The 229,810-nt window shown below is 51.0% G+C and overlaps 14 protein-coding genes across 29 annotated transcripts; 5 read left to right on the top strand and 9 right to left on the bottom strand.

The window, feature by feature from the left end:
* The first annotated feature begins 3,149 nt into the window (after positions 1-3,149).
* On the top strand, positions 3,150-34,014 carry ITGB4 (integrin subunit beta 4). Of its 8 annotated transcripts, XM_053994964.1 has the most exons (40): positions 3,150-5,675; positions 9,895-9,986; positions 10,263-10,345; positions 10,825-10,926; positions 11,332-11,536; positions 12,044-12,140; positions 12,574-12,745; positions 13,365-13,628; positions 14,011-14,100; positions 14,271-14,393; positions 14,511-14,678; positions 14,947-15,023; positions 15,161-15,372; positions 15,671-15,774; positions 15,917-16,015; positions 16,768-16,894; positions 17,034-17,153; positions 17,625-17,731; positions 18,056-18,089; positions 18,972-19,160; positions 19,248-19,351; positions 19,755-19,813; positions 20,418-20,441; positions 20,602-20,750; positions 20,832-21,011; positions 21,541-21,689; positions 22,162-22,366; positions 22,827-22,987; positions 23,344-23,524; positions 23,740-23,877; positions 24,400-24,582; positions 24,769-24,900; positions 26,945-27,118; positions 27,599-27,772; positions 28,640-28,789; positions 29,506-29,694; positions 29,955-30,110; positions 30,534-30,698; positions 31,122-31,235; positions 31,803-34,014. In XM_053994964.1, exons 1-40 carry the CDS (start codon positions 5,671-5,673, stop codon positions 31,931-31,933), a joined length of 5,388 nt encoding a protein of 1,795 aa, XP_053850939.1. In that variant the 5' UTR covers positions 3,150-5,670; the 3' UTR covers positions 31,934-34,014. The 8 variants fall into 8 exon arrangements, with proteins under 8 accessions (XP_053850939.1, XP_053850938.1, XP_053850935.1 ...); XM_053994963.1 differs by having other exon boundaries at positions 24,400-24,900; XM_053994960.1 differs by having other exon boundaries at positions 18,945-19,160; positions 20,602-21,011; positions 24,400-24,900.
* Positions 34,015-34,311: 297 nt separating this feature from the next.
* On the bottom strand, positions 34,312-38,758 carry GALK1 (galactokinase 1). The gene is made up of 8 exons (XM_053994965.1): positions 38,577-38,758; positions 37,596-37,785; positions 37,158-37,277; positions 36,522-36,657; positions 35,946-36,127; positions 35,569-35,719; positions 35,230-35,392; positions 34,312-34,506 (listed from the first exon to the last, which is right to left on the bottom strand). The coding sequence occupies exons 1-8, from the start codon at positions 38,739-38,741 to the stop codon at positions 34,435-34,437; spliced, it is 1,179 nt and encodes a 392-aa protein (XP_053850940.1). The 5' UTR covers positions 38,742-38,758; the 3' UTR covers positions 34,312-34,434.
* A 1,529-nt stretch (positions 38,759-40,287) lies between these two features.
* Positions 40,288-46,419, top strand: LOC128816922 (uncharacterized). Its single transcript, XM_053994902.1, has 11 exons — positions 40,288-40,512; positions 41,373-41,431; positions 41,538-41,573; positions 42,569-42,621; positions 42,891-43,023; positions 43,097-43,293; positions 43,503-43,710; positions 44,207-44,266; positions 44,412-44,494; positions 44,652-44,746; positions 45,041-46,419. Exons 4-11 carry the CDS (start codon positions 42,611-42,613, stop codon positions 45,148-45,150), a joined length of 897 nt encoding a protein of 298 aa, XP_053850877.1. The 5' UTR covers positions 40,288-40,512; positions 41,373-41,431; positions 41,538-41,573; positions 42,569-42,610; the 3' UTR covers positions 45,151-46,419.
* An 81-nt stretch (positions 46,420-46,500) lies between these two features.
* LOC128816923 (histone H3.3A) lies at positions 46,501-48,198 on the bottom strand. Its single transcript, XM_053994903.1, has 4 exons — positions 48,086-48,198; positions 47,517-47,658; positions 47,287-47,440; positions 46,501-47,202 (listed from the first exon to the last, which is right to left on the bottom strand). Exons 2-4 carry the CDS (start codon positions 47,642-47,644, stop codon positions 47,074-47,076), a joined length of 411 nt encoding a protein of 136 aa, XP_053850878.1. The 5' UTR covers positions 47,645-47,658; positions 48,086-48,198; the 3' UTR covers positions 46,501-47,073.
* Positions 48,199-51,686: 3,488 nt separating this feature from the next.
* On the top strand, positions 51,687-97,343 carry UNK (unk zinc finger). 4 transcript variants are annotated; one of them, XM_053994900.1, is made up of 17 exons: positions 51,688-51,830; positions 69,994-70,203; positions 71,683-71,859; positions 72,301-72,431; positions 72,564-72,699; positions 74,795-74,912; positions 75,848-75,932; positions 77,731-77,873; positions 79,247-79,294; positions 80,168-80,368; positions 84,542-84,610; positions 85,285-85,459; positions 86,597-86,698; positions 88,198-88,386; positions 91,243-91,340; positions 91,842-92,099; positions 92,456-97,343. In XM_053994900.1, exons 1-17 carry the CDS (start codon positions 51,733-51,735, stop codon positions 92,609-92,611), a joined length of 2,394 nt encoding a protein of 797 aa, XP_053850875.1. In that variant the 5' UTR covers positions 51,688-51,732; the 3' UTR covers positions 92,612-97,343. The 4 variants fall into 4 exon arrangements, with proteins under 4 accessions (XP_053850876.1, XP_053850875.1, XP_053850873.1 ...); XM_053994898.1 differs by having other exon boundaries at positions 91,159-91,340; XM_053994901.1 differs by lacking the exon at positions 86,597-86,698 and having other exon boundaries at positions 51,687-51,830; positions 91,159-91,340.
* Positions 97,344-98,607: 1,264 nt separating this feature from the next.
* On the bottom strand, positions 98,608-112,706 carry UNC13D (unc-13 homolog D). The gene is made up of 32 exons (XM_053994841.1): positions 112,561-112,706; positions 110,451-110,483; positions 110,061-110,168; positions 109,307-109,366; positions 109,026-109,092; positions 108,767-108,944; positions 108,597-108,641; positions 108,132-108,200; positions 107,878-107,947; positions 107,447-107,551; positions 107,064-107,156; positions 106,719-106,822; positions 106,400-106,517; positions 105,754-105,878; positions 105,380-105,470; positions 105,054-105,110; positions 104,870-104,967; positions 104,584-104,635; positions 104,148-104,278; positions 103,784-103,904; positions 103,075-103,215; positions 102,816-102,914; positions 102,248-102,454; positions 102,008-102,076; positions 101,624-101,703; positions 101,314-101,419; positions 101,168-101,239; positions 100,962-101,045; positions 100,561-100,681; positions 99,873-99,996; positions 99,388-99,593; positions 98,608-99,295 (listed from the first exon to the last, which is right to left on the bottom strand). Exons 1-32 carry the CDS (start codon positions 112,615-112,617, stop codon positions 99,192-99,194), a joined length of 3,195 nt encoding a protein of 1,064 aa, XP_053850816.1. The 5' UTR covers positions 112,618-112,706; the 3' UTR covers positions 98,608-99,191.
* An 8,795-nt stretch (positions 112,707-121,501) lies between these two features.
* Positions 121,502-129,215, bottom strand: WBP2 (WW domain binding protein 2). 2 transcript variants are annotated; one of them, XM_053994811.1, is made up of 8 exons: positions 129,094-129,215; positions 127,312-127,420; positions 126,662-126,797; positions 125,011-125,103; positions 124,673-124,789; positions 124,338-124,460; positions 123,163-123,239; positions 121,502-122,987 (listed from the first exon to the last, which is right to left on the bottom strand). In XM_053994811.1, exons 1-8 carry the CDS (start codon positions 129,150-129,152, stop codon positions 122,934-122,936), a joined length of 768 nt encoding a protein of 255 aa, XP_053850786.1. In that variant the 5' UTR covers positions 129,153-129,215; the 3' UTR covers positions 121,502-122,933. The 2 variants fall into 2 exon arrangements, with proteins under 2 accessions (XP_053850786.1, XP_053850787.1); XM_053994812.1 differs by having other exon boundaries at positions 129,089-129,176.
* A 1,607-nt stretch (positions 129,216-130,822) lies between these two features.
* On the bottom strand, positions 130,823-141,194 carry TRIM47 (tripartite motif containing 47). The gene is made up of 6 exons (XM_053994934.1): positions 140,463-141,194; positions 138,682-138,777; positions 137,912-138,142; positions 136,621-136,816; positions 135,900-135,974; positions 130,823-134,492 (listed from the first exon to the last, which is right to left on the bottom strand). The coding sequence occupies exons 1-6, from the start codon at positions 141,192-141,194 to the stop codon at positions 133,867-133,869; spliced, it is 1,956 nt and encodes a 651-aa protein (XP_053850909.1). The 3' UTR covers positions 130,823-133,866.
* A 1,393-nt stretch (positions 141,195-142,587) lies between these two features.
* Positions 142,588-147,274, bottom strand: TRIM65 (tripartite motif containing 65). Its single transcript, XM_053994673.1, has 6 exons — positions 146,711-147,274; positions 145,989-146,084; positions 145,687-145,917; positions 145,222-145,393; positions 144,807-144,887; positions 142,588-143,696 (listed from the first exon to the last, which is right to left on the bottom strand). The coding sequence occupies exons 1-6, from the start codon at positions 147,155-147,157 to the stop codon at positions 143,167-143,169; spliced, it is 1,557 nt and encodes a 518-aa protein (XP_053850648.1). The 5' UTR covers positions 147,158-147,274; the 3' UTR covers positions 142,588-143,166.
* Positions 147,275-148,946: 1,672 nt separating this feature from the next.
* Positions 148,947-154,259, bottom strand: MRPL38 (mitochondrial ribosomal protein L38). Its single transcript, XM_053995084.1, has 9 exons — positions 154,169-154,259; positions 152,870-153,049; positions 152,238-152,366; positions 151,945-152,153; positions 151,531-151,603; positions 150,794-150,839; positions 150,309-150,467; positions 149,821-149,957; positions 148,947-149,536 (listed from the first exon to the last, which is right to left on the bottom strand). Exons 1-9 carry the CDS (start codon positions 154,233-154,235, stop codon positions 149,400-149,402), a joined length of 1,137 nt encoding a protein of 378 aa, XP_053851059.1. The 5' UTR covers positions 154,236-154,259; the 3' UTR covers positions 148,947-149,399.
* A 1,314-nt stretch (positions 154,260-155,573) lies between these two features.
* ACOX1 (acyl-CoA oxidase 1) lies at positions 155,574-176,087 on the bottom strand. Of its 2 annotated transcripts, none has more exons than XM_053995078.1 (14): positions 175,916-176,087; positions 174,727-174,886; positions 169,157-169,317; positions 164,331-164,438; positions 163,721-163,840; positions 162,444-162,559; positions 162,077-162,246; positions 161,612-161,774; positions 160,736-160,926; positions 159,961-160,140; positions 159,245-159,350; positions 159,016-159,159; positions 158,021-158,227; positions 155,574-157,099 (listed from the first exon to the last, which is right to left on the bottom strand). In XM_053995078.1, the coding sequence occupies exons 1-14, from the start codon at positions 176,028-176,030 to the stop codon at positions 157,049-157,051; spliced, it is 1,992 nt and encodes a 663-aa protein (XP_053851053.1). In that variant the 5' UTR covers positions 176,031-176,087; the 3' UTR covers positions 155,574-157,048. The 2 variants fall into 2 exon arrangements, with proteins under 2 accessions (XP_053851053.1, XP_053851052.1); XM_053995077.1 differs by lacking the exon at positions 169,157-169,317 and adding an exon at positions 166,157-166,317.
* Positions 176,088-176,209: 122 nt separating this feature from the next.
* TEN1 (TEN1 subunit of CST complex) lies at positions 176,210-180,423 on the top strand. 2 transcript variants are annotated; one of them, XM_053995082.1, is made up of 4 exons: positions 176,210-176,235; positions 177,962-178,064; positions 178,183-178,340; positions 179,581-180,423. In XM_053995082.1, exons 2-4 carry the CDS (start codon positions 177,979-177,981, stop codon positions 179,718-179,720), a joined length of 384 nt encoding a protein of 127 aa, XP_053851057.1. In that variant the 5' UTR covers positions 176,210-176,235; positions 177,962-177,978; the 3' UTR covers positions 179,721-180,423. The 2 variants fall into 2 exon arrangements, with proteins under 2 accessions (XP_053851057.1, XP_053851058.1); XM_053995083.1 differs by lacking the exon at positions 176,210-176,235 and adding an exon at positions 176,257-176,501.
* Positions 180,424-181,264: 841 nt separating this feature from the next.
* Positions 181,265-186,722, top strand: CDK3 (cyclin dependent kinase 3). 3 transcript variants are annotated; one of them, XM_053995079.1, is made up of 8 exons: positions 181,266-181,660; positions 181,762-181,938; positions 182,834-182,911; positions 183,252-183,372; positions 183,858-184,028; positions 184,445-184,546; positions 185,206-185,409; positions 185,807-186,722. In XM_053995079.1, exons 2-8 carry the CDS (start codon positions 181,811-181,813, stop codon positions 185,930-185,932), a joined length of 930 nt encoding a protein of 309 aa, XP_053851054.1. In that variant the 5' UTR covers positions 181,266-181,660; positions 181,762-181,810; the 3' UTR covers positions 185,933-186,722. The 3 variants fall into 3 exon arrangements, with proteins under 3 accessions (XP_053851056.1, XP_053851054.1, XP_053851055.1); XM_053995081.1 differs by lacking the exon at positions 183,858-184,028 and having other exon boundaries at positions 181,265-181,660; XM_053995080.1 differs by lacking the exon at positions 181,266-181,660 and having other exon boundaries at positions 181,921-181,992.
* A 10,638-nt stretch (positions 186,723-197,360) lies between these two features.
* EVPL (envoplakin) lies at positions 197,361-221,218 on the bottom strand. Its single transcript, XM_053994966.1, has 22 exons — positions 221,142-221,218; positions 215,292-215,391; positions 214,409-214,563; positions 213,606-213,729; positions 212,568-212,693; positions 212,221-212,259; positions 211,313-211,474; positions 210,628-210,735; positions 209,922-210,017; positions 209,558-209,683; positions 208,577-208,723; positions 208,287-208,441; positions 206,910-207,007; positions 206,190-206,371; positions 205,294-205,472; positions 204,756-204,894; positions 204,039-204,232; positions 203,542-203,692; positions 202,873-202,956; positions 202,684-202,794; positions 201,974-202,066; positions 197,361-201,170 (listed from the first exon to the last, which is right to left on the bottom strand). The coding sequence occupies exons 1-22, from the start codon at positions 221,213-221,215 to the stop codon at positions 197,721-197,723; spliced, it is 6,093 nt and encodes a 2,030-aa protein (XP_053850941.1). The 5' UTR covers positions 221,216-221,218; the 3' UTR covers positions 197,361-197,720.
* Positions 221,219-229,810: the final 8,592 nt, after the last annotated feature.

The raw sequence follows: 229,810 nt of genomic DNA, 5'->3' as shown, positions 1-229,810 counted from the left end.
TTTAGGTTTGGGTTTTTTCCCCCCAAAAAAGGTGGAGTGAGGATGCCAACCCCTGTATAACAAACTTGCAGCCAATAACTCACTGCTCTTGTCTTGCATGCTTTATCAGAGGTAATAGATGGATACTCAGGTTGGAAACTGCAGTTCTCAGGGAATGCCTTTTTCCCAGCTCTGGGATTGGACAGGTTGATGATTTGCACTGGGCTGTGGTCAGTCAGTGCCCCAGAGGAGCTGGAGGGAACATCAGGCACACAAGGGTGATGTCCTGAGAGAAAAGGATCCTTCCTGGCCTGGGAACATGGCCTGAAGCCCCCAGACAGGAGTTTGGACTGGTTTCCTTTGGAGCTCTGGCTGTGTGAGCCCTGCTGAGGGCTGGGGGGACCTGCTGAGTGTGTCAGTGCCTGGGTGCTAAACAGCCCTCAAGGACTGCAGCTGGGCCCCAGCTGCCCCAGTGTGCCCTAAGGCAAACTCAGAGCTGACACAGAGAAAAGTTCCTTATGCTGCTGCAACAGTGACTGCTCAGGCTGCACTTGTGACTCCAAAAGCTGCAGATACTCATTCTTACCTCTCCATCAAAAGTGATGCTAACCATAGCCAGGAGAGTAAAACCAGTCCCATTTTCATCATTCCATAGTCCAAGAATTGCAGTCTCTGCTCCTTGAACACCGCAGGGCTTCTCCCTGCCTATCTCCTTCCTAAGCAGCGGTGTCTCGTAGCTCGAGGAGCTTTGTCAGCTGAAACTCCACGTCCAAGTCTGTGTCTCTGCCCCAGCAGAGGCAGGAGAGCTGCAGTGATGAAGTCATCCTTGGCAGAGTTGGTTCTGCTCTCCCTCTCTTCTGAAGTCTTTTCTTCCAGCTCCATGCCTGGAGGTGTTGATTTTTCTCTCCTATTTGCTTGTTGTGCTTTAGAGATCTGCCCTGCTTTGATGCTGGTGTGGGAAGGGATTTTGTGTGTTCAGGACTGCCTTTTATTTTCTGTCTCACTGGGCGCTGCCAGGCTGAGGGAGCAGGTGGGGAAGGCAGCCCTTGCCAGCCCCACCTCAAACCGTGGAATGGGAGCACCTGAAGCTATGTTTTAGTTGGATTGCCACTGCACTGTCTTGTTTAGGGGAGTTATGCACTGAGATGAACAAAAAATGAAAGAAAGAGTCTTCCTTGCCAAGGCTTTGGGCCATGCCAAGGCTTTGCTGATGACAGCTCCAGCAGTGAGGGAGGTGATGGCTGCAGCCAACAGCTGCACAAGCTCCTTTCCAGCTCTTCTCCATTGCAGGGGAGAAGTTAGCTCCTGTGAAGCCCCTCAAACGGGTGGGCTTTGTAACGTGCCCAGAGAGTCATCAAAGGGTACGAGCTGCTCATTCTGGGGGAATGGTGTGAGTCCGGGAAAGCCCAGAGCTGGTACCTGCAGGGAATCACAGGATGGGTCAGGCTGGAAGGGACTGCAGTGGCCCAATCTCCCTGCTCAAGCAGTTTTTCCTGGAGCACTTGGCACAGGGTTGTGTCCAGACAGTTCTGGAATATCTCCAGAGAGGGAGTGAGAAACACAGATCTTCTCAGCAGGGCTCCCCAAGACTCTCTGATGTTAAATGTTCGGATAAATAAATTGCTGAGGTGACTCAAGACCCCCTGAAAGGGCAATAAAGTTCCACCAGTCTCCTCTTCCCTTTGGGGGGAACATTTACCTCAGCACATTCCTGCAGGAGAAGTTTTCCACCTCTGAGCCTTCCCTGCGCTGCTGTTCCTCTGACTGTTTATATTCCACTTCCTTCCTTTTGTTCTAATCGAGAACCATGGACACCAATGACTTCCAATAGTTGGTCTTTGTTTATTTGAAGCTTGTCTTTGGCTGGGGCCGGGCTCGTGCTCTGTGTTGCTGGTAAACAGCAGAGCTCTGGGATTTCACAGGGAAAGGTTTTGCATAGAAGACATCAGAGTGTGCTCAGCCTCTGGCGGTTGGGTGAGGTGCTGAGGGATCCCTGGAATGCCCTGCTGTCCCCAAAGGGTGACAGGATTGTCCCCCAGGCTGAGGTTGTATCCTGGATCCTTTACTGATATTTCCCTCTGGTGTTGCTTCTGTGTCCCACTTCCCTCTTGCTGCCAGTCTGTCCCAGAGGCAAATGTTCATCAGAGAGATTTTCCTTTAGGAACATGTTCATGACAAGGAACATCTACTGGAAAACAGGGGGCACATGTAGTTAATGCTGCCTTGGGAGAAAGACTGAGGGAGAAAATATGGCAGGATTTCATCTGGCACTTTTAACTGAACAGGGAATTATATTAAGCATCATTTTGTGCGATAAATTATGTGCATGTTAATATACATAAATAATACATTATTATACATTTATTTAAGCCACATAGCAGGATATTGTCACTACAGTGTACAGTGCAGTGATGGGATTAAGTGTTTATTTTTCTTTTAGTAATGTGTGTTGTTACAGAATTTAAAAAGGAGATGAATGTGCTCCAACCAGCAGGATTTTGGCTGTAACTGTGCAATAAAGACCTAGAAAAAGCCCCAAAGCTGTCTCCAGGCATGCTGTGGTGGCAGGACAGAAAGAAGAAAGGCTCTGTTGCAAGCTGGCGTGGCATTAAAAAAAGAAAATAATTAACCCTGCAATCACTTGTAATTATCAGTAATTGGCACTCGGACTGGTAGTCAGCAGAGAGAGCAATCATTTCATGTGAACTATAAAACTACATATTTTCCCTCCTAGGGCAAAAATTTCTAGGCCACGTTGCCACCGCAGAAAATCACTGATTTATAAATGCGAGATTCACCACAGATGTGGCTGTGAGCTGTGGTGGAGCCATCTGCGCTGAAATCTGCTCACCCTGCTTCTGAAATCCCTGTCCTCTGTTCTTAAAAACAGCACATTTGTTTGACAAAAGCCTGATCCAGCAGGCAGGGAGAGCAGGGTATGGAACCAAGGCAGGAACTTGAGTTCACCTGGTGGTCTTCCCTGCTGGAAGTAATTTGGAGAAGTTGCCTGAAAGACAACTCATTAAACAACCTTTTTATTTTTTTTTAATTCAAGATGAAGTTAAAACCTTTTATATTTTCATAAGTATTTACAGAAAATTTCTAATGCCTCTCTGATTTTTTGACCTAAAAATTTGGTGGTGAAGTTGCCTTTATACTGGACAAGTGCCTTTATCAGCCCTGCAAATGTAAAAGCAGCCCAATTACAGCTCTGGGAAAACTCGTGTTCCATGGGCTTGGGATCTTTTAGGTGCTGGGGGGATCTGTTTCAAAAAAAGGTGCAAAATTGGTATCTTGAGCTCTTCTGGCAGCACCCAGAGGGAGCAACTGGGCTTCTCCTCACAGCTGGAAAGGCTGAAGGGAGCTGGTCCCTCCTTGCTGCTCCAGGCTGCGGGGATGAAGGGGAGGGTGAGGGTGTCAGGAAGCCCTGGGGTTGTCAGGGTCTGTAGGTGACAACAGAGATACTTTACAGGAGGCAACATAAACATTCTCCATCTCAGGTGGAGAAAGGAGGACACCCAGAAAGTCAGGACACTGAGTATTGTGGTGGAAGGTAGAGTGCTCATGAGCTTTTCCGGTTGGCTTCAGGATTCCTGTTAGGGATCCATCACTAAAATAACTGGGTTTTTTACTACAATGCTTCTTGAAGCCTAAATTGGCTTTTTTAACTGCAGTGGCAGCATTGCTTAGCTCGAAGAGGAAAAATTGCAGCAGTGGGACGTGGGGTGGGGCTGGTGGGAGCTGGGTGCTGCTAGTGGACAGGGCCAGCTGAAGTGACCAGACACATCTGTGACCACCAGCACAAGCTCCCGTCCCCTCTTGGGAACTGAAGCCCAGTTTTAATTCATCTGCAATGTTCAACATCTGCTGCAGCTGTGGCTCCTGAGGCAGAGCAGGACCCTCTGCTTTCAGCCCCTCCATGGTAACAATCTGCTCTTCACCAGCAGCTCAAGCATCAGCACTCACAGCCTGGTCCTGCTCTGCCTTTATTTTGTCTCATGTCCCAGCTCTCATGTTGCAGTCGCTGTCTTGATATGTTAAAAAAAAAAAAAAAACAACAGCAAACCTCCTTCATTTTCAGAACCTTTTTTGAGCTCTAGGAAATCACATCTCCAAAAGGACTGGGGTTGCCAAGTTATGTGTTGGGAAACTCGGAAATGCCAGATTTAAACTGCCCGGGCCATCTTCCCCTGCACCCCTGCCTGTTTCCCATTTGCTGTAGTTTTTAATGGCACAGGCACTTTATTCTTTATCCTGGGCCTAAGGCAGTTTGCATATATTAACTTGAGCTTCCTAATTTCTTGTAGTGAAAGGAATCCTGCTCTTCACCTTTCAATCAGTTCTGAAAAGCAGCAGCCTCTGAAATGCCATATTGAGAGCAAGGAGGGCAAAATTGCTCTGCTCATAGTCAGGCAGGAAATGTGCCATTTTTCCTTCTGGCGGTTACTATTGTTTGTGTTGAAGCTCAGGGGATGCAGTTTTCCTTGTGAGGATCTATCAGGAGCCAATATCCAGCCTGTGCCATTGCATCTGCTCCAGGACGTCTGTGCTCTGCTCTGTGGAAAGTGTGAGTGGTTCTGAGCCATGGCCAACCCAACTCTAAACCAAAAGGGTGTTGTGGACAGAAAAACAGCCTCACCTGAACTCTAAACCCTCCTCTGCTGTTCTTTGGACTGGGGAAGGGATTTTGGATCCAGCTCAGCAGAAGGGCTGGAATCAGTTGTGGGATTGCTGCTCATTGCAGCCTTGGGCCATGGTGGGATGCAGGTATGGATGAGAATCATTCATAGTGCTGCAAGGCTTGCATTGACTCTTGAGGCAGATTTACTGCAGGTGAGGAGTGCTCTGCTGTGCCCACGCCCTGGATAAAGCAGGATGCCGATCCATCCTCTCTGCATGCAAAGCACCGAGGCTGGGCTCGGCATCTGCGCGTTGTCGAGGCAGGAATTTCCCTGACATTTCAGCAAGGAGTCACCTGAGCTCTGAGGGTGACACATCCCAGCCGTGCCAGGGGGAAACTGGGAGGAGAAACCCCTGCCTCGGGAGGTCGGGGAGCTCCCTCAGCTCTGCCCTGAGCAGGCAGATGAAGCCGAGCAGCCCCTCCGGGCTCCCTGCCCACGGCAGCACCTTTTCCTGTGGGATGGTGCTTGCGCGGAGGGAGGGTCCAGAGGGCTGTGCCTGCCCGGCCAGGTGTGCGAGGGAGCCGTGAATGCCAACCCTGCGTCACGGGCACCCCCTCCTCCCTCCCAGCCGGGATAAAACTTCTCCTCACCTGGGCTCCAATCTCATTTATCGCAGCTCCCACCTTTCCTCCCTGCCAGCCCCTCGGGAGGGCGAGGCGGCAGCGCGGAGAGTGAGAACAAAGTGGATTTTTGACTGAGGGGACGGGGAGCCGCAGGGAGTTATGTGGGATCGCGGGCTGGCTGCACTCCCCGCCGGACCGGGACTTGACATTTAACCGGAAAGAGAAAAGGGACACAAAATAGAGAGGAGGGAGAAAGGAGGAAAAAAAAAAAAAAAAAAAAAAAAAAAGAAAGAAAAGAAAGAAAAGCTCAAAGCTGGAAATCAAGTCGCAGCGGCGAAGCAGCTCGTTCCCCCTCTGCCTTCGGAAGAATTTCTTGGCTTGGTGTGTGGGTGCCTGTTATTCGGGCTGCGACAGAGGATTTGGAATCTGAGTCAGACCCAGCGCTAATGAGGTTTGTGGAATTAATTCATCTGTGCTCTGCAGCGTCCAGCTCGCTTGAACTTTGCTGCGTTGATGAACCGGGCAGTGAATTAATGCGCGGGCAGGTGGGCAGGACACGGAGCGCGGGGCTCAGCTCCTGCCCGCCTGTTCCCTCTGCTTTTCCCTGTTTTTTTGGCTGTCAGACGCCGTCCGGTGCCTCTGGGCTGGCTGGGAAAGGCAACGCTCGTGAGCGGGCAGGGCTTTGGGGGCTGCACGGGTCCGGGTTTGTGTCCGCAGGTATTTGGGTGGGGGTCCGGGAGTGGTGCGGGGGTGCCACGACAGAGCAGAGCCCTTTGGGGACACTTGTTGGAGTTTCAGGGGTTGCCCTGTCCCTCAGCCCAGTTGCAGGGGGAAAGGCTGTTGTGCCTCGGGGCTGGCACGCAGGGAAAGCTTTCACGGGTGAAAGTGTGCAAGGTCAGGCGGGCTGTGGGTGTCTCCGACCCGCGGAGCCCACCGGGGTTGTTTTCCAGACCTGGTGGCTGCTCCTGCCAGGGGGGAGCAAGGGAAGGGAGGTTCCCGGAGGGAAAGGCCAGGAGAGAGTGGGAGGTTCATAGCTGAACTGCAGGTGTTGGGGTATTTGCAAATTGGTGAATCTGCAATGAACAGGGAACAGGACAGGAGGGTTGGTATGGGGGGGCTGACAGGCGTGGGTTAGCTGGGGGAAAGAGGGATGAGGAGCACCCACGGAAGGGAAGGAGGGAAAAAGTGTCTTGTGGGGGCCAAAGGAGCAGACAAATTGGCAGGAAGAGCACGTGGAGGGAACGGGAGGGTTCCGGGGCTGTGCTGGCATTTGGGCAGACTCCAGGCAGGGTCCTGCCGTTCCTGCCTCTGCTCCTTGAGGCTCCCCCCTGCCCGAGCTCGGGGGGGGGGCAGCAGGAGGAGATGGTACCACAGCCACTAGCCCTTCACAGCACGGGGGGTGTTGGCCACAAAGCAGCTCCATGTGGGTGCCCAGGCTGGGTCCTGCTGTGTTTTGTCCCTGGCTGGAGGGTGCTGGGGGCCATGTGTGGGGTCTGGGAGTCAACCTGGGAGGTGAAAACAGCAAATGGAGACACTCACATGGAGTCCCCCAGCTGTAGGAGCACACCTAGGGAAGGAGGAGGAATGGATGGGGAAGGCAAACAAAACAAGACCAGTAGGATTTTGTGTGTAAGAGATTATTTGATTTGTGGGTCGAGTTTTTGGTAGTTTTGGGGAGTCTGCCTTGATAATTTCCAAGTTTTGGAGCGGGGTCCCAGCAGCTCTGTGCCACCACATGTGCAGGGGAGAGAACATGAGTGTCCCTGATCTCCTGGGCTGTGGCTACACTGCCCATCCCCAGCACACACAGACACGTGGGTGGTCCTTGATGCCATGGACCAGGGTCAGTCCCCTGCACAGCCCCACACAGCCCCCCATGGCTGCAGCCATGAAAATAGCAATTCCCACCCAAGAGAGGAAAGGCTGTGCTTGGGAACTCCTTGCTTGAGCCTCTCCCTCACTTTCCTGCTCCCAAGTCCCAACCTGCGGATGTTCCCCACGTGGCAGCTGGGACCAGGCTCCTGCTGTTGCTCATCACAACCTGCTCCTTGCTCTCTCTCCCCCATCTGCCATTCCAACCCTGCTCTCTGTCCCATTGCACCAGTTTGGAGCATTGCCTGGGGTTTTGGGGATGAGGTAGCTAGACCCAGCTTCTCCAGACTCAGGGGCTCTTGACATATTCCTGGAGCAGGTTTGTTGGCTGTGCTGAGAGGCAGGGCAAAGGCTGGGGGAGCAAGAGGAGACCAGGAGCAAATGCTGGAGCAAATCTGGGAAACAGTAGGAAGTTCATGTGCAGCCTGCTCTGCCTTTCTCCTTGTCTTTGCACAACTGAACAGATTTTGTTGTTGTTGTTGTTGTCATGAAAACCCAACCGAATCCTGCAGCTTTCCTGAGGTGGAAATGGCATTTTCCTTTCCAGAGGACACTTCTGAAAGTAAGGGGTGGCCACTCCCATATTTTTGCACGAATATTGCAGGCTGCATTCCTCAGTGGCCATGCTCTCTGCCACCAGTGCCCAGCAGGCTGGCATCTGCCCAGCAAAATCCTTGAAGTTTGGTGGCTCACAGAGCAACAGAACGTTAATATTGAGCAGGATTTTATGGCCTTTTATCTCAGCACTTGAAAAGACATGATGGCAATTTATGTGCCTGAGGCCCAGGGTGTGTCCATCCGTTCCATGGTGACTTTTTCCTAATTGGTGATTAAGGGAAGAGTCATTAGGTCCTTGTGAGCTGAGCAGTCTGGTCTCATACTCAGTTCTTTCCTTGTGGCCCATGCCATGGTGGGAGATGGGATTTGCTGAGTGCTCAGCTGATGTTTTCAACTGTGTTGTCCTTCCACGGGCTCTGAGGATTTCTTCTCTACCCTTTCATCCCACCTCTAACTGGCACCTCCTCACATCTCCGTAGCACTGTCCTGGACTGGGCAGAGCAAGGGAAAAAGGGATTTTCCTGGCTTCAAAATCTGCCTGTGTTGGTAGCAAGGGACACAATATTAGCCAGCGAATGCTGGCATGAGGACTGTCCCTGAAGGAGGTCACAGGCATGTCCCGGCTGAGGAATGCTGGCCTCAGAGCCAGCACTGCAACTGGACTTGGGGGGACAGGGACCACCCAAAGCCAAACCTGCAAAGGGCCTGACTGGAGACATGGCCTGACCGTCAGTGTGGCAGGGAGGGAAGCAGAGGAGCTCCCTTGCTCAACTGGTACCTTTAACATAGGAAAAGCAGCTCATTGGCAAAACAGCACATTGGCTACAGGTGCTGAGGAACAGCAAAGCTTCCTGGGGTTTCCCTGCAGAGACGCTGCCCTGAGGCTCCCTTGTTTCACTTTTAGCCACTGGGCATTAATGACCGTGGTAAACCCCTCTGGGCACAGCTGAGAGGATGAACGAGATACCAATGTCATGTCAGTTGCTGCCTGTGTACCCAGTGACTCTCGCATGGAGCCAAGAGCGATGTCCTGTGGTGTCCATGCTGGCTTGGTTGAGCCCTGTGTCACAGCAATTGCTGCGTTCAATGTATTCTCCTGGCTGCAGAGGCCAAGTGTGATCTAGTGCTGTTGAGACCAGCCTGGGTTTTTCCAGGGGTTTCCTTGCAGCCCAGGCCAGGCTGTGAGTGGCTGAGTCTCCATGTGACTGCTCTGTGTGCTGGATGTCCCTCAGGGAACTTGGACATCATTATTGCACGCAACAACTTTTCCTGTTTCCTTTCCCTTTTTGTTTTAAGTGGTTTTCACATTCTTTTCATTTTAGAGTCAGGGCTGACACAGCAAGAAGCTGTAAGACAATTCATTCACATTTTATATTTCACAATTGCATCTACCAGGAAGGAGATGGTTTAATGATGTCTTTACACTGTTGTTTTTTCCTTGACTGCTCTCACTTGCCCTGCTGGGTGCAAGGATGAGCCTCTAGCACAGCAGCTGCAGAACTCGAATTCCAGCTTTGTGCCTTCTGTTTACCACATCCAAATGCTGACTTCTGGATGGCACTGAGTTTTCTCCGTCACGTGTGGTGCAGGGAGAATGGTTCACTCTGTTTAGGATTTGACCTCTGTGTCCATCAAGGGATCCTGCTGCCCTGGACAGGACAAAGGGGATCTGCCAGGCTCTCAAAACCACAGATTCATTCAACAACTCCAAAACTCCAAGCCTCCCCCTCTCTTTATTGTTGGCTTGACCATCCTGGAAACTCTTAGTGTGATAGGAAATAGCTGAAGGGAGGGGTCAGTGTTGTTTTTGGGGAGAGATGTGGACAGTCACTTTGTTTTCCTTTTTTTTTTTTTTTTCCTAACATGTCAGGAGAAGCAATGTCCTGGCCTGGTCAGTGCTCACACCTGTGGATGGTGCTGGACTCTATCCAGGAGCCTCTTGTACTCCAGCTGCCTGCAGCAACCCCTGATGTCAAGCTGTGCACCCCAACTCCAGGCACAGGGGGTGGCACTGCTGGGAATTTTGAGCCTTTTGCAGATGCCTGAGCAGAACACAAACCACCCTTGGCTTTGCTTTTGTGCCCTGCCCTGCAGAGCTCAGCAATTGTTTCCAGCCCAGGATGTGAGGGCTGTCCCACTCCAGTGGGGCTGGGAAGGGGCTCTGTGGGAGCTGCCCTGGTCATATCCAGGTCCATTTCCATCTCTTGGCTCTCTGCAATGTAGCAATCCCTTTATTTCAGGAGGAAGACAATGAATGTGCTGCCACGGGCGTGTGCCAGGCTGCTCCTCCTGTCCCTGCTCTGCGCCACCGGTGTCTGCCAATGGAGCAAAAGTGAGTGGAGCTGTGGTAGCCCTTGGGGACTATGTGTACCTGTCCTGGGCTCCAGAAACACCAGTCTTCATGTGGAGAACACCTGCTGTCTGCTTTTCCTGCTGTTTTTCATCTCCCCAGTTTTGAAGACCCTCCCATGCTATCCTGCTGCTGTTTTGCAGCCAGTTTCCACTAACCAAGCAAAACCTCCATTTTCCCATGGGATCAGCCTTTCTCACGGCCTCCCACAGCTCCCTTTGTTTTCCCCATCCCTGACGCCCTGATCTTTCCTGGCAGACAACCGCTGTGTGCTGTCTCGGGCAAAGAGCTGCACCGAGTGCATCCGGGTGGATAAGGACTGCTCCTTCTGCACCGACGAGGTGAGACCTTGCAGGGCAGCCTGGGGCTCCTCTTCCCACCCTGCTGATGGAGGGATCCCACCACTCTCAGTGGGAGAGGGACACAAGAGCCAGGGGCAGCTTCTGGATCCAGCTTCTTTTCTGGGTGGGAAAGGCTGCAATGTGGATTTCCTTTTGGTGTGGAACATGGGTACGGAGGGGAGTCCAGGGCAGAATTGCAGCACTACAGGGGTTTATCAGAAAATGTCAGTGCACCAGAAACAGTGTGTGCAAGGGATGGAGGGAGAGTTTTATCTCACACAACCCAGTAACTCACTGGTGGTCACATTTCAGCTGGTGGTTCTGTGTGAGACTCGTTCCCATCTCTCTGCTCCTCTCCTGCTCTCAAAGGTTCATAATGCTCTAGGCACAGGACCCTGTTTCCTGCCCTGTGTATTTCCCCCTTTCCCAGTGGATCTGGTGCTTTCTGTGGCTCTGATGCTGCTCTTGCTCCCTGGCAGAGCTTTGAGGAGCCGCGCTGTGACCTGCGGGAGAACCTGCTGCGCTCCGGCTGCGGCGAGGCCAGCATCGTGTACACCCAGGGAGAGATGAGGACACTGAAGGTGCATGCTGGGGACACAGCCCACGCTCAGCCTCTCCTGAGGGGTCCTTCATTCTTCTCTAGGCTCCTCAGCAGGAAGAATACAAACCCCAGATCGCTATTTAAGTAGGGTCTACTCAAAAGCAATGCCTTTGCTAGCTGGTGGACCTGTGGGCCACTGGCCCTGATCCAGGCTAGGGTGCCTTTGCAGACAAAGCAGATGTAAGCAAAATGCTCACATCCCTCTGGACGAGGTGCCTGGCTGGACACGAGTGGGTGTGGGGAGGCTGTTGGACAGTACGTGAGGGAGGAGGACGTGCTCATCCTTGCCTTTGTACTTCCACACATCTCCCTGCTCCTTGCCTCCTCCTTGTTGCACCCATGCTGGAGATGGAGTCCATCCCCTTCATGTCACTGTCCTTCACAGAATTCCAGTATCAACGTGTCCCTGCAGAGGACCCAGGTGTCCCCCCAGGCCATGTACATGAGGCTGCGGGCTGGCGAGGAGATGAGCTTCAACATGGATGTCTTCCAGCCCAAAGAGAGCCCTGTGGATCTCTACATCCTCATGGACTTCTCCTACTCCATGTCCGATGATCTGGACAACCTCAAAAGCATGGGGCATAACCTAGGTGAGGGCAGAGCTGGGAGAAGAGGGGAACCTGCTCCTGTGCTGATGAAGGCAGGCAGCTCCTTCCTGCCTGTGGCTGCGAGTCCTCTGCCAGCACCAGAGAGGGGGGTGCAGCTGGCAATGGGCTGAGAGGTGTCTGTTTTAATTAGAGCTTCTCATTATCTCTGTGCAGCCCTGTGTGGGGGTGTCTCTCTGGTCTGGCAGTGATCCTCACATGCTCTCCCCTTCCAGCCCAGCTGATGCCCCTCAGAGCTGGTCTGTGCAGGGCCTTTGGTATCCTGGACCTGCTGGGCGCTGTTGTAGGAACTCCAGTTTTGGGGCTGCCAAAGGGGGTGTCGGTTTCTGCCCTATCAAAGCCCAAAGATCTTACAAGATGACAGTTTGGGAATCTTATCTAAGAACCCACCAGCAGAGAAGATGCCCACAAAAGGACTTCTTTCCCTGGAGCAGGGAGCTCACAGGCATCTCTTTATTTATGTGTGTCCCCCTTCCTTTGCTCTCCTCTCAGCGGACTTCCTGCAAGCCCTGACTTCCAATTACACCATCGGATTTGGCAAGTTTGTGGACAAAGTCTCATCCCCTCAGACAGACATGAGACCCGAAAAGTGAGTGAACCCTTTGGGTCCCTGAGGTGGAAGTAGAGTGAGTGGAAAGTGCCTTCTGTTTCTCCTTGGCTTTCAGTGTCAGCAGTGCAAGAGCCTCCATACATCTCTTAGCAGTGCAAGAGCATCCATCCATCTACCTTCACTGCCAGTGTCCTCCCTGGTCTGCTCATCCCTCAGGGCTTGCTGAAGCACTGTGACAATGCCAGCAGTGTCTTCCTCTGCTTTCAGGCCTTCTCTGCTCTGCCACGTCAGACTGCACATCTTGTCTTCTCCTCTATCTCTGCCCTCATCACTTCTCCCTCTCAGTGCTGGTGGCTGAGCTGCTCAGCTCCGTGACTTCCCCTTGAGGGACTCTCCCCACATTTCCTCTCCTTGCACCCCAGCATCCCTTGGCTCCTGCCCCACACAAGACCCCTGGTTCCATCTCTCCTAGGCTGCGTGAGCCCTGGCACAACGCCGACTCCCCGTTCTCCTTCAAGAACGTCATCCGCCTGACCAGCAACATCAACCACTTCAGCCAGGAGCTCCGCAAGGAGCGCATCTCCGGCAACCTGGATGCCCCCGAGGGCGGCTTTGATGCCATCCTGCAGACAGCTGTTTGCAAGGTGAGGGTGGCCAGCGCTGTGTTTTTAATGAGTGGCTCTTCCTGATGCCCACTGATGAGCAGAAAAGCCACACACCAGGCAGGGCAGCCAGGGAGCCCTGGTTCAGCTACAATTGGTTCTTGCCCTCCCAGCCACACACTCCCAGTGCCAAGCTGTTTTGCATTCCCAATTTTCCCTAAGCCTCTTAGAATATGTGTCCTGGTGTTTGATGCCCAGCAAGGAGCTGTTTTCTGGGCACCCTGTGTGTGCTCTTTGCTCTGTCCCCCTCCACGCCTGCAGTGATGAAACTCTGCTCCCTGGAAAAGAGCCCACTTGGGCTTGGCTGCTTGGCTGAGGGATGAGCACAGCTCCAGACATGTCCAGGGAAGCGTGGGCTTGCCCCCTGTACACACATGTGCCTGGCACTGAGCTGCCGGGTGGGAGACATCCCATGCTTTGGGGGTGTGGATGGGTGCTGGGATTCCTGGGGATACATGGCTGGTTGTGTTTGCTGCCAGGTGTAGGTGGTGCCTTGTCCCTTGAGTATTCCAGCTCCTGTCAGTGCTGGCTTGCCAAGGGCTGCAACAGGGGTTTGGGAGACACAGAGATAAAGGTTTCTTCTCCCCCTCCCCGGCTGCAGGATAAGATTGGCTGGAGAAAGGACAGCACTCACCTGCTCGTGTTCTCCACCGAGTCTGCCTTTCACTATGAAGCTGATGGTACCAACGTCCTGGCAGGGATCCTGGCGAGGAATGACGAGCAGTGTCACCTGGACAGCCACGGCACCTACGTGTATGACACCAAGCAGGACTATCCTTCAGTGCCCACCCTCGTGCGCCTCTTGGGCCAGCACAACATCATCCCCATCTTTGCTGTCACCAACCACTCCTACAGCTACTACGAGGTGAGGAGAGCATGGTAGTGGTGACACGTGGGATTGCCTTTCCTTCAGGACCTCTGCCTCAGCTCAGCTCTGAGGAGAAAGTGTTCCACATCACTTGTCCCCAAGTGCTAAACCAACACCCTGCTATTTGGGAGGGTGCCACACTCTACTGGGGGGCTGCTCTAGGTTGTGGGAGGTCTCAGGATGTATTACTGGGTGCAGGAATTCAGGCTTCTAGAGGTCTCCCTGTGTTGGTTTCTCCTTATTGTAAAGCAGCGGAGGTACAGAGCTGGAGAGTAATTTCAGTTGGAAGGGACATTTGGAGGTCTCAAAGCAGAGCCCACTCCTGTGATAGAGGAGGGTTCTCAAGGCCTTGGCTCAGGGAACTCCTGTCTCTCTGCAGAAGCTGCACAAGTATTTCCCCATCTCCGAGATCGGGGAGCTCCAGGAAGACTCTTCCAACATCGTGGAGTTGCTCCGCACAGCCTTTGAGGTAACGGTGCTCTCTGGAGCTTCACCCTGGCTCACAGGGAGGGCAGAGGGTGGGCACTTCCTGGGCAGGAGAGCAGGCAGAGGGCAGGATGTAGCCCCTCTGGAGCAGGCCACGGGGTGGTCACAGGGTACTGCTGAAAATCAACGTTGTGTTTATCCTCTGGCACCCAGCGCATCCGCTCCAAGATGGACATCCGGGCTGACTTCACCCCCAAAGCCCTGAAGACAGAGTTCACCTCCCTGGAATTTGAAAAGACAGAATCTGGCTCCTTCAACATCACCCGTGGAAAAGTGGTAAGAACTCGGATGGCAGCAGAGGGAAGGCACGTGTGAGGGGATGAGCTCTCCGTGTCCAGCTGGGATGTGGTCCCACAGAGCTGGCTCATCCCTGCAGTGTGTTCCTTCCTTCAGAGCAAGTTCCACATGCACGTGAAGGCTCTGGAGTACGTTGGTGGGCAGCATGTCTGCAGCCTCCCCGAGAAGGACCGGCAAGGAGTCATCCATGTGAAACCCACGTCCCTGAGCGACAGCCTCACGGTGTCAACTGCTGTCATCTGCGACGTGTGTCCCTGTGAACAGGTGGGGTCATGCAGAGAGGTGTCATCCTCCTGCCAGCCTGGGGTGGGAATGTGTTGGCCAATGCATGCTGGTCCTGCTGGACCCCTCAGTGATGCTCAGCCTGGCCAAGGTCTCCATCACTGCCTGTTCCCAGCTCGGTGTGATGTCCTATGGTAGAGCTTGGTGTTCAGGGCAAAACTTTACCCTTGCATCTGCCCTTCTGATTCCTGAAATGGTCTTGGTGGCAGCTGGGCCCATTCAGCAATGCCTCTTCTCTCTTCACTTCCAGCAACAAGAGCTGGACTCGCCCAAGTGTAGTTTCCATGGGAACTTTGTGTGTGGACAGTGCATCTGCCACCCGGGCTGGTAAGGACTGTGTCCAGAGCCACCCCTGCCAGGGACCCTGCGGTGTCCGGGGACCCACAGTGACACACATTTGTGCCCCGGGCATCCTGCCCAGGACCCTGCTGTGCTGCCTCTCTCAGCACCATCTCTGTCCCCAGGCGAGGGGACACGTGCGACTGCTCCCCGGCCTCATCCCCCAACAACGAAGCCTGCATCCGCCCCGGGGACGTGGAGCCGTGCTCGGGACGGGGCGAGTGCCTGTGCGGGAAGTGCCAGTGCTACTCCGAGGATCAGACCCTGCGCTTCGACGGCGCCTTCTGCGAGTTCGACGTCCTGCAGTGCCCGCGCACCTCCGGCTTCCTCTGCAACGGTGAGAGCCCCCCCAGAGCCCCCCAGCTGGGGGATGGATGTGCTGGGCTGGTGGCACAGACAGGGTGTCCTGGACTGGTGGCACTGGCACGGAGGGTTCAGTGACCAGTGATGGGCTGCAGGGACTCTGCGCTTGCAGAGGTGCAGGGAGGTTGCTGTGGGATCTGTTTGCAGCCCCTTTGCACTTCAAAAAGGCCCTTTGCAGCCCCTGTGCACCCCAAAGAAAGCGGGGGAGCCCCAGACAGGGCTGGGGGAATGGCCCAGCACTGGAGCCAAGGCAATCCCTGCTCTCACCGCAGATCGTGGCCGCTGCTCCAGGGGTGCCTGCGTGTGCGAGAGCGGCTGGGAGGGCCCGGGCTGTGAATGTCCCACCAGCAACGACACCTGCATCGATAGCCGAGGGGTAGGTCCTGCCCCGCCCTCCCCAGGGACCGCTGCTTCAGGCAGGGCTATAGCGAGTTGCCCCAGTGCTGGAATCTCCGGGTTGCTGAGGTGCCTTGCTGACTCCCAGCGCCGCTCTCAGGCTGTCACCTCTTCTCTCCCAGGGCATTTGCAATAACCACGGGAGGTGTGAATGTGGCAGATGCATCTGTGACATGGCCTCGCTGTACACCAGCTCCACCTGTGAAATCAGCTACTCTCTGGTGAGTCCCTCTGGGTTTATCACTCATTCCCACGCAGAGCCTCCAGGGAAGAAACGCAAAGCAGAGATGAAGGCACATCTCAGTCAGGAACAAAATCTTGAGCAAGGGTTTGTCTCACCTGTCCTGTGGCCAGAAAGGCTCTGGCATGGGAGCTGCTTTGTAGCCACAGGCTTTCTTTGCCATCCTGTTTGCCAGCAGCAACCATTGAGAGTCTGTCTGTATTTATCTGCACCCTGGTTTGAGGCTCAGCTTGTGGCTTGTTCTGATTTGCCCCAAGACTGGGAAAAAACTCATTTCATAGAATCACAGACTGGTTTGGATTGGAAGGGACCTTAAACCTTATCTCATTCCAACTCTCCTGCCATGGGCAGGGATGCCTTCCACTAGATCGAGTTGCTCAGGGCCCCACCCAACCTGGCCTTGAACACATTCGATTTCCCCACTGACAAACATGGGCTAATCCCACAGTAGAGATGGAGAAAGCTGGCTTGATCATGTTTTGGAAAGGCCACTGAAACCCTTGGAGAAGATCTAATTGCTGCCCAAATGCAGGCTGTTGGTATAAGAGATTTTGGAGCCAACTGGGCTTATAAATCTTTCATTAGCTGCTCGTTCTCAGTGAGTCCTCTTTTTGACCTGGACCTCACCCTGACTCTGGGATGAGGAGCTGCCTCTCCAGCTCTGCCTTTCAGAGGCTGTGTCCTCCCTCACTCCCGGGGGTGTCCCTGACCATCCCACCCGCCTCTGCCCAGGGCTTCCAGGCTGTGTGTGAGAGCATCCGGGACTGTGTCCGCTGCCAGACCTGGGGGACAGGCAACCTGAAAGGGAACTGCAGCTCCTGCCACCTCCAGATCCAGATGGTGGAGGAGCTGAAGAAAGGTAACGTGAGAAGCAGAGCTGGGCACAGCCGCATGTGGTGTCTCCTGTGTGCCCTGCTCCGTGTGGGTGTGCACGTAGGGCTGCTCCCCAAGTCTTTCCTGGCCCGGTGACTTCACAACCATGTCCCCTCTCCCCACAGAGGAGGCTGGCGAGTACTGCTCCTTCCAGGATGAGGATGATGACTGCACCTACCATTACACCCTGGAGGGAGACCCCAGTGTCCTCCCCAACACCACTGTCCGTGTGCAGAAGAATAAAGGTGAGCAGGGCGCTGGGAGGAGCGGGGCATGTCCAGCCTGGGATCTGGATCAGAGTGACCAACTCCACAGTGCCCCCAGTCCCTGCTTTGTCCCTTTTCTGTGCCCCTGGGCAGGGTCAGCTGCAGGCAGCACCTCCCTGCCCACCTTGCTGTGTGACACGGGTGGGTGACACTGTCTGTCCCATGAACTGCAACGGGTGGAACGTGGCACCCTCAGAGAGACATTTAGAGATCAGAGCTTTTCCCCTGCTGCCACGGGCAGGGATTGATGCAAGGTGCTGCAGCCCTTTGGTGTGAGCAGAGGTGTGATAGCCCTCCCTGAACAGCATTTCTCATTGTGAGGCATTGCCAAGGTGAACTGGGCTGCTCCATTCCTCAGAGAGATGTAGTCCAGCCTTTCCCCTCCCTGCTCCCTCCCTGCACACCCAACACAGGGCTGATGCCTGGCAGTGACGTTGCTGTCACTTGCAGAGTGCCCGCCTGGGAGCTTCCTCTGGCTCATCCCACTGCTCATCTTCCTCATCCTGCTCCTGGGGCTGCTGCTCCTGCTCTGCTGGAAGTTCTGTGCCTGTTGCAAGGTGAGTGTCTCAGCTGACTTCCCTAGCCTAGAGAGAGAACCAGATATGGCCAAAAACATGACAAATTTCCAGAATTCACCCAGCCTCCAGCATGGGCAGATTCACAGGGGATGTCCCTGTGGTATCCAACTCTCTGCTATTTCCAACATGAGCTGCTTGGTGAAATTTTAGCCAGATTTTTCCCATCTAGCTAAAATCAGCTTGAGACCCCTCTCCACCTGCTGCCCACACATCCCTGCTGATGCGGATCATCCCTGATGGAGACTTGGAGGGGTTTTGTCCTTGGCCACAAAGTGATTGTGTCTCTGGCCATTTGTTTTCTAGGCTTGCCTGGCCCTGCTTCCCTGCTGCGCACGAGGTACCAGCCCTTGGTCCTGGGGGGAAGGGCTCTGTGGGGTGCACTGCTTTCCTGGGTTTGGGGGTGTGCTGGGGCGAGCATCCCTCCTCTCTGAGCTGGAGAGGTGGATCAGGGAGAAGGCTTCTAGCAGAGAGCCTGAGCCAAGGAGTCCTGGAGCTCCTGGTCTACTCTTCTTCCCTGCTCCACACCCTGGTGTGAGAAATGAATTTGTAAAGGATTTTCAAAATATATCTGCATGCAAATACTGAGATAAGGTGTGTTGAGTTAGGAAGGCTATGGAATAGAGATGACATTGTTGAGAGAGAGATTGAACTAGAAATAAGTTTCAAAATATGTCTTCATAAAAAGACAAAATATTTTAGAAAATTAGAACTGTGAAAGATACATTGTAGCAAGATTATGTGGGGTAAAAATATAAGTGTTTGGTGTTAGAAGTAATGGCAACATTTTATAGTAAAAGTTAATAGGCTGCAAAACATTTATAAAGTATTATAACTAAGAAATTAGCTTTTGATAGAATGGCATTGAGTTCTACATCTCTTATGTCTCACCCTTCATCGAGACTGATAGAATAAAATAATTTCAAATGCCTCTCAATTACCTCATCTCTGTAAAAGCTAAAAAAACCAACTCCTGGGATGCCCTGCTGGGAATGCCACTGCTGGCTCTCCCTGACCTTGTGAATCTTAGCTGGTGAGATGTGTTCTCCCCGCTCATGAACACCCCTTGCTCCCTCCATCCCACTCCCCTGCTGACATCCCCACACCCTTAGCGTGGTGGAAACCCTCAACATCCCCCGGAACAGAATCTCTGGCGTTGGGAAGCTGATGGCCGGCGTTGTCCCACTGTGCCCAGGCTCTGACCCCGCCCCTGGCTCTGCAGGTCGCACCGTTGGCTTCAAGGAGGACCACTACATGCTCCGCCAGAGCCTCATGTCCTCCGACCACCTGGACACGCCCCTGGTGCGCAGCGGCTCCCTCAAGGGTCGGGACACGGTCCGCTGGAAGATCCACAACAATGTCCACAAGCAGGGCGTCACCTCCCCCGCTGCCACCAACGCCAAGGACCTCAGTGAGTGTCCCCGTGCTTCCAGCTTCTGGGTGGGTTATTTCTCTGACCAACAAGGACGGAGTTTGATTTGGGGGGTTCTCTTTGCAGTTCCTTACGGGCTGTCCCTGAGGCTGGCCCGGCTTTTCACGCAGAACTTGATGAAACCGGACGCCCGGGAGTTCGAGCAGCTGCGCAAGGAAGTGGAGGAGAACGTAGGAGCCTGGGCACAAGGGGGGCTCGGGTGGCCTTGGGGACAGCCACACAGGGGGCTGGGCAGTGGCCTTTCCCTGGGAACCCACAGCTATGGAAAGGAAGGAGCAGTTTTTCTTCTTTTGTGAGAAAGCACAATTTTTAAGGTCACAATTGTAAGAATTGGCAAAGCATCTCGTGGAGATTCTGGGTTTACTTTGGGGCATGTGGTCTGAAGCTCCTGTTTGGCTTCAATTTGCAGCCTCTTGCCGTATCCTGGGACGAAACCTGGTGTGGGAGGGTGAGGGAGGAGGGCCTGGGGTGCTCAGAGGGCTCCTGGGTTTTGTGGCAGCAGCATCTGCTTGCTGAGCACATCCTGCTCAGTGAGGGATACACTGTGACTCTTGTCCCTCTTGCTCCTTGCAGCTGAACGAGGTTTTCAAGCACATTCCTGGCTGCCACAAGGTCCAGCAGACCAAGTTCAGGTGAGTCAGTGGGGGAGAGACTCCTGCAGGACAGGGTTCCCCCAGGGCATTGCTGATGATGGGGTGGACCAGAGAGCTGGAGTGTGAAATCTGCGATGCTGGGAGGAAGTGTGGTCTGTGAGACAAGCTGGTGTGGTGCTTCACCCACTCAGGGCTGCAGAGCAGAGCCCGCCCAGCTGTGGAGGAGATCTCAGCTGAGTTTGGCTCTGGAGCAGCAGGAACAAGTCCTGGTCGCATGGTGCTCAATGGGAGAATTCCCACTGGCTTCAAAAGTTTCAGCCTGGTGCAAGCTTAGGAGTGCCTGGTGTGGGCTGGGAGGAATTTGGGGATGCCAGTGCTGAGCAGGGAGTGGTATCTCCTCCCCACAGCCTGATCCAGATGTGGTCTCCCCTGTGGGCATGTTCCTTGCTGCATTGGGAAACCCAGGGCAGGAGAGAGCAGCTGGGCAGGAGGGAACATGTGCTGGGGCTCCGTGGGATGGGTTGGCACCCGCAGGGCAGTGCTGCAGCTCAGACCTGCACAAGGCTGTGATTCACACAGCACTTTGTCTCTCCAAGGGTGTTAGTCACTCTGATTTGGGGTTGGTTTTTTTTTATTCCCCCAGGTTACAGCCTAATTCTGGGAAAAGGTAAGAGGAATTTGCAGCTCTCTGGTGCAGCTTCTCCCTCTTTGTACAGACACGTGTGGGGTGACTGAGTGCCCCACACACTCACTGGCCCCCCAGCTGCTGAGTGAGATGAGTTAGCCTGGTCTCAGCTCTCACCTGCCCTTCCCTCCCCTCCTCCCAGGCAGGATCACACCATTGTGGACACAGTGCTCACTGCCCCTTACTCAGCCAAGCCAGACATCATCAAAGTGGTGGAAAAACATGTTTCCCACGAAGCCTTCAATGACCTGAAAGTTGCACCGGGTTATTACACTGTGACCTCAGACCAAGGTAGGGAGCAGAGCCTGGCACTGGCTCCTGGCTGGGTACAGGGGGTTATTTCTCACCTCTCACCCTTGTCTTTTCCCCCAGATGCTCAGGGAATGGTGGAGTTCCAAGAGGCCGTGGAGCTGGTGGACGTCCGTGTCCCACTCTTCATCAGGGACGATGATGATGATGAGAAGCAGCTGCAGGTGGAGGCCATCGAGGTCCCCAATGGCATTGCAAAGATTGGGCGCAGGGTTGTCAACATCACCATCATCAAAGAACAAGGTGAGGGGCTGTGACTGTGTGAGGTGTTTGAGTGTCCTGTGTCCAGACTGATGTGGTCTGTAAGGCACAGTCTGCATATCTGAGCACCCCTGGGCCACAGAGCAGACACTTGCTTGGTGACTCCTTTCTGAAGTCACCTGGGTCTAAACTGGAGCATCCTTTAATGCATCCAAAGGAGGTAAAACGATCCATTTTACCATCACAAAGATGTTTAGATGCTGCCAGTTCCATGACAGATTTAGGGCTGACCACATTCCTCTGCTGCTCCAGTTCATTGAGTGCTGGTGTGAAGCAGAACCTCTTTGATGTTATTGTGCTAATATCCCCAGCACTTTGCCTCAGCTTCCCACCTGGTGTTATGAGCAGGGAGCACAAATGGGAAGCGGGGAAGTCTCCAGCCCATGGAATGATACCTCATGCACAGTTCACACCCAGGGGTGACTGGAACTCTGTTCAGGGAGGACACCTTTTTGGGATGTGATTCTTCATGTATTTGCTTTACACATTCCTTCTCTCCTGCCCTTTCCAGCCAGCAGCCTCATCACCTTCCTGCAGCCAGCCTATTCCCACAGCCGCTTTGATAAGCTGGCCAAGATCCCTGTCCTCAGGGAGATCATAGACAACGGGAAATCCCAAGTCACCTACAGGACCCGGGATCTCACGGCCAAGAATGGCAGGGTAAGGGTGGCGCTCCTGGCCTTGGCAGGCAGGAAGGAGGGGGAATGTAGGGCTGGGAAAAGGCCAGCCCTGGAGCTGCAGAAGAGGAATGATCAGCACATGGCTGGGACAGAGAGGATCCAAGGCTTGAGGTCAGCACACGGGTGAACTTTCTTCTCCATCCCTTGCTCCCTCGGGGAGGGAGGACCTGAGAGGATATCTGTGCCTGAGGCAGGAGATACCACCTGCCCCTGGAGCTGTGGGCACTGGGAGGTGAATGAGGATTGACTGAGGGATGAGGGGAAGCTCTTTGGGACTCTCCTCATGGATACTGCAGGCTGTAATCATAGAATCATAGAAGTTTGGGTTAGAAGGGACCTTACAGACCATCTCGTTCCAACCCCCTGCCATGGGCAGGGCCACCTGCCACAAGACCAGGTTGCTCAGAGCCCCATCCAGCCTCACCCTAAACACATCTCTTCTTCTCCTCCAGGACTACATCTTCACGGAAGGTGAGCTGGTCTTCCAGCCTGGGGAGACCCGAAAGGAGGTGCAGGTGCCCTTGCTGGAGCTGACAGAGATAGACACTCTCCTCAACAACTGCCAGCTCAAGCAATTTGCTATCGACCTCCTTCACCCCAAGTACGGCGCCAAGATTGGTCGCTACCCCCAGACCACGGTGACCATTGCTGACCCAGGTAGGGGCTGGCAACTGGGCAGTGGCAGTGGGGGCTGTGGGACCTCCTCCCCAGAGCAGCCCACCCCGATGCAGTGCACGGAGTTCCATCCTCGCCCAAAAAAGCCGCAGCGAGGTTCCTCCAGCTCCAACTGGTAGATTTGGGTCCCCCTCTAGAGGCACGAGTGGGAATAGTCAGTGGGTGGGGAGAAGATGGATCGTCTCCCTCGGTAAAGGAAATAGAATGGATTCTTCATTCATTTTCCTTGGGAAATTGAATGAAAAGCCATAAAAATAAGGGAGAGGTAGGATTTGCCATGAATGGTGCGTGGTGGTTCCTGTGACTGGACAAGCAAAACTGTCATCAAGTGGGTCACTAACATAAATAATGTATTTATCACAGCAGTGCTGAGAGAGGCACACTTCCTTCTTTTCCATCCAAGGGGGAGGACTGGCACTGATGTAAACTTTCTTGTCTGCAGAGCTGGTGGATGGTGTCCCCTCGATGACTGGCCTGGCCCAGGTCCCCCAGTCCCCCAAAGGCCGCCTGAGTGCACCGCTTAATCCCGATGCCCATGCTCTCAGCTCCAGGGAAATCAGCTTCAACTGGTTTCCTCCACCAGGAAAACCCCTGGGGTACAAGGTAAGGGGTGAGTGGATCCCAGGGAAGAGTGTGGGTCCCCTCCTGCAGGTGTTTCACACAGACATTTGTACCAAAGAGGTCCAAGTACACACCCAAAAGAGGGAGCAAGTTCACCCCTTCTGGTCCCCTCCATCCTTGAGGGACCATTGCTGGTGGATGAGGCATATGCAAGAAAGATTCCTGGTGGGTTCATCTCCAGTTCCATCACTTATCATTAAATACCCAGACTATCCTGGCCTCCCATTTCAGAGGAATGGCATGCCACCATTCCCAGAGCTGATTTAGTAAGAGACAAGCAATTTCTCACCCATCATGTGAGGTTCTGAAGGAATCATGGCTTGCACTTGCTTTGCCAGGTGAAATACTGGATCCAGGGGGACCCTGAGTCAGAAGCCCATCTCCTTGATGTCAAAACCCCATCAGCAGAGCTGACAAACCTTTACCCGTTCTGTGACTATGAGATGCAAGTCTGTGCCTACAACGGCGTGGGAGAAGGGACTTACTCGGACATCATCCACTGCCGCACGCTGGAGGAGGGTGAGTGACCCCACACCTTCCTGCCCTCCACGTGGGAGCAAATTTGTACCTCTGCACCCAGCACCGGGGTCAGGGCTCCAGCCCTGGGCTTCTGGTGGTCTCGGGATCAAGCACTGAGTGTCTCCTGCTGCAACCCAGCTGTGATCTGGGGAACTCTGGGCATCCACTGGTTCGTGACTTGCAGTGATGGGGACCCTTTGCTTTTGTCTTCCCAGTGCCCAGCGAGCCCGGGCGCTTGGCTTTCAACGTCGTGTCTTCCACCGTGACCCAGCTGAGCTGGGCCGAGCCTGCAGAAACCAACGGGGTGATCACAGCCTACGAAGTCAGCTATGGGCTTGTCAATGAGGACAACGGTAAGAACTCATTTTTGGATGGGACAGTCCAGCTAGGCTGAGGGGCTGGAGGGGACTTCCTGCAGGCTGGGCCGGTCCCAAACAGCAGCAGCAGAGCCAGAATAGCTCCAGGCATGTTTCTTTTGAGAACTGGGGTTTGGATGGGTCACTTCTTGATGGAAAGAGCACAGAAAAATCACCAGTTAGGATTTAACCCTGCAAATGCCAAAAATCTCTGTTCCCATTCACTTCCATAGTATTTTATGTTGTTTTTCATCTCAAAAACTTAGTTCATAGGTCTAGATAAAGGGGTGAGGTTCCAGGAAGGAGTTATTTGTGATACACCAGCAACAGAAGACTTCTCATGTAGGTTGACTTCAGCATTGGGTTTGGGAATTACCCTGAGGTGATGCTGCTTGTTGTGAGCAGCCCAAAGAGCTGCTGCACTTTTTCCCAGAGCCAGGCTGTATCCTGACACCAAAGTGCGGGGTGTTGTGGGGTCCTCTGCGCCTGGTGGGTGACAGGCGTGCCCGTGCCTTGCAGTACCCATTGGGCCCGTGAAGAAGGTGCTGGTTGAAGACCCCAGGAAGCGCATGGTGCTGATCGAGAACCTGCGCGAGTCGCAGCCCTACCGCTACATGGTGAAGGCCAGGAACGGCGCGGGCTGGGGGCCCGAGAGAGAAGCCACCATCAACCTCGCCACACAGCCCAAACGCCCCATGTCCAGTGAGTGCCAGCCTGGGCAGGGGGCAGAGGGACAGGAGCAGGGGAGACCTCCCCATCACCCCAACTGCTTCCACACCTCCTGTTTGCTCTGCTGCTCCAGCCATCCTGGGAATGCTGAGGGCCAGCCTGAGCATTGTGTAGTTTTTTGCTGCTTGTCTATAATGGCACTTTCCACCTCTCCTGCAGTCCCCATCATCCCTGATGTCCCCATCATTGATGCAGAGGGAGGTGAGGACTATGACAGCTACCTGATGTACAGCACAGACGTGCTCCGCTCTCCGGCCGGCAGCAAGAGGCCCAGTGTCTCTGATGATTCAGGTTTGTGTCTCTGAGCTTGAAAAGGTCATTTCTAACATTCATTTTCCTTAACAGCAGCTTTCAGCAATGAGCTTCACTGCTTTCCATCTCTCAGGAGATCCAAGTTGTGGAGATGGTGGAAATCAGCCTTTCCAAAGCTCAGTAGCTGCATCCATGGGGACACCTGGCTGGTCACAGTGTAAATAAGGCCAGTGCCTCCTTGGAGCCATGAGGCAAAGAGAAATCTCAGTGTGGGGTGGGAGAGGCCCTCCCTGCTCATTTTCCCTTTGTGTTGCCATTTGGCTGGACCGTGAGACATCGGCAAATAAGCACCAGCAAAGGCACAAACCTCTGAGTCCCCTGGATGCTCAGGGTCTAGGCCAAGCCAACAGGAGGGAACACAGCAGTGCTGGGAAGGCACTGGCCTCGCTTCCTCCATCCCTTCACTTTCTGAATGAGGCTGACTCCCTGGTCTTGTGGTGGGACATGAGCCATAAGTGAAATGATGAGGTGTGTCTGTAGGATCTTCTCTGGAGGGTTCTCCAGGGCCTGGGACCCAAGAGTGAGTCCCTGGTCTTTTCAGAGAGCAAGGTGATGGGAACATCAGGAGTCCAACCACCCTGAGTGCACATCAAGGAATGACGAAACCTCTCCTGAGCAGAGGACAATTGTTGCAGACTCTTCATGCAGGGACAGGCATGTGGTGGGACTTTGACTCTCGCCTTTTGTCATGAGGGACATAGGACTGGAAAAAAGTCCGGGGGTTGAGGAACCCCCTGCATGTCACGCTCCCACCACTCTCCACCTACCAGATGGTTGCACCACCTGAACTCCTCAGCTCACACTTGGAACAGGGGCTATGAACAGGCATCATCCCCACGGGTGCTTGTCCCTTCCTCTCCCCAGCAAGCAGCACGGAGGTGGTGGGTGGCCCACCCTGACCCCTGCAGACCATGCCAACACCAGTGCTTGCCTTGTCCCAAAAGGCTCCAGGTGGAAATTTGTGCCGTTGCTGGGAGAAGACCTGGACCTTCGCCGCATCACCTGGAGGCTCCCACCCGAAACCATTCCCCGCCTCTCTGGCAGCAGCCGCCTCTCCTCAGACACCGAGGGGCTCCTCCACGAGGAGGACAGTGCTGTGGCTCCTGGCAGTGTGAGGAGGAGCGGGACACCCCGGCCCCAAGCAGGTGAAGGACACCTCCACTACGGCACTGAGTGTCCTGTCTTATCCTGCTTTGAGCCGAGGGGCCGGCGGACGGGCTCTGTGCCCCCCGCCTCCCTTTGTGTGCCCACCCTCATGTTGCTGTGATCTGCTTCAAAACCTTGTCCTGGTGTGTCTGCTCACACGGGTGTCAAGGTAACCCCCATCTCGGCACGGACTTGGGAGCCTGCTAGCAAGTTGCTTCTACCAAAGGCTGGACCTTCAAGGCAGGAGCAAACTCAGATGATACCTGCCAAGTGCCACCTCCAAGGCAGCTCTTCACCTTAACTAAGTGCCCTGAGCTTCTGGGGCAGATCTGCTGGACTGTTAAACAGAAATCACTTTCTCTTAGGTGGTTGATCTCTCCTGGCCTGCTGGGAGGGGATGGGGATTTGTTTCTCAAGGACCAGAACAACAGAGCGGAGTTTGCTTTTCAGATCCAGCTGAGATGGGATCCAGAATGAGATCTAGAGAAACCTCCTCCATAAAGGGCCACTTTCCTTCTTCCACCTTCTTTTGAAATTGAAAATGATAAACCAGTGCTTGTGTCTAAGGGAGATGTGAGAGAATGTGGTGAGAACCACAAGGCAGTGCCCCAGCAAGGCCGAGGTCTGGAGTTACCTTGGGCACCATGGGTGTTTCTGGTGCAGGAAGTCTTTGTTTATCTCTTTGTTTCTGCGTCTCATGTTGGGTGCTGTGGCTTGTTCTAGATGTAGCATTCCAGAATCGCATTCCAGAGTGGCTGAACCTGGGATTTGGCCAAGGCAGGGGGGGCACCGTGGTGCCTCCTACTTCCTCCCCATGGAAAGTGGAGCAGCAGCTTTGTCCACAGCCACATTCCTCACGGTGTGCCCTCTTCCACAGAGCACTTGATGAATGGCCGAGTGGACTTCTCCTTCCCCGGCAGTGGCAGTGGCACCTTGACCAGGACAGCCAACACCAGTTACCACCAGCTGAGCTCCCACATGCACCAGGAGCACAGGGTGATGGGCAGCTCCTCACTGACAAGAGATTACTCCACAATGCTGATGGGGCACGGTGAGTACCGCAGGGATGGGACCTGCCCTTCCCTTCCATCCCCATGACTGTCTTTGGACCTGTGCCCTGAAGTCCTCGTGGGGTGAGGACTGTGCTCACAGCTAAGGTGGCCTATGAACCGCAGGTCTAGAAGGTCATGTCCCCACCACTGGTGTCTTGGTGCTTTGCTAAGGCCTCTCTGCTTCCAGACCAGTTTGGAAAAGGGGCCCACCCTCACAGGCAGGGTGCTCAGGGAAGGGAGCGCCATCCTTATCCTCACACCACGAAGCACTCCAGGGAGAGCACATGTCTCTTCTCCTCTATCCAGCAGTGTGGTTGCCTTTCAGCTCCATGTGTGTCAATCAGCTGGTGCTGATAGAAGGTGGTTTAAAGATTCTTCAAACCTGAGCCTTAAAAAGTCACCGGTGAAGGAGCCTAGGCTGAACCTGCTCTGAAATCTCCAATGGTGTTTTTCTCTTTCTTCTTGAACTATTTCTGTAGATTACCCGGGGACACTCCTCCCTCCCATCCATGAAGATGCTGGGAGGACACTCCTCCGGCCCCGGGACGTGGGTTTCAGGAGCAGGGCAAAGGTGAAGGGTTACTACCCCAGCATTGGCTGCCGGGACTCTATAATCATGACTGATGGGTCCGCAGGGATGTGCAAGTACATAGGTACAGCTTGTCCAGTGTTTCCTCCCAGCCACACATCCCATAACAGCCCAGCCACCGACCATCCATGAGCTGCTGCATCCACTGCTCACACCAAACCTCCTCTCCGTGGCTTGCTGTGTGCTGTGCTGATCTTCCTTCTGACCCAGCCTGCACCTCCATCACATCACCTTTCCAATTGCAGGTTTCAGCCCACCTGGACTGATTAACATTCACCACCACTGCTGCCGTGCTCTGATCAACCCATTGTCCCCATTCTCTTCATTCCTAATGAGCTTCTTGTTCTCAGTCTGACTCCACAGGCCTTTGGAGAGCTCTTGGGGAGAACACGTGCTCCTTATGAGATGTCCCTCTGCAAGCTCCTTGTCAGTGAGGGGCTTCAGTCCCTGAGTGTCACCTGGGAGGCTGCTGTGCTCTCCATGAGCCTTGTGTCCCAGTGGGATGAGCTGAGGAGCACCCAGATGTGGTCCTAGGCCATGTGAACGGGGCCTGGAGGGCTGATTTAGCTGTAGATTAGGGCCAGTTTAATTGACCTACACCTAATGAAGTCTGTGAAGCTTCTAGGAGACTGGACAGGGTGCTTAGGGGTGAGGAAGATCACAGGCAGCACCAGGCCCCTTCTCTGGGCTCTCTGCCACAGGGGCATGAAGCTTTCATTAACTCGTCCCACCCTGAGGCCGTGGGAACATCCCTGTGGCTGTGCAGAGCCAGCCAGTCCCCCTTATGGCAGGTCAGCTTGCAGAGGTGACATCTCACCACATCCTCCCTGAACCATCAGGACCATCCCATGTTTGCCTGTGCCTTCTCTCTCCCAGCCCCCTTAGACCCCATCCCCAAAATCTCCAGCCTGATGTTCCCTTTCTGCCTCAGACTCAAGGAAGCCACTGGGCATCCCCGACACCCCCACCCGGCTGGTGTTCTCTGCCCTGGGCCCCACATCCCTGAAGGTGAGCTGGCAGGAGCCGCGCTGCGAGAAGGAGGTGCAGGGCTACAGCGTGCAGTACCAGCTCCTCAACGGAGGTCAGTGAACAGGCACTGGGGGCTTGGTGGGAGTTTCGAGTGGTGGAGGGTCTGCTCTGGGTCTTCTGGCTCTGGATGACCCTGCTCTGAGCCAGGGGGATTGGACCAGATGATCTCCAGAGGTGCCTTCCAGCCTCAACCATTCTGGGATTCAGGGTCCTAAATCTGCTTCTTGTGTAACCTTTTTCTTTTTTTCTTTTTTTCTTTTTTTCTTTTTTTCTTTTTTTTCTTTTTTTCTGTGAGGAAATGTTGCAGCTACTTCACAGCTTTCATTCCCTGTTTCTCCTAGAGGAAGAGCAATTCCTGGAGTTCCTTGTAGAATCATCTCTCCTCCAAAAAAGAACTCCTTTTTTACTGATTCTCTCCATCAGCCCAAACATCTTACATTATTTTTTTTTTTCAAAACATGAGACTTGGAAGAAGGATTGAAATGAAAATATCTTATTTTTACATGAATCTCAGGGCAGTATTAGTGAAAATATAATTATTTTGTCTGAAACTCCTTGAGTTTTCAAGAAGCTGTTGTTTGTCCCAAGCCTTTTTTGGAAAGACATCCTGCACTAACTGTTGGTGGCAAGGTGTGATGCAGATGGTTGGGGAGGAACCCTGGATGACTTTTGCAGCCAGTTTGTTTGAAACACAGTTTAGGTGAAAGCTGTGGCTCTGTCTTTGTGCCTGCAACGTGGTGTTGGCATCCTCTTCCCTCTGTGTCCCAGGAGAGGTGCACAGGATCACCATCCCCAACCCCAGCCAGAACTCAGTGGTGGTGGAGGACCTGCTGCCCAACCACTCCTACATCTTCAAGGTGAAGGCGCAGAGCGAGGAGGGCTGGGGCCCCGAGAGGGAGGGAGTCATCACCATCGAGTCCCAGGTGGACCCGCAGAGCCCGCTCAGTCCCGTGCCAGGTGAGGTGCTGGGGACAGAAGGGTGGCAATGATGTCTCTGCTGCTGTCTACAGTGCTGGCCTGGCTATTTTCTCTCCCCTTGCCACATCCTCACCTCTCTTTCCTTCCTCTCATTTTGGAACAGGACCTTCTTCCCCACACATTCACATCATGCTCATTGTCCAAGAAGCTGAGCCCTTCCAGCTCATTCCATAAATGCTCTGTGCAGATCCCTCCAGGCTCCCTTTGCTGATTCTGACGAGTCCCCTCTGCCCTTGCAGGCACCCCCTTCACCCTGAGCACCCCCTGTGCCCCTGGACCACTGGTTTTCACTGCCCTCAGCCCGGATTCTCTGCACCTCAGCTGGGAGAGACCCCGCGAGCCCAATGGGCCCATCCTGGGCTACAGGATCACCTGTGAGAGGCTGCATGGAGGAGGTACACTAGCTGAGCAGCACAGGAGCACCAGATACCTCCAGCTAAGGCAGCAATCTGCTTTATTTTGGCTGGGACCTGTAAAAAGAGTTTTTTGCTTACATCAGTGCAGACAAAGTGGGGACATGAGGCTGATTCCAGGCCTGGGAGCTGGTGGCTCCTGACACTTTGTGCCATTGCATGGTCTGGTCTAACAAATGTGGTGGGAAGACGAAGGACCTCAGCCAAAACCCCATGGAGGTTGGTTGTTGAGGTTCCCCACTGTAGTGAAATGGGGTTGTTTTAACCCTTAGTAGAAGTGGGTGCAGTCCTACAGCCTGTGGGTTGTAAAGCTCAGGGACAGCCGAGGCAGCAGAGTTGAGAGGGAGGGTGTTTACAGGGACCATCACTCTGGTCTGTCTTCACCACTCTGTGTCTCTGGATTAGGGGAGCCCAGAACAATCTATGTTGAAGGAGACAACCTGGAAACCACCCTGACTGTGCCCCACCTGAGTGAGAATGTCCCGTACAAGTTCAAAGTGCAAGCCAACACCACCCAAGGCTTCGGGCCAGAGAGAGAAGGCCTCATCACCATTGAATCTCAGGACAGAGGTACAGTACCCTTGTCTTTGTGGAAGTGCAAAGAGAAACCTCTCAGAGCAGGGAACACGACTCCTGCAGTCACTTTCCAGCTCTGGTGGTGACTCCATGCTCCATGAAAGACATGGAGACAGTTTTCCATGAGGGCAGTGCTGTGCCTGGTGAGCACTGTCCCAGTCCTGGTGCATTAAATGAAGGAGCACCTGCCAGTGTTTAACTTGTGGTGAAACTTCTGCCTGTTTGTACAAATACCTGGAGACATCTTCTTAACTGCTCAGGCGTGAGACCTTCCCAGTCCTCCCAGTTCCTCCTGAACCTGGCTCTGATATCAGCAAGGGAAGATTCCTGAGCTTGCTCGTGCTCACTGTGCAGGGTTGAGGAGTTGGAAGCTCTTTGTTATTTCTTGACTGACTCATCCCATTTCCTTCTCCCCAGGTGCTTTCTCCCAGTTTGGAGGACAGCAGTACATGCGAGAAGTTTACAAATTCCCCACTGAATACACCACCAAAACCAGCATCAGCCATTCCTCTCTGGATCCCCACTTCACAGGTAGGGGCTCATTGTTGCTTTGCAACCCTCAGAAAACAAAGGGTAATTCTGCTTGGCCAAAGGCCTGAGGCTGCTTTTACCTCAAGTGCCAAAGGCAGGGGAGGAGGGTCCATCAGGTGGGATTGAAGAGGGTCAGCTGTTTTCCTACACTGTGTCCCTGCTTTGCCCCAGGGAGAATTGCAGTCATTTCCACATGTGTTGCCCAGTCCTGGAGGGAATGCTGTATTTGAGAGTCCTCCAGCACTATCACTAGGGACCAAATCATAGCTCTTCCTGCTAGGTTCAAACTCTTCAGAGCAGATAAAAACAGAGCAGTGGGACAAACAGCTTTATTCACATCCATGTAGTTGTCCCATGTTATCCACTTGTGCTCATGGGTTCATGCTGCAACACGGAGAGTTTGGGAGTTGTTAGGAGATCCGTCCTGATGTAGCAAAGCACTGGATCACTTGGTATGGAGAGGTTCCTAAATACCACTTCCTATGATGGAAAACAAACTGCCTGGAGTGGCAGGGCAGAGCAGAGCCTGTTCCCTGTGACCCCACACTTGGTGCCTTCCCCTTGCAGACGGGATGCTGGTGACCACCCAGCGCGTGGAGAACTCCAGCAGCACCCTCACCCAGGAGTTTGTGAGCCACACGGTGATGGCCAGCGGGACCCTCACCCAGCAGGTGGAGAGGCAGTTCTACGAGGCCTGAGCCAGGGCAGGCCGAGCACCAGCAGGACTTTTGGGATCAGGTGCCAGGATCTTATGGAACGACCCAAGGGTGCTTCATCCAGGTGGTGCCTGGGCAGCTCCTCCTGCAGGCACAGACCCTCTGTGGCACTCCAGCCTCTGGATTTGTCCTTTGGAGCCCAGCACACTCAGAGCTCTGGCAAAGCTGGGTGTGTAAGCTCATCCTTGAGGGCAGAAATTGGGGTGTCTCCAAGGCTTCAGCCTCCCCAGGTAAATGGAATGGAATGATTTTATTGTCAGGTCACGGTTTTGAGAGGATCTCAGATGTCAAAACCATGATTAATAGAGGGTCACCATCTCCATTTTTGCACCAGGCTCCCTGGCAAATCCCCTGTTCACTGGAGTTGTTTTGTTCAGTTATGGGGGTTTTATGAGACCTGCAAGGTAGGGTTTTGGGGTAACCTGTGCTTTCTTATTGCACCTATTTGTCTGTCCTTTGCTGCTGACATTTGGTACCACGATAGCAAAGAATAACCTTTCATTTGTGTTGCGTTACTTGATGGCCTCTGATGCTTTTTTTTTTTTTTTTTTGCATACAACATTGTACAGTTTTCGTAGTATATATATAAATATATATAAATGTATTTTATTATTTTATAAAAAAATTGAGGTGGATGAGATCTATGCTGAATGTGGAGGCAACACTGGGATTGTGGCTGCTAGGAAACATGAATAACTGGAAGAAATGAGTTAAGGGCTTGATCCAAAGGCCACTTGAACCCTGTGATGAGGCTGGTGGGCTCTGCCTTGGACCTTGTATCCTTCAACACCAGAGGCTCCAGTAGAAGGCTGCAAGGGCCCAGATCCACTCCCTGCAGAACATCTCCCAGCTGGAGCACTTGGACACGGAAGGGCTGTGAGCTTCCTGAAGGTGAGGGATGGGAACTGTGCTGGGATTCCTCACACAGCTGATGTGGAGAGAGTGAGATTTCGGGGCAGAGGATGTGGGGTATCTTTTTTAAAAGACTTTTTGCCCAGCAGCAACATCCATAAAGGGACTTGTGCTCCATCAGTAAACACAAAAGAAGAGCAGGCCTGGGAACAACAGGCACTCCCACCATCCTGAACGAGTCTGAGACTCCTTCAGCCCCAGCTTCAGCTCCCCTCACACAGGGCTGGGCTGAGCTGAGACCCTGCTGGGTTTCATGTCCCAGTGCTGGGCAGGATCCCTGGAAGCTCCCTGCCCTCTGCCAGGGAAAACAAGCAGATTCCCTGCAAGGTTTCCCTGGTGTGTTCCAGCTGCATGGGAGCAAGCAAGGAGCCTGCCTGGAGCAGCAGCTGCCATGGTCTGGGTTAGAGCTTCCAACCAAAGCAGCAGCTGCAGGGGCCCCTGGCAGCATCACCAGCCTGCTTCAATCTCACAATGAACTTTGGCTTTCTTTTTGTGTGTGTTTTTTTTTTTTTTTTTTTATTTCTTTTTTTTATTTCCTTTTTTCTTTTGGACTCTGAAACAAAGAGGTCACCACCAACAGTTCCCTCTCCTCTTCAGGCTTTTTATTTCACTGGGGGAAGGGCTGTACACCTTTCAGCCAAAGATGGATGTGGGTGGATCAAGTCCACAGGACTGCATGATGCAGATGGAGCTGGGTCAATTTTGAACTTGGCTCAAGGGATCCTTCACGAACCCTGAGGTTTTACTGTGCCTTCAAGAAGCACTTATTTCTCCTGAGCAAGTGCCAGTGGCATGAGGCTGCCTCCCTCCCTGCTCCCGTCTTGCCTGGGGTTGGGATTTTCTCTCCTCCTGCTCAAGGACTCCTTCCCTGGGCTTTGTGGTCCAGGGTCAAACACTGAGAACTGCCTAAACAGGGACTTTCCCAAGCATTTTAACCAAAGATGATCCTGTTCTCTAAGAGCAGACCATGGCCCATCAGCTGCTCTCCAGGGAATCAGGCCTTCCCCACTCACATGCACTAACCCAGGCCTGTCTTTTTAAATTTCACCTGGTTGTTGGAGCTGGTGCTGTTTCAGCCTTTCCAAGATGGATCCAGAGCAGGTCTTTGATCAGATGGCTTCCTCTTGCACTCAATAAATATTTTCTCTATATTCTGCCTCTTTATTGCTGTTGGGTTTTTTTTAAGTAAAATAAAAAATCCCTCCCCCACCCCTGCTATCCTCCACCTGCAGCAGATGCAGGGCAGGGGCCAGAGGCAGATTTCCAAGCAGGAACTTCTGCCACATGTCAGTGCCTGCTGCTCCTCCACTGCCATCCCCTCCTGTGACTGCAGCTCTGCTGGACTCCACAGTGCTGATAATGGCTCCTTACACCAGTGCAAACTGGAGTTAAACCAGTATCCTCTGAGGAACAGTCCCAAGTGATTTTGGCCCACACGGGCACAGAACAACTGTGCAAATGTTTTGCTTTTATTAGGCAAATGATTCAGCTGGACAAACTGATCCCCTTGGGAAAGCCTTGGGGAGGGAGGCAATGCCAGCCCAAGGTTCCCAGGGGCGATGGCCAATCCTCTACAGGGGCACAGCCTTTGCCCCTCCTGAAGGCTTGGTGAGGTAGAAGGTGGCTGTGCCACTGTATTTCTCCTGAAAAACAAGAGGAGCAGTCGAGGCTGGGCTTCTGGGGCTGGGGCATGCCAGAGCTGGGGGGAAAGGCCCTGCTGGTCAGTTCCACACTCACTCTACCTCCACTCTTCACTGTACTGTAACTCCTGGTCATGTTTCCTCTCTCCCACCTCTGGCAGAGGCCAAAGATCTCTCTTCATTTCAGACCCTCCTCTGCCCCTTCTTCCCCCCCTCCCCCAGCCATTTATAGGGTGCACTGTGATCTCATAGAGCAGCAAAATGATGCTCTGCCTTGTTCACAGGCCCAATGTCCTGACACCTCCATTCTGCTGGCATTTCCAGCTACCTGTGCATGCCAAGGTGCTGAGTTAGGGAACACTGGTGATGGCACTGAGATCTCTCCCAGGCTATAACTGCCAATGTTCAGCTCAGGAGTACCCAGCCTCAGCTCAGATCACTTTTCTGTGGATGGATTTGGCTTTCCTGAAGCTCCCCCAGCACCTTTTCACTCCCTTTCTCAATGCAATGAGGTCCTGTAGCAGGGCTCTGTGACTGGCTCAGTACTGAACTGCCTGCAAGAGCTCATTGGCATCAACAGACTCAGGGCTACCCCTGCACAGCCATGCATGGGCTCCACCAACCCCAAATGGCTCAGGAGCAACAGTTTAACAGTGTCCCTGTGCTGTGCCCCGAGTGTTCCCTTGGGATCTTTCAGTCAGTCTCCAGGGGCTTTTCTGCCAGTACCTGGATGTGCTGCTGGGCTCTGGCTGCAGCCCCAGCTTCCAGCAGTGTCACCGTGCAGCCTCCGAAGCCTCCCCCGGTCATCCTGCTGCCATAAACCCCATCGACTTCCAGGGCTGCTGCCACCAGCTCATCCAGCTCCGGGCAGCTCACTTCATAGTCATCCCTGGAGAGAGGAGAGCCGTGCTCTGCCCTGTCCTGCACCCTGGGCACAACCACTGCACCACTGACAGCTCCAGCTTGAGTCCTGGTGCAGCCACCGCCGTGGCAGCGATGCTGGGTGCTGCACACCCTGGCCCAGCTCTGCTTAGAAGGGCTGTCAGCATCCTTGGTCATCCTCACCTGAGGGAGTTGTGGCTCTCCACCATCAGCCTCCCGAATGTTCTGTAGTCCCTGTGCTGCAGTGCCTGTGCTGCCCGTGCTGTCCGTGCTATCTCGCCGATGACATGCCTGGCCCGCCGGAACACTTCATCCCCCAGCTGGCTCCTGGCCTCTGCAGAGACAACTGTGTCCCTGCAGCAAAGCCTCACAGCCTGCAGGATGCTGTAGGGCTGCATCCTGCAACCATCCTGTGCCAAAGCTTCTCTGCCTGCAGCACACTCCCATCACAGGGTGTGCGCCCACCCCCGCCTGCCCAGGTCTCAGCCCACGGGGCACCAAGTTCTTGATGCCCCAAGGAGTGACCAGAGATGGGGGGCGGGGGAGGGGGCTGTACCCACCTTCCAGCTCGGTCAGGGTGGCATCCCTAAGGCTGGCCTTGCCGAGAGCCGCTGCTGCCTCCTCGCACTGCCGCCGGCGCGTGGGGTACTCGCTGCCCGTCAGCGTGTGCCGCACGTTGGAGTTGGTGATGAGCACGGCCACGCTGGCATCGCTCAGCGGGACAAGCACGGTCTCCAGGGACCTGCAGGGAGAGCTCAGCCAAGTGCCCGCCCCGGCTCTCAGACACCTGAGCGAGGCCACGTGGCAGGCAGATCCTGAACTACAGAGGCAAAGTCCAGGTGGTTTGGGATTTCACTCAAGCATTTCATTCCCTCCAAATATTAGTTCCATAATAAACCCTAACGACCGCGGGAAAGACAGCCCAGGCAAGTAGCAGAAAGGTTGCAGGAGGAGGAATCAAGACCAGGAAGAATTAAAGTGCAGGCTGCCCCGCCCCCATGACGAGGTTTTGGGCTGGGTTCAAGGGCTAACCTCTCCCTACACTCCTGCCCTTAGTTCATGGCCACAGGGCCAGCTCATCCCCAGCTGCTCAAGGAGCTGGGCCCAGCACAGCGAGCTCAGCGCTCGGCCCTGACCTGCAGTCGATGAGCAGCGCGTGGCCCTCCTGGCCCATCACGGATATGAACTGGTCCATGATCCCGCAGGGCATCCCAGCAAACGTGTGCTCCGCTTTCTGGCACGCCAGTGCCTTGGCTACCAAATCCCCATCGTCTGTGCCACAGCAGAGACACACAGGTTAGCAGCTCCTGCAACTTAGTCCCTTGTCTGGGAGCAGGGGAAGCAAACATGGAGGTAAAGGGTTGTTTTCCCACAGAATGGGGTTTTGCAGCTGCAGGTGCTTGCTCCTGCACCACTGCATGGCATCTATGCCAGCCTGGGCCCCCAGATCCAGCTGGATGTGATAATTGACACTGGTGTTTCAGGTATCTTGATTTTTGGGGCCATTAAGGCAGGGAGAAGATGCTCCCAAGAGAGCTTCCTTTCATCCCCCTGGACAGCCCCAGGAGTGGTCCATGGATTTTAGAGGTCTGGGCAGGTCAGGCTGGATGAGCCAGAAGAGCCACACAGGCAGGGCAGTGCCAGCTGGGGAGTTGTTACCCGCTCACAGCAGTATTTTGCCAAGGGCTGTGGGATCTAGTTAAGGGCATCCCTGCCATCCCAGCTCCCACCTGGAAACAGATGCCAGGGCCCAGGATGGGCTGCTGCCTTACCAGGGCAGAGCTGCTGCAGGAAGGTGTATGTAGCGACCTCCAGAGCAGCCGAGCTGGAGAGGCCCCCACCCAGGGGGATGTCACTGGCCATGACAGCGCTGAAGCCTGGCACGGGACCACCTGCAGGAAGAGAAGAAGGGAGGAGGGGGGCCATGAGCCCCTGCAGGATGGTATGTGCCCCACAGCTCACAGGGAATGGCACAAGGAGCCCCTGCACAACATTCCAGAACACAGGGTGACCCACAGCAGAGTGTGACCCTGGAGACCCCCAAGCACAGGAACCTTTGGAGCTGAGATTGAGTTTGCTGGAGCCTGATCCTGGCAGAGCTGCAGGATTACACAGACATTAGAAGAGCCCCCGGAGCACTCCCACAGCTGGATCTGAACACCAGTTCCCTGCAAGGGGGGCTCTGACCCACCCCTCAGCCCAGGCCTTACCCCGGTAGTGCTGGATGACGCCCTTGACATAGTTGGCCCAGCGAGGCAGCCCCGGGCTCAGGGAGCTGCTGGCACAGGGAGCCAGGAACTGCACCCTGTGGGGCTCGTCCGCCTCTGCCGAGGTGGTGACGATGGAGATGGTCCCGTCCTGCGTGGGGGATCCCACCAGCACCGTCCCCAGCTGCAGGGCCTGGGGGTGGGGAAGGTGGGCTCAGACCCTGCAGCATCCCTTGGAGCATCCCCACGGGTGGCAGGTGACAGCTGTGGCTGCTTCAGCCCACAGCTGGAGCATCCAAGCGTTCTCTTTACTACCCCAGAGCCCCCAATGCACACTCTGGCTTGGCACAGAATTAAATTTCCTACCTACTTACTGACCCACAGTCTTCCCACCGAATGTCGTGCCTGACCCCCCAGCTGGGTGCCGGGTGCTGCTTGTTGGGCTCCGGGGGAGTGGTAACCACGTCAAGAATGGGAGAGGCCTCGAGAAGTTTCCTTGCCTGCCAGGGAAATTCAGCTGACCTGCTCCCACGCTCCGTGGCCTCACAGTCATTAGCTGTAGGTTTGATTTAGGACTGAGTGGGGACTTCACCACTGAGCCAAGGCGGCTCGGAAGGAGCAGGAAGCTCCTTCCTGCTGTTCTGAACCATTTCTGCCACCAAAACATCGCTCTCTGGGAACGGGAGCGTTGTTTGACGGGGCTGCAGAAAAAAGGCTTCAGCCTCTCGGGGAGGCGGTTGGGAAGAGAATCACATCCCCGTGAAACGAGTGAGGAGTTGGTCTGCAGGGGGGGCTGCAGCAGCTCCGGCTCCTGGGCAGGGGATCCTGCAGGATCCCTCAGGGTCCTGGGTGGGGTATCCTGGAGGGGACATCCCGGGACGGGGATGGGAAGGCAGTGGCCGATGGCCCCCGGCGGCTGTCAGGAGGACCCGGAAGGGTGACACGGCGAGAGCCCGGGGCCGGGCGGCAGAGCACGGCCCTTACCATGGGCAGCACGAAGCCGCCGTTGTAGTCGGTGTGCTCTCCGATGAGGTTGACCCGGCCGGGGGCCCACGCCGCCAGCACCGCCGCATTCCCGAAAGCTGCTTCGTGCGCCCGGAGAGCGGCGGCCAGCAGCGGGGACGAAGCGGGATCCAGCGGCTCCGCCATGGCCGAGCTGCACCGCCCCTGATGGGTCCCGCACCGCCCCTGAGCACCCCGAACCGCCCCGAGCGCCCCGCACCGCCCCCGAGCGCTCCGCACCACCCCCAGGAGTCCCGCACCACCCCCAGGAGCCCCGCACCGCCCCCGAGCGCCCCGCACCGCCCCCAGGAGTCCCGCACCGCCCCCAGGAGCCCCGCACCGCCCCCGAGCGCCCCGCACTGCCCCCAGGAGTCCCGCACCACCCCCAGGAGTCCCGCACCGCCCCGAGCGCTCCGCACTGCCTCTTCTCACGGTCCTCGGAATCGCTGTTCTTGGGCATCCCTAAGGACAGGCCGAGCGCTCGCCCACACACCCCCCGTGTGTACCTGCGGCGAGGCCGGCACCGAAGATTTATAACACATATATCCATATGCCAAAGGCTGTCCTAATACACGTAGAGATAAATACGTGTTTGTTCTGCACATGTGTCTCATATATGCGGGTTCTGCCTCTGCAATGTATGGAATTTATATATCTGTACAGATCAATAGGTATATGTGTCATTGTGTTACACCTATGTACAGCAGCGTCTGTGCTTTCCGTTTAAGTACGCGTGCACCTGTGTGTGTGTGTGAGGTTCCCCCCGCCCGTGGGGCCGAGCTGCTCCGCTCCGCTCCTGGGGCGGGGCCGGTTCCCGGTTCCCCGTTCCCTGTTCCTGGTTCCCATCCAGCTGCCGCCGCGGGATCACCTGGCCCTGGGGGACGACGAGCCCATGGCCAGGAAGGAGCCGCTGCTCAGCGCCCTTAAAGGTGAGGGTGGGCCCCCCGGCACCTGTGCGAGCTTCCCCTGGCAGCGCTTGGCCGCGCACCGGTACCGGTCGGACCGGACCGACGGCGCTGGGGCTCCCCGGGCCAGCCCTGCCGCCCGACCTTGGCTTTGAGGAAGTTTACCCGAGTTCCTGCCCAGCGCAGCGGCGGCAGCCGGGGTGGGTCGGGCCGTGCCGGGGTGTCGGATCTCCCCGCAGGGCCGTGCAGAGCTGTCCCCCCGGTACCCCTCCCCTTTCCCCGGCTGGGCACCCACGGGTGCCGCCGCTCTCTCTCCTCCCCGCAGGAGGGGTGCTGCGGCTGCGGGAGGGCGGGGGCCCCTGCACGGACAGCTCGCCGCACCTCGTGTCCCTCTGCCAGCTGCTGGAGAGCATCCTGCGCAAGGGGCTCCGACGTGAGTGACCCTTCGTGCCCGGGCAGGCGGTGACAGCGTCCCCGGGCCCGCGGCGAGGGGTCTCGCACTCCCTTTCTCCCGCAGAACCGGCTTGGGGCTTCCGCAGACGGGATTACTGGCACTGGCTGGAGCAGCTTCCCGCGGAGACCAGCGGCCGGTGAGCGTCCCCGAGCTAAATTGGGGTGAAAATCTGAGCTGTAGTGGCGTCTGTGGCGACATGCTCATCCCAAAGACCCCAGGTGCAGGGAGGACGGTCCGGTGTGCTGCCAAAGCTGCTCTCCTCTCCCCAAACAGGCCGACCCCTCTGTCCATCAGCATCCGGAGAGCCGGGGGGTGTGAGAGGACGCGGACGGCGCAGGGCCGCGGGCGGCACTTTCTGCGCTTGGCCCTGCAAGGGAAGGTGCTGGCGCTGGCCGTGAGGCAGCTGGCACAGACCCCCCGACTCCTGGAGGTGCGCTCGTGGGGGGAGCTGCCACCCACAGGCGGCGGGCTGAGAAACAGAGGCGTAACCTGGGCTCTTTCACTGGGTTTCAGTTTTATGATCCAGGGAGCTCCATCCTCGGCAGTGAAGATCTCCGGGGTAAGATGGTGGCTCTCTCGAGGCAGGATGCAGCCTGTGTTATGGCACTGCACGGCTGCAGGGGAGGGGGAAGAGTCCACTGTGCTTTTTCTAATCCAAACTTAGCACTGGAATCTAAATACATTGCTGCAGTGATGGGAAAAAAAAAACAAATGTGTAAATATTTAAACATTATTTGAATCCATCTAAGGTTGGCTTTAGTGGCATGGGATAGGGAAATTTCTTCTGAAGTATCTTCCATGTTATTCATTTGTACCAAGGATTCTGGCTTAAGCAGACCACGTCTGGCTTTGAGGGGAGGTCATGTCGGATCGGCCTGAGCTGAGGGGTGGCACAGGGTTTAAATGGCTACATTGCCTTGACAGGCTGCAGCACTCCATCCATCCGCAGCCAGGCTCCTGGGGGGGGGGGGGGGGCAGGCCAGGGTGGAAGCCCTTAATCTTTTGATAATGATAAATAACCCCATGTTAAACCTGTACATCAATGGTTTATAAATCACCTGTGCTGCTGGTGCATGAGCAGATTGCAGACCTGGCAGTGCAATTGCAAGGCTTGTGTAGGAGAGCCTGGGCAGCTTTGCTGTGCTTCTAAGGGGAGAAACAGTCAGTAGTATTTGCTGCATTTGTCTGAATTTTGGGAAAAAAAGGGACCAAGCTGCACTTCTGCCGGTGGCAGGAGCCTGGGATGAGCCTCCAACAGCAGCTTGGGTGCATGGTGCTGGGATGCTCTCAAGGCCTTGCTCCCAGGCCTCATAAGTTACACTGCAAATGGCTTTATTCTGTCCTCTGCTGTGCCCCTGTGAGGCTGTGGCTGCCAGGAACCCAGCGGTGACACTGCCTCTCCATCCCATCCCTCTGCAGAGCCCTTCCTCTCGCTGCTGCTGGTGCTGACAGAGATAGATTTCTCCCTGGACCCGCAGGTGCAGTGGTGAATCAGTGGGGTGGTGAGCAGCACAGGGCTGCCAACGTGGGGCCCTGGCCCCTTCCTTGCCAGGACCAATGGCACTGACACTCCTTTGTTTGCAGAATTGCAGCTTCTTGGACGAGAGCTGGCTGCTGCCGGTAAGAGCCTGTCGCTCCCAGGAGCCATCCTTCTGCCACCTGGCCCTCCTTGAAAAGTCCAATGAGGAAGATAAGGAAGGGTTTGGTGGAGAGGGATTGCCACGCACCCCAGGGTGAATTGGCTCAGGTTCACCGGGCCGAGCAGAGCTGCCTCTGCTATCGAGGTTGGGTCCTGCTGGGTACCTGCACCGTCACCAGGAGCAGATCCCAGCATTCCTGGGAGTAAAACCAAGCTAGAGAAGTACCCAGGCCTAAATTGCTGATATAAGTGAAGTTTTCCCATGCTCCCTTCTCTGATTTCTTGCCAAAAAAATCCCCATTTCCCTGGGCTGACACAGATTACGCATCAGTTGGTTTCACTCTTGGTTTGCTCAGTGAAACATCAGTGTGTTATTGAGAACAGCAGGGACGCCTTCATGTCTTTTAACGATGAAGAGCATCCCTCCACCACCTTTTAAACCCAAAAGAATTCCCCAAAAGCTCGAGGCAGCTTTGGGACTGGTCAAGGCACGCACTGAGCTGTGGTGCTGCTGCTGAACCTGGGATCCCGCTGGCTTTGGGGCATTTCTGACAGCCAGTGTCCCCGGCCGAGCTGGCCGCGTCTCAGGGCCCCAGCTAATGCGATGTGACAGTAAGTGCTGCTGCAAACAGCAGCGCCTTTGGGGAGGGGCAGCTGCGTCCCCCGGCTGCGTGGGGACATGTGGGGCGAGGCAGGAGGGCTCTTCAATGAGTCAAGGGTTTGCTGTTGCTTTGCCATCCCCTCCCTAGAGCAGCTTTTTCCCTTCAGGGTCTGGGCACAGCCAAACCCTGAGAGAGGACAGAGAAAGGAGCAGCTACTGATGGTCCCAGCTCAGCCTGGGACACTGGGACTTGCCTCACCCTGGGCTTCCAAAGCCCTGGGTTGGCATCAGTGCCAGAAATTATCCAGGGCATGGAGTCCCTTGGATGTCCCATGGTCATTGCCAAGGCCACTGTCACCATCCACTCTCTTTCAGGTGTGCAGTACTTACGAGACAGTCCCGTGCCAAGCACTGGGGATGGTGCTCAGGTAGGAATTCTTGATCCTCCTCTCCACTCTCCAGAGGGATCTGGTCATCACAGCACCAAAAGTGCCCCAAAAAGGGAAACAAATATCCTGCTGAGAGCATTAGGGCTGTCTTGGGTGCTTTTCTCCCCATCAGCTCAGCCTTGCCAGTATCTGCTGTCCATGAGGTGGCTTTTCCCTGCATTCAGTGTGTGGGTGAAGTGTCATGGATGGTACAAAAGAGGAGACAGGCGGGGTCTCTGGGCTGAGTTGAGGCTTGGCTGCACCCCCAGGTATGTGGATGGCCGAGTCTTTGTCACCAAGGTACTCCCTGAGAGCCAGGCAGAGGTGGACGAGGTGGTGCTGGCCGGTGACATCCTCGATGAGATCAACGGCTGCTCACTGAGATCTGCCTCCCCCGGGCAGGTGGGTGGGGACAGAGGGCTGGGCTATCCCCCTCTTCTGCCCCCTGCTCCCCTCTGCTTATTCCTCCTTCTAGGCTGGGGCTGTGCTGCAAAAGCTGAAGGGACAACCGCTCACCTTCCGCCTGCTCCGGTGGCGGTGGCACGATGGGACGGTCTTTGAGCCGCTCCTGCCCTACCTGAAGGCCCTGAAGGAGAAGGAGCCCCACTTCCAGCTCCAGCACAGCCCCCAGCACAGGGGCAAGGGGGGGCCCTGGCAGCTGCAGGGGGGCAGGTGGGTCTGTGCCATGGGCTGCCCCCAGGCTGGGCTGAGCATCCTAGCACTGGGACGCCCTGTGCCCACACTATCCCTGATCTCTGCTCAAGGCTGTGGGGCCAAGGCTGCCTCCCTGGCCTGGAAGTGGGGAGGGGGCTGGGAGCATCTTCCTTTGCAAAGAGGTGTGGGGTCTTTCCTCTCATGCTCCCGAGCCCTTTGCTCCCCAGGCTGCTCTACAACCTGCGGTTCCTGGGCCAGACCAGCGTTGGGACGGTGAGGCTGTGGGGCAAGAGACCAGCCATGAATCATCTCTTCTGGAGTTCTTTTCATCTGTCCAAGGGTTATTCCCTCCTTCTCATTCCATTTCAGTATGGTGGCAAAGAGGTGCTGGAGGGGGCCATCCCTGCCATGCTGGAGAGGAGCTTGGCAGCGCGGGTGAGCAACAGGGCTGGGGACATCCTGGGAAGGGCTCTGTCAGAGAATGCAGGGAAACATCTCTGCCATAGAGATTTTTTCCTGCCAGCTCCAGGTTCACTTGGCTTGGCTGAATATTTGCCACCCCATCATCCCTGTGGGTTTTTTTCAGGTCAGAAGCATCTCGGCAGCCAGGATAGGAAAGGGCATTAAGGAAAAAATGCAACCACATGCAGGAAAGCACTTGGAAAACTTCGGGAAGGCTAAGCCTGATTCCGGGGGTGCTTTAGGGTTCAGGTCACTGTTGTTTGAGCCTCTGGGGGTTGCTTGTGAAAAGATTGAAGTGTGGAAGCACTGGGTGGTGGGAAAAAAGGGCAGCAGAGAGAAAACTTGAAAAAGCTGAGGCTGACTGTGCTTCATCACTTCTGCATTTGGATAATCTCTGGTGAGTGTCTGATTAAAAACAGAGCTCAGGGCTGTGCTGATCGGGGCTTCTTCCTCCTCATCACCCCTGCAGGAGGTTTTATTTGATGTGAAGGAGACAGAAGTCCTTGTGCAGGAGAAGGCTTCTTCCAAGGTGAGTGAGTGACATCCAAGGTCTGGGAATCTGGTGGCATGGAGAGCCCAGCTGGAGGGGTCCTGGGGACAATATAAACCAGGATCGGGGCAGACAGGACCTGACCACAGCCCCAGACACCGGCCCCTTCCTGTCCCCTGCACAGCTCCTGTGCCGCCATCCCTACCCCTCCATCTCCTGCGTGGGACGCTGCACGTGGAGCCCCAGGATCTTTGCCTTCTGTGTGGTGTGAGCGCTGCCTGTGGGCCCTGGCAGGGGGACAGAGGGAAGTGGGTCTGGGAAAATGAGCAAGTGAGGTCCAGAGCAGCCGCAAGGGCCCTGGTGTGGTGGGAGGCAGGGCTGGGCTCAGAGCTGTGCTGGATAATGGACGTGTTTCCATTTTTAGCTCTTCCCCCGAGAGCCCTGATGGGAGCACATTCGACTGCCTGGTGTTTGCATCCAGTTCTGAGCAAGAATGCGAGGAAATCGTCGGGAGAATCGGTAAGGGAAGGGTTTACAGCTTCAGCTACCATCAGTCACACCGTGGAATACCAGGAATTCTGTTCCGGTCCACCACAGGCAGGATCTGACTTAATTCCTTTTGTTGAGGTTACTAAGATGAAGAGATATTTTGATATTTTTCTGGTGTGGGGTTTTTTTTTAAGGACCACTAGACAATTATTTTATTTTAAGAAACGGCTTCTAGGCATAGCCAGATGCTTCATTGTTTCCAGTAAGGACTTGGAGGAAATACCGTTTTCAAGGGATGTTATTTTAAACATACTTTTCTTGCAGGAGCTGAGGCTGCTACTGCAGCACCAAATCAAGCATTCACAAACAAATCCTATTACTCGGAATCTTTCATTTTCAGTTGGCCTAAATGCAGGCTTTGTGGTTCTTCCTGAATTACATGGGCTACTGAGGATCCTCAGATTTGCCACGGGAACATTCCTGGCAGGCAGGGTCCCTGGAGAGAACTGCCCTGGTGATTGACCTGAGATCACCGAGCCTCACCTAGTTTGAGCTGGTGCTTAACTTTGTGTCTAAGTTGTGAACCTAATTACTTTGTATCAAAGGAATATCTTCCCCTACAGCTTTAGCAAGGAGATTAAGAAAATACTTGTTTCAAAACCTACCATTTCAAAACAGGATTCTGGCAGGATACTGCTGTGAGCCAGGGGCTGGGTTTGCTCCGAGTGCGCTTGGGGCAGTGTAGGACAGGGAGGTGAGGAAGAGGAGGCTGTGTAAGAAGGTGGGTGAGGAGTGCCTGTTCCTCCAGCTGAAGGATTTAAGCACACGGAGTGGTTTGTCTAAGGGAGAAGCGCACAATGAGGCACCACCGTCCCAGCAGTAGCTGAGGGATGCAGGCCCTGCCTCCCAGAGCGAGTTGGGATGGATTTCATGCTCTTCCTCACCATCACGGTGGGATCTCATGGACAGCCAGCACCAATTTATTCAAGTCTGGTCAGAACTGCTGCTACTCTTCCCCCAGAACACCTCACACTTCCATTGGAATAAACCAAGCCAGGCTGGCTCAACCACTTCCCTGTGCTGCTTTCTGCGACAACTCCAGCCTTACTCGTAGAGCCTGTTCTGGCAGGGCTCAGCAGCCTTACCCTCCAAGCTCAGTGTTAATTACCGTGGTTCAGGTGCAGTCTGAGCACTTTCCTCCATCACAGCCCAGCAGCTGAGGAACACAGGCCTGCCTTAGCTCAGCCCAAAGGTTTGAATCCAGATTCCATCCACAAGTGTGGATGGGAAACGAGAATCCCATGGAGCACCCACCCATGTGCTCAGCAGCCCATCTGCTCCCAGGGTGTACCATCAGCTGCTCCCCTTGCACACCATCCCCCCGTGCAGATCCAGGACTGGCACAGCCCAAGCCCATGGGAACGCTCTCCCCCCTGCTTGGGAACAGCCAGACCAGTCACAATTCCAAAATAAACTTCCCCTGCATGCACTGGAAAGGAAGAAAGAACTTAGAGCTAAGCTTGTGCCCTGCTTAGAGAAAAATCCCCCAAAAACCCACTGCAGCCTCAGCCAGTCATCCTGGACCCTACACAGCTGTAGGGCTCTGCTCTCACAGGCCACAGCTAGGACTCAAGCTGCACAAGATCTCCAAAATACTCCAGAAGTTCTCAGTTCTTCTGCCAGCAGAGGTTAAGATGACACAGCAGCAGCCCAGGCTTACAGGAATCTGTAGAGGCAGAAGCTTCTTCAAGCCCATTGAAACCAAATGACAAAGACTCCTCACATGTGAATGTAAAACATTTAATTTAAAAATGTTGACACTACAATATATAAAATAGCTATTATAAATGCACATAGTGTATTCTATAGCTGCCAGGTTTACGTTTTTAGGAAACTGTAAGTTACACTGTGGTTAAGACTTGTAGTTTCACCCTCTGAAGGAAGTCCACATTTGATCACAGTGATGCATGGTCAGACTAACAGCCCCAATTGTTAAACACTTGGATCAAGTCATAACCAGTTTTATTGCAAAAGGACCCTGTACACATTTATATCAATTCTAGTACCTTACAAGTTTATCTACCCAACAAGTCATTAACATACAGAAACATGCATGAGAAGCAAGAAAGAACACCCATCCCTTCTGCATATTAGCAACTTGTCACTCCTGAGCCTGAGGCTCAACATCACTGAGGTTTATGTGAACAGTCACTTTTAGCATTCATCCTGAGTGAAAGATGGAATGACTTAAGTACAAATGCAACATATTATAAACAATTTCTTACAAAAAAAGTCACAAATTAAAACCAAAGTATTTTACAGAATTAACTACAAAACACCATAAAAACAGCCTTCACTTAAGCCCTCTCTCCCCGTATCCTGCGAGCCAACTGGATATCTTTGGGCATGATGGTGACTCTCTTGGCATGGATGGCACACAGGTTTGTGTCTTCAAACAGACCCACCAGATATGCCTCGCTGGCCTCCTGTTTCAAGAGCACAAGAAATGTTGTTAAAAACCCTCAGCGCAGCTTCCCCCGCACCGCAGCCCAGCCGGCCCTCAGCAGTACCTGCAGAGCACCGATGGCCGCACTCTGGAACCTCAAGTCTGTTTTGAAATCTTGGGCGATTTCCCTGACCAGCCGCTGAAAGGGCAGCTTGCGGATCAGCAGCTCCGTGGATTTCTGATAACGACGGATCTCACGGAGCGCGACGGTTCCCGGCCTGGATAGAAGAGGGAGGAGGGGGCGGTGAGGCGGGGCAGCGGCTGCGGCAGCCGGGGCCGAGCCGAGGGCCTTACCTGTAGCGGTGAGGCTTCTTGACGCCGCCGGTAGAGGGGGCGCTTTTCCGGGCCGCCTTCGTGGCCAGCTGCTTGCGCGGCGCCTTCCCCCCAGTGGACTTGCGGGCGGTCTGCTTTGTACGGGCCATTTTTCCTCACTTACCTACAGAGACACACACGCGTGACATCGGGGCCCGGCTCTCCCCGTGAACCCCAGGCCAGACGACACAGCGAGCAATCCCCTCACGTTCCAAATGCCCCCCTTCTCCGCCGCGGGCAGGCGGCCAGTGGCCTCCCCCGGGACGGGGAGGAGGAGTAACGGTTACCCCGCCGCCCCCGCCTCGGGGCCCAGCCGCTCCCCTCCCCGGGGAAAGCGGACTGAGTCACGCCGCCTCCTCCTTCCTCCCGGGCCGCTTCGGGGTGGGGGGGGGCGGGGGGAGGTGCAATGGTGGGGGGATGGGAACCGGCCGTGACTCAGGGCACGTAGGCAAGGCCCGGCCTGTCCGCCGCGCTCCCGGAGGACTCAAGGCCGCGAACGGCCGCGCAGCACCACCGCCCGCTTCGAGACGCGTCCGCTGTCCAGTACTTACCGGTAGGAAGAGAAGGAAGCGCCGGTGCCGGTAGCGCTGCGCGCCGAAGCCTCTACGCTGTGCTGCTGCTCGAGCCGCTCCTCAGCCGCCGCGCCGCTCACTGCGCCCTCCCCGCCGCGGGGACACGCACTTTATAGTGGGGGCGCGCGCGCGGCGCGGTGACGTCACAATGCCTGTAAGCAACGCGCCGCGCTATTGGCCGGGACGACCGCCGGCGCCGTCGCGTCACCACACACAAAGGCCGTGCTCCGGTTCCCCGGCGCTGATTGGGCGCACGGGCGGGCGCTGATTGGTTGTTAAAGTAGGCGTCCGATTGGGTGTTGAGGGAGGAGAAGGATCCAATCGCTGGCGGGCGGGCGCTCTGCGCGCTGATTGGACGAAACGGGGCAGGGTTTGGATCCTACCCTTTGTTGCGAAGCTCCACAATGGGAAGTCAATAGGAGCGGGGCGAACGGCGGCGGCGCCGCCGCGGGATCCCCCGGGCACCCCGGCCCGGCCCCGGCCGCCCCTGCCGCAGAGTGCCGGCCCCGGCCGGCGGAGCAGAGGCGCCCGGCGGGGGCTGCGAGCGGCGAGGGCCGGGCCGCGGGGTCCCCCCGCCTCCGCCCCCTCTCCCCCGGGAGCCGCCGGTGTGCGGCCGCTCGACACCCGCGCTCGGGGGTGGCCGTGGGGGCCAGCGGAGGCCCCCGCAAGGGGAGGGGGTCTGGCAGGGCCTCCGGCCCTTCTTGCCTGGGTTTATCATTCCAGATGCCAAGGAAGGGTTGTCACGGGACTTGGACTCACAGTGGGCAGTAGGGCTGGGATGTGTCTGCCCCAGGTCAGAGCCTGACCTTTGGCCCTGGGAAGGGAGCATTCAGCAGCTGGGGCTCAGCCCCTGTACGCTGCCATTCCCCAAATCACACTGATCTGTGGGTCACCTTCACTCCCAAAACGAATCACAAAGTTTCATTGCAAGTATAAATCCAGAATCCATGCTCCCTGTTGGTGCCATTTTAACATTTATCTTCCTAAGATAAATAACAAGTCAATGAAAGAACTTCTCTTTTGGGGAAAACTGCTGCCTTAAGTTATACCTTGATTTATATCACTATTTTACTGTATTTGCACTGACTGTGGAGGCAGGTCCCTGCCCCCACGGGAAGGCTCCCAGGATCAAGAAGAACAGGTCCCAAATGCCCTGGAGTTGTAGCACGTAGGATATGCAGGGAACACAAACAGACACTCCTAAAGGCGTCCCTGTGGTTCCCAAAGCGGAGCGTGGCTGGGGTCACCCACTCTCTGCATGAGGCTCTGCATCCTCGTCCTCTGGGCTCAGCGCTGGCCTGGTTGGAAGAAGCAGGATGGAGCTTGGCACGTTGGGAATGTGTTGGGACCTTGTCCTGCTCCTCCGTCCGGCCTGCCACTCAAGCAAACGTGGCACCGTGGTGTGACAGGGCCGTCACGTGTGCCCAGGCTCTTGCTGCCCGAGGGACGTCATCTCCCCTGCCTCTGGTCCTCATTTTCATGTTCATTTTCTCTCTTCTAAAGGAAAATGTTAATTATTTATCAGAGGCAAAAAGCTGTGTATCCACGTAATGGCTTGGGAGGTGTAGGTAAACACTCACTGCGTTATTTTGGAAGGTGGAAAGGGAAGAATGCTCCTTTTATCTGAGTTATTCAGGCTTAGGGAAAACAAAATTTCTGGTGGTAACAGAGTTTAATACATTTAATTTGTTACTTTTGAGAGCTCACTGCACTGTCACTAGTGCCAGGAGGCCGAGTGAAACTTTGTTACCAGGAGTTCAGAGTCTCCTTAATTATAACCCTCTCCACTTTTCATAGCAATGGCTACTTGGACTTCCCATTTTGGAGATACTTAAGAATTTTTTGCTCTACAAAACCCTGGAGAAAAGCCAGGTGTCCCCTGGGCTGGAACAGGGTGAGGGACAGGTGTACACGCAGAAGCTGAGGAGGGCAAACCAGCACACGTCAGCAAAGGTGGGAATAATGCACCCTGGGCACCTCAGCTGGAGTGTCCCCAGTGTTTCCCCATCGCTTGGCAGGGCGTGTGCCGAGGTGTGAAACGACTGGAAAACAGCGTCAGCACCAGGGTGTGAACACCAGCCACGAGGGACTGCAGCCCGTGGCACCCAAATCCCTTTGGACAAATTGCAGGTCGGTGGTGTTTTCAGTGCGATTCCTGAGTGGCTTTTCCAGCAGGTTCATGGCTGACAGTGGCTCCGGTTGGGTGTACAGGTGTGTGTGGAGATACCCACTGAAACACCTGCTCATGCATTGACTGAGGAAAAGCCCTGCTTGACCAGGAACTGCATCATTTCAGCGCTCCAGCTTTCCATGGAGGGTGGTTAGATGAATAAGAAGGTATTGATATCCTGTGACTTATTCCTGCAAATGCCTGGGAATAAGCTACTAAATCACCTCAGGACAAGCCTGCCTGCAGTAGATACTAAATCAGTATAAATAGGAATTTAAAAAGTGATTTGCCTCCCCAAGACAGCTGCAGAGACCAGGCCTAAAGTTTATTATTAACGTTGCTCATCCCGTGTGGGCTGGCAGAGGTAAAAAAGGTGTTTGCCCGATAAATGCTGTGTGCCCTTTCCCACACCACTGGAGCTCCCAGCGACAGGAGCAGTTCTGTGCAGAGCCCAAGAGATCAAAGTCCTATTAAAAGAAACTCCTATCATTTCCTCCCCTGGGAGAGAAGTTCATTGGCAGAGGAAGCACTCCACATGGGAATTCGGCCGATTCCTTGGACACGGCTGCTTTTGGCGGGGGGGGGGGGGGGCGGTTCTCCCAGGGGAGGACGGGGAGCCCGTGCTCCGATGTCCCAGCAGCCAGGTGCCATTGGTGTCACCTGCTCCGAGGTAGGTTCTTCATGCGCTCGCTGGGCCTTCCTCCCCCTCCTCCTCCCCCTCGGGCCGCAGTGCTGTTCCCGGGCACTTCCTGCACGGCGTTGTCCCGTGGGTGGGGAGGGCCGTGGAGCGACGAGCGATGCCAGCACTAAAATAACCCTCTGGCCGCGCTCCCGCGTCCACGCGCAGCCCCTGAGGCAGAGGAAGAGGGGGAGGAAGGAAGTGAGGCCGCCTGACACAAATAACTCCCGGCCCCTCACCAGCTCCCCCGGACCGGCCTCCCCCGCTCGCGTCCCGGCCGGCCTGATGGGGCTGGGCCGAGCGGGCTGTGCCGCCCTCGGGGCCGGTGTCCCGTCAGGGCTCGGTGTTCCCCCAGGGGCTCGCTGCCGCCCTCAGGGGCTCGGTGTCCCCCACGGCCCCCGTGTCCCCCCAGGGGTCGGTGCCGTCCCCGCGCTCGGGGCGCCCCCGGCCCCGCCCCACCACCGGGGGGCGCCCCGGCGCGCCGCCCCCACCACTCCACGCACTACACCTCCCGCCGCACCCCGCGCGACAGGAAGCGAGGACGCCGCGTCGCCGCGGGGCGCCTCTGGGAGTTGTAGTCCCGCCGGCCGGAAGCCACCGCCCGCCGCGTCCCGGGCCGGCGGGCGGCGCGCGCGCGGCGGGACTACAAGTCCCACCCCGCCCCGCGCGCTACCGGGGCGGCAATGGCGGCGGCGGCGCCTGCGCGCGGCGCCCTCCGTGCGGACCGCGCAGAGTGAATAATAAAGGTCTCCTCGGCGGCGGCGGAAGGCGGGAGGCATGTCCAAGGGCCCGGTGGCGGGCGGCCCTGCCGCGGCCGGGCCGGCGAGCGCCGCCAGCGCGCTGCAGGCGCAGCCCGAGAAGCCGCAGCACTACACGTACGTAGAGCCGGGAGCTTCCCCGCCGCCGCCCGCGCGCCAACACGCGCCTGACGTCAGCGTGCGGCGCGCGCGGGGGCGCGCGGGGGGACGCGCGGGCACCGGCTGGAACCGGCCTCGGCCGGCGCGGGCCGGGGGCGGCGGGGGGAGAGGGAGGGGCGGGGGATGAGCGACCCCCCCCGCCAAAGCCCCGTGATGCACCGGGGCCGCCGCGCCTCCCCCGGGGGCGAGGGGACCCCCGGACCCCCGGGTGACACCCCGGCCCCTCACCCGCCTCTCCCTCCCTCTCGGCTGACACCCCCGCCTGGGGTGGGGGTCGATCCCCCGGGATGTGAGGGCAGCCCCGGGCGACACCCCCGATTCGTTCCGCGGCGGGTGAGGGGACCCGCGAGTGACAGCCCTGGTCCCTCCCCGTGGTGTTGGTGGAGCGCCGGGCCCTCTGCTGACACCCCGGCCCGAGGCTGGGCATCTGTCCCACGGGCTGTGAGGGGACCCCTGCGTCCCCAGCTCTGACCCCTGCCCAGGGTGGGGATCCGTTCCTCCGCGTGTCACCTCGTGGTGCTTTGAGGGGTTGAGGTTTTGGTGAGCTGTCACCCAGGGCTGTCACTCCTGTCCTCCATCCCGTGAGCAGTCCCGGGCGTTCCTTGGCAGCTGTGGAGAGAGGTGTGAGGTGACAGGAGGTCCCCAGGGTCACAGCCTAGGTGGTTGGTGATGGAGCCAGTCTGTCTCCAGGGAAGACTTTGGGAATGACACAGGTGTGTGGAATATCCCCCTTGGAAGGCTTACATTGAAATCTGGACGAGCGTTTGCCCCGTTCCTGCTTTTCCTGACCCTGCGTGGGTGCGATCTGGCTGTGCGGGGCACACCGTTGGTGTGTGTCACCTCCATCCCTGGAGGCACTCCCTTGGGGGACACTTGTTGCTGGAATGTGTCTTTCCTAACCAAAAAATACTGCTTCACTCATTGTCCCAAGGAAACACAACCTGTTAGAGCTGTGTGAAGTTGGCCTGTGATCAGTTGTTGGAGTTGGAGGTTGTGGGGATGATATTCCCATCCTCATTCCCATCCCCTTGTGGAATAGGGGTAACGGATCGGGAGCGAGCATTATCTTCGTGAGGTGGGCTGGCGATGGTTGGGTATGGCTGGAAATAGGCCATGTGTTCCCTGTCCTTAAAGGAGAAAAGTTTGGAACTGTTCTTTGTGAACAAAATACATATGCTAAGCCGTTTGCCCTTATCATTTTAGGGTGTTGTCCTACAAATACCCTACAAATACTCATATCTCTGGCTTGTGTCGATGCCCCCACCCAAAGTGAGACGTGTGCTCTGTGTGCTTTTAATTTACCATTTTCATAAGGTTGGTGGTGGACTTCCCTGTGTCCACACTGGGATACCTGGAATAAAAAGAGCTTTGAGGAATCCATAGGCATGGGTCCATACAACCTGTGTGTCTGCTGCTGGGATCACAGGCTACCTGCCACCCCTTTCCTTCAGGCTGTTTAGAATACTATGGCAGAGTGAGGGCTTCCAGGTTTTATTGTCATCATGAAGATCCTGTCATGGTCTTTAGGGAACTTGTGTAGTTTCTGGTGTGGTCTACACGTTTGACAGTTTTATGGGGGAAATGGGCGTGGAAGAGTCTGGGAATGTTGCTGTAGAGAAAAAGAGGGAACAGGAGCTGGAGGTGGAGTGACACTAGTGATGGAGAAAGAATCGGTCAAAAGTGAGAAGGAAAACAAGGAGATGAGGTTGAGAAAGTGAGGACAATGGATAGAGGAAGGTGAAGGTGATAACTTGACTAAGCATGACTGTGAAAATAAGGATGTCAAGTATTAGGAAAAGTAGAGGAAGAAATACTTCAAGAAACGGGGGAGATTGGGAAAGAGGGCGGAAATGGGACAGTGTGGAACAAAGCTGGTGGTGCAATTAGCTTCCTTCCAGAGGGCAAAACTTGTGTTTTGAAGATGGATGCTATAAATACTTCAGTGAAAACAGTTGCAGAGGAGCTGAATAACCATAAGTGAAAGACAGGTTTGGGGGCTGCTGAGTGCTGACAGTGGGATGTGAGCCATCCTTTGGAAGTCTAGGATGTGTACGCTGGGTCACATCAGACTGTAAACCTCCTCCTGATAACATATGGGAACTTATTTGGTGGTGGCTCATGTGAACAAATTGTATGTTGTCAAAATGTAAATATTTTCTGCCTTTTTTTTTTTTCCCTTAAATACAGTTTGTTTCCATAAAATGACGTGAAGGTTACAAGTTGTAAACTCAAGTAAGCTTAATTATCTGCATACTTTGCTGTTCCCTGGGGACAGGCAATCTGGTGCTGGGGATCTCTCAGAAAGTTTTGGTTGTATTTGTAAGGAAATGTTCCAATTTCTGTATTAGCATGAATTTCTAAATTCTTGGTGTTACTTGCATGAGATTTTTTAGGTACTTTGGACCTCTATTTTTCTGTCAGGAAGCCTTTATGTTTACTTTAGATGTGTAGCAAAAGAAAACGTGGGAAAGACAGAGCTGGTGATGTTCTCTCACACCTTTGTCACTGTTAGTTAGCAGAAGAGGCTGAACTTCCATGATTTGTGTCCTTTGGTAGCAGTTGTGGTGTGCAGCTGGATATTCCTGGAGACAAGTCGCTGGTAGATGCCAAAGTTTGCTGTTTAATTATGGATGGCGTGCTCCTTGTCTGGGGATCTGGTATTCCACTTGTACAACCCGAGTGAGTAACAAAATACTCGGTGGCTGCTGTTGTGTTCTCCACGGGTTGCTGGATTAGATGTTCCTGCATGTGGCTGCTTTCTGTGATCCTGCAGCTCCCGTAGCAGGATGAGACCAGCGTATTCCTGGGGACAAAGCGGGGAGACAGCCTCGTTCCTGGGGTTCCTGGAGGCTGGGATCAGCTTGGGGTGATGTGCTCTGCAGGGCTGGATGGGAAGCAGATTTCATTTGGATAGGCTCTGTCAAACCTCAGCTGAGGATTGGTTTTGCAGTGTTTCTCGGCTCTGTCTAGCATGTTATTTCTGCAGGTACCTCTGTCTTTAATGTGTATCTACTCATGTGGGTAGAGCTTGATTTGGAAGAAACTGAAAGCAAGTTCTCAGTCACTGGAGCTGTAGGTACAGAGTGCTCTGGGGTAGTTTTGTTTTGGTATGGTTCCTCTGTTTGGCTGCTGGCAGTGTGGTTGGTTTCAGTCAGGCTTGATGCCTTAATTGTGAATTGCAAAGATTGTTTCCACTGCTTGGGTGTTTATTGATCTGGCAGAATTTAGATAAGTGAAAGTGGAGCAGCCCTTTGTTCACTGTGCATTCACCTGAAAGTCAGACAATTTAATAACACTGAAGGAAGGCAAACATTCAGGTGGAGATAAATTAACCCATTTAATAAAACAGAGTCCCTTCAGTCCGGAGCATTCAGAGCACACACTCGCACAAGCAGCGTTGAAAATACTCTGATTTAGGTGATAAACTCTTTGGGACACAGATTTCTTGTGCATAACCCAAGTCATTGCTACTCAAGACATTTCTCTTGAGTGTGCCCATCTTAAATATGAGCAGCACCCTTGGAAGTGACCTTCAGGATTCCGTGTCCTGACCGGCTGTACCCTGACTTGAGATCTGGGTGAGATGCCTGGGAGCACATCCTGTCCTCTTTTGCAGTGCATCAAGATAAGTTTTGTGATTATGCCTTTGCAGCATAAAAGGCAAAAAAACTTGTCTTTCCTTTTGCACAAGGAGAGGAACTCTGGGAAATTCCTGAAGGATTAATACCCTCTAAGTCATGCTGGAGCTGCATCCACATGGCTGGCTGGGCTGTGGTGTAGTGACTGCTGGCTTGTGCTCATCCAGGCTTTGTCTTGCAACCATTCTGGTGCCATTTAGGAATTGAAAGACGAGAAGACTCAAATGAAGGACATTGTAAATGGGGATGAAAATGGAGCTGGTGAAATACTTCAGCTATAATTGAAATCAGAGACATTCTTATGTCTGCATCGTGCCTCCTCTGGTGGTTTCTCGGCCTTAAATAGGAATTCAGATTAGGACAGCAATGGAAATGTGGGTGAAGAAGAAGTAAAAATATCAAGACCATAGGTGTGCTTATTTAAAGCTTTATCTCAAAATTGTACCGGTGAATTCTTACTCAAAACCGACAGCACTCAAAAACGCACCTCGGAGCATCCGTAGTAGCTGAGAGTAATCCTTATCTCCTTATCAGTGGACAGTGTCTTACCACTGGCAGAGCAAACAGGACATATCTGATCTCAAAGGTGCAGACTGAGTGTCTGTGGGAAGAAAACCAAAAACCAGATATGTAGCTAACAATTTTTCAGAGTTGCTGTTTGCTCTTCCAGGTCCCATAACACTTGCCTGCACAGTGTGTTAAATTATACATTTGATCTGCTTGAGTTGGGTGGTCTTCACACCCTACTGCATGAGTTGAGGCTTTGGAAATTGTTTTTAGAAACCTTTTGTGTTCTTTTTAAACCATCAGGACTCTTAAAATAACAAACTGCTGCCCTAATTCTGCTTTGGTTTTACTGGTGGTAACTCTTAGATCAATAAGCTGACATGGACTTATACAAGTTATAGAAACTAGCCCTGTTGTTTAAACAAAAACAACAACAAAAAAAAAAGCCACCTCAACAAAACTAAACAAAGAAAAAAAAAAAAAGCCCAAATAACCCAGAAGACAAAAACAACAAAAAGAAACCCAGGTGTTTTTAGGTTTCAGATTTGGTAATACCTTTGGAGAAAGCACAGAAGATGTATAATAGATTATGTTATTATTGTATTATATACAGTGTAAGGTAATACCCTTAGGAAAGCACAGAGTGAGTCTATACTTTTAAACCTGAGACTTACCAGTGGTCTACTACATCATTGTCTGTAAATGTCATCTTATAGGGAAGGATCAGCTGGTTATTATTATTGGTATTTTTTGAGTCTGTGTGAACTTCACTGAATGCACGTCCACTGCCAGCTGTTATTAGGAAGTGTGAATAGTTACAGGAAGTTGGAAATATAAAGTACTGGAGTGTGAACAGGAAGAGCTGCCTTCATAGTATGCTCTCACCACTGAACACATGTGCTGAAAATAACATTTTAGATTTTATGGTTCTTCAAAGGTCGAGTGTTGAAAGGCTCCAGCTTGAGAGAGGGGCTGGCGAGGGCATTTGGGCCCAATCTGTGCCCCAAATGTGTTGGGGCAAAAAGGAGTTTTTACCTCCTGTTGAAGTAGGGCTGGACCTGTGGTTTGCTTGCTGCATTCCCACTTCTTGAGTACTTCTAGATATCAGCCTGACAGGGAATTCACATATGGATAACTGCTCTAGAGGTGTCATATCAATATTTTGCAGAGCAAAAAGCTTCGTGTACTGCTGTGACATTCTCAGAATTAGTTTTGGTCTGGCAAGGTTTGGTGTTTCAGAAATCCGAAACTCTGTGAGAGAGGAGAGGGGTTCAATGGTGCAGAATTGTTTCAATGTGGAAGATGGTTCTTTAATTTTTCATGTAATAAAAAGTATTATGTTGATGATTATATGTTGCTTACATTAGCGTATAGGATAGTTTCTTTGTGGCATGGGAGACAATATTAAGGTTAATAATTGTTCTAGAAAGTATAGGACTTGCTATTCTGTGGGTCCCTCCCAATTCCATTTATTCTATGATCCTAAAATCCTCAGACCTTAGAGTTTCCCATTATATCAGTTTTTCTCATTTTGTTAGTTTATGTATTGTCTGGTATGTTTTACATCATATGGCTTTATTTTAAGGAACATTCTGTTGGAATTCCAACATTTTATTGTCTTTAGAGCTATTCTTCTTCCAGAAGAAGGTTTTACTATCTTCTAGGAGCAGCTGAAACACTGATCCTTCTTGTTCCAAGGGATCTGATCAGCGTCCTCGGGAAAATCTTCCCGCAGTGCGTTCCAGCATCCCTGCCTGCCTTGCTGCGTGTCCCTGCCCCTGTGACAGCATGGCAGGAGGGAATGTGTCAGGACACCAGTTAATCACACTTATTGTGTGGCATATTAGCATGAGCTGTCACTGGGGACCGTGTTAATGCACCCGGCTGAGCCTGGGCAGGGACACAGCCCTTCTGTGGTCCCTGTTAAAGGAGCTGAAATTTCCGAGAGAGGAGCAAAATAAAGAGGCAATAATATCTTTAATTGCTGTGTTGAGGCTCATGGAAACCTGCTTGTCAGGACATGAAGAGCCATGTTCACTTTCAGAAGATGCTGAGGAGAGATTTGGTTCCTTGCATTAACCTTCTGCTTTTAAAAACTTCAATCTTTTTGAAAGCAGCAGAAATAGGCTGAAAGAGATGGTGAGAAGTTACCTGGTCCCTTTGCCCAGGAATCACCGACATCACTTTAGCTAAGATTTTTTTTTTGGGTCTAATTGTCAGTGATTTTTAATATTATATCAGTTTTCACTTTAAACTGGATTTTGGTGAAATTGTGAATTATAAAAGGGAGTCAATCACCGCAGTTTCTATCTTATAAAGAATTTATATACTCTAAACTTTCTGTAATGTTCAGCAAATCAGTTACAGAGCTGTTCCTGAAAGCTGTGTGTGCACAGAGCCAGGCAGCAATTCCGCCCCAGTGTCCTAAATTAATGGGTGGTCACGTGCCAGCAGGCTGTGAAGCAAGTGCTATTTCTTAGCTACCTTTTGTCCCCTCTAATTTATTGAGAGAGAGTTTGTCTTTTATATCAGGGCATCAAATATACAGAGCCTCAGCAGAAGGGTGCAGAGGGAGATGCTAAAGGCTTCTACCTTCCCAAACTCCTAGTGATGACAGCCAATTTAGATGCTTGTGATAATTTTCTCAGCAATCTCTTGTCTTGTGTATTTTGATCAGCGCTTGATGCAGTTAATACCAGCTTGACATTTGAAATATCAGTTGGAATGAATGTTCCCTTGAAATGAATACCAACAATTCCTTCTCTCCTTTAGTTCTGGTGCAGCTTCTGACTCACAGACCCTCACCCTGCTGTAGTATTCATTCAGGTTTAGGAGGTGATTGTTACAACAAGGAAAGTTCTAGGTTTTATTGGAAATAAAAATTTTAGGCACTAAAGTGCAGTGATGGCAATAAAATCAGATCACTGAAATGCTCAATACTGGCATGATTCTTATCTCTTGTTAAAAGTCAGAGACATTTAATTGAATGAAGTTGTCAGAACAATGGTAGACAAGAAACTTGCACTGAATTTGTGGTCAAACAAGAAAAATCTCATACCATCTCTAACTATCTGTTGGTCAAAATGGCAAATTCCTTTCAGCAGATCATATACTGCCTTCCTAATACTGATGACACTGTTAAGTACAGCTAAGAAATTAAGGTGGGATGGCTTTTTATCACTGTATACCTAAAATTTGTTTTGATTAATATGCAGCCTTGACCGTATGAAAACGGAATTAGTTTTTTGAAACTATTCTGGATGAACTTGGAACCAGAACTTGGGGGTTGGAATTGGATGATCTCTAAGGTCTTTTCCAACTCAAGCCATTCTATGAATGGCTACAAATACGAATATCTGCCAAAAAAAAAAAAAAATAAAGTCAGTATTAAAGAATTAAAGTCAGTATTCTACGAATATCTGCAAAAAAAAAATTACAATCAGTATTATGTGTTATCCTTTGTCTTCAGCATGTCACCACAGCTCAAAAAGAAGCTGTCAGTCCACACCCAGTGTGCTCTGAGGTGATTTTTTTTTCTCCTCTAAAGTTTTCAATAGACCATGAGTTTTCATTGATGGCACTTGACTGTTACTGTCATAGCAGAAATACAAATAGCAGATGCCTGAGGACAACTGTGCAGCTTTACAGCAACAAAAAAAATATTGTTTGCACATTTAAAATATCATGAGAGTGCCACCAGATTTATCAGTGCATTGATTAGAAGTGAGAAGCTGTGGCATAGCCTGGGGTTTGCCTGCTTTCCCCTTGGAGGAGAGCTGGTGTCAACATGCAGTGGAGCTTCTTTGGACACCAGACTGTGCAGGACATTTATTCAGAGGTGTGCCTTCTGTGTGGAGTGTTGAAATCGAGTCCACTGGGCCACAGCAGGCACAGATGAAGTCTGATTTGAGTGCTGAGCGGAAAAGAAAATCGATTGAATGGTTGACATTGATTCTTCAAAATCAACCAGTAAGGGTTGGCTTTTATCTTTGTGCTGGCACATGGGTTATGGATGCAGGTTCATGCTTGTTAGATAATCACCGTGTTTCGTTTCAAACTCACAGCAGAAGATGTCTGTTCACAAATGAAAGCCTTTCCAAAGAGGCTGGTGCAAATCTGGTTGGTGTTTAACCTGAGAAGAAGCAGATGCTATTTAATTTCCAATGGAGATTGGGCTGGGTGAGAGCACTATAGAGCTGTCATGTCATGTGGAGCTTTGGTTGTCTGGTTTTGATCCTGTGTAAACATAGCCCTTCCAACAGCTCATGTTCTGTTTTAAAACTGTTGTGAGTGTGGGGCTGCCGCTGACCTACGAGCTGTGTGTTAAATCATGAGGGTCTTGGCATGGCCAAGAGAGGGAAGGCTACTGTGCTCTGTTTCCAAAGCACCCCTTGTGAGACAAGATTGAGGCTTAGCTGGCTAAAAATGCTCATAACAATCTGCAGCTGAAAGCCTGAGCTGTGAAACGGCTTGTATGGAAATAATATTTTTCTGAATTGGCCATTATGAATTCTTGCATGTGGGATGTTTTGTTTTAGGGAACTAGCAGAGTGAGTAACACAAGTTTTCAAACAGCCCAGCCCTGTTCCCAGCCTTCCCTGGTGTTTCTATAGTTGTAAGCCCTGGGTAGGCTTTGTTAGTGCTTGAATCGGTGGTGAGAGAAGTGCAGTGTGGAAAAAACCTTTGCTGGAAACTGGAACTTTAATTTTTACAGCCCAGGACATCAGTGTGTTTTTCAGATTTTAATTTGTTGTACCAAGTCTGGTGTGTGTTAACCACACTTGGGCTCTACCTTCTACAAACACTAACACTGGGATAAAGAGGCATCATCCATCCCATCCATAAGAGATGGGATAATAAAAGTTAATATATGAGTTAATGTAAGAGAGAAAATTTACTTGGCTATAAGCTGAATAAATGACCATAATAGATAAGTCTGGAGATGGATGTTTTTTTGAAGTAATTAGTAGTAAAATATTTAACTGCTCATATTTAAGCATATGTTGGTGTATTGTGCTGACAACTGAAGCAGGTACAGACCTTCAGCAGTGTGCAGCTGTCTGGATGCAGTGAGCTCCAGTGTTTGCCCTGCAACAGGCTCAGCCCACGTTACTGAAAAATAATTATTTCCATATGATCCTGTTTTCATAGACTTAGCACTTAAACAGGTGCTGCAGGGAAGGATTAATGACAACTAAATACTTGTGGAGCAAAAACCAGCCCAGAGAGGGATGAGGGTTGTCTCAATCGGAGTGATCCATGTTTGAAAACAGGAAAACGTGCTTTAGGCACAGTTTACATAAACTAACGGTGTCAAATTGCAAATATGTCATTTAAACTTGGAAAAATGGGCTGTGTATTTAAAACATTTCATGAACTGCCTAAATATCGAATTAATTTCGAGGTCACGTCTAATGCATATTCATTGCCAAGTAATTTGGGAAAAAAGGGATAACTAACTCAAGGAAATGTAAATGTAAGTTCAAGGCTTTATGCAGAATTCTGGATCTTGGTGAATGGCTTTTAAGGAAATGCATCTGAAATGTAGTGCCATTAAGTGTTTGCCTTTGCCAATGCTTGGGTTGTTTTAATTAAAAAGGTGAAAGCTCTGTGTAAACAAATACTTGTGTTTGAAATGGATTTTATTGGTATGACTTGGTTATATACATTTCATGGTCTGCTGATGCAACAAGTGCCTGCTTTTTAAAGACAGCATGCCACCAAAATATGACTCAAATTGCTTTATTTGTCGGGTTTCGAGTGACACAGCTCGAGGGGTGCCAAGCAAAGGGATGCACAGCTCCTGGGAAGTTTGAGCAAGCACCTCTTCCCCATCACCCACGGACAGGAGCACAGTTGTGACTCTTGGATCTCATGTCTTGGCTGCTCACAAATGTGATAAATGTGTGTTTTATCAAGTGAGCTCTGGCTTGAAAGCCTTGATTTTTGTTCCTCATCAGGACAGAGTGTTGATGAGCTTCTCGACTGCAGCGTGGCATTTCTCTCCAAACAAAGCCATTTTTGCTATAACTGTGGAAACTGAACAACGTTTTGCCTGAAGCTGGTGCAAATCTGTCTTCCCATGATGGGCCAGCACCACACCTCTCTGTTTTCCCTTCGTTTTTCAGTGTAGACAAGGCACAACTGTTTGTCTGACTTTTTCCTTCTAATTGAAAAATATCCTGATGGTATCTGATAGTTGCCAACATGTGTTATTTTTAGCCTGAACTTTTGCAGTCGCTCAGTTATCTATGAAGTATTGGTAATACAGAATTCATCCATCATGGCTGAAATAAATTCACTGTGTTCTTGTCCAGCCTGTGGTCTCCTTTGAAATCAAGAAATGGAGCTCCAGTAGGGATCAGGTTACTGTTGAATGTGACTGTGTGCATTTTGGTGTGTTATCCTCAGTTTCCTGTAGTCTGGCAGTTTGTATTTTACCTTCTGCAGTACGCTCTGCATTTCCATTTTTTTGGAAGCATCCAGCTCAACTTTGCTTGCTAAGTCATTCAGGTGCTGAGAAAATGGAAGAGTTGAGTGCTGCCTACCTACTTCTACAACAAAAACTGGGGGAGCAATGGGTTATGGATGTGACCAGCTGTCATTTTGACCACTGAGGTACTCAATGAATTATATGAAATCTTAAAACAAAAAAACCTCCACAACCAAACAAACCCAACTCCATGCATCTGTAATAAGTCTCTCCAACTCTCACTTTCTTTATTTGCCCTTAGACTGACATTGTTGTCAAGCTCTAATGGAGGAGGGGAAATCTAACAGCTTTAAAATCACACACTGCTGTCTGCTGTGTGACCTTTTTCCAGTTGATGGTTCAATTTATTTAGGTGATAAAGAAAACACTGAGGCATGTGAAGTCTATCTTCTTGACAGATCTGAGCTTACTGAAACTTTTTCCTCATCCTTTTCTCCTTCCCCACATTCACAGTCAGCCTTTTGTTTTCATAAAGTGATCCATATATTTTTCTTTGAGATTTAAATGCTTTCTAATCTTTTCAAGGTTTACAGAATTGCACCTGACTGCTGAGGGTGTGGAGAGGCAAGATGGACTGATGGTTGTGGAGATGTCCTGAGAGAGATGTTTGCCTTTTGTGCCAAGTGGTGCATGGTGTATGCAAAAAGCTTGGTGTGTCAAGTGTGAGGGCTTGGTCAGGTCTATGATGTTATTTTTCTAAATACTATTAAATGTGGTAAAAAGGGAACCACTGTAGCTGATTGACCTCATCTAGTGGGTGAGCATCCCTACCCATGGCAAGAGGTTGGGAATAGATGATCTTTAAGGTTTCCTTCAACCCAAACCGTGCCTTGACACAAATTTCTCGTAGAACTTAATGAGAAATTTTCCCAAAATTATGATTAAAACTTTGAAGATTGCTGCTAAACATGTTTGTTATTGTTTCATATGCAGCAGTGATTCATGTGAGGCTCTGTTTCAATATTAAATTACATCTGCCAGTCAATAAAAAATATTTATTGAAACAGACTTCTCTCAACTTCTGCTCTTAATAGGAGGACACTAAACTTTGCAGAGTTGTAAACCAGGCTGCTGGTGGTCTGCAGCTACTGGTTCCAGGTTTGCTTGACTTGTGCCACCCCTAGGAACAAGGAATTACAACTCCTATGAGATCAGGTTATTTCATATCTTTCCTCGTAAATTCCAAGAAATCTTGAGAATTTAAGGAAGCTTTGCATTTAAATGCCTGCATTTCCTAAGACATTGTGTGAGTGCTGGTATAAAACTCTCCAAATTATTTTGGAATAATCCTGTTCTTTAACTCCCTGTTTTTATCTCACTTTTCTGAAACATCTCCCTTGCCCCAAGAGCAAAACTTCTGAGCAATGTCAGAGCTGCATATCATGGGTTTTCTCTATCAGTAATATGTTAAACGAAAGGTGTATTAGTAGGATTTTTATTGAGTATCCTGTTGGAATAAGTAGATTCTGTCATGCACCACTGACTCATTTCAATTGGAATACCACAGTTCAGTAAAAGAAAATAATTGAGTCATGGGTTTCTTACTTAAAGTGTGTCTGATATCATCTTTTGCAATAAAATTTTATGAGGGTGAAATGAATTTAGAGAGCTGATTTAATATGGACAGCTCTTTTCCTCTTGTGTTGGGGTGGCTCTCTGAGCTTAAGAAGAAAATAGCAGTTTTGAAAATATTCCTGAAAGATAAGCATTATTAAATTAAAAATATCAATATCTATAGTTGGATATTTTCTCCTGGGTTTTGCAATGCTGTCTACTGAGCAGACAGTCTGTTGGATAAGCACACCCTGGTTTGCTTCAGATAATTTTATCTGTGTTAGCTCAAACCACTAATTTAAATTTTTAAGTGAAGCTGGTGGGATATATATATATATATATATATATATATATATGTATATTGGGGATGTTTTGTTTTGTTTTGTTTTGTTTTTTAAACCTTTCCTAACCTGAATTAGGAAAACTTTCTCCATCCTGCTGTCTGGACAGATCAGTGCCACTCAGAGCTTCCAGAGGAGGAAAGCTGATGAGCAGCTGAGAGCAGTGACTTCTCAGACTGCATTTTTCAGGAAGGATATGAACTGAGACCACCTGAGACTTTACAGAGAGGTCCATGGCCTCATGCTGTCCTGTCTGAAACAGCAGGGCACAACTGATAGAAAAATGCCAACAAATGTCCCCAGCATTGCCGTGTACTTTTGTGCCAGTGAAATGGCATTTTTGCCAGTGTAATACTTTGAGAGAAGGCACACATTACTAAGAAAAGTGGTAATGGCAGAAGAGCATTTTCTCCCTGGTATCTGAAATCTTATCAGGAGTGTGAGACTTGGTTTGAAGAAAAAAACAGAACAAAACAGAAAAAAAACCCTAAACCAAAACCCAAGACACAACATACAACCTAAAAAATAATTTGTAGATTTCTTGTTAGATTTGCCTCTGGAGGCTCTTCTGGACAAATGGCTGAGAACCTCTATACAGCCCTGAACTGTATTAATTTCTAATACTGATGCTAATAACAAAGTGAAGTGCCCACACCAGATTTCACAGGAACATCCCAGGCCTGGGCTGCCTTCTCTGGGCTGGTTTGCTGTGACCCAGGAGCAGCTGTGGGATCGGAGCGAGCCCCAGGAACGGTGGCCATGCCCTGAGTGAGGACCTGGTGTAAAAGCTGCTCCATGTTTACACTGGTGTGACACCAGACCAGCAGTGCTGCCACAGCCTCTCGGCAGAGGCCTTTCTCCAGGTGCCACAGCACAGTTTCAGGGGTGTAAACACACCCCCACCCGTGTGTGGAATGTAGGTGATGGTGGTGTTAGATCTCACTGTTGCCCTACATTTGCAGACCGTGTCCTAGCCTGGATTAGCCAGACTGTAATGGTTATATTATCTCATGGTTTTCTCTCTGGTGTCATTCTGCTGCAGAAGGTTCAGGTCCTGTTTGTGAGCCTCTCTTTGGGCCCAGGAGGAATTTTGGCAGAAAGAGGGTTGATCTGGAAGAGCAAGAAGGGCTGCAAAGGAGAGGAGCTCGTCTTGGGACCTACATAAAGATGTCAAACAGTGCGAGGGGTGTTGGAAGTAAAGCAGAGCCTGGCTTTGCATCACAGAAGCCACAAGAGTTTTGTGGAGTTGGTTTTAATCTTTTCATTTCCTTGCTCCTTGGTATTGTTTCTCTCCCCAGTCTTTCTAATCCCTCTGTTACAAAGCAGAGGCTGTCTTGGCATCAGTGTGCATCTTCCAGTGATTTCTGGGAGCTTTGGGTTAAGGCTTTTATGAGGAATTTGGAGCTTAGCTGTGCATTACCAGCACATTTTCCTGAATTGAGCTCACTCCACTGCATGTGTGACTTGGGTCAAGTTTGACAAGAAGCTGCAGCCCTGGAAGCAGGATGGATGCAGGAATCCTCTCATCCCGAGCCGCTTGAGCACACCAGTGTGAACCAGAAAAGCTGCAGAAAAGCAGATCTCTGCACTAGGTGGCAAGGAGGGGACCAGCACACAGTTGCAATTGTGGAGGATAAAAATGAAACTTCTACGTAAAAAATTCTTCTTGGGTTCTCGCTTTGGTTCTTTTCCTCCTTTTTTCTAGGTTTGAATTTTTTTCTTCTTCCCCCACTCCACCCATCTTTTTCCCTGCAGCTCCCAGAGCAGGTTCCTGCTCCAGGTTCCCTCCAGGGCAGAGGGGGAACTCCTGCAATTCCAAGCTGCAGAGGTAAACACTTGCTACCCTGCCCTGGAGACTCGAGCTGCTACTGGCAATTAAAGACAGTGAGCACCTCCCCACTATGTAAATAATTGCAGAATAATCACTGCCCCTTCCCTCATCCCAGAGGAAGTAGAATTTCAGAAAAGTTGCATTGAGGTTTTTCTAATGCTTTGCTGCTCCTGTTGGTCTCTGGGAGTTCCTAAAACTACTCCAAGAACCTCTCCTCTTGTCTTCCTAGGGAAAAAAACTTAACATTTCCAGCAGTGTCCATCCTGTTTGACAGAAAGTTCAGCTCAGCCTGGGGACTTTGAGCTGCATTGTTCTTGTCCTATTTGTTTAGAATTGCATTCATCTTGTTTACTAGGGCTCATAAATGGTAACATTTCCTCCAGGAATATGGGTGTTGCTGTTGATGTTAATGTTGTATCAGAAGACAGTGCTGTGTAGTTTCCACTTTTTAAAAATTACATGGTTATGAAAATACACCATATACTTACTTTTTTTTTTTTTTTTAAAAAGAAATATGGAAGTAGCTCCAGTATAAAATAGGGGTAATAATTCTTCTGCCCCTCAAGTGAGGGCTGTACAGTTTCCTGAGAGGAGTTGAGAAATGCAAGTTAACGTTGCTGGATTTCCTGTTCCTGTACAGACACAGTGTTTGGCTGACATGCTGTGAAATGTGTACCAGTCATCAATGTGTTTTCAGCTTTGAGGGTCATTCTGAAATTCATTTTTTCATCTGTTCTGGGAAAAAAAAAACAAACTACGGAGACCATTGACACCAGAAGGATCTGTCATGACAGTGTTCTCTGTGTTTTGTTTAGAGCCTTTGCAAAGAGGCTCCTGAAATATTAATGGCTTTCTGATTTGTGAGACATCACACTGTGGTGGTGCAGGCTCTGTATCCTCTCTGTGTTTCCAAAAAACACGTGGTTTTAGAGGCCTTTTATATATTTCAATACTAAGTGGCTGGTTGAGTGGTCTGTGTTCTCCCAGAGGAGCCAAAACTCACTTCATGGATCAAGAAAATAAAGGGCTGCAAGGCAATTCACCATTCAAGCTATTGTGGAGGAGGGTGATTTAAAACGTTGTAGTGGCTTGGAAAAAAGGAAAACCCAAAGCAGTTATTGAAAGGCTTGAAATGACTGAGTTAATGTGACAACTCTCCTTCCCTCAGTCGGATCTGTTGCAGAGGTGACTGTGCACAGTTAATGCTCAGTGGTACCTGTTTGCAGGTCTTGCTTTGAAATTAAGAGTGAGACATCACTTATTTAATAGAGACCATTAAAGAACGACTTTCTGATGAAGCAAGTTAGGTGTTAAACACTTTCCAGGTGAACCATTTACTTATGTAATTATCTCTCATTAACATTACAATAAATGTTTCTCCAGGGAGTTTAGCCAATCATGAAATGCAATTAATTTTCAAATACTCTTCAGCAACAATTGAGACACTAGAGACTGAAATCCCTAGTCAGTGTGTAGATTTTTAAACTTCTCTGCTGAAGGGAAGCAGCTTCAGATCAGCTGATTGTGGAGTTGTTAAACTCTCAGATTTTTAAGTGTTTCATTTGGGCCTATCACAAGTGTGGAGTGCTGGGCTCAATACCCAGGTTGTGTAAACCTGGTATCTCCCCTTATTTTCCAGGGCACTGAGGAGGTTCAGGATGCTGTTCTTGAACTTAAGCCCAGCAGCGGGTGAGGATGGAGGAGTTAAAATGCTCTCAGTTTGTCTCTGGGATTCCGGTTGCTGTGTGATACGTGGGGCTCGGAGCCAGCAGTGTTGCCGTTTGTCCATGTGTAAAATGGGAGTAACACAAATCTCGTGTCCCTAAGGTGTACGTGGAGGTGTGTAAGTGGAAACGACTGGTTGGTGATTGTATCATCTGTGGACAGCATCGTCCTGCTTAAGGTTACTTAATTCACTTTCTAACCAAAATGTTGTTACAGTCACTTTTGTTCCAAGTCTTCCTAGTGCGCTGATAAAATAATCCCTGGAATTCTACCTTCTACAACTACTTGGTCCGACAACTTAGAAAGCTTTTTGAGAATGGATTAATTGACTACAGCTTTCAGTTTCCAGATTAATTACTGTTGTGGCTGAAATAGGAATCTCCGCTTGAATAGAGATGGATTTTCAAACGGGAAAAGGAGCAAAGTGATGTTGTTAGCCCTCACCTACACCAAGCAGACCTGGTTCTGCAGCTGACTCTCATTTTTCTGCTGTTAAACCTTGACCCCCAGTGCAGATACTGTTCCAGCCACTCTGGATTGCAGGGGACAGGTGGGCTTGGGTAGAGAAGGGCTGCAGAGGCTTCCAGCCCCGGGTGTTCGCAGATCCCAGGCAGTGGAACCTGCAAATCTCACGTATTTAGAGGTTGAAGAAGAGGAAGAGCTTTTATCCTTTCATGCTTGCAAAATCCAATGTAGGAAAGCTCTTGCCACTGATACTGTCTCTTCATAGCAAACAAATGAAACCACTTTGGTTAAATCTGTACATTTTCCTGAGGCTTTCTCCTCGGCTGGGGTAAAGAGGAAAGCAGGCTTTATTTACAGATGTTGCTTTCAGAATGAGCCTAGCACTGTGATACTATCTGTAAATACCTCTTTGGGCATCAGACATCTTTCCATTTATTTAGAAACAGGAGATAAAGACTGTCTGACATGGGAATGAATTCCTGCACTCCTTTTTGTTGCCTCGAAGTACATACGCAGTTTAAAATTAGTCCGAATCTGCTGTTATATCACCCTGTTGCTTCCAGCAGAATAGTTGTATTTTTTTTTTTTTTGACCTACAAATCTTGGTCCTCGCTATTTACACTGGCCTCTAAACATAAGAGACCAGGATGCTCCAGGTTTTCTGCCTTGTTCCTGAATGTGCCTCTGAGACTGAACTTGGTGGGATTCGGGTCTGAGCTCCTGGAGCTGTTTGGATGTTCCCTGTAAATACAGGGCAGCCCATGGGTTTCAGCAGTGTGGATTTTGTAAGCACCTACACACAGATCACAGTCAGATCATTATGTTGATCTAAACCATTTTGTAATCCTCTACAATCTGGGTTTAGAGACTGTTATTAGTGTCACAAATAAAAGCTTGTGACTTCTTTAGTTCTCGGGATAAAAGAAGCCGTGTACTTTCAGGGAATTACATATTAAAATTAAAGCAGCATAGACATGTGGGAGTTTGAGGATAGTTACCCCACTTTGCAAGACTGAGATCTGAATTCATGTGACTGCAAGAGAGAAATTGGTTAATTTTTATTTCATAATGAGCATGTACTGACACAGAAGAGCTAAACCAGGAGGATAAGGCATGAAAGAGTCTTTTAAAAGTCTTTCTTTCTCAGTAACTTGAAGCTTTAAATGTGGCTCAAATAAGTGTATTCTATTTGGTTTTTTTTCTGTTTTTTTTTTTTTTAATTGAACATGTAGGAAGGAAACACGTTTTGCCCAGATAGGTCACAGATTTAGAAAGGGATAGAAAGGTACTTAAGAGTTCTGTTTTCTCACAAATGTTTTCTAAGCTCATGAAAAGCCTCTTCAAAACGATCCTGACAGAAAGTGATTTCAGCTCTTGTTACATTCCTGTGTGTAATGGATATCTTGCCATTACAAACACCGGAGCTCCCAGCCTCCATCCTGGGATAGGGAGCAGGGAGGGTGTGGGAAGCACAGCAGACACCTCTGTGATGGGCACTCGGGGCTCTGCGGGTGGCTGGATCTCTCCCCTGCCCAGCATCCCGGTGCTGACGTCCCGGTTCCCGCAGGTACCTGAAGGAGTTCCGCACGGAGCAGTGCCCGCTCTTCGTGCAGCACAAGTGCACTCAGCACCGGCCCTACACCTGCTTCCACTGGCACTTTGTCAACCAGCGCCGGCGCAGGTCCATCCGCCGCCGCGACGGGACCTTCAACTACAGCCCCGATATTTACTGCACCAAGTATGACGAGACCACGGGAATCTGCCCCGAAGGAGATGAGTGAGTAAACGCTGCACCCTGCTTTTCAGGCATTAGGCTTTTGGGATCAGGCCAGGTGATGGTTCCAGCCGGCTCTTGCAGAGATGAGGCAAGTCAGCAGTAAAGCAGCTTTGTCACATACGTAACATGAGACCAGATGTAAAATCTGGAATAGCAGCCCGTGTGCTCCAGGCCTGCTGCAGAGACAGTACTGAGAGTGACTTAGATGGGAATTCAGCTCTTGGGAACTCACTGTGCTCACGAGCTTCAGCATCTTCAGCAAAGCTGAGATGGGAAAAACAGCTCAATGAGACAAATGAGTTTGGAAACACTCTGTTCTCTAAGCCCCTGACTCTCAGCTCTTGCTCACTAGCAGGGTAACTTAGTTTTTCACAGACTGAAGAAAGAGGAGGAACTTTGTCCTCCAGTCTGCCCCCTGAGTTATCTGTCTCAGCTTTCTAACTCGTATCAGTTTATTTTGTCTTTCTGAACTCTTAAGAAGCCAGTAGAAAACCAAGAGGTACCCAGAAAAAGGCAGCATGAGGAAGAGTTTGGGTTTTCTGGGTGTTCTGTCCCCATGACTGCAGATTTAACTGGGGAAAAACCTCAAATCTTTCTGCTGTGTGTGTGGCAGACCCCAGCAATTAAGGGGTTAACCTGGTAATATAACTTTAGCCATGTGACAGATGTGGGATAAATAATGTAGCCAAGCTGTGGTCAAATATGGAGAGTGTTTTATAGAGAGGTGCTGTAAAAAGATGGAATTTCAGTTCCCTTTTGTGGTGCCAATATAAACATACAAAAATGCTATTCATTGGCAAAACTTTTTATTTTTCAACTTAATTTAAGTAAAGTTTTTGTGACTACAATAGAATGGAATAGTCCCTCAGGCCTGAGGCTTCAGTTTCAACACTTTCTTCCTTGCTAGAAGAGATCTGGAAGGAACTGGAAATGGTATTTTTGTGGCCTTTGGCTTCTAGATCACTGCTTGATACATGGTTCAAACTCAATGAATGAAAGCCATTGTCATCTAGGAACCTTTGCTCATTTATATTTTTACCTTGATACTGCAATATCTGAACTTTACTCATTTCATTTTGTTATATTTCTGTTTTATTTCTCATGTAGATTGTTGTAGATTGTTTTTCTGCCTAAAAGGGGAAACAAAACAAGTTAAAATGGTAGTTTTGTAATTGTCCTTCCTTGTCCCACATCCTTGCACTTTTCCAGATCCCTGGCAACCACTCGTCCTGAATAATAAGGTGCTGCTGGATTAATAATCCAGTTTTCTTTTAGGGAGGGAAACTCTTGCATCTGTTGTAGTGACAGTTTTGGGGGGGAGTCTCTGAAGTGTTGGAAGGCACAGCATAAGAGAAGGGGCAGAGTTAGCAAAGGTGGTGTCAACTGCAGCATCTTCTCTTGGCAAAGTGTCTTCTGGTAGTTGAATCCCTCACCTGTGTGACTGAACCTTGTCTGTTCCTCCCCTCCTTCCTTCCTCAGGTGTCCCTTCTTGCACAGAACTACTGGAGACACAGAGAGGAGGTATCACTTGCGCTACTACAAAACTGGAATCTGCATCCATGAGACAGACTCCAAGGGAAACTGCACCAAGAACGGAGTCCACTGCGCCTTTGCTCATGGGCCCCATGACCTGCGGTCACCCGTGTATGACATCAGGTCAGTAGAGCCTGGGGCTCCTGGGAAAAGGGTCATTTCTGTGCCCAAATGGAAAAAGAGATGGTGGAAAAGGTAATTTCTGTACTCAGGTGAAAAGTGAGATGACTGAAGGACAGTACTGCTTCAGCCTGAAATGAAGTGATGGCAAGATATCCCTTCCTAATAAGGCAAATATAAGAAACCTCCAGGGAGGATTCTCAAAATGGAGGAAGAGATCATACTTTGGGAACTGATGGAGGGGGTCAAAACCGTGCATCTGGAGTTCCCAGGGAATGAAGACTTATTTTTGTTGGAGTTGCTGTTCAGCTAAATATGTTCTGACAAAACATGCATGACTGAATGCACCCACTTAGCAAATGCTCCAGTATATTAATTTTTACACACATTTATCTGACTCTTCCTCTGCTCAGTCTGTTTGTTCATTTACCTCTGTCCCTGAAGAGAGCTTCAGGCGATGGAGGCTTTACAGAATGGTCAGACAACATCTGAAGGAGGCATTGAGGGTCAGTCTGCAGTCGCTGCCAGCCATGCCATGATAGAGAAGATACTCAGCGAGGAGCCAAGGTGGCAAGGTGAGTGTCACAGAGGGTCTGTGGGGCTGGGAAAGTTTGGCCTTTGTGGAGTGCCTGCTCCTGTCCTAAACTTTTCTGTAGTAAATAGAGATTGTGGTCGTCTCTCTTGACTCAGTAGGGCTTTTTTTGCAGATACAACATATGTGTTGGGAAACTACAAGACAGAGCAGTGTAAGAAACCCCCCCGGCTCTGTCGCCAGGGTTATGCCTGTCCCTACTACCACAATAGCAAAGACAGAAGACGAAGTCCAAGAAAACACAAATACAGGTACTGTCATCCTGGGTATTGTACTTCCCAGCTGAATGGTGCAGTATATTGGAAATCTGTGGTGCAGGAGGCAGGATTTTAACCACTAGATAGTTGTTTTTAGGTGTCTCCAAGCCATGCACTGAGAGGTATGATGGACTGTTATTTCTTCCTAGCAGAAAGATAACAAACTAAACAAGGAGTTTTCCTGTATATAGTAACCAGTACTGTAATAAATGAATTGTTAAATCATGTTACAACTCTGATTTTATAGCAAAGAGAACCTGTGCCTGGTTTTCCCTTACCACACAAACCTCTGTTTTAGAAAGTAGTGCAGGGAAGAGAAAACAAAAGAAAGTTTTAATCCCCATCTAGAAACAAACTCATACAACAGTGTGTTCATGGTAAAGGATTCAGAATCATCAGGCTGCTTGTTGTGTATGCCTGGTGATGGGGATCATGAGGAGAGACTGTAGCTGGACATGCATTCTTAACCAGCTGCTAAAGGCTCTGCTTTTGAGGCACCAGGGTGTTCTGTCACTCAGCTGTCACTGGATTTTTCAGTGTGCTGTGTCTCCCTGAGCGCATTTCATCCAAATTATAGGCCCTCATTTCCTCCAACACAACAGAGCTTTTGTTGTGGTCTCAGTGGGGCTTTTCCCTAGTTCCTTTTTGAAAAACATAGGAGCAGACCAGAAAGCCAGGAGAGAAAATACCAGGGATGCTCTTGCTTCTCTTCCCCACCCCCAACATTAACAGAATTTTTTGAATTGGCACTGAAATTCCATATTTAAACAGGCAGCAATCAAAAGATTGTTAATCTCAATGCTTTAAGGAGAAGTAGAACCACTAGGGCAGTCTTCAGGCAGCAGCCATGTGCTTTTTGCCCCTCTCTGGGCCCTTCAGGAAGGGAAGAGGGGAAAGCTTTGCTGCTGCTGCTGCTCACCACTCACTTCTGTGTTTTCCCCACCCCAGCTGATGTGGCTGTGCTGGTGCTGCTATCTGCTTCCCTCTGCTGTTGTTTGAGGGAATGGTTAAGAGCATAAAGAGCAGGGGAAGTAGGTCACGGCAAAAATTCGGATCTGGGAAAAGGAACTGTTCCTGGCTGGGAGAAAGAAAACGGCCTTGCCTTTTCCCCAGTGACCTGACTCAGCCTCTTTTCCACATGGCCACACTATAAACCTGGAAACATACTGCTGTAAGGGTATTATGTGTTTTAGGATTAGCCAATTAACTTCTTAGCTTTCTATGAAGGTGCAGTTCCAAAACAGAAACCAGACCCAGCGTCTCTGACACTAATCACATCAGCTGCTAATATTGTTATGCTGGTTCAAGTTGTATTTCGTTTCAAACAGAGAATTAAGCCATGTTTTTTTCATTGGGAAATTGGAAGAAGGGGGAGGAGATGCAATAGCAGCTGGGTGGGGGCTGGGGAAGCAGCAGCCAAGCAGATTATACAGCTGAGGGTGGGGAGCCAAACCTGCCCCCGACCGAGGAATTGTAACATCACAGAATGGTTTGGGTTGGAAGGGACCTTAAAGCTCTTCTTGTTTCACCCCCTGCCATGGGCAGGAACACCTTCCAGTATCCAAGGTTGCTTCAAGCCCCATCCAGCCTGGCTTTGAACAGTTCCAGGGATCCAGGGGCAGCCACAGCTTCTCTGGGCACCCTGTGCCAGGGCCTCACCACCCTCACAGAGAAGAATTACTCCCTTTTATTTAACCTACACCTATTCTTTTTCCATTTAAACCCATTCCCCCTTGTCCTGGCAATCCAGGCCCTTGTCCAAAGTCCCTCTCCAGCTCTCCTGGAGCCCCTTTAGGTGCTGGGACAGGCTCTGAAGTCTCCCTGGAGCCTTCTCTTCTCCAGGCTGAGCACCCCCAGTGCTCCCAGCCTGGCTTCAGAGCAGAGAGACCCTCAGAGCACCTTTTTGGCTCTCTCTGGACTTGCTCCAGCAGGTCCACGTCCTTCTGATGTTGGGGGATCCAGAGCTGGATACAGTCCTCCAGGAGTGGATAAGAGAGGGAGAATCACCTCCCTCCACCTACCCAAAGTAATCAAAACCCAGAGCACACCTGTGAGTCTGATGCCTTCTCCTGCTTCCTTATTTCCACAGATCTTCGCCGTGTCCCAGTGTGAAGCACGGGGACGAGTGGGGAGATCCTAGTAAGTGTGAAAATGGAGACTCCTGCCAGTACTGCCACACTCGCACAGAGCAGCAGTTCCATCCAGAGGTACAGGAACCTCCTCACTCCACTTAGAAAAGCAAAAGCATTCCAGTCTTACAAAGTATATCACTGTGCCAGGTGGGAGAGGATGTGGGCTGCTTGTAGTGTGGTCCTGGGATACAGAGAAGCTGCATGTTGGGAGTAAGTTGCAATTCAGCTTGACAGAATAGACTGTATGGGAGGAGGTAAGAAAAGTGGGAGAAAACTCAAGTATAGGGAGCAGTGTCAGGTATGGGGGTCCTTTGGAAAGCACAATGTGGGTCTGCATGTGAGCAAACAGCATCTCTTTCCTTCACTAAGAGTTCGTGGTTTGTGTTGATAGCACTAAACACCACCAAGCTCTTAGCTGTGAGCATGCCCAGAGCATTCCAATATCCTTACAGAAAGTGTAATTAAGACCTTTTCGTAGTCTGCTTCATGTTACAGTGTTGAAAAGCTTTGTGGGGCCCGTATCTGCACAGTAACCATTGTCACCGCCTGTCAAACTGGGGGGAAAGGGAATAATCCATTTGCTACAGTCCTTGTCAATGGTTTGTTATTTTCCTTGCAAACACGTGGCTGCAACTTTCTGTGCTGTCATCTGTTTCCTACCTTTTGCCATTTGTAATGTCCATGGAGCTTCCAGTGAGTCTGAGGGACTTCATGGCAGATGGTGACCTTTGGGTGAGCTGGTGTGTGGTGGGTTGGTCTCTGGGTGAGCTCTAGCTGTCATGGGCATATTTTGGTGTTTCCAGAGCTATAGTGGGTTTTCCTTTCTTTGAAGCAAAGCACGAAATGGTCACCCTGAGCTCTGCTGGCCTTTGCACCTCTTATCTGTGTCCCTACCTTGCTGTCAAATTTCTTCATAGTACTTCTGTACCTGGTGGTCACTGTTATTTTCTGTTCATTTCTGTTTGGTGTTTTTTTGTTTTGTTTTGTTTGTTTTTTTTTCCCATCCTTAGATCTACAAATCCACCAAATGCAATGATATGCAGCAGTCTGGCAGCTGTCCCCGAGGACCCTTCTGTGCCTTTGCACACGTAGAACGTACGTGCACTACTTCTCTCATCTTTCCTGGATGTTTGAGCTATGGAAAGCTTCTGACCAAGAGAGTTTAAATGTAGAGCTGCAAAACCAGAGCTTCTGTGAAGGGTTAACTTTGATTTCTGTAAAACTGTGCTGATGTGGGAGGTGTTGGCAGAGCTGGAGGCAGTAGGTGGCCTGTAGGACTCAGCCTTTAGCTCTCACTGCTCTGTCTCTTGAAGGATCTCTCTCTGTTCCCTCTCTCCTGCTCAGTTCTCTGGGTGTCAGTTCAGGAGGATGGAAGTGGAGAAAGCTGCTTCTCTTCTGTATATGGATGAACTGTACCTAGCTAAATTGCCAAGTGTCATATCTTAAAAAGCTGAAGATAAAATTGCCATTGTAGATAATTTATTGATCCATTTTTTAAAAGAAAGCTATTTTAGTCTTTATGAAGTTTTACTTAGAGTTTAAGTCTTTAAATCAGGTTGGAGAAGAAAAATATATGGCTTTTTTTTTTTTTACTGCTTTATCTCAAATCCTCTTTTCTCAATAGTTCCCTGACTTATAGGGCATTATTTCATTCCTCACTTTAATCAACTATAAACTAGTGATGTAGTTTTGGTTGTGGAAGTTCTACCTGCAGGTGGTCCTAATATTCATAAATAATGGTTAGTTCCTGTCTTAGGGCTCCTCCTCAGTTGCTGCTCTGCAATCTCACTGCTGAATTTGCAATGATTAGAGCAGGTTATTCACTAGATTCATTCTGATACTGACTCATTACATGGCCTTGAGAAAATCTCTGTTATTTGATTATCCTTTGTAAATGAGGGAATTAGTAATTGCTGCCTTTGACAAGGAATGAGGAGAGTAAATTCCCTACAGGTTGTGCTGTTCCTCTTATAGGAAGCCTTGTTGACAAGCAGTAATTATAGCTGGAGCTGTGGGCTGTAATGGCTCAAAACACAGCAGTGCAGCTACACAGTGGGATCCAGCAAGCTTTAGAAAATGAAATCTTGATAAACGAACAGTGTTTAGCAAACTTCCTTGGGTATAATATAGTATTTTTGTTTAGGGATGCCCTACCCCAAATAAGATTGCTACACTTGATATTATATTACTTAGAACAACCTGTGGCACTTAGGTCATTCCAACTTGGTAATTTCTTGGGCTGTCTTACGGATTTGTATCTTTTAGTCCTTCCTACAAGGTCAACAAGGACAGGCTTAATGCAATTAAAATAACAGGAGTCCATTTATTATATCTACTCTTAGCCTGAGTTTTACTGATTAATAGCAAGAAACCAGCATTTTGAGGATATTGAAATATAGATGTAGTGTCAGTTCTATAGTTTTTTGTGAAGATGCTGAGTGTTAGATGTAAATCCTACAAACCTACAGCATCTCTACCTTCCAAACCAGGGTTACTTTTTGTAATGATTTGTACTGAGCACAGATGGAAACTTTAACTCCCTCAGCTAATTATAATGCACCCATCAACTCTGTGCCAAGCAAAGAAGGAAACTCTGCTTAGTTCAAGAGAGCTGAATGAATAACACACAATTCATCCAGGGAAGATAATTTTGGAGCAGCATTAATGAGCTAAAGAGCAGCACAGTGTGTATGTGATGACAGTAAAAATGTGAGGAATATTAGATAAGCAAACAGGCCAAATAAGCTTTCTCCGTACTTCTACATTTATAAGTAGGTGCTTGTGGAGTATTTTTTTCTCTCAGGAATATCTGTGTGTTCTTGTTGCTGAATGTTTTGTGCTCCATGGCAATGGCTGAGCTTTGAGTGGTGTTCCTGTGCTTTGTCTCCTGCAGAGCCAGCACTCAGTGAAGATTTGCAGCAATCCTCAGCCGTGTCCAGCCCCACCCAGACAGCACCTGTGATGTACATGCCCTCAGCAGCTGGGGACTCTGTTCCAGTCAGCCCTTCCAGTCCACATGCCCCAGACCTTAGCAATGTATGTAGCCCTGTGGAGTAGCCTTGTCCATACTGTGCAAACCTGTGTTTCTCTGAGTCTGTTCTTTCTCCCAAGAAAAGTATCCAAAAGCCCAGAGGATATGAGATTTTTCTCCTAGTTCTCAGCTCCATGCTTTTTGGAGGGATATGGTTTTGGGTTTTTTTTTTTTGTTTTTTTTTTTTTGTTTTTTTTTTTTTGTTTTTTTGTTTTTTTGTTTTTTTTTTTTTGTTTTGTTTTGTTTTGTTTTGTTTTGTTTTGTTTTGTTTTTTTTTTGCACATACATTCAGTGGCTTTAGTATTGTCCTCTCACCTATAAAAATTCCAGGCCTTCCTTTCTGTGCAGGGTTTGTTGATGTACTTTCAGGAAAGTGGAATACATCCGCACATGCAGTCCAGCTCCTTCCTGTTTGGAGGTACATATTGGGCTTAGCTTCCAAGACCTATAATTAAAGGCTGTGAGCCAACAGCCTCTAAAGTACATAACTACAATTGAGTTTGTTTACATATGTAATCTCAGAGCCTTAGCCTGTGCATATTGTGTGTTGCATTATAGGATATCCTTAGTTCCCTCCCTCTTGTACTTCTGGAGATAGCTAAACTCTGGGATATGTTTCAGTAATGCCCCCAGATTGTTGGTAGGTAGTTGTCCATACAAGAAAGATGATGTCTAAGTGCTGAACAGATAGTCAGAGTCAGATTAGAAACCCATGGAATGCTAGACCACATTTTACTTAGCTTTTTCTTTTTTTTTTCTTCTTTCCTGTTTGTACTGCACTTGATAAAGTGTGTAACCTTTTCAAATGGTTGGCTGAGATTTTGAGAAGGTACAAGACATGAATTTAACTCATTTGAAACAGAACAGACTGAGGTGAACTCATCTAGGACCTCTGCTTTATTTTATTCCCTCTCTTTGAAAAGAGAGGCTGTGTTTGAGCCAACCTAGCAGTTCATAGCTGTCCTGAATTGGATTGCAGGTAGAATTCCAAACAGATCTTGAAAAAGGGCATAACATTGTCTCTTACTAAATAACACTGGAAAGCAATAAAAACCAAAAGCCTCCATCTTATGAAGGTATCATTTAAATTCTCTGAAAACTGCAGGGCAGTTGAAGATATCTCCTACTTGTAGGCTGTTTAGGTCTTGTCTATCTCAAGCTCTTAGTCTTTTAAGCAGTCTTTCCTAATCCTTGGATATGTGCCAAATGGCAGCACATGTCTGTCTATGACTTCATCACTCCACAGGGCATCTGCATGTAGCTTGCAAACAAATATGGCTTTGCTGGTGATCATTTTACATGATGAATTAATCAGAGAAAAAGGTCCCTGTAGCAGCCAGCCTCACATGGCCTGTTCTGTTTTGTATTTGTACTGTAGGTGTGGAATAAATCAGGAACTCTGCCAACTAGCCCCACCTCCACCACAGTGAGTAGTTATCTTTGTGACTGTAGGGAAGCGTGGACAGCAGAATGTCTGTATAAAAATAAAATAAAAACACTGTAGGCTGCTCCTTTTTTTTTACCTAATGCCAGCCCAGACTGTGCCACATTGGAATCTGTGATGTCTGAAGCACAGTCGTGCTTGCCAGTGGAGGCAAATAATTCCTTGTCCCAGAGAAATGGGATATCTGTGTTCATCCAGATGGACACATTCTCTAAAACTCAACTTCCTTTGCTGCTGTCTCTGGCTTCATCTACAGTGCAAAACTAGCCTTGTTGCATGTGATTGTGATCCCTGGTATTAGTCCAAAAAATGGAAGTGTTGGAAATCATTGGGTTTTTATTTAATGCAGCTGTTGATACCTGCCTGACTTGTGTCTGCATTAAATCCTGGAGATTTCCAACTGGAAAGCAAAAAACAGCATATTACATATAGCTCAGATATGCCTGATTGTTGTGACTGCCACAGCACCTTTCCAGGTTCCACAACACTACCCAGAGTCAGACAGGAGCCACTGTAGCCTAAGGAAAGGGAAGAGTGTTGTGGTCATGTTGGGAACCTGATCAGTCACCTCTGAGGCCTCAGAAAGAATAAATGTCACTAGAGTTGTAGGTTAGATTTTCCAAGACTGCACTCCAAAGTAACAACAATGAAACCATGATTGTGGGACTGTGTAAATTCAGTGGAGCTTTTTCCTGTTTTTTTAATGAGTGTTTAGTGGAAGCTTGTATGGTTGTGTTGGCTGTCAGTGTAATCGATCTACAAACAGTGACGTGATTGAGCACTTCCATGGATGCCTCTCTTTGAGCAGTTCCTGCTGTCTGGCTCTACTTTCCTGACACTTGTTCCCTCTGTTAGATTCTTTGTAGGAACAGCAGTCTTGGAAGCCCATCTAATATATGTGGGTCTCCTCCTGGTGCCATTGGGAAGCCCCACAGCTTGGAGACCATTGGTTTTCCTCCAGACTCAGTCACAGCAGCTGGCAGCTACAAGAAAGCACCGGGGTTTGAGCGAGAAGATCAGGTTGGGGCCGAGTATTTGAAGAGTTTCAAATGCCAGGTTAGTGGGGAATATTGGCTGGAAGAATTGGGGGGGATGAAAAACAATAAGAAATTGCCCAGTCTAGCTTGAATGGGGTTTTGTTTCTGATGGAACAAAAGTGGAAAGCACTGTTCTCATATGAGCAGTTTCTGGATCTCTGCTCTTGCTTTCAGTCTCCCTTCTAGCCTCTTTCATCTCACATCTGGTCTTGTCTCCCTTGCTGCCATCACACACCCAGTTTCTAGAAGTCAAGCTGCTGCTTGTTTTCCTAACCCCTCTCAACTTCTGTCTTGTGTTGACCCACATCACTTCTTGCTCTTTCTTTTTCCATGTTTAGGTCCTTGCCAGGAGTTGCTGTCTTTTGCTGTATTGTCTCATGGAAACTCATCCTTCCTTCTGTCTTTCCACTCCAAACTCTTACCTTGGTCTCCATGACTTGGTTTGTCCTCTGTTCACCATTCCTCTGATGTATTAAAGATGTCATGTTAGTTGTCTCTTGTTTCTGTGGCTGTATCATTCTGATCCTTGACTCTCTCCTGTGGCTTCTGTATTAAATTAGAATTCCTCATTCTTATTTGAAGAACCCTCTGAATATTACCCAGCCCACATCTCTTAATGACTTTCCCTCTTATCCCTTTTGGATATCCCAGTCTTGCCTTGCTGCTCCCTCCTTCTTGTTCCTGGTAATATGACTTATTCATGCTGCTACCTAGGCCTGGAACAATCTCTTCCATCTCTTTTGCCACACGTGAGCTTTTTCACAGTCAGTTTCTTGCTGTGAATTTCCTTTCTTGGTGTTAAAATTAATAGATTCTCTGTACCACCCCTTCCAACCTGAGCCTAACCCAGAGCTTGGGTTTTTAGTTCAGTTTTTATTTCTCACTGGGTTGGTAATTTTATCTTGATTTAGGGGGAGGGGAATAGCTACTTCTATGAGGAGGTGCCCGCAAATATCTCCTACAAGTTCTTTTGGACAAGAGTATAAAAAGGAGTAAGAATACCAGGTCTGTGTTGCCTGAGAACAGAGAGGACGAGAAGTGCTGCTTTCAGCCTGACTGTTTTCACTTTGGTCTGTGACATTAAAGAAGTCAGTCTTAATGAGCCTGTACTGCTGTGAGAAAACTGTGGAAATATCCTGTCCAGACAAGGTCTTGCATAAAATAGTTGAATTTAGAAGCAGACTCCATGGGTTTTATTTATTTTTATGGCTTTGGGAAAATATGGCCAAGCTTTGCAGTAGGGCCAGTCTTGAGCACTGTTTAGTCTAATTAAAATGATGCAGTGACAAATCCAGATTAAGCTATATGCATGTGTGCTCTCTTATCAATGCTCCCTTTGTCTGGCCTAAGGGGGATGTGCCTTTGGAAACTGCAAATTGATGCAACACATCTTTGGGGGTAAAGAGCAGAGCATGCTGTGATCTTGGCACTTCTTGCAGGCACAGCAGCTTGTAACAGTTGTTTAGAAACAAAAGGAAAAACATGTCCTCGTTCTCTGTGGCCTCTGCTGCAAAGGAGGAGTGAACCCAGAGCTGAAGGACTGAGAGAACCCCTGTCTGCTGCCAGCAGAGGCAGGGTGCCAAGGAGGCCCTGCTTTGGAGAAAACGGGCAGCAAGCCTAAGCCAAGGAGAAAGGGGATAGAGCATGAATAGGACTTCTAAAAGGAGGACCAGATGATGAGCATTTGTATCTGAAGTCAGATCTGTGCTACAAAGTTACTATATTCATGTAACTGCTCAATTATGTGGCTTTAATTAAGCAAAACCTGTGTTAAATAGGAATAAATAGCTATTAAGGTATAGACAGAAGTAATCACAGTTGCCTTATGCTAGGCTTCTACAGACAAGATTAGGTGTCTCATAAGTGTCCTGATTTAATTTTACTTTAATCTATAATTACTTACTTTTAAATTTCTACTGTAATTCCCTTTGGCTGCAGTGGGCACCAGAGATTCTCAAATACCCTGCAAATTAGATCAATAATGAGGCATTTAACTTTGTCAGCTCCTGTGTGAAAACGTCAGAGACACTCTGGCTCAGTTCTGCAATGGCCTTGTCATTTTTCCCCTGTAGAATTGGTACAAATATTTTCTCACTTATTAGAATGAAAAACACACCTTCAGTCTTAATAGATTCCACATAGTTTATGGTAAGCCTGAGCCAGCAGTTAAAGCTAAAAATACTTTACCCAAGTCCCAAAAGATTTAGCAAGCTGGAAAAATGCTGGCTGCACTGGAAAGACTTGAATGCCACGACCAGGAGGTGTTCCCAAGTCTTGACACACAGCACAGTAGGTTTGTTCCATGCTGGTCAGAAAACATTTAGTTTCACTCAAAATTTATGTCCCTTGTTCTCTTCCCTGACTGCAACAGAGTGAGCTGGAGAATTTCAGCCTGTCCTTTGAATGTTTGTCTCGATGTGTGCCCTTTCTAATGTTATTCAGAGCTAAAGGAGACTGGCTTAATGGTGACATTTTGCTTGCTCTGTTTTTCCCTTGTGTTGTGTGACTTCCAGGCATTGGGAATTGGGGCTAACTTGGAAATATGTTCACTTTTCTCATCAAAGAAAAAAAAAAGCCCTCTGAGCAAGGCTTAACTGCAGCAGAGCCAGCTCCCCATGCTGGCAGGAAGCCTCTCAGTGGGGGCATGGCTGCGTGTGTGCCCTCCCCTCAGCTGCTGACGTCTGAGATAGCACATTTTGTGTTCAGCTGAGTGTCAGACAGGGCAGGGCTGGGTAATGCAGCAGCAGCCTTATCAGACACTGACAGAGCACAGCTCTCACACACAGAGGACAGCCAGCCCATCATGGGCTCCTGTGTCATGAACATGTTCAGGAAAATGTGAGAGAACTCTGCAGAAGGATCTTTGTGTCCATCTCCCAGCTGCCTGTCTGCCAGGCTTTGACCTCTCTGTCTGCCCACGGGCATAGAGCTGAGCAGAGAAAATGATTTAATGAAGTAAAACCAAGGGAGGGATTCTTGCACTGCTCTTTTGCCTGTCTGGTTACATCACCCCTCTCCAGCACTCATTTATCTTTGTCATGAGACTGTTCAGCCAAGAAGTCAAGGGGTATCACTTCAGCTCAGGGTGGTGCCTCATGTGCTGTTGCACATCATGCCTCAGTTTCCTGCAGAGATGCTGCCTGCCTGGATTTGGGATAAAAATCACGCTTGCTTTATGGCTGGAATGTGTCTGTGTTTCACACTGGGGCGGTTGGGGAGTGAGTAAACAAGCAGGGTTGATTCCCATCACCTTTTTGCTGCCTCTCTGTGCCCAGAGGGTGGGATTGATCTCCCTGTGCCATGTCACAGCATGGGAGGAAGGGAGCAAGGCCTGCAGACAGACTGACAGGCTCCTGAGGCCACTTCCCAGCTGAATCCCAGCAGAACTGACTGATGTTGCAAGGCAAGAGAGTTGATACTCATTAAAGATATAATACAGGAAGGACCTTAAGCTGATTTTTTAGCCTGGATAGTGGGATTCCAAATGTGTATTGGCATTCATGCAGTTTTGCAGTTCCAGACAGCCTTGGCCTCACTTAGGTTTTCTACCTTTGAGCTCTTATGTTAATGGATGAGGGGAGGATTTTTTGTAAAGTTAATTTGGTGATGTTGCTTTGAAAATTGGTTAGTTATCACTGTGTTTTACTTCGCAATCCTAGCTGGGAGCTGGAAAAGTTTGAGGAAAAACATAATCTACATACTTTTATTATCCCCAAACTGAAAAATATTTGCATAATTTAATGCAGTGTGCCTCCCACCATTTCTGGCCCTTTCTGGGTGTTAGATGCAGTAGGGCTGATGAGTTAGTTATAGCAAGGCAAAATAATTTGGTTTTGATCTTGGTTCTTAGGATGTGCTTTGTGCTAGCAGGGGTCTTACAGCAGCATTAAAGGCAAGTGTCACTGTGACAAGTCTCTGCATAACTCTAGGAGTGATGTCTTGCTATACAGAAAGCAAATTTCTTGAAATGTTTTCAGTTTGCTGTGCTTTTCCTCTCCTCAAATTCTCCAGTGTCTTGAGCAGCCCAAGAGAGGAGTGGACTGTGTTTCCCATGGCCTCTCCAAAGCCAGCAGCCAGCCATTTTTGATTTTGCTAAATAACCCCTCTGCTTATCTTTTTTTTTTTTTTTTTTTTTTTTTTTTTTTTTTTTTTTTTTTTTTTTTTTTTTTTTTTTTTTTTTTCTTTACTGCAGCAAGCAAAAATGAAGTCCCACTCCCTGGAACACAGGAGCCAGGAGCAACCTTTGTTACAGCCCAAACAGGTACGGAACTGCTGGCAGGGCTCTGAACCCAGCTCAGGGCTTCCAGTACCACAGAGAAATCTGTGGATCCAGACAGCTCTGCAGGGAGTAACTAACAGTCCAGACACCATTAGGGGTGCACAGCTGGAGGGATTACTTTATGAAGATGGGGTGATTTGCTGGAGGTGTTATTTGTGAGTAGTTAGACCTGAGTGAATTCAGGGTAGATTCATAGGGCTGGACTGTGCAGGAGAGAGTCTTCAAATTACAGAAAATTGAGCTGGAATGGATCTCAGGAGTCATCTAAGTTCAAGGATTTGGCAAAGGGAATTTAATATCAGGTTCTAAGTCGTGTGCTGAACTAAGTCTGAGTGAGTGATTGTGTGGCCCATGGCTGTGATTGCATGCAACCTGTGGGTCACAGGAGTTAATTCTGGGGCAGCCTGAAAGATGTTTAGAATACTGGGGAGGGGGGAGGGACATAGAATGGAGAACAGTCGACAGAAATTAAAGAAAAGCTGTTAATCTCTCCCCACCCCCAGCCCAGTGGTAGCAGTAGCCATCTGTCAGGTTGGAAGCAGGCAGGAAACAGGTTTGCTGCTGGCATTTGGCTCCTTCCTGCACGTTTCTGAAGGGGTTGTTCTATAAAGTTGTTTTATTTCCTACTTCTTTCGCTTTCCACTCTCTTGTTTCAGGACATCCTGGGCATTCTCCCAGTGGGGAGCCCACTGACATCCAGCATCTCCTCTAGTATCACCTCCAGTCTGGCTGCAACCCCCCCGAGCCCCGCCGGCACCAGCAGCATTCCAGGCATGAATGCCAATGCCCTTCCCTTCTATCCAACCAGTGACACCGTTGAGTCTGTCATAGGTAACTTTGCCTTTTTCACTTATGAAAATAGGGCTTCCTCAGCCATGGATCTCCAGGTATGAGACTTGGAATAACATGGGTGTTCCAGTGACCTCCAGTTTTCCGTGTCTGTCAGTGCTGGCAGATTCCTGAAGCTTGTTCTGTGACTGTGACACATCTGATGTTTCCTGCAGGTCATTTTGGATGAAATTCACCCACGGGACCAACTGAAGGCCTCTGAGCCACTCACTCAGAATGTCCATGGTGTAAAAGGGCCTTAGTTTTAGCTTTGTCAAAGTGACAAAGAGGTCTTGGACTAGGCAGGAAATCACAGGGGCATTTTCCACAGTTACAACCCCTCAGTTCTAAATGACAATTTTATAGCCAGAGCTACCACCAGGTAGATTGTAAGGACTTTGCCCTTTGTAGAGTGTAGGACAGAGGCTGTAAGAGAAAGGGCAACAGGAGAGTCCAGAGAGTGGAGTCACTCTTAGATAGGCACAGGCTTTTTGGTCACCTGTTTTTCTTCTTCCTTTTTTTTCTTTTTTTTCCCCTTTTTTTAATTAAATGTAACATTTCTGAGGTGATCTCACTAATTTGTTAAAAATAATAATAGAAATGAGTGGGCATGTGTGGGATGGAATTATATTGATCATCATTAGTGATGAGGCATGTTCAAATAGATGTAACAGTTTCAGGCATTAATAAGCTTTATTTTACCCAATATGAGAACCTCAGAGGTGTTTTTCAAGTGTTCCCTTCTCCTGGTATTTCTTTTCCAAGTGGCTTTTCGGGAAAGTAGGGACAAAGCACAAACCAGACCCAGACATGCCATAAGCCAGTGTTCCTGTACGTAAGGGACAGACTTAAAAGAGCAGTTTGGGGAAGACTTATGGGATCTGCTGTTAATTAATCAGATTTTTGTTTTCATATACCATTCGGGAATACTTTTAAGACAAAAAGAAACACATCAGGTTAAAGAACCTGAACTGAAAAGCTGCCCATGACACTTCTGCCAAACCATCTGAGAGCAGGATGGAGAGTAGGGCCCTGAGAGGTAGCAAGCACAGGCTCCTCTGCATGTAGGCTCTTTGGGCCACCCTATCTCTTGAAGTTGTTGGTCCTTTATAACATAATTGGTACCTCTGTGTCTGGCAGAGTCTGCCTTGGATGACCTGGACCTGAATGAATTCGGAGTGGCTGCCCTGGAGAAGACATTTGACAGCAGCACAGTGCCCCACACGAGTGGCATCATGATAGGTACATGAAAGCAACAGAGCTTTCTTTATCTTCTGCCAAGCAGTGTTGCCCAGTCACCTCAGTGGAGCCAGCCCAACCAAGCTTTAAAACCAGTCCCAAAATTACATTGGTTAAAACAGCAATTACAGCAAACTCTGGCAACCCCTGAGCATCTTTGAAGTGAGAGCTTGCCCTTACTGACTAGCAGAGCTGAGCTGTTGCCATTGGGCCCAGCTGTCTTGGGGATGTTTCTTGAGACTGAATGGGACTTGCCTGATTTTTTTTCCCCTTTTTTCTTTATTTCTCCTTTTTTTCTTTCTTTTTCTTTTTTCTTTTTTCTTTTTTTTTTTCTTGAATGTGTAAGTGGACTCCAGAAGGCATCTGATGCATTTCAAATCAGGCCAAATTATAACAATTTGCATCTTAAGCAGCAAACTCTCCCTAGCTGTAACAGGAAACTCACTGACCTGGTAATGCCATCCATCTGTCAGAGTGTCATCATGGTCTGCTGATTTGGTTCCTGTAATGTCTGTCTCATTTTGATACATGGAGGTAGGCTAAGGCCTCTTCTACCTGTCTCTGATGGGTGTCCAGGGAAAAAAGAAATGTCTCGTAACTTTTTTGGAAGTGGTTGTAGTTTCTGGCTACCCTTGCTGTGTAAAGCAGCTGTTTGAGCAGGAGCTAACTGGTTGTCTGAAGGTTTCCAAGGGAACTGCACTGCCTGGAGCTGTATTGAGGTAGGAAAGGACCCGTGGAAAGAATATCACTTCCACTTCCCTGCCAAAGATTAGAGCCTGTTGGAGGTTTACTGTCCCTGACTGCTGCCAGCCCTGCTGCTGCTGCTCCCCACCTGCAGTGCCTTAGGGATCCTCCCCTTCTCCCTCTCTTCACATCAGGCCTGGGTGTTACCTGGTGACCTTCTAAGGAGGGACGTAGATGAGGACAGAGCAGGGCTGAGATCTCCCTAAATCTATGAGTGGCAGGCAGAACAGCCTCTGGTGTAAGGGAAGTTAATGTCTTTTGTGATTAGGCTTTTGTTTATTTGGGGTTTTTTATTACTGATAGATTCAGGCACTCAGGTATGTGTAATTACAGCTAGTCACTGGTTTTTAGTGGTTGAGATCATGGTGGTCTTCTCACTACAGGTTGTTTGGAAGTATAAAGGCAGAGGCACATGTTTCAGAAGTGAATTTTTCGTGACAAAGTATTTCACCAGATACCAAATTCATCTTCTCTAGACTGACAGGGACTGAGCTCTGCTCAGAAAACCTTTTGTTCCTTGGCCACTGAAAGAGTAATCCATTGAATTGTGGAGGGTTTTAACCTATGTGGGTCATGGGATGGCAGCTTCAGTGCTCCTCTTAAAGGCTGAGAGGGGATGAAACCTCAGGAGAAGTGGAGGGAATCCCAAGGGGCTCAGGGAGGAGAAAGGGAACCTGACACCTCCTGCTCTGAACTCCTGCCTGTGCCCACACCTCATGGTCATACATAGCCATCCTCTCTGTGTGTTCTTTGTCCAGGTGGGAGTTTGCTGCAAAGTTCTGCTCCTGTAAATATCCCCGGGTCCCTTGGAAGCTCTGCCTCCTTTCACTCCGCCTCTCCTTCTCCACCGGTCAGCCTCTCATCGCATTTCCTCCATCAGCCCCAGGGACACTTAAGCCAGTCAGAAAACACGTTCCTGGGGACATCAGCTTCTCATGGATCATTAGGTAAATGCACAGTGTGTGTGTCCCATGTACATGCCTGTCTGTGCCATGTAAGTATTTTCTTTTCAGTTGGCTTTAATTTCAATGTGTTACTTCACTGCTGCCATGTATCTCTTCTTCCCATGAGAACAGCAACGGGACTGAAAGCTGTTTCACCAAAAGTCAGCTAATACCTCATGAACAAGGCAGCAATTCCTTCTTCTTCCCTTGTTTCTGGCTGGGAAAAAGGGGCACATAGGTTAATTGCCTTGCTCTGATGATGCCTTTCAGGGAAAAGAGCTCTGTCTTTTCCAGCACCAGCAAAACAGTGCTTTGCTGAGATTTCATGTAAAACTCAGAGCTGGGTCTTCAGTTCAGTTTAGATTGCAGTTTGCCCTTGGGACTGCTTGTGGGCCAGATTTGCTTCTGGGAGCTCTAGAGCAGGCCTGGGCCGCTGGAATTTTTTCTTCTGTTTGACACTCTGCACCAGTTCTGCAGTGTGGACTTTCCAAAAAGTCAGTGTTTCAGTTTTTTCCCCTTTGCTCCTTCCCCTCCTCGAGGGTCTTTCTCCTGCATGAGGGACTGAAGAAAGAGAAATTACTTTGGAGCTTCAGCTGTATCAGGAAGAAGAGGGAATTTAGCAGACACATCTGTTTTATTATCAAGACACGGGATTACCTTGAGAAATAAAACTGTTTGGCCTCCAGGCTACAGGGACACCAGTTCTGCTCATTTCTGTTTGTAACAGTAAATATTAATTCTCTCTATTGATGCTAGACATAAATGCCTCTTAAAATCTGAGATACGCTTTAATCTTTACTATTCAGCTTAACCTAATAAAACGATTATATGCTTGTGTAAGCTCTTTCTGCATGCACTTATCTGTGTAACTGCATCCCTTGTTTGCACAGCCCAGGCCCATGCTTCCATGCTTGCCATTGCTGCTTGTTTGGCTTTAACAGCTTTTATAATTACTGTAATAAAAGACATCAGAGGCCATCTCTGCTCTTAATTAGGTTGAGGCTGGCTGTTTGTCCCAGTTTTTGTAAGGAAAGAAAAAATTGCTGTTTCAGAAGAATGAATTATGCTTATCTTGACTGTGTATTTATACAAATAAAAAGCCAAAAATTGTGGGAAATTCACAAATGCATTTAAATAATTTATTTATAAAATATATTTTCCCATAAACATAACAAATCCTTTGCTGGGATTTTGAGAAGACATTTAAATAGTATCTTAGCAGTTGGCAATCATCTGTTCCATTTAACTTAGTGAATGCACATAACATGTCAAGTGTGTAATTATCACTTATTTGTATTGAAATTGAGTTAAAAATACCTAGTTCTGGGCTGGTTTCCACTGTGCTAGGTGCAAAATGTGCAGAGAAGGCTTTCCTGCCCAAAGGGGCTTGATACTTCCAATGCAAAATGAGAACAGGAGATGGAAAGAGGGAGTTAAAACAAATTACAAGATCAACCTGGTCAGCACTGTGGCAGAATTTGTGGCTTGCCAGCATTCTGCCTAATGCTGGATTCCCATTCAAGAAAACTCGGGTTTAAAAAATAAAATGTGAGTTGGGATTCCATTAAAACTTCTTGCTTTCAACTGAGCACCCTTCAGAGCAGCTGAAATGGATCTGTGGTAAGTGGCCTGAGCCAGCAAAGATCCCTTGCTGCTTTGCTGAATGAGTTCATGTGCCTAAGCCCTTGGTGAAGACAATTTTGTCACTATTTGTGTCTTGGCTGGGAAGTCAGTGGTGCTGGGATAGACCTCAGTGAGAGGCTCTTGATTCCAGGGTTCACTTGCAGGCACAGTTTAGCTGCTATGAGATCAGAATTATCAATTGCATCTCGATTTAGGAATATTCCCTGCCACTGGTGAGCACCACTGCATGAAAATTACTCCCACATCAAATTGGAGCAAACTGTGTGGGTCAGAGTCCACACTCTGTCTCAATATTACCTTTTCCTACTAGTTTTTCCCTGAATGCAAAGTGTGGGTACCTATTTTAAGTGAAAGTTATTGAAAGAGTATGAACATTGGACTCTAGAAAAATAGCCAGTTTTGTCTGCAACTGATATTCTGCTCCTTTGTCTCCTAAGCCTTGAATTTCTTCCTGAAAAGACAGTTTATTTGAACAAGCTAAAATAGGGAAATGGCTAATTAGTTTTCTTTGATGCTGGTCACTAGCTCAGTGCTAGAACTCTGCAGAGGACAGAGCAGATACAGATACTATTGTCTCTACTTGTTTATAAACAGGATTTTCCAGTTCTGTTCCTTGTGTATAGAAGCAGTAATGACTTGGAGCATTTTTGTGTCACTGTTTGGAAGTGAGATTCCTTTTCTAAGCCCCACACTGAGGAGACAAAAGCAGAGATTTCTTAGGGTGTAGGGTGGGAGGAAGCACCACCTGGGCTTTGTGAACCAACTCAGGTGGCTGTGATGCACTGAAAATTGAGAGGTAGAAGCAGGTCAGGGGTTCCCCTGAAAGAAGGGGCATTCAAGCTGACAGTCAGCTTTGCTGTAAAAGTGATGCTTCTAAAAACAGCCTGATTCAAGAGTTGCTTCCACTCAGTGTCATGGTTCCTCCCTGCATCACTAAAGATGAGTGTGTGAAATTTCCCTATAAAGTCCCTCTGTGATGAACTCTGGGCACAGGGGGATGAAACTGATTCTTAAGATGAACCTTTTATCCTATTTGCACATTTTTGAATCCTGGATTTCACAGGGTTAGGGAGGAAATGGGGAAATTGCCAGCACCTGTGACATAACCCTCTCTATTTCCCTGTGAAACAGGTTTAAATGGGATGAACAGCAGCATATGGGAACACTTTGCTTCGGGGAGTTTTTCGCCCAGTACCTCACCTGCATTTCTGTCAGGTCCAGGTGCTGCGGAGATGGCACGGCTACGACAAGAACTGGATGAGGCCAACGGCACAATAAAGCAGTGGGAAGAGTCTTGGAAACAAGCCAAGCAGGTACTTGGGCAAATCCTGGGATTAGGGAGTGTAAAGGAATAGAGGGTGTCAGCCTTTCAACAGGCTCTTTCTGGCCATGGAGGTGATGGACAGAGCTGTAGGTTTTACAGGTGCTCAGCATTCTTTCCTCTCCCTTGGAAATCACCAAATCACTTTGGCCTGGTGCGTTCAGGTGCTGGAATTGCAAGGCCAAACAGATGCCCTGAAGTGTTTGACAGTCTCTCAGACCTTTGATCCACGATAATTTATCAGTATGCAGAGTTCATCCCCTGAACACTGTGAGCCAGATGAGTAGAACCACAGCCCAAGCAGATGGGGTATATGGAACAAGCAGTGCCTTGAAGTAAGGCTCCAAACGTGTTTCAGAATTTGGGAACAGGCCAGATTGGTCAGAACTGGTGTGAGGAGGGTATGGAAATTGATAGTTTTGCCTGGGTTTCTCTTTGGAGACAGACCAAGTTTTCAGACTGCTTCTTTTACCCTCTTTGTTGGGACTTGCAGGCTTGTGATGCTTGGAAAAAGGAGGCAGAGGAAGCAAATGATCGCGCCAACACAGCTAACATGGAATGTGAACTGGCCCGGGAGCAGAGGGAAGCCTTGGAGCTGCAAGTGAAGAAACTGCAGGAGGAGCTGGAGAGGATCCACACCGGGCAGGACCCGCAGTTCCTGCGCTCCTTCTCTGACCTGGAGACGCTCTCGCTCTCGTCGCTCTACACCCTGCAGAAACAGCTGCGGGCAAACCTGGAGAAAGTGGACAAGGTGAGTGCCAGGGCCTGGCAGGGCAGGGCTCTGCCCTCTCTGCTCCTACAGGTCACAGCTTTTTCCCTTTTCTGAAATCAGAAGCCTGTCAGAGCACTTCCAGGTAGATGTAATCAAAGTGAGCTCTAGCTGGCTCACAGGAAGATAACTCCATCTTCTTTGTGCCTGAAGTACAGAGCGTAAATCAATCAAAGCTGCTCTGTTGATCCTAACGGTCCTGAAAGGCATCACACTGTGCTGCTTTCCTTTTGCTTCAGGAGATAACAGGGTAGACAGCTGCAAGCCCTCCCTGCCCTTCCCCAGGCCCTTGGCCGTGTGCGTGATGCTGACGCTGTGCCCTGTCCCCTCTCTTGCAGGCGGTATTTCAGATGCAGTCAGTGAAATGCCTTAAGTGTCAGGAGGAGAACCGGGTGGTGTTACCGTGCCAACACGCGGTGCTGTGCGAGACGTGCGCTGAGGAGGGCGAGTGCCCCATCTGCCACCCCAACAGGCCCCACTCTCTGCAGTCGTGACCTCCCAAGGACACTCGTTCTGATCATATCCTATAGAACTTTTTAACTTTATACATACGTACATATATATGTATGTGTATATATATATATGTATATATGTGTGTGGATGGGCGTGGCTGTGCACGTGTAGGGACGTGCACACACACACACATGCACACATGAAAACAGAAAATTAGTTGCAGAGCACTTTTTAATATTTTACATCCCGTATCTAAACTGCCCCTCACCCGTGCCCCACTAATTCTAACTCTTGATGAACTTTGAGAGCTGTTTTTAATACAGATCAAAGGGCCATTTGCAAAGAGTCTGTGTTTCTCCTCTTTTCTATTTAGGTGATAACAAATTTTTGACTATTTCCAGAAGGACTTAGAGTGGGCAAGAGGGGCTTCCATGTGCTTTCCAGAGGAAGAGTTGAGATCATGGGGAGGATCGAGGTGGTTTGAAATGACTTGCTCATGCCTTCGGTCCCCCTGCTCTTTCACTGACCCAGCTTGGTTAAAGCCGTCCTCCCTGATGGGAGCTCTGCCAGGCTCCTGCCTGGAGGGCCTCACACTGCCCATCTCTGAATGTGCAGGAACTTTGTCTGTCATTTAATCAGCAAAGTTCACTTTTTAAATTTTTTTACACTCTTTGTATATTTGTATGAAAAGATGAAAAGAGGGAAAAAAAAATTTCTATTGGACCTAGAGCAAGCCAAGCCCCAAAATTCAGTGGCCAGTGTTCACTGCTGATGCAGCCAACACGTTCCAGGTCTGAGCAGCCTTAGAAGTATTGCCCTTGGGTGAGCCAAAGCCCTTTATGAAGGAAATCTGGATGCAGAGGTTAGTTCTCTCCAGGCACCCCTTTGTCTGGTGGCTGTTTAGAGACTTTTTACTGATTCAGACCAAGATTAGTTTTGTTTTAGCCACAGGGACCTGATTTGTAGTCACTGCTGAAGTGCATGAACCAATTCCAGGTAGGCTGAGGACATTTTTGTTGCCTGTGTCAGCAGCTCAAGGGTGGTTTGTGGATTGCTGGCTCCAGAAACCCTGGTGCTGGAGATGTGTGGTGACAGAAATAGTCCAGCAGGACAGAGAATGCCACCAGCTCAGACCTGCCCATCAGCTGAGCTTTCCTGTGACTTTCCTTACCAGCATGTCCTTTGGATTTTTACATCAGGTGGATTGCAGTAACCTGCTGGGATCTCAACCAAAAGGCCACTCAGTTGACTAAACGTTTTTATTTTGCACAGGGATGGTCCCGTGCTACCCCTCCATGACCTGGAAAAGCACTGGAACCTCCAGCAGCCCACTATTGTAGGAAAACTGAATTTTTACCAGAGCCTCTCAGAAAGCTTCATATTTAATACAAACACATAATTAGGTTTGTTTCCATAATTCCACCTTTCCTCTCCATGGAAGGGGTTAATATGCATTCCCAGATGATCTCTTAAGTGCAGCTCTGTGTAGTTCTTTTTTATGTTTTCCCATTAACTTGTTTTTGGGTTTTTTGGTAAAAATGCTTTTTTTCCATGTGTATTTTATTGTAACTAGCATCAGGTTTTTTAATTTTTTTAATGGAGAGACACTGTTGAGTGACTATTGTGGCTATGTTGTTTGGTTATAGCCTTTGAATGTCTGTGCCATGGGGCAGCACATCTGCCTTGGTCTGATCTTAAGGAAAGACCTTTTATTAAAATACATGAACATTTCTCTTTTTTTTAGGAAAAATAAAAAATAAAAAAAAAATAAAAGTGGGGGGGGAGGAGGAGGAAAAAGCCCATTTAAGAAAAAAAATTACTAAAAAGTTTTTTTTTTTTTGTAACTAACTTAAATCATAGGAAATAAACTCTTGAATCAGATCTTTAATATTTATAAGCAGCAGAGCTGATCAGCCCGTTTTTGGCTATGGTTTGTAACACTTTTTATGAGCATGGGGGTTTCTCTGCTCCTCTGCCTCCCTGGGGGCTGCTCAGGGGTGATGCTGCCTTTTGCCAATCCTCTTTTTCCAGATCTGTCCAGCAGCAGCTCTGTGATTCCTCCAGGGAATCCCTCCACATGGAGCTTGTCCCCTGAGGGCAGCCTGGGCTGTCTCCTGGGACTTGCAGTCATAGGGTGATGCTGGACTTGGGGGGGTTAAGGGCAAAGAGCTGTTTGCCCCCAGTTTCCCTGGGGTACAAGGAAAAATTCCAGGCCAGAGAAAATGTGTTTTTCCCTTTTGAGTAAAACAGTTTCTCTGTTTTAAAACTTACACTGAAGGACCAAAGAATTCAGAATTTCACCTGTTTGTGGCCCTTAAATTTTAACTTTCCATTGCCACACTGCACTCATGGCAGAGCAGCCTGAAGGAATTAGCACTAGACCCTTCCCTTGCCCCCACCCCCACCTCTCTCAGCACTCTCTTTGCACAAGCACATAGACTTTCTCACTTTTCTCTGGTTCTTGAAGAAACACTTCCTAAATTTAGGTTTCTATCAATTTGTTTGCTGCTTAAAAAAAAAAGGAGAGGAATATTGAAATGTGAATTTATTTTCTTAAGCATCAGATGGAAAAGAGAACTTCATCTTTGCATATTTTGTGAGTGTTCTGGTGGGCCATTTAAAGACAATTTCCGAACCAAATGAGGTGGGAGCAGGGGGAAGGAGCAGCATTCCTGGCCCATTCCAGCAGTTGTTGCTGCCTGCTCTGTGCAGGAAGGACAAACCATAATCACAGCACTGCAGTTGAGGCTTAAGAGTCAGTGATCAGCTTTTGTATGGTGTAAAAACAGCTGAAATAAACCTGGTGCTAATAAGTGCAGCCCCTGTCACGTACTGTCAGGCTTCTTTCTGAAGCAGGAACTCCCTTTACAGGACACACAGTAACACAGCAGAGCTGAGGGGGCTTCAAAACAAAAGTGGGGTCCACAGGGTTCCTTGGGGAGCAGCCCAGCTGAAGAGCCCCGACCATGTCTGGGTCCTGCCTCCTCACACAGACTCCTGAGTGGATAATGACATTTTCCTCCCCAAATTTTTGGGAGCTTCAGAAGAGCTGACCTTGGTGACGAATTGGGCGGGTCAGACACTTCTGAGTAGAGAGTTGGGGGAAGGAGTTGTGGTTGTGATGTGAAACCACAGCATCCTAAAGGTCAATAAACTTTTACTTTATTGCGGAAAACCAACCTAGAAGCAGCTGGCTTGGGACAACACTAGCCTGGGTAGATCCAGAGCACCAAGCAGGGTCAGAGCTGTAGGTGAGAGCCAGGAGCTGAAGGATTTTAGCATTTTGGGCTAACAGGACCACTTTGAGCTCCTCTCTGGCCTTAGGTGCCGTAGCCATGTGCCTGCAGTGGCACGGGAGGGACCAGGAAAGGTCTCGGAGCTGGAGCACGTTTCCTAAAGCAGATCCCACCCCTGGGGGGTCCCTGCAGCTGATCCCCTGCCAAAGGGTTTTACACTTCTGTACATCTCTGAAGCTGAACTGAGCCACTGGCAAGGCTTGTGCAGCTGAGACAATGAAGAGAATTCCTTACCCTGGGAGGAAGCCCGTAACACTGCATGGACTTAGTCATCCCTTGCTGTTCCACCAGCCTCCGAACCTCCTCTCTTCCTCCTTTTCCCCTATCTGAGAAGGAAGAATATTACCAGTGTTTTCCTCCAGAGTTATTATAATCCTTGGAGTGATGGCCAACAGCAAAATAGATGTTACTGATGTAAAACCTAGTATTTTAAAGGTGAAGTATTCCTGCAAAGTAGTGACTGCATTGGAGAGATTTCTGGGGCTTCCCCACTCTGTAGCTTCCAATGTTAAAACAAAATAAATACAGTATACATTTAAAAAAAATAATAATAATACACACTGCAGTATTTCTGGTGGCAATTCTTGCCCAGTCCCTTCCCTGCTTTCGCCAGGAGGAAGGGCACTGGGCAGAGGCGCCCCTAGTCCGTGTAGAAGTTGGCAGAATGGTGATAAGTGGTGTAAAACGTGTTGTTGATTCCATGTATAGAACTGTGATTTCAGCTGTCGTTCTCTCGTACTCTGTAAATATGTGTTTTGGCTGTCGGAAACCTGGTTTAGACTCTTTTCTTGGCAGAGTGAATTTGCATGTGGGGCTGGAAAGAACTCAATCTGTGTCACAGTTTCCAAGGGCAGGATGGATTTTTTTTTTTTTTTAGACGACAATAAATTTTTATTTTTTTGCTAAGAAAAAAAAATACCAACTGAAGCGGTGTGTGCGTGTGTGTGTGCATGCGTGCCCGGGTGGATGTGCAGCCCCAGGCTCTGCTCTGGGCTTTGGGAGGGTGGAGAAATCTGGGCTTTGGAGCCCTCAAAACAACAGCTCTGTGGCCAAATTTCACACAACTAAGAATAATTTCTCTCTGAGCTCCCTCCCTTTTGGGGGTGTTGCAATTCACTTTCCTGATGGAGGTGTGGTGAAGGAGGGGGAACATCAATGCAATGTGGTTAAGGTGGGGCAGAGACCTCTTTGTAAGTTGCAAATCCAAAAATTTTTCACCCAAATTCTTGGTCTGGACATGGATTTGTGTCCTGGAAGAGCCTGGCTGGGCAGAGGTGAGCTGTGCCTGCACAGTGGATACAGTGTTTTGTGTGCTGGCACCCAAAAGAACACACCTGGCCTGTGGATCCAAGAATTACCTTAGTTTTGGTCTAATTAATGCTTCAAAGATGCATCAACCACTTCCCATTAGTCCAATCAGAAGAATAATCTGAACTGGCCCATTTGTATTGCAGATTATTGGTAACTCAATAAAATCAGTAGATCTAAGTGCCAGCCCCTTCCCTCTTGTGTTCTGGCCATCCGCCTGAGTCGGGTTCCTCACCAGGATTAGGAGGATGATGATGGAGATTTCTTCCTCTTCATCATTCTTGCATTTGCTAGGAGCTGTTTTTGTGTGCTTCAGGCCTTATTTTTTAATGTTTGGGCTGTTCTGCTCCATGGGGTAAGTTGTGCTTTGACTGATTAAGGTTTATTAGTCTTTCTCTGTAAAAGGTGGGATTTCTTTTAGGGTGGGAGAAGACCCACACCACTGCCTGTAGCTGAGCAAAAATTAAGCTAAAACACCTTGAATAAGACAGTGCAAACAACCTCAGAAGAGAGGTCAGCCCATGCCACCTGCTGCATGGTACATGCCTGACTGGTGGCAGCCCAGTGCAAGGTGGGACACAGTGATTTTTAAAAAAACAGCCAAAAATGAGCTGAGACCATATTCAAACCTCCAGCCTCGTGTAGTAAACCTTGTAATAAAGCATGAGGTGGCTGCCAGCAGGTGCCAGCTCCAGATGAGCTGTGGGGTGCAGGCACAGGGTGCTGGACCCAGCTGACACCCCGAGACAGCATCCCCACAATCCCAGACCCAGCTCTGGAATATTATTTCTCTTCACTAAAACCTAAGCCAGCAAATGGCTTCTTTGAGAGCCCGCAGCGCCTTAATCCCCCCTGCTGCGGGCTCTGTCACACAGATACCAAAGGAGCTTTTTTCTTTTCCCACCCCCGCATCCAGGATGTGACCTGAGCTGACCCAGTGGCTGCTCTGCCCACCGAGGGAGCAGCTGGTGCTCAGGCACCCGGGAGGGGGATGCTTTTAATTCCCTGGTCCTTGGCAGCTCCCAGGGACCTGCTGCAGCTCAAACACGTCACCCCCGTGCAGGGTGGGGGTAGAGGGAGCTCCAGATGTATCATTAGTACTAATTGCAGAGAAAACAAGCTCCAAAAGACCCAACAAATTGTTAAAACCACCTGCCTTGTCGTGCATTTTTACTGTCGTACTGGGTCACCGCACATGGATGCAACCTGCAGAGCTTCCCACCACTTCCAGAGGAACCCAGGTCCCTGGCACAGGCTGGGAGTGATGCCAGGGACCTGCACCACATGCCTGGGCTGTCAGCTGCCCAAAATACCTCCTGGTTTGGCTACCAGGGCTGTGATGCTCTTTATTGCTGCCCAGGCTCCAGCAAGATCCCAGGCTTCCAGGAGGTCAGTAAAATTGGTGGTAAAATAAAAAAACACCCAAACAGACACAAGAGCTATACACATTTTAAAAAAGGAGAAATTCAGCAGCTCCCACCAGACCTCAAATGCCTTGTCCCACCCCACTGTGATGCTGCTCCTATCACAGGGCCACTGCCCCCAAGCACACAGCCCACGCATCAGCTTTGCTGCTTTTCATTTAAAATAAGAGGCTTATCCACAAGAAAATGAGGGGGAAAAGAAACTTTAAAATCTAAAGAAAAACCAAAAATGAAGGCAGGTTTGGCCATGGCTGTCCCCAGCCTGAATCAGTTGTGTTGCAGACAGGAGGGCTGGGGACACGGCCAGGAGATGCAGCACTGGCAGTGACAAACTCCAGAGGGACATGCAGGGACAGCCACACTTTCACATCCCTCTTGTAGTGTTACTGGCAGGCAAAGAAATCCCCTCCAATCCAGCTGCCCACCCTCCCAGGCTCATGGAAGCGTTGCTGCCCAAGGGTAGGGGTGAGTTGGGTGCTGGGACTTGCGGTGGGGCAGGCACAGGGACCCCTCTGTCCCCACACTCCCTGCAGATGGTTCTGGCTCCAACACCACAAAAGTTCCCCTTCTGGGGCCATCTTCCTGCCCCTCTCTCACTCTGTCTCCTTGGACTGCTTGGCTCGTTGCTTGCGGAGCTTAACGAAGGCCTGAGCGTCTTTGTCCTTTTTCCTGGACTCCAGCAGCTGCAGGATCTCATCTGCCAGAGAAGAGGGGAGTGATGGTGGGAGATGCTCCCCACAGCTCCCTCTCCACTCTGCAGGGGCTCAGCCTGGCTGTGGCACCACGTACCCGTGGGCTTGGGGTGGGTGAGGGGGAGCCGGGTCTGGGGCACCCGTCCCATGTCAGCCTCATCCTCTGCGGTGTCGAGGCCGGGCAGGTGGCACAGGGGGAAGAAGGCTTCTCCCTCCAGGTCGTTGGCCCCCAGCATGTCGTAGTCAAACACAGTCAGCAGCAGACAGGCCCCCTCCTGCCGGCACTTCTCGGAGGGGATCAAGCTGCAGGGGCACGGGAGGCAGGGGATCATCACATCCCACCCCCTCGGTCACAACCTTCTGTGCTCCACGGGCAGCCACAGCCCCACGCTGACCCAAACCCCTCAAAGCTCAGGGCCCCAGCACAGCCCCGCACCCTCCCAGGTGTTTGGGGGACCCCACTGGGGCTGAAATCCCTGGACACGGCAGCTCCTGGAGCAGCAGCCCCATGGCAGAGGCTCCGTTGAAGCCTGAGGGGCTGTGGGGACTGGGGGATCCCGGTGGGTGTCAGCCCCTACGTACAAGTCGAAGGCTTCGTCGAAGAGGGGGTGCAGCTCGTTCTTCTTGCACTGGGTGGTCCGAGGCACCACCTCGGGGAACTCGTGCCGGGGCTCCAGGGTGAGCTGCACGAAGGGGTCGCTGGAGCCTGGTGGGGTGCAGACATCAGCCCCGTACCCTGGCCCCTCTGCCCCGGGACGAACCCAACCGGGGGGGTTTGGAGTCCCTGGGGTGGCTGCAGGGGGTGCTCAGGGCAGCCTCACCACAACCCCCAGCCCAGGCCGGGCTCCTGGAGGGTGCGGGAACATCCCTAAGCCTGCCCGCACAGCGATCGGCAGGGGTGGCTGCAGGAGGAGTGACCTCTCCTGGAGAGCGCCCCAAATGACAGCCGGACCCGGAGAAGGTCGCTGCTCACCCCGCCGTGTTTTTTATCTGCGACTGGAAGAAAAGCCGCCTGCCCTGGCTGCTGGCTTGTGCCAGAAGCAGTGGGATATGGGCACTGTGTCCTGCTTGGTCCTGCCTGCCACATCCCACTGAGACACCCAGAACCAGTGCAATAACCCCCCTTTTCCCCCAAATCCACCTCCTTGGATAAAAAAGCAAATCAAGAGAGAGTCCAAGCATTGCCAGCATCTCTCCTGACTGGGGCACACCAGGGACCAAGGACAGGGGACCCTGGGGCAGGGTGGCTCCCCTGCCCACCCACACCCACCGTTGGAGTCCAGCGGGATGAGGTTGGTGGCGTTGAGCACTTCCACACGGAGTTTCTGCTCCGAAGGCCGGTACAGAGCTTTGATGGTCACGGCCCCGTACTTCTCTGAGCTCGTGTCCAGCTGGGCAGTGGGATACAAGGATAAGGATGTTGTGCTTGATCCCCATCATGGAGGGGATGCACAGGGTTGGGCAGAGGCTCAGCAGGAAATTTGGGGTACCAGGGTGTGCTAGAATCTTCTGGGATGCATTGAGCCCCCTCCTGCTCAACGCTGTGGCCAAACCTGCCCCAGCAGCCCCAGGACTGGGAGGGTAGTGGGGAAACTCCTCATTTCCACACGCAGGGCCTGTGAGCAAAGGTGGGATGTGTGAAGGGGCTGGGAGCACCATCTGGACTCCTACCTGCTGCTGGATCCTGTTGATGAAGTATTTCTGGATGAGTTTGCGGCTGGTGGTGGAGCAGAGAGCCAGGTGAGTCTCCAGCGTCTGTGGGGAGGGGGAGAGGTGATAGTCAAGCACACGGACAGATCCATAGCCCAGGAATGTCGTCCCTGGCATCCCTGCCTCCCACAGGAAGCCACAGGAACTCCCTATCCCCATCTCCATACCCGGAAGGTTGCACTGTGGAGGGTCTCCAGCGGCAGCCCGCAGCCCTCGGCGTGGAAGCACAGCTCCAGGCTCTGGGGACAAGGATGCTGTCAGCCACCAACCAAACCCCTGTCTTTGCCAGGCACCCCCTGCTTCCCCTTGGTACCTTCAGGGCACAGAACAGCCTCTGGCAGTGCTGGACCGAGGGCACCTGAGGCCCCTGTGCTGCTGAGAGCACGGACAGGGTGTGCTGCCACAGGAGAGTGAGGAGACTGCAGGGGAGAGGGAGGCTGTGAGCAGGATCCAGGGATGGTCTTCAGCTGAAGGGCTCTGCAAAGCCCCAGAAGGAAGCGCCTCATCCTGCCAGCCCTGAGGTGGGATGGCCCCAAGCCCCTTGGAGCTGAGGGGATGCTCCTGCCCAGGGAACGGTGATGCTGGTGGCCTCTTCCACAGTGCATCCCAAGTGCCCTGGTCACCTTTTGAAGTTCTCCTGGACCAGATGCTCATTGAGGTACTGCAGCTCCGACTCCAGGAACTTCATGAGCGGGATGATGGACTGCAGTGAGAGGAGAGGGCATTGTGGGGGGCAGTGGGGCGTATCCAGCAGGGCACAGCAGGCCAGGAAGGATCCCAGAGGGGCTCCTTCCCACACAGGCAGGCTGTGCCTGGTGTGGTCCTGCTGCTGACATGGGCATCAAGCGAAGCCTGTGGAGCTCTGGGCCCCGTCACTGGTGTGTCCTGTGCCCCAGACGTAGGCAGGGAGCAGTGATGGAGGGTGACAGAGGCACCCACCAAGCAAGCAAAGGCTATTCATGGCTGCCCAAAAAGATGGTCCGGGAGGGGCTGGACTAGATACTTACATCCTCAGGCTTCTGGGTGTCACTGGAAGATGAGAGCTCCTGGATGTGTCTGGCAATGCCCTTGTCCAGCTGCCAGGGAGAAATGCAGGAAGAGACTTGGACTTTGGCCTCCACACCAGCCTCCCCGTGCCCAGCTCCACCTTGTCTCCATGCCAGGAGCATTACGGGCTTCAGGACACCTTGGGTGAAACTGCTCTGGGCTAGGTGAGGGCCAAGGGGGCATCAGTGACAGGTGGTCACCTTGGTAGCCAGGGCTTGCACCACGTCCCGGACCTCGTGGTCCAGGCAGGCCACGGTGCTGTCGAGCTGGTTGTGCAGAGCGTTCTGGATCTGCTGCGGGTCGATGATGCCCCTCATGCGCTGCTCCAGCTGGGCCCAGTCCAGCTGCGATGGCAGCTTCAGCATCAGCAGCCGGAGCTGCTCGATGTTGTTCACCACGATGCAGAGCTGGGGGAGGTGGGTCTGCTTCAGGGTCCACACCCCCTGGAGCATCCCACATCCCCATCCCCAAGGCAATCCATCATTATTCCCATTCCCATCTCCATCCTCATCCTCATCCCTAGTCCCATCACCATCTCCAGTCTCATTTTTATCCTCACCTGTGTCCCCATCCCCATCCTGCTCTCCCTGCTCACATCTTTTCCCTCCTGATTTTCCAGGATTATGGCTTTTGATGGCCAACTGGTCCCTGTGGAACCCAAACTGGGGATGTCAGCTGGGTTCTCAGCAGCTCAGCTCCCTCTTTGTCCAGAAACCAGGGCCAGATCCTGCCTTTCCTGGAGCAACCTGGACAGGTTCCAATACCAACCCTGTTGGCCGCCTCGCCCTCGTTCTGCTCGCTCAGCGACAGAGTCTCAGCCCTCTCCTTGATGAGCTTGCAGTACATCAGGGAGATCTTGCACATGTCCTGCAGGACAGAGAGGAAACCAATGGGACTGAACCAGGCAACACGGGGACCACCGTGGGCTCAGGGAACCACATCACTGGGGTTACTGGCTCCTTCATGGAGACACAACCCCAGGAGCAGGAGGAGGAAACTCCAGGTGCTGGTGCCCAGCTGTACAAACCTCCAGGAGATTGACCATGATCATGAAGGCTTTCTCAGTGTCTGGCCAGTTGAGCTGCTGCCAGGTTGTCACGATCTGGGCGTAGCAGGTGGACAGGTCAACAGTGGATGTGCTGTGCTTGTGATACCCGTAAGGCTTCAGCTGAGGGGCAGAGAAGGCAAACGCAGCTTGAACAGGGAGATGCCATCCCAGAGAGAAGAGCTGCTCCTTCACTTTGGGGCTCTCTGGCCCATCACCAGCACCTTATCTCCCAATGTCATCACACAACCACTTTGGAGAGAGGAGATGAGGATGGATGGAGCAACGCGAGCTCCCTGCTTCCCTCCATACAGCCACCCAGTGCTGCTGGACCCCATGAAGACCAGCCTGTGGCCCCATGTATGCCTTCCCCCACCTTGTCAGAGAGGTTGGAAGCAAAGGGGATTCTCACAGCATGGCCCGAATGCAGGGTCCTCAGATCACATGGGCTGCCAGGGATCAGTGAGGGAAGGGACACAGGGACACTGCGTGGGGCCAGGGTGGGTGGGATCAGCTGGCCCAGGGGACCACATACTTTGTTATGCCTTTGGGAGAGGAACCAGGCTGCTCCTGGGCTGCCAGAGGCACCTATGTGGTGGTCTCAGTGCTGTGAGCCAGGCACAGCAGCAAGGCATGGAGGACAGCTGCAGTGTCCCAAAGGGAGGAGGGAAATTTCTCCTCCCCACGTTACCTGGTCCATCTGGACGGCTCTCTGGGCCCTCTCCAGCGTGGTGGTGTAGGCCTTCTGGAGCCACAGGGGCAACGCTTCCTCAAACCACTGGTGGAAATTGCTCAGAGCCAGAGGTCCATCCCTATGGAGGAAGGCACCGGTTCTCCAGCCACACAGCAGCAGCACAGGACTGTCACCCCTCCTGCTCTCACACCAACCCCACCCAGAGATGAGCCCAAAACCCTCCTGGTGATGCTCCCATTGACACCAGACACCAACAGCCTGCTCTGCCTGGTGTGCAATTAGTGGTGAAGGATCCAGAGATCCTCTCAGTGAACTGCTCGATCCCTCCCTCTGGCACCTCTCCCCTCTCAGGGTTAGATACCTGCTTGGGAGGGAATCCTTCATCTGACAGAGCTCCTGCAGTTTCCTGTAGAGATCAAAGAGGCTCTCGGCCGTGGGTCTGGACATGCTGCTGTCAACCTTGTGCAGCTGCTCCTGGACATGCTCTGCCACCTGGATGGGAGCAAGGCCAGGGGGGACTTGGTGAGGTCTGGCCAGTGAGGTCTGGCCAGGAAGGCTCCTGCTGGAGTGAGGCTCAGCTCGGGGGACTCCTCTTCCTTTTGGGTGGCATTTCAGGAGATGTGTTGGGTCAAATAGTCCCCATAGTCACCCTATGGGCACACAGGGATAGAGGGGGAGTTTCTCTTGCTCCCCTTCCAAGCTTGCAACAAGCAGTTGCCACCTGAAAGGTGGCCAAAAACCTCAGCCTGGCTTTAGACCTTAGTCCCCTGAGGGCAGAACAGCCCAGGCTTGCTCACCAAGCTCTCCAGCTCCAGGTAGGCAATGGAGAAGATATTCAACTTAAGGTTGCTGCAAGAGAGAAACGTGGAGTCAGGAGCCTGCCAGCCCCAGCCCAGCAAAGCCAGACCAGCAAACCCGGCCAGGCCATGTCCTGGGTGAGGACAGCACAGCTCTAAGGGGCAGAGATGGGACCAAAGATCCCACCTGTGGAGTCCAAGGGCCAAGGAATGAGGCATCAAAGTGCCCTGTCACTCTTGATCCCAAGGAAGGTGGATGAGGGTGATATCAAGCACTGAAACCTACGTGCTGAACAATTTATTCCAGATCTTTTGGCACTGCTTGAGATCTTCTATCACCTCCAGGAGGAGCTTGGACAAGGCTTTGCTATTCTCCTCAATGCTCTGCAAAGGAAAGAACAGCTTGTTTTCAATGCTCAGACATTCTGAGGTGACTTTATCATGTCGGAGGGACAGAGATGGGAACTGACCTTCACCATGGGCTTGAGGTGCTGCTTCTGCATGTGGAACCATTCCGTTGTGCCTGACTGCAAGAGAGGAGTCCTGGTGGGATGGCAGGGAAGCAGGAGGAGCCAGCTCTGTCACCCCTTTCACTCTCCCCGTCCCCTGGGTGAGGGGAGAACCTCTGGTGGGAACCACAGGCTAGGGCCACCAGGTTGAAGGGGTGGGTATTTCCCATGCCATGGTGATCCATGTGGATTTGCTGAAGTGTGGGCATTGGGCAAGGGGTGGAAGGAAAGGGAGACCCGCAGGGTCCCACCCTGCAGGGGTTTGGGCTGGGTGAGACCCCCAGTACCTTCAGAGCTGTGGAGATCATCTGGGGGAGGTCAGGGCTGGGTGTGCACAGCTCACGGAAAGCTTTGGTTTTGCACATTTGGACGAGGACCCTGCAAATGAGAACCTGGAGTGAAACCCAGCACCTGCCATCAGAAACAAGCACCTCTCCCCTCAGAGACCCTGCCCAAACAGCCTCCCCCTCCCAGCAGCATTCCCCACAGGGAGCCCAGGATGAGGTTTGGGACGGGACAAGAGTCACAGCAGCCTAGAGAACAGCCAAGAGTCATAGGGAGAAAGGGCTCCCCCTGAGTTTTGCTCAAGCTCAGGGGCTTGTCCATCACCGTGGCCAAGCCACAGGACTCCACATGCAGCTGGCACCAGTGGCCAACTCACCGGAGCAGGGACTGGAGCCTCTCCGTGGACCTCGGGACAGAGAGGGGGAAAATGATGCGGAACCTACGGATGAGGGAGACCCCGTAGGTCAGCAAGGACTGGAAGGACTCGGCCAGCTCTGCTTTCTGGGGAGAAGAAAGGAGACATGCATCGTCCTCCTCAGTGACAGGCAGATGCTGGCAGGACCATGGCACCACAGTGGAGGGAGGTGCTGCTCCCATTCCTTTCCAGCCTCCTCCAGGGATGGGGAAAAAACCCTGATGTCTCTGGTAGCTTCTCCCTGGAGGGATTGAACTGAGCTTTGTGCTTAAACCTCATTGCTATGCATGGAAAATTCAGTGTCTCAGCAGGGTGCAGGGATGCTCTGGGAAAAGCAGAAATTGGGTCATATTTAAGTTTTGCAGGGGGTTGTGATTGACCTGATGGCAGGGATGGGGGAGGGGGATGTCAGTGCAAAGGGAAAGGGGCTCTGCACAGAGAGGGGTAACAAACCAACAAACCACTGGGAAATGCCCTCCAGACACCCTGGCACCCCTGTACCCCACAGTCTCCTGCCCTTCCTGGAACTGAAACAGCCCCAGGGGCTCTGGGAGGAGAGGCTCAGGCTTGGGTGCCTCGGGCACCTTTCCCTGATCTCTGCCCTCACCTGCTCTGGCCTCAGGCGCTCCTGCACCCACCGGTACTCGATGCTGGTGATCTGGTGGAGGAGGCAGCTGCTGCTGAACTCCAGGCTCTGGTAGAGTTTGCTGTAGGCCAGCCACTGCCTGGGGAAGAGGGAAGGCTGGGCTGAGCCCCCGGGGGCTGGGGGACACCAGAAGCCAGCCACAGTCACAGCTGGGGTCACAGGGGGCACCCAGGTGTCCTGGGGGCAGCACCTGAGCTCATGGGACAGACCAGCTGTGGTCAGAGGGTGCCAGGAAGGCCCCAAGTGCTGCACTGGGGCGCCCTGGCTGTGGGGTACTCACGCCATGTCCTGGTGGAAGTCAGAGAGGTCCTTCTGTGTGGCGTGCAGGTACAGCACGGTGCTGGCATGGCTGCTCAGCTCTCCGTCCCAGGAGGTGCTGCCAGCCTGCCAGGAGGGAAAGGGGGAGGAATGTGTCCTGGAGCAAGACAGGATGAGGAGGAGGAGGACAGGCACCATGGAGGGGGAGGGGATATTTGCAGGAGTGGGAGCCCCAGAAAGATGCCAGGCATCATCCTGACCCTCATTCCCATCACACAGTGTGTTGGGGTGTGGGCTGCAAAGGAAGGCCTGCCCAACCCAGCTGCTGGAGGGCTGTTTCTGGTGCCGGTAGCAGCCCTGGTGGTACCTGGTGCTGCAGGATCTCGTGGGACACCAGCTGCTGCAGCAGGTGGCGGTGGACGGTGTAGCTCGGCTGTGTCCGGCTGCTCGTGGTGGCCCTCTGCAAAGACACAAGGCAGAGAGAACCATCACCTGCCTGGATGCACAGGGACGCTGTCACAGTGGGGACAAAAAGCAGGGCTGGAGAGCCAAGGGCTACAGGTGAACCAGGAGCAGGGTCCTGGTGCTGGCACAGAGCCCAGGGGAGGGTCCAGCACCTGCAGACCCTAGTGCTGGCACCTCTGCTCCTGGGACAGGCACCTGTGACCCCAGACAAGCCCCAAGGGACAGGCAGCTGTCCTTCCCATCCTGCCAAGGCAATGGAAAGGAGCTTTCCACATCCCATCCCACCTTCTTGTGAGTCAGTAGGAACTGCAGGTGACAGTGTCCCCGCTCGGGATAGGTCTCTGTCCGTGGCTCCAGCTGGTACCACTGGTCATTCCAGCAGTGCAGGTCCTGCAGGCACAGAGGGACAAGGGGGAAGCCCTGGGCAGCCTTCCCAGGAGAAGGAGTTCATTCAGAGACCAGGGGATCTTCATCCCACTGCGTTCATGGGGCAGGAAGATTCTGTATTGGATTAAAAACACAGGCTGTGCAGTGACTGAGTGTGTTGCCACGACTGTGGCACAGTGAAGGACCTGACATCGGTCTGTGGCTCTGAGAAGGGATCCTGGGTGTGCCAGTGCTGCCACGGGGCTGGGATCCTGCCCGGACCCTGGGAGGTTTCACTGGGGAAAGTCCTGGGGAGTCCCTCGGAGGAGGGGAGGCACGACCGGGCTCACCTTCAGGCGAACCACCACGTTCCCCAGGAAATCGTCCTGCCCTTTGTCTTTGCGAGCGTCTTTAAAGATCCTGAAAGGCACAAACAACGGAGGGGGTGGGAAGGTGTCCTGCACGACCTGGCCGTGTTCGGGGTGGAGAAGGGTGACACAGACCTCCGCCCGCCCTCCCTCCCTCCAAGGGCGATTTTTAAAATCCAGCAGGCAAATAACCATTTTCCAACCCTCGGCAGCCTTGGGGCCGCACCAGCACCAACCTTTTGAGGCCGTGGAGGTCCGTCAGCTCCCCCAGCTTGTGCCGCATCGACTCCACCACGTCCGAGTCCCTGCGAGGGCAGGAGGCAAAACCCACGGCGGGGAGAGGGGGAAATGCAGGGGATGGAAAAGCAGAGCAGGGAATTGCAATGACGGTGGAGAAGGGAAAGCACAGGAGCAGGGAAGTGTCAGTGTTGAGGCCACCCCCAAGCCCAGCCCAAAGCTGTGAGCACGTGGGTCTCCATAAATTAAACCAGGGCTTAGGACCAGCCCTGCCTGGGCACAGCCAGCCTGGGCTTTCCCTGCTGGCACAGGTCACATCCTGCACTGAGCACTGCTCCACGGAAAGTGAGCGGGAAAGGGGTTCCCAGCTGGCTTCGGGGCCTTTAAAAAAGTTGCAGATTGAATCCCAGGAGGCAGCACCCCCTCGGGCAGGGTCCTGGGCTCACTGGGATGCTGTCACTCACCACATGTCCAGGTGGAAGCTGGCTGTCTCCACATCTTTAAACTCCCTGCAAGGCACCAGGGGATGTTACTGGAGTAACACACGAGTGGTGAACCCCCATCCCCAGCCAAGAGCCCTGGCCACGCCCTGCATCCCCCCAGAGAGCAGAGCCAAGGGGTGGGGATGGCTTACAGGATGAAGGTCTCGTTCCACACTGGGCTGAGGGTCTGGCTTATGACTTGGGTGCGATGGATTTGGTCTTCGGGGATGAGGTCTTTGACCACAGCCTTCATCCTCTTCTTGTGGTCGGGGTGGGCTGGCTCGTGGCTCCTGGCCTCGATGCCCAGCAGGCAGTATGGGTCACTGAGCCCTGCGAAGGCAGAGGTGTGGGAATACCACTCAGGAGCAGCAGCTGCCCCTCTTCCCACAGGAAACCCACCCCTCCACTTACCACTGACATCTTTACCCAAAATTCCCTTGGCTTCCTTCACAGTGGCTTTCAGGCAGTAAATGGGGCTCTGGAAAAATGAATAAACAGCTATTAATGTGCGGGTCACCAACCCTGTGACGAAGGATCACCCCTGCATGGAAGGATGGGGCTGGAGCAGGACCTTGCCATCAGCTCCCACCCAAGCAGTGACAACCCCAGGGCACACCAAATCCCAACCACAGGGGCTCAGGGGCACTGCAGCCCCCCAGCACCACCCCAGCTGCACCCTGGGGACACTGTACCTCCAGCTCCATGACTTGCTGCATGATGACGCTGTGCTCCTCTGCGTTCATGCCAAAAGCCTGTGTGGATATTGGGGCTGATGATGGATGCTACCCTGTTAACAGGGGCTGGAGAGCAGCCAGGGGCTTCCCTCTGCTCCCTGGGAGCCAGAAGCAACCCAAGGGGAGAGGAGAGTGGCAGAGTCCAGCAGAAAAGCTGGGGACCAGCTGAAAGCTCTTGAGGGAGAGCCTTCCTCCCACCATCCCCAGCCTAAGATAAACAGTTCTCCCCAGGGCTAATACTTCCCAGCCACAGGATACTCCCAGCCTTCCAGCTGGATGCTGCTGCTACATCTTTCATGGTGCTTGTTAAAAGCTCCCTCTGAGTGACCTTGTAGGGAGCCAGAGGAATGATTATTGGCTCCAAACAACCAGAGAGAAATTGTGTGTGGTGGGGTCAGGGCAAGTTCTGCGTAGCTGGGATGGGGCACTTCCACATCCTGGCCCCTGGAGGCTCTGGTCCAGCCCAAGCCCCTGGCACACGGAAAGCCCAACCTTATTCAACATTAATATTCTCAAGTTTGCAAGTAAAAGTTTGTTATTCAGCCTCCTGAGAATGTTGTGGTCTTCTGTGAACCACCAGAGTAAATCAAAGCCCCTTTAAAAACTCACTGAGCGAGCTTGGGGCATAACAGCCCCCTACCATCCCCTGTAGGTGGGAGGATGGACGTGTCAGGGGACAGGTTTTGGGGACCCTGTCAGGAAGGGGATGCACCTTCTGCACATAGGAGTAGAGCTCCTGGGAGTCCCTGACGTGCTGCTGCTCGGGCTTGCCCAGGCGGTGCCGGATGGTGTAGAGAACCTCCTCGTAGAGCAGGGCCAGCTGTGGGGGACAGTGCTGACACCTCATGTGGGGACAGCCAGCAGGGATGTGCTCCAGTCATCCCCCAGGATCAGCAGGATTTCCTTGCATCCCCCGGGATCAGCAGGATTTCCTCCTCACAGCTCCCCAGGCTCTGTGCCAGGCCCTGCCACCCCCTGCATCCAGCCCTGCCCGCCCACCACCAGCTGTCCCTGGGGAGCTGAGCCACGTCCCTGAGCCCCTGCAGCACTGCCACCCCCTCCAGTGCCACCAAGGGAGACCACAGTGGGGCCACACTCGTACCTCTTCCTTGGAGAACCGGTGGGACAGATCCATCTGGGGAGAGAAGAGAAGCGGAGAGGTTTCCCATCAAGAGCACAGCTTGAGGAGGAAGTCGTGGCCGGACAGGGCAGGGCAGCCAGGGTGGGGTGGCATCACCCACAGCACATGAGAGTGGGATGTCCCAAAGGATGCTGTGTCACCCCACGGCCAAGGGACAATGTCCCCCATCACACACCAGCAGGGCAGCACGGGGGACTTCACCCCCCAGTCCCATTAATTGAGGAAGGGCCTGCGAGGGTGGCAACAGCAGCTTGGGGTGACCCCCAGGAGGCTTTAAAAGCCAACCACCCACCTCTCACCCCCCAGAGCCACTCACTCCAGCAGCACCAGGCTGGAGAGCAAAGCAGCTGAGGGACAGGGCAGGGGGCCAGAGCACCAAGAGGAGCTCCAGGCTGGGCAAGGAGACGCCAAAAGCCACCAGGACTTGGTGCACTGCTACAAGTCTCTGAAAGCTGCAAGGGAGCACTGCTCATCCCCCACTTGAAGGATGCCCAGTGACAGCACTGACTTTCCAAACAGGAATTAAATCCAAGCGGTGACACTGCCAGAGGAAGGGGACCGGTGTCCCTGTGCCATCTGTCACGGGTCTTAGCACTGGAACCTCTGGGAGTACAAGGGGGTGACACCAAAAAATGCAACAGAAGTCTTAAAAATGAGTTTGGGCTTTTCTGGGCTGAGGGGCATTTGCAGAGAATGGTCCCAGCACCTGCTCATGCAGGGCCGGTGGGGATGGATGGATGGATGGATGAATGGATGGATGGATGGATGGATGGATGGATGGATGGATGGATGGATGGACAAATCCTACCTGTGGGTCAGCCCAGGCCCCAAAGTGACCTTAGGAACCCCTAACAGAAAAAAATAAACCAACCCTGAGCTTGAACATTAACATTTGCTTATGGCAAATCTAGGGCTGGTATAATCCCCTGGCCATCTGGACTGAATTCAACCCTTCCAGCCCTGGCAAGTTTAACCCTTGAGTTGCTTCTCTCCCACCTGCCTCCACATCCCTTCTTGTACCCACTGGTGGCTGCTGGGGGCTCTGGTGGCTCAGTACCCCCCTGTGAAAGGGGAGCCTGTTGCACTCAGGAGGTCCCAGCCTGCCCCTGCCCAGATTCCATGCACCTTCTCCTGCTGCTGGCACTGTCCTGCCCGTGCCAAGGCACGGGGGGCATGGCCCCATCCCAAATCTTCCAGCGTCCCCACAGTCAGCGCTGCCCCATTGCAAGGTCAGAAGCGCAGAGAGAACAGAAAAGGATTTTATTTCTCTGCTGCTGTTATTTATTACCAGCAAGACACGGGCATCTGTTCCTCACTCAGCAGTGGGGTAGCCCAGGAGGTCAGGGGAGGAATCCCTGCTGGTTTTGGGGGCAGCTCCCTGCTGCTCCATTCTGCTGCCCGGGCAGCAGGATCTGCTCCGTGCTCCCGTGTGCACACGGGACTGGTTAAGCTAAAGCTGAGCTGAGCCACCAGGACGTGTTTACTGCTGCTAATCCTCATGCCAAGAGCCCAGCTCAAATCCAGTAGTGTTGCTTAAATCCAGGTCTGGATCCAGCCCCCAGCATCAGCCCACCCCAGCAGCTGCAGCAGTGGGGAGGCAGCAGGGACAGGGGCGCTCAGGAGAGGGGACAGGTCCCCGAGAGGGGACACCCCCAGGACAGAGCAGCCCAGGAGCCCAGCACGGGGCACTGCCCTCGTGCTCCCAGCAGCAGCGGGCAGAGCTGTGGCTCCCATCTCACCGGGACAGACACGGGCACCCAGAAGGAGATGTCATTTTGGGAGGGCCTGGAGCAGGGCTTTGGGGCAGCTGCGGCAGCACAGAGCCCGGAGGGGCTCAGAGGGGACCCTCAGTGGGGGCACAGAGCTGCAGCTGACCCCGTACTCACCCTGGGTGCCCAGGAGTTTGGTACCTCAGTCACACCCGGGCCTCGGTCCCTTTTCCCCCATCCCCCTTGTCCAGCCTCGGCACCCAGCGCTGCCCCCAGGGTCCCCTGGCACAGCCACCCTGCCCTGCCTGCTGCCACCACACCTGCAGCACCGTCCCCAGCCCCCTGAGCTCAGATCCACCTACCTCGGGGCTCTCCGCCCCGGGGAGGCTCCCCGGGGGGCTCTGGCCAGCAGGATCCATCTCGGGGCAGGCTGAGTGTGGGGCAGGGCTGCAGCTCTGCCTGCAGCTGCGGCCTCCCCCGCGGCTCGCTCCTCAGGGAGGAAACCACAGCCCTTATCGGAGCGTGGCCATTTTAACACAGCGGAAACTCAGTGCTGGGGCTCCTTGCAGAGCGCCCCGGGACGCAGGCGCCCCGGCCCCGCTCCCAGGCACCCCCGCCACGGGCCCTGCGCGGCACACAGGCCATGGGGGCCAAGGGAAGCTGCCTGCTGCCACTTACGGGCAAGGAATTGGGAGCCAGTGGAGAGAAATAGCCCTGAGAAGGCAAAGGCCAGCAGGGGAAGGGGGCGATGGAGGGGATTAGTGAAGGCAATACTGAGGATCTGGGCTCTGACGTGTTTTCGGGATCCATCGTGCCCTGGGAGCAGAGGCAGGGACCTTGCAGAAAGCAGGGGGTGTCTTCAGCCCCGGGGGATGGGGGGATTTGAAACCCCATGCAAAAGCTGCAGGATGAGAAGTCTTTGCAACACCCAGGAGAATTGCACAAGGTTGGGCTGAGAACAGACACAGTAAAGAGCCAAGAACAGCACTGAGAAAGGGCCTTTTTCCCAAACGGGCTGTCCAGAAAGAGCTGGTTACTGAGAAAAAAGAGAAAGAAATGACGTGGAAAGCTTATTCTTTACCGTCAGCTTTCATTCTTGTAAACACTTTTATCTGACTGCAGCTTGCCAGGCAGTTGCCCTCCCCTCGCAGATCCCTATCAGGATGCTCTCACTGATAACAAACCGGGTGGGGGAAGGCTGGGCTGGGCATCAGGAGATGGCCAGGGGTAGAGCCAGTTTGCTCCTGGGTGTGTGTTGTGCCTACAGGCACAACTCCTGGGCTTTGGAGGAGCTGTTGAGTGCACAAGCATTTGCTGCTCAGCGGCCGGACCCACAGCCGGGGAAGGACAAGGACATCAGCCCCTGCTCAGTGTCACTGCTGGGGTTTGGTGTCACTGCCGGGGTTTGGTGTCACTGCCGGGGCTGCTGACGAGCCACAGGCCCTGTGCAGCAGGGCAGTGACTCCCCAAGGGGAGTTTTTTGTCTTCCCCGCACCTTTCTGGCCCCTGGATGGCCCAAAAGCCATGAAAAAAAGATGTTCCAGGTGTAACACAGACGGCAGTGGCTCCACACTGGGACCAGTGGTACTGTGCGGGCACTCAGGGATTTGTGCTGAATCCAAACAGGAAACCATGACCATGGAAACTGCACTGGAAAGTTTGTCTCCTGAAGACCAGAGAAGGAATCAGAGTCCACAGCACAGAGCCTCACAGTATGCTGGCTTCAAGCAGGGCTGCAGGAGGATGCTGGCTGCAGCATCCCTGCGAGAGGATGAGGGCAGGCAGCCAGTCCCTTCCAGCCTTGCACTAATCCAGTCCGTTAATCGAGGCAGGTTGCACTCTTCTAATTGCTTTAAGAGAGACACAACCTCCCTTTGCCTTGGAACCCTGTAAGAGCAGGTTATAATGGCAAAAGGGGTTTCCTGAAGTTGTGGGACCAGGAGATGGAAAATGGGCTGAAAGCAGAGGCAGGGGTTTGATGTGGGGGGTACATTTTCTTTATCCAGGTCAGCCAGCACAGGACTGGGGCCAAGAGGGACTGCACAGCATAAAAACACTGAATTTTCAGGAGTAGGGGGATGCCAAGATAATCTACAGAATAAAAATCCAGAGATACAGTGAGACACCCAAAAGCTGAAAGGCACTCCTGAGATTTTTCAGCCTTGTCCCCTGAGGTCTGAAAAAAGCTGTTTGTTACACTTCTGCTCTCTCCCCTGCCAGGAGGGCTCTGGAAACTGTCCCCAGAAATTGGGTGCCCCAAGGAACTGGGCTTCAGAACCCCTTCTTGTACACTTCCCAGTTTGGCACTGAGCCACCTCCTCACCCCACACCTGCTGAGGATGCTCATTCCCTTTGCTGTCAGAGATGCTTAGAGGTGCTTCCCCAGCCCTGCTAGCCTCAGCCTTGGCTTTATCCAGCCTTCTTCCATTGGCTCACCTTGGGCAAACAGCTTCAAAGCATCTCCTCCCTCAGTGATGGGGGGAATCTGGTGGAGAAGCCGATTCCTGTCCCGTGACATACACAAATGCAGTTTATTGATCTGGGGCATCAGCTCTGTGCTCCCTTGCAAAATGCTGTTAGTGGGAACTAGAGAAAAGTGCATGATGGCCTTTGGAAACCATTGCTGTCATCTTTGCTTTTAGCTTTGATAGCAAAAGCAAAATCTGGCCCAGAAAACAGCAACCCCAGAGGTAAAAGCAGGACATGGACTCAGCCTCCTTGAGCTGCTCACACGTTTCACTGCTCCTTGCCAACAAAAAATAACAGCAGTCAGAATGTCTCTTGCCTCAACCAGCACAGAGAGAACAGCTGAAAGAGTTTAGTCAATCCTCAAATCCACTTCTCTCCTCCTTTCACATTGGAGAAGTAAAATCTAGTCATAACTATTGCTAAACATCAGACAGTGACCCTCCAGCCAGAAGCTGGTGGCTGGGCTGGGGTTGTGCAAGCTTTAGAAAGCAAAAGTTCAACTGCAGTGTGGAGGTGTCTGTTTAAAAGCTCTTTCCCCAGCTGGGCACTGCACTGGCTTGCAATGCCCTCAAAAATGCTCAGGCACAGCCCAGCAGGATGGGAGCACACAGCTCCCATCAGAGCCAGCAGGGTCCTCAGGAAGGACTCTGTGCAGGGATCACATGGATTCAAGCCTCTGTCTGTGCCATGGGAGAGCTGTCTGGTGATCAAGTCTCAAAAGCAGCAGTTATCCTTTTTTCCCTGGGTTTTACCAGCAGCCACCTGTTCCACAAAATACCAGTGACAAAAATCACTGAGCTCCAGTATTTGCACATCGAATTACTCCTTGTCCAGGAAACAATAAGAGAAGCCCTAAAAGCAGCTCCAGAATGAGTGAGGATTTCTGGTTAGTAGAGACAATCCTGATAAACTCCTGATATATTTCTCCACACTGGCAGACAATTAGCAAAATATGCCAGATAGCCAATGCAGGACTTCCCAAAGGGATGGGGTTGGCATTCCCCAAAACAGCCCCTGCTTCCATGCTGTCAGCCTGCCTCCCAAAATAACCAACATATATATGCACAATGTGGAGTGAAGCCTTTTAAACATTACTTTTAAAAACAAGTCATCCTAAAGGAAAACCCTTTATACCTGTCCCCAGTATAAATAAAGTCCACAGCTCAATTGTGAATGGGGTTACAGGTGCTGCTGAGAAAACAGATCTCCAAAGAACAAGCATCATCACCTTCTTTATAGGGAATCATCTTCCCCTTAAAGGAGAACCTGCTAGGAAAGAACCCTCTACCAGCATTAATAGGAATTTATCTCCTACCTCTTGTCTTGATCCTGAAGCCGCAGCCTGGCCTCACTCTCATCTCTCAGATGGAAATGGGCAAATAGTCAAAAAACTGATTTCAACATGTCCCTCCCTCACTTCTCCTTTAAGCACGGGGTCTGATGACTCTGCAGAACCTAATGGTGTCTGCCAGGCTTTGGCAAAGGGGAGAGTGCAGGCACCAGGCAGGGGAGAGGAAGGGAAGGTGGTTCCAAAATGAAAGACATCCCTGTTTGCCCTCTTTGGGGCTGCCCAGGTGAGGTATCCCTCTGGGACCCACTGAGTGCTGTGGGGCCAACGATTCCATACCCAGGAGGGATGTCAGTCATCCCCCCTCCCTTTTCCTCTGGGGCCCTCCAGTTACTCCTGCCCTAACCCCACAGCTCTCCTGCCACAGGCTCTCCTGAGCACTTCGGGGGCACCTCACAAAATATGGTGGCACCTGGGAAGGAAGTGGGGGACACACAGTACCTCCCACCTCATTTGGGACATCTTAAAAGGATGTCAAGGCAAACTCCATCCCTCTGGGAAGAGCAAAGGGGACTTCCAGCCACCCACACAGGACAGGGCAGTTGTGAAAGCTCTGTTCCCCTTGGGAGCCCTGTGCAGGAGCAGAGGTTTGGCACAAGAGCTGCCAGCTTCATGGCAGGGACATGCAAGGATGACTCTGAGGAAGTCACAGACTTCATGTGTAGACCTGGGTGTCCCCCATTTGCCTCATAGCACCTTGTGACCACTTTAAAATGTTTTCACCATCACTGTCATGTGCTGTCTTCCACTTCCCTCTCCCAGTGAGATAATTTTGTTTCAGACACTGGATTTATCATCCCCTCACCGCAGGGACAGAGAATGGGGGACACATTTCAAAGCCAATTTATTTGCTGGTTTGGGGGCTGAGTTGAGAGCAGCAGGACCTACAGCATGTGCCTGAGCTGAGGAGGGATCAGGGGGATGCTTGTGAAGGTGGAAGAACCCAGGGCTGACATCCAGTGTCTTAGGTTGAAATATGTTAGTGGGGTGTGTATTCTACTGCCATCTGCCAGAGGTGGGGCAGTTCTCTGCTGTTCATGGGGCAGTTTGCTTTATCTCTCCCACACCCAACCCTCCCTCCAGGAGATCTCTTCTGTTCATGGCCACTGAGTGTCCCTGCATGGCTGAGAAAATTCCATCATCCCATGGGGAGATGCTGCGCCCAGGGGAGGAGCCAAGCATTCCTACCTGGATACAATCTGACTTTGGAACAGCACAGCAGCCTTTGCCCACTGCATTCCCAGAGGAGCAGCTTTCTTCCCCACTGCATTCCCAGAGGAGCAGCTTTCTTCCCCACTGCATTCCCAGAGGAGCAGCTTTCTTCCCCACTGCATTCCCAGAGGAAGCCCAGGCCCATCCACACCAGCCCTGGCAGGAGGGCTGAGCCCCCATGGAATGGGACTGTTGCCACCACCCTGACCCACAGGGTGCCAGGGCCTGTTCTGACTCTGGCAGTGGTTTGTTTTCTTTTTTTTTTTTTGTACTATTGCATTTGTATTTTTAATTTTCCTGGTAAAGAGCTGTTATTCCTTCTCCCATATCTTTGCCTGAGACCCCCTTAATTTCAAAATTATAATAATTCAGAGGGAGGGGGTTTACATTTTCCATTTCAAGGGAGGCTTCTGCTGTCCTTAGCAGACACCTGTTTGTTCAAACCAAGACACTCAGGTACCTCCATGGTGCCCATTAACCAGGTTATTCTGGAGCACAGATACCAAATTACTGATCAGCTCCAGCACAGAGCATTCTCCCCATGGCTTTTCCACCAACAATTCTCCCCACACACTTGCCAAAGCCCCAGAGGAGCCCAGCAAGCTGCACAGAACCACATGCTTGTGATGGGAGGAGGCTGCAGGGCAACCCCTCCCACCACCCCCACATTCCAGACGGACATGCCAAGACATGGAATACTCTTGCAGTCAGTCTGTGCCAGTGTGTCCCAGCCAGAGCCCAGCCTTCAAAGAGCAAAGTACATGGAAAAGGAGGAGGAGGAGACACGACTTGAGCAGGGGCAAGGAAAAGTTTAGAAAGACAGGATTTGCTGAGCTGAGCTCGTAAATGAAGCCAAGCTGATACCTTTTGCTTCCAGCGTCCAGAAACCATAGGAATTGTGTAGGGAATGGCAGGTGGGCTGGGAGGACCCAGCAGGGAGGGATCCTGGTCTGTCTGCACCCTGAGGTGTGAGATCCAGCAGCTACCACCAGCAGGTACAAGTCCCTGCTCCTGCTCCCTGTGACGTGGGGCACTTCGTGTCCCACTGGGGCCTGTCCCAGTGGCACAGGGCCAGCCCTTGAGCAAGGAGGGGGCTGAAATACTGGTTCCAGTCTCTTGGAGCTGACTCACTCCAGAGAGCAGACAGGTGAGTAACATCTGTTCTGGCTGCAGAGAGAGCCTTGACTGAAATAAAGATCCCAACCCTGCACATCTCAGCGTTTTGTCCCCACACACAAACCTCACTTTTCTGTGCAGCTTTAACCTGAAACTCCTCCTGATCACAGCCTGCCTTGGCAAAATTCACTTCCAACACAGCCCTGGCAGTTCTTCACAGGTGGTGGTGCCTGTGATGCAACAGGAGCTGCTCACTCCTTGAAGGAGCTGCTCCGCTCCTTGATGCTCTGAGAGCAGCTGGAGCCAAATTTCACCCCACACCTCCTGCCCCTCCAGCAGTGTTTGCAAAGGGAGACAGTGCTGTGAGCAGAGCTGATAAATCAGTGTCCATCATGTGTCAGAGGCAGTTTGACCATCTACAGCTCTGAGAGTGGTGGGAAGTCCTCATGATCTCCAAAGGAAGGCACACACAGGACAGGGAGGTCCTGGCCAGGTGGGCTTAATCCCTCTCTCTACAACTGCTTAGTGCACCCCCCCACCCCCAGCCAGAAAGAAATTAATGCATGAAGCTGGAGCATTTGAGGTAAAACCTGGGCAGAATGGTGTGGAGGGAGAGGAGGACTCTGTTTCTTCCTTTGTCTGGAGGCAACCCTAGGCAAGCACACACAGGACGGAGCAATCCTTCCAGGGTAAGGATCCTTAATCCCTAAGGATCGGGTAATCATTCCAAGGTCAAGAACTTCCCCAGCCCTAGGGATAGCACCAGGATTTCAGGGCTGACAGCAGGAAATCTGTCAGCAGCACCTGCGGTTCCTGCAGCAACACTTCTTTGCACAAGATCTCAAAGCACTTTGGAAATACCCAGTTACCCCACACTCGCCAGAGGGGGGAAGCAGCTGCATTTCCCAGCATCAGGGGCAGGGAGAGACTTCTCAGCTGAAGAGCCCAAGTCACATCAAGACAACTGTAGGTGGTGGTGGAAAAATCTGCCTCTGTCAAGCATCCAACACTAATTGTTCCCTATGCCTCCTCTCTCCCTTCAGTAGTATAACACCAGCCAACTGCTGGAGTTTAATGGTACCAACCTGGCTGTCACATGGCAGTCTCCTGCTGCACAGCCAGTTAATCACTGAGGCAGGAACCAGACCTGGAGACGTGTCAGTGAACAACATTTCTTCCTGCCCTAATCCCACAGGCTTCCAGAGCAGCAGCAGACTTCAACTTGCATGGCCCTGCTTTAATATTTAAAATGTTCTGTGTGGGCAGCAGGACTGGTGACCCTTCTACCCTCCCTGAGCCCTTTCCCAAGCAGAGAACAGCTCCCAGTTTCCATTGGGGGATGGCAGGGAGTGCTGAGTACCAAAGCCAGATTTGGGCATTTTGGCAGGGATTCTCACCAGCACCCATAAATCTGGATTCCCAAATCGTGCTGCTCCACTCAGCCCAACACCTGCCAGAGCCTTGCTGGCTGTGACACTTGCCAAGCATTCCCAAAACCTGCTTCTCCTCCCACAGCACACTCCAAACACATAGAGACCACGCCCAATCTCTTTTTTTGGCTTGCTCCTCCCCTCCCCTCCCCACAGACCGTGCACAGCTCCAGCCTGGAGGAATAGGAACATTGAACCTCAAACCAGTGTGGAAAGCCCATAGCTTCAACTCCAGATTTAGCCCACTGACACCCGTGCTAAGGAATATTTCATTTATTCCAGCCTGACTCATCCTTTGAGTACATTTCCCTTTTGCCAGACAGAAACCTCATGGTGTCTCTGGAGGTCTTGCCACTTCTCCACTCTAAGGGAAGTGACTCAGCTCAAACCATGGAGCTGAGTTCCCATGGGAGCAGATATTTAAATATTTCTCTCTCAAGCACACTTAGCTGAGGAAAGGTTTTAAAAGAACCTCATGGATTTGTTCTGATTGTTGGTCTAAGAGCTGCACAGGGAGTGGGGCTGGGCAAGAGCTCTGGAAAGTTTGTGCAATCTGTGTTTTCTAGGATTCTGTCTGAGTAGAGGGTAACTGGGAACGAGCCAGAACAGAAAGGTTTCAGCACCATTTTAGAGTTGGACAGATGTGACTGAGGAAACCTTGATTTGAAGTTTGAAGAAAATTTAATTCACAAATCGGGATTTATTAATCTCCTACTGGAATATAATATTTTATCTCAATGCTTTCCTCCTTCAGCCACCTCTTCTACCCAAGAAAACAAACCCGAGTGGCTCAGCCAGGCTTAAAGTGCAGTCAAACAGCCATGTGGGAGGATGTGAGAGTCAAAAGGGATGTAAAAATGAGCAGAATCTGGAAGATGTCCCTGCTGGCTGGTCAGGGAATTCAAGAGAATGAAGGCAACCACAGGAGCTGCTGGAAAGAGGAATGAAACCAAGAGAGGTTTGGATGATACGTGGAGAGCAGGTTCTGGGTACCTCCTGTTTGACACGTGTCAGTGTGAGCTGGGGGACTGACCAGGACCTGATCCCACATGGAACACTCCTGTCCTGCCAAGTGAGACTGACACACCTGGTTCAGTTCAGCTCCAGCACTGCTGCTGGAGCACAACTCCCAGCTTTTCCAGGGACAGGAGCACAGGGGGAGCACACCTGAGACAGCTCCGACCTCACTGGGCACAACCACCCAGGCACCTCGGCACACTTACAGGGAAAAAAAAAGGATAAAATTGTGGCTTGCTTCTAGAGAGATATTTCAGAGGCATTAATTATGCTGCAGTGCTGAGCTAATTCTTGCAAAGTAAAACAGTAAACAGGTTGTAACTTTTATGAGGACAACTCTGGAAAAACAACTTGGGTGACACATCTGGGTAGAGTAAAGCAGCTGCTGCATCAGCTTCTAACAGGAACTGTGAAATGGGAGTTTCCTGAAACATTTTAACATCTTATTTTCATTCACTAAGCCACCCAAGAGAAATCAAGCAACTAATGTCACCAGTGAAAAGCCAAGTGGTTTTGCTTCTAATAATAAAATATAAAATCAAAATGATTTTGCTTCTCATTCCTCCTCTCTGCATCCAAAGCTACCAGCTCACCAGAAGTCTGCCCACTCACACACACACAAACACCCCAAGTTTTGAGCTGATTTCTCTTTACTTCACAGTCTTGGCAAACAAATCTGCATTCAGAAGTCATTTCACATTAATATATTAATCAAACGCTTTCAAAATAAATATATTTTTTAAATAACGATTTCTTTACATCACCGCAGTAGCAATTCTAGAAAAGTCAGTGCACAAACAGTAGCAATTTCATTAATCAGGTAAAGAAAAAGAAAACAAGAAGTGGACCTTGTTTCTCTCCGAGCAGGATGCATGCAGCAAGTCTCAGCAGTTCCCTAGCACAGGACCTTCTGTCACACTTTGCTGGGAAGGATTTTCTCTCTCGGCTGTCAGAAGCCAGTCAAGTGTCACTTGCCAAAGCTTTGTACAATGCAGAAGTTCCACAGCCCAGATTCTGATCAGTCCTGCACAGGTTCTGCACTGGAATTGTTGCTAATGAGACCAAGGAATCAATGTTATGAGGAGTCCAAGTTTGGGTGACTGGGAATTCACAGCTGGACCACACAAACAGCAATAAACAACACTTTGTACCTTACAGCTTATTCCAATGTTTTGCATATTCTCTCAAGTGCTTCCAGGACAGAAGTAAAGCAACTACTTTCTGCCCATTAGCTGTTAATTCACCAGGTAAATCACAGCAGGAAGATGCTTCACTGGCCAAGAAGTGTAACTTTTGTTACAACAAAGGAAAAACAAAAGTGCATTACAGACTATGAGGAGAATGCTCAGGACTTAGGGAATTCACATATCTAACTGGAAAATAGAGACTGCAGAAATATTAGTGTTCCTATGGGATCTAAACTGGTCAGATGCTACTGGAGAACCCTGTGAAGAGCAGCATGTCTGAGGAAGGGACATTTGTCAGCACATACATGGTGAGCAGCAAGGAAATTTGAAGTGCTATAGATTATTTACTATGATTGTCAGGAATGATTTAGATAAAAAAAAAATAAGAAAGTTGAATATATATCTGAAAAATGTCATAGGTGTGTTCTTCCTTTGAAATCCCAAAGGTTGCCTTTGAAGTCCTTTCTCAAAAGCAGAGTTGGATGTGACACTCTGGATTAAAAAGAATAACCAGAGGCATCCGTGTGTCCAGAGGTGCTCTTGGATGCACACTAAGGTGAATTCAAGACACCTCCCACCCCCAAGAGCCTTGTTTCCATGTCATGATCATGTTAATTAGCAGTTTAGAGCAGATGCTGACTCTAAAGAGGTATGCTTTAAGTATCAAAAGAAACAGAGCTAAGGGAAGCAGTCACACATGAAGAGAACCTCCAGGTGTAGCGATGTTGTGCACAGGGAGGAGGGAATGCTGCAGGACAGCAAACCCTCAGAGCTCCACAGGTGACCCAGACTGCCAAAATCCCTCCCCTTGCTCTGCACAGACCTACTCCTAGAGCCCCTGAAAGCAGTGTGCCTTGGGGGAAGGTTCTACTCCTCAGTGCCATGGACTGTGCCCCAGAATTCTGCCAAAATGGAAAAAAAGAAAGCAATGAGTCGTGGAGAAGTTCTGTGTCAGCTTATTGGTTTTTCTTGTCCTCTGGTGGGAAGTATGGAGGAGGAGGTGGCTGGTCCTGCAATTAAGATGACAAAAGGACATCAGTGCTTGGCTAAGAATATTAAACTCAAAGCCCCCCAAAAAACCAAGACACCAACATCAATTCAGACCAACTTTGCTGTGCCACTGAGAGAAGATCTGCCAGACACACACTTGGGCTCCCCTGCAACCCCAGAGCAACAGGGACTCACCGTGGGCATGTAGACATTGTGGGGGTTGCCTGGGCTGTAGTAAGCACTGGCAGCAGCTTCAGCAGCCTTGGCTTCAGCTGTCACAGGGAGAGAAGTGACAGGTTAGGGACACACAGAGAACCCTTACAATAGAACAAGAACCCCTGGCCATCAAGAGTTACTTAACAGAGCACCCTGTGACCAGTGCTCAAGTTGCAAAACAGCTACAACAAACACAATTGAGCATTCTCTCTTCCAGTCACCACAGAATTGCCAATTCCCAGTGAAACAGAGGAAGACTGAGTTTGGAAATGTCACCTGGGACTTGCATGTCAGCCATAAATAAATGCTTGCTGTTGCCTTGCCTAAATACAGACAATACCTTTTATAAACAGGCAGTGAACAAACCATCCTTCCTGGGAGTGAAATCAACAGGCAAAACAAAAATCAGCAGAAGATGATAGCAGCTCAGGGGATTAGTGTATTAAAGATGGTAATTTATGAGCATAATCCAGATCCTCCATTTCTGCAGAACACAAAAATCTTGTACAACCCTCTGGAGCAGCGCCACTTCCCAAATAATAGTTCAAAGATGAATGGTTGTTTTTTCAAATTGAAAAGTTAAATCCTTATTCAAACAAATATTCTTATCTGCAAGAGATCTATGGCTGTATCCAACCACAACAGCTCTTTTTTTCATTTTAATAAATCCTAAATGAGTGAAAAATGAGGCTGATATTTCCCCAGCTCCTTTCCATCATCTCTTCCCCTGATCCATATTGTTTCAGCAAAAATAATCACATTAAGAATGAAACAGGGGAAGCAAATATCACCAAAGCCACAGTTGTGAACTAAAATGGACCACAAACACATTTCACCATCATATTCCTTGTATTCATTCATTAGGACAAGATTACCACCACAGGAGAATCACAGACTGTATTTTTTCTGTCAAAAGACGAATACATCCATCTATAAAATGCCTACTAATGGTGTTTACCCGGAAGAGAATCAGGCTGGACTCCAGACTGAGCTGAACATACAAGGCTGGAGATTAGGGGAGCTCCCTAATCTCTGTTCTAAACAAATTTCAACTTCTAAATGGAGCTTCGAAGTTCCCCAAAAGACAAGAAACAAAGTCTGTTTCATTCCTAACAAAACTGTTGTGAGTTCATTCACCTGGACAGGCTCCTTACCTGCAGGAGTGGAGGGCAGGTCTGGGCCACTGACAGGGGGTTCCATGGGCCCTGGGTATGGTGGGGGTGGAAGCTGCATGTAGCCCATGTTTCCAGCTGCCGCAGGAGGACCAGGGTAAAAGTCTGTCAGGAAAGGAGATCACATAGCAAGAGACTTAACTCCTCTGGGTGGAGTTCTCAACCAAAAGAAGCCAAGGCAAATATAATTAAACTCAGGAACAAAAGCTACACAAGTCATCACTAAAACACACAGTAAAATCTGTTTTTCTTGCCCTTTTAACCTATTTTAACTCTAACTCACTGGAATAACCCTCAGCCTCAGTTCCCAGACGTACCTGGAGGAGGAGGTGGGTATGGATAGCCCCCGTTAGCTGCAGGTGGTGCAAAAGCATAGGATCCATTTGGCATGTAGGAATAGCCGTAAGCTCCACTGGGTATTTCACCTCTGGAGACTGGAAAAGCAAAGACAAGACCTCATCAGAACATCAAACCTGCCTCAAAAGCCCGCCAACAACTCCAACAAACTTAAAGAGTCCTTATCAGAAAAACAAGTAAGTGTCATCCCAATAAATCTGCTGCTCTTTGGATGTGAGAAAAGTATGTTTTAAAGCAAGCTTCAGGCAAGGGCTCCTGAAACCACAGAACTCTGGCAGACACCCCCAGCCTTCCATACCTTGTGATGCCACCTGCAGCATCCGCTGCCCAAATTCAATTGCACCCCCAGCTGCAAAGGTCATCTTGAATGTGGCAGATCCTTCCCAGCCACCTGAGGGAGGAAAGACAGCACTAAGGAGCAAGAAGAAACCATTTCCATGCTATTTAGGTTACATGCTGCATCTACAGATACTCTGTATATAATTCTTAAAAGAGCTTATCCCAAAAATCCAAATTAAAAAAAAAAAAAAAAAAAGCAGAGAAAGTGGCAGAATTATGGTGTCATCAGAAAAATTCACACTGGGGTATTGTGAGGTCAAGAGAGACCTGATGCAGTAACATCCATGAGGGAGAGCTTCAAAAGCTTCCTGGAGTTGTGGCTATTGCCACAGTAGCTGTCAGAGGCCAAGCTATCAGGAGTGCTGGATTTGCTCTTGCTTTGGATAAGATTAGTGCAGAAGACAGGGCTTTTGTTAATCCCGTTTGCTAAAAAGCCTCTGCAACTATGCCTAACTGTCAGCTCCAAATTAGTTTGGGAGTCTGAGTGCCCAAGAAAGCAAAGAACTTAATGAAAAACATAGTCCACATAAATCCATTAGAGCCCATGGAAGATATTTCAAGTCAGGATAAAAAATTAGAAAACAAATAAATTAGTGCCATCTCACATTACAGTACAAAAAAGAAAAACGTGCACAGTCCAGAGTCCCAAGAAAGCATCAAAGAAGAAGTTGTGCTGAAACAGACACAAGTAGATTAAAGAGCTTTTTAAGCTAAACCAGACTCTCATGGCTCTTAAGACATCATCATTAAAGGAGATGGCTTCTGGGGAAAATTAACAAAGATCTAGCTAAAGCCTTTTGCCTTTCACACAGTTTAGTTTGTCATTAATGCTCAGGCTCCCTCTCATGCTGGATGGTCCCACTCAGCTCCCATGCAGAAGCTATAATGCTGATTTCAGAACTGCAGCTGAAGGTTCTTACACCCTGTGCTGTGATTTCTGTGCCACAAGTGCTAGACTGAATCAAGCTGAGGATGAAAATTTACTGAACATTCTGTGCCTTTGGTAAAAAAAAAAATCAGTCAAAACCAAAATTATTCTTGAAAATGTTTGCCACAGCCTTCTCATTGACTTTAATGTGAAACAGCTCCTTAAATTCCCTGATTTCAAGACAATCCATTCCCTTCCAAGTGCCATTTTCACTGCCAGGATGCACTACAGCAATACCACACTTGTCCTTGAACTGCACAAGAAACACAATGGAGAAAGTGCTCTGGGGGTCTGTACCTGAACCCAAACAGAGCCAGAAAGGATCTGAATTTTTGGCACAGGAGAACCTGGATGCAGGTGGGATAGATGATCCCAAGTGACCAAAGCAAAATGACATCATTCCTGCTGACTCCATTCTGATGTTTATTTGCTGAGATCACTTGTATGATTGAATTTTGTATTTTGCAGAGGGCAGGAATGAGATGGGTTACAGAGCACATCTGCTCATTGTAGCTGAACAGGGAGCTGGTAAGGGGAATGTTTTTAGCTGCCAGTGAAAGAAACATGTTTTCACATGAGTGTGAAAACCCATTTGGACAGTGTCAAGGTTTGGTTAGCCAGGATTTTGCTACGAAGTGAGCAGCTGAACTGAGACACAGAACATCCACTATGTGATACCTACCTCCTGCCTCTGCTTTCACTGTGCCCTTGATGTAATTTGCTCCAAACACTGGCTGCTTAATTTCACAATCCTTCAACAAATAAAAGGGCATCACAAATGACTGCATGGCATCCTTCCCCTTTGACACAAAGATAACCTGAAAGAAAATAATATGACAAGAGCTAGTCAAAACAAACAGGAAACACAGCCCGGATTTATTTTATGAACAGATTTCTCCATGGACTGGAACTTGCTCCCACATCACCAGTTCCACAAGCTAAAGGCTACACACAGCAGCTACAGGGGTAAACCGAATCCTCAAGGTACTAAAGCCTTCAGGAAGTCCCTTGCTCAGATAATGCTCCTTCCAGCTTCCTGAGAACCTGCTGCTCCACACAGCTATGATTTAGTAGCTGTGATGTTGCATTCAGCAATTCCAGTTTGAAGATGCCTGATGGACTAAACAGCTGCCTGTACAAGAACGAATCAGATTTATTATCTGCTGACAAATAGATGGGATATGCCATGAATTCATAATGCTTCCCAGAGGGAGAGGATGAGCCACACTTCAAGCAGGAGTAGATTATCCTGACTTTCATACACGAGGACATTTAAATACAGACTCCAGGGCTGTTATCTCCTTAGACGAGATAAAGCCTTTCACCACTTACCCGGTAGGGAGTCAGGAAAACACTCCCTTTCTTGGTGCCCTTGAAGGCCTCTGGCATCGGCTCCAGATCACTGAAGGTGATTTCTACATGGTCATAGGTCATCAAAACACTGCACACGGTGACACAAGAGACAGCAGTTACAACTCAAGGCAGAAGTGCAGCATGCACAGAAGTTTACTGACCTACCAAAACCACCTGTAACCTCAGTATTGATGGAGATGCTGAGCAGGCAGAATCAGTCCTGGTTTGCCTTTTTTTGGTTGTTGTTGTTGGCAGCAGCAACTGAAGTAGCACTTGGCTACTTGTTCCCTTCCCAGTGTGCTGACACAGCTGCTACTGCTCTCTGCACAACCAGGCAGCAAACCTGGTCAATTGAGCTGATCAAAATCTCAAGATCTTTTTTTGTTTTAAATTGTTTTGCATTTCTGCTGGATCAGTTCCCTAATTCAGTTGCCCACAAGTGACATGACAGAGGAAGAACTGCAGGAGAAGAAAGTGCTCAGGCTGGCTTATGCAACACAGCTATTGGTCTCACCACAGCTCAAGCACCTCTGACACAAAAATGTGATCCAGAGGAACTCCCCTTCCTTGCCACAAGACTTCATTAACTCGTGTTGCCTGCACTGATTCCTTAATTCTCAATTACAAACTGACCTGATTAAAACCTTTGCATGGACACAGCAGGTAACTTGTACTGACAGTACAGCACCCACGTTAGGACTCTAATCCCTAAAGCTGCAGAAATCTCCACCACCTCTATCTTTGGCAGCTGACGTGTTTCTATCCTCAGTCATTTGCCAGTGAATACCTGTCCCTCCAGAACAGCTTGGGAATGGGAAGGGCAGCCTGCTGTTCAGGCTGCAGCATTTCAGCTGGATCAACCCAGGGACAGGCAAGCCCTGATGCAAGGCAGGCTGACAGCTGGGAACAGCAACACCTTCAGCTGCTGCAGTCCTCTCAGGGAATGCAAATTTAAGTACCTGAGTTGATCCTTCTAAGAAAGGCCACATCCCAAGTGGAAGTCAGGCACAGAATTCCTACACCAATGTTTAAGTGGCCCCGTGGAAAGAAGCGCTGGAGGACGAAGCATTCCTTTGTCCCCGAAGCAGATGACTGCCACGTCAGAAGCACGCCGGCAGACAGCGGCTGCGGACAGCCCTTTGCCGTGCAGACAGAGGCAGCTCTGTGCAGGCTTGCCGTTTCCATGGTTATATCCCGGCACCTTTTTCCAGGGCTGTTGCTCCCTCCCGCACACACAGAAAGGGGGCTGTGCTCCAGGAGCCCGGCAAACCAGGGCGGGCAGCCTTTGAGCTCAGGCACGATGCAGGTGCAGCCTCCCCGAGGGGGAGAGGCCTGGGTCCAGGCCAGATCACCTGGGCGGGAGCTGAGCTCTGCCAGCCCTTGCTGAACCCTCGGGGGAGAGGCTGGGGACAGCACCAAGAGCCAGCAGCAGGCTGGGGGACAGGCTGGATGCTGAGGGAAGCGGTGTAGGGGGGCAAGGCCTGCGGCTGAAGCCCAGCAGTTCCTCTCGCACAGGCCCTGGGGTAGGAGGATACATACAGCCCCTAAGCCTAGGGAGATGAGGGGAGGAGGAGCAACGCCGGCACCGAGAGGGTTAAACCACCCCCTTTACCCGCCTCGCCCCCTCAGCACGGCCCCCCATGACCCACACAACCGCTCCCCCTGAGAGGGAAGGCAGGAGGAGGGCGGGGGGAGAAGGCAACTCGCTGCTATCCCCCGGCTCCCGAGGCCGGAGGAAGGGAGAAGGGGATAGCACCTCACTTCTCGCTGTTGTTAACGATGACGCCGCCGCCCTCCGAATGGTTCTTGTTGAGCGCCATCGCCGCCTCCTCCGCCTCCTCCTCACAGCATCAACCCCGCTCTGCGCCTGCGCGGGAAAAAGGTGCGCCGTCAATGGGACCGAGGGGCATGCTGGGAGTTGTAGTCATCGCCGTCTATGGAGTGGATGACTTCGGTTTCTCCGCGCAGTGCATGCTGGGAGTTATAGTCCACCTCCCACCACCTTAGCACTAGGCCATTTGCCCGCGCGGAGCATTCCGGGAGCTGTAGTCCCTCCATGCACAATATTTACACTCTCCTTAACGGCCACGCGGTGCATGCTGGGAGTTGTAGGCCGTCCGCCATGGTACCCCCTTCCCCGCCTTAGGGCCTGGCACCGTCTCTCTATAATTGTGCTGTTTGGTGGAGTAAAATAAAAATAATCCCGGATATCTGACAGTTCTGCACATGAAATGAGGTTTAGCCCCTTAAACGGCGGGGATGCTTCATTTCCCACGATTTTTTAAATTCCCACTTGATGTGCATTTCCTGTTTCGCACACTTGCAGATTTTTGATCCTGTTATTGGCAGCTTTCAGTGATGGAATCAAGCACATCCAAAATAACCCCTCTATACTGAAGTGTGTTAAACTAGAAGGACTAACCGGCTGCCCTGTAAACAAGCCAAAATCATGTCTGTGTCTGTCTCTCTCAGAAATCTGGGAGCAAGAAAATAGCTGTGGCATCTGCATGAAGGGTCTAAACTCTTACCTCTGTGTGCAAGTAGGAGGAATTAAAAAAATTAATGATTGCACAACTTCATTAAAAAAAAGGAACCTGCAAAACTGTTTGAAGGGCTCCCTCAGATCAACAACTGACAGCTGTATATTAATAATATACAAATAAGAGTATGTATTACCCTCTATTATATATTTTTAGATGGATCTGAGCTATTCCCTGGATTTGCAGCCCAGTCCTGTCTGAGTGCCTGAGAACCAGATGCGAATGGGGGGGAAAGCACAAAAACGACATAATGGAAACCAGATTTAAATAAATGCAGTGACATAATCTGTGTGGTTTCTTGGCAGGAAAAGAACAAGTTTGTGCTTTTCATATCCGCTTTTTCAATAAGCAGTAAGTTTCCCTTTTAAGAAACAGCCATAACAAACAGTTCTGATTCTTCTCCTATTAAAGTCAGGAGCAGAATCCACTCGGCTTCCACCGGAACGCCCAGATGGAGCATTGGCACCTCGCATGAACTAAGGCTCACCAAATAACATTTTTATCCTAACTCCAATTGACATTTGGGATTAAGAAAAGCAGCCTTCAGTTTAAAAAGATGCTGCTGTAATTGTCAGTATGTGTGTGAAGCACTAGACCTCCTCATCACACAGAAAACCCCGGAAATTTATACTCTAAAACTTAAAAACACTAAGGAAAAAATACCTAATCTGATAATCTTTTTTATTTGTAGGATAAGGACAGACATAGAAGAGAGAACTGAGACAATTCACTGTTTTGAATTGCCCAGGGCTGACAATTATTATTGGATTTTAAGGTTCTTCCGCTCCTTTTGCAATAAAAATGTGTATGTGGCAGAATTCCCTTGGACACACTTGGAAAATAAAATCTGTGTTATTTTATGCCAGATGTACAGGACACAGAAAAGTAAACATAAGATAATGGGACAAGTCAAATGGTTTGGTATTTAAAGGAAAGACAACCCAGGGCAATGACTGTATCATATTTAATGTCAAATCATAGTCTTTAACACCATTATATTATTCTGTTACAGTTTTTTCACACACTGTAAAACACCCTACAGTTACTGTATTTAAAAAATCCTAATTAAAAAGAGGAACACTCTGTGACAGCAGAAGTAACCCAGGGGAGCAAGGAAAGGCTGTTTAAATTGCTAAGTGCTGTCACCCATCTCAACTCATCTCACCCTGCGTTTAACCCTTTGTTTACAGCAAGATCAGGGATCCAGAGCTGGCAGGATGCACATTCCCTGATCGTTCCAGTTTTACAAATTCCTGGCAGCACAGAGCAAACTCTGACCCAGCTCCTGAGGGGACTGCTAAACCCTAATCCCTAAACCAGGAGGGTTTTTAGCACTCCCAGCCAGGATAAAAGCAAGCAGCAGGAAAGAGAGGCTTGGGCAGCGCTTCCCAACCGCGGCACATCCACAGGCGCTGCCCAGATGCTCCGTGGAGCTGCACCCATGAACCCACCCAAAGCAGCAGCACAACCATACACCGTGCCCAGACACCCCAGGGGCCTCTTGAGCTGCTCCCACATGGTGACAGAGTGGAAAGAGAGGATCCCTCTGAGCCTCCCAAGCCCTGAAGGAGGCCAGAGGTTTGTGTCTGTGCATTGGGAAAGTGGAGAGGGGTGGGATGAGTGGCTCCAGCGTGGGTTTCCCTGTGGAGCAATCAATCGTCCTACGGCGAAACGAAACAGGGCAAAGACCCAGATCTGCTCTGTTTACTCTGGCAAAACTCCTCGCTGCAAACTGTGGGAGTTTAGCCTGAATAAATGAGGTTTAGGTGCAGACGTGGGCCCATGTGGGAGATCTCTTCCTGCAGAGATGAAGGTTCCTTCCCTTCCTTGTCCTGCCAGGATGTGACCGTGCACGGGCTGTGGCACAGCTCTGCCTTTCTCCTTCCATCAGGAACTCCTGACGCCACGTTCTGCCCTTGTGCACAGAGCAGCCTGCTCTGTGTCACCGCTGACATCTCGTGCAAGGGCTGAGCTCTGCAGGGGCCGCTGGCGCCAGCCAAACAAAGAGGGTTTGGAGCTCAGGACGCAGAGAATGAATTCCCATCCGGACAGAAGTCTGGGCAGCATTCCCACCAGCCAGGAAAGGCCAAGATTTCAGCTGAATATTTCATTCTGGAAGCCCTACTGTTCCTTTTCCCACTGCTCGCAGCAGTTTAGGAGTAACCTCATGCAGGGGAGGAGAAGGAGGAGGAATTTGCAGACAGATCCCAGCAAGCCCCTTCCCAAACTGACTCACCAGCCTTGCCCCAGGGAAGGGGTGGCTGCTTTCAGACCCTTCATCCACTAAAATATCCTAATTTTCAGGGTACTGGCAGCTCTTTCTGCACCAGCAGAAACTGGCAACGCTGGCAAAGGAGTCACAGTAAAGGAGCTCTTTGAGCCTCAGCATGTAAACGTGGCTTTAACTTCAAACCTCCCAGATTTGTGCCTGCCTTTTATTCACATTTTTCCCTTGGCTCCACTTCAATATAGCACTATGATTTCCAGCTTATCCTTTGGGGGAAAAAAATATATATCATATATTTAGCTAAATGGGCTATTTGTTATTCCTGCTGGTTGTTGCATCATCCCTGACTCACTCAGGCCAGTGAAGAACCTGACCCTCTGTATTTTCTCTCCTGGTGTACATTATACAGCACCACGGTTCTCTAAAGCAAGCTTTGGGAGGTAGGTAGCAAAATATTCCCAGAAAAAATAAACTTGTGGAAAGGCACGCTGTGCTGAGACAGGGGCTGCTCTGTGCCGCCCTCACAGGCAGTATTTCTGTTTCCCTGATGAAAAAGCTCCCTTAGGACATGTGAACTGGCAGTTTTGTCTCTCAGCCTCGAGTTTCCACCTTTCCTGAAGGGAAGAGTGTTCCCTCTCGCTTGAGAGTAGTTTTTGTTAATTGTTACTTATTCCCAGAGTCCAAAGGGTCATTTAGTAGCTGACTGATGCTGCACCTTTATCAAGGCACTTAAAGCTGTCCTAGAACACTAAACCAGACCGTTTATCTCTGGGATATATTCACAGCACCTCTGTCACTTAAAAATCCCTAAGCTAAGGGGCAGATTTTCAGCTCAAGTGTGCCCAGGGCTCGTGAAGAGTTGGTGGTTTAACAGTACTAAAATCCCCCAGAACAATTGTGCCATCAAAAACATGGGGGAAAATTTGGCTGTAAAGCTTTGCTAAGAGTTACCAAAGAATGTGTTTACTTAAAGTACATCCTCAAAACTTGGTTTGTGCTGTTCCCTTCCCCACCTCCAGGTGGGAACAGTGGTGCTGCTTCTCGGCAGGAGGTTTCTCCCTTTCCCAGCTGGGCAGAGATCTTTGTTTCACATTTACAGCACTAATGGGTGGGCAGCCCTGCAAGGAGAGGTGCTGCATGACCCCAGCATCACCCCAGAACCCAGCCAGGCTCCTCCACATCCCTCTCCCTGGAGCACCATCTTTCCCATACCAGGGCACAGAGGTGATGGGAAGTGACCACGTCTGCTTTGGGGGTTCAGCTGATCCACACAGGGCTTGCTCCATCAAAGGCACTTCATGAGGAGCATGCAGAAGGTGTCAATGAGGCAGCACTTGAAAAAGCATCAGCAACAGAGCCTGGATAAGGCACAAAGCATCTGCACAAGTCGCCGGGGCAGAGCAAGCAGAGGTGAAGCACAGGGACTGGGCAGGTGGCCAAGGCACAGCTCTAAATCCGTGTGGCACTTCCAAGCAGCACACTTTACCAAGAAAGGCTGTCACAGTCCCTGATGTCCAGAAAGGGAAATCAAGGGGCAGGGAGCAGCACAGGGACTGGCCCAAGCTCACTCAGGGCACAGCTGGCACTCGGATCCAGCCCCATCCTGGCCCCCAGCCCTGCCCATCAGGAGGCTCCATCCAGCCCTGGGTCCCCAACAGTGCAGAGAGGAGGGAGGAAGGCTGCCACAGAGACAGACAGGGCTACCAAAGAGAGGTGGCCTGCAGGAGAGACTTCTGTGGGTCTGTCTGTGCCCCTCTCCCTGGGCAGTCACCGGCGCTTCAGCACCGACACACAATCCTTCTTCAGTGGCCCGATCTGCAGGTGGGCATCCACGCTCTCCAGGAAGAAGGCTGGCTTCAGCTTGCATGAGAAAAGAGAGGCAAACTGGCGGTTGATCTTGTTCTGGAACGGGTCAAGCTTCCCCTTGGCAGAAGGGGAGACCTTGAGCTGCTGCAGGCAGGTCATTTTGGAGTCCTTGACTCCGTAGAAGGTTAAAGCCTTTTCTGAATACTCCAGGAAGACGCCGATGGTGTGGAAGAAGGGCTGCTGGATGGCGCACTCGAAGCCACCGAACCAGGCCACGTAGTTCTGGCCGTTCCACTGCAGGCAGCAGGACCTGTCGTTCCTGCCCAGGCGGCCGTGGTTGTAGGCCTCCCGCGGGTCGAAGTCCTCGGCGATGACCCCGATGCTGACCCAGCCGTCGATCAGCTCCACCTCCCAGTAGTAGTTGCCTCTGTTCATGAGGTTCAAACCCAGCACCTGCTCGCAGTTGATGAAGCGGGTGGGGCTCTCCGGGTAGGGGATGGGGCACAGCACCCGTTTGGCCCCCTTGGTGCCGAACAGCTGGATGAATTTGTCAGCTGTGTCGCTGTCCAGGTCGATGATGAAGGCAACTGTGTGGGGCAAGAGGGAGAAGTGAGCATGCGGAGGGAAATGCAAGGAAATCCTCCCTGCCCCAGCCTTTGATGATGAGCATGATCCTTTCTGACCTTTCCTTCACTCTGTCCCCTTGTTTCCAAGTCCCATGGCAAATTTCAGTCAATGAGGATGAAAGAGCTGATACTTCCATAAGCAGGATGAATAGAGGTAACTGGGCAGAGGAGAGGGCAGAGGGGCTGCTTGATGAGCTAAATCATGATACCAGACATTGGAGAATCCACCTGACAGACTGGTGGTAAGGAAATCTCATGTAAAAGCATATTTCAGGCAACCGCAGATAAATGCACTTGAGAGAGACCCCAAGAAGAGAGAACAGCCAGGTATTCCACAGCTACAAACAGGCAGCCCCCAGCAAGTGCAGCTATGGGCCATGGGAGAGCCATTGATGGATACCAAACAGAGGGGATGTCCAAGGAAGTTCTTCCAGGGAACAACTCTGGGCATGGATCACTATCAACTGCATTGCAGTCTGAACCATGGCATGTCTCAGTCTGACAGCAGAAGAGCACACCCTCCTTGAGCCCAGGTTTTGCTGCTCTGAGGCAGATGTTGTCCCCTACAGACATGTGAGTATGTGACCCCATATCCCCTGTAAGGCTGGAGACACACAGGTGGGTTGTGGGAGCTCAAGCCCAGCCCTGCACCCTCCAGCCTCAGCCTCTCCTGCCCCACTCTGCTCCACCACTGCATGATCCCTGTCATTCTGCTGCTGCAGACAACCCTCACCAGCCCAGGGTCCTGCAGCAAACAAGGCAGATGCACAAACTCTGATCTAATTTAAAGAGGATTCAATTTGCCAAGGGCTGGAAAGCAGCAGAAATTACACAGGACGCCTGCAGTGCCCCTGGGACAGCTGGGCAAGCAGAACCACAGACAAGGGAAAAAAGCCATCACCTAACCAGGCTCTGACTGTTGTCAGGAAAGCCAGGAGGCTTCCCTGTTAGCCAAGCAGAATTTCCTCTGCTGGTGGCAGCGCTCCCACAGCCGCTGGATCAGCGCCGTGCAGGCGGGAAGGAGAGAGGAAAGGGAAGACGGGCCTTAGCAACAACCCAAAGCAGAAGTCCCCCACCAAAATAAATAAAATACCACCTAAATCCATGAAGAAGTGAAGAAGAAGGACTAGTCACTGCCTTAAAACCTCCATCTTAGCTTTTATATATATTACTTTATTCTAAAACCTTAAACTCTAAGTTTTCTACTACGTGATGTTACACACTTCTATTGAAACTACACACCCATAATCCTAATTCTATTATTTAATTTTGGAAGTCTTCTCCACAGCCTCAGGTTAAATGTAGTGTTCTCTTTCAGCACAGAAAGCCCAAAACTCTCAATATCCAGGGTTCCAACAACCCACTTACATTTCAGGAAATAATCACGGCTCTCCAGGCAGGCAGGATTGTTTGACTTGTCTGGAAATCGGGATTCGGCCAACGCTGCCGAGACAGGGACAGAAGGGTTTGCATCAGCAAAGGAACCAAACCACCACCAAGGGGGTTACTGGAGCATCGTGCCCTGCCCCTGATGGCACCCAGCTGTCACAGCCCCAGCCAGCATCCCCACTCCCCCTGCACATCCCCAGTGGCTTCCACACAGGAAAGGACAGACACCACTTTTGTCACCCCAGGGAGGCAGGCAGCGGGGCAAGGAACCGGCTGCAATTCCCATGGGCATCCAAGAAAATGAGAAAGGAGCTAGCTCAGGTTAACTGAGACAGCTGCCACATCAACTCTCTAACCCTGGCATGTGTGGGAGCCCACAGTCTGCCCCATGAGGAGGTCTGTCTGTCCTGGGAAGAAGAGTTCCCTTTCACAGGAGGCCACTTTGGCCACTTGCCCCCTCCCACAGGGCCCTGCCTAACTCCCAGGCTGTTTGTTGCCTCTCCAGTCTCCAGTCTCCATGGAAAAATTCACAAAACCTCAAAGAGGCGTAAGCCCAGACAGGGATTGTGCAACGTGCAGGGAACCCGTGCTGAGCAGCTTCTAGGGCTGGAAGGACAGGGGCTAGCGCTCACACGGGCCATGCAGGGAAGAGGGAAAGGGACAGGGAACCATCCAGGCGAGGGGCCAGGTGAACACAAACCTTCCTCCATCTCCTGGCAATTCAATCCATCAATTCCTTTCCCCTGCAAGTGGTTCCACTGGTTTTTGCAGGCAGTGGACAGCACATCCTTCATGGCGCCCACTGCTTGGGTGCACTTGGTGAAGTTCAGCTCTTTCTGGAAGCTCAAAGGTGGAGAGAGGTTTTCTTCCATGGCTGCTTTCAAGGCCTGAAATTCCTGATCCAAAAAAGACGGAGTTTCAGGAGGTTTCAAACAAGCCAAAGTTGTCTCTTGTTCCAGAACCCCACCCAGCCCTGGAGGATTTGGGATCTGGCAGCTCTCAGGACTTGGCCCAAAGACAGCATATGGGAGGAGAGCGCTTTCCCAGCCACGTGTTCCTGGCACCTTCTCTTCACTCCCTTTCAAACCAGGCCCACCTCGCATGGAGCAGCATCTCCTCCCTAAAATGTCTCCTCTTGCTGGGCTGTCAGGCAGGGGGCAGGATGCTGGAGGAGGCAGTGGGGCACCCCAAACTCTTGCTCTCCCCCTCACCCAGGTACCCGCTCTGGGCAGCACATCAGCCTGTCCTGAGTCACACACAGGACAGAGGTGGGGGTGTGTCCCAGATTGAGAAGCAAGATGTTTTCTATTGCCATCTGTGTAGCAGTTGTCTTCTGTTAAGGGAGCAGTTTTCCATATCTCTTTCACAACCAATTCTCCCTCTGGGAAGACATCTGCTGATAATGAGCTATTGAATGTCACTGATAAGAACTGTAACATCCCATTGGGAGATGCTCTGCCCAGAGGGAGTAGCCAAGCATTCCTACCTGGATATAATCTGGGTTTTGGGGACATCAGAGACAGCCTTCCTACAGGTTTCTAACAGGAACAGCTTGAGGTTTTCCACTGGACCTTCAGAGGAAGACTACACCCTTCTACAGGATCACTGCTCCAACAGAACCACATCTGCCACTCCAGGAGGGCTGCAGCCACTCCAATTTGGATTGCTACCAACACGCTGGCCAAAGGGGTGTCAGGTTGTATTCTGACTCTGTCTGTGGTTTTTTTCTTTTGTGTTATTGCATGTATTTTGTTTCTTTTCTCTTTTCCTAATAAATTGTATTTCTGACTTGGAGTCTCTTACTGGTTTTGCTTTCAAACCAGAACAGGGTGGTTGCCTGTCCCCCCTGGGAGAGGGGAGGGGAGAGGGCTGTGCCAACAGGAGTGAGATTCAGCAGCCTGCACATCCCAGGGTTCCTGGCCCCCAGCTCCATGGGAAATGGGACAAAGCCCAAAATACAGCATTGTCAGCTCCTCCTTGCTCCATCCCACCTGGAGGAAGTAGATGGTATCAGTGCTGGGGACATTCTCCAGGCTTTGCTTGCACTGTGCCAGCTTGGCTCGTCTCTGCTCCTTCCAGCGGAGATCGGCCTCGGCCTCCCCGAGCATGGAGCGCTCCTCATCCTCGATGAACCCCATCACCTCCTTCTGGAAGGCTGCCAGCACCTCAGAGGCCTCTGCAAAGAGCTTCTCGACCCTTTCCCTCTCCTTTGTGGCAGCACCCTGAGTGCAGGGAGAGAGGTGTCAGGTCCCACAGGTGAGGGTGCAGGAGGGCCATGTTTGTGCTCTGCCCAGCACCCAGTTCTCAGCTTGGTGTAATCCCCCTGACACTCCATCACCCCCTTCACCCAAGAACTCAGATCACTTCACAGTGCATCTGCCAAGAGACCTGACTGGGCACTGCCACTTACTGCTGCACCACATTTGGTGTCCCCAACCAGGAAAGTGACGTGTTTGCACAAGGGCCAAAGGGGACAACCCCCCCATGAGCCTGGGGAGACAAGGTGCAAGAGCCAGAAGATGCCCTAGCATGGTCCTTGCCCTGTTCCTTCTTCCATGTTAAAAACTAAAGCAGTCAGAGATGCCAGGAGTGTTAGCAGAAATGAGGAGAAAGAATCCTCAGGGATCTCTGCCAGGATCACCATGGTGCTCCTGTGAGCACCATCTTTACACCCCATGCACCCCAAAATCTCACAGCCGCTTCTCCTCCACCCCCAGCCCAGCAGAACTGCACACCCAGAGCTAAGCCATTGCAGAGTCACCTTAATGAGCTCCACCATCTTCTTGGCCTGGGTGATGGTGACTGCCAGCTCCTCCAGCTCATTCTCCGCATCGCTGAGGAATTTGGCTTGTTGGGCCTGCAGACATGAAGGACAAATACTGAGCTTTACGCCCAGTCCCAGTGGGAACCACAGGGCATTCAGCCTCTCCCTAAGCTTGATCCACAGACCCTCTCTGACCATGACCTTGCTACCAGGCTTTGGGTGAAGGATGCAAGGGGAACCATGAGTTGTTTTCCTGTTTTCCTTCCCTGCAACATCCAACCTGCAAACATCCCTTTTCACTCAGCTGGAAAGTGAAAGGGTCGTGTCCAGCTCCACATTCCCCACCCTGGTCCCAGCGGAAACCAAACAAAACAGGAATTTGAAAGCAAACCCATCAGGCAGTGACTGCAGCTAAGCAAGTGCTCTTAGCGAGTACCCAGGGCTGGGAAAAATCCACCTGGGTTTGGTGCAGAAGCTGAAAGGCAGGCCTGAAGCACTCAGAAACTCAGCACAGAGTCCCCTGGAGGTTTCTGTTTAGGAGTAAAGCAAACCAGCTCCAGAGCACAGACTGCAAAGGAAGCACCTTCCGAACACGGCGTTTCCTGAGACGCTATTGTTGGCTCAGCCATTGCCCATCACGAGGACGGGTCCCTCGGGAGCCAGGAGGGCACTCCCCAGCCACGGCAGCTCCCTGCTGATGCTCAGCCCCCTGGCCCTGCTCCCTGCAGTGCTTGTTCCCGGGGAGCAGCTACAGATGCTTTCCCCGTGCATCCTCGCAGCGCGAGGGCGGTGGCCGAGGGCAGTCACAGAGGTCCTGCAGGCGACATTAAGCAGCGCCTGCCGAGGTCTGACAGCTCCTCGGGGCTGGGATTACACACGCTTTCTATTTTAAGGCACCTCATGACTAATAGTGCCGATAAAAGGGTTTTCCTGCAATACTAGCAGCCCGTCAGGAGGGGGAGCTGGTTTGGGGCTGGGCGCCTCCTTGGAAAAGGCAAACTTTCCCAAGGTCTCCAAATGCCTCATGGCCATGCGAGATGCCACCACACTGTGAGCCTCACAGGTTCCCATCTGCCTGAAGCCCCACAGAGGCCCCACACTTTCAAGGCAGCAGTGCCCATGAAGGCGGCACCACGTTGGGACTGGAGCCCCAGCTCCTGGGAAGGCTCGTGGGCGTGAGTTTAGGAGGTGACTCAGTCACATCTGGGAATGGGAGTGATGGAAAAACCCCCGCTGCCAAAACGGCAGGATGCAAAGGGCTGGGGGAGCGGGAGCGGCGTCCGGGCCGGCTGCCAGCGCGGGCAGAAAAACCGCCTCGACGGAGCTGTGGGAACGAGACGGGGACGGCGGGTGTCCCAGGAGCGCGGGGGTGGCCGCTGTGGGGTGTCCCAGGCAGCCTCGCCTCGCCACAGCCCTACACCCACGGGATTGCGAGTTCGGCTCCGCAGCGGGAAGAATCCCCACGGGATGCCTGGCAGCGCCTCTGCCTCGATACCCGTCCCCATCTGCGCATCCCGTCCCAGGGGTTCCCTGATGGCGCAGCACCCTGTCCATATGTCGGGATGGAATCCCCCGAGGGGTGAGAGTACAGCACCCCCCACACATGGCATCCCACCAGGGCTGCACCTGCACACACCCCACGTGGGGGCTGGGCTCCCCGTGAGGACCTGGGTGCAGGATGGGATGCCGCACCTCATAGCACCCACGACACCCCCACACCAGGGTCCCACCCGCAGCACCCGCGGGGGGACCTCCGCGCCCCTCCCCACCCCACGCACCTGCTTGTGCTCTCGCTCCTGCTCGAGGGGCACCACGTCGTGGGCGCGATGCTCGTGGGCGCGGCAGCGGGCGCAGACACAGCTCTGCTCGGTGCGGCAGAAGCCGTCGAGGGGCTGCAGGTGGCGGGGGCACAGCCCCTCCTCCAGCCGGCGCAGCGGGGCCACCAGCCGGTGTGCGCGGAAAGCCGGGGCGCGCCGGTGCGGCTCCAGGTGCGCCCCGCAGAAGGACGCCAGGCACACCAGGCACGACCGCTCGGCCGCCACGCGGGACTCCGGCGGGCACACATCGCACAGCACCACGGCTCCTTCCTCCCCCGCAGCATCCTCCTCCTCGGCTCCCGGCGCCATCGGGGACGCGGCGGCCGGGGACGTCGGGGACGCGGCGGCCGAGGGCGACGGGGACGAGCCGCCGGTGGCGGCCGCCAGCAGCGGCAGGAGCTCGCACAGGGCGCGGTTCTTGCAGAGCCGCAGGGCCGCGGGGACGGGCTCCTGGCACAGCGGGCAGCGGGCGGCCCCGCCCGCCCCGCCGCCGTCGGGGGGGCCTGGCCGCTGGCGGAGCGCCTGCAAGCAGCCCTGGCAGAAGTTGTGTCCGCACGGCACCGTCACCGGGTCCCGCAGCACGTCCAGGCAGATGGGGCAGCCGAGGGGACCCTCGGGCAGCCCCGGAGCCGCCAGCGCCAGCCGCAACGCCGCGGCGGAGGACGACGGGGCGCTCCCGGGCGCAGCATCCATCCCTGAACGCCCCGGCCGGCCCCGGCCCCGGTCCCAGCCCCGGCGGAGGCGGGCGGCAGCCGCGCCCCGCCCGCCCGCTCCGCCTCCCCGCGACCGCAGCCGCGGCTCCGCTCCCCGCGGTGCCCGTGGGGGCTGCTGCGTCCTCGGGGCACTGACCCACAGCATCGACCCCGGCGCCCGGTCCCAGGCACTCGCCGTCCTGGAAAGGGTCTCACCCCAAATGGGATCTGCTCCCATCTGGTCCCTGTCCCTGGCATGGGCTGTCTTCAGGGAGATCAGCCCCGGGGGGATATCACCCTGCTGAGGATGTGCTGCCCCCCACCCAGGGTCTGCCACCTCCTAAAGGATCTGCCCCACTGGGATCTGGGCCCTCCTCAGCGTTCTATTGCTAAGGGGAGCTGCTGACCTTCCCCAAGTCTCCCATCTGGGGAAGCTGTTGCCAGCCCATTCCAGTCGCCCTCCCAAGGACCTGCTGCTCCCCTTGAGCATTCCTTCCCCCTCTAGGACCTGCTGCTACTCCACTGCTCCCCAGGTGCTCCCCACCCTGGGGCCACATGGAAGGTCCTGAGCCCCTCCAGTGCATAGGTGCAGGTGCTTTCCTGCCAGCCCTCGTGTCCATGGACCTACACCAGCCTTCCCCATGGCCAAAAAGGGCTGCAGTGCCCAGGGCCTGGCTCAGTCACTGTCCCCTTTTCCTCTGGGGTCTGGCAGAAACTGGCAGGCACCAGAGAGGGCTCAAAGACCCCAAAGTGCTTTTAGAGTGAAGATCTGCCTCACGAGATCTCCGGACCCCTTCTGTGCAGGATACACAGACAATTTTTGGACTTGGATAAGTTCCCAGGTGCATGCTGGCCCAAGGCCTCACCCAAGGACAGGGCTGCGAGGAGCAGGGAGGTGTCGAGTGAAGCAGGAAGCACAAGACAAATAATATCTGTTCTTGGAGAAGGGGATTGAACCTTTTAAACTTTTTGTCCCCAAAGGAAAAAATGATGCGATTCATTCCCCAGGCATTCACATCCCCAGCACTTTTGAACCCAGTGCCCAGTTTCACCCTGTTAATCCTCACCAGCACTCCCACAGGAGCGGGAGGAGATATTGGACCTGCAGTCTCACCCTTGGAAAAACATCAATGAAAACTTTGGATTTTCTTCCCTGCCAAATCAACCTTGGAGCAGAGCAGTAGGAAACCAGGTTTCATTATCAGAGTGCTACAGCAAATAAAGCACCTTCTGGCTCTGCTGGTCACTCCAAAGGTTGGTCAGAGGCCCCGTAGGGACACAGAGGGGCAGGATGGAGCCCTGCAGGGATGGCTGTGAGAGCAGGGGTATCCAGCTCCCCCCACCCCCAATGCTGCGGGGTCCCACATCTCCCAACAGCAGCAAGGTCAAACCAGTAAGAAAATAAAGCTTTATTGGGAAAAGCAGCATCGTACAAAGAGCTGCAGCGTAGAACCCTGAGAAGTTGCTCTGCCAGGTCTGAGAACAGCATGAGGAAACCAAGAAGGGGCTGGGGGGGGGGGAGCAGGACCTGCCTGCATGTGAGGCTGTGTGAGCACAGAGGTCCCTCCAAATTGTTTCAGAGCACCCCGTGGCAGTAGCACCTCCCTCTGGGGTCCCCCTCATCCCAAACCTTCCCCAAGTTTGGGGGTTTGGCAGGGATAGAAGAAAGAGGAAAATCTCATTTTTTCACCCTCCTTATCCCCCATTCCCTTGCTCTATTTGCAGGGGCAGGCACCCATGGTGAGCTCCAGCCCTGCCATGTGTCACTAGTGTGATATTTGCATATCACACAGGTTTGCAAATCAAACAGGTTAATTTACATGTCTGTCCCCATCAGCTCTTGTTAAAACACTGCACTCCACACCTGCCTCAGCACTGGGGTCCCACTGCACCACGACAGCCTCACTGCAGCTCCACTTTGGCACCAGCCTGGGCTTGCCAGCTTTGCTATGGCTCAGCGTGCTGGCTCTGGCTCAGTCCCTCTGGCACAGTGTCACCACTCGCCCCTCACACAGCCAAAACACAGGGTACAGGGGCTCAGTGAAGACACTGTGGAAGGAGTGGATGAGTTTTGTCTTCTCCCCGAGGCCATAGAAGGAGAGGAGCCCCTTGCCATAATCCAGGCTGACCCCCAGGTTCTTATAGAGCTGCTCCTGGATTTTCTGGGCGTGGCCCTTGTGCCAGGCCAGGTAACAATCCTCCCGCACCTGCAGCCCCCATGAGCCCCCGTCCAGCCCGATGTTGAAGCTGTGGCGCTGCTGCTGCTCCCGGGGGAGCCCCCGGTAGGTGACCCCCAGGATGACGGAGTGGCTGGAGATCTTCACCTCCCAGTAGTGGTGGCCGGGGCCGTAGCTCTGCGTGCACAGCACCTGCCAGGGCTCGAAGCGGGGGCCCTGCCCCTTCCCAGGGACGGTGCCAGGACTGTGCTTGGCTTTGCGGGCACCTTTGGACAGCTCCAGGTACTTGTTGGCCGTCTCGGGGTCGAAGGTCAGGTTGCGGTGGTCTGCAGGGAGCAAGGACATGGATGGGGCTGAAATGCTTCATCAGATCTTTATGCCCTCCCAGCAGTGATGGGGTTTAAATTCTGTAGGGCTGGCTCCCGGAATGGAAGGGAACAGGGTGTTTGGAGGGGAAGGGTAGTGGGGAGGATGCAACACCTGCCCTAGAGGGAATGGAAAAGCCCAGAAATAGCTGTTGAGGCAGTGAGACACGATGCTTTGCACAGTTCTTGCACAACCAAGCTCACAACCGAGTGGCCATTGTGAGCACAGTGGCTCTGTGGCCATTTTGGCAGGGATGTGCTTGGTTTTAAGAGCAAAAAGTACCAGTGTGGGTTGGGAGAGGGGGAGAAAACCAGGTGTTAAGGGGGCAAATATGGTATTGCAGGGAGTTACTCTCCTCTGCATGGGCTGTGATAGCTCCTGCTGTGGGCACTCCCTGGCCACCAGAACCCCACCTTCCTCTCCCAACACCTGGGCTGGGCAGCTGGCTGGGCTCCTGCCCGCTGCCTATAAATAACAGGGGGTTCCTATTAATAACCTTAAGAATGTTCTGTGGGGCCCGATGGAAGGAATTCCTACAGGTCCCATAGGCAACAATTGCTACCTTGGCAAGAGTGACATGACCAACATGGCCTGAACATTACCCAAACCTTTTCCCAACAGGGAGGAGATGGGAAGAGGAGCACAGAGGGATTTCCTAAAAACAGGAGATGGCTGGCCTGGGGAGGAAAGGGGACATGAAGGACTATAGCTAGGAATGCTGAGGCCATGTCCCTGGATAGAGAGCAATGGTGCAGGCAGGGCTCTGGACTGGGGCTGTGCCATGCAGAGCAGTGACTGATCCAATACCAGACAGCCTCAGTTCCATGGGAAAGCAGTTCCTGGTGCTCCTAATCCCCCTAATGGGTCCTTTCTCATCCCAGCCCATCTACCCTGCCCTTAGACCAGCCTTCTCTGCATTTAGGGAGATACATTGGAAGAACCAGGGAAGGAGCTCCTGTCCCTGCAGCCACAGCCACCCTCCTCCTGGGAAGGAGCCTGGCTTGGTGACATCTCGTTGTGCTGGGGACCCCAGTGAGGTGCTGTCCCTCCAGGCCCCCTGTGCTCCTTACCCTTCAGAAGCTCAGCTCGGAGCTGGCACTTGGGGAGAGGGTCCACAGCCTTCACCACCAGCTCCTGGGGATGCACTGGGCCTGTGGAGGATGGAAACAGGCATTTTGAGTAATGCCACCCAAAAACATCTTTCTTCCTGGCTTCATGGGAAGGAAAGGAGAAGGAGGAGGAGGAGGAACTCCACTGTATCCACAGCTGGGAGCAGGCATGTGCCACCATGGTTCAGCATTCCCAGCAAGGAGGGGCCACAGGGAGGCCACCCGGCTCATCCCACTTCATCTACTGACCAGTAAAAATGTGTCCCATCCCAAACCCCTGTGCCCAGCAGCTGTGTCCCCAGCAGTGACACAGGCCAGGCTCTTTTTCAGGATCACTCAGAGCCCTTCAAAGTACCCCTGAGAGCAGGAGGGTTACCTTGGCCAGCAGGGTTGGGGGCTTCGGGGGCCACACAGGCAGGCAGGTCCTCCAGCAGGAGCCTGGAGATGCTGGTGAGGATCTCAGAGATGGGCTTGATCACAGCAGCCACATCAAACTCCACGGGCATCAGCACCTCTGGGCTCTCCAGAGGTGGGAGCAGGGGGAACTCCTGCGGACAGACACACAGACACCATGCACCAGTCTGGGGAGGACTGTGCAAACCCATTTGCACTCATCATGTCTCCCCAGTGGGCAACAGGGGCATCCCAGCATTGCCCACATAACTTTTCAGAGACCCCCAAAAACCAGGTGTTTTTTTTGCTCTTTCCCACAGTCCCAGCACATCCCTGAGCCAAACTGAGGATGCGTTCCCAGTGGGAATGGGTTGGACCTGATTCTGTTGTCATCAGAAGGGTGCAGGCCCAAGCAAACGGGAGGATACAAACAGTGCCAGAGTGGTACCTGCAGGAAGGTCTTGTGGTCAGGGCAGGCCAGCAGGCTCTGAGCCCTCTCCATGTGCTGGCCAAGGACATCCAGGCGGTCCTTACACAGGTTCCAGTTCTTGTCCACGTGCTCCAGAGCCGCCCTCTGCTCTTGCTCAATCCTGGCCACTGTCTGACACTGGAAATCCTCCAGAGCTTTCTTCAAGTGAGTGAATTTGCTCTGAATCCCATCTTTGAGCTCAGAGCAGTCCTGGGCAGGAAGAGCCATGAGAATCAGCATGCTCCCACCCACAGGCCAGCACAGGGAGGCTGCAGGGTTACCTTGATGCTCTCTGTCTGCAACTCCAGCTCCTTCATTGCCTGTTCAATCCTCTCTGATTCCTCCTGGGATTTTTCCAGGGATTCTTCCAAAAAGGTCTGTGAAGGGAGGCATAGAATAACATTAGAATAGAATAGAATAGAATAGAATAGAATAGAATAGAATAGAGCAGAACATCCAAGATCATCGAGTTCAACCTGTAACTGTACACCCTCAACTAGCCCAGAGCACTGAGTTTCATATCCAGTCATTTCTGCCAGTCATGTCCAGTTGCACATCCTGTGGAAAAGCCCAGCCCACTGCTGCCCACCTGGCTCCCAGGACCCTCTCAGGGCTGCAGGACAAGGCTAACAGGGAAGGAGGCAGCTTGGGAAGGGGACTCAATGTCAGGATAAGAAATAAGTGATTTTTTGTGCTGCCTTTCACCCCTTTTTTAGCTGTTTCCTCTAGATCAGAGGGTAACAAACACATGTTATCATTCATCTTGTGCTGCTGGATTTACCCAGCTCACTGCTGTTCCTGGAAACACCCGGTTTCTCAAGGAGCAGCCAGGCACTGGTGGCACCTCCCTGGCCAGCCCCGTGTCCAGCTGAGGCTGGGCAGTCTGGCACACAGAGGGACATCACGTCCCTGCAGCAGGACACGGGGCAGTGGAGCTGGATGTCGTGTGTGCCTGAGCTGTCACAACATCCCGTTTTCCCGTGGCCCCAGCCCTGTCACCCACCTGCTTTTTGGCTCGTTCCTCCTCGAAGAGCACCCGCCGGTGCCGCTGGCAGTCCCGGACGGTGCAGATGCAGCAGATGCAGCGCCGCTCGTCCTCGCAGTACAGCTCCAGCGGCCGCCCGTGCTGCCGGCACAACTCGGCCGGGGCCACCTCGCACCGGCCCGCGGCCGAGCCCCGCTCGTCACTGTCCCGTGCCAGCTCCACCACGCTGTGCAGGGTGACATTCTTCTCCAGCTCCGGGCACCGCTCGAAGCCCCTGCGGCACTCGGGGCAGGTGTAGCTCGCGTCGGTGCCGGCGGGCACCTGCTTCTGCTTGTCCCAGTGGTCGCTGATGCAGCGCTTGCAGAAGTTGTGGCCACAGGGCAAGGTCACGGGCACCCTGAACAGCTCCAGGCAGATGGAGCACACCAGCTTCTCCTCCAGCTTCTGAGATATGGGCGATGCCATCCTGCCTGTGCCGGAGACCGGGGCGAGAAGACGGGGAAATAGAAACTCAGCGCAGAGGAAGAGGAGGTGGTGACGCTGTGCCCAGAGGCGGGGCAGGGCTCCCGGCCAGACGCACTCCTAAAGTGACACCCGGTGGCTGTCCCCTGGTCACACTGGCTGTGCCACAGGCTGCGGAGGGAGGATTGGAGCTGTTCCCCGTGGAGAGGGAGGGCTATGAAGCACGGTGGGAGACTCCGGAGAGGATGGAATGCTGCAGTGACAGCACGGGGAGACACGCAAGAGGCTGACAGGGATCAGAGCAATGTGTATTTCCATGAACACGTTTGCCGGGCACACATCCATGTGCAATTGGATTTTCACTCCTTTACTGCCTTTTGAGGGAACTTCCAGGCATCCTCAGCTCTGCCAGGGCTGGGTCCCTGAGCTGAGCATGGCAGTTCCCCCTGGCACAGGGCCCCCTGTGCAGAGCTCCTGCCTGGGAACCAGCAGAGAGGCACCCACTGCTGCTGCAGCCACGTGTCACCTCCCTGTGCCGTGGCAAGGCTGTGGCACACGCCAGCACCACGTTCTTCCCTTAAACCAGAGTTCCTGCTGTTTGCCATGTCCCCATGCACACCCACCACACCTTTTCCTATGAACTTTCTTGCAACACCTGTGCACATCAGCACCCTGAAACGCAATAAAGATGCCACCTGGGCCACCTGTCCCTGCTCAGGTGGAGTCTCCTGCCTGGAGGCCAGTGTGGTGCCTGTGCACTGCCAACCTTCCCCTCATTGTCACAGTTCAGTTCCAGTTTTCCCAGCCCAAGCCTTATCTCTGTACCAGGCCCACGTGCTATCTTGCTCACGTTCCCAAGCTGCTGGGACAGCCTTGTTTTTCCAGCCTCCCCTCATGAGCAGCTTCCCTTTCACTTGCACAGGTGAGGGCAAGCAGGGAGCAGGTGGATCATCCAGACCAGCTTCCATACCACATGCAGGCTCAGAGCCACCCTCCTGACCACAGAAGACTTGGGATATGTCACAACTCCCTGCATGTCCCAGCAAGCTTCAGCTCCAAAACATTCCTTTGGGCTGCATCTGTCAATTCTGACCAAATATTTAAAGCCCAGAGAGGCTAACATGACCTGTGTGTCTGCCTGGAACCTGTGTCTCCACTGTGGGCACCTCCCCAGTGGACCCACCCCAGCTTAAACCAGACCCCAGAATCCTTCAGGCTGGAGAGGAGTTCAGGGGGCTCTGGAGTAACTGGTAACAACCCTGAGCACGGGCAGCAAGGGGGCACATCAGCCCACTCTCAGCTGTTTGCTGAAGGCTCCAATTTCCTGGCAGAAGGAACCTCAGAAAAAGTTACTGGGAACCAGAGCTGAGAAGAGCAGGAATATGTTGGTATGTCAGCAGGAATATGTTGGTATTTGGAGGTCCATGTGAACAGGAGATGCACAGCAGAGCAGAGGCTCTCCAAGGCCTGGGAACAGGACCAGCAGCAGCAGTGCCAGGCCACCAGCAGCAGCTCTGCTTCTGCTCACCTGCCCACACCAGGTACATCCTGTCCAGGGAGAGGGGGGAAGGAGGCTGAGGTCCACGTGCTTGGGTAGCTGAAGCGACCTCCACAAACACTGACCTTGTGCAGGTTTACCACCTGTGTAGCCACACTATTCCCAAACTACAGCATCCAAGAAGGGAAGTGACTCTGGCCAGTGGAAGGGCTGCCCATCTCCCCTGCACCCTGCTGAGCTCCCCAGCTCTAGGCCAACTGGCTGGGGTAACAGACTCTTCCCAATAAAGACAGCTTTGCCAGCATTGCTCAGAGAGTGTTTAATCAGACTCATCTCTCCAGGAGGACTGCACAAATAAAATCTGACACAGTCCTGAACCTGTGAGAGGAGAAAATCCAGGCTGGCCTGGCTCTGTTTGTTCCATAAACAGGCAAAAGAAAAACGTTGATCCTTGCAGGGAAGCAAGGCAGATCGTCTCTGGGAAGATGCAGCCTGCCAGTCACTGCTCAGCTCTGCTGCAGAATCAGGAGCAAGGGTTCAGCCTGGCCATGGATTCACTTTGAATGTTCTCATTAAGCAGCTTCTTGACCACGCAGTTGCCAGCCCTGTGAGCACCCAACGCCAGCTCCCAGCACAGAGGAACTGAGAGCTGAGGGGCTGAGACTTGGTCATTTCCCTCCTGAGGCATTGAGGGGAGCACTGGAAATCCAGGAGCCAGCATCCCACGGACACAGAGGGGGACAGCTCCTAGTAGATGCCGTAGGTGGGCTCCTGTGTGTCTCGGTACCTGTCCAGGTACCTCAGGGGCTGGTGGCGAGGGAACTTCACCTGCGGAGGGTGGTAGGGGGGCGGCCGCACGAACTCGAACACGGGCTCCCTCATGTCTGCAGAGAGTGACAGGGTCAGCAGGGGACTCACATCTGAACCCCACACCCCCCATCATTCACACAGGACCAGAGCTGCTCAAACATGCCCTTGGAGTTATTTTAAAATCCTCAGCCAAGGATTAGGGGTTGCTCCTTCAGGCTGCTGTTAGTTTGGAGGAGGATGGCTCAGGAAGGGCTTAGTCTGTGCTGATCCTGGACAAGTGCCAAGACCAAGTAAGAGCTTGCAGCCACAGGGCCATGTCCCACCCACAGACTCCCCCTTCAGCTTCCCCATTCCTTACTGAGCAGCTGATGGAAGGTGGAAGTGACAGAGCTGTCCCACTGACACTGGAAAAATGCCAGCCCTGCCGGGGTCATGGCATCCTTATGCTTTCTGTAGAAGTCAAATGTACTAAAGGTTCTCATCTTCAGGCTGTAGCTGGAAACAAGACACAAGCACCAGGTGAATCTCTCCTTGCAGCAATACCCTGCTCCACATCACCCCAGGGCATATGAAAGAGGTGGAAAAGGAAGCCACTAAGAGGAAATTCCCCAGTGTCTTCAGCTCCATGCATGTTTCTGGGCAGGACAAACCACTCTCTAACAGCCTGGTCTGTAACAACAGGACTCTGCAGCGCTGGGATTGTGACTGCAGAGGACACACAAACCCAAAGCAGCCCTGGAGAACTCTGCAGAGTGACAGGAGCTGCTCCTCTAGTGCAGTGACAGATACACAAACCCCACAAGCAGCAGCAGCCAAGCCCAGCTCTGCAGTGAGCAGAGGAATTACCATGGTGCCGGCCGAGCGTCCTGGCTGAAGTCGATGGGACCGTGTTGCTTGAAGAGCAGGAAGATGAAGCGGTGGTAGCCCGTCCCCATGGCAGGGAAGGGGGGCAGGTAGTGGCACATCTCCTTACCAGCCTTGAGGTCACTGCCTGGGATGTTGGTCCTGAACACAAACACATTTACACTCATTTCCCTCCAGCAGATTCATCCAGGACTGCAAATCCCTCTGCCATGCTGTGATGTGATTTCTGCCCCATTTGATAAGGGAACAGATAGTAGAGACTGCTTTCACCACAGGAAAAATCCCACCCAGTGACTGGAATGCTGAACAGCAGCAACATCTGCAACTCCTGCATCCATAACAAGACCCAGAACATAGGGCTGAAGGAGCTAATGGCAGGAGCACCAGGAAAAGCCATGGATTCTGAGCTGTTGGAGGAGTTTCTGCCCAGCCCACAAGCAGAGAGCACATGGCTCTGATGTACTCACACCAGCCAGTGGAGGTATTCCGAGTCTGCATCCCTCAAATGTCCATCTGCCAACAGACAACAGGGAAAAGTGACTTAGGGACACCCTGGTGCCAGCATCCACCCCAAAGTGAGAATGCCCAGACCTGCTTTGACCAGAGGGAGCAGCTCAAGACCTCCCAGCATTCCTTCCTTAGCAGGAAAGGAACTAATTCCTATAGGACTGAGTTTAAAATGAGGAGCAAGGAACTCTGTAGATCTAATTCCAAGATTCTTGAAATCTTCTTGGGCAGGTGCATCCTTCACTGTGCCTTGGTGTCTCAAGGTGAACAGTGTCAGCAAAGCTGCCTTCCAGGCAGACTGCCAAGGAAGATGAGCTTGGAGGTAAACAAAGATGGGAGTCAGGAAATTGTTTCCTCTATAGTGTGACACAGGTTCTGTTGTGTCACTGTCCCTTCTCTCAAGTGCTATGGACTTGGGGAGGCTGCAATCTTTCCTCCATATATAATGTGTCCCAGTCTAACAGATATAACATCACAGAATCACAGCACAGTTTGGGCTGGAAGGGGCCTTAAAGCTCATCTCATCCCACCCCCTGCCATGGGCAGGGACACCTTCAGTAGGCCAGGTTGCTCCAACTTGGCCTTGAACCCTTCCAGAGTTTATTATCTCTGTGCAGCCAAAAGAATCAGGAGTTAACCAAAAGCTGAGTGAAACAACCCAGTTTAAACATGTTCCTTTAAAGAACATGCTGCTCACCTGGATTTGTGAGCAACAAGGTCCAGAGGGAGCCTTTGTCTGCCTCATATGACACTGCAGGGGGACTGGAAGCCTAAAAGAGCAATATAAAGAGAATGTGAATCACTCACACAACAGCTTCCATGAACTGTGTCAGGGCAAGGCTTGGACACAACACAGACTGGGCACTGCCAGGCCACTGAGGAATCCACCTGGAGAGCCCCAGGGCATAAATAACCATCAGCCTCCTGCCAGACAACCTACAATCACTCTTCCTATCACATCCATAAAATACACCCATAAAGTATTTTCCTTCAGCACAGAGGAAACACCCTTGTAAAAGGCATCTCCTGGAATGAACCATGCCCATTGGAAGCACCTGTCAGAAAGAGGCTTCCCAGGGGCTGCAAGTCGTTCCCAGCTCCCCTCTCGCACCTCTGATGGAGTCACCATGTTCCCATAGTAGACTGGCACGAGGTCCTCGTCCTCCTGGCTGTACTGCACCCTCAGGGCGACCCAGGGGGTGAAGGTGGCCCCCTTGAACAGGTCCCGGAACACCCCGCAGTGCTTGGCCACGCGCTGCTTGTGGAACGGGCCACTGGTCCTCTCCCACTCAGCCCTGACCTCGTCGAGGGGAATGAGCACTGCAATGAGAGAGGGAGGATGCAGAGGCAGCAGCTGGACACCCAGAGCAGCTGGAGCAGGAAGGGAGGTGCTGGGGCACTGACCAGTCCGGAGCCGCGCCGCTCGTTCCATCTCAGCATTCTGGCGGTTCTCCCTCAGGATCCTCTTTCTTTCCTTGAGCTCCTTTGCCCGTGATGGCCTCTCATGTGGCAGGCCGATGTCTGTCTGGGGCTCTTCAGGGAGGGGTGGAAAGAGAGGAGGTGAAACACGTGAGCACCCAAACCACCCAAACACAAACCCCTGCGAAACGTCTGAGAGTGTGAGACAGAGACTTCCAGAGATCAGGATCACAGAAGGGTTTGGGTTGGGAGGGGCGCTGAAGACCATCCACTTCCAACTCTGCCATGGACAAGGACACCTCCCACTAGAAAAGATCTGAAAGGACAATCAGGCCTTGATTCTGTCCCCTCTGCACCTCCTTCCCCAGCCCACGGCCCTCCCATTCCCAGCTGTGTTATCTGCTGCAGGCCTGAAGCTCTGGCTCTTTGCTCTCTGTGGCACCCCCGGGGCTCCAAGGAACCACTTCTTTGCTCCGTGTCTTTTGGCAGGTCCTGGCCAGCCTCCCTCCCTCTGGAAAACCCCTTTTCCCTGGAGACATCTGCCCTCCGCACAGCGGCACGCGGGACAGGGCTGAGCCTGTGCCAGGGCGCCTCAGGGGGCGGTTGAGGCCGGGTACCTGCGGGGGGGTCGGTGTGCTGGCGGTAGGTGTTCCACCAGCGCGGCTCCCGGCTCGCCCGCTCCGCCCGCCGCAAGTAGCGCGTGAAGCTGCGGTACTTCGGCAGCGCCTCCAGGTTCCCCACGTCCACGTCCTCGTTGGGCATGGGCCCCAGCGGGGCTGCCCTCTTGCAGAGCAGGGCTGGGGGAACACACATCCCAGGGGCTCACAAGGAGAGGAACGAGCCTGGGATGGGCAGAGCGTGGACAGGGCCACAGCCATCCCCACCTCCCACAGCCACGTTCATGGAGTCACAGGATGGGCGAGGCTGGAAGGGACCAGAGTCACCTGATCCCACCTCTTGTTCCAGCAGGCTCATCCCAGAGCACAGGACTGTGTCCAGATGGCTCTGGAATATCCCCAGGGAGGGAGACTCCACACCCTCTCTGGACAATCTGTTCAGGGCTTGGGCACTGCACAGGGAAGAAGTTCTGCCTCGTGTCCAGGTGGAATTTCCTGGGCACCACTTGGTGTCCGTGGCCTCTGGTGCCGTTGCTGGGCCCCCTGGAGCGGAGCCTGGGCCCTGCTCTGCCCTCCCTGCAGACAGGGACACGCAGGGACGAGGGCCCCTCAGCCCCAGCACCCTCAGCCTTTCCCCAGGACAGAGATGCTGCAGTCCCCAGACCACCTTGGTGGCCCTCCACAGGACCCGCTCCAGGAGCGCCGTGTCCCTCATCCCGAGGAGCCCAGAGCTGGACCCTGCTCCGGGGGAGGCCTGGCCAGGGCTGGGCAGAGGGGCAGCATCGCCCCTGACCTGCTGGAAATGCTCTCCTGACGCACCCCGGGACACCGGCGCCTTCTCGTGCCCTCGGGCACGGCGCTGCTCACGGACAGCTCCTTGTCCACCAGGACCCCCAGCTCCTTCCCCACAGAGCTGCTTTTCCAGCCGGTCAGCCCCGGCCCGTGCTGGTGCCTGGGTTGTTCTCCGCAGGTGAAGGACCCTGCACTTGCCTGTGCTGAACTTCGGGCAGGTCCTCTCTGCCCTTCTCCCCAGCCTGCCCCGGTCTCTCTGAAGGGCTCACAGCACTCTGGGCTGTGGGCCGCCCCTCCCAGCTTTGTGCCATCAGCTGAGGACGCATCGACCCCTCACCCAAGTCACTGAGGAACAAATTAAATAACACTGGGCCCAGTATTGATCCCTGGGGGACACCACTAGTGACAAGGCCTGGCGTTCGGGACACAGCCGTCCGAGAGCACCCTCCCCTTCGCCCCCCCTTCCCCGGTGGGTTTCGGGGCTCCCCTGGTTCTCCCGTCTCTCACCGGCCGTTCCGAAGCTCCGCCCGCCGCGGGCCCCGCGAAGCGCCGCGCTCAGCAGGGGCGCCGCCATATTGTGCGCCGCGCTCAGGGAAGGACCCCGTTGCCATCGTGACGGGCGCTGCGCCGCGCAGGCCTGGCTTGGAAGGCCCGCCCGCCACGGGGCCGTCCCTCGTGGCGCCTGACCCAGGCGGTCCCCGCAGTGGGGCTGCCCCTGGTACTGCCTGATTAGAAGCGTCCCCTCAGCCGCCGCTCTTCCCTCGCCCCGGGCTCCCCATCCCCGCTCTTGCCCCACTGAGGGGAGTGTCCCAAACCTCCTTCGTGCCGCGGGCAGTGCACACCAAGGCTGAGTGGAGAACGAAGCCGGTCCTGCTCCTGCCTTGTTGGTACTGGAGTTCCTGCCGCCCGCAAATCCCCGGGGATCGTCTGCCTCTGGTGTTTGATGAGGCGCAGGCCCTCCTGCAGTGGCTTTCACCTCACATGCTGCCTCCCTGTGAAGCCGTCCCCAAAAGGTGGCGTTTTTAGGAGTCCATCGCTGCCGTCAGCGATGGCACAGCCCGCTCCTTTCAGGACTCTGCAGGAACAGAGTCGCTTACAGGGTCATGGCTTGGCACTGAGATTGCTCCTGCGCCACAAGAGGCTCAGCACTTGTGGCAATGGCACCATCGTGTTGCCCAAGGATGGGTGAGGCTGCAGGGCAGAGTTTACACACTGCTGACCCTGAGACACAGCAAATCACGCCAGGTTGTGGCATTCAGGCGTTATCACCAACCTCAGCAGGGTAAGAAGCGTACAAAATCCTCACCAACAGAAAGGAAGGAAAGTGTTTCCCAGTGCATCATCTCCAAAAACGAATGGAAAACAACTTCTGTGAATTGAATCTGCTGCTGCCCAGCACCATGGTCAGACCTTGCTTGGGCACTGATCAGCCTTTGCTGGTGCTGGAGCTGCAGTGACACCGAGCAAACACCACAGCCAGCTCTGCCCTGTGCCAGCCGTGCTTCCCCTGGGACTGGGGAGAGCAGGAGAGGCTGGATCCCCTGGGATGGGACAGGGATCCCCATGGGATGGGCCTGGATGCCCCACAACACTGCAGGGCAAAACCAGGGAGGTCACACTATGTAAAACACCAAAATCCAATTAATTTGAGGTCTTCCGAATACTTCATTCTACTTCCCCCATTAATCTACATGAGATCCACTGAAGGCAGTGTGTGAAAAGAAAGACATTTTGTCTGAAAACACATTTTTGTAATTTATTAGATCTGTACACAGCTAGTGCCATTCTCATTAGCATATTTTTAACCTGCTCCTCCATCCCTCCCTCCACTGGACACAGGGAAGGCAGAGCCCTCAGCCTCCTCTGGCATCCTGAACTTCCATGGGACCTGAAACACTCAGCAGCCAAAAGGCAAGTTTGATTAGTTTATTTAAAATTAAACATTTCTTTCTGTTCAGCTACTGCACGTGGAGCCAAACCTTGTGTCTGATCATTGTTAGTGCCAGAAAACTGATTCAAAATTAGAGACTAACAGAGCCCAAAGCTGCAGAGAAGCAGCTTCTCAGGTGTTGCCTCAGAACTGCAGGATTTGGGTTTATTTTACCATTTTAAGCTCAGAGTTGCCCTTCTCTAGTGTGAAAAGGTTTTATGGTTATTGGACAGTTATTGGTGTGGAAAAGCAGCAATGATTTTGCTTGGTTGTAGTTGTTGCACTGATTTCCCAGGGCAGCAGGACGCTCTCCTCCAAGCTGAATTCTTCCTGTTCAATCAGACAGCACCGTGCAAGGCCCAAGTCGGTATCAAAACAAAATTAAGCAAATCAGAGAAAGCTCCTTGGAAATGCATGGGTGGGAAAAATAATAAAAATCTGGACACTTCACTTGGGATTGTCGCTTTCTTGACAAATGCCTTTAAAAAACCAAGACAACATCCCAGAAAAATCAGAAGACCTGAGGATGTTGGTCAACTGATTTCTGCCCTCCAATACTGGCTTCAACAATCCAGGTTAAATTTGCAGTTTTTACCACTACCATGTGTTTTTTTTCCCACCAAATCAACATAAGTAATGTTTGTAAAGTGCTTTGAGATAGTGCTAGAAAACACTTAAGAGTGAAAAGAGGGGCAGAACATCTGTCATCAGCACCCAGCTGATTACTAGGAGTTGGTTTTATCCTCAGAGCAGCATCACTATGTTCTCCTTTGACCTCCTATTTACCAAGAGCTGGCACAAAGGGAAAAGGAGTTTGTGCAGGGCAGTGAAAGAAGGAAAACAAAGGAAACACGAGGATTTCTTCTGGAAAGATGCCTGAAGCAGAGCTCCAGAGAAGGATGGGTATTTACTTCCCAGATCCATCAGGAAAACAGTGCCACACGCAGACTCACATGCACAGAGCTCTGCAGGAGGCTTCACACAGCACAAACACTTGCCAAATGAGGAGAGAGGTGGGACTAATCTTAAAAAAAAAAAAATTTAAAAATCAAGACACTGATGCTTTTTTTGAGGGGAGGACATAACTGCTCACCAGAAGCTATTGCCTGAGGGCTGTCAACTACGTCATAGTAAAGCCCTGCCACCTTTTCCAGTTGACAGGAACTTCTCTCTAGTTAGCAGCTTCACAAAAGCAATCCTTGTATAAATCCATAAAGCTTTCCCAGATTTTTAAAAGGTTAATTTTACCATTATAATTGCACTTTAAAAAGAGGCATCAATCCTTATGCACTCTCCCCAAACACCTCCTCCGTTTATAAAAGAGGAAAGAAAAGCTACAGTTATTCACTGTCCTACAGCTACAGGATTCAAAGGTTTGATTTAGGTGCCTGAAGGAAGGATGCAAAGACCCACTTTTCAGGGCAGGGCAAGAGTGCATTTTAAAAAACCTGCAGGCTTCACAGCTTGGCTTGCATTGGCTTCAGGTGTTTATGGAAAGATTCATGAACCTGCAGGACAACAAGACAGCGGTTACAAGGTCAGGTTTGATCTTTGAAACAGTTTTACCTCCTCACATCTTGCAGTGTGTTTGTATACTAAGAAAATTTGAATCAGAGGCACTTTGGAGATTTAAGAACAGCCAGGTAACTTCTGTATTTCAGGGTCTACATGATACAAAGCATGAGAATATAAAAAACAGCCTGCCCACTACCCTTCTTTTAAGAAAGAAATGCAAGATTTACATCCATACAATTGTCTGGCATTTTAATTACAAGAAAACTGGTACAGGTTTCCTAAGGGGCTGTAATGAAGCTCCTAAGCCCCACTGACTTCAGTAGTACAGAACACTGAGCAAACTGTGCTGGGATTTAACTCCAGCTGCAGTCTCTGGCAGCCCATTGTAGGAGGTACAGTCTGCCCTCAAATAAAGGCATCAGGAGCAGGGACACTTCAGTTTATTTTAGCTCAGCTGCAGCTCCAGTCCTAGGCCAGATATACAACATCTGACACCTAAGTACTACAGGGGAGCAATTAATTTTCTTCACCACTCACTGCTACTGCCTCAAGACTGGAAGACTTGCCAGAAAATGGGCAAGGCTTCTACAGCTACTGTCACTAAGCAGAATCAACAGCAAGTGATAATTGCTTTTGAATTCACTGAGATACTTCAGTTGTTTCTCTGTGGAGTGCACCATTTCCTCCCTCACTGAGAAGCTCAAGAGATCCCACAGGGATGAATGCAAGGTACATCTGGGAGAGAAAACTACAGAGAGCAAACTGAAAGTAGCTTGTTAGTTTTGGTTCATTATTACTTGTGACTTTTCTCCCCTCTTCCTCAATTACCTGCTGAGATCACTGGAGCAGACTTAACAACCCTTAACTGAGTTATTTCTCTGGTCGTGTGAGAAAGAGAAGAGAGGTTTCTTTACCTGTGTTTTGTTCAGGGGGGATTTCTTTGCCCACTCAAACATGTTCTCGTAGACGTTGCCGTCGTAGCGGCCAAGCACAGACCCCAGATGGACATCGTGGAAGTCAAAGGAGTCCACCAGTGCCACTGCATTGGGACGAATGACAGCCAGGAGCTCCTTCACATGTTGGTTCACTTGGGTTATTTGGGTACTGGTCAAGATACCCGCCTTGAGAGGGGAAACAAGGATTACACAAGTCACAAATCCTTCCCTTCCCCAAGGTCTCACACAGGTCAGCTTTCCCACACACAAAAATACAGCAGTTCATTGAACACCAGGGTTTTTTTTTCTTCACTAGGTAATTAAATTGGCAATTTGGCACATTGCACAAGCAGAAGGACATGCCCTCCATACTGCCCAGCTATTAATCCTGAATGGGAGACTCACTCTGTGAGTACCTGTAAGTTAACTGCAGCAGCAAGTTTTCTTGGAGAATATGCATATAAGGGTATTAAATTGTGCCTAGCTTCAGGGAAATTTTTAGTAAGCAGGAAAGAGGAAAATGGGAAGATAAAACATACCATGTCTGCCTGAAGAGCAAACAAAACACTCCTGCCCAAATGCAATCTCAAACTGACAATGAAGAGAAGAAAAGCAACACCTGACAGTGTAAAGCCATTCATTGAAGGATGAGTTAGAATTTGAAGCACAATATCCCTTTTCAGGGGTATTAGTTGTGGAGCACATCTAACTGCAGCTCCTTTATTAATTCCTTGTTTTTTAATACACAGCAGCTGGTCACCAACTGGAAACCCTTTCAGCTAAACCCTGTTTCCATTTATCCACAAGGGAAACCTTATAAAAGCCTTCCAGCAGAACTGCACTGCTAAAGACCTTCTGGCAGCCAACAGCCAAGAACTTACACCTATAACATCCATACAGCTTAGAATGTAAAGCACATATGCAAGCAGTGAACCTGGCTTCAGAGATCTGGGGTGCTGGAGGAAGGCACCAACCTGCAGGAAATCGCCCACGTTCCTGCTGATGCCGAACAGGGCGTACAGGAGGCACAAGTCGGTCAGGACCGCGTGGACGGCGGCGTCACTGACCTCGGCCAGCTTGGCTGTGAACAGCTTCACTACCACATAGTGACAGTGGGCCTGCAGAAACCAAAGAGGGTCAGTCAGGGACACAGAAAGATGAGGAGCTCTCACAGCACATTTCTTTAGCAGGCACATCACTGACCTCTGATGCCCGCACAAGATCAACGGAAGTCCTGTTCCAGGCATCCTCCTTGCTCTTTCTGTGGTTCAGCTCAGCTTGCAGATTCTTTGCTGCAGATTCTACAAGCCTGTTTCATATGAGAAAGAAAAACAATTTACATAATAACACCACATTAACAGGATGACATACACTGAATTCATACATGTCAGTCATAGCACGTGAGCTCAGAATTCTTCTCATGTGCCGTGAGTGATGACAGTGACTGGAGTAACAAGTTGTGCTTCTATAACACCAGTAATCACTGCTCAGCTACAACACAGCTACAGAGGGGTAAGAGGACTTCTGACAGCACACATGTGGTGCTTCAATACCTACTCACAAGTTGGTGTCTGTTCTGTTCTCCCACTTCCCTCACAATGAACTTTAATATCAGGATTGTTTCTCTCCAGAGAGATCTCTGAGTAGTTTGGTATTTTAAAGTTTGAATATACTTTACGCATAAATAAGAAAAATAGAAATCTCAAAGGACTGGGGAGCAGAGTAACCAGGCTATGAGCAGCCCCCTGCAACCTCAAAGCACTTAAACCTGTCCCCAACCCAGTAAAGTGTGTCACTTCCTGAAAGCAATGGATCAAAGCTTCACCAGCCATGCCTCAAGAACCCGACACAAACAGGGCAGTGCATCACCACCACCTCACCCAGTTTTTCTTGGCTCAGCCCAGTCAGTGTGAGCTCACCGGGCAGCACGTGACTTGTAGGCCTCCACCAAGCTGGTGGGGTCGTTGATCCTCACGGTGACAGTCCTGGCAGCCACGTGCTGGGGCTGGATGCGCTGCCTGGAGAGGTCATTCAGGTAGGACACCATGCCACTGACTTGCTGTCCAGAGGTCACCTGGGTGTAGCTTTTCATAAGGAACCTGAAAATAGAGACAGCAGATGGCAGCTCTTACTCATGAGTTGTTTGAATGGACAAAAGTCATCTCACTGAGGCTCAGGCCAGAAAGAACAGTTGTAGCACACAATTATCTGTCAAAAATGGGGTAGGGGACAGAAACATGACACCAGTTTTGTGCTAATACAGACACTTCTGCTCATTACTTTGTCACCAAATTCACTGCACACCAGTCAAATAAAAGACTCCTCAACACCAATTTAGTTTTAAGAAGGGCATAATTTATTACAGATGTCTGGTTGCATGGGCGTAACTCCTCCTTGTGTGCAGGTGATTTTTTACAAGTGTGTTGCTTACATACAGTCCCTACATGCATATTATAATTAACTCATTACCATAAAACCCTCCTCAAGTTCCCAGATTGAGTCCTTGTTTTGGCTGTAGCTGCATTCCTAAGCCAGATGTCTCCCCCTTATCTTCCAACTGTCCTTGCTGGGATAGCAGATACTGTTTCGCTGCTCAAAGTTACACAGCAGAAATTGAATTAACCCTTTTGGTATCAACTTTAGCCACAAGGACCATGAGGAGAGGCTGGAAATCCCCGTGCAGAGCTCCCATACCTGGCTGTCTGCAGCATCATGACAGTGTTCTCCCCCTCATAGGTGCAGGACGGGGTGAAGGTGACATAGATGTCAGGAATGCCACTGCAGCGGGAGTAGCCGTGCCCGCCGCACGCCATCCGACATTCCTCAATGCCAGCGCTGGCAGTCCAGGAGGTGAACGCCTTCAGCCCTGCTGTCAGGGCGTGCAGCTGAGGGGAAACAGCAAAGCCAGGTTTATTTTGCAGTCTTAGCTTGCACGCATAAATGTTAAGGACTGCAACTCCCAGAAAAAACAAAGTGAAATCAACACCATTCTTGCGCTGTTCCACAGGTTTTTGTTTTCCTTGAAGGAACTTTTTCTTGAGCCAAATATTTACATGAAAACCCTTGTACATGGAAAGACTTATTTTAAGTACATCATTCCTTCTGCCCCTACACATTTTATGTACAGTTTTCAACTGCCCATTGTCACAAACCCTGACAGAAAATTAACATTTTACAACCCTAAGCCCTCAGTATAGTACTGATACTTTGATCAACACACCTACTCTACCCTAGGAACCTGGAAGAACAATTAAGAAGTTACAGCACAAGCACAAGACCAGTCTGAACTCCCAAACAGTACTCCATCATTCCTGGAAATGCACCTTTTGAATGAAAATATATTCCCAGTAGCTTTCTCACTGTGCATTACTCCCTGTTTCTTATAAAGTGCTAAATTAACAGAGCAAATAAATGTCACCAACACATCCTGGACTTGGGGACTTCTGAAACTACAGAAGTAGAAGACATCTCATGAGTGAAAGCCAAAAAGGCTCAATGCCTCTTCTTCCAAGCTGTGAAGAAACCTCACACAAATTCAACCAACACTCTGGTTTCCAGAGGACACACTACCTCTGGCAGCTCACTGAGGTCCCCCTTGCTGATGTCCCCACTGATACGATGGTAGGTGTTCTTGATGTAGGCTCCCACAAAATGGAAGGCGTATGCTGTTGCCAGGAGAGGAAAGAGTTTGTATTGTTGGGTCTGATAATCCAGGATCTGGGGTTCTGGTTCCCTAGAGCAAAACACAGATGAGTTAGCATGTCAGTGGTAGCAACCTGCTGCAGAAACCAAATTTATCCCTATTCTAAGTAAGTTCACCAACCATATCAAGCCAGACTCTCTAAGACCATCCAGCAAAAGCCTCTGGCAGGGGAGGACATTCCAAAAATGAAAGAGTATGCACTCCCCAGGACAAACAGTGTTTTGAAACCACACCGAGTGCCAAAGCAAATACCAGCCACAGCCCCCATTCCTCCCAGTACTTCAGAATTTTCCCTCAGCAGTTTAGGCTGCTCTGGGTCTCCCTGCACTCACCCTGGTTTCAGCTCAGACTGGTGTCTGACGGCGCTGTAGCGGATGGCGATGGTGCAGGCCCGGGACAGGGAGCGAGCAGAGTCACCCACGATGAGGGAACGGATGAACACCATGGTCCCATAGGTCAGCTTGTCACTGACTGGTTTCACATAGGTGCCATCTGGTTCAACCTGCCAAAAAATAAAAGATAAAAAAAAAAATGCAGCCTGTTGATTTGTGAAGTTTCTTCCCTTTAACATGTTCATACTGTAAACTCATCAAGCAGCATTTACAAACCACCCACAGTCCTTCTGGTGCACTACTCAAGCTCACAAGAGCATTCAGCATGCCCATTTCTAACAGCAGATGCTGAAACTCACTGCTTTACCTGGGCATATTTCATCAGCATGTTTTCCCGAGGAATTCGGAAGTTGTCCATTTTCAGGTAGCCATTATCCATTTCATCATAGCCAAATTTGGGGCCAATGTCACCAACTGTAATACCTGCCACAGACAAAGCCACTTGCATTAAGAAATAGGGACTAAACACAACACAAGAAGTTCAAGCCTTCTCCAACAAGGAGATTGGTTAGTTTTCTAGCAAGTCCTGGCAGTGTTAGGAGTAAGAGTTAACAGGGACCTTAATCTCTTTGACAGAAAAGTGATGTCCTGGTTTTGGCTGGGATAGAGTGAAATTATCTTCCCAGTGGCTGGTACAGTGCTGTGTTCCGGATTTAGCACGAGAACAATGTTGATAACACACTGATGGTTCAGTTGTTGCTGGGTAGCACTTGCATCAGATCAAGGACTTTTCAATTTCCACACTGCCCCAACAGTGAGGAGGCTTGGGGGACACAAGAAGCTGGCAGGTGACACAGCCAGGACAGATGATCCCAGCTGGACAAAGGGATATTCCCACCATGTGGTGTCATGCTGAACAATAAAACTGGGTGAAGCCAGCTGGGGGGGATGACAGCTCCCTGCTCAGGGACTGGCTCAGCATCAGTCAGCTGGTGCTGAGCAATCACACAGTGATCACTTGCTCTGCATATTCTACTATTATTACCATTGTTGTTATTGTTACTGTTATTATTATTAATTTCCCTTCTTTTTCTGTCCTATTAAATTGTCTTTATCTGAGTCTACAAGTTTTACCTTTTTCACAATTCTTTCCCCAATCCCTCTGTGTGGAGGGAATGGCTGTGTGTGTTTAGCTGCCTGATGAGTTAAACCACAACAACTGGATATCAAAACATGGGAGCGTCCATAATTTCCATGCAGCCCTACTATCCACTCACTGCAGGAGCTGTCTCTAAAGTTCATCCAGCTCACTTCCAGCTAAAGAGTGACGGAAGTTCTCCTTCCCCTATCAGAAAGCAGGATGTGCTGCTCATGGAATGCATAGCTAGGAGACACTGGGGCAGAACCAAATCCCAAACTAAACTTCACTGGGGAAAAATCAAATCCCAAACTAAACTTCAAATTGAAGGCCTGGTAGGAAAGATGATTTAGTGGTAGTTCAGTCATAAGAAAGACTCATTTAAGCCCTGTGATTGACCAGATGAATTCAGCTAATGAAATAGCTATGGACTTTAACAAGACAGAGCAGCTGTATACAGTCAGAGAGAAACAGATGTAATCTATTCCCTGAGTGTGAATTTGTACCTGGCAGAGGTTCATGTGTGCCCAGCTGCCGGATGGGGACAATGAAGGCGTGCAGGCCTTTGCACTGGCCCTGGGTGTAGAGCTGAGCCAGAACGATGGCGTGGTTCGACGTCTTCCCAACTGCAACGGGAGCAGGACTCAGCACAGGAACACAGTCAGACATGCTCACACACACAGAGTCTTTCTTCTGAGATAACCTCATCACATCCTGTACTAGAAAACCAGACTGACCCCACTGGATGCCACCCCAGTCATAAAGCTCTACGACAAAATGTTGCTCAAGTCAATGGAAGTTGCACAACACAATTTTCTTAACTATAAAACACCGACTCCTTGGCATACCCATCAGTGAAGCTGAAGGAACTGTAAATAATTTGAGACAAGCAATCAAAAATTACACCAACTCCACAGTGTGAATGGTCCTGAGCAACAGCCCCAGAGCACACAGACAATGTTTAGCAGGCTCTGATAAGTCAGCTTGCTATGCAAGAGTGACTGGCTTTCAGCCAACTCTTTGGATCAACTTTCAGTTATATCACTGTAGATACAACACACATAGCATCAGCCCCCTGAGTTTGTCCATACATCTGCCAGATTTAGACACACTTACGTCCACCTGGCCACCACTTGATGGAGGTGACAGTGGGGCTGTTGAGGATGAACTCCTGTGTAGAGGGGTCGTAAGTGGCTGTCGTTTCCAGGCCCCGAAGATGAGTCCCTGGAAACAAGTAAACACATTGTTTTGGCAGGAAGTCAGTCACAAAACAGAGACAAGGACAAAACTGGACAATGGAAAGTGGAACTCCAGTAGTAATGTTTGAATTTTAATTTTGCTTTTAGGCTAAAGGTATAAAAAGCTAAATATCAACAAATTAAGGAAGAACAAGTGAGGGCTAGACCACATTCTGGACTGCCAATTCTCAGAAAACATTGATTTTTTTCCCCAGTGGCCTAAGACTAGTTTTCCAAGCACCTCCAATCTGACACCTTTTTGCTATCACACAGACCAGAAGCCCTTTCTAATTTAAAATATTCCATGGGAACACACCCACCTGAATTTCAATAAAATGCAATCTGATTAAATTGCAAAATAAAACTATCCAGTTCTCAGCCACAAGACGAAATAAACAGCCATCACCTCTTCATTCCCTCATCAAGCCTACATTCTCCTCACTTGATGGAGCTGATCTGCCAGAAGAGATCATCCATAGCTCCAAGAGAGCAAGTAATGGCATGTGTATGCCAGGTACTGATGCAGGTAGATGAAGAGACTGCATAACAATGGAGGTAATTCCAGGAACAGTCTTTGTCTTCTGCCCCCAGTGCTTCACTTCCCACACACCTGTCTCAGAGCAGCGGCACTGCCCCTGAATGTCTTAAAAACTCCCAAAATCACCAGGCCTACTTGCTTAAACTAGACAAGCTGTGAACACTCCTGAGAGCCTGGACTGACAGGGCAGGACAAGAGCTCCAACGGGAAAAAGGAGATCATCTTGCAGCACCCACGTTCCCAAAGCATGGAGGTAATGGCAGACTTCCACAGGCAGCTCAAGACAGACATACTCTGCTGGCAAAGGATCTTCAAACCTCACTAGTTCCAAGAGATTCTCCTCAGACTTGAAGTTACTTTATGCTTCACACAGTCTCTACATTTCCCTTCAACACAAAGGTGAATCCTGCTCATCTTTAGAAAATAATTCTCACTGCAACTCTGAGATGACAAAAATTAAAGTTTCCCAGGGCAGAATATCCTCCCTTTGAAACCTGATTTAGAAGTGTTGCAATCACAATACTGCTGGAGTTATCAAAATTCATTTCAAAGCTTGAAAGCAAAAGAATGGCAACAAAAAACCAAGTCAACATGAGAGAGAACTCAGAAAGCCCAACACATTTTATGGTCAGTTAAAAAGAACACATGGGAGTGAACTAAGGGGAAAAAGCTCCCCACAAAACATGAGCATTGCAACCAAGTTAATCCTGACCCATCTGATCCAAGGTTAATCCCGAGGTGAACAAGCAACTCTTAATTTTTTGGCATCTCTTTCACTACCTCAAAGCTCTGTTCTTTTATCTTTACACTGAACATTAATTAGAGCAAATCAGAACTCAAACTGGAAAGAACAGCAAGTGTAAAATGAACAGATGCCACCAAACTGACTGCACCAGTGATGGGCAGTAATGATACTGGTTTGAATTGGAGGAGCACCCAGGTGCTCATTTACAGAGGTACAGACATCAAACCCTCTCTTCAGAGGAAGAGGGAAGCAGCACATGGCATAATGCTCTATTAACCCTTGCAGAGGCTGTCCACTTTTCCCTGCATACAGCTGCATGTGGAAAGCTGTGGGACACACACACACACTGCTCTACCCAGGCACAGGAATCCTCTGTACTCAAAGGCATTCTTAGAAAGAGCATTTACTGAATGTACTGTACCATGGCCCATTTCAGTCTGGGCATAAGTGCCAATGATCTCCAGGTTCCAGGCAGGCATGAAGAAGCGATCCTGCTGCTCTGGGGTGGCCTGGGTGAGAAGAGTGGGGAGGAACATGCCCAAGTGAAGGTCCAGAGGTTCAGGCCGTCCACGGTGAACAAAGCTGTGAAGAATTGTCACAGGATGGGAGCGTGAAGGGAATGTTATGAGAGGGAAGCAAGCATGAGGATTCATGGTGGAGATTCAGGAAGAGATAAAAAGAAAAAAAAAATTATTCATGCATCAATCAGAATTCAGCAAGTGTATTTCAGAGAGCCAGAGCACTGTCCTTTACTCAGGCCTGAGTAATACGAAATTGCACTCACTTTGAAATAAACATGCTGCAGTACATTTCTTTGTAATCTTGCAGAAAGTGCATCTGCAACATTCCCCTATTTTTTATGCAGTGTGATTGATTAAAAAAAAGGATGAATCCAACCCAAAAGATGGACGAGAACTTCTGGTTTGAACATCAGAGCATCCCTAAGTTCACTGGGCTGAGGCAGTCAGCTGAGAATGTCAGTTTGTTGGAGATGTGACGTGGCTGAACGCAGTGTGCTTTCAACCAAATATAGAAAGTTCACCTTTTTTTTTTTTTTTTTGACATGCTTTGAAGGTAGAACCTGGTGGAAGTCACAGTTTATCCAGCTAAACGAGTTAGGTTTTCAATGAACTTTATTTTTTTAAAAAAAAGGCAAATCCTAACTGGCTGCACTATTTACTCTATTTTTTAAAAATTAAACATCAGACAAAATTAATGTACATGGCATTTTAAATCAACTTCAATTTCTGCTATTTTAAAGAACTTTCTTAAAAGGACAGTGCTCTGTATGCATAACTCAAAGTTGTGAACATGAACAATTGGGAAGAAACCCAACATTTTTAAATTTGTAGATCACCAGCACAAATTATCTCAAATTAAATATATTTCATTAGAATTACTTTTTCTCCATCTTCTGTCAAACACCACTGTGAGGTAATTAAGTGGTCTATTAAGTTTTTCAATAGAAATAATTAATTCATCACTAAATCTTAAAATATTGACAGCTTTGAGTATTAAAATAGTGGTGATAGATTGAGGACCAGTACCTCCATCTGGCTCATTTATGTATGAAATAAATTCAATTGGACTTTAACAGGAATATATCTATATTTAAATGATATGCATTATGGAAAGAGCACTGATCTGAGCTTGGCTCAGATTCATCTGACATTCTTAGCAAAGAGGGAACAATGCATCCTTGTGTTCTCTAAATACACATTAATATGAACTAGTCCTGTCCCTAGGGCTTCCCAATACTGTTTTTTGATAGTCTCAGACTCCTACAAATAAATTCAACTATAATAAACCCAGCAGCAAGGTTTTCTAAGCTTTCTGACTGCACAGTGACCAAGCCCAACAATGGCGTATCAGGAACACCAGATTTTAAGTGAGTTCAGTACTGGTGAGAAATACACAGCTGACAGCCAAAGAGTGACAAAAAAACCCAGATAGAAACAGCACAGTATTTTCACTTTTCCACTGCTCCTTCTTGTTTCATTTTCAGCCCTGTGCTATTTGTGTTTCCTTTTTTTTTTTTTTTTTTTTTTTTTTTGAGGGAGAGAGGAGACTTCTTCACTATGAAAGAGGTTAAAATCAACACAGGCTATCACACGTAGAGTCACCAAGATAAAACTGAGTAACTACCCATTCAGGCCAGAGTTCAATTCAATAATCCAGAGGTCTGCTTCCCCATCACCAGATTTTAAACATCAGGATTAAATTAAGCAAAGCTAAGTGACAAGTACTGCAGCAGCTTCACTGATGAAATATCAGATACTCAATATTCACAGCAGGAATGCCACATGTTTGCATTTTAATTATTCAGCATAGAAAGTGTAACTACTTCACTATATTCCATTTAGTGTCAAAATACCCATTTAACCATGAAACAACATGAGAACTATAAGGAAATCAACCATCAGCAGGCAAGAAAGTGCAATGATCTAATGTGAAATCAGAAGTAAAATCAATCACTGCAGTGTGGATGTGACTGATTTCAAACAGCTGGTGTGGAAAAGCAAGGCACTGATTGTTGCCATTCAGTTCTCTCTCAGCTTCTGGTGTTGAGCTGGGTTTGTTGAGCAGGATAGAGGACAGGGTTTTTTCCACTGAATCTTCTTCAAATGTTTCAGCAGCTGTAACTGAGCAACCAGGCAGCTGGCATTGCCACCCAGCAGTGTCCAGACTTGGCACCTCAGGCTTTCCCACTTCAGATGCCAGCACAAGCACTGGAGTCCTTGTTTGTTAACTATTCTTCCTGGTACTTAACAGCCATAATTCCAGGTTGTGGACTAAAAGACTGTTTTTTTATCCATTAAATGTTCTTCCATTTGAAGCAGTGAAAGTTGCTTTCAACAACAGCAGGAATAGGATGGCTTTTTTTCTTTGTAAACAAGATCTTTCCAGGAAGCTGTACAACTGCAGTGGAGCAGCATCTGGAAGAAAAGTGCCTGGGGCAAAGCATACCTGACTTTCAACCCAGAACTCACAATCTTGCTGTGCTCCACTGCTCCTGTAGGAATGCTCCTGACCTGTTTCTGCAGGCCAGCCATGCACTGAGGGCTCTGGCATACCCATCCCAAAATCAGGCAAAAGTAAAAACCACAGTACTGTTCATTGACATGTTCCAACTGGTTCAGGTGAAATTCAGATTCTCAGGGCTTAGAACAACCTCCTCATTTCAAAACAAAGATAAGAACTACCAATGCAGAGATCAGCTAAGAGGTGAATTCTGGAAAAGACCAAAAGGAATCTTGGGATTGTCAGGATGTGAAATGAGGTGGCTGTCTGGCTACAGACATCAACCATTAACTGAGGAATTTTACCTTTCCCCCTTTTAGATTGACCCAGGGAACATTAACGATTTACCCACTGGAGTTAGAGAAAAGAGGTTACCCATTGATCCCTGAAGGGAACTAACCATGTCCCATTTCGGTTTGGGCGTAGGTGCCAATTATCTTGACTCCACGGACCAGGGGCAGCCACTTCTCCTTCTGAGCAGCAGACGTTTGGGTCTCTATGGTTTTGTGAAACATGCTGAAGTGGAGACCCAAAGGTTCAGGAAAATTGCCCAAGCATGTTCTACAGGAGAGAAATAGAGGGATCTGGATCTCAGTCTTACTGTTACCATGAACCTGAAAGGTTTTTCTCCACCTGAAGCATAAGATAAATAATCTCTTTGCCTCATCCAACCTTTTTTTTTTTTTTTTACCACAAGCAACCTCCAAATGTGGAGGCATCAGACGCAATACCAATGGGGAAACAAATGTTTCTTCCAGGCATCTTCTTCACCCCATGAATCCTGCTGTTGCTATGTAACTGGAAAAAATATTATTCTACAAAGGTTCATGAGGAACTTGAAACTAAGGACATGAAAATCAAAATATTTTCTCCCCCATCTCTGAGGCTTTGTGGGAATAAATCCCACTGCTGATGGTAGCCTACAACTAGGGCATTATTAGTTAGAAGAAATATGTATTAAAAAGGAAAAGGTTTCTTTGGTGACTGAGCTCTTTTTGGAACAGCTCTGTATTGCCTGCAGCTGCTTCTATCTGCTGTGAGAGCTGGAACTCATCTTCACTTAAAATTACCATTACAGTCTAGTGCTGGAGGGAATGGAAAGAAAATTCAGACATTTTAGGTGTGCTTCACCAAAGCAGAAGTTATTTCATGAAAGAAAACTAATCATCTAGTAGCCACAATGGTAGGCAAAGTACATTCTCAATTAAAACATTTTTCCTTCTGCAGCTTGACCAGTTTCTTCATCTTCAATATTCTGTACACAAATGTTTATTCCATCTAAACTCTGAGATAGAGGAGGAAAAAATGAGCCTTCTGCATAAATACCACAGGGGATGTTCTGCACATAGCTTGTCAATTACAGCAGCATTTGTGATTGGCATTTTGCATCATGCAGAGAGTAAATAATTGATAATTCAACAGTAGGTCCTGTACAGGCTGTGAAAACCAGCCTTAGAGTGAGAAATAAAGCACCACTGAACTGTGAGCGAGAGTAAATGAGCCATGGATTTTTCCGGGAACAAAATTATTGTAATCAAGCAATCAAATGCTGGTGATTAATGTATTAACTGTGCTTTAAACTGGTGTGGGTGCAGGTACAGTGTCTCAAGTTCCTGGAATCGAAGCACACAGCTCTTTCACCAAAAAAAACCTCTCTTGCCTACAGCAGCAGATGTTACCAAAGCTGATGCTTTCAGGGTGACCAAGGGCTTAAAAATGCTGCAAGGACAGCAAGACAGAACTTTTCAACACTCTTGTGGTTTCCTAAGTAGGGTACTCTTTTAGCCCAGAACCTATACAGCAACAGCAGCCCCCTTTTCTTCCTCAATGCCTGCAGCACAATTATTGTGCGCCTACTCCCTGGGCCCAAAAAGGACAAATCTACAGGGAGAAAGTGAGTGCTGACCTTGAAACATGAAGTTTCAGGGTAGCTTGGGAAGAGCTTGAATGGGACTTTGCATATTTTCAACAATCATTGAAAGAACTTGAGAAAAATGTGCAGCCCATGCTTTGCTATCAGAAAAATCACTGCTTCTTTGAACATAATGTTCCAGGAAAACATCCCAGAAATCTTCTAAAAGGTCACTCCAGCAACTTTCACTGCCTATGAGGAAGTTTAATCACAAGTGCCAGATATCTAATGATTGCTATTACCTTCTCTGACAGGAGGAAGACAACAGACATTTTGCAAGTGGATGCTTTAACACCCCTGTGTCAGGAGGTCATGATGTTTCTGTAGCCAAACGTGCAGCATTTTAACAGCTGCTTGCATTAACTAAGCTGAAAATTAAATTACAGCAGAAACTGTTCATCTCTGTGTATTCCACACTGAAGATTTAGGATTTCCTTAATGTGCCTTTTAACTTGAATGACAGTGAGAGAGAATCCTGTTTTCCTCAAGACACAGGGCAAACAGAAGTACCAGCTGTGAAGGAAGGAACAACAGGTTTTCTTCCTTTCCATTTCTTTCTCTGAACTCTTACTGCTTCCCATTACAATTTCAACACTCCCAGCACCTGGATTGGCTGTTCTCCAAAGGCTGCAGTGTGTAACTGTCCAAATACTCTGCTCCATCAAGACTGATGGTGGCAGTGACCATCTGATCAATGCTCAGCTACTCTGAGGTCAGCCTCACTGCAACAACCAGTGTCACAATGAGGCAGCAGCTCCAAATCCACTTCTGGGAGAAGGCTGTGTAGTAATATGTGCTTTGGCAATATAGATCTTCCCAGAGTTCACAGCAATCAGTGCCACCCACACAGTAAAAGGCATTTATGTGACAGGTGTGTCACTGTCTCAAAGTGCACAGAGGATGACAGAAGCAAAGCCTGTGTGTTCAGAGGCTCCAAAGCTACAGGAACAACTGCAAAGCCGTCCTCAGGCTGCAGAACTGGGTCACAGAACAGGGGCATTTACTTTACATTAGTCTTTGTGCAAACTTTTCTTCTTTGGGCAGTTCTTGAAGTAACTCTTTCAGGATGAGCACGAAGGGTCATCCCAGTGGAGGAGCAGGAGCTGTGTTTGAGCTGTGCTAACTGGGCTTCAGAGCTAACAACTGCTATGGCAATAAACTCCTGTTCCAGTTTTATCAAAGTTAGATTAAGCCAGACTCATTCACTCTGTATTAATTTAGCAATGCCAAGTAGGGCCCACAGTAGAGTTTTTCTACTTTGATTTGCTCAAAGCTACTCCGGGTCCGAATTTAGAGATGTAAGAACAAATTCCAACAGGGAAAGTGGACACTCATGCAATGCTTATGAACACAGGAATCATCTGGTGACCAGCAGCTCTCAGATCTTCTCTTCTTCCGTGACCCAGTTTGTCTCAACTGTTTTTCATTGCTTTGTTTAATCCCATTTTCCTCAATGAAAGTTAATTAAAGTTGAAGGTGAATTAAAATTAAGCAGCTTGCTCTCTTCCAAGAGCATTGGAGCATTACACCAGAAACATTTCCCATTTTTCATGCTGCCTTAAGATTTTGCTGCAGTTAGACTGTAAAAGAAATCTGAAATATTGGCACTTTTAGGCTGATGGCCTTCAAAGCTGTAGTCACAACAGCTGCAACTGCAGTGTGGACATAGAAGAATTACTACATGAAAAGCAATTAAGTATATTTATTAGATCCTCTTATGATTTGGAGTCCAACAAAGCCCTTTGGAAATAAGAAGGAGGAGCATTCACTTGGACATGTCACAGCAGCAGCAGTAACTGTTTACATATGTCTTCAATGCAGTGAGGGAAGCAGCCTTTCTCCTCACCTACTCATAAATCAAGCTATAAAGTTGGTGAGTCATTTGCAAAGCCACCTAGAGACATTCTGGCACTTTAGGAAAGCTATGGGAAAAAATTCTTCAAAATTGCATATGTAAATCTGTCCCTGCCTTTTGGGGATAACTGACAAAATTTCTTAAGCTCCCGTAAATTGAAATGTCAATCACAATAAATGCAACTTGATGTCTGAATCAAGAACATCAAGTCTATTTCATAAACTTCATTTGAGGCATGTTGCAACACCATATCCATTCAGTTTTCAGTTTGGAAAAATGAGTAAGCCCAAACACACTTTCTCCAGGTCAGGTTTTACACTAATGAAGTCACTTCCAGTGAGCATCAATTAGCATGTTTGGATATGGGATAGAAATAAACATAATTTTGTCAGTTGGGTGCAGTTCACCAAATTTTAAAAATATTTAACACTCAGCAAGTGGGAAAGTGGGGACAGATATTAAAATGCAAATGAAATCAAAGGATGAAAAAAAATCCTTTCATTTAATCCATTTTTAAGCAGCAGCAAGCCCATATCCTCCCTTGCCAACACCACACATTATAGTAAAGAAGTAATTTCAGAATATCAACAGTGTACAGTTCTTAGAGCAAACACACTTCACCTGTAGGCAAGAAGTTTATACACTGCTCTTCATTCTGCTATACATTATTACAGAATAAATATGGTATATAAAATAAATTTAAAATGGCAAATACACTCAGTCTACAGTAATTGCAATTATATTTTGAAATCCTGAATGGTGGCAATTAGATTTTACCTTGGGAAAAAGTAAGCCTTTTTTATTGTTTCTATTGGTTTTGGACTGTGAATTCTGACTAGTCACACCAGTCATGCCACGTTAGATATGGAGGTACTATTTGGTATCTGTACGAAATATTTATTACACTTTCATTCACTTAAGTATTGCTGACTCCAAAGTAAATTTATAGAAAGACAAAACCAGAATCTCTCATTTGACTACTTCAGAAAAGTCTGTTTTCATATAATATTGCCATTAATGCTACAAAAAGACAGAAAGTTTGTTAGAATTTTCCATCTGATAGACTGGATAGACTTTGCTGAATTTTCTCTGTAGAAATAAATAAATAAAGAAAGAAACTTCCCCATCACTTTCAATAAAACTTGTGTAGGAAAAAAAAATTAATTATTAACTTTGGCTGTGCAGCATCTGAATAATCCACTACTGTCACTGAACTTCTTCCCTGTTATCACTGTCCACCAATGATGATTTTCAAATTATTTACATTACTTCCATGAGAACCTTCATTGCACAGGTCAGTGCAGACCAGTTTCTCTGAAAGTTAAACCACAGTGGACAAGATGACTTCAATTTCCTAATGCCAAGGGTCATGCCCTGGGGCCCATGACAGCTTTTCTACAAAACCAGTTAGAGGGGGCTTGTGGTTCATTATTTAATGTGCCAGAGGATATATCCATGGGATTACGACAGATTTCTACATCTGTGTAACTTCTCTGTTATCAGTTTCTGTTTGATTAAAACAGAAAGAGTTTAACAGAATTAGGGGGAGAAACGCATCAAAATCAGGAACTGAGTTCTAATTTCTTCTGGAAGGAATGAAAACTCAGATGTAAAGACAGTCTTATTTTCATTAACTTGATCCAAAGGTGGTACTATCAGATAAACTAAAGGTCAGGTACAACAAAAAGGCTCTGGGTCAAAGAGAACCTCTGGAGCTTAGAGGAGGGGCCCAGAACAGATAGTGATACACAAGAACTTATAAACCATCTTGGAATAGTTTCAAGTATCTCTGCAATGTGACTTTATTAGGTCTAAGTGCAAAGTGAAGTAATCATCTTTTAGAGATTTCATCAGAAGCTGCAAACTCATAAGATCTATTCAGATTCAAAGGAATTCAGTATGATTTTTTTATTCCTTTTGAAAAAAAATCTTACTTCAAGTTCTGTTTTTTAGTTTCTGCATCACACATAAAGAACAGGGTATAATTGTTAATGTTGTATTGCTGTTAAAAAAAAAAGCCCTAAGAAAACACAGCATTCAGGAATTCAGGGTTTAATCTGAAATTACTGAAGCCAGTAATTGAGTGAACTTTTATACAGGTCTTGAGCTTCCTTTAGACAACAAACATAGGAAAAAAGCACAACCCTAGCATCCTTGGTGATGACTGAAGTACAAGAAGCAAACTCTGGATCTTTTTAGGTACCTTTTAAACCAGTAGATCTCCTCAGGATCTGCAATTCCATATTCCCTCAGCTTCATCACCATCAAGGAGCTCTTCCTGATGGCTTGCTCATAGCGTTGGCTACGGGACAGGAAGTTCAAATCCTCGTGCTGGAAGTCAGGGTCATTAAGAACTAAGGCCTCTAGGGACAGAACAGAAGAGGAAAACAAGTTCAGTTTCCACAAACCTCAGCGGGGGGTAAGCAACGACCCAGCATTTTACCTGCTCTACCTCAATGTAGAGGTATCAGAAAATTGAAAATAAAATTAGAGGCTAACCAAATGAGAATGAAATCAAAGCTCTTTGAGAGCTCAACTGCTGGCACTCTCATTCCCCACATAAACCCCATTTTCAGTTCAAAGCACTCTGGACTTGGCAGGAGGGCAATTGACTGATGTAAGACCAGCAGGCCCCTCAGCAACAGCCTCAGAGGCTCGGGAAGCCTTGTGAACTCTGATCCCCACGAAACTCCAGCAGAAGGGCACAGTTATTATTCCCACTGTGCCAACTGGAAAACAAGGTGCTCAGAGAGCACCTTTCTGTGTCCCCCCTTTGGTAGCAAAGTTACACAACACCAGCCTCTGACAGTCCCGGCCTAGGGAAGAGCCTGGAAGTAGCTCATTAATCTCTCATAACCACATTGTGCGGGGTGACAAATAGATTACATTTGTACTGTTGGGCAAGAAGAGCATGCTAGGAAGGAAAAAGGAGGGACAGACCCCACGAGAAATGTCCATGGGAAGCTGTCTCTACCCTCTGGAGGAAGGGGAAACAGAGAAGTAAAAGGACACTGCTTTATCAGGGCCACCCTATATCCTTTCTGGGGAGAAGAGGGGGACCAGGGACGTAACGCAGCTCCTGTTCCTCTCTAACCCCTTCCTTTACGCTGACCCTCTTCCTGCAAACCCTCTCCTCACAGCTTTCTCTTCTCCTTGGGGTCTCCCCTCTCCACAAAAGCTCCTCCACACCCTCTCCCGCCCCACGATCCCCTCACAACTTCGTGGTTCCTCACTTCCCCCGAGGCTCCTCACCCCCGCCCTGTATCCCGCTCTCCCTGGGTCTCCCCCACCACGCAGCCTCTCCCCTTCCCACCCCCCGCATATCCTTCTCCCGCTCCGAGCCCTGACCGGGGCTGTCTCTCCCCGTCCCCACGGCCCGGGCCCTCCCTCACCGATCTCCTTGCGGCGGCGGGTGCGCCCAGGGCCGCCGTCTAGGATGTGGGTGAGCAGCTCAGGCTGGAAGGTGGCGGCGGCGCGCTCCCTCCGCAGGTCCGCGTTCACCGACATCGCGGCGGCGGCTCCGCCCGATCCCGATCCCGATCCCGATCCCGATCCCAGTCCCAGTGCCAGTCCCAGCACCGATCCCGTCCCGTCCCGTCCCCGCTGCCCGGCCCCGCCCCCGCGTGACGTCACCCCCGCGACGCCACGTGGTTCCTGACCACGTGGGTCCCTCGCCGTGCCCGCCCTTCCCGCGGGAGGCGATGGCGGAGCGGTGAGCGCGCGTTCAGTCGTGCTGGGAGCGGTGCCTTAAATCGCGCTGTGGTGTGCATGGGGCAGCGCTGGGAGAGCGCGGCATCGGCATCGAGTAGTTAATTAAATAAACAGCTCATTAGATGCCGTTAGCGGGCTGCGTTTGTGCACGCGTTAAACACGGCGTTGGATAGTGCTGTGGATCTGCGTATAAAGGGCTGCGCTTGGGGCTGGGCCTGCCTTAAATCTCGCTGCGAGGTCCTGCACTGCAGCTGGCGCATGCATTAGGTAGCACATTGGGTGGGCACAGGGTGTGTGGCGATTGGGGTACGGCTCTTACGACCCAAAAGAGTCCATACGTTAAAAAGTGCATTAAATGCGTACCGAGCATCTTGCATCCGTGGCTGATCCACCTTGCTGCACAGTGTGATTCAGGAGCAAAACCCGAGCAGTACAGGACAGCCTTTGCCCTTTTGGAGGTGCAGAATTGACCCTGCTTTTTGAATGTTAGGTGCGGCGGGGATGCAGGGAGCTGCAGAGGGAGGGGAGGTGGGTTGGGACTCTGCTAGAGGGGTTTTTCAGCGCGCTCTTGGTGTCCGCAGCCTGGCATGGGACTGTGAGGCAGCAGGCTGAGAGAGAGGCGTGTGCAGGGGAGGGGAAAGCCAGGATCGCCCTGGTTTCGGCAGCCTCCCACAGAGTCCTCCATGGGGCATTTTGCAAGGTTGCAACCCCGTGAGCAATGCATGGGGTGGGCAAGGGTCACCAAGCATTAAAGCCACAGCATGTGTGTCACAGCTCAGGACACAGCTCAGTGTCCCCTCTGCTGAGTAATCAGTGTTGGGGGTCCTTGAATGCCCATGGATGGACCCACTTCTCTGAGTGGCAGGACTCCCTGCCTGGGCTGTTGTGCAGCCCTTGGGGTCCCCCACAGAGAGGCAAAAAAAAAAAATTAAGAGAAAAGCAGTAAATGAAGCATGGAAACATTCCAAACACCGGCAACCTGCAAGGGAGAAAATGATGCCAAAAAAAACAGGGCACAGCCAGGAGCCGGGCTATGACACTGACTGGGCAGGATTAGAACTTGGCTGAAGCTGCTTTGCATTCCTGCCTTTCTGTGTGCTCTCTGCTGTGGCTGACTTGCCTGTGCCAGCCCTGCTCTACCACAGGAGCTCCCAAGAGGTCCCACCTGAGCCTTGGCTTGGAATTAATCCTTCTCACTCCTTGCTGTCTACTAAACCATGCCAGACTTCTGACAAAACTCAGCTGGCTTGGATCCAGCTTATTGTTCTCCAGCTGCAGAATCAGACACTGACAGAACTTTTTTATGTTTTTAGTATGAGAACAGGGATCATTCCTTAAATCTTGCTGCATAGTACTCTGTCACCCCAGCAGCTGAGGTTATCCTAGTATCTCAGTCCCTCACACTCTGAACTGCTCAGTCACCTTTCTCCCCACTTCTTGAACCTTTCTCAACTCATCCATAGCTTGGGGGAGACCCAGAGGACCTGCTGAGCTGCCTGTAGTTCATGCGGGGTTGTGTGGGACTGGACAGCTCCTCTTTGTGCCAGGATGCCCTGGGCTTGGCACATGCAGTGAGCCACAACTAGGACTCAGCAGGGAATCTGTGAAGCTCTTGCAGCCCCCTGGATGGTGGAACCTGGGCAAGGAAGGAGTTGAAGGGCAGTATCACTTACAGTTTGGATCAGGTACTGGAGAAGCATGGAGTCAGACCTTTTGCTTTACTGCAGGTCAGCCATTGTGTGAGATGCTGCCAAGTGCTGGTGTCTATTACTTCCCGTGGGAGATCAACAGCTCAGTCCCCGAGGGGAAGACACTGAGGACATTCGGCAGGTGAGAAGGGTACCCTGCTCTCCTTGCAGGCCAGGCCTTTCCTTCACTGACTGAGCACCCCTTTTGGTTTGTAATTGGTTTTCTGCACAGCTGAGCTTCCCAAATTGATCATTCCCAGGTTATGCTGCTATGACCTGGCCCGATCTGAAGCCATTCTCACCACACAGCACAACTCAGCTCAGTACCAGGTCTATGTTGACACCGAGTTTGTGGAGCCATTCCAAGCCCAAGTGGGATCTTCCTACATGGTCCTGGGAGAGGCTGAACACAGGGAAGGTAAATGCTCTGGAAACTGGTGCTCTTTGCTGCTCTTCATGGTACATCAGCTCTTTTGGGGCTCCCTGAGTCACTGAGAGCAGCCTGGACCAAGGCTCCTCTCGTGCAGCTCCTCCATCACACAAGCATGTGATTCAAGGCAGGAGCAGCCTGTCTGTCCCAGCTGACCATGAGAAGAGCCGCCTTTATCTTGGTGAAAATCTGGTCCTCTGGCACAGATTTTTTAGAAACAGGAAGCATTTCAGCCACATTGCTGGGCTTCTGAAACCTATGTTAAAAAGCCTTCTGGCCAGCCACCACACCAACCATCTTAACCCCAAAAGTGGCAGATTGCAACAATACCTCATTGCAAGTGACTGGGTTGGTCTTTGCCATCCTTGAAAGGCTCTAATAATATATTATCCCTGCCCTCAGACATGTGAGGAATGCAGGCAGACTGTCATGCAGGGCACTGTGTTGTCCTTTCCTGGGGTGCCCTGTGTTCCAGCTGCTTGGTGCTTTGTGTGGGGAGTTGATCTGAGCTGGGCCATGGCATGGCGAAGCAAATTCTTTGTTATCTTGGCCACACCTGATAAAAAGCATTTGCATTCATGCTATAGAAGTCCTCAGTGGCATGTGGAAAACCACACTTCACATGGCCTCTAGAGAGTGACCTGCTAAGCCACTGCTGCAAAATCCCTTTAGAAAAATTATTATTTTGGTCATCCCAGCCTAGGAGGGAGTTTGCCCCATTTTGCAGGGGTGGAAGGGAAGTAGACTGAGATGGTGGCTGTGTCACCAAGGCTATGTCACCATGGTTTGGCCCCTTCTGTGCAGCTCCATGTTGCCACTTGAATGCCACCAATGAGCTGTTGGTTGCAGCCAGCTTTGAGTATCTTCTAAGCCCTCTTGTCTGCACAGGGCATTCAGAAATGAGCTCAGACCCATCACTGCTGCTTTTCAGCCAGGGAAAACCAAAGTGCATCCAGCCACAAAGTAGACAGGTGCTGCATGGCAGGCACTGGCACTGTTCCCCAAGTGCAAGGGGAATGCAGTATCAGTCACTAGCATTTTGTAGCCATCAGGGCAGAGGGAAAGCATGTCACTGAATTCAGCTGCTCCTGCTGCTCACATCAGTGGCAGCATGCAGCCAATCTGGTCTCCTGAAGTTCTCAGGCTGTGGTTATTTGCCCAGCTCGAGTCCTATGTTGCCTGAGGGAACTCTGTCTCCAGGCTGCTCTGTCTGTTTTCCTTTCTCCAGAAACCTCCAGTCCTGTGGTAAAAGCACGAATATTGACCTGCGTGGAAGGGATGAATGTGGCCCTGCTGGAACAAGCCATACAGGAGCAGAGGAAATACTTCAATGAGAGACAGGAGCAGAGGGAAAACAGCACATCCTGACAGCAGCTCTGAGACCAGCCACACGCTGGTCCTTGCACGACCATTTGCAACAAATATGTTAAAACTAAATTAGAAGGTGTGTTTGCTGTGGCAAACAGCAAAGTCACTGAGCAGGTAAACAGTTGAAGACTGAGTCAGTGTGTGTGACTGTGGGCTGTCCATTCCTGCCCCAGGTGTCATGACTGAAAACAGCTCTGGGAAGCAGGTTTGTTGTTTGCTTGAAAGGGTGGTTAAGGAAAGGGAACACTTGGGTAACACTGGTTCTTTCATAATGCACGACATGAAGTCAGAAGAGGTCTCTGAATTTGGAGTTAAGCAGCTCACCTTTGGCAGATGGGCGAAAAGGGTATTAGCACAAAGTTCATTAGCCCTGCCTGGCTGCGGGCCCAGGAGTGCCTGTAATGGGGTACCCTGACTCAGTTGCCACACAGGAACATTCCTGGCAAAACACTCACCTATCTGGAGAGACCAAAGAAACAAGAAGAACAAAGAGTCACTATTTTCAGTAGCACCTGCCTCTTCAGGTAGGAAGAACTGGTATCTAAGGGGAGGATTAATTCTAACTCTAAAATAAATATTTGCAGTACCCTGAGTACTTGACTTTCTTCCTTGACACAACTAAGTTTGAGAGACCTTAAATCACTATTTTTGAAGTATCAAAAGATTTTGCTTGAAATTTTTCTAAATAAAGATTAAAAACTAAGCCTGTCTTTTATTGATTAAATCCCTCTTTCTTGCCAAGTCAAATGTGTTAGGCCCTGCACAAACCCTATAGATGACATAAGAAAATTCAGTTTTCTCCTTCCTAAGTACTGGGTGTGTATGGATGTGGCTGGCTTTAAAAAAGTTGTGAGAAAAGGAGATGAAGTTACATCAGAGCCACTCTGGTTGAAGAACATGATGCCAGGCCCACACAGCTGTATTAAACCATTGACATAAGGACAGAACATTGCTAATGTCACATGAGAATCAAATGTTTGTGCAAGGGAGAGAAGACTCTCCTGTACTGTAGAAATCCCCACATTTGGAGTGAGCCATGCCTGTGGTTTGCAGGGGAATGCAGCCATCTCAGCCTTTTCTGCTTGCACTCAAAGATTTTGCGCTGCTGGCTCAGCAATGGGTTAAATCAGCCCTTTTTTAGATCACCTGAAAGTGGGTCTTCCCTGTGGACCTACACAGCTGCAATGTCCATACCCACCCAGAGACATGGAGCCCCCAAGTCCTCCAGATCAAATTCCTTTGCCTCTGCCTTTCCTGGTGCCACAATACATAAGATTATTTTAACCTCGTCTTGTGCCAGCTATCAAGTCAATGATTAATTCCCCCTCAAGGACATCTCCTGAAAGGCTGACTGAGCAGCATAGCCCATGCTGGGGAGGTTCAAGGGACAATTGTGCAAGATAAAATAAAAGGGAAAAAAAAAAACCTACAAAAAAACCCCCGCCCAACAACCCTCCCCAAACAAGCAAACAAACAAACAACCCCCCCAAAAAAACCCCAAAACAAAAAAAAATCCCCAAACAAAAGCCCCCAAAAAACTCCCCACAAAAACCTCCCCCTCCCCCCCATAACCAATCAATTAAAAAGACATTTCTGCTGGGTGTTTGCCCTCAGCATGGCCCAGGGAGCCGTAATTATGAACACAATTACTCCACTGACGCCCAGCACTGTGCAGATGGAGCAGGAGAGCTTCCCCAGGCCCTGTGCAGTTCGTGCTGCTCTTCCTGAGGCCCCAAAGTACATATTTACATCAGTTTTCCTCAATTTTTGGCTGTAGCCAGCACACTGCACAACCTGGGGGACAGAACAACCAACCCTGGGTGGCTCCTGTGTGGCTCTGTCCACCTGAAGCTCCCCAGAGCCCACCAGGCCGCCCTGTCCACTCACAGCTGCCCCAGGCAGGTCGCTGAGGGCTCCCTCAAGGCTGAGGGAGCAGCAAGGTGGGACCCAGACCCCGGCAGCACCTCAGGGAGCACCTGGGGGGCTCAAACGCTTTCCCCACATTCACCTTTTTGTTTCCCGCTTTTTTCCCTCCCCTCAGAGTGCGGCGCCAGCCGCCCCCACTGCCATCGCCAGGCCGAGGCAGCCCCATGGAGGCCATCCAGGCGTCGTTCCAGAAGGTGGAGAAGATTGGGGAGGGCACCTATGGCGTGGTGTACAAGGCTCGCAACAAGCGCACGGGGCAGCTGGTGGCCCTCAAGAAGATCCGCCTGGATGCGTGAGTGGGGCAAAGCCCTGGGCCTGCCATGGCGCCAGCCCTGTGCCCAATATGGTGCGAGAGGCACAAAGAAGCCTGACATGAGGGGAAAAAAGGGGTCTCTAGGATTAAAATAATCTTGTGTATTGTGGCACCAGGAAAGGCAGAGCCAAAGGGAATGTTGTCCGGAGGGCTTGGGGGCTCTGTGTCTCATGGGCATGGCAGCTGTGTGGGAAGATCCCAACATTCAGGTGACCTAAAAAAGGGCTGATTTAACCCACTGCTGAGCCAGCAGCTCAAAATCATGGAATGCGAGTGTTTGGGGCCTGACCTGGCACCACTTGGCCCCGGGTCCATGGCACAGGGCAAGGGGAAGGAGCTGCTGTTTTGTGAGGTAGTATCCCCAGGGCTGTGCTGTGGGGGTGGGCAGGGTCAGCCTCGGCTCTCCAGAGTGGGACTGAGGAGGTAAAAGCTTATTTCTGCTCCCCTGGGTCAGCTCTGAGCTGTGTGCACAGTGAGGGGTGTCTGCCTGGACTGGGAGCCAATATGCTGGGGCTGCACCCCATGGTGGCCCCTCAGTGTGGAGGAGGTGGCTGCCTGAGGGGTGAAGAGCTTTAATTTTCCCCCACCTCCAAAAAGAAAGACCTAGGTAATTAATACATTATTGCTTCTCTAAATACACCCTTAGGTGCTTCCAAACAAGCTCTGCCCCAAGGCACGTCTAGGTCATCCGTTCCCTCTCCTTGCCCACAACTCCATTTCCCCCTGCCTCACCCCAGCCCACCCCAGCCACTGCTCCACCCCAAACTCAAATGCTCGCTTGGGGTACAGTGGAAGAAGGAAGGGACACAGAGCTCACTTGGGCTGTGGGATCCCCCTGGGTTATGGGGTGCAGTACAGTCTGTCTCTGCCACAGGGAGTCAGAGGGTGTCCCCAGCACTGCGATCCGAGAAATCTCACTGCTGAAGGAGCTGAAGCACCCTAACATAGTCAGGTAAGACCTGGATGCACTCTTTCCACCAGCTCATCCGTGAGCTCCTGCTCCGGGAGCAGGCAACAAGCAGGTTTTTCTGTCCTTCCCCAACTGCATAGGCAGGACCAAAATACACAGGAAATGCAGCAATCCCTTAAACTTCCCTGGAATTCAGGGACCCTCATGGGTCTGCCACTTCACCAACACACTGCTGTTGCACCATACTAGATTCTGCCCTTAAACTGCCCCTCTCTTCTCCAAAGGACCAACAGAGCAGAGGCATGTGTGGGAGGAGGGATGTTTGGGTATTTGCATAGGTTTGGAGCAGATATTGAAGGGAGGGCCTGTACTTCTTTTACAGGCTCCTGGATGTCATACACAGCCAGAAGAAGCTCTATATGGTATTTGAGTATCTGAATCAGGACCTGAAGAAGTACATGGACTCATGCCAAGCTGGAGAGCTTCCTTTAAGCTTGGTCAAGGTACAGCGTGGAAGGAATGCCAACAGGCAGGGCAGACAGCATGTCCCTGCTGCCTTCTGCTGGGCAGAGTCATCTCAGAGATGCTCAGACTGGGCCTGGAAATGGTTCCTCAGCCTCCCAGATCTCAAACATTTCAGCAGGGAAACCCTCATGGCACTATTGCTCAGAAATGTTTATTTCCAAGCAGTTTCCAGGTTCTCCAGCCTATCTCACTGCAGAACAAAGGAGGCATCTGTTGCTAATTGCCTTTGTAGACAGTAATGGGTGGAAGAGGCTGACAGTGCCTGGACCAGAGTCTCTCTGTCCCCACGTGGTGTGGCAGCAGTTTGTGTGTATCTCTGAGTAGTGGCCCATAAGCCTGATGTTGCACTTTAACAAGGGCTTTCTTCCCATTCAGATCTAGGAGAGATCCAAAGTGCGTTGGTTCAATCCAGAGTTCAAAGTGTTTTCATCATGGCCTTATCTGAAATCTCTTCTCTCCTTAGAACTACCTTTTCCAGCTGCTGCAGGGTGTGAGCTTCTGCCACTCGCACAGGGTCATCCACAGGGACTTGAAGCCACAGAACTTGCTCATTAACGAAGCAGGAGCAATCAAGCTGGCTGATTTTGGACTGGCAAGAGCTTTCGGGGTCCCCCTACGCACATACACTCATGAGGTAGTGTCGAAGCTTCCTGAGTGGGGTACAAAATCCAGAGTGGGTGAAGAGCAGCAGCAGAAGTTGCTCATCCATAACAAAGGCATAGCAATGCCAGGAATGTGCTCTTAACCTCACCTGCAGCTAAAGGACCTCCATGTCCCCACAAGGTGTGCTGACTGTCTCTACTGGAGCCAGGCTGCCAGCTGGGCTCCCACCTTCTCTCCACAGGGTACACTTAATTGTTCCAGAGTGTGTTGTTGAAGAGTGTTCTGTTAATCCCAACCTTGCAGACACTAAAGCATCTGTAAATTCAGCAAGGCCTTAGCATGCTCTGATTTGTACAGTCACTGCATTACAGCTGAGAAGGGAGGGTCCCACACCTCTGGTTTCATCCAGGGAAACCAGACACAGCCTATTTGTTGGTTCCTTTCCAGGTGGTGACTCTGTGGTACCGAGCCCCTGAGATACTGCTGGGATGCAGATACTACTCGACCCCTGTGGATATCTGGAGCATCGGCTGCATCTTTGCAGAAATGGTAGGATGGGTTTAAATAATCTCTTTCATGAGCCAGAGGAGGCAGCTGCAGTGGGAAGGAGGGATGAGATGCAGACCATCTGGGATACTGTGTTCCCACCCTGTCCTGGGGTGTGCTTTATTGAAGGTCCACCCTAAGAGTTATCTGGTCCTTATCTCAGAAGGAAATCTACCACCCTGGGGGCCTGGCAGAAGGCTGCAGTTCCAAGTACCTTGGAACATGATGCTTCTCCTTGCAAAAAGGAAAACTTCAGCCTTATTGCTGCAGCATTTTGACCCTGGGAGGAGATTACTCTCTTCCAGATGTCCCCATGGTGGGCTGCAGAGAACAAGCACTCTCATAGTATGGCAGAATGGATCTCCTAGGGGTCCATACTCCCCTTGGAAGAGCTGTGGTTAGCCCTGCAGTATAATAGCACTTTTCCTCATTCCCAAAGTCCCTGAGCTGCAGAGCAGGTAGGAGAGAGCTAGCCAAGAGTGGGAGCAAGCAGTCAGACACCTGTGATGCTCCCAGCCACTGCCTGGCAGAATCACTGCATTGCAACTGCCCTGGTCTGTGCAATAGTTTGCACCTGCTGGGACAAAGGGTTGCTTGCAGCAGGAAATAGGGCACACAACTGATGGAAAAGTGGGAACTGCCTTTTTATTTTCTTCCCCCAGATGACCAGGAAGGCCCTGTTTCCAGGGGACTCTGAGATCGATCAGCTCTTCCAGATCTTTCGCATCCTGGGCACTCCCACCGAGGTGACCTGGCCTGGTGTGACCCAGCTCCCTGACTACAAGGGCAGCTTTCCCCGGTGGCCACGGAAGGAGATGAAGGACATTGTTCCAAACTTAGATCGAGATGGAAGAGACTTACTGATGGTGAGTGAGGGCTCAGAACAGGGCCTGGGGATAGACAGGACATTTTCAAACTGGGCAAGGAATAGGGATATTTGAGATTTAATTACCTGGAAGTGTAGCTGACCTGGGTTGAAAGCTCACCTCTGACATTGCAGAAGCACCAAATCATGGAATAGGGCTCAGTCTTACTCTGAAGAAGGACTGTCATTGCAGGTTCCTCTAGGAACCACTGCATTGGGAGTCAAGGAACTCTTCTAACATAATCCCCAGAGTAACTTCAGTTGTGGGTGACTCCTGAAGCCCAGAGGAGGAAAAAGGCAGGACCAACATCTGCAACTGGGCCCAGCTGTGTGCAGGTGCAATTAATCAATCACCCAGTTTTTAACATCCTAAATCTACTGAATTTTTCTCTTGGCAGCAATTGCTCCTGTATGATCCCAGCAAGCGCATCTCAGCCAAAGCAGCCCTCACCCACCAGTACTTCCTCTGCAGAAACTCTGGGAGCCCTGAACAGCGACCTGTGCTGCAGAGAGACTACAGATGAGAGGACAAAGCTCTTCCCAAGCTCTTGCACCTCCAGGTAGCACTGGAGATGTCATCTGGGGCACTTAGCAGGGGCCTGGCTGGAACCCAGGGTCTTGCTTCTGCTGAGGAGCCTGGAAGGGGACATTCTTGGCATTTAGAGACTTTCAGTCTGTTGCTGGGGGAAAGTTTGGGTTACAGCCAGGAGAGCTGTTTTGAAGAGGTCATGTGCAAAAGGTCAGGGTAATTTATCAGCATAAAGCACTGAGATGTAGAGAAGAGAGCATTTCTCCACAGTTTGTCCTTCCACTAGTAAGCTAAGGTGACACATAATGATTTTTGTCTCCAGCACTGGAGCATCCCCAGATCTGTTGGTGGCAGTTGGTGGCACCAGGGAAGGGGGGCACTTCTCTGCTCAGTCCTTTGCTTCTGTTATCAGCCAGGCTTCTCAGCACTAAAAAAGCTGTTTAGTCTGAGCTGTTTAACAGAGCTGACATCCTGCTCCTTCACAAGCTGAAGAGCACTATCAGGTGTCTTAGTTCGTGCCTTAGCTGGGACCAAGAAGCCAGATGATCCAGTTAGCAAAAAGCAGATCCAGTTAGCATAAAGCACTTGCTGCATATGACTGGAAACAGGGAGCAGCTAAACCACTGGCTTTCCATCATCATTCCAGATGTAATGCTGTTTCCTTTGCTTTATTGCCTTGGAAAGGTTTTTGCTGTTCAAATGTTTGGGAGATTGTCTCTGACTCTTGGTGTGGTGTTGACATCTTAATTTCTTTTTCTTCAGTATAAAATAAATACTTGTCATTTGTTCAGAAACCTTGGTGTTCATTGTTTGGCTAACCCATCTGGCTGGTAACGCAGGACAGCCTGGCTAGTTCTTTTTTCCACAGAGCCTTTCTCCCTTCCTCATCTCCTGCACTCTTTCTTTTATCCTTTCCAGCTCAAATCCTTGGCAGGTGCAGAGATGTGCTCTCAGTCCTGTTGTGGAACTGGTACCAAAAGCGTTAATCCAATTTCTGCTGTGTCTGTGTACTTTTAGCAAAGAAACAGGGTATGCAGGAGCTGCTTTCTCATCAAGGACAAAAGGAAGATAAGGGGAAGACATCTGCCTTAGGAATGCAGCTATAGCCAAAACAAGATTATAGAAAAAATGGAACCCGGGAACACGGGGAAGGTTTTATGGTAATGAACAATTATAATACACACACGGTGACTGCATATAAGCAACGCACTTGTAGTGAATTGTGTGCGCGCCAGGCGGAGCTTATCCCCCGTGCACCAGGCCTGTGATAACTTCTTAATGCTACTTGGGGGTTAAGGGGTTTTATTCTACCCCACTTTTCGGTGAATTTCGGTGACAGTTATTGGCCACCCAGATAGGAGCTCACCTCTGAGCCTCGACGGATCTGCAGTCGACAAATCTCCAGCCAGCACCGAGGGGTTCTCGGGGAGAACCTCGGCCTCAGACCGTCAGGGCTCGAGGCAAGATCCCTGGGGTGAGTAAAGGCATAATTTAAATTGTTTATCTTGGGGTTATTGACGAGGGGTACAAATCCCCTCACAGAGTTATTGGTGAGGGGTTTGAGTCACCCAACAGGGGTTAAGTCCCTGGGAAAGCTCACTGTCGGGGGCTTTGAGTCCCCCAGGACTACTGGGGCTTCCAGTCCCTTCCAAGGGGTTCCCCTGGAGCAGGAAACTTAAAGCAGTGTTGTAGCTGACCGAGGAGAAAAAAAAACCAGGCTCATAACACCGGAGCCAAAACATTGCTGTACCCACTTTTGTGGTGGAGTTTGCTTAGATACTCTGAATTCTTTTTGGTCTCTGGCGGTGTGCGTGTGAGTGGGTTGTGTGTTGATTTCAGTTTGCCGGCCTGTAAAATCAACACTGGGACGCCTGTGCTAAAGCTCGTTAGCTGGAAGAGTGTTGAAACTTAACTGACTGTTGGGCTTTCGAAGCAATCGGGGGGTGTGTGCTATCGATTATTGATTTATTTTCTGTGTGCGCCGCTGAAATCTCATTTGTGGACGGGAAGCGCCCTCTCGTGCCAGTGCGCGCCGGATTCCCGGCGCGAGTGGGAGCAGGCGGGCGGGCAGGGGCACCCCCAGTTGCAGCTCCGCCGTTCCCTTGCCGTCATCTTGGCTCAGAGAGGAGAAGGAGAAGAGAAGAAACTCAACAGACCCGCACAGCAGCCCGAGCTCGGCCTCGGCCCGGCGGGCTCTCGCCTGCTCCAGCGCCAGCCGCCTGGGCAGCGTCACCCTCCCGCTGCAGCCCAGAAACAACCGCGGGGACTCCCCGCGCCCAGGTAATCGCTGTATTCGCTTTCCAGCCGTTGTTATAGACTTGTATTGCTGAGTATGGGGGCGGTCTGTTCTAAAACTAGAGTGGGAAATGATATCCCGAATTCTCCGTTGAAATGTGTATTGAACCACTGGGAAAAGATAGGGGGAGGCTCGCTACTAAAATCCAAACTAATCCAATATTGTAACCATTGGTGGCCACTGTATAAACTGGACAATCAGGCGAAGTGGCCAGAGAACGGCACCTTAGATTATCACACCATGTTACAGCTGAGGCTGTTTTGTAGAAGAGAGGAGAAGTGGAATGAGATGCCTTATGTAGATCTGTTCTTTACTTTAAGAGACCACCTGGAATTGCAAAGGGGCTGCCTACCCAGACTGTCAAACCCTCTCATGTTAGCTTTTGGAAAGGAAGGGGAAAAGGATAGGAGATCGAAGCAATGTTGCTCCTCTTGTAGTATTGGGCACCACTGTTTGAAATGCCACAGCCAATCGGAGGAGGATGATGTAGAAATGATAGAGGCACCAGATGCAGGAGACAGGGGCATAGAGAATTGGGGTGTCCCTGGTAAGGGGGAAGCACAAGGAGGGGATGAGCAGTCACGGGGGAAGCAAGAGTTAATTTCAAGTCCAGTGGTAGGGAGAACCCAGGGTGAACAGGAGGTGAAAACACAAGAGGCAAGGGAGCAGGGAGTGAGAAAGCAGGAGATAGGGGAGCAGGGTGTGAGAAAGCAGGAGGCAGAGGAGCAGGGGTTGAAAAAGCAGGAGGGAAGGGAGCAGGGGGTGAAGGAGCAGGGTGTGAGAAAGCAGGAGGAAAGGGAGCAGGGTGTGAGAAAGCAGGAGGAAAGGGAGCAGGGTGTGAGAAAGCAGGAGGAAAGGGAGCAGGGTGTGAGAAAGCAGGAGGCAGAGGAGCAGGGGTTGAAAAAGCAGGAGGGAAGGGACCAGGGGGTGAGCAAGCAGGAGACAGAGGAGCAGGGGGTGAGAAAGCAGGAGGGAGGGGAGCAGGGGGTGAGAAAGCAAGAGGTAGGGGAGCAGGGGGTGAGAAAGCAGGAGATAGGTGAGCAGGGGGTGAGAAAGCAGGAGGTAGGAGAGGAGAGGGTGAGAAAGCAGGAGGGAGGGGAGCAGGGGGTGAGAAAGCTGGAGGGGGATAAGCAGGAGGCCAAAGCTCAGCTCTGGGCAGGGGTGGGATCTCACAGCCTGATAGTGGTGAAGGTACCTTTCTCCCCAGTTGATCTCGAGGCATGGATGAGACTGGCAGGGCCCTACAGAGAAGATCCGGAGAGAGTATCTAGAGTATTTGAAACCATTCTCAAGACCCAGAACCCGGACTGGGGGGTTATACAAGTTCTATTAGATACCCTATTAGACTCCACAGAAAGAGAGATAGTACTCAGGACTGCTAGGAAAGAGGTGGACAGGATAGGTACAGCAGGTGCATTACCAGGAACTGTGGAAGAGCATTTTCCCTCCCAGGACCCCCATTGGGACCCTAACACAAAGGAGGGGAAGGTTTTTCTGGGACAATATCAACAGTGGATATTATTTGGCTTTAGACATGCAGTGCCAAAGGCAATCAATTGGTCTAAACTTTATGAGGTGAAACAAGAACCGCACGAGACTCCAACTGCATTTGTGGAACGCCTAAGGGCAACTGCCAGGAGACACACTAATATTGATCCAGCAAAACCAGAGGAAGCTGTACAGCTGGCTTCCATTTTCATAGGGAACTCAGCACCGGATATTAGAAAGAAGTTGCAAAAGCTGGAGGGAGCAGAGTCTCGTGACCTGAGAGAACTATTACAAGTGGCCTGGATAGCTTTTAATAATAGGGGAGAAGAGGAAGAAAACAAGATCCGGGAGAGAGAAAAGGAGAAGGAGCAGAAAGAAAAGAGACGCGAGATTGAGTGGGAGGAGAGAAAAAAGAAATGGGAAATGGAAAGGGAGGAGAGAGAAAAGAAACGGGAGGTGGAAAGAAAAAACCGAGAGAGATGTAGGGATGCAATGCTCAGCGCAGCCCTGCAGAGGGCGCTGTTTAACCGCAGGACGGAGCGGGGCCGTGCCCGCGCGGCGCTGCAGCCCAATCAGTGTGCGTATTGCCGGGGGCTGGGGCACTGGAAACGGGAATGCCCCAAGAACCTGAAAGGGCGCAAGCCAACCGAGCTAACCCTCCACCAGGAGTGACGGAACCGCGACCGAGAACCCCAGCTGAGCCCCTGGTTACAACAGAGCTGGGGGAGAGGGAAAACTGACTTTCTAATAGACACTGGGGCTACTTATTCGGTATTAAATACAAATCATGGAAAATTAAACCAAGGAACTGTAAATATTGTTGGTGCAACAGGGAAAGAGGAAAAACAAACATTCTTTAACCCTATTACTTTAAATTTGGCAAACGGTGGATAACACACCAATTTTTATATATGCCTGAATGTCCAGTTCCTCTGTTAGGAAGAGACCTGCTAAGTAAATTGGAGGCACGGATTTTGTTTAAACATGGAGACATGCAATTGTTGGTGCCCAAGACTAAAGCCATCGAGGCAAGGACTTTTATGTTGCAGGGAACACTGGAACCAGACAATTCTGGAGGAATACCAGAAATAACAGAAAATGCAGTAAAACACTCTTGACTTGGACCAGTGGAACTCTAGGCCATTCCCAACAAGCTCAGCCTGTAAGTGTTACCCTAAAACCTGGATGAAAACCAGTAAAGCAGAAACAATGTCCTTTAAAGTTAGTATATAGGATGGGAATTGAGAGTCTAATAGAAAATTTCAGGGAGTTTGGATTATTGATAGAATGTAAGTCAGAACACTCCCATTTTGCCAGTTAAAAAACCTGGGATAAATAAGTACAGGTTGGTACAGGACCTATGAGCAATCAATCAAATATTTCAGGATATCCACCCTGTTCTAGCCAGTCCCTTTACCCTGTTAACATCCCTTACAGAATATCACCAATGGTTTACAGGGATAGGTTTGGAGGATGCCTTCTTTTGCATACCTCTTGATAAGCAAAGCCAGGGCATTTTTGCCTTTGAATGGGAAAATCCTCAAACTGGTGGGAAGACTCAGCTTACCTGGATTGTGTTACCACAAAGATTTAGAAATAGTTCAATGATTTTTGGGAACCAACTGGCAAAAGAATTAGAGACCTGGAAAAAGGAGAACCCTGAAGGGTTGGTCCTGCACTATGTTGATGATATCTTGCTAATGAAAAGTGCATGGAATTGACTATCAGTCTTCTAAATTTCCTAGGCCAAGGAGGTTACAAAGTATTTTGGGAAAAAGCTTAAATCATGAGGCAGGAAGTTACCTACCTAGGGTTTGAAATAATACCAGGACAGTGGAAATTGGGAACGGACAGAAGAGAGGCCATCTGCCAAGTACCCTAACCTGCAATTGCCTGAGATTTAACAGCATTCCTGGCCGTGGCTGGATGGTGAAGATTGTGGGTTTTAAATTATGGACTTCTGGTCAAATCATTGAGCTTTTAAAGGAGGCCCCCGAAGGACCTTTGATTTGGACTCCTGAGGGTGAACACGTGTTCTGTAACCTAAGGATGGCCCTGGTGTCTGCACCCGCCTTAGGACTTCCAGACTTAACAAAGCCCTTTGAGCTTTTTGGGCAGGAATGACAGCACCTTGTCCTCGGAGTTCTGGCTCAGAAGGTGGCAGACTTCAAGAGTTCTGTGGGGTGCTTTTCAAAACAACTGGACAAGGTCAACCAGGGATAGCCCCAATGCCTGCAAGCTGTGGCAGTGACTGTTCTCCTCATCCTAGAGGCCAGGAAATTGACTTTGGGACAAAAGATAGTAGTGCACACTTCACACACCATAACCACTGTGTTTTGCCAAAAAGGGGAGCATTGGTTTCCCCAAGCTGTATGCTGAAATACCAGACTGTTCTAGTGGAGCAAGAAGATGTGGAGTTGAAAGTAACCACAGTGGTAAATCCAGCCCAAGTCCTGAACATCCCGATGCAAGGAGAAGAGCAGCTGACCCTCGATTGCCTACACACAGTTGAGCAAGTTTATGTAAGCTGACCAGACCTACAAGATGCACCAAGTGAAGATCCAGAGTTCTGTACAGAAGGAAGTGGCTTGGTGCAAGATGGAAAATAAAAAGCTGGCTATGCCATGGTAACACCAGCCAAGGTAATAGAAGCTGCACCACTGCCCATGGAAACCTCAGCACAAAAAGCAGAGCTAATAGCGCTCTGAAGCGCCCTGGAATTGGCAGCAGGAGGAAGAGTAAACATATGGACTGACTTGAAATATGCTTTTAGAGTTGTTCATGCCCATGGAACCATAAGGAAGGAAAGAGGTCTATTAACAGCACAGGGATCTCTGATCAATATACACAACAAATATTGTCCTTCCTTGATGCCACCCAGTTGCCCAGAGAAGTATCTGTACTACAGTGTGGGGAGTCCCAAATTCTTGTAGGAAACAGACTTTCAGATAAATCTGCACAAGAGGTTGCACAACAAGGCATCCTGGCTTTAATACCTAAGAAAGCTGTTTCACTCCCAGAAGTTAGCCCTGGGTACAGCCAGGCAGATTTAAAATTAAAAGCCCAGATTAGAGAGGGTGGATGGCTGGTAACACCCAGCAACCAGATCATAATCCCACCCCAAGTGATGTTGCAAATTGTCAAGGAGAAATACCAGCAAACCCACTGGGGAATCAGTGCTATGGTGACTGGTCCAAGGACTGAGATACCAGTGTCCCTATGACAAAAAGTATCAAGTCTGTTACAGAAAAATGCCCGATATGTCTTAAAAATAATCCTTTGAATTCAAAAAGACTGCCCCCATGGATCACTAATAGAGGAAACAACCCCAGGGATTACTGGCAAATTGTTTTTCCTGAGCTACCACACCAACAATACCAGTATCTCCTGGTATTATTTATTGGACACCTTTTCCAGGTGGCCAGAAGTTTTCCCCTGCTGCACCAACAAGGCAAGGAAAGTCACCAAGGTACTCCTGAAAGAGATCATACCCAGGTTAGGAGTTCCTATTGGGATGTCATCTGATAGGGGACCCCATTTTGTATCCAAAGTGTTACAGCAACTTGGTAAGCAGTTGGGTATAAGTTGGGATTTACATACTCCATGGAGACTGCAATCTAGCAGAAGGGTTGAGTGAATGGATCAAACTTTAAAGAGACAGATTGGCAAAATGTGTCAGGAAGCTTTCTGAAAATGGCCACAGGTGTTACCACCAGGCTTGCTATGAGTTAGAGTACAGCCCCAAACTAACCTGAAGGTGAGCCTATATGAATTGATGTTTGGGAGATCATATTCTGCTGCAACTTTCTCTGGATCTGAGGAACAAATTGGGAATTGGGAAATAGAACAATATTTAATTTTATTAGGGAAACCCTTGAATGAATGAAAAATATTTGTCATTCTCTCAGAACCTCTTACCCTAGACACCCCAGTTCACTCATTTCAGCCTGGGGATCACATACACATCCAGATCTGGAAACCTGAGTCACTTCAGGAGCAGTGGAAAGGACCTTCTCTGGTTCTGTTGACTACAAGACCAGCTGTGAAAGTGAAAGGAATTAACCCCTGGATACATTGCTCCCAAATTAAGAGGACTCCTGACTCAGACTGAATCGTGGAAGACACCGGACCCTTGCAGCTGAAAATGTGGAAGACATCTGTAAACGAGCAGCAAAATGTATAGACTAATATTTATGGGAATTATTTTATCTTTAGGTGGAGAGAAAAGAATTTTAAATTATTTTAAAATTAATTTAAAATTTTAATTTTTAAAAAAAAGATAATTTAAAATTATCGTAACATTTTTCTGGAGAAAATTTGGAGAAAATTTAATATTGAAGAAAATTTATTTTGAAAGAAAATTAAGAAGAAAATTTAATATTGACTTAAATCCAAGGGTTTGGTAAGATGCACAATCTGTCCAGCATTACAGCCTGCCTCCCTCTCCGCAGTTCAGCAGGGGAACCTATTCCTTGGGGAATTATCCCTATAAATCTGTCAATGGTGATTCAATATGATAATCTGACATTACAAAACAGAATGCCCTTAGATCTATTGCTGGTCAAAGAACAAGGGGGTTATGTATATTTAAAAATGGATAGAGAACGTTGTTGTGTACACATCCCAAATGTAACAGAACATCTCCAAAGACCACAAAACATGGGCAGTTGCTGAGGATAGCAAAGCTATCCTGAAACTAATTCGTTCAATGAAATTCATCAAGGAATAATGTGAAGGTCCCTGAAAGGAAGGCTGGTTGGAATACTGGAAACCATCCTAACTGTAATTGTAGTTGTAATAATTATCAGCACTGCTATTGATTTGATGTTTGCAAAATGATCAGTCATAATCTTGTGGGAATATAGGTGACTACAGATAGAAATCAAATTGGAAGTTATCAAATGGCCTTAAGGAATTTGAGATGTTTCAAAGGGGGGAATTGACACCAAAAGGGTTAATCCAATTTCTGCTGTGCCTTTGTACTTTTAGCAAAAAGAAATGGGGTATGCAGGAGCTGCTTTTTCAGCAAGGACTTATTGAATTCTGAAAACATCTGGCTTAGGAATGCAGCTACAGCCAAAACAAGGCTATAAAAAAACCTGAACCTGGGAGCATGGGGAGGGTTTTATGGTAATGGGCACTTACAATATGCATGTGGTGATTGTATATAAGCAATGCACTTGTAGAGAATCGTGTGCACGTTAGGTGGAGTTTATTCTGTAATAAATGATGCCTCTTCTTAACACTACATTGGTGTTAAGGAGTTTTATTTTACTCGGTTTTCAGTGAATTTCAGTGACAGAAGAAGGGGCTGATGGTTCTGCAGCCCACTGATGTCTCAGTGTGGGGTTGCTTTCTATTAGACGTTGCCACACACCATTTCAGAGTTATGTTCTATTTATTTAAATACTCAAAAGTCAGATCTAATTTACAGAAGCCAAACCTCTGCACTCCTGTTTTTCATGCAGGTGCACACATGTGCTCTCCTAGTAACCGCAATCAAAAAAAAAAAAAAAAAAAAAAAAAAAAAAAAAAAAAAAACCAAACAATTTCAGCACAACTTGACAGCTGTGCTCTTGCATCTCATGGCCTCTGTGTGGTGACAGCCAGCTTGGAGCCACATATTTGTGGATGAATCCAAGGAAAGATGGATGAATTCTGCTGTGGGAATCATTTCCCTGCCTTTGCATACATGTTGTAAAGTCAATGCTCCACTGTTTGCTCTATGCAAACAATGCTCATGTTGTACCAGACAAACTGTTTGCAGAAGAGCTTCCTTTTTGTTTTGTTTTTAAAAGATCTGCAGTAAAAAAATAAATACCAAGGACATTCATCCAGTCCAGAAACATAAATAAAACACTAGAGCAAACCTAGCCCAAAAATTGAAGCAGCTGACTTAACTTCAAACGCTTCTTACCAACTCCACTGCCAGCAAAGGGAACAAAAAGCAGCTGTGTTGAAATAACTGCTCTGGGAAAACCACAGTGCAGCACCATCACCCTGTGCCTGGGAAGGGAGGAAAAGTTCTACCTGGCTCCTTCTGAGCGACTCACAACCCTGCCAGACAGCAAGGCTCTGGGGAAAGCCCCATGGCTGAGTGGTGCTTCCTATGGACACATCAGGGCATGACATGAGCTACTTTCTGCAGATTAGGGGCGCTTGGCAGCAAACAAAAGGATTTTTAGTGTGTCTTTCAGACTAGACTAAACTGCTGAGCCACGTAATCATCTCTTAACAACTTCACCCAACCCCAGGTAAATCCCTCCCGCCATGCAGTTAGGGAGCACTTTGTCCAAAATTATTAACTGCCTGCCTAATTACCAGAACTCCAAGTCTCGTAGTTACAGAGCACTCCCCCAAGCCATTATTCACCCCAGAGCAGGGTGAGGAAGGCTGGCAGCAAACTCACCTGCTGGGCACCTGATTGATGCTCCTGCTTTCAGCCAGCGGAGGGGAACAAAGCCAAGGCACAGCAAGGCTGCTCCCAGCAGCTTTGAAGAGCTGTGACCCAAGGATTCCTGGGAGCTGCACTGCTCCAGGGCTCCTGGGTTGTGCTGGGACAGGATCCTCACCTGGCCACGCTCCTGTGCTTCGAGGGCTGTTGGGCAGAGTTTCTTTCCTGGTCCATGACAGCCAAGCTCCAGGGCCTTGCTGTTGATCCAGACCAGCAGTGTTCTACCAAAGGAAAGAGGCTGGGAGTGGATGCTCCAGGCTGTGTGCAATGGTTTTCCCTGTTGTAAACCAGCACATTGCCCAGCATTGATCATGGCAGCTGAGATGGCCATGAAGAGCAGCCATAGGCCTGACAATAACCAGAGACCCTGCAGAGCCTGGGACAGAGCCTGGGCAGATCTCAGACTGGAAACTTGCTGTTACAGATTACTAATGCTGGGCACTACCTACCACTAGGAAGGTCATGGGAGCTGAGTGTGCTGAGCCTGCCAGACTGGGAACAGTTTCTTCCTGGAGCCCAGACTTCAAATTCCAGCTAGGCTATATGGAAGTAGAGGCTATGCTGCTGGTCTGGTGGGTGAAGGAGGGAGAGAAAACCTCCGCTCTCACGGATTATTTTGGAGTTGGAGTTGGAGTTCCTGAACACCATCAGCTCAAAGAGCCCTAGTGAGAGGAGAAGGAACAGCTGATATGAATAAAAAGTAATTTTCTCATCCCATAAATCCAGGGGATGCTCCTCAATAGGGTAGATACTAGGGAAGAACATTTGGCATATGAGAATAGCTTGTTTCAGGAAGGACTGAGTGATGGAAGTTACACAGAGGAGTAACTTCCTTACTAGGAAGTTCCTTACTAAATTCTTTAGTTCACCTAAAAAAATAGCAAGTGCAGATTTTCCAGTACTGTTAGGTGGGACTGCACCCCTTTGGTGTTTAAGTCCCTCTTTTAGAGGTGTCCAAATGAGACAGGAAGCAAAGTCCCACTGGTTTTTAGTTTTAAAGACAAATATAACAAAATCTTTAAAAATATGGACTCATAGGCAGGACACTTTAGGGGGTTCAGTGCTGGGAGATCAGCAGGAGTCTACAAAACCTGTGTGGATTGGGCTGCAGGGCATGGGATTGCATGGGGAAGGAGTAGCTGTGCTTTCAGCCACAGCCTGCAAAGACAACACAGCCACAGACACTCACTTGCTATATTTATTGCATGCAGAATGACCCAACTGGAAAACACTCTGGCTCTCCCCCCTTTCTGGGCATAGCCACATTTAACCTACTGTCTGTGAAGTTCTCACAATCAACCCCTCTCTGGGCTGATGAGGGAACAGCACCTGGGGTCTGTGGGGACCCCTCTGTGGCAGGCCCATAACCACGTTTCCTTTCTTGCACGGCCGAGCTGTGTTGGGAGGCAGGTAGCTAAGAGAGAAGAGTAGGCAGCCCTAAATGCTAGATGCTCCATTCCTGTGAGCCTGCTGCCTCCATAGGGAGAGGTGTTCTGAAGGGATGAACTCCTGAAGGAACCAGCTCCAGTATGTGCTTTGGTTCATTCAATGTCTGAACCGTGAGAGCCTGGGGGAACGGCTCGCCTGGTGGTACCGCTGATAGCCCTCCGACGCGGCCGGGAGCAGCAGCAGGTGGCTCAGAGAATCCTTCTGGCAGAGGGCCATGGCCTCCTTGTAATTTATCTTCTCTTTAGTGACAGGGTCAACGAGATCTTTTTCATAGTTGGACTCATCCTGGAGCCTATTGGCCAGGTTGCTCGTTATCATCCCCGTCTGGACAGCTTCCAGCACAGGGATGCGACCAGTTTTCTTGGGATCGATGAGCCCTCCAGTTAGATGCTGGACTTGCAGGTAGGGGAAAGCACTGTCCTTGGTCATCCAACCCTTCTGAACTGCTTCCCCCACAGACAGCCTTCGCTTGGTCACTGGGTCCTCAATGCCTGTGAAAGCTTTCTGGGCATTGAGGAGTCTCTGCATGTAGGTCCTGTCAATCAGCCCCCTCTCTATCGCCTTATGGACCGAGAACCGGTCCCTGGAAATGAGGTCTATGATGCCCCCCGTGGCAGCCTGGGCTTCCAGGAGCTTCTGAGCTGTCATGGGATCGAGCAGCTTCTTCGCAACGGCAGTTTTGATGTTGTACTTGGTGTTGGTGGTGGTGTCATACACCCCGGCGATGGGGGATGTGTCATCACATATGCCCTTCTGTGAGGCTGGGGGGAAGAAGGTTTGGGTTTGGTGGGTGGTGGGTGATGTGAGTGGGGATTTGGAGATGATGGAGCCAATTGAGAGGGATGAGGGAGGCTTGGTTTCCCCAGCCACTAGCAAGGCAAATTCAGAGATGGGAATCTTGCCATCCCGGTACAGCTGGTACTCCTCCTTTGTGATCCTCCTCAGCCTTAGTGCATCATCGATGGAATACTGCTTCCCACTTTTCTTGTCAAGGAGAAGCGAGATCTCCCCATTTGGGCCCAAGGTGGTGACTTCTTCCCAGTCACACTCCAGCTCTTGCAGCTGGATGTACTGGCCTCTGTCTATGATACCTCGCTTATAGGCTTCGTAAGGGGACATGTCCTTCCCTGTGTCAGGGTCCAGGATAGAGATCTTGGTGGACAGGTTTGTCTCTCTCATCTGGGTCTCATGATTGATTTCTTCACGGTTGACCTTTGACTGGAGATCCCGAATTAACCTCTCCTTGTTGTAGATCTGGTCCTTCTCCCTAAGGATGTCTGCCTCCAGCAGGGAAACCTCATGTGCCAGCTGCTTCTTCTTCTGCCTGTCGTTCTCGGTCCGCTGGCTGAGCAGTTTGGATTCCTCACGAAGGAAGAGAACTTTCTGCTGCTTCTGCCTCTCCAGCTCCCGCAGTTCACTCTCCAAGTTGGCTCTCTCCTGGATGGCCAGGTTCCTGGCTTTCTGCAGCTCCGTCTCTTCACGAGCCCATGTCCTCTTCATGCCTTCAGCTCTCTCAATCTTCTCCCGGAGACGCCGTACCTCTTCTTCTGCCTTTTGCTTGGCTCCCCTCTCCCTGCTCAGCAGCTCCCAGATGCGTGCACGTTCACTCTCCAGTGCTCTGTCTTTTTCCACTCGAATCACCTCCTTGTAGATGGTCTTCTCCTGGGATTTCGTTTTCTGCAGGACATCGACTTGCATCTGCAGGTTCTTGCATTCTCTCTGCAAGTTCAGCACCTCCATCTTCTCCCGGTCCAGCTCCAAGCGCAGATTGCTGGCAGATTGTTCCAGGACTGGATCCTTCTCCAGCTTGACCACTTCTTCCATAATGATTTTTTCTTGCACTGGGGCTGGGCTCTCCTCCAGCTCCTTTATTCTCAGTGTAATTTGTCTCATCTCCTTCTCAAGTGCAAGCCTCTTGCTTCGATCCTCCTGAAAGTTGAGCAACTTCTCTTGCTCTTCCACCAGCACACGAACCTGCTGCACGTCGCGTTCCAGGCGACGCCTATTGCTCACCTCCTCATCCAGACTGCGTCTCAGTCTGCTGTGCTCATCTCGGAGCTTTGGATCCTTTTGGGTCAGTATCACCTCTTGAACAACCACTTTCTCCTCCGGCTTCCGCCTCTCCAGTAGCATGTATTTGTTCTGCAGGTCATAGATGGCATCCTCTGCAGCTCTCCTCTTCTGGGACATGTTACGCACCTCCTGACGCAGGCGATCGGCTTCTTTTTCCAAGAGTGGATCATTCTCATATCGGATGACTTCCTTGTTGACCAGCTTGGTTTCCACCTTGGATCTCTCCCTCCTCCATTCATCCCTTTCCCCCTGCAGCCTAATGAGCTGCTCCTGGGTCCTGCCATTGGTGTTCACAAGTTCATTGAGCTGCTCTTTCAGCCTGTCAATTTCTCTGAGAATCTCTGGACTCTTTTCATGTTTCACCACCTCCTCTATGACCTCCTTAAACTCCACCTCTGGTTTTTGTGACCTGAGGACTTTGAGCTCTGCTAAGGCCTCTTCCACTTCACTGTCAATCTTTGTCCTTTTCAGAGTGACTTCCTGCAGCTCCCTTTTCAGGTGTGCAATCTGCCGCTCTGTTTCAGGGTCCACCAGGAAGATCTCGTTAACCCTCTCTTTTACCTCTATTCTGGGCTTTTGCTTCTCTGCGATGCTGTACTGGGTCTGCAGCTCTCCCAGCTCACCTGTCAGCATCAAGTTTTTGCTCCTCTCTTCTTCAATCAGAGTTTTCAGCTTGGAAGTCTCTTTCAATAACTCTGGGTCCTGCTCTACCTGTTTCACCTCCTTCACAATAATTTTGGGTTCTGCTGTTTCAATCAGTCTTTCCACCTCCTCAATCTTGTTCTTCACTTTCACTATCGCTTCTTCTGCAGACTGCCTTTTGAAGGATTCCTCATCGATTTGTAACTGCAGGGTCCTAACAGACTTCAGCATTTCTGGGTTTTTCTCCAGTTTGATGAGCTCCTTCACCACCACTTTCTCTCGGATGTTGGGCTGCTTTCGCTCCAGCATGTGCAGCTCCCTCTTAAGCTGCTCAAGTTCAGAAGCAGCAGCCAAGCTTTCCTCCTGGAGATGCTTGATCTCCTGACGAAGACTGGCTGCTTGGCCATCCAGGCTTGGATCCTTCTCAATTTTTGTGATCTCTTTGGTGAGGAGCTGGGCAGGAGCGACCTTCTTCTCGTTCTCCATCTGGGCAAGCTTACGGCTCATCACATCAATGTCTTCTTGCAGGCTCTGCCTCTTTTTGCCTTCCTCTTCAATCTGCTGTACCATCCTAGACAGGTTGCTCTCCACCTGTGGGTCTCTGTAGTATTCAATTACCTCTTTTTCTTCCACCCTTTCAATGGGCTTCTGAGTTTTCAACATCAGCAGCTTGTTTCTGTGTTCCTCCAGGTCCTCTTCAATCCTGGCCACCTTCCTCCTTTCCTCCTCCAGCTGCAATTTCAACCCCTCAGATTCCCTGCTTGTTGTGGCTTTGTTTTCAGCTTTCTGAGTTTGCTCGTGTACAGCTTCAATGTCCTCATGCACTTCCTTCTGCAAAGTAAAAAATAAAAAAGAATTTTTAAAAAGGCAGGCAAACCAAGCCACTCTTTTAAGGTGACTCAGAGATCTTTTAAATGACATGGCATGGTGGGAGAAAAAGGTGACACAGAGTCCTCAGGCAGTTTTCAAATAAGGCTGTTTGTAAATGGAAAGTGAGGACACAATCCCGTCATCTCAAGCAACTGACTTGGTGGTGTGGGAAATGAATTTGTAGAAATTGGGTCTTCCCCTTCAGATGGAGGTGCTACAGCAGCCCACAAAGGGGCTTTGTGCTGCCTTCTTGTATCTGCAGCCGAGGGAGAGCACCACAGCCAGTCCCCAGCTTAATCTCTTGTGCTTCCTGAACCTGCTGGAAGTCACCCGGTCCTTTCCAACAGGTGGTTCAAACCTTAGAAAGGTACAAAAATCCTGTTGCTTTGAAGTGTTTCCAGAAGGTTGTGACCACTAAATTCCAGTCACACCCACAAACAAATCTGAAATTCTCAGTCTGTGATGGTTGATTAGCTATGGCTAAGAGAACTGGACTTAAAAGCCCTATTTTTTTTTTTTTCCAAGCATAAACTACAGCTTCAGTAACAAGCTGAGGGCCCCCAGAGGTGATGGGAGTCATAACCCAAGATCAGTGTCAGCGAAACTGTGGTTTCTTGTGGTCTTCTTCTTAGAGGGGTTTCCATTCCTGTCATTCCTCACACCTGGATGTGGAGACTCAGGGAGGGGTGGGGGAGCCCCAGGCTGAGCAGATTTGAACCCCAGTCTAGAGTACCCCAATCTTGCAGTGAGCTGTAAGCTGGTACCTTCTCAACGATCTTCTTGGCAAACTCCAGCCGGCTGAGCTGCTGTTTATTTTCTGCTGCCAGCTCCATGTAGAGCTTGGTGACATCATTTTCCTGCAAAGGAAAGAGTGGTGAGAGCCTCGTGCCCTCACCCAGACACAGGTCTGTTGTGTAGCAGACTCTGACACACCTCCTTTCACCTGCACCAGTTTTGTGTATGTCACAGTTCTAGGGATTAGTGTCTTCCCATCTGACTCTTCAGAGAGACACAGAGTGCAAGGATTCCTACAGGAGATCCTGTCCCTGTTATTTGAATGCACATTAGATGCCTGCAGGCCTACCCAGGGCCTAGTCTTACAAATTCACAGATGGAGAGCAGCTGGCAAAAGCCTCAAGGCAATGCAGGAGAACTGGGGTGTAACTGGGAAGAGCTCAGAGAAGCTCTGGCTTCTTCCTCTCCCCACACACCTACCCTGTAAGTTTTATCTTCATACACAATGTGGTGAGGAGGCAACATCAGCAATCTCAACCAAGGTTCCAGGCACAGCCCTAATTCAGGATCTCACATGCTGCTTTGCCCCAGGGACAAAGGGATCCCTGAGGACTCTGACTCTGGGATTAGGACCATAATCAGTGGTGGCTGTATGAGTGGATTAAGGCCTTGCAGAAGACACTGGGGTATGGGTAATGTGCTGGACAATGGTTTCTGTGTCTTCAGATTAACATTTTACCTGGGCCTGGATGCTTTCCTGCAGGGGGGTCACACGCATCCTCTTTGCAGCAGAGTCGGTCAGGGAAGGATCCAGAGAGGAGCTGTATTTGCCTGCTTCAAGCTCATAGTCCTGTTCAGAGCAGACACACGAGAATCAGGTGGGATCTCTTGGGTGAAATGCTAAGGGAGTGACAAAACCCATCCTTACATTGAGTGTGGACTGCACGTTCTGGGACAGCCTGATCAGGGCGTTCTTCTCAGGCTCCTTGCTCTGGATCTCCTCCACCAGCCTCTGCAGGAGACACATGTGGTGTTAAGGACACACTGGAATCCAGCTGCCCAGTAATACTCTTGCAGCCTAGAGAATCAGCTCAGCTGAGGGAATGGTGGGAACAGGAAGACATTTAGGAAGAGTCTCCAGGGTTTTAGGGTATCTCAGCAGTGCTATAACTTGCCCAGGACTTCCCACACTGATGTATCACAAATAAGATAAATAGCAGCCAACACAGAGACCTCCACAACTCCTTGTCTGAGCTAGTGAGCTTAGAGTCTGATCAAGGAGAGAAAAATGAAGGACTTGGATGCAACATCTCAGCCTGAGGTGCAATATTTCAGGATCTGAAAGTGTCCTCTCCATGGAGAAGATTTCAACCTGGAGGTGACTGGCACAGATGAGGACACCAGCACCGTAGATAAACCCAGCAAGATGAGATACACCAGGTAACACCATATGAGGGCTGCAATCCTTCTCTAGTTCATTCACTGTGGTGGGGGAGCACACAACTAGGAGCTGGCTGGTACTATTTTGCATGTGCTGTTCACAAGCAAATTGCCCCATCCCTGTAAAGTTACAGGCTATTCTTGCCCTGGAACACACCTTCTGTGCCTGCAGCTTGTAATTGATCTGGCTTGGCCCATCAGTGGTCTTCACTTGGTGCTTGGGTAGGTTGTTCATCCAGAACATCAGGTTCTCATTGGAGTTTTGGAACTGCTGGTAGGTGAGGCTGATGTTCCTGAGGGTCTTCTCTCTGCGCAGCACAAAAGTGGACAGGAACGTTAAGGGGAAGGGCAAAGATTCATGTCCAAGTTCCTAGGAAGGAAGGTGAAAGATGAAAATATCACCACAACAAACACTAAGATAACAAAAATGAGGAGGTGACAACTGATGCCTGAGTGGGGAGCACAACTCTGGAAGCTCAAAGCCTGTGCTGTGAATAGGAAGGTGGCAACTACACAGAAGGACACACCTGGTCCTCAGTATTACAGGACTGGGGTCAGGATCAGGGACCTGCAATGAAGAACATACTCAGGGCTCTGACCCCTGCCCCAGTCCACCTTAGCTAAGAGGAGCAGAGATGGCTCCACAGTCCTCACCGCTGATCCAGCTGGTCGGCCACGGCATGGTAGCGGTCGTTGAGGAGCTGCACCTCCCGCTTCTGCCGGGGCAGGTCGGGGCAGTACTCCTGGAAGTTGTTCTGCACAGCACTGCAGCTGTGCTCAGCATCCTTGAGCCCCCGGTTCAGCTTCAGCACACAGTCCTCCTGGGCCACCAGGTCCCGCCTCATCTTCTGCAGGGCAGAAAAAAAGACACCTTGTGTTTGCATCAGTCAGAGCAGCACCCAAACACCCTCCTTGATGTGTCACTGACTGGGCAGCACTGGGGGCTGGTCAGGCTTTCTAAGTGAGGTGGAAGAGGTGGAGCAGTGAGGCTTATTCACCAGGGAAGCTGGGAAGCAATGTGGCTTGGACAGTGCACTGAGAAGTTTTGAGGAAGGCAAAACATCAGGTCACTGTGGGTGCCAAGGATGAGGCAAGGAGATTGGGAGCAGGAAAGACTAGGGAGAGGCGTGAGGCAGAGCAACAGGGATTGGATGCTAAGGGGGTCATGATATGCAAAGGGAGGGGTAGAGGGACAGGGCTGTCCAGTGAGAGCAGGTCAGCCTGCAACACCAACATTAAACCTTCAAGAAAAAGTCCTCAAAAATACTTCATTGCTGGTGCCTCAAGGTGCTCAAATAAACCCAGCTCCTCTCACACTGGTCCCTGAGCTCAGGGATCTCCCCCCCTAATGAAAAGCCAATGTTCCCCTACCTGCAGGTCATTGGCCCGATCCTGCAGGGCATTGGGGGATGCAGGAATGATGCTGTCCTGAGCCAGCTTGGCCTCAAACGTGCTGACAATCTTGTCTGTGTTCTCAATCTGAGTCTCCAGGTTCAGGGCAGCCTTAGCCCTGGGAAAGGGGAAAACAGAGGACAAGATTAGCTACAGAAACCCCACTCTTCTTCTTTTCTCCCTTTGATGTTTAACCTTACCTAAAATTAGAGCTTCTGCAGTATGTCAGAGAACAAGCAATGTGCACTCACACCCCTGTCATGCTGCTCACAAGTCAGATATGTTGCAGTTCACCACACAGCAGAGCTGGGACACACACCCGTTGTGGTGGATTTTCCACGGTGAGGGGATCTCCTCACAAATTACACACAGGAACTCCTTCAGAGGAGTCCTTTGATGATGGATGGGAGGTTTCCAGCCTGTGCTGGACCTCAACCAACACTCATAGAGATCGAAAGCATTTCCTGTCATGCACACCTGTGCAATGACACTTCCTTCCCTCATCCCCATCACTCACTTCTCGTTGTACAGGCTGGAGAGCATATTGACATCGTTGTATTTGCTCCTGAGGGCATTCAGTGTGACAGGGAGCTGGGAAGCTGAGGTGCTGCTGGGTTTCTTGGAAAGGTAGGTCTCGCACTCCTTCTGCAAGGCATCCTTGGCTGCCCCCAAGTTCTCAAGTTTCTTTGTTGTTTCCTGGCACACCAGATGGAAGCACAGTCACCCAACACAGCCATAACAGTGCTGCTGTGGAAATGTGTTTCCCTCAGGGGTGGATTTGGCTGTGGGGCTCAGGGTGTGGTGCCCCTCTCATAAGGAGGTGCCCCTTGGGGCACAGCCCCATCCAGACTGTGGCTGTCTGGCAGTGGCAGGGTGTGGGAAAGAGATCCACAAAGACAGATGGAAGAAACCTACCTGCCTGAGCCCATCCTGCTGCCAGAGCCAGATAAATACCCACAGATGAAGATGTAACAAGCTGAAATACTGCAAACCCAGACCTTGACCCAGAGGAAAGGAGGGGGGCTTCAGGGCACTGACAATGTCTCACTGACATTTACAAGTCTGTACTTCCCACCAGGTGAGACAAAGCTGGCCCTTGAATTAATTCCCTTTATTCCTTAGTCTCTTTGTTACAGACTTGAGAGTGTAGGGTGACAGCATTCCCAGGACTGGCACCTGGATCAGAGCTCTGAAATGAATGGACCCTCTTGCTCCAGAGGCAAGGGAAGGGCCTGCATTTCCTGAGAGTTAGTCCCATTTCAAGGGTTCAAGCCAGCCTGAAACCCTTAAATCTGCAGCGTGGTTTTCTCCTTTGGAGCACCAGCTGTCCTCTCCAGTGTTATTTCCACGTTGTCCTGCTTTGGGCCAAGGACACAGAGCTACCAAACTGCTCCTGCTCCTGCTCCAACTCACCTGCTGCTGCTTGATCCTCCTGCCAAGGTCATCTGTAGGGTCGCTGTAGTTCACAGGAGACCTCACTCGGTTCAAGACCTCCTTCTCTACCTGGACCAGGTCCTTGCCAACACGATCCAGGCTGCTGAGGAGCCGGTCAGCTTGGGGATCATCCTGGACTGCTGGAGGGCTCCTGGACAGAGCTGCAGTGAGACATAGCTTAGGTTAATCCCCAGGTTTTAGCTCTGCCGTGGTGAACCACAGCTCCAAAGGAGGGACAAAGCCAAGTGCTGCCATGCAGACACATCCCTTCTCAGCTTTGCTGGGAGCCTTTGAACTGCAGCCGTGGGAATAGCACAGATAACCCAGGGTTGGGATTTAGCCACGGCTGCCTGCTCATCCCACAGCCCCCAGCTAGGGAAGAGAACTGCAAGGGGCCCAGATTACAAAGCAGGTTTAATTAAGGTTTCTGGATATGCATATCCCCCTGAAATCCTAAATACCCTCCAGCTGTTGATGGAGCTCAGAGGCTTGAGAAGGGCAGCAGACTTTAGGTGAATTGCTGAGACAGGAGTCAGGTTTTCCTGCCAGCTGTTCTTAGCCATGGAGGAGAAGGCATCCTCCCACAGGGACCTCTGCAAGTGTCTGTGTGTGTGAGCTGCAGGTGCTCTGCCCACCCTGGGTGGGTGCCCTATTTCCAGAGCTGTCTCTGGAGAGGGCTGGACTATCCAGGTGACAAACCTTGCTGGCTGGGCTGCACCTGCTCCTTTTGGCCATGTCTCAGGGTGCTCTGAACTGCTGCTCGCTTCTGCTTCACCGTGTTCAGTTCCCCTTCCAACCTGTGAGCAGAGAAAGGCATCATCAGCCAGGAAGGGACACAGCACTGACGGAGCCCTGCACAGCAGCAGCAGCTCCATGGCTGTGCTGGGGAGGTGTCCCCAAAGGCAAGGCAAGGTGTCCTCAAAGGCTGGGAGCCTGCAGCCTGTTGTAACTCAGAGATGTCCCTTAGGAAAGGGAACAGCAGCAAGAGCAGCTGGTTGCTTTGAGCAGCTGAGTTCTCTCAAGGAAGCCAGTGTTTCCAACTCTCAGCAGAAGCTATCAAAGCTGGAAATGTGTTTCATATGGTTGCAGTGCTTTGCAGCCTTGCAGGAAACAAGTACAAGTGGCTGCTGCACTAGAAATGCCACGTCTCACTTGTAAGGATGGTTCCTGCCTAATGAAACTAGGGCTGGGATCTGCCAGAGCTGGAAGGACCAAAAAATATTTCTGGGTGAGAAAAGACTCATGGAACCAGAAGGAAAGGGAACAGGAAGGACCAGGCTGGTTCTCATCCCTGCTGTGGACTGTTCCAGGTAAACACTGTGTGCTAAAACCAGCAACTCCCAGCTTGCCTGGCTGCTGTCAGATGAGGGCTGTCCCTGTGTGCAGAGGAACTGAATTTCTGTTTTAAAACACTCCTGAAACCCATACATCCAAAGGATTCAATAGTCTGGGATGTGTGAAGAGGGATACACACTGAGAAACACAATGAAGCAATCACACCCAAGCCCCCACTTTGGGCATGCATCTATAGCTCCAAGTCTGGGCTGTGGCCTTTCCTCAGCACTTGAGCAGCCCTGATTTACCCAAACACCTGGGGCCATGATTGAAGAGGCAGTGCCAAGCTCCCTGCACCACCGCCCCATCCTGTGGGAATGGCGGGAGCTGACGGAGCAGGCAGGCAGCAAACCCACACAGAGGCTCAAGGAGCACTGCTCAGGCTCCAGCTGGGGCTGGCTGAGAGCAGATAGACAGATAACTCTGTCCTGTTTGGCAAGTCCCAAGCTCCAGACTGATTCTGCAATGAATTTAGTCAAACCTATGCGAGTCACATGTTTGGGTGAAGAAATCAAGCCTGACTGCCAGAAAACTCATTGATAGTGAGGTCTGTGCGGTGTGCAGGGGTGTTGAGGAATGGTAGACACCTGGATGAGATACCTGGGTGCAGGAAAAATCCCTCTCCAGGAGAGATTTAGTCAAGAGGCCTGTCCCCAGCTGCTGTGTCTCTGCAGACAGGCTGGCTATGACCCAAAAGTGTCTAAATGTCTCTCTGGGTCAGGGTCTCTGCTGCAGACTCACCTATTGACCTTGTCTATGGACTCAGGGTCAGGAGGAGGGATGGAGAAACAAGCAGAAGGTGCCTCCTGGACCACACCAGTGCTGCTCTGGACCACCCACATCTCCGGGTTGCTGTTGTCCTTCAGAGTGTACTTGTCCCCTCTGGTCAGTTGCACCTGGGAGGGGACACAAAACCTGGTGAAAGGCTTGGCCTTCTGGCCCTAAGACAGTTCCTCACACCACAGAGACAAGATCTGGAGCAACCAGAGAAGAATCCAGTTCTCTGTCCCTTCTGAGGGTGCTGCCCTCACCTCCCCAGCATCCCAGTCGCAGAGGGTGTCCAGGGTGAGGGGCTGAGAGGGACGTGTCCTGCGCAGTTTCAGGGGGCTGATCTCTTTGCTCCTTCTCTTCAGGTCAGTGATGCTCTTCTCTGCCTGCTTCAACGCCTTCTCCTCGTTCTAGACAAAACAGGGGGGGACAGTGGTTGTGACCAGGTTTGGATAAAAAGGAAGGGGAGGGTCACACTACAGCAGGTATGCTGGGACCAATTATCTGTCCTTGTGGGGTGGAGTCGGGAGTTTCTCCATTCTCCATCCCTCCGTGTCCCTTCTTCCCCTTTCCACTGCCAACGCTCTCCTCGGTTTCTTTTGCTCACAGTTCTGCCATTGAGCCTGGGTTAACCTTAGGTGAACCCACACTTTCATATCAAATATCTTGAAGGAGTTTTTCTTTTCAGAAATGGAACACCTGCCAAGAGGTGGCTGCATTCCAGTGTCAGAAAGTACCCAGATTCCAGCATCTCTTGAGAGCCAAATGTGTTGCATACTTGGGAAGATACCATGGTGAATGTGTCCCCTCCCTCTCTCCGAGGCAAATCTTCCTTTCCTATCTGCATCTCACCCCTGAGGTCAGATTTCTTTATTCCCTCCCTTGCCCTTGGCTCATGAGAGTGCTGAGGAGATGGGCGGATCTTTCCCTGCTTGGATGCCAGGCCCTCTAATCCAAGTGTTTTATGTTAGGGACAACACATGGCTTCTCCCTGCACTTCTCCTTTACTCTGATGGTGAGCTGGGGCCTGGCTCTGTGTCACTGATGGGGACAGTGCCATCTCAGGGCAGCGTGAGCAGCGTAGATCTTCTGGGCTTCCCCCTCCCTAGCACAGAGCTGGGGTGAGCTATCCCTGTAGGATTATTCCCCACCTCTTCCCCTTCCCCTCTGTCATTTACTGCAGAGTTTTTAACTTTGGATTTGCCCTGAGGTCTGGCTGGTGCCACCAGCCCTGAAGGCCCCACCTCCAGCTGAAGCAGCAGATCTGACACCACCCCAGGGCTGTCTTTGTTGAATTTGCTGTATTTGGTGTCCAGGTCAGAGCTCATCTTCTTCAGGGAGCGGCTCACAGCCTCGGCATCATCCTGGAACTGGAGGTGTGGGTAGGGAAACAGTCAGGCATGGGGGGACTTCACTGTCCCCAAGTCCAGTGGGGCCTCTCAGTTCCCAGCACCTCTAAAAGATTCTATTTTGAGGGGCATTTCCCCAAAATACCTTTACTAGGTGCAAGCAAAGGGTCTCCCATCCTCACCCCTTTGCTGTATCTCTTCCCAGCCTGCCCACTCTGGCCTGACCTGCAGAGCCATGGCCCATGATTTTGCTTTTTACCTTCTTATAGCTCTCCACACTTTTCAGTTGGCTCTCCTGGCAAATGCAGAGATTCAGGAAATTCTGCCACTCGTTCTTCAAGGCTTCCTGGTGAGCCTGTGGTGGGACAGAGCACATCTTGGTGGGTTCCAGCTGGTCCTACCTCCCCCACCACAGGTCTCCTTTCCTCAGAAGTCCCAGAGATCAGAGGAAGAGAAGGGACAGAGCTGTGCCCAGGCACTGCCTGAGTGAGGACACCCCTTGTGAAGGACCTGGCTCACACAGAGCAGCCATCACTTCTCAGGTGGTCTCAGCTCGGTGGTGTTGGGGACTGAGAGCCCACCACAGCCTGGCACTGCATCTGCAAGCTTGGAAATCCAGCCTTGGAGGATGGGAGCTGCTTTCACGTGGGAGAAGTCACACCATGTCAAAGCTGGACAGTGTGAGGGTGGCTGCACGGATGTGTGTGAGCACCTGAACGAGAGCTGGTCCCAGCACACAGATGTTGGCCACTATCTCCTGGAAGTTTTGGAAAGGGTGAAGACCCTGCACTTCCCTCAGCTTCCCTATAGGACTGGAGCAGGCAGAAGGATGCTGCAGTGCAGTGTGGAAGGAAAGAGTACCGTAACTGCAGGGAGAGGTGAAGGGGTCTCCTCTGACCCACACTTGAGGCACAGAAACACTCTCATTGTCCCACGGGGCTGGGGAAAAGACCCCCTCTCCCCACCTGGATAGGTTTGATGGCTGGGTGCTTCAGCTCAATCATCCTGTCCCCATCATCCTGAAGGTGGTTCACAAACTCCTCCTGGCTGAGCAGCTCATTGGACTTGAAATCCTGGAGGGGAAAAGAAACTTTCTGACCTTGGGAGCATGCAGGGAGCACAGAATGCTCTCCTGGGGCACCAAACATAACAGAGATAAGGCTCCCAAAGCACAGGCATCCTTGCTTGTTTGTTTTTTAAAACAGAAGGGGCTAGGCAGAGCTAAAACAAATTAGACACATTTGGGCCTCAGAAAGCATCAGAACATTTGTTCAAAGAGCATTTTCCTATGCAATTATCCCTCCCATTTTCTGTGTCCCAGCACATGGCAGCCACTGGGTGTTGTACTGTGGCCAATTGAGGCTGATGTGGCACTGAGCCCTTCCCTTCTCTCTGGCCATGGAAAGCCTCTCTGGCAGCTCTCCAATGCATGATGCCACGTGCCAGCTCAGGGGACTGGAGGTGTCACACAGAGCAGCTCGTCCCTAATTCCAGCACGGAGCCGGGGGGGCTCTTCCCCCTCTGTTTTGGAAAGCCTCACGCTCAGGGCTGATGGTGGGTGTGCAGGAGGCTGGGATGCACCCTGCAGATCCTGGCCAGGCTTGGCCAGCCCTGCATGGCCAGGACACGCTGCCACCCCCGCGGGCTCACCTCGTACTCCCGACGCACGCTCTGGACATCCATCATTTGGTCACTCCAGTCCTGCTTCAGGATCTTGGTCTGCTGCTCTGTCAGGAAGCTCAGCTCCTTGGTGCAGCCCTGCAGGTGGTGGTAGAGGCTGCCAAGGCTCTGCCCTCGCCAGATGGAAGCTTTCTGCCCACACACAGGACAGAGACAAGGTCAGTGTTCAGCCTGGGGAGTCCCTTTCCCCTCCTCCTCTTCCTCCCCAGGACCACACTCCTGTTGAACATCCAGCAGAAGATTCTCAGAAACCTTGGTGAGAAATCTGCCACCACTGGTCTTATCTGATGGGGCTGCTGTTCCCTTTCCCTCCTCACAAACAAGATATGTTTGTCTAACCAGAATCCCAGGTGTGGGCTGGTGCCCGGGGCAGTCTCAGAGCTGGCCCAGCTCTGCTGTATTTCTCACAAATCCCATTTTCAGCATCAACTTCATGGGCATAGCTGGGTAAACCCAGGACTTTCTTCCTGGCCACCTCTTTGCTCTGGCTGCTCATTTCCTCTCTGGAACCCTTGTTAGGGATCAGGGCAAGCCTCCACATTTGCAATCCTGATTTGGAACAGTGTGTGGGCTGGGCTGGATTTCCTGGTGCCTTCTGGTCCCTGTGCCCACGGACACAGAGGAAACTGCAGGGCCATGGCCATGAAGTGGAGAGACATGGATCTCACCCTTGGCACTGCCCTGAGGACAGCGAGAGTTCTTTCAATTTACATCTATCCCAAGCAGGGAAGGAAATGGGGAGATGATATGAGGGACACAACTCTGCTGTGCAAGCCCAGGGGTGGCTCCTGTTCTGAACTGGGCGTTCCCTGCCCGTCAGGGATGGTGTCACTCTGCTGCAAGACCCCATCTGTGCAGAAAACCACTGAGAACCTTACCAGCAAGTCCTTGTACTGGCTTTTTAAATCTGCCACATCCTGGGTTACAACACAGCCAAGACCAAGGAGGTGAACAAAAAAAAAAAAAAAAAAAAAAAAAAAAAAAAAACCAAAACAAAAAAAACCTGTTAGCAAAACATGTGGTGAATGCTGATGTGATGAACTGACTTATGGAATGTGCTTTAAAAACCATCCAGGAGCCACCTCCCAGGCCTCCCTTGCCCTGTGCAGAACAAAGGTGGACATTCACCATGTGGAGGAGCAGATGGGACACAGGGCCAGCAGTGGCACAGCCATCAGGGTCCCCAGTGGAGTGACAGGACAAGGAGGGGACGGAGGGGCCTTACCCCGGAGCGCAGGTTCTTGATCTGGAGCCCATAGGCCTCGATCTCCTTCTGGAGGATGTTGTGCTCAGCTATTTGCTTCTCCAGCTCCGACATGCCAGGGCCATACTGTCCTGCATTGACTTGTTTCTGTGCAAAAGGAGTCAGGGCACACACTAAAGCAAAAGGCTTCATTTCAGGGAGAAACCCCAGGCAGTGCTGGCAGGGCATGGAAGGATCTGGTATCTTGTAGCAGCCCAGGAGGGAGGGAGGGGATTTTTTTGCTGTTTCTCATTATTGCTGTTGGTTGCCATTTCCCCAGCCGTACACAGGGGCAAAGATAACCAGAGCACATAACCCTGGGCTACAGACCTGAGCTGAGCCATCCCCCTGCCCACAGTGACATGCATGGGATGCACTTAATTACCATCCAGCTTTCTGGGGAATCCAAACTGGCTCCAGCCTGAGAACTCCACATACCCAAACCTTGCCATGTGAAACCCTGAAAGGCAGGGCTGTAAAATCCTAGGAGACATCACCTTCTCCACCCCTTCATCCCACAGCAGGACTCCCTACCTGACCCCCCTCTGGTAACTCTTTATCTGAAGAGGTTAATTCAGAGGGTGCTCCAGAGGGTTTTAAGAGGTAGAAGGAGAGTCTGTCTTCCACTCAGAAGTATTATTATTTTTATATTATTATTATATTATATTATATTATATTATATTATATTATATTATATTATATTATATTATATTTATATTATTCTATTTATGTATATTATTATTTTGTATTTTATATTATTTTTTTATATTATTACTGAATTATTTCCACCACCTCCAAAATCCCTGCATTATGCTGAACATGCATGTATTATTTTTTATTTATATTATTTAAATGTATTATTTTTATATTTTTTATATTATTACTTAATTATTCCCACCACCTCCAACATCCCAGCGTTATGCTGAGCATGCAGTGGCTGGCACAGCCCTACAGACAACAGTAAACATCATCTGTCCTGGTAGGAGATGGGAGGTAACATCCAAACCCAGCTGCTGTTACCATCTTTTGGTCCAGGATCCTGGCCCAGTCCACCCTGGGCCCCACCTCGGGGACGTTCAGCTGCTCGTAGAGGGCCCGGTACTCGGCACAGAGCTGTGTCACACGGTCATGGAGCTGCTGGATGCTGCCAAGGGGAGAGGCACAGGTCCCCGTGTCAGTCAGGATGTAGGAGAGCCAAGGTGGGCCTTGTGGAGCCCAAATTTCACCCACAGGACCCAGGGTGCTTTGCTGTCCCTTTGTGGCACTGGCCTCCTTCAGCAGTGTCCAGCACTTGTCCTGCTGTTCTCCATCTCCAGGGATGTCTCAGGAATTACTGCCTGGAGGATGCTGCAGGGACGTCAGGGCTGTCCCTCCCCAGCTGGGAAACTTCCCTCCTGATTTCTACGTAGAAGGGCTGGAAGTGAAGGGGAGCAAAGCACCAGAAGCCAACTGAAGCTCTTCTCCCACCCCAACACACACCTCTGGCTCTGTGCTTGCCCCAAATTAAAGGTACTTATTTTAGGGAAGGCAGAGGAAAAGGGCATTTGCCCTGATAGTGGGGCCACATTTTAGCTCTGCATTTTTCTAGTACCTTTTATAAGGGCTCCCAAAAGACTGGGGCCTCTTGGGCAATCACTCTGGCATCCACCCTGTATACCAATATCTTTATAATAAATTGGCAGGAAAAAAAAAAGATTTTAAGGCTAAACTCTGTGGGAAGAAGAATTAAACTACCACTCATGGCAAGGACTGGTCCTCTGTGTCCTGAGGAGGTTCCAAATTGCTCATTGCCCTCATCACACCTGTCCCTCCACTGTACTCACTCCTTCTCTATCTCAGGAGCCTGTGGGTGTTTCAGCCTCTTGGCACGGTCCACATCCAGGAAGAGATCCTTCAGCAGGATCTCAGCTTCCTTCAAGTTCCTGGCATTCTCTGTCTGGAACTCAAAAGCCTTGTTCTTCTGGTGATTGCTGGAATCCTGGAGACAGGGAAGACAGAGGAGAAAGCCTGGTTGGATCACACGGATCTCACAACAGTGTCCTTGGCCAACACAGAGGCTCTGGATCCTCCACACCACAGCCACGGAGGAGCCCTGGTGCCCAGCCTCCTGCTCCAGCTCCCTCCCTGCCAGGGGCTTTGTGGTCAGGCAGGCAGCCTCTGGGGCTGCTCGGGGGCACGGGGCTGTGCTGCCACAGGTGAGACAGCCTTGGCCGTGCAAAGCCTGAGGCACTGAGCACAAAGAACCTGGGAGGCCTCGGGATGCAGCCCCAGGGCTTGGGATGCTCTGTGGGGTGTCTGTTCCTCCCCAGCCTCCAGCCAGCCCCCAAACCTGCAGCAGCAGGCACAGAGCAGACACCTGACTTGGAGTCCTGGATGCTGAGAATTTTGGACTTTCTGTGCTGACAGACTCTGACCCTCAAGAGAACACTGCATTTGACCTGAAGCTGTGGAGAAGGCTTCCAAAATTAATTGATAGCACTAGAATTACGAGTGTGTAGTTTGATTAGAAGTGTATAATATCACAGGGTGGAAAACTTAGAGTTTAAGGTCTTTGAATATAGTAATATATAGAGAGCAAGATGGAGGTTTTAGGGCGGAGGCTGGTCCTTCTTCTTCACCTTCTTCTCCGTGGGTTTGGGTGGTGTCCTAGACACTGCATTTCTAGGCAAAGCCTTTCACCTCCCACCACCCCCTGCCACGAGTGACCTGCTTGAGTCTGGACTGAGTCTCCAGGATGTCCTTCTCCACCTGGTCAGCATTTGTCTGCATGCGGGAGATGAGCACGGCCAGCTCGTTTGTGGAGGACCTGAGAGAGGGAACAGCAAAGCAGATGGGTGGCTAAAGCAAAGCTCACCCCCTCCACCCCTGCCCAGGACCTCCCCAGGCCTGGTCCTTCAACCCTTTCCACCATGTCCACTGGGTCTCTCAGGAAAGAGCCTGAGCTGTGACCAAGGGCACGGACACACACAAGTGGTCATTGCCTGCTGCCCTCAGCCAGGAGAAGGCCAGAGCTGCTGTGTTCAGAGTCTGCTGGTGGGATTTTGCCACCACCCAGCCCCTCCGCACAACTCCTTGCTGCAGATGCTCAAAACTTTGTGTGGATTTAAAAAAACATCAGAGGGGGGAAAACAATAGTGGGGAAAAAAGGAACAAAACCTGCTGCAGGGTTCCCAAAAGCACCAGTCTGGGGTTGGAAGACCCAAAGCCACAGACAGCTGGAGGCCAGGGGAGCACCCTGCAGAGGCAGCACAACATGCTCACCCTGTTTGGAGGTGCTTCCCTGGGTGCTGCTGGCACAGGTGGCCCTCCAGCCCAACCCAGAACTGCCATCCTGTCCCATGTGGAGCTCTCCACAGCTGGGCCCAGTGACACACTGGAGAGCCCAGTGCCACCCCGAGACTGGGCTGCAGGGGACAAGGACTTGCTATGAAGACCACAAGCCCCTCTGGGTGCTGTAGGTTGTTGTGGTGTTTTCAGAGCTTGGGGAACAGCATGAAGCTGAGTTAGGGCAGGTTTAAGTTGGATGTCAGGAAAAGGTTTTGTACCCAGAGGGTGCTCAGGCACTGAACAGGCTCCCAGGGAAGTGATCACAGCACTGAGCCTGTCTGAGCTCAAGGGGTGTTTGGACAATGCTCTCAGCACATGGTGGGATTCTTGGGGTGTCGTGCACAGGGCCAGGAGTTGGACTCGATGATCCTGACAGATCTCTTCCAACTCAGGATAGCCTGTGATTCCCAGAGTCCAGTTTCTCAAGGCCATGTCACACCTACCAGCCCTCCTCAGCCCAGTGGGGCTCCACTGGGGCTCCATTCCCTGCTGCTGTCACCTCAGTGCCACCACACAACCAAAGGTGCCATCACAGCCCTCGTCCCACCACCACCCTTGGGAACGAGCAGCTCTGCTGGAACAGCTGGATCCAAAGCCTCAGCCAGGCACGGGATGGTTCCCAAGGCTCCCTGTGGACAAGGAAGCACAAACCTCGGTGCCACCTTTGTCCCCGTGTCCTGTTGCTTCTAACAGCATCTGCCCTTGGGGACACGCGGCCCTGCCCTGCAGGCAGGGAGAGCACAGCACTGCCAGGGTGTGGGCAGGGGCAGGAGGGTGTGGAGGGACAGCACCACCGGGGATGGAGCCTCGGAATGCTGCTGATGGGACAAAGTTCAGCAGAGGCTGAGTGCACGGTGTGCTGGTGCTGGCAGCTGAGAGCAGGAGGAAAGAGTCTGAGCAGCAGCAATGGGACATCAGCGGGGGTCAGCTGGAGGGGGGAACACTTCTTCAGGGCATTTGGTGCCTCTTTGGTGGAAGAAGAAGGTAGGAGAATGGTGATGTCCTGCAGCAGAGCCACCACCTCTGCCCTTTAGCCACGTGCTTTCCTTCCAAGCCCCTGAATCCCTAAAGGATGGGGGAAATGATTCCCTTAATGGCTCTGTCATTGCTCCAGCTCCTGCTCGTGGCTCCAGATGTCCCACGGTTCATTCCAAAGGCTGGAACTGATGCTGGGATGTTCATTTATTGCAGCCCTAAGTGACCCTGACATGCCAGGGAGTGCTACAGTCACCCCGAGCCAGGCACTCAGTGCCACACCTCCCGTTTGAAGTGAGCTCAGGCACACTGAGCACGGCCCGTGTGGCTCCAGAGGAGGCACAGCCCCAGCGCTCCTGCTCACAGCTTCCTCCTATCCCCTTTCCCCAGCCCCTCGCTTGTTTTTAATTTCCCAAGCGTGGGCCTGCACAAAGCAGCTCTCAGCTGCCCCGAGGTTTGGGGCTGGCAGCATCTCCCGGCCGTGCCTGGAACGCTCATCAGCAAGGCGAAAGGGAACTGCTGTGCTGCGGCAGCGCCGCTTCTGCAGGGCCTAATTCCAGGGACTGTGGAGCCCAAGCGGCGCATCCATCACCACCAAAGCATCACTCCCTGCTACAACCTGTGCTTTATATCCCGTTAATCATCCCTCCTACTCGCTCCGTGCCCTTTCCCGGTGTAAGCTGCAGCGCTCAGGGGAATGCACGACACGGTGGGAGCAGCACAGGGCTCGGTCCCTGCGAGCCTGAGCGAGCAGCAGGCTGGGAGCTCTCGGAGGTCCCCCCTCCCCAGGAGGTTACACAATCTCCCACTCATCCCTGACACGCCCGGAATGAGGTGGTGTCCCATGAGCAAATACTTGAGCACCACCCAAATTTCCTGCCCGGGCTCTCTGCGCAGGGAGGAGATGTGAGTCACGGGCTGGGCTGGCCGCTGTCCCAGGGGACGGAGCCTCTCCCAGAGCTCCGGGAACAGCATCGTCCCCCCAGGAGGTCTGCCTGAATCCAGCTCCTGCCTGCAGAGCGTGGATGGGGCGTCCTGTTTGAGCCCATCCCAGTTTGTCTTGTGGCTGTGGATAACTCTGTGCTGCTCCAAGAGGGGAGAAGTGAGGACCCATCCTTCCCAGGGATGGTAGATCACCAACAAAATCCTGTTTGTTCCTGCAGTCACTCCCTTTCTGGTTGAGGGAAATACTGGGGCATTCCATCCCTTAGTTCCTAAGGTTGGGCACAGGAATCTGCTTTAAGCCACAACTGAACTATGGACAGAAAAGATGTCACCAACCTCGTGGTCACAGGGACTCAGCCCATCCCAGCCTGTGCTGCACGAAGCACCTGAGGCTGGAGACCAGGATGCTGCTGCCAGCAGCCTGGTTTTCAGGGAAGTGATTCCTGGAGAACATCATCTCAGGAGCAGAAGGGTGTGCTGAGAGGAATCCGTGCAAACACCCACCCACACAGCCCGTGGTGGAAGGGATGCATCCCTGTTCCTCCTCGGGGTGTCCCCCTGTCCCTCCTCGGGGTGTCCCCCTGCCCATCCCTGCTGCCCCTGGGCAGGAGCTCTCACTCAGCCAGAGCTGAGCCCTGCATTTCAGGGTGAACATGCTGACCTTTGGGCTGCAGAGAGGCAGCCTGGCACCAGGTGGGATACAGGCAGCCACGAGCTCATGTTGGACACCCCTCAGCCCCTCGAAATTCGGGTCCAGCCCCACACACAGAGCATGGCACAGCCACAGCCCCGGGATGGCTGAGGGCAAGGCTGGGCAAAGCTCCTCCTGCTCCTGCTCAGGAGCCAGGGCAGCCTCCTCCCTAGGGCCATCTCATGCCTAGGAGAGGCACAGCACTATTATTATCATTATTAATTGGTTCATTTCTCCTACCACTTTCTGCCTCCTGGACAGTCCTGCACAGGAGGGATGGTGTCTCCCAGCAGCAGCAGGACTGTCCCCCACTCCTGGTCACTCCTGCCAGGGCACCTGGGGCAGGACCACAGCTCCACCCACTGCAGTCCCTGACCCCTCTGTCCCTTCCTCACAGGGACTTTGCTTTATGGCCACGGGGCCCAAAGCTGGGTCTGTTCTCCCCCCCACATGCAGAAGTCCTGGCACATTTTGATTTGCCAGCAGATCCCAGCAGAGCAGCCCCTCTGCCAGTTCTGGGTTAGTACCTGACCCCCTGCCTGTCCCCAGGGTCCACACTGCTCCACACTGACTGGGGAGCAGCAGAGGGAGATGGTGGAAAAAGCAGCAATCCTAGGAGACACTTCAATCCCAGGAGATGACTTGCCATCCACCTCCTTTGTCAGAATCACACCCAGGCACAGCCAGTCCAGCCAGATCCAATTCAATTCCACCAAGAGTTTTCCCTTTCAGCCCCTCAGTGCCTCCTAGAGCAGGGCACATCCAGGAAGCTCCTCGGGCACAAACCTGTGCTGCTGCTGCCTCGCTGGGATGCATCCACCAGGGTGAGACAGCAAAGGGCCCTGACAGGAGGCTCAACACCACAGCCCCAGGGACCAAGAGCCCTCTGTGGGGGTCCATTATGAACCCCAGAGATGGGGAAACTCAGCTGCTGCTGAGGCTCTGGCCTTGGGGCCACCAAGACAAGCTGTGGGCCAGCAACATTTTCTTGGGGGCATCTGCAGAGCGTGTGCTGGTGGCTGCTCCCAAGACAACTCATCCACCTTCATTTTCTCAGCTCCTTTGGGCACTGACCAAGCCCCAGGCCACGGCCAAGTGAATGAGGCTGTGTCTGATGGTTGGTGCCTCCTGAAACAAGCACAACTAGCTCGGGAATTGCTGTGCTCCTGGCTCCAGCCTCCATCCTGCACGGGGAAGAGGTGTGAGGTCTTGCTGGGATGCAGCTCCAGTTATTCTGAGAGGTTCACGCTGGGGCAGAGCCTGCCCAAACCCTCTGCAGGCTCCTGAGAAACCCCCAGCCTGCTTTGGGAGCTGGGTGGGGAGGTGGAGAGATTGCATTAGTAAGGCTGAATAAAGCAGAGCCTGACACAGCTCCCGAGCTGCTGGGGAGGTACCTCACTGCAGCCAGGCCCCAGGCAAAGCTTGGTGTTCAGAGAGCCCCCAGAGCTGCCTTTGAGATGAGTTTGTGCATGCTCAGCTCCACTGAAGCTTCCCTTGGCAGGGGTCCACTCCTGACATCCCCCCAGGCAGCCCCAACCTTTGTGGGGTCACCTTGTCCCCAGGCCCTGCTGCCCTGCCCAGCTCCCCCTCCTCAGTGGCTGTTGGCTGACCCGGGTTTGGCCCCCAAAACAGCACATTTGGGGGCCAGCACCGTGTTGTGACCACCCAGGTGTCCCCCCCCCCCCCCCCACCACTGTCCTGGAGTGCTGCTGGTGGTGCCAGGAGATGTGGCCAGCACCCCCTACACCCTGCATGTCCCCTCCTCCTCAGCACAGCCCCCCTGGCTGCTTCCTCAGCTTCCAGCCATGGCAGGGCAGAGAATTCCCATGGAATCAACCAACACTGCAACACGCAAAATTGCTGAGGAAGGTGGAAAATAATCCTGATTTAACAAAGCAGCTGGAGGAAGGGCTGAGATGTCCCTGCAGGAGTGCTCCCTCCCAGAGGAGTCCCTGATCCTTGGGAAGCATCACACATCTCATTCCCTCAGAACTGAGGGAACTCTTCATAGAATCACAGAGTGGTTTGGGCTGGAAGGGACCTTAAAGACACGGCCAGGGACACTTTCCACCAGACCAGGGTGTTCCAAGCAGGCCTGAAAGAGGCAAACTCGGCGATGAGACCCGGCCTGTCCCAGGCTGGGTTAGAGCAGCCACCAGCAAACCCATACCCCCTCTCCACCACCTGAGCAGCAGCAGACTGAGCATCCTTCTCCAGGGATCCCAGGGCAGAATCCCAGCAGCCTCACACAGCCAGGGAATCCCGGGATCTCAGACCCAGCGTGGGATCTGCTTCACCACCAAGCAGACCCTGCTCCACCCAAGCACAGAGGCTGCTTTTATCCTGCTCCTACCTGCCCAAAAGGGGCTTTTTTTGCACCTCCCTGCTCAATGACCACAGCTCTGAGCACATCCCAGGGGCTGCAGGACACTTCTGGGAAGGAGCATGAAGCCCTCCAAAGACAAGGACAACAGCCAGGCAGCTCATTTTGGTATCAGCTCCCAGCAAACCCCAAACTTCTGCTGCTCTACAGACGGATGGCACTTAGGGTGGCTTAAAAGCCACTTGTCATCCCCCGGGGTCACACAGCACACACAGACGAGAGAGGTCACACTTACTTGCTCGGTTTGACAGGGGAACATCTGCTGGGGGAGCTTCTGCTCGGGGAGCTTTTGCCCACCCCCTTGAACATGTTGGCCAGGTCCCGGCAGGTGTCCTGGGCTCTGCACGGGTGTGATGGCTCCCTGCTCCCTGCTCCGCTCCGGTGCGTCGGGATGGAAGGACGGGACTCGGCGGGGGACGCTCGGCGGCGCAGTAAAGAGCAGCTCCCGGGAGGCTCCTCCCCGAACGCAGGTGAGCGGCAGAGATGGAGGCACCTCTGAGAAAATGACTCGAAAAACCAGTTTAGGGTGGAAAGAGCAGAGCCCCAGAGGGAGAACGGGAGACCTCGCCCTGGCTCGGAGAGTGTTGGGGCTCACACAGCCACAGCCGAGCAGCAGCTTCCCAGCAGAGGGACAGAGAGCACTTTGCAGGCAGGAAAAGCCTGGGAACACGACTTGCAGGGAGTGCACTGCAGCCACTGAAGCACATTTTAAAACATCTCCTTGCGGCATCTGTTTAAAATGCTGCAGAACAGCAGAATCCCCAGGGACAAAGCCAACCAAGTGTTTTCCGAGGTGGCAGCAGCAGTTTTGATCAGCAATTCTCAGAACATTTTCAGTCCAGCATTTCTTTCAGTCCAACATTTTCTCAGAACAATTCTCAGTCCAGCAAACTTTTGGTCGGGCTCAGCACAAGGTGGCCCTGGCTCCCAGGAAAACAGCGAGGGCTCACGGCAGAGGGGAGGTCAGCAGCTCCACACAGCAGCCCAGGAGCCTCAGCCACCAGGATTCAGGCTCTGGAACAAACCCAGCCCCAAAGATCTGGGTCTGAGGCTCTGCCCAGCCACCCTGTCTACACCAGACCAAGCTTTGCCTCTGGGCAGCTCTTTCCCCTCTCTTTCGGAGTCCCAAGTGGTTCCCACTAAGCCCAGCAACACCCTGGCATCTCTGTGGCTCCTGGGGATGCCCGTCCAGGCTGAGCTGCCCAGCCCCATGGCTCTCCCTAGCCACAGCCAGGGCTGGCTGCCTGCTGGTTTCAGACAAAGCCAAGTTCAAAGGTCCCCACAAACCAGGAACCCTGTGTTTCAGGCTGCACAGATCCCACAGCAACACAGGAACTTACCCAGTGCAGCACCAGGGAGGGAGGGCAGAGGATGGAGGAGGAAGGGGACAGGAGAAGATGGGGGTCACAGCCCCCACATAAACACCAGACACCAGTGATGCCAACAGGCCTGTGGGTGTTCTTCACCTGTTTTGTGTGGTCCAAGGACAACCCAGGACCAGAGGAAAAGGCCCAGGATCCACTGTCCCTTCCTGGGTGACCTCTTTGTCCTCTTTAAATTTAAATCACACTTGTCTCAGGAGAGAGGGAAAGACACAGACAGGATGGAAAGTGGTCGCTGAGAGATCACCCCTTTGCCATTGACACCCCACTGCCTGATGCCAGCAGTGATGCTCTCTGACCAGAGCTGCTGGAGGCCCCAGGAGGGCCTCCAGACCAGAGCCAGTCCTGTCATTGGCACTCAAAGGATTTAAGTGACCTGAAGCCTTGCCAGAGATGAGAGTTGAAAGCATTTGATTCCACACAGACCTGACTTTGTACCCACACAGAACAGGAGCATGGGACGAGCTCTTCTGTGGGGGGGCTGCTGTTTGCATGGGCCAGGAGGGGATTAGTTCCCTGTAGATTCAAAGGAAACTAAATTGGACAAGACCAACTGCCTGTAATCCCCTGGAAAACAGCCCCTGGCACGTGGAGGAAGTTCTAAGAATTAGCACCAAGAGTAAACCCAGCAGATACCAGCACAACCCTCTGGACAGCCTGCTTCCCAAGCCATCCATCACCCCGGAGCAGCCTGGAGCCCACGGCTGGGGCTCCTCCCCTGCACAGCTCCACGACAGCACCTTCCTCTCCTCTGTGTAACCAGACACTGCTGCGATCCTTCCCTGGCCAAGTCCCTGCCTGGAGAAGATCCCTCGACAAGACAGAGCATTCCAAAGGCAATGGTCCTTGCTGTCAGCCCTGTGCACACGCAGACACACGCCCTGGCAGGCAGCAGCAGCCACACAGACAGGACAAACACAGGATAACCCCCGGGAGGAGAGCAGCGTCCTTGGCAGGGCACCTGGCTGCTCACAGACCGTGTGAGGCACCAGCTGGGAAGCCAGGCCAGGTGCTGAGCCCCCAGGAGTGCTGCTGAGCACCCAGCCTGCCTCGAGCTGCCTCTCCCTCGCTCAGCCAGACAGGGGAGGACAGGCAGAGTCCATGTGAGGGCAGCTCCTGGCTGCCTGCTCATCCCTGGAGAAGCAGGGCTTGCCCAGCCCTCAGCAAAGCCCTGTCCAGGCCTTGGGAGAAAAGGCTGGCAGGGGAAGCCAGAGGATGGCTCTTGGGGTGATGGCTCTTGACAGCCCAGCAGCCCCAGCACAGCACCCAGCCCAGAGGTTTCTGCTGCTGCCCAACACCTGTGGCACACAAGGAATGTTCTGCTGCTGCCACTTGGCCTCCCCTGCTCTGTGATGGACACCAAGATCTGCTCAGGGAAAGTCGCTGCAAGAATCCTCAGGGGATTATGACAGACCCTCACACTTGTGACAGGTACTGCTGCATTGAGCCCAGGTCACTTCCAGATCCTCTGTGGGTTTTGCCCAGACTGGCCCGAGCCGTGCCAGGGCAGAGCACGGTGGTTAACCCAGACCCTGCAAGAAGCAACAGGCAAGGAGACCAGTTCAACCAGTTCTCCAGCACAGCCACCCACACAGCTGCACCTGGCACTGGGACCTGGGCAGGACCCACCTGCCCCAGTGCAGCTGGAGACCTGAGCACAGGCCTGGGAGCCCATCCCGACAGCCAAGGGTCCCCTTCTCCAGACCACCCCAGTCAGGCAGCCCCGTCCCAGCTCCATCTCCAACAGGATCACTCCGTGCTGCAATGGGGACCAAGCTCCCTCCTCCTCCTGCCACAGCTGGCAAAGCTGCTGTCCCCACGGGAGATGGGGCAGGGGTGGGCAGCCTTCTTTTCATCCCAGGTGCTCCAGCCTGGAAATGCTGCCACCGAAGCAGAGGCAAAGCCAATCCCAGAGCAGGTTGTGCCTTGCCCAGGCACATTCCCAGCTGGGCTCCAGCTCTGTGTGGGGGCTGAGACACATCTCCTGGGGGAATAACCTGGGGCTGGCTGCTCCTGCAGGGCTCCAGACACAACAGGAGGTGGTATGGAAAGTCACACCACAATCACTTCATTCGTTTTCTAGAGCAGGATTTCTCCCTGTGGCCGGGAGCTGTGCCAGGATGCAGATTCCTGGTTTTCCAGGGCAGTCACACAACAGCAGCAGCCTCTTGCTGCTCACACAGCTGAGTAGCTGCCTGCAGGGACAGATAGCAGGCAGAGCTGCCATGGGGACCTCGGTGAGCACGGAACTTTTCAGGGCAGGAAGATTTCAGAAACCATCCTGGGCTCAACTTTCCTGAGAGGCTGGCAGAGGCTGGAGGATGGCGTGCTGTGGTTATCAGCTTGGCCTCTCCGTTGGGTTTTTACCGAGGGGATGGCAGGTGAACATGGCCCATAAATGATTTCCTGTTACCTGTGAAGACCATTTGCCTTCTTGGATGACAACGGACTTGCTTCCCCTGTGCCTCTACCACCCTGAACACCCTCTGCACATCATTCCTTTGGATCAGTTTTCTTTCCATTTCACCTCCTTGCTTCTGAACTTCTTCATTCTTGAACTCTTCTCCCTGGGACGTGATGCAACAAAATCAAAGCACTGCACAAACCTCCCGTGTCATCTCAGCTGCTTCTGACCAGACACTGCAGGGGAAACTCCACTTTTAAGGTCCTAAATGACTCTGTAGAGTCGTGGGTGCCACGGCAGAGCAAGGGAAGGACCTTTACAACAAATTTAACCATTGGGAAGTAGGAGGAGAAACACAGGAACAACCAGTAAGCACAGATGTGGGGGGGGGTTGGGGTTTGGGGTTTGGTCTCCAATTGTTTGGCACCTGGAAACAGCCTAGAGCAGTTTATGAAATACCGATGGAAAAGCAGTTTGTGCATCTCCTCACCCTGCAAGGCCCCTACTCACAATGACCCATATTTGCACCAAATAAAACCAAGGGCCTGTCTCACCAGCAGCTCCCACCACCACATCCCCAGGGAGCCCTCTGCATCCATGAGGGATGCTCTGCTCGCTGGAGACGCTGCTTGTTTGGCACCAGGACCAGCAGGTACAGGCAGCCCAGGCCAAGGCTTACAAAGGATACCTGGTCTTTGCAGCTGGAGACTGAGCCTGTAACACTTGAGCTGACCTCAGCCACAGGGAAACTCTTCTGAGTGTCTCCAAAGCCATGGAGAACAGTGGAGCATGGAATCGGGGCCCTCACACAGCTCCTTCGGGGGAATCAGAGCCTGGTTGCACACACTCATCAGCCTCTGTTTGCCTTGCAGACACCAAGGATGGCACATTTCCAACCAGTTCCCATTCCAGCCCTTTTGTCCCCTTGTGGAGCAGTTTTCATACTCCACAAGCCAAAGTGAATCTCCAGAGCCTCAGAACAGCCTGGTTGAAAAAACTGCCTCACCACTGGGATAAGGACACTTGATACTCTGGAGTCTAAAATTACTGGGTCCTCAAGCCTTGTTTTGCTTTGCCTTATCTTTGCCAAGTGATAAGCAGAGGGGAAGTGCAAAGGCCCCAGGACTCCTCCCTCCAGGTGGAATTAAGACCCATTTAAAAGCTCCCCAGACTGGGGCAGGCTCAGCACCCTGCCAGGTCTGCAGGGGTCAGGGGGCTCTGGATGCAGAGCCAGCTCAGCTCCAAGGGACCTTTCCCCAGGAGCCAGAGGCGGCCCAGTCCAGCACAGCACAAATGGGCAGCCTTTGTCCTGCTGCTTTGGATCTCTCTAAGTACAGGGGACGTTCCCACCACGCCATCTCCTTAACAGCCCAGTCCCAGGGCTGTTGTAGACTACTCATCCTCAGACCCTTCAGACATCAAAAGGACCTGCCTGCTTCCCACCCCTCGGCCTCTCCAAGCTCATTCCAGCATCCCGCAGCTCCTTCTGAGTTCAAGCCCCAGAGCTAAGGAGCAGGACATCAGGGCAATTCCCTGCAGCAGTTAACGCCTTAGCCTAATTTTGCTCTCCCCAGAGGATTAGCAAGGCTGTAATAGCACTAAATAAATTCACTAATGGCAGATTCTCAGGAGACTTTGTCTGGAAAACTTGCTTGTAACTTACAGGATGCAGCCTGCAAAATTGACTTTATTATCCTGTGACACGGCTGAAGGGAGCTGCTCCCTGACAGAGCGATTGGATCTGAACAAGATGTGTCCTAGATCATTAACGAGGCAATGAGGTAATTAAACACCTGCCTGGAGAGGCAGCCTTCACACACATGGCACAGCTGGAGAATGAACCCATGGAATCAGGGTGGGAGATCAGATCTTTTGGAGTGTTTCTTTTAAAGCTGTTTTGCCCAAACAGGAGTGCCCTGGAGAAGGGACCATCCCCTGCAAATGCTGGGATGAACACCAGGCAACCAGCCCGTGTTGGGTGATGCAAAGTGAAACACCAGGGCAGGTTTGCTCTCCACACTCAGGTGCAAGGCAAAGGCCCTGCAATGTGCAGAATACCTGCAGGATGGTGGATTGCAGGTGGTGGCCAACTGAAACACGTGCTTGGAACAGCTCACAGATGTTCCTGCTTGGGAGAACAACCTCGACACCAAGAGCTGGCTGAAGCAGCAGGCGTTCAGAGAAGAGGGGCCCAGGCTGGAGCAGCCCATCCAGCAAGGCCCTTAGGGAGGAGGGTGCTTGCACCAGCTAGGAAGGATCATCCTTTCAGACACCCTGCAAACCAAACCAAGCTCCTGGAAGGGCTCTCCTGAACGACAGGGCTATCAGGGAAAGGAGATAAACCCTTCCAGAGTGACTAAGGCAGGGGACAGAACGGTGACAGCCCCTGCAAAACACCTCCCACCCCATCTGTGAGGGCAGAGGGTGCAGCAGCCAAGAACATTTGAGCCAAGAGGGCTCATACCCCAAACTGCAGCTTCCAGCCCAGAGCCCCAGATTTCAGTCACACATAAACCTCCTGCAAAGCTCCAGTTGTGAGCTGCTGTTGCCTGATTCAGCAGCAAGTGCTTCTGTGTCACAGGCAGGGACCAGAGCAGGATGAATGTGTCTGCCACAGCTAATTCTCCACGGCCAGACCTCACCTTCCCAACTTAATTTGATGCTCTGAGAAAATTAGATGCTCTCCTGCTTCTGTGGAAAAAGGCAAGCACCGAAGGTAATTCAGAGGCTTTGATGGTGCTCTTTAGTCATTCGGGCACCACAGCCCCAGCATGGCTCCCTGGACTGACCACGGGCAGGGACGGGAGTCACTAATCCTCATGCACAGCGTGTGAGCCTGGGGCAAAGCACCGTGTCTGTGCTGGGCACGGCCAGCAGCGTCCTGCAGCCCAGCGAGGCAGGGACAAGATCATTGCCACAGCAAGAATTTTGACTTTAGTAACGGCAGCACCTCGGGTGCTCAGCGGTGGAGGAGTTTGACGAAGATCCCAGCGTGGCAGTGCCTGGAAATGCCAAATGCACGCTCGGACCTGGGTCTGGATTTGAATGGATGGCACTGGGGAACATGAAAGCTGCGCCCAGGGCCGCCCGCGCACAACAGACGTGTAAATGACACCCTTTGAAAGTGGTTTTAAACCTCCCCCTCTGAGCCACTACTGCTTTTTAGGCCAGAGGTGGGAAGGTTTTCACCACGGGACCCTCGCAGCAGCCCATGGAGGGGCAGGGGATGGACACAGCCTCCTCCTCCCAGGCGGAGTTTGCACTTGGGCTCAGCTCTAAGGCTGTAGCCGAGCACCAGCACTGAGCTGCTGGTCACAAAGTAAATCCCCGCGGCAAACAGAGAGCGAGCACACTCCGGGGGTGGATGCTCCCGAGCAAGGGCTTCCCTGCTTCGGCCCCACCCAAATCGCACCGTGATCCGCCTCCGCAGGAGCCGAGTGACAGCCGCTGTCACGGCGTGGCTTGGCAGGACCGAGCCCCGGCTGAGGCACAAAGCGGCGCAGTCAGGCCCGGGAGACCTCACCCAAAGGGAGGGGGGCAGGGAGGGGCTGCATTTCTCAGAGCTGCTCAGCCTCGGCGCGGTTTGGGTGAGCCCAGCACGAAGCTGGGCTGTCGGTGCGTCCCGCTGGGGCCCTGCGGGATCAGCTCCCGGTGAGGTCGCTCCGCACCGAGCCCTGGCAGCGCCAGGGCTGAAGGGGCAGGTCCCAGGGAGGACAGGGACTCGGCACAGACCCCGGGATCTCAGCTGGGCTGGGCGGGCAGCTGCAGTGCCAGCACTTCCTCAGCCCGGAGCAGGGAGGGAGGAGAGGGCAGAGCAGCCGGGCAGCTCCTAACGCTGCCCCAGGCTGCTCCCAGCCCTGCTCTGCCGGGATCCCACCGGGGTCACAAAGGGGTTTCCCTTGGCAGGAAAACCGACCTCCAGCTGCTCGTTTGAAAACAGCAATCCCACCCTGAAGAAAGAGGAGCAGCCATAGAGAATATCACATCAAATCACTCCTTAAGTGAGCAAACACCTCAGTCACACCCCGGCTGCAGCCCGCAGGGTACCTGTGCTGACAGGGCAGTTCACAAGAGCTGTGAGGGAGCACAGAAACCCCTCAGCAGATACATCCCAAGGATGAATTCATCCCAAGGATGAATTCTAGTCCCGCTGCACTTGGACAGCAACTTCCCACTCCTCAAAACCTGCCAGCCAAACTTACAACCTGCAGCTCCAGAGACACAGCCACAAAGGCCACAGAGAATTCCTGACAGAGCCCACCCGGGATGTCCCACAGCTTGGATTAGGCAACAATTTTCTAGCAACACAATCCCTTGTTTAAAATACCCCAACCCTTTTTTCAAAGGAGGTAGACACTGTTATTTCGGAGCTCCCAGGCCAGTCTGTTAGAATCCCATGTGCCACCTTTCAGTTCTTTCACTGCCCAGTTTGCCTTGTGCTCCTCACTTCTGTCCCCCATCAGTCCCTCGAAACCCATGCAATGTCCCCAGACCCCTCAGAGTGCACCACCAGAAATAAACATTGCTCAGACACAGGTCTATCACTGGTGGTGGAGTGAGGGCCATGATGAACATCTCATTCCTATTTTAATAGATGCAATGGTACCAAGCACGGCTAGCTCAGCCTGTAATTAAAATTCCAGTGCTAATGCCAAAGATACTCCATAGGAAAAGTTGATTGAAAGCAATCCTCTTGACCATTCTGCTGGAGTTTCCTGTTTTGAGGGCAATCACGGGGCCTTCTTGCCAACTAATTCATGGAAAGAGCACAAGCACTTTAAAGGAACAGCGATGAAAGAGCAGGGCAATGAGGAAGTTTCCAAGCCCCACAAGGTGCTCTGAACCTTGCCCTGGCTGTTCCAGGCCCAACACCTGGGCAGGCCCAGGGGAATTGTTCTGCACATCAGACACTTCACCTGCCTGCCCTGGGCCCCTGCAGCTCCGTGAGCCTCACCTGTGCCAGCCCAGGCTCCACTGCAGGGCTAAAAGCCTCGGTTTTGTCTGGTCTGCATTGTACAGGTGACTTCAATAACAATTTCCCCCCTTATTTACATTTTTAGGTTTCTTTTCCTGAGCCTCATCAGCACCTTCCATGATTTAAGCTACACCACAGCTCAC

Source organism: Vidua macroura, chromosome 19 (genome assembly GCF_024509145.1).
Source record: "Vidua macroura isolate BioBank_ID:100142 chromosome 19, ASM2450914v1, whole genome shotgun sequence".
NCBI lineage: Eukaryota > Metazoa > Chordata > Aves > Passeriformes > Viduidae > Vidua > Vidua macroura.
This window is presented reverse-complemented; position numbering and strand designations above follow the sequence as displayed.

Coding starts and splice junctions, on each gene's coding strand:
- TRIM65 (XM_053994673.1), bottom strand. CDS start 147,157: ATGGCATCGCCCATATCTCAGAAGCTGGAGGAGAAGCTGGTGTGCTCC. Junction 145,394..145,686: donor ACCACAAGACCTTCCTGCAG/GTACCACTCTGG, acceptor GTCTGTCCGCAG/GAGTTCCCCCTGCTCCCACC. Junction 143,697..144,806: donor CCGAGCTGAGCTTCTGAAGG/GTAAGGAGCACA, acceptor TGCTCCCTGCAG/ACCACCGCAACCTGACCTTC.
- LOC128816923 (XM_053994903.1), bottom strand. CDS start 47,644: ATGGCCCGTACAAAGCAGACCGCCCGCAAGTCCACTGGGGGGAAGGCG. Junction 47,441..47,516: donor AAGAAGCCTCACCGCTACAG/GTAAGGCCCTCG, acceptor TCTTCTATCCAG/GCCGGGAACCGTCGCGCTCC. Junction 47,203..47,286: donor CGGCCATCGGTGCTCTGCAG/GTACTGCTGAGG, acceptor CTCTTGAAACAG/GAGGCCAGCGAGGCATATCT.
- LOC128816922 (XM_053994902.1), top strand. Junction 43,024..43,096: donor GATCTGCCTCCCCCGGGCAG/GTGGGTGGGGAC, acceptor TCCTCCTTCTAG/GCTGGGGCTGTGCTGCAAAA. Junction 44,495..44,651: donor ATCTTTGCCTTCTGTGTGGT/GTGAGCGCTGCC, acceptor TTCCATTTTTAG/CTCTTCCCCCGAGAGCCCTG.
- GALK1 (XM_053994965.1), bottom strand. CDS start 38,741: ATGGCGGAGCCGCTGGATCCCGCTTCGTCCCCGCTGCTGGCCGCCGCT. Junction 37,278..37,595: donor CGTCATCCAGCACTACCGGG/GTAAGGCCTGGG, acceptor CTCTTCCTGCAG/GTGGTCCCGTGCCAGGCTTC. Junction 35,393..35,568: donor GAGAGCCACAACTCCCTCAG/GTGAGGATGACC, acceptor TCCTCTCTCCAG/GGATGACTATGAAGTGAGCT.
- TEN1 (XM_053995082.1), top strand. CDS start 177,979: ATGCTGCCAAGTGCTGGTGTCTATTACTTCCCGTGGGAGATCAACAGC. Junction 178,065..178,182: donor ACACTGAGGACATTCGGCAG/GTGAGAAGGGTA, acceptor GATCATTCCCAG/GTTATGCTGCTATGACCTGG. Junction 178,341..179,580: donor AGAGGCTGAACACAGGGAAG/GTAAATGCTCTG, acceptor TCCTTTCTCCAG/AAACCTCCAGTCCTGTGGTA.
- EVPL (XM_053994966.1), bottom strand. CDS start 221,215: ATGTTCAAGGGGGTGGGCAAAAGCTCCCCGAGCAGAAGCTCCCCCAGC. Junction 212,694..213,605: donor GGATCCTGGACCAAAAGATG/GTAACAGCAGCT, acceptor CCTTTTGCACAG/AAACAAGTCAATGCAGGACA. Junction 211,475..212,220: donor GCCAGTACAAGGACTTGCTG/GTAAGGTTCTCA, acceptor GTGTGTGGGCAG/AAAGCTTCCATCTGGCGAGG.
- ITGB4 (XM_053994956.1), top strand. Junction 19,352..19,754: donor GCAAGGAAGTGGAGGAGAAC/GTAGGAGCCTGG, acceptor TGCTCCTTGCAG/CTGAACGAGGTTTTCAAGCA. Junction 22,988..23,343: donor GAAAACCCCTGGGGTACAAG/GTAAGGGGTGAG, acceptor TTGCTTTGCCAG/GTGAAATACTGGATCCAGGG.
- TRIM47 (XM_053994934.1), bottom strand. CDS start 141,194: ATGGATGCTGCGCCCGGGAGCGCCCCGTCGTCCTCCGCCGCGGCGTTG. Junction 138,143..138,681: donor AGATGGTGGAGCTCATTAAG/GTGACTCTGCAA, acceptor CCCTGCACTCAG/GGTGCTGCCACAAAGGAGAG. Junction 135,975..136,620: donor TTGCCAGGAGATGGAGGAAG/GTTTGTGTTCAC, acceptor CTGTCTCGGCAG/CGTTGGCCGAATCCCGATTT.
- UNC13D (XM_053994841.1), bottom strand. CDS start 112,617: ATGGATCCTGCTGGCCAGAGCCCCCCGGGGAGCCTCCCCGGGGCGGAG. Junction 108,201..108,596: donor AGCTTCCACCTGGACATGTG/GTGAGTGACAGC, acceptor CTGCCCTCGCAG/GGACTCGGACGTGGTGGAGT. Junction 106,518..106,718: donor GACTTCCACCAGGACATGGC/GTGAGTACCCCA, acceptor CCTCTTCCCCAG/GCAGTGGCTGGCCTACAGCA.
- UNK (XM_053994898.1), top strand. CDS start 51,733: ATGTCCAAGGGCCCGGTGGCGGGCGGCCCTGCCGCGGCCGGGCCGGCG. Junction 71,860..72,300: donor TCACCCGTGTATGACATCAG/GTCAGTAGAGCC, acceptor CTGTCCCTGAAG/AGAGCTTCAGGCGATGGAGG. Junction 72,700..74,794: donor CCAAGAAAACACAAATACAG/GTACTGTCATCC, acceptor TTATTTCCACAG/ATCTTCGCCGTGTCCCAGTG.
- MRPL38 (XM_053995084.1), bottom strand. CDS start 154,235: ATGGCGGCGCCCCTGCTGAGCGCGGCGCTTCGCGGGGCCCGCGGCGGG. Junction 152,367..152,869: donor GCACACCGACCCCCCCGCAG/GTACCCGGCCTC, acceptor CCCTCCCTGAAG/AGCCCCAGACAGACATCGGC. Junction 151,604..151,944: donor ACATGGTGACTCCATCAGAG/GTGCGAGAGGGG, acceptor TTGCTCTTTTAG/GCTTCCAGTCCCCCTGCAGT.
- ACOX1 (XM_053995078.1), bottom strand. CDS start 176,030: ATGTCGGTGAACGCGGACCTGCGGAGGGAGCGCGCCGCCGCCACCTTC. Junction 160,141..160,735: donor ATGATGCTGCAGACAGCCAG/GTATGGGAGCTC, acceptor CTCTATTTTCAG/GTTCCTTATGAAAAGCTACA. Junction 157,100..158,020: donor CCCCCCTGAACAAAACACAG/GTAAAGAAACCT, acceptor GTTGTCCTGCAG/GTTCATGAATCTTTCCATAA.
- CDK3 (XM_053995079.1), top strand. CDS start 181,811: ATGGAGGCCATCCAGGCGTCGTTCCAGAAGGTGGAGAAGATTGGGGAG. Junction 183,373..183,857: donor TTCCTTTAAGCTTGGTCAAG/GTACAGCGTGGA, acceptor TTCTCTCCTTAG/AACTACCTTTTCCAGCTGCT. Junction 184,547..185,205: donor GCTGCATCTTTGCAGAAATG/GTAGGATGGGTT, acceptor TTCTTCCCCCAG/ATGACCAGGAAGGCCCTGTT.
- WBP2 (XM_053994811.1), bottom strand. CDS start 129,152: ATGGCGCTCAACAAGAACCATTCGGAGGGCGGCGGCGTCATCGTTAAC. Junction 125,104..126,661: donor AGTGAAAGCAGAGGCAGGAG/GTAGGTATCACA, acceptor TTCCTCCCTCAG/GTGGCTGGGAAGGATCTGCC. Junction 124,790..125,010: donor GCTGCAGGTGGCATCACAAG/GTATGGAAGGCT, acceptor TTGCTTTTCCAG/TCTCCAGAGGTGAAATACCC.